The 216,527-nt window shown below is 42.4% G+C and overlaps 4 protein-coding genes across 16 annotated transcripts; all 4 read right to left on the bottom strand.

Moving 5' to 3' along the window:
- Nucleotides 1–18,543: 18,543 nt before the first annotated feature.
- On the bottom strand, nt 18,544–40,394 carry zmp:0000000760 (collagen alpha-1(XXII) chain). The gene is made up of 26 exons (XM_029685658.2): nt 40,316–40,394; nt 38,972–39,095; nt 34,738–35,131; nt 34,513–34,590; nt 34,177–34,272; nt 33,867–33,920; nt 31,126–31,179; nt 30,742–30,795; nt 30,597–30,650; nt 30,270–30,323; nt 29,991–30,044; nt 29,825–29,878; nt 27,292–27,345; nt 27,046–27,090; nt 26,898–26,951; nt 26,633–26,686; nt 26,487–26,540; nt 26,141–26,212; nt 26,017–26,052; nt 23,694–23,738; nt 23,527–23,559; nt 22,944–23,090; nt 21,205–21,381; nt 20,478–20,568; nt 19,463–19,540; nt 18,544–19,172 (listed from the first exon to the last, which is right to left on the bottom strand). The coding sequence occupies exons 1-26, from the start codon at nt 40,392–40,394 to the stop codon at nt 18,964–18,966; spliced, it is 2,298 nt and encodes a 765-aa protein (XP_029541518.2). The 3' UTR covers nt 18,544–18,963.
- A 4,249-nt stretch (nt 40,395–44,643) lies between these two features.
- LOC115144392 (dystonin-like) lies at nt 44,644–173,845 on the bottom strand. Of its 13 annotated transcripts, none has more exons than XM_065002625.1 (93): nt 173,762–173,845; nt 168,971–169,048; nt 163,979–164,071; nt 145,082–145,248; nt 142,848–142,960; nt 142,389–142,495; nt 140,723–140,842; nt 140,147–140,242; nt 139,906–140,033; nt 138,047–138,140; nt 137,717–137,871; nt 137,062–137,515; nt 136,742–136,870; nt 136,502–136,573; nt 136,220–136,381; nt 135,391–135,495; nt 135,023–135,118; nt 134,805–134,930; nt 134,261–134,413; nt 133,702–133,983; nt 133,234–133,417; nt 130,191–130,348; nt 128,494–128,672; nt 127,820–127,958; nt 127,439–127,632; nt 127,050–127,296; nt 126,838–126,945; nt 126,646–126,744; nt 125,812–125,913; nt 119,698–119,826; nt 117,893–117,981; nt 117,636–117,744; nt 106,766–106,918; nt 101,830–102,063; nt 101,295–101,591; nt 100,422–100,970; nt 99,810–99,986; nt 98,795–98,918; nt 98,143–98,351; nt 97,418–97,735; nt 96,650–96,816; nt 96,305–96,461; nt 95,036–95,162; nt 94,372–94,422; nt 93,629–93,864; nt 93,225–93,354; nt 92,593–92,792; nt 91,857–92,358; nt 90,173–91,641; nt 81,849–82,007; nt 81,452–81,622; nt 81,020–81,189; nt 80,466–80,625; nt 79,924–80,250; nt 79,624–79,708; nt 79,302–79,543; nt 77,503–77,709; nt 76,704–76,823; nt 76,250–76,357; nt 75,783–76,001; nt 75,349–75,552; nt 74,145–74,376; nt 73,536–73,762; nt 72,932–73,054; nt 72,575–72,676; nt 71,592–71,693; nt 70,782–70,955; nt 70,238–70,393; nt 69,292–69,489; nt 68,202–68,330; nt 67,387–67,557; nt 65,625–65,780; nt 64,963–65,169; nt 64,279–64,398; nt 63,070–63,239; nt 62,617–62,776; nt 59,369–59,563; nt 58,961–59,089; nt 58,152–58,295; nt 56,935–57,123; nt 56,496–56,631; nt 56,111–56,271; nt 55,572–55,734; nt 52,390–52,544; nt 52,228–52,302; nt 52,074–52,091; nt 50,861–50,965; nt 49,289–49,406; nt 48,808–48,924; nt 47,499–47,692; nt 47,002–47,112; nt 45,917–46,049; nt 44,644–45,782 (listed from the first exon to the last, which is right to left on the bottom strand). In XM_065002625.1, exons 2-93 carry the CDS (start codon nt 169,028–169,030, stop codon nt 45,529–45,531), a joined length of 16,545 nt encoding a protein of 5,514 aa, XP_064858697.1. In that variant the 5' UTR covers nt 169,031–169,048; nt 173,762–173,845; the 3' UTR covers nt 44,644–45,528. The 13 variants fall into 13 exon arrangements, with proteins under 13 accessions (XP_064858697.1, XP_064858698.1, XP_064858702.1 ...); XM_065002626.1 differs by having other exon boundaries at nt 48,859–48,924; XM_065002630.1 differs by lacking the exon at nt 47,002–47,112.
- Nucleotides 107,147–116,739, bottom strand: LOC135561153 (uncharacterized). The gene is made up of 6 exons (XM_065002286.1): nt 112,098–116,739; nt 110,674–111,305; nt 110,411–110,563; nt 108,067–108,216; nt 107,608–107,841; nt 107,147–107,185 (listed from the first exon to the last, which is right to left on the bottom strand). The coding sequence occupies exons 1-6, from the start codon at nt 116,737–116,739 to the stop codon at nt 107,147–107,149; spliced, it is 5,850 nt and encodes a 1,949-aa protein (XP_064858358.1).
- LOC135561237 (desmoplakin-like) lies at nt 120,228–125,802 on the bottom strand. Its single transcript, XM_065002637.1, has 2 exons — nt 122,857–125,802; nt 120,228–122,640 (listed from the first exon to the last, which is right to left on the bottom strand). The coding sequence occupies exons 1-2, from the start codon at nt 125,602–125,604 to the stop codon at nt 120,571–120,573; spliced, it is 4,818 nt and encodes a 1,605-aa protein (XP_064858709.1). The 5' UTR covers nt 125,605–125,802; the 3' UTR covers nt 120,228–120,570.
- Nucleotides 173,846–216,527: the final 42,682 nt, after the last annotated feature.

The following is a 216,527-nucleotide window of genomic DNA, read 5'->3' as shown; positions in this document are numbered from 1 at the left end:
GGTGCCGACGTGGATAACAATATCTCTATACTCTCTACACTCGCCAGTTTTAGCTTTAGCCAGCACCATCTTCAGATTAGCCTTAACGTCGGTAGCCCTGCCCCCTGGTAAACAGTGTATGATAGCTGGATGATTCGTTTTAAGTCTAATACTGCGGGTAATGGAGTCGCCAATGACTAGAGTTTTCAATTTGTCAGGGCTAATGGTGGGAAGCTTTGATGACTCATTAGATTGGTCAATGAAAAATATATGGCCTTCAAAAAATAACCCAACAGAATGTTTATTGGTGTTTTACATGGTAGGATCACCAGCCGATGGGTCAGAAGTTCATTAATCACAAATGATGACTCCATTGTAGCGTACAGTTGAATTTGTAGTATTTTCTCACTGTAACAACATTGCTGTATTCTGTAACAACTGAAATGGCAACGTAAAGATGGAAAGTGCATTCCCAAACTTGACCAGACATGTTGCATTTTGATGACCTCACAGCTTTAAGGGTCCCAATGAAAATGTTTAGGTACTTTGTCGAATTAACAGAAAACTACTGACACAGCAAATCACTGTCATCCTAAAGGAAAACACTGGAAACTCACAAGCACCATTATTAGCAATTGTAACAAGTATTAATGTTATACCCATCAAACATAAACCCATCATTCAATTCCTTGAATGTTGACCCAACATACTACTATATTTCAGCTGCTCAGAACACTCCAATGTCGCACAGAGAGTTTCTTTCAAAAGTCCATTAGACATGTTCTTGTTCTGAAGCCAAGCAACAGAGGCTTCCTGAATCAGACCTGAGAGACCTGTGTCTCGGCACAACCTTGTGGTAGAGCGCCCACCTGCTGACAATCTTCTGGCAACTTAGTTCCACGTTTGACGAATGGTTAATCTGTGGTTTACACTGACGGATGACATTTAAATGGGAACACCTGGAAAACTAGAAAATCTCTGGGAGTCCTGTCATTCTGTCATAGCTATCGAAATGTGAAATTTACAGCTAGGATCATTCTGGATGATTTGGAGGCCTTAGAGGAAGAACCAGGGGAAGGGAACATTGTGAGGTTAAGGAATTATAGGGCACACAAGGGAAATAGCAGGGATGCATGAGAGACATACATGTATGATTATGCAATTATCTTGGTTCTCCCCCAAAAAACGTTATATGTATGTGTATGCATGTGAACCTTTTGGAGGGGTTGGGTTCAAAGGGGAAGTCAAATTTAGGTTGGACCTTATGTGCTATTGACCAATAAAGTGATCTTCATCTTAATCTTGATTTTGTAAATGTAGCCGGATTACTTTGAATATAGTTGTATCATATCATATGTGCATTTTTCAAATAAATGACAAACCTTAAACATTAGTGAGGACCTACTATCCTTACATACTGTAGCCTATAGTATACTTGGGATGGAAGGGCTGGTACACCAACTGTACAGTATACTCTCTCTCTCTCTTCGGACGACCACTTTTCCATCTTGAAGGTAGACTCAGCGATATGACTTACATGCAGAAAGTAAACAGCATACTGGGTCAATTTCCACAACAAGTAAGAGCGTTGAAGTGCGATGCTCAAATTCTCTGCTGTTTTGGATACCGGGAACCACCCATATGTCACATCCGTCACACTTCACCATTATCACCGTGCTGCTGGGCTGTTTGTTGCTGCTTGGCTACATGTACTGTATATCTGAGAGATTTTATGTATTTTTGACGTGCATTTAACCCCTTAGTTTTGACACTAAACTTTGTCCATATACAGTACATCCATTATTTGTTATCTGGTACCAGGGGACATTCAGACTAGTCTTGTGAGGCTTGTGGGCATCCTAAAGCCTAAAAGCCATTTAATCAAACTTTGCATTTAACACATTTCCCAACGTCTTAGTTTTGTCCAGTAAGTACAGGTTGTACTAACTGTCTGCATGCTCAACCGGTGTTGCTCATTCAACCGATATAAACTTTCAACCAGTTTTCCCCACTAAGCCAGGAATCTGAGTCAGAGCCTTCTCAGGTCTCTCCTCTACCTGTTATGGGGTCTGAGCCTCCCACCATTAGCTCTGACAAATTGAAAAGCCTAGTCATTGGCAACTCCATTACCTGCAGTATTAGACTTAAAGGAATCATCCAGCAGTCAAACATTGTTTACCAAAGGGATGGGCTACTGATGTAAAGGCTAATCTGACGATGGTGCTGGCTGAGGATAAAACTGGTGAGTGTAAAGAGGATAGTGATATTGTTATCCACATTAGCACCAAAGATGTTAGGATGAAACACTCAGAGGTCACCAAGCTCAACATCGCTTCAGAGTGTAACTTAGCCAGAAAGATGTGTCAGCATCGAGAAATTGTCTCTAGCCCCCTCCCAGTTAGGGGTAGTGATGAGCTCTGGAGCAGACTCGCACAACTCAATCGCTGGTTGAAAACTGTTTTCTGTCCCTCCCAAAAGATTGAATTTGCAGATAATTAGCCCTCTTTCTGGGACTCTCCCACAAACAGGACCAAGCCTGGCCTGCTATGGAGTGATAAACTCCATCCTAGCTGGAAGGGTGCTCTCAACTTATCTACCAACATCTGGTTACACTAGTTACCATATCCCCCGCTCATCCCGCAAAGGCGAAGGTGTTGCTAACATTTATGACAGTAAATTTCAATTATTAAAAAAAGAGTGTTCTTTTCTTTTGAGGTTCTAGTCATGAAATCTGTGCATCCTACTCAATCACTTTTTACATCTACTGTTTACAGGCCTCTTGGGCCATATACAGCGTTCCTCACTGAGTTTCCTGAATTCCTATCGGGCCTCGTAGTCAGGCCAGATAATATTCACGTTTTTGATTACTTCAATATTCACATGGAAAAGTCCACAGACCCACTCCAAAAGGCTTTCGCAGCCATCATCGACTCAGTGGGTTTTGTCCAACATGTCTCGTGACCTAGACATTGCCACAATCATAGCCTGGATCTATTTTTTCCCCTTGGAATAGATATTGTGGATCTAAATGTTTTTCCTCATAATCCGGGACTATCGAACAAACATTTTATTAAGTTTGCCAATCTCAACAAATAATTTGCTTAGACCCCAACCAAGGATTATCAAAAGCAGCACCATTAATTCTCAGGCAATCCAAACATTCCTAGATGCCCTTCCAAATACCATCCACCTACCCAAGGATGTCGTGGTACAAAAGTCAGTTAACCCCCTAGAGTCGATTTCCATGGCTCCGCTGAAATCTAATTAGCATAATAAAAACATCCCCAGCAAGATCCATCAGTTTAAACTAAAGATATCTCCATTGGATGCGTCTCAATCTATCATATCCGCCGATGTCGCACTTCCGCATTCCGCAAAGCTAAAGTGGTGTTTGTCAGACCATGAAACATCCCGAAAATCGGTCTTCGCACTAAATTGTCTGTAGCATCTCAATGGTTCGGCCTACAAACTACCCCTCTATAGAAAGAGGAAACTCACAAACATGAAGGTGTTTGCAGTTTCGCTTTAGGATGCCCACAAGCCTCACAAGACTAGTCTGAATGTCCCCTGGTACCAGATAACAAATAATGGATGTACAGTATATGGACAAAGTTTAGTGTCAAAACTAAGGGGTTAAATGCACTAGTCTGAATGTCCCCTGGTACCAGATAACAAATAATGGATGTACAGTATATGGACAAAGTTTAGTGTCAAAACTAAGGGGTTAAATGCACGTCAAAAGTAAATAAAATCTCTCAGATATACAGTACATTCAGAAAGAATTCAGACCCCTTCCCTTATTCCACATTTTGTTTTGTTACAGCCTTATTCTAAAATTGATGAAATAAAAACAAATCCTCATCAATCTACACAAAATACCCCACAATAAAAAAAAATTAAAAGTTTTTTAGACATTTTTGCACCAAAAAATGGAAATACCTTATTTATGTAAGTATTCAGACCCTTTGCTATGAGACTCGAAATTGAGCTCAGGTGCATCCAGTTTCCATTGATCAACCTTGAGATGTTTCTACAAATTGATTGTAGTTCACCTGTGGTAAATTCCATTGATTGGACATGATTTGGAAAGGCACACACCTGTCTATATAAGATCCCACAGTTGACAGTGCATGTCAGAGCAAAAACCAAGCCATGGGATCAAAGGAATTGACCGTAGAGTGCCGAGACAGGATTGTGCCGAGGCACAGATCTGGGGAAGGGTACCTAAAAAATGTTTTCAGCTTTGAAGGTTGCCAAGAACACAGTGGCCTCCATCATTCTTAAATGGTAGAAATTTGGAACCACCAAGACTCTTCCTAGAGCTGGCCGCCCAGCCAAACTGAGCAATCGGGGGATAAGGGCCTTGGTCAGGGAGGTGACCAAGACCCCGATGTTCACTCTGACAGAGCTCCAGAGTTCCTCTGTGGAGATGGGAGTACCTTCCAGAAGGACGACTAAAGACCTCTCAGACGATGAAAAACAAAATCTTTGACCTGAATGGAAAGTGTCATGTCTGGAGGAAACCTGGCATCATCCCTAGAGTAAAGCAAGGTGGTGGCAGCATCATGCTGTGGGGATGTTTTGCAGTGGTAGGGACTGGGAGACTTGCCGGGATCGAGGGAAAGATGAATGGAGAAAAGTACAGAGAAATCATTGATGGAAACCTGCTCCAGAGTACTCAGGACCTCAAACTGGGGCAAAGGTTCACCTTCCAACAGGACAATGACCCTAAGCACACAGCCAAAACAATGCAGGAGTTGCTTCGGGACAAGTCTCTGAATGTCCTTGAGTGGCCCAGCCAGAGCTCGGACATGAACCCAATCGAACATCTCTGGAGAGACCTGAAAATAGCTGTGCACCAACGCTCCCCATCCAACCTGACAGAGCTTGAGAGGACTTTCAGAGGAGAATGGAAGAAACACCCCAACTACAGCATCATACACTAGAAGACTCAAGGCTGTAATCGCTGCCAAATGTGATCAACAAAGAGTCTGAATACCTATGTAAATGTGATATTTCTCTTTTTTTTAATACATTTGCAAAAATGTCTAAAAATCTGTTTTTGCTTTATGGGGTATTGTATGTAGATTGATGGAGGAAAACACAATTTAATCCATTTTAGAATAAGGCTGTAACACAACAAAATGTGGAAAAAGTCAAGCGGTCTGACTATTTTTCAGATACACTGTAGGACAGACACTTCAGAACAAACTTCTTTTCGATTTTTTGGGGGGACTATCTGTTGATCCATGTAATGAATCCGTTATTAAATGAGTTTGTACGGGCTAATAGTAATAAGGCCAAATTCAATATTTCATCAAACAATTGTTTTATATATATATTTTTATACTTCAAGGGGTCTTAAAATTCCAAATCAAATAGCTAAATGATCCTTGGTATGACCGTCCACATGTTAGCGTAGTAGCTTGGAAAGACAGTACCATGCAATATCGAAAAGAACTCACAATTGCTCGATCAGCCTCCTTTTACACCCTGATGGAGGAGAACAACTATCCAAAATGTATTTTGATACGGATGAAAAGCTATGTAAAAAGCAGCATTCCCCAAGTGAGGATGGCCTTCACTTCAGAGGTGATGAGTTTGTGAACTTCTTCAATGAAAAGATCATGGAGCGGTAGGGTAGCCTAGTCGTTAGAGCATTGGACTAGTAACTGAAAGGTTGCAAGTTCAAATCCCCGAGCTAACAAGGTATAAAATCTGTCGTTCTGAACAGGCAGTTAACCTAATGTTCCTAGGCTGTCATTGAAAATAAGAATTTGTTCTTAACTGACTTGCCTAGTAAAATTTAAAAAATGGACATTAGAAAACAAATTACAGACTCTTCTTTGAATATATGTGTTTCTTCAAAACTCAGTTGTTCTGAGTCTGCAACAAACTTCCATGAAATCGTATCAATAGAGACACTCAAGTTTTTTAAATCCTGTATCTTTCGACACATTCACAAAAATAGTCATGGCCTCTAAAACTTCCAGCTGTCTACTGGAACTTATTCAAACTGAACTACTGAAAGAGCCACTTCCTGTTGAATTTAATAAATTGCTCCCTGTGTACCAAACTCACTAAAAGTGGCTATTATAAAGCCTCTCCTGAAAAAGAAAACCCTTGACAAGGAAACTATCGGCCTATATAGAATCTCCCATTCCTCTCAATAAAAAAACTGTTGGTCTGCAACTCAATGCCCTCCTGAAGACAAATAATGTATATGAATTTCTCCAGTCTGGTTTTAGAACCCATCATAGTACTAAGATCACCAACAATGATGAGACAGCCTATAGGGAGGAGGACAGAAACCTGGCAGTGTGGTGCTAGGACAACAACCTCTCCCTCAATGTGAGCAAGACAAAGGAGCTGATCGTGGACTATAGGAAAAGGAGATCCAAACAGGCCCCATTAACATCGACGGGGCTGAAGTGGAGCGGGTCGAGAGTTTCAAGTTCCTTGGTGTCCACATCACCAACAAACTGTCATGGTCCAAACACACCAGGACAGTTGTGAAGAGGGTACGACAACACCTTTTCCCCCTCAAAAGACTGAAATGTTTGGCATGGGTCCCCAGATCCTGAAAAAGTTCTACAGCTGCACCATCGAGACCATCCTGGCGGGTTGCATCAACGCCTGGTATGGCAACTGCTTGGCATCTGAACGTAAGGCGCTACAGAGTGTAGTACGTACAGCCCAGTACATCATTGATGCCAGCTTCCTGCCATCCAGGACCTATACTCTTGGCGGTGTCAGAGGAAGTCCCTAAAAATTGTCAAAGACTCCAGTCACCCAAGTTATAGACTGTTCTCTCTGCTATCACACGGCAAGTGGTACCAAAGGCTCCTTAACAGCTTCTACCCCCAGGCCATAAGACTGCTGAACAATTAATCAAATGGCCACCTGGACTATTTATTTGATCCCCCACCCCTTTGTTTTTACACTGCTGCATCTCGCTGTTTATTGTCTATGCATAGTCACTTTACAAATGACCTCAACTAACCCGCACATTGACTCGGTACCGGTACTCCCTGTATATAGCCTAATTTTCTTGAGTTATTTTTTATTTTTTATCTAACATTTTTTTCACTTTAGTTTATTTAGTAAATATTTTGTTAACTCTATGTATTGAACTGCATTGTTTGTTAAGAGCTTGTAAGTAAGCAAATACAACACCTGTTGTATTTGGCGCATGTGACAAAAACTATTTGATTTGATTTGAATGTGATAAATGACCTTTTAATGGTGTCCGACCAAGGCTCTGCGTCTGTCCTCGTGCTCCTAGACCTTAGTGCCTCTTTCAACACCTTTGCTCACCTCATTCTTTTGGAGAGATGGTCCCCTTTGTAAAAGTTATTGCCTGTTTTTGATCTTATCTTATCTGATAAGATCTTATCTTATCGGAAAGATATCAATTTGTTTCTGTTGATGGTATTTCCTCTGACAAATCAAGGGTTAATTTCAGTGTTCCTCAAGGTTCCGTTCTGGGACCACTATTCACTAAATATGCTACCTCTTGGTGATGTCATTCAGAAACACAATGTCAACTGTCACTGCTATGCAGATGACACACAGCTACACATTTCAATGAAACTTGGGAAGCTCCAAAATAGCCTACCCTGAAAGCTTGTGTTTCAGACATGAGGAAGTGGATGTCGGCAATATTTGTACTTTTAAACTCGGACAAAACAGAGACGCTAGTCCTAGGTCTTGAGAAATCTGACAATAAGTCTCAATGGTTGTACAGTTTTCTCAAATAAAACTGTGAAGGACCTTGGCATTACTCTGGACCCTGATCTCTCTTTCGACGAACATATACAAAATATTTAATGAGCAGCCATTCCCATCTTCGTTAACATTGCAAAAAATTTGAAACATTTTGTCAAAAATGATGCAGAAAAGCAAATACACGCTGTTGTCGCTTCGAGGTTAGGCTACTGCACTGCTCTACTCTCCGGCTACCCAGATAAGGCACTAAATAAACTGAATCTAGTGCTAAATACGGCTGATATAATCTTGACTAGAACCCCAAAATGTGTTTATATTATTCTAGTGCTATCCTCTCTACACTGGCTTCTTGTTAAGGCTAAGGCTGATTTCAAGATCTTACTGAGAACCTACAAACATTACATGGACTTGCTTCTAATTATTTGGTCTTGCAGTACATACCTACACATATGCTATTGTCACAAGACGCAGGCTTCCTTATTGTATGTAGAATTCCTAAGCAACCAGCTGGAGGTGGGGCTTTCTCCTATAGAGCTACATTTTCACGGAATGGTCTGCCTGTCCATGTGAGAGACGCAGACTCGGTCTCAACCTTTATGTCTTTAGTAAACACTCATCTCTTCAGTATTTACTATGATTTAATGTAGTCTTTGGCCAGGGGTGTGAAGGTGAACGGCAAGGCACTGAAGTGATGAACCTCTCTAAAAACAAGTCTCTCACCGTTGCCGCCTGCTATAGACCACCCTCTGCCCCCAGCTGTGCTCTGGACACCATATGTGAGCTGATTGCTCCCCATCTATCTTCGGAGCTCGTGCTGCTAGGCGACCTAAACTGGAACATGCTTAACACCCCAGCCATCCTACAATCTAAGCTTGATGCCCTCAATCTCACACAACTGATCAATGAACCTACCAGGTACCTCCCCAAAGCCTTAAACAAGGGCACCCTCATAGATATCATCCTAACCAACTTGCCCTCTAAATACACCTCTGCTGTCTTCAACCAAGATCTCAGCGATCACTGCCTCATTGCCTGCATCCGTAATGGGTCAGCGGTCAAACGACCTCCACTCATCACTGTCAAGCGCTCCCTGAAACACTTCAGCAAGCATGCCTTTCTAATCGACCTGACCTGGGTATCCTGGAAGGATATTGATCTCATCCCGTCAGTAGAGGATGCCTGGTTATTTTTTTTAAATGCCTTCCTAACTATCTTAAATAAGCATGCCCCATTCAAGAAATTTAGAACCAGGAACAGATATAGCCCTTGGTTCTCCCCAGACCTGACTGCCCTTAACCAACACAAAAACATCCTATGGCGTTCTGCATTAGCATCGAACAGCCCCCATGATATGCAACTGTTCAGGGAAGCTAGAAACCATTAGAAACCTGTTCAACCTCTCTTTCGTGTCATCTGAGATTCCCAAAGATTGGAAAGCAGCTGCGGTCATCCCCCTCTTCAAAGGGGGGGACACTCACTAATTCTCTGCTATGCAATCTGGTTTCAGAGCTGGTCATGGGTGCACCTCAGCCACGCTCAAGGTCCTAAACAATATCTTAACCGCCATCGATAAGAAACATTACTGTGCAGCCGGATTCATTGATCTGGCCAAGGCTTTCAACTCTGTCAATCACCACATCCTCATCGGCAGACTCGACAGCCTTGGTTTCTCAAATGATTGCCTCGCCTGGTTCACCAACTACTTCTCTGATAGAGTTCAGTGTGTCAAATCGGAGGGTCTGCTGGGTTCAATTCTTGGACCGACTCTCTTCTCTGTATACATCAATGATGTTGCTCTTGCTGATGGTGAGTCTCTGATCCACCTCTACGCAGACGACACCATTCTGTATACTTCTGGCCCTTCTTTGGACACTGTGCTAACAACCCTCCAGGCAAGCTTCAATGCCATACAACTCTCCTTCCATGGCCTCCAATTTCTCTTAAAAACAAGTAAAACTAAATGCATGCTCTTCAACCGATCGCTGCCTGCACCTGCCCGCCTGTCCAACATCACTACTCTGGACAGCTCTGACTTAGAATACGTGGACAACTACAAATACCTAGGTGTCTGGTTAGACTGTAAACTCTCCTTCCAGACCCATATCAAACATCTCCAATCCAAAAATAAATCTAGAATTGGCTTCCTATTTCGCAACAAAGCATCCTTCACTCATGCTGCCAAACATACCCTTGTAAAACTGACCATCCTACCAATCCTCGACTTTGGCGATGTCATTTACAAAATAGCCTCCAATACCCTACTCAACAAATTGGATGCAGTCTATCACAGTGCAATCCGTTTTGTCACCAAAGCCCCATATACTACCCACCATTGTGACCTGTACGCTCTCGTTGGCTGGCCCTCGCTTCATACTCGTCGCCAAACCCACTGGCTCCATGTCATCTACAAGACCCTGCTAGGTAAAGTCCCCCCTTATCTCAGCTCGCTGGTCACCATAGCATCTCCCACCTGTAGCACACACTCCAGCAGGTATATCTCTCTAGTCACCCCCAAAACCAATTCTTTCTTTGGCCGCCTCTCCTTCCAGTTCTCTGCTGCCAAAGACTGGAACGAACTACAAAAATCTCTGAAACTGGAAACACTTATCTCCCTCACTAGCTTTAAGCACCAACTGTCAGAGCAGCTCACAGATTGGTCGTTGAAGATATCCCTCTAGTGGTGTGGGGGCTGTGCTTTGGCAAAGTGGGTGGGGTTATATCCTTCCTGTTTGGCCCTGTCCGGGGGTGTCCTCGGATGGGGCCACAGTGTCTCCTGACCCCTCCTGTCACAGCCTCCAGTATTTATGCTGCAGTAGTTTGTGTCGGGGGGCTAGGGTCAGTTTGTTATATCTGGAGTACTTCTCCTGTCCTATTCGGTGTCCTGTGTGAATCTAAGTGTGCGTTCTCTAATTCTCTCCTTCTCTCTTTCTTTCTCTCTCTCGGAGGACCTGAGCCCTAGGACCATGCCCCAGGACTACCTGACATGATGACTCCTTGCTGTCCCCAGTCCACCTGGCCGTGCTGCTGCTCCAGTTTCAACTGTTCTGCCTTATTATTATTCGACCATGCTGGTCATTTATGAACATTTGAACATCTTGGCCATGTTCTGTTATAATCTCCACCCGGCACAGCCAGAAGAGGACTGGCCACCCCACATATGCTCTCTCTAATTCTCTCTTTCTTTCTCTCTCTCAGAGGACCTGAGCCCTAGAACCATGCCCCAGGACTACCTGACATGATGACTCCTTGCTGTCCCCAGTCCACCTGGCCGTGCTGCTGCTCCAGTTTCAACTGCTCTGCCTTATTATTAGTCAACCATGCTGGTCATTTATGAACATTTTAACATATTGGCCATGTTCTGTTATAATCTCCACCCGGCACAGCCAGAAGAGGACTGGCCACCCCACATAGCCTGGTTCCTCTCTAGGTTTCTTCCTAGGTTTTGGCCTTTCTAGGGAGTTTTTCCTAGCCACCGTGCTTCTACACCTGCATTGCTTGCTGTTTGGGGTTTTAGGCTGGGTTTCTGTACAGCACTTTGAGATATCAGCTGATGTACGAAGGGCTATATAAATAAATTTGATTTTGATTTGATATACTGCACCTGTACATAGCCCACCTATAATTTAGCCCAAACAACTACCTCTTTCCCTACTGTATTTAATTTATTTATTAATTTTGCTCCTTTGCACCCCATTATTTTTATTTCTACTTTGCACATTCTTCCATTGCAAATCTACCATTCCAGTGTTTTACTTGCTATATTGTATTTACTTTGTCACCATGGCCTTTTTTTGCCTTTACCTCCCTTATCTCACCTCATTTGCTCACATCGTATATAGACTTGTTTATACTGTATTATTGACTGTATGTTTGTTTTACTTCATGTGTAACTCTGTGTCGTTGTATGTGTCGAACTGCTTTTCTTTATCTTGGCCAGGTCGCAATTGTAAATGGGAACTTGTTCTCAACTTGCCTACCTGGTTAAATAAAGGTGAAATAAAAAAATAAAATAAATAAAAAGATACCTGAGGCCCATTATTGCGTCATTCATCCTCCGCCATCACCTCATATTTCAGCATGATAATGAACGGGCCCCATGTCACGAGGATCTGTACACAGTTCCAGGAAGCTGAAAATGTCCCAGTTCTTCCATGGCTGCATACTCACCAGACATGTCACCCATTGAGCATGTTTGGGATGCTCTGAATCAACATGTACGACAGCCTTTTCCAGGTCCCGCCAATATCCAGCAACTTCACACAGACATTGAGGAGGACATTCCACCAGCCACAATCAACAGCCTGATCAACTCTATGTGAAGGAGATACAGTATGTCGTGCTGCATGAGGCAAATGGTGGTCACACAAGATACTGACTGGTTTTCTGATCCACACCCCTATGTTGCGTTTATATCTTTTAGTTCAGTATAATTAATGTTCAGTATAGTCACCCTGAAGAAGGGAGTTTATATATGGACTGTTCGACTCTCTTTATTTTGATCCTTTTCAGTATAATTAATGACATCAATAAGATCATATTATTTTTGGCCTCCCGAGTGGCTCAGTCGTTTAAGGCGCTGCATCGCAGTGCTTGAGGTGTCACTACAGACCTGGGTTTAATCCCAGGCCGTATCACAACCGTCTGTGACTGGGAGTCCTATAGGGTGGCGCACAATAGGACCAGCGTCGTGAGGGTTTGGCCGGAGGTGCTTTACATGGCTCATTGCGTTCTAGCGCCTCCTTGTGGGCAGGGCGCCTGCAGGCTGCCTTTGGTCGTCAGTTCAACGGTGTTTCCTCCGACGCATTGGCGTTGCTGGCTTCCAGGTTAAGCGGGCAGGTGTTAAGGAGTGTGGTTTGGCGGGTTATGATTCGGAGGACACATGACTCGACCTTTGCCTCCCCCGAGCCCTTTGAGGGGTTGCTGCGATGAGACAAGATTGGATCTCAATTGGAAATCATGAAAAAAGTGGAAAATATCCCTCAAAAAGATCTAGTTATTTTCCTCAGACATTTTGGAGTCCTTGTACAATAACACAGGTTCATTTAGTTTTGTTGGCTTGTTAATGTAAGATCCACGGAGCCCATTCCAACAGTTCTTCGTGGTTAACTGAGGTCGAAATAAAGCATCTCCCTCTCTTTAAAACTTTATTTCACTACCCTCACTTTGAACCTTACCATAGCAAACCAGCTTCTTTCTGTTGGCACTGAGCATCGGTGGAGCGGTAAGGGTTTATAATTCCATGCAATAAACGGCAATTAACATGATCACTTGTGCGGTTGGCCACAAAGATTTGTGTGATGCGTTGCTGAGGCGAGTGATCAGGCTGACGGAGAGACTCCGGAGTGGAATAATAACAAGACTTTCCATGGAGAGAATTGTCCAGGACAGAACAGAACATCCTCTGAACTGAAGGAACACTACAGAACAGAAAGCTGCAGGCCGGGATGCTGCAGGCCTGCATCTACAGCCGAGGTGTCATCAAGAGGATGGGAGAATAGGATGGCCACCTAGGTGGGTCTCTCATATGGAAGGAAAAACCCACAGACAAGAGCCAGGAAACACACAGTAAAGAAGTACATGGAGACAGATGAGATCCTTATGTGGTCCCCCACAGGACCTGTTTCTGTCTCCATTCACTGGGCCTGGTATTTGTAACAGAGAATAGTACATAGTAATAGCAACCCACAGTGGAGTAAAATTCCAGTAAAAATGCTTGAATGTACTGCTTAAGTCATTTTGGGGGGTTTCTGTACTTTACTTTACTATTTATATTTTTGACAACTTATACTTTTACTTCACTACATTCCTAAATAATGTGCTTTTTACTCCATACATTGTGAATGCTTAGCAGGGACAGGAAAATGGTCCAATTCACACACTTCTCAAGAGAACATACCTAGTCATCTCTACAGCCTCTGATCTTGCGGATTCACTAAACACACATGCTTCGTTTGAAAATGATGTCTGAGTGTTGGAGTCTTCCGCTGGCTATCTGTAAATGATGTCTGAGTGTTGGAGTGTGCCCCTGGCTATCTGTAAATGATGTCTGAGTGTTGGAGTGTGCCCCTGGCTCTCTGTAAATGATGTCTGAGTGTTGGAGTGTGCCCCTGGCTATCTGTAAATGATGTCTGAGTGTTGGAGTGTGCCCCTGGCTATCTGTAAATGATGTCTGAGTGTTGGAGTGTGCCCTGGCTCTCTGTAAATGATGTCTGAGTGTTGGAGTGTTCCCCTGGCTCTCTGTAAATGATGTCTGAGTGTTGGAGTGTGCCCCTGGCTCTCTGTAAATGATGTCTGAGTGTTGGAGTGTTCCCCTGGCTCTCTGTAAATAAATAAAAACTTGAATGGTGCTGACTGTTTTGCTTAATATAAGGAATTTGAAATGATTGATAATTTTACTTAAGTATATTTTAGCAAATACATTTACTTTTGATACTTTTAGTAAAACCAAATACTTTAAGACTTTTACTCAAGTAGTATTTTCCTGGGTGGCATTCACTTTGAGTAATTTTCTATTAAGGTATCTTTACTTTTACTCAAGTATGACAATTTGATACTTTTTCCACCAATTGTAACCCATGCTCATGTTAATTTACACTCAGGAAAGAGAAGAAGAAGAAGAAGAAGAAGAATGATTGTTTTGTTCATTTTCTAGTGGGTAGATCAGCTTTAATATTGCAGATAGATTGTGGCTTCTATCAATGTAATTGTCTGCATCATTTCCAATATATTTGTACATCATTTCCAATATTTGTATATATATATTTTGTAAATACAGTATATATATTCCTTTAAATATACATATTTTAAAATATGTATTCCTTATTTATTATTTTCCCCTAACCCTACCAGCCCTTTCCTAACCCTACCAGCCCTTCCCTAACCCTACCAGCCCTTCCCTAACCCTACCAGCCCTTCCTTCCCTAACCCTACCAGCCCTTCCCTAACCCTACCAGCCCTTCCCTAACCCTACCAGCCCTTCCCTAACCCTACCAGCCCTTCCCTAACCCTACCAGCCCTTCCCTAACCCTACCAGCTCTTCCATAACCCTACCAGCCCTTCCCTAACCCTACCAGCCCCCTAACCCTACCCTTCCCTAACCCTACCAGCCCTTCCCTAACCCTACCAGCCCTTCCCTAACCCTACCAGCCCTTCCATAACCCTACCAGCCCTTCCCTAACCCTACCAGCCCTTCCCTTCCCTAACCCTACCAGCCCTTCCCTAACCCTACCAGCCCTTCCCTAACCCTACCAGCCCTTCCCTAACCCTAACCCTAACCAGCCCTTCCCCCTAACCCTACCAGCCCTTCCCTAACCCTACCAGCCCTTCCCTAACCCTACCAGCCCTTCCCTAACCCTACCAGCCCTTCCCTAACCCTACCAGCCCCTCCACTAATTGTAGTAAACTAATGGACAACAACACTTAGGCTCTGCTTCCAGATTATACCTACTATATACATTTTACGGACAGTATATTTTACATTAGTTATCTTTTGTTTGTTTTTAGTTCCAGCCTTCAGCTACCCTCAACCCATCCCATCAACCTCTGAACACCATCGGGTTTCAATTTCAAGCTGCCATATATTTTTCTATATATAGTGGGGAGAAAAAGTATGTGAACCCTTTAGAATTACCTGGAGTTCTGCATAAATTGTTCATAAAATGTTATCTGATCTTCATCTAAGTCACAACAGTAGACAAAAACAGTCTGCTTAAACTAATAACACACAAACAATTTTTCATGTCTTTTTTTAACACGCTGTGTAAACATTCACAGTGCAGGTTGGAAAAAGAACCGGTTGACCCTCCTTTGGCAGCAATAACCTCAACCAAACGTTTTCTGTAGTTGCGGATCAGACCTGCACAACGGTCAGGAGGATTTTGGACCAGTGAGTGCTTTTGGTGACAAGCCAAATTTCTTCAGCCTCCTGAGGTTGAAGAGGCCCTGCTGCGCCTTCTTCACTACGCTGTCTGTGTGGGTGGACCAATTCAGTTTGTCAGTGATGTGTACGCCGAGGAACTTAAAACTTACTACCCTCTCCACTACTGTCCCGTCGATGTGGATAGGGGAGTGCTCCCTCTGCTGTTTCCTGAAGTCCACGATCAACTCCTTTGTTTTGTTGACGTTGAGTGTGAGGATATTTTCCTGACACCACACTCCGAGGGCCCTCATCTCCTCCCTGTAGGCCGTCTCGTCGTTGTTGGTAATCAAGCCTACCACTGTAGTGTCATCTGCAAACTTGATGATTGAGTTGGAGGCATGCATGGCCACGCAGTCGTGGGTGAACAGGGTGTACAGGAGAGGGCTCAGAACGAACCCTTGTGGGGCCCCAGTGTTGAGGATCAGCGGGGTGGACATGTTGTTACCTACCCTCACCACCTGGGGGCGGCCCGTCAGGAAGTCCAGTACCCAGTTGCACAGGGTGGGGTAGAGACCCAGGGTCTCGAGCTTGATGAGGAGTTTGGAGGGTACTATGGTGGGGTTGAGGTCAGGACTGACTGTGACTCTAGGTGTATTTTCTTCTGTTCAAGCCATTCTGTTGTTGATTTACTTTTGCATTTTGGGTTGTTGTCCTGTTGCATCACCTAAGTTCTGTTGAGCTTCAATTGGCAGACAGATAGCCTTGCATTCTCCTGCAAAATGTCTTGATAAACTTGGAAATTCATTTTCCATAGAGGCAGCAAAGCAGCCCCAAACCATGATACTCACTGCACCATAGTTTATAGTTGGGATGAGGTTTCGATGTTGGTGTGCTGTGCTGTGCCTTTTTTTCTCCACACATAGTGCTGGATGTTCCTTCCAAAAAACACAGCTCCAGTTTCATCTGTCCACAGAATATTTTGCCAGTAGCACTGTGGAACATCCAGGTGCCCCTTTTGCGAGCTTCAGACGTTCAGCAGTGGCTTGTTCCACGGTGTCCTCCCATGAACACCATTTTTGTTTGGTGTTTTACGTATTGTAGACTCGTCAACAGAGATGTTAGCATGTTCCAGAGATATCTATCTGTAAGTCGTTAGCTGACACTTAGGATTCTTCTTAACCTCATTGAACATTCTGCACTTTGCTCTTGCAGTCATCTTTGCAGGACGGCCACTCCTAGGGAGAGTAGCAACAGTGCTGAACTTTCTCAATTTATAGACAATTTGTCTTACCGTGGACTGAGTTTTACAGATCATTTTGTAACCTTTCAAGCTTTATGCAAAGCAACCATTCTTAATCTTAGGTCTTCTGACATCTCTTTTGTTTGAGGCATGGTTCACATCAGGCAATGCTTCTTGTGAATAGCAAAGTCAAATTTGTGTGTGTTTTTTATGGTGCAGGGCTGCTCTAACCAAAATCCAAAATCCAGATATTTCCAAAGGGTTCATATGCTTTTTCTTGCTACTGTATTTTGATTGTATTTTGCGTATGAGTGAAAGACAGAAGCACATCAAACAGAATTGTTGATAAATTCTCAAACGTGAAAACAGACCTGTTGATGTTGTGGAAGTTATGATTAGTTTGTGTTTGTCTACACTCATAACCATATGTTTCCACTTGAGGTGTACAAGCAAACATCTTGTGAAACATACAGGCAGTGAAAAATCTTTCATTACAGAATGAAAATAAAACGCATGGAACTCATTAATTAAACAAGATAAAAGCCTCAATCTACCAGATATAGAATACTGCACGCAGCGATAGCTGTCCAGGCCTGAAAGATAAATAAAATAGGCACACAATGTGTATTGTTCTTTATGATTCACAATTTTGCTCCAGATTTTTCCACTACAATAGGTCATTTTGTTGGTTACTTCATAACAAAAAAGCATTGTGCCTTCTGGATAACACCTAAACCCTCTAGAAACAAGGCATACAAAACAATGTCATAATAATCAAATAACATCATCATTTCACAGTTAATGTCAGCTTATGGCAACTGATGTTTCACTGTCTGACAAAAACTGTTATTAAAGACAGTTGGCTTTACAGCATGCTGCAATCCAAAAGAGTAACCATTGGCTAGTAATAGCTGCAAGCCAAAAGAGTAACCATTGGCTAGTAATAGCTGCAAGCCAAAAGAGTAACCATTGGCTAGTAATAGCTGCAAGCCAAAAGAGTAACCATTGGCTAGTAATAGCTGCAAGCCAAAAGAGTAACCGTTGGCTAGTAATAGCTGCAAGCCAAAAGAGTAACCGTTGGCTAGTAATAGCTGCAAGCCAAAAGAGTAACCATTGGCTAGTAATAGCTGCAAGCCAAAAGAGTAACCGTTGGCTAGTAATAGCTGCAAGCCAAAAGAGTAACCGTTGGCTAGTAATAGCTGCAAGCCAAAAGAGTAACCGTTGGCTAGTAATAGCTGCAAGCCAAAAGAGTAACCGTTGGCTAGTAATAGCTGCAAGCCAAAAGAGTAACCATTGGCTAGTAATAGCTGCAAGCCAAAAGAGTAACCGTTGGCTAGTAATAGCTGCAAGCCAAAAGAGTAACCATTGGCTAGTAATAGCTGCAAGCCAAAAGAGTAACTGTTGGCTAACTGTAACTGCTAGCAACAACTAACAGCAACGTTTGGGTTACAGCATATTGGCCATATAGGGGCCCTAAACAATGGTGTAACTGATGACAGAGGCTGTCATAAACTGAGGTGGAATAAATGTTAATGTTTTAGGAAATTATTATGCAAGTATCATGTAAGCCTTTTGAGGGAGGTTTTGAGTGTTTTGGGATTTAAGTAGGTAGCATACCTCGACAGAATTATGATAAACACAATGAATTGTACGCTTGATTTTATATTCTGCACAGCTCAATAATATATGGTAATAAAAAAAAACAGTGGAGCAAATGTTGTAGTAAAACAAGTTAGCAATCGTTTTTGGACTTTTATTATAAAGAACAGTGATATTTGAAGACAACTAGGATCAGTTTCAATAAAATGTGTCAAATAAACTTTCATAATTTTTAACAAAAATAATACCGTAGCTATTGGTGTCTTTTTCAAATGAACCATGAGAATGGAGTGTTGTTTTAAGGCCAACAGTACAAGTTTCTACAACAGATTTATTTGAGAAAGTAAAATGGATATCTCAGTCATTCAGGGTGGAGATTGGATGCATATTTACATTGAAGCATTTATTTAGACTTTGATTTGAATACATTTATCAACAAAAAATCTCTTCTCTCTCCCAATCCACATCTCCCTCTACACCTCTCCCCCTCTCCCCCTCTCCCCCTCTCTCCCTTTATTAATACATCCATGCAGCTTGGTCAAAAGTGTCCTCTTTGCCTCTATGGGTGTCTTCTCAACCTCTGGGGTGCATTCTGAGGTGATCCGTTGGTTGTGTTGTTGTTTAGCAGAGCGCACCCAGTGGTCTGACACACGCCTGGGACTCCTCGTAGTCCTGGGTGACCTCTCAGTCCAGGCCGGCCTACATGGCCTCTCTCGCCCTCTCGTCCTGGTGTGCCATTGAAGGCTCTGCCAGGTCTTCCACGTTGGCCTGGTGGATAAAGAAGTGGAAATGCATATTCGTTTTCAGTGGGTAAAGAATGACTGTGCCTACGAACTACTACACGGCTTTGAGAGTTTGCAGTAGACTTTAAATTGACTTCCCATCTACTTTTCAATGTAAAAGAAAATTAAATGACGCAACATCTGCTTACCAAGAAACCGGCATCTGTTGTTATATAATAGAACTGGGCCCGTCAAAGCTGTTGTTGGATTTCCTTTGCTATGCTGTAAACCATTATTCAGACAATAAAAAGGACGCAGAATGAAATGTTGCGTTACCCTTTGGTCCCTGGTCCCCGATGTAGCCAGGTAGGCCATGGCCCTCTGCTCCCTTATCTCCTTGATCTCCTTGATCCCCTAGGAACCAGACACAATGTTTTCACCGCATGAAGGACAACAGGAAAACATGATATGTACCACCCCTGACAGCGCATGCCCCTGGGACAAAGCTGGTACAGAGGAACAAGCTGTTCATGTTGATTAACAGCCATGTGTGTTACTGAGATCATCACTGGATAGATGTATAAAAACGCCTTGTAAATATTCTTTGATTTCATTAGTTTGGCTGGGGGAATGTACCATAAGTGTGAAGTCATGCTAGACCCTAAAGCAATGCATTATAATTCCCCACGAGAACATACACAATGCCATACTTAGTTATGTCCAGAGCCATATATATATATATATAGACAGAGTTGGGTCAGGTTTTAGAACAGCTGCCATGTTAACACCTTTATTCTTGAAACGTTGGTGATGTAACAATACAATAATGCCTCTGATAGTTCCCTATGAAATGACCCACAGAGATTTGTATTGATTATCATTAGATATAAACTGAACTGTGTTGTCGTGTCAACAAACAATCTGGTTTTACTGGACATCTTCATAGGTTTAGAAAACTATGAGAAATAAACAGCACAGGAAGTGTCAATTATTGCTTAGCAACGGCTAAGGAGGAGAAAGTGGCGCTCTCGGAAGGTTTAGACAGAAATCGCATTGGCCCAACTCTCTCTCTATATATGACTCTGTTTATCTGTGTTAAGGCTGCTCCATTCAACTTTTGGTTGTCATGGTATTTCTTTGCATATTTGTAGGCAAAATGAGAACCAGTTATGTGTACTTTTCAACAAATATGTATTGTTGTAGGTCATAGAAACGACTAATCTAAACATACTGTCATCGTGAACAGCAATGGCTAATATATACAGTAGACGTACATTTTCAGATATTGCATCAAAGGAATGCTGAGATCAATTTTGTTCTGGCAGTCATTCATTTGTACAGTATTTCTCACCTGGCTGTCCTTGTTGGCCTGCGTCTCCTACCTCCCCATAGAATCCTGGTTGTCCGATCTCTCCATTCACACCGGCAATACCATCACCACCCTAGAAGCACAACAACCAAAAGACTCTTAAGTGAGGTGAGCTTTGACAGAGATAAAATATTAGATATTTACATGATAAGGTTATCGAAGGCCAAAACATGGGGCTTGACAGGAGTATTTTTAGACATTTGTGTCTTTATGAACTTGAAAGACTCTGTGGTTTGAAAATGTTAGTTTAGGAAACCCGAACAGAGTCTGTCTTAATGCTTAATAATTGTGGAAAAGGCTTTCCACTCCAGGGATGCTGGTGAATCCCTCCAAGAACCGATCAACACAGAGCAAGTGCCTCTTCTGCGACTTCTTATTTGTCTTCACGGGAACATGGAAAGTCTGAATGTTTTCATTCCAACCTATACTGCCAAATACTTCAGCTCTCTCACTCCAAGTCCTTCCAATATGTAAGCATTTTACTTGGCCCGGGGAGACACAGAAACATAATAAAGTATGGAGTGTGCACTTCCTGAGCAAAATTACCTACAAATGAATAATCATGGATTCATACAGACAGTGTCTACATTCAGTTGTTAGAGGATTTCTAATAATTAAAAATCGCACAATAAATATTCCAGGCATTGACTTTGGGTTTCACACACACACACACACACAGCATAGTAACCTCCTAACATATGACACTCACTGGAGGTCCCGGGGGTCCCTTTTGTCCAGAGGGACCGGGCGCACCCAAGGGGACGTCTCCATAGAGTGGGCACACGGCGGCACACGTCCTCTTCACCGAGTTGGCAAAGGTGGACATCTGTTCCAGCACCACTCTCTTGCAGACCTCAATCACGTGTTGTGCGGAGAGGGTTGGGCCCTGTGGAAACAAATCATGACTGCATCCATCACTTGGGACAACGACAACGCGATAAGGAATATGACAGAACTGGAAAGGCTGAGCAAGGCTGGCACAACCAGCATCATGCAGGACTCTGTGAGGAAATGGGTGGGTGTTTGTAATGAACAGTGAGAAAACACAGCCAACAATATTTCGTTTAGGCTCATTATAGATTTACAGCCATACAAAATGCAACCCTTGCTGTGAGTCACACAAAAAAACAATACTAATGAGAAACCATTTACAAGAATTGTCGACACAGCATTGATACCACACATGGTCTAACAACATGTACATCAATCTCCTCTGAATCAATGTAGAGGAGAGATTGACTGCATCACTACTGGTCTTTGTGAGAGGTATTGACGTGTTAAAAGTACCAGACTGTCTGTTCAATCGGTTAACACCCAGCTCAGACACTCATACATACCCCACAAGACATGCCACCAGAGGTCTCTTCACAGTCTCCAAGTCCAGAACAGAGGCTAGGAAACACATAGTACTACATAGAACCATGACTACATGGAACTCTCTTCCACCTCCGGTAACTCAAGCTAACAGTAACATTATTTAAAAAACAGATAAAACAACCACAAAACACAACGCAGACTGTGAAGAGACACACACACACACATTCTCTCACACAGACACACACTCTCTCTCTCTCTCTCTCTCTCTCTCTCTCTCTCTCTCTCTAAAACACACCCACACATTATTCTTAGTAATGTAATGTAGTAATGGAGCAATATAAATTTGTATAATGCACAATGTTTTGTTTAATGTAATGTTTTATCTCTGTGTGGACCCCAGGAAGAGTAGCTGCTGCCTTGGCAACAACTAATGGGGATCCTAATCAAATACTAAATTCTAAATATGCCAATCGCTACAACGACTAAGTCTGTCAGAACAGCTTTGATGAGGTTAGGGTGGGGTATCTGTGAAATGTCTTTTATTTTAAAAAACAGAAGATACGTAGCTGGCAGAGGAGGCTGGTGGGAGGAACTATAGAAGCACAGGCTCATTGTAATGGCTGAAATTGAATAAATGGAATAATATCAAACACATCAAACATATGGAAACCTCATGTTTAACTCCATGCCATTGATTCCATTCCAGCCATTACAATGAGCCCATCCTCCTATAGCTCCTCCCACCAGCCTTCTCTGGTAGCTGGCATATTGTTGCGATGCAGGTTGGAAATATGGTGGCTTGTTTTGATCAGTCAGTGCTACAGTAACATGCACACTGAAGGGTGCCAGGTAGTATTGTTCTTTATACAACACAATTGAAAGCAGGTTCCAGTCTCTCTAACGACTAGGCGTTGATGAGTCATCCATTGCATGTGTGACTTTATGTGTTTTACTATGTGAGTCACAGCTGAGTTAAGATAATACTGACTTCGTCCTTTTTTCCATTTCAGACCCAGACAGTCAATAAATAGGCCTACTTTGATTTCAAAGGATTATATGGCACTCGCCCAAAACAAAGTAAGTTACTTGACCTTTTCAGATCTTGCTGAACATGGCAGTCTCTGTACTTACCGGTGGCCCTGGCGGCCCCTGAAATCCGACTGGTCCTCCATCGCCACGGACCCCCTTTGTTCCGACTGGGCCTGTGCGTCCAGGCTCGCCCCCTGGCCCACGCTTCCCCCGACCGCCGTGGGGACCCTGTGCACCCGCGTCTCCAACCTAGATCACAGACAGAGCATCAAGGGACATGTTCTGTAATACACACACAAGCTACTGATAGGTATGGTAGTAAGCTGCCCAGGACAACAATCTCGCCCACACAGTGCTCATTTGGTAGAGCAACTAGACACAGCATTAAGAGACATTGTGTGCAGGTAGCCTAGCGGTTAAGCACATTGGGCTAGTAACTGAGAAGTCGCTGGTTCAAATCCCAGAGCTGACTAAGTGAATAATGTTCCCTTGAGCAAGGCACTTAACCCTAAATTCTCTGGATAAGAGTGTCTCCTAATATATGTAAAATGTCTCATAAAACAGAAATAAGATATGGCTGTGTAGAAATCCAGATCTTGACTATAACCCATCTTATGCAATGACTGTTGTCTCCATTTTGTTTTATGTGACTATTGTACTACAAAGCAAAGAAACTATTACTTACCTCGCCTTTGGGGCCCTTTTCTCCCTTTTCTCCCTGTGGAAAGTAAGAAACCCCAGAGTGAATGCATTTAGATAACTTGGGCTTCATGACTACTGCTCAAAATGAAGTAGATACAATTTAATATAATGAAATGTGTATATGAAAAAACAAAGCAATAGTATAAGTACCGTTTCACCATTGACACCTTGGATCCCTTCAATGCCTATATCTCCCTGGAAGATACAATTGAAACAAAACTTGATTAGAATGGCCTGACATCTTTTTCACAGGCTGTCTGTCTGTCTGAACATGTAGTCCTCGTGGACTGAAGCACAGCATTTCCTTTGACTCTAATTTATTTGATGTTTAGGACAGCGTTTATCTCACATCCATTCATCACCACTAGTCTTTGATGGCCCGCAAATATTTGCTTTCTTCTTCTTCTTCTCATCCATGAGCAGGATGTGTGTGTGTGTGTGTGTGTGTGTGTGTGTGTGTGTGTGTGTGTGTGTGGTGAATGTGTCTCCAGAGTCCTTTGCCTCTGTCCTGATGGATGGCAAATGTCAAATGAACATGTACTTCAGAAATACTGCAAAAACTACTTTGGTTTATAGGGGACCTAATGTTCCAACATGCTCTATGTTTTTAACAGCAGGCCACTCCGTGTCTCCTTTTAGACTATGTATCCATGTGTCTATGGGGCGGCAGGTAGCCTAGTGGTTAAGAGCGTTGGGCCAGTAATCAAAAGGTTGCTGGTTCTAATCCCTGAGCTGACTATGTGAAAGATATATCACTTCTGTAAATGGATCTGGTTAAGAGTATCTGCTTAAATGTATTCGTCTGCATAAAATAATACTCTGTATTTGTCTGATGTCTAACTCTATTTACTGTTACTGGGAAAGTGTTAGATTTTTTATTTATTATTAAGCATGATTGAGGTTGTGTGTATCATAACATGATTCAGACTTTCGAGAAAAAGGTTTGTACAAATAATGATTTACATCTTATAATCCATTGATACATTTCCTAATCCGTTGAGCCTGCTCAGCGCTTTTAAAGCCAGCACGAAAGGCTCTTGAAATAGGTTCTATTCTGATTTGAGAGCTGACACTGTAAGGAGAACAGAGAAGCCCATGGTTTTACTCACACACACTTTGTAGTCTGACGCCACTACGAGCCAACTAATGATGCAGCCAACATGGAGTGATGCTACGCACTGCAGTACAGTGGGGATTGTCTCACAGCAGACAAGATCAAACCTCAAAAACGAGTTGAAAGTCAGATGTTTGATCTAACTACATCAGGGGTTCTATGGAATGGGAGACTGTGGTTTAACACTGTTAAAAATGTTTCCTAATGCATAAATAGACGCATTGATTATATAAAGAATAACGCACATGTAATTGAGAGGATTGTAAGAAAACCATCCTGAAAACACCTATAACAGGTCCCATCCAGACCACATAGTACAAAGCAAGCTTTGAGTTTGGTATCAGCAGCCAATTAAATAGCTAGAACAGACTGTGAACAGACTCCTGGGGGAAGTTTAGCACCAACGTTAACTTCCGGTCCAGATGGGGAGAGAATAGGATATTCTGGATGAACAGCCAAGGCTCTGGGAAAGCCAATGTGTCACAGCTAGTGAACATACCACGAGAGAACAGGATATCCAATCAGCTGGGGAGAACTAAGTGAATCGTCCACTTGTTTGTTTGTTCCACCCTGGTTATGAGAGTTGACATGGGGTTGTTGACAGGTGAATGGGGGGGTAGTGGGCTACAGAAGATCTCTCAGTGGTGACACATGAAACCACAAGAATTGGCAGCAGTAACCTAGCCATTGTATCAGGCTGCTCTGTAAAATGACCAGAAAGGACAGGTCATATATTTTGTCTGTGTACATCTCTGGATATTGATCTAGTGCAGCGATTGGCAAAAGGCGTCCCTCCAGTGATTTTTGTTCTTCAAATAGGGGGATTAGTTTGCTCAGAAAGACTGTAAAATCCCCAGGAATTTGGCTAAAATGAGTTTAATTTAGCAAATATGTTATGAAGTAATCCCATGTATAAAATGAAATGGCTTAGTTGTTGTCTTACTGTAGATGTGGACTCCGGACCATCCGCTCCTCCAAAAATCATCTACGGCTGAATGGAGTTGACTACCCCTAGGCTAGTGTTTAATCTGACCTCTTTGAGACTGTTTGATAATAGTCGGAAAGTGTTGGTACTGTGTTGAATACAGTAGCAAGTCTCATTATCAAGTCAGTTCATTTCGAAGATGTGCTTTTATGTAAAATTCTGAAGAACGTCATCCGAACTCACGGGCACTTATATAGGTATTGGTCCCAGTTCCACCTTAGCTTTGATATCACAGACAATGTAATGTTATTGAGGTGTAGACTCTGACTAATTAATGTCTTGACACTTGACTTCATTAATCAAGTCCTAACACACTTCATTACTCGCTACATGTTGCTCTTCTAGCAGTATAGTAGGTGAATAAAGTTGATTACCTTGGGGCCTGGCCGGCCAGCTACTCCCACATGCCCCTGTTCGAGAAACAACATATTTTAGTGGTTTGGAGAGAATTAACTTATATTTCAAAGAGTTTTACAAAGAGTCATCCGGAACACTCACGACAGGTCCTGGGGGTCCAATAAATCCGGGTCTTCCTGGCTTTGCTGCTGATCCTTTATAACCTCTGGGGCCCTGGAGAGAGAAACATGTCTTACATTTAGCAGAGGGACTACTTTCTTTTTTCTTAAAGGGAAACTCTACTCAAAAAACAATATTTTGGTATTTTTTTCATCAGTGCACTGTACAGTCCCAAAATACAATCCCAAAATACATTCCCAAAATCTTTTGCATGTCAGCAGTCAAGTTTTCAAGATATTGGACTTTGAAGAAGTAAAGTGTCACTGGCCGCATCATCATGGCTCCATAAAGTGAGACGTGTGAAGATGTGAAAGCCAACTGTACTTACCGTTTGGCCTTGAGGCCCCATCTCCCCTGCCGGCCCCAGCATTCCTTTCTCTCCCTGTTGAGGGTAAAACCCATATACCTTATATTTCCGTATATTATTCAAACTAATGAAAAATTATTGTTTGTTTCATGAGATAGTTCTGTTACCATTATTCCAAATTGTCCGTTTCTGCCCTCGGGGCCCTGGGGTCCTTGGTAAGCCTTGAGAAGGGACGGAGGATAGCACAGATCAGATAAAGACAACAGATAGGGTCCACATTCATCGTGCCTCATACGGATGTCCTAAATGTACACCATACACAAGGTCAAAGCATTAGGCGCTTTGGATAAAAGCGTCTGCTAAATGGCATTTATTAGTTCTATTATTGCTAGAGTAAAAAGAAACGTGGATGCTAAAAGACAGTGAACCTACTTCTATTCCCATGTCCCCATCTCTCCCGGGCAAACCAGGATCTCCTATAATGCCCTGTGGAGATATGTTGTTATTGATGTTACTAAAAGTTTGCCCATGCTTGTTCATCTCTGAGATTGAAATGTACATTTCAGTCAGAATAATTAACCTTTTGTCCAATGGTGCCATATCTTCCTTTTGATCCTTGGGTTCCCTGGTGTTGACAAACAAGTTGAGTAATGAGACTGTTGTTATCACTGATATATATATATATATATGTAATTTAAGTCATGTGCGTCTTTGTATACTGCATATGCTGTAAATATATATTGTTGTTGTTGGTGAACAATGTACAGTGGAGGAGGAACTGTTTGCATGTTTAGAAATGAGAGACGCGATTAGGTGCCATACGTACAGGTTTTCCCTTTTCCCCAGCAACTCCTGACTCTCCAGGATCACCTACAACACCCTGCCAAGACAACGTAAAGACAAATCACATGTTTATTCTGTTTCACTGAAATGAGACCAACTTTCCTTTCAATTTGTTCCTGCTTGTTGTGACCGGAGATGTTTTAATGTTTCACTAAGGACGTCTACATCTACAGTGGAATTAGGAGACATTTGAAGGATAGTTCTTGCCTTGTAAGCTGACCTGCAGATGGTCCTCCCTCTAGGAAATCACTAGGGTTGAAAGTGCTACCGTTACTAACCCAATTTGTTGTGTTGCTATGGTTTGCATACTTAAAACTAATCCCAAACCTGGCCACAGGTACTAATGTTGTTTGTGGAAAGAGCCGAAGTGCCAAAACATATCTTTCCGCCATGGCCTCGTTGCAACATAAAATTGTATTAATTTCTCTGTGTGCGTACATGAAGGCTTGGCAGGTGGCAGAAAGTGAATTTACAATTGGTTTATGGGTTGTAGCAGTGTTCATTTAATCAAAAACTAGTGAAAAGAGACTAAAATATTAGTCAAACACCTGTTTTTCAGTGACAATTGACGGGACTATAACTGACTAAATAGACCCTGAAAAACTGTTGACTAAAATGATCTCTGGTCCTAAAATCTGACTACTAAGTGGACTGGACAAGAGTATTTGGAGAGAATGAGAGCTTTCAGTGATAAGCACTATTAATGACATTGAGCAGGAGCTAATGCCTGTTTCACCCAGTGATGTAGTTGAGTCACTAAACCTCAAGTCCGAATCGAGTCCCAAGTCCCCGGTGCTCGAGTCTGAGTCCACCAATGAATTGAGCCAACGTTAATTCCTTATTCAACATGTCAGAGAGACATATTTGTTCTACATAGCATATTTCTATCTGAATGTTCCAAAATGTTAGCTATAGCTAGCTATGAGGTGACATGACTGGACAAGGTGTAGCCTAAACAAATGGTTAATGGTCTGGTTCGCAAGTAGCCTAGTTTTATAACAGCCTGAAATATGCGTTATGAATGTCAAATGTGGCCCGCAAATGCTCGATGTAAAGAGAAAAACACAGTGGCATGTCTTTTGAACAGTAGCCTAAGGGCTAGAATCAAGCAATATTCTCTGAGGAGAAGAGGAAGACTTGGCTACGTTGGCTACAGAACATGTATATAAAACATTTGTGGGAAAAGTGGGAGGTTTGAGCGAGACTACAAATTCAAAGACGGCCTACTTTTCTATACTCAAGGGAGAGAAAAACATAGACATTGTATGAGTCTGTTTGTTTTGTATGTAATATCTATGTAGCCTGAATTAATAATTTACATGGCCATTGTTACATATTCTTATGTGTGTCCTATTTCTGCTGTTGGGAAGGGAATAGGATGGTGTTATGGTTAAATCTCTGTTGGTAAGAAAAGGCTATGTGTGTTTGTGCACATGGAAATCAGTGATTTATGTTTACTATAGGCATAGCTGCAGGAAGTAGCAGGGCTGAGAAATAAATAATAATAACACACATATATATATATTGAAAAATATATACTTTCTTTACAAAAGTAGTGCCCTGGGCCTTTAATAGTCCTGTATTAGCAGACCAATATTTCCGTCTGCAGCACCAGCGCTGGCAAAAAAGATTGTCCACCCCCCCCAAACTACTTCCCGCGGCTATGACTATAGGTTAATAGGACAATACAAATGTGATGTTTTAGTCAAAATGACTAACAGGCTGACTACACCGCTGACTACACAAAATATATTTAGAAATCTATGTTATTCAATTATTGCACCCGCATGGCTCGCGCGCGCCAACGAGCGTCTGCGTTGCCAAGGGCTAAAATAGAAGTCAGTTCTATTTCTGACACAGATCGCGCTGCAAGTCCTGCCTCTCCCATCTCCTCATTGGTTTATAGAAACAGGTACCCACGTGCCATCTCCTCATTGATTATACCCACGTGGCTGACTGAAAGATGAACGAAGTCAGTTGCGGTAATGCACCTAATTTATGAAAGTTGCCAATCGCAATATAAAGTCAAGAGAAGAAAAAGCCTGGAAGGAGGAGAGATGACTAGAAATTATTTGGTTGACCTTTTAATGTGTGGATTAATTGACGGAGTAGAGGACCTTGTGCATTTCAGGTAAAAGTAACAATTAAATGTTTGTATCCCAGGACAAATTAGCCAGCAACAGCAAGCTAGCTAAAAAGGTCAAATTAGCTGGCAAGTGCAAGCTAACTAGCTAAATTGCCATACATTTTTAATGCTTTTCGACCTGTCCCCAAATTAATGTAATTGGTTCAGAGTTTGTTTTGATATTTTAACCTGTGTGTCCTGATCGCGTTTGGTGTAGGGGGACAAAATACATTTATGCACGATGGTGCAGGCGCACTGCCGGTTTGGGTTCCGTGAAAGAGTAAATCTAAAAAAGTGTGCCAAAATGAACACTGGGTTGTAGATACAGTATTATTATTATTATTACAAGTGGGGTTTGGTGTGAACATGTGTGATGTGGCTCTTAATGTACCTGCTTTCCCTGTGGCCCATGAGGTCCTTCAACACCGGAGGCCCCTTCTTCTCCCTACAAACAGTACAAGCATGTGTACAAGCAAAAAAATGTTATTGAAAATGTAATAATTCATAAGAGAGAACATGGAAAAATAAGAGTTTCTGGTGGATAAAATGATATTCACCTTCACTCCTGTATATCCTGGAATTCCTTCATATCCAAGTGGACCTGGATCACCCTTCAAGAAGACAGAGAAGTTAGTCAATGATGATAAAACCAATGACAATTGGGATTGATCACTAGTATACTGCAATTATGGCTGCGTTTACACAGGCAGTCCAATTTTGATATTTTTGGTAAAAGAGCTGACCTGATTGGTCAAAAGACACAATTTGTGGAAAAAAAATCAGAATTGGGCTGCCTGTCTAAATGAAGCCTGTCTCCCATCTTTAGAAAGACATACCGTTTCTCCTTGTACTCCGGTCTCACCCAGCTCTCCAGGTGACCCCTGAGTTCCCTGGAATCATTATTAAAACATTAAAATGAGACCCTCTTAATCTTCTATTAAATAGAACAAGCACCACACTCAGAAAAATAACACACTCATGAAAAGTTTTTAAAAAATGTGTTACTTTTCAACTTGACTACATATGCTCAGAGCCATATGTATTCTATATACAGTACATGTATGGTTCTGCAATGTGCACAATGATGTGTTTAACACACCCAATGGAAGCCTATGGGATTTGAAGAGACCCTATCATCCATTACGAAGGACAACACAACCTACCTTGAAGCCCCCGGCTCCATGTAATCCCTTCAGACCTTTGGGACCTCTGTCGCCCTGAAACACAGTAGCTCGTTAGCACTAATCTGCACCGTGACACCAGAGACCAGCTAAAGAGATTATGGATATGTGTTTGAGGGTGGATTACATCAAGGCCGTGAAGTCCTCTCATCCCCTTGTTCCCGCTGATTCCTGCGATGCCCTGAGGGATACAAGTTGTTGTTATCCACAGTGAATACACACACACGATAACATACGCACTATACACACACATACAGTACACATGGATTTAGTACTGTAGATATGTGGCGGTGGTGGAGTAGGGGCCTGAGGTCACACAGTGTGTTGTGAAATCTATGAATGTATTGTAATGTTTTTTAAATTGTATAAACTGACTTAATTTTGCTGGACCCCAGGAAGCGAATCAGCAGCTAATGGAGATCCATAATAAATACAAATACACATTTTTTCTGACAACTCAACTCGACAGATACAGATCTGATACAGGTCGGGGTCAGATGTCGTGTCTTACCTTAGGGCCTGGCTCTCCAATGTGGCCATAGTCACCTGTCTGTCCCATACCTCCCTGCAACAGAAGAGAAGTTTGAATTAGGTACAGAAGTGACTTGTGGAGGGAGACATTGTGAGCTGTATAGCAGGTGGAAAACCAGATTAGCCAAGATACATCAAAAATATGTAATTCTAGTCAAATGTGCTCTCGCATCATGTAGGACACAGAAGCTCAGCACAGGGACTTTCCTATTTTTCAGTTTCACACAGTGTTCATGTAAAAGCATAAGACTGAACTTAATTAGATGTGAAATAATCAATTATGTCATGGTTGAACTAGAGCAACGTCTCCCAGCTGTCCATTGTGACCGTTATGCAGTAGTCTTGGCCGGCGGAATGTGTCTCTGACTGATGCTATAAACAGATTAGACACTGGATCAACACATTGGAGTTTCCCAATCTGTCAAGTGTGTGGGCATCACAGTAAGGTATATGCATTTCATTGTGGCCTTCAAATGGAACATACAATTTATATCCAAGCACTTGAAGCTATGACAGTAACCATAACATTTCCTTGAAGGAGGAAATCTGAACACGGGCTATTAGGGGATCCAAGTAATACATGATGATCATAATGATGTGTCAAATGTTTACTTTAGACCGAAGATCTTATTAGTGAGCGACAGGCTGAGCCACTGAAACACGGAGTTAGTGTTAACACGATGTAGGCCACATTTTATGACCCGAGGAAAGATGTGTCTTAGTTAAGGGAAAATTGAAACATTTATTCTGTTAGTGTTTCCACACAAATGTCCACATCCTCACTCATACAAGACAACGTGTTGGCCTATGAATTGGGGATATTCCACTTAGTAAACCAACACCGTTGAACAATACCAAAAGTCCTCTGTGCCATGGCACTAGTTTATTTAACCATTTCACCTCTGACCACTCTATGTCAGCTGCTAAGAGGCTAACCTTGGAGACGATAGACGCTTTATCCAGGAGCATGACCGTGAACTTTACAACTTTACAGTTTTTAAAAAAAGCGATTAGTGTGTAGCAGGGGACTAATGGAAGGACCACCCACCGGGACTGACAGTACATATATATCTGAGCCAGGAAATGCCCTCCTCAGGTGCCAACGGAGGTGGCAGTAAACATGGTTGTTCTCTGTGACTTACGTACTGGCAGGAGGTGAGGGCTCCACTGAGTCTGAGAAGACAGATTTTGGCCCCCAACTGAGCTCCATAAACAGCTTGACCCCCTCATCCGCCTGTCTGTGAGTGAGTACCCAGCATGGCCATTTGTGTGTGTCTGTCTGTGTGTGTGTGTGTGTGTGTGTGTGTGTGTTTTGAGTAGTATATGGACAATTTTTACCCAGAGTCTCTCCAGCCGAAAGGGCATGTTATATGCCGAGCCAACAACTCATTTCTCATGTACAAGACAAGTCGTCTGTCTTTGAAGACCCAATAGAAGCCCTGCACACTATTAGTCACATGTTCTCTATTCTCTGAGTTGTGGTCCCAGCATACCACCAAGAGCTGGAGCTGCTACATCAAAGAGGTAAATTAGTCTTACAGATGTAGGATCTTTATTTGATCACCCTGTTGCATGACAACCTTCCTTCAATGAAGGACATTTTTAACATGTAGTTTCTTGGTTTAAAAAGGCTTCTGAATTTTGTAATTTCCACTTTGACATTTCAGACTTGATTTTCCCTTCCGATTAAATGTATAAACCTCTACAAAAATGTCCATGAATTATAATTATCATAATAATTTACATTTCCTCTTGCTGCAGGATTATTTTCCTGCTGTATCAAACGGGTTCAAATGAAGATCCTACACCTGTAACTCAGCCTCAAATGGAACTAATCATGTCTACTGCCTGAAGCCTATAAGCAGGGAGGGTTATGTTCACATGGCCAACCATGTAATTGAATCCTGATGCAGTGAGTATGCCATATCCTTTAATTAAACTGCTTAGTAAACATGTTGTCCTCTGTTCTGCGCTGAATGGTTCTCTATTGTATTTTAAGAGGTGTTCTGTTCTCAACTCTCTCCACTTTTCTGACAATGACAACGCATTTTTCCTTGAGCGCTGACTGTTATGTATATGAAGGGCAGTAGAATGATGCTAATGACTATGATGACTGTGATGATGAAATGATGACTATGATCACGATGAAGATGAAATGATGACGAAACAAGGATTCACATGTATGAGAACATAACATACCACTATAATAAGTAATACAACATTCATTATTAGAATATTACTCAACTGACTGCTTTCACTGGCTGAGGATTTGTCAAATTCAGATGAATTATATGAAGTATGAATCTCCTAATGTTAAAGTGAAACCAGACAGTCTATGATGGTTTGCCATATTGATCTAAAAGTTATATTATGTCCATTGTCGTGCGGTGTTCCCTGTTTTAGCTTCTGTTCCCATCGTGCCGTCTCTCAGTTATGTTTCCATTGTATTTTCCACAACTTCACTGCTGTCCCGCAAGCAGGGGTTTTCCTATTTCATTCACATGCAGTTCAATTTAACTCTTTACACTGAACCAACCTCTGTAGTCAATCTGGGGTCTATAGCCCAACATCCAAATGTCTGTCACTGTCAAATCCACAACACCAAAAGAGCGCATACATTCTGAATGACAATTAGCACTCATTATTGTTCTAAGTTGTTGACCCTCACTAAACAAAGTTCAACTTAACACTATAGTGAGAATTGTGCTGTAATGCCCTTACCCAGTTGCCTAGTCTTCCTGGCTCTCCTGTGTTGCCTGGGAGACCTCTATGACCCTGCAGAAGGAGACATACAGTTGGAGTAGTTAGCATTAGCCTGGACCGCAACCCAGCCATGCCAAGTTGGCTCTCCAGCCTGGTCCAATGCTGTATGTGCTGTAACCAACTCATTTATCTATCATTGCCAATGAACGAACACAGAGGAGTTGGCTAACAGCAGACCGAACAGACTAGACCACCAGGCTAAAGGCTCTCAGCTCATTATTCAAAGCAGAGGTGCTGTTATGGGAACTGTAATGGGCTTAGTAGTCACCTTCGGTCCTGGGGGTCCCTGGTTGCCAGGCTGTCCGTGCATACACTTACAGGTGGCCCTTCCTGCTGTCAGGCCAATCTCAGCATGCCCGCCACACTAAACAGAATAGAACAGCAGAGAACTTGACTAGTCAGTCCATCTGCAGAGACAGAAATTGTTATTCTGCCCTGTTCACCACTCCCTAGAGACAACACATGAACACACAACACACATTTGGGAGAACATAGTCACTGCTATGGGAGACAATGAGAAAAGAGGCTGGATTTAAAGACACACTGTACTGTACATATCTGTCACTGAAGAACATGAACCTGCTGGAAGTCACACCCAACTCACCACACTGGAGAGCTCACAGCAGCCTTCTGAGTAGGCCTTCTCTGGATCACAGGACACATCCATCTGCTGGAGGTCTACCTACAGTTCCAGGACACAAGACATCGTGGTCAGTGAGCTTTCATATGAACGCTGAATTGACCGTGGAGCATTGATCAATTCATAGACACAACTGCAAAATACTGTAGGAAACCCAGCATGATTTGGTTTGAACAGCACAGAACTTACTGAGGCGGAGCGATCTCCCACAGCCCTCTTCACGATAGAGGTGTAACCCTGGCGGATGACGGGTCTAGGATCACCGATGGGCTCCACGCTCACCTCCTCGCAGTCCACCAGCAACTTGACCTTATCGGCCTTGACCTGCAGCGCCAGCTTGTGCCACTCTCCATCAAACAGCTTGTCCACCCGGTGGAAGGTGCGTAGCATCTGGGTGCCAAGGGGGCTGGTGTAGAAGAAGTCCAGAGAGCGTGTGTCACCCTGAAAACGGAGGCCCACCTGTTCACGTCCATCGGGGTCGCTGACCTGCCACAAGTTCCAGGACCTCTTGGCGGTGTCCTTCGTCACCTTAAATGTGGTAATGACGGAGTAGTCGGAGGGCAGGCCATCGGGGTACACATCGCTGTGGCACGACAATCATGGGGTATTAGGAGACACTTAATATAGTTGAAAACAATACATCATATTTTCATGCAGAACAAGCACTGGCATTTGTTGTGTAATTGTATTTTGAATAAAATGATCAAATACTTTTGAAACAACAGAATCATTGTTTTACAAGCTGAACGTTGGATGCCTTTTATCCCACTGCTTTTAAACTTCTGCTCGTAGTTTCAAAGCACCCCCCACCCTAGTTGGAAAATTAAGCTAATTCAACCTACCATTAATGTTTTCAATCACAACAGGCCTGTTGCACAACCTAATTTTATATACCCTCTTCTCTCCCTCTCTGGCTTCCTGTCATGGCAAATCATTCCTGTTGGCTTTTTGATGCTGTACTTTGTATTTGATGTACAGTAACGCACTTCTGCTACTCAATATAAACATTTCTTAGTTGTCAGGCATGGAAGGTTCATTGAGGACAGCTTTGCTGGCTACAACACAGAGAAGGAAAATACAGATGAACTACTGATGTTCAGTGCCTCCCAGCAACGAGGAGACAGACAGCATAAATAACAAAACAAACAGCTGAGTGTGTAGCATATCTATGCCAAAAAAGTGTCAATCAGGGTTTGAGGATAGTTGGGGAAAATCCTTGCCTTTTCCAATTGAACGATGATGTATTTATTTTCAAAGGAAACCCTGGATGATAGGCTGATACACTAATACGACTCATAATGGGTTTTGACTAACAGCACGTCATTATGCTAATCGACAAAGAATCAACTGCTATATTCATCCATTGTGATGACAATGAAATTCCAGTGGTGTTCCACCAGCTGTCCATTGGTGACTATCAAGTGATGAAGCAAATGCAAATGTTGAGGTTTTTCGTGCCGGAGAGGAAATCAGATTTCTTGTTTGAAGGTGAGCATAATTACACTGAGTGGAAAAACGGCGGAAACCCCACTGGCAAAGAGGCCGAGAAGAAATGATACACATCGCTATTAGATCTCTCATTTGGGTGCATGCTCTTAGCTCACTTTGGCTAGCTCACATCCGAGGAAAGTAGGAAACCTTAAGATAAACATCATTATTCACCATCAGTGAGGAGAATTGACAGAGTCTGGACTTTGTTTTAATCACATATTGATGAAGGAAGAGCAACCGGATCTCCTTAAGGAGGGTTCAACATACTGGACGTTGCAGATAGAAACACTATGAACAGAGCTAATATGATGACTTTATCTACATGTTAGTGACACATGTCTATTCTATAACAACTAGTTCCACAATGTTGTTTTATTTATTTTTTTTATTTCACCTTTATTTAACCAGGTAGGCTAGTTGAGAACAAGTTCTCATTTGCAACTGCGACCTGGCCAAGATAAAGCATAGCAGTGTGAACAGACAACACAGAGTTACACATGGAATAAACAATTAACAAGTCAATAACACAGTAGAAAAAAAAATGGGCAGTCTATATACAATGTGTGCAAAAGGCATGAGGAGGTAGGCAAATAATACAATTTTGCAGATTAACACTGGGGTGATAAATGATCAGATGGTCATGTACAGGTAGAGATATTGGTGTGCAAAAGAGCAGAAAAGTAAATAAATAAAAAAAAAAAACAGTATAAAAACAGTATGGGAATGAGTTAGGTGAAAATGGGTGGGCTATTTACCAATAGACTATGTACAGCTGCAGCGATCGGTTAGCTGCTCGGATAGCTGATGTTTGAAGTTGGTGAGGGAGATAAAAGTCTCCAACTTCAGCGATTTTTGCAGTTCGTTCCAGTCACAGGCAGCAGAGTACTGGAACGAAAGGCGGCCAAATGAGGTGTTGGCTTTAGGGATGATCAGTGAGATACACCTGCTGGAGCGTGTGCTACGGATGGGTGTTGCCATCGTGACCAGTGAACTGAGATAAGGCGGAGCTTTACCTAGCATGGACTTGTAGATGACCTGGAGCCAGTGGGTCTGGCGACGAATATGTAGCGAGGGCCAGCCGACTAGAGCATACAAGTCACAGTGGTGGGTGGTATAAGGTGCTTTGGTGACAAAACGGATGGCACTATGATAGACTGCATCCAGTTTGCTGAGTAGAGTGTTGGAAGCCATTTTGTAGATGACATCGCCGAAATCGAGGATCGGTAGGATAGTCAGTTTTACTAGGGTAAGCTTGGCGGCGTGAGTGAAGGAGGCTTTGTTGCGGAATAGAAAGCAGACTCTTGATTTGATTTTCGATTGGAGATGTTTGATGTGAGTCTGGAAGGAGAGTTTGCAGTCTAGCCAGACACCTAGGTACTTATAGATGTCCACATATTCAAGGTCGGAACCATCCAGGGTGGTGATGCTAGTCGGGCATGCGGGTGCAGGCAGTGATCGGTTGAAAAGCATGCATTTGGTTTTACTCGCGTTTAAGAGCAGTTGGAGGCCACGGAAGGAGTGCTGTATGGCATTGAAGCTCGTTTGGAGGTTAGATAGCACAGTGTCCAATGACGGGCCGAAAGTATATAGAATGGTGTCGTCTGCGTAGAGGTGGATCAGGGAATCGCCCGCAGCAAGAGCAACATCATTGATATATACAGAGAAAAGAGTCGGCCCGAGAATTGAACCCTGTGGCACCCCCATAGAGACTGCCAGAGGACCGGACAGCATGACCTCCGATTTGACACACTGAACTCTGTCTGCAAAGTAATTGGTGAACCAGGCAAGGCAGTCATCCGAGAAACCGAGGCTATTGAGTCTGCCGATAAGAATATGGTGATTGACAGAGTCGAAAGCCTTGGCGAGGTCGATGAAGACGGCTGCACAGTACTGTCTTTTATCGATGGCGGTAATGATATCGTTTAGTACCTTGAGCGTGGCTGAGGTGCACCCGTGACCGGCTCGGAAACCAGATTGCACAGCGGAGAAGGTACGGTGGGATTCGAGATGGTCAGTGACCTGTTTGTTGACTTGGCTTTCAAGACCTTAGATAGGCAGGGCAGGATGGATATAGGTCTATAGCAGTTTGGGTCCAGGGTGTCTCCCCCTTTGAAGAGGGGGATGACTGCGGCAGCTTTCCAATCCTTGGGGATCTCAGACGATATGAAAGAGAGGTTGAACAGGCTGGTAATAGGGGTTGCGACAATGGCGGCAGATAGTTTCAGAAATAGAGGGTCCAGATTGTCAAGCCCAGCTGATTTGTACGGGGTCTAGGTTTTGCAGCTCTTTCAGAACATCTGCTATCTGGATTTGGGTAAAGGAGAACCTGGAGAGGCTTGGGCGAGGAGCTGCGGGGGGGGCGGAGCTGTTGGCCGAGGTTGGAGTAGCCAGGCGGAAGGCATGGCCAGCCGTTGAGAAGTGCTTATTGAAGCTTTCGATAATCGTGGATTTATCGGTGGAGACTGTGTTACCTAGCCTCAGTGCAGTGGGCAGCTGGGAGGAGGTGCTCTTGTTCTCCATGGACTTCACAGTGTCCCAGAACTTTTTGGAGTTGGAGCTACAGGATGCAAACTTCTGCCTGAAGAAGCTGGCCTTAGCTTTCCTGACTGACTGCGTGTATTGGTTCCTGACTTCCCTGAACAGTTGCATATCACGGGGGCTATTCGATGCTATTGCAGTCCGCCACAGGATGTTTTTGTACCCTAGTAGATGCACCCCTGGTCTATTGCAGGCCTGTGTGTTCAGTTTGAATATCTGGGAAATTCTGCTCTGGACCGCTTTGGAAACAAGTGTTTTCCTGTGTTATCATGTTTAACTGTTATCCTCTGAGATTGAAATGCACATCATAACATACGTTTTGTTTTTTAACCTCATCATCAAATTCCAGTCTATACAAATCCATTTGGCTTCACTGTGTGCGTGCAGACAGTACCTCATGGTTTTGCGTAGGTGGATGGCAGGGTTCACACGGTAGGCCACTGAATCAGGTTCAGATCCAACCACTTTCCTCACCCCTCTGGACTTAGATACACGGAACTCCTCTAGCATGTCATAACCTCAGAGTAAAAACACACAGCTCAGTTTTTCACCAATGTGATGTTCAACGGTTTGAGGATTAAAGTAAGACAATGAATGAGGAGGATCTGGATGAAACACATAATTTAAAAAGTCGCACATTAGGTTACACAGTGCAGTGGGGTTGGGCATGTGGAAGGACTGGAAAGTTGAATAAATCAAAAATATATCTATATGATCAATCAAACAATGGTTACTGGTATTCATGTTACTGGTATTCATGTTACTGGTATTCATGTTACTGGTATTCATGTTATTGGTATTCATGTTATTGGTATTCATGTTACTGGTTGTTCATGTTACTGGTTGTTCATGTTACTGGTTGTTCATGTTACTGGTATTCATGTTACTGGTATTCATGTTACTGGTATTCATGTTACTGGTATTCATGTTACTGGTATTCATGTTATTGGTATTCATGTTACTGGTATTCATGTTATTGGTATTCATGTTATTGGTATTCATGTTATTGGTATTCATGTTATTGGTATTCATGTTACTGGTATTCATGTTACTGGTATTCATGTTACTGGTATTCATGTTATTGGTATTCATGTTATTGGTATTCATGTTACTGGTATTCAACAGCAGCAAACTTTGTCAATCTAATGTTTTGTGAAATAGTTATTTGTTCAATCAGTGTTGATTTGCAGTAACTGTCACTTAGAACAGTATAATTGATGACTCACTACAAAAGGACATTACACTTGGCACAACATGAATTTAGTTGACTATCATGACACTCACTGCCACAGTTTAAGAGTGTCATCATAGAGATCCTATTAAATTATTTGAATTCCTAATTCTATGGGTGTCATTTCATTCAGAAAAAGTGAAGTCTGGATGTTTTTGTGACATTACAATGACGTCAGTTAGGGTTGGTAGTGATACATTCTGTTAAGGCTAATTCACAGACTGACTGCAGGAAATACTCAAGAAGGGAAGGATGTGTGTTCTTCTGAGAGTGCAATGGTTTTATGTGCCAGTGCTGCTGCCTGCTGGTTATGCAAGAGATAAAGGATCAAATTATATTGCATTGCTTGGACCACTGTTCATAAGTTCCTGCACCTACCAACTTTGCCAACATCAGACAGAAAGAAAACATAGACACAGTCTTGAGAAAAGCTGCAAATCAATCAACCAAAATTACTAGATGCTCAATAAACAGGAAAGAAAATATCTTATGGTAGGGCCTACTTACTTGGTAACTCCTGGCATTTGGTCAATCCAACGAGAGCTAGAAGCACTGGGAAAACCAGCATCTCTTTGAAGGCTGGCATTTTGAAAATGTCAGGGATTATATGTGCCTACAAAAGTACAACAAGAGAAACTATAATAGAATTGAAATGTTTGCCATTTTTCCCAATTAACTTATACTGAGGAACAGTGCACTGACTGATTTACTATATGTAGATTTAGGCCTATTCAAATCAAATAAATAAATAAATAAAAACTCAACAATAAACGTCAATAATAGAAAATAACAGCAATATTTTGATTCTAGGATACATTTTGACTACATAATACCCATCATGTCAATCACATATTTTACAGGTTTATGCAGGACTATAAATCACCCTTAAATAGGCTATAAAAATGATGTACTGTAAAAAAGTATGTACTTTTCCATGTGGAATTATATTATGTCATATAGTAATATGAAATCAAGTCCACTCAGGCAATAGGGTCGAAAAGTGCCTATACTAACTTGTTTACAGTTCGGTATGGAAGGAGTCACATAATTACTTTTAAAAAATCTATATCAACTTCACCATTATCCATAAGTGGTATAAAATACTTAAGTAAAAATACTTTAAAGTACTACTTAGGTAGTTTTTTGGGGTATCTGTACTTTACGATTTACATTTTAGACAACTTTTAATTTTTCTTCACTACATTCCTAAAGAAAATTATGTACTTTTTACTCCAAACATTTCCCTTACACCCAAAGTACATTTTGAATGCTTAGTAAGACAGGAAAATGGTCCAATTCATGCACTTATGAAGAGAACATCCCTGGTCTGATCTGGCGGACTCACTAAACACAAATGCTTAATATATAAACTATATTTGAGTGTTGTAGTGTGCCCCTGGCTATCCATAAATAAAATAAAAACAAGACAATTGTGCTGTTTGATTTGCTTAATACAAGCAATTTGAAATAATTTATACTTTTGATACTTCAGTATATTTAATCAAGTAGTATTTTACCATGTGACTTTTACATACAACTGAGTCATTTTCTATTAAGGTATCTTTACTTTTACTCAAGTATGATATTGAGTACTTTTTCCACCACTGGAAAATATCTTGACCACAGAAATGAGATATTTAATTTAGTTAAAAGTAGGCTAAAGTTAATTTAGGGTGTTTGACATTTTGATCCCATAAAGCAGTAGTAATTATAAGAATCAAAACCCGTACAGTAGAATTTACTGTACTGAATTGATGGGGTTATTCTCTTAGTCTACTCTTAAATTAGACTTAACACTTTTTAACATCAGTAATATTTGTCCACAATAAATCAATGGCTTATTGATGGAGCTAAGGTTATCCTTGAGGTTATCCTAGGAAATAGTTCCAACCACAAACAAAATCCACCATCATATTTAAATTAAAGTATTTAAAAATAGAAATATACCTGTAGATGAATGTAGACAGTATTGTAAAAATCACTCACATATTCTTGAAAAAGAGGCCCCCGATGTGGACTGCAGACTGTTCCTTTACAGTTCCCGCAGTGAGGATGTAACCAATTTTAAAGTGGCATCCCTAGGCCAAACCTTGCCTTAAACAGGAGGATCATTCAGTCCAACAGTGGTGGGTCTCAGGAAGACCTGACCCTTGTGCTCCACTCTACCTTCGGTCCCCAGGGGATCTGAAATCTCCCATAGGCCCGTCGCGTCTTCTGAAACACACTTCAACGCAAGGGGATTGCTCAGGACAACCTTTAATCCACCTTTCCTTTTTATACATGCCAGGTGCTCAAGCAAACCCTTGATTATACTTTATTTACACATTATTATTGGTATGGGATATAATAGACTGAATTTAATTGGCGAGGAGCATGCAGCCTATCCTTTCTTACACATATCATGTCCTCTGAAGCCAGCCTAATAATTATTTAGCAATGAATAGGCTAATTCTTGTTTGCATATTAACTTGTCACAGTTCACATATTATTTTCATTATTGTAGGCCGCTTTTATATAATTATTTTGTCAAATAAAATGTGAAATGAAACTGTTTATGGTCAGATGACCACCTTCCCAGGACAGTCAGCTTTTGTCCTGATTCCCACTGGTAGAAACGTGTAGTATGTCGAGGCCAAGCGCGAGGAGAGCTCTGCAAACATTCCTCACGCAGAGAATGGTGATGCTGGGAATACCATTAATCCAAACCGCATATATGTGGGGTGTATTGGGCCATTGGGACCTAACATAAATTAGCGTTGGATTGGTACAATACACCCTGCTTATGGACCTTCACTGATCAGAATTATATTTAGTTGTATCACTTTTTTTTGTGGTACACACCTTGGCATTAAAGTCACAGTCTGTAGATTTACATCACATGAAACAACCCATTTATTTGCTCCTTTGTTTCCATTTCTGTTGACCCACAGATGATATGGGTGGCCTGTATAGGTCAGTTATTGAGCCAAGCTAAAGTTGTCTCTAATTTGACATTTATGGGATTAGCACCATTATCACAGCCCATTATCACAGCCAATATAATGTAGTCTATATAAAATACCCTCCACAGTCCAGTACGTCCTGTGCCTCTTCTCTGCACTCGCCCTGAGGTGCGTGTCACCACACAACAGACCTCCAGTGCGCCTCCACAGTCCAGTACGTCCTGTGCCTCTTCCCCACACTCGTCCTGAAGTGTTTTTGCAGGTTTTCCTACTTACAAAGCATGTAGAGGTCTGTAATTTTTATCATAGGTACTCTTCAACTGTGAGAGACGGAATCTAAAACAAAAAAATCCAGAAAATCACATTGTATGATTTTTAAGTAATTAATTAGCATTTTATTGCATGACATAAGTATATGATACATCAGAAAAGCAGAACTTAATATTTAGTACAGAAACCTTTATTTGCAATTACAGAGGTCATACGTTTCCTGTAATTCTTGACCAGGTTTGCACACACTGCAGCCGGGATTTTGGCCCACTCCTCCATATAGACCTTCTCCAGATCCTTCAGGTTTCGGGGCTGTCGTTGGGCAATACGGACTTTGTATGTCTAGGGTTTTTGTAGGTCTAGGGGTTTTTGTAATTCTATGTTGTTCTGATATGGTTCCCAATCAGAGACAGCTGTTTATCGTTGTCTCTGATTGGGGATCATATTTAGGCAGGCTTTTTTCCCACTTTCTGGTGTGGGATCTTGTCTATGTGTAGTTGCCTGTCAGCATTATATTGTATTGCTTCACGTTTCATTTGTTATTTTGATAGTTTGTTTTGGTGGTTCCAAACTTCTTCCATTTTAGAATGATGGAGGCAACTGTGTTCTTGGGGACCGTCAATGCTGGATAAATGTTTTGGTACCGGTCACGCCCTGACCATAGTTTGCTTTGTATGCTAATATGTTTTGTTTGGTCAGAGTGTGATCTGAGTGGGCATTCTATGTTGTATGTCTAGTTTGTCTGTTTCTGTGTTTGGCCTGATATGGTTCTCAATCAGAGGCAGGTGTTAGTCATTGTTTCTGATTGGTTACCATATTTAGGTAGCCTGTTTTGTCATTGTGGGTTGTGGGTGATTGTCTATGTTATGTTGCTTGTTAGCACAGTGTTTTGATTAGCGTCATGGTTGTCACTTTGTTGTTTTGTAGTGTTCAGTTTTTTCCATTAAAATGACGAACACTTACCACGCCGCATCTTGGTCCTCCTCTCTATCTCCAGACGACAGCCGTGACAGTACCCTTCCCCAAATCTGTGCCTCAACACAATCCTGTCTCAGCGCTCTACGGTCAATTCTTTCGACCTCATGGCTTGGTTTTTGCTCCGACATGCACTGTCAACTGTGAGACCTTATATAGACAGATGTGTGCCTTTCCAAATCATGTCCAATCAATTGAATTAACCACAGGTGGACTCCAATCAAGTTGTAGAAACATCTCAGGGGTGATCAATGGAAACAGCATGCACCTGAGCTCAATTTCGAGTCTCATAGCAAAGGTTCTGAATACCAATGTAAATAAAGTATTTCAGATTTCTATCAGAAACTCAGATATTCACAAACATTTTTTTTCTCTTTGTCATTATGAGGTATTGTGTGTTTTTTTTAACTTAATCAATTTTTGAATAAGGCTGTAACATAACAAAATGTAGAAAAAGGGAAGGGGTCTGAATACTTTCTGAATGAACTGTATATCAGGTAAAGTTGACCATTTCCATACGATGCGAGATTCCTTTTGTCTCTTTGTCTCTCCGCTGCATCCTATCGGGTCATTCTACAGAAATAATACATGATACTGTAATAATCATTTATAACATATTTAAAGAAACAGACATCTGTGTGAGCCATCTCAGTATCCCATGGTAGCTTTCTGCAAGCAAATTTATTACAAAAAGGTTACAGTAATCCTTTCCACTCCAGCTAAATGAACCATACACTGACATGATGATGCACTAAAGAATGTCTACTCAGGGCGCCGGGAGGCCCCTCTTCAAGGTAAAATGGCACACATCGCTGTAAGTGGACCAAACAAAACAGTATTACCTGCAGGTGCTAAGGAAAGTTGAAGTATTTTAAAGCCTGGATATTGAGGGGTTTCTGCGTGAACTTGCCTTCAACAGTCTTCTCTGTCAGAACATCATTATTTGCAGTGTTTACTATGTGGTAGGCTACATGTATATTGTATTGCCCTTTAAATGCATATTTTGGCAGTACATCATTGCACTTTAAATAGATAATAGATCATTGGTGTCCCACAGAGTAGCGCGATACACCGTTTGTCACACGCATGTCAGCATACAGAAATTACAGTACATTCAGTATCTCTCTCAGAGCACAATGCTGTGCGTTACCATTCATTAGTGTGTAAAAGTGTTAGAACGACCATACAATGTAGTCTTTTCCATGTTATTTTTTTCTTTCAGTTTTTTGTACCTCTTCAGGTTTAGCGTCAATAAAATAAAATGATCATAATAATTTGACATTATTCACATAAAATAAAATACATTAAGACAAATACACAAATACACAAGGCCATTGACATTCCATTCACACTTAATATTAAACCATTTTTTCTCTCAACAGAATATTTAACATCTTCGCAACACTTTAAATAATTAACACATACACCAGTCTCTTGTGTCAGTTCTAGTGTCTCCAGTCTCCATATGTCTTGTGGAACCAGGAGGGCCACTTTGGGCCAACGGGGCTCCCATAGTTGTCTCAAGGCCAATGACTATCTCTTGGAGGTCTTGGCCAGTTTGCTGGGGGTCAACCTCCTTTGAGGAGTGGGGATTTTGGAGGGTTTGCCTCCGTGTTGACGTGACGATGAGCGGGGTGTGGCCCGACTGGTGTCACCCACCATCTCTGACGTTTCGGAGCACACCGATGCGATATCGGAGATGTCGAAGTCTGAAGCATCGCTTCCTCTCCGGCTGCTGCCTCGGCTACCTGCTTTACTTCCAGGTCGGCTGCCGGGTCTTCTCGATTCTGGGGAACAAAAGATTCCGGTTCGCTTATTGTCTGGTTACAGCAACTGGCAACTCTGACAGCAGTGCCAAAAAGCAAAGACGTTTAGCAGTTAGAAAGCAGTCACTGCTTTTTCAAAATAATTCTCTCCTCACCAAAGCCTATTGCCTGCCCCCGCGCTTTCATCACAGCAGCATTGATCAGGGTTCCCTGCTCCTCTCCCGACTGGAACCCTTTTCCTGACAAGTATCCAGGGAGCCGCAGTTTGCTTCCCTGTGTCGGGATGCTCTAGAAAAGACAGAGCATTTGTTGGGATTTAGAAACTAAAAGCTATACAATGGGAAATCATAGAACAAGACAATACTGTATGTTATGTTGTTAAATTGATTATCTACTATAGTACATTGACTCTTATTAACATTGGTAATTACCCTCTAACTAGCATGTTATGCAACGTGGTATTCTGATGAAATCAGATGAAATCCCAGAAACTTCCAATGTAAGGAGTTATTTTGTTGAATGAAAAGTTACATGTAATGTTTGATGTTTCCGTAACAACCTAAACCGTTACAGCGGATTAACAGGTAAACAGTTGAACATGCAACACAGAACAGCAGTTCAGTTCTTAGTTTGAGTTAGTTAGAGAAGGAAATAAACTGTTTTTTGTTTTTTTACAGTCAACAGAGAGAATGACTCATGTTCCACCACAATCACCAGTCAGTACTTTAAAGCATCCTAACTAAAAACCCAACTGAAATCGGAATCTAATAGAAAAAGGAATAAACAGCTTATGTGCTCTCTACACCCTCCCTTGTCCCTAACACTTCAATGCTAGTATATCTGTAAGGTTTAAGCAAATATGGTGGAAGTTCCACCACTCCACTATTTCTACCTATGCAGAGATCCTTTAGCTCTTTAAATATTGTGCAGTTAGGGCCAAGGGGAAGGGGTAGGGCTATTTAAAGGTCCGCTCTAGAACCTAAAAAGGTTATTTGGCTGTCTCCATAGGAGAACCCTTTGAAGAATCCTTTTTTGTTCCAGGTAGAAATGTTTTGGGTTCCATGTAGAATCCTTTCCACAGATGATTCTACACAGAACCCAAAAGGGTTCTACCTGGAACCAAAAAGGGCGCAGCCGAAGAACTCTATTGGAACGCTTTTTTATAAAAGTGTTTAGTAAGAGGTAGTAGTTGTTAGGTTCAGAGCTCTGGAGCGTTTCAGATCCTGTTGATTCACTATACCTCGGAGGATGAACCTTGGCTCTCAAAGGAGTCTGATGATTTTAGAGGACTGGAGGGTTTGCTGTTTGTCAGCCAGGGCTTATCATAATTGCGGGTTATGTGTTGGGGAGTCTGAGGGAATAATGGCAAATCAAACACACAAACACAGGGATTCAGATGGAGAAATCAACAAAAAAGAGCAGAGGTAGACTAAAATAATAGTTATGATATGACAAAACAAAGGAATTTTCAAACTACAAAAAAAAACATGAAACAAAGAAAATGATTTATTTTAAACATACTGTGGATATGGTTGGAAGCATGTTGGGAATGGCAGACAAACCGACACACACTATTTCTCTAGAAATGTTTCAAATACAACTAGCTTCCTAAGGTCATCAACCACAAGTCATTATGCAATTTTGCTCTGTTGTCAGTCAAGTTATTAAATGTATTTGCTGTGGAAGAAGAAGTATGTAGTCAAAAGATGAGGCATCCAGAACGTGGACGTCTCTTACCTTGGGTGTGCTGGTCAAGGCTGGGTTATTATGCTGGGCTGGACAGCTATGGTTAGAGTTTGACCGGTTGGGAGAGGCAGCTCGTGACGACGGCCGCGACCTACGACCTCTATACCGGAAGCTGGCCATCACCTGAGTGGTGCCTTCTGGGAGAATGAACTTTTCTCGCAGCTCCATGTTTGTCCTTCCTTTGGCTGGGGGGTAAAATATGACAGCATACAGTAAGACATGAGGCATATGCATGTTCGTTGGTGTATGACTGATTGACTAGGTGAACCTAATTCATTTCAGTGGAGTGAGTCAATGGATGATGAGTACCTGCTTTTGGAAAAAGCAGACCAATTGAAATGAATACAGGTTGTTCTCTACACTATTTGTGTTTGGACTATTGTGCAAATAACAGATTGTAAATGAAGGACATGCAGTTTCACATCACTTAGCCACACCAGCGAACTCACTGAAAGCATATGGCCCATTAAAGTAAGTATAGTGATTCCTTCAACCAATAGAGAATCATATGAACTTAATCTAACGGATTGACTCTGTACATACAAATCTATAAAGACAGCCCCTGTCACCCCAACCTCTTGAAACAAAACCAAAGAAAGGTATAATAGCTGACTTTTTCCCCCAACTCATCTCTACCAGGGTAGAAGAATCTCTGGTCATCACAAAAAAAGTATGATGGATTCCAGTGGCTTAGAACATCAGCCATAAATAAATGAGTACCCCCCCCCCCCTAGCCCTTAGGTGGAAACAGTCAATTACTGTTACAGTGATTGTCAACACAAACTTGAAAACGGAATTGCAAAAGAAAAGGTGCACAGAGCCACTGGGTGCTACATGCTGAGAGAGAGAGAGAGAGAGAGAGAGAGAGAGAGAGAGAGAGAGAGAGAGAGAGAGAGAGAGGAGGGCCGAGAGAACCAGAGAGAAAGAGAAAGAGAATCAGAGAGAGGAAGAGAGAGAGGAAGAGAGCGAAAGAGAGAGAGAGAGGAGGGCCGAGAGAACCAGAGAGAAAGAGAAAGAGAATCAGAGAGAGGAAGAGAGAGAACCAGAGAGCGAAAGAAAGAGAGAGAGCCGCTGTTGGCCTGGAGGTCAGTAAGTAAGAAGCACTTCAGAAGCAGATGATGTGAATCAGAGATAACTACAGCATGCATGAAGACCCACAGACTGCTGGATAGACAGGCGAGTGTGAGTGGAGTCACTTTATGGGAACGCCATTCACGAGGAGCACTACAACACACCCATAATGTACACACACCCACACTAACACCCGAAGACCCGAACACACAGTGATGCAGAAACATACCACTGGGGGGTTCATGGAGCAAGGTGAGAAAGTGTGAGATTTGTTGCCAACCTATAGGAGACTGAGTAATTGAAGAGTTTGATTCCGAGCGTAACATTTTACTCCCGTGGTGATGAACTGGAAAGGAAGGAGTAGGAGCAGTAGGAAGGAATTTTTAGCAGGAACATAGAAATACATAGAAATAGAGAAACCTGACAGGCAGAGGACAACATAGAACTAGAGAAACCTGACAGGCAGAGGACAACATAGAAATAGAGAAACCTGACAGGCAGAGGACAACATAGAAATAGAGAAACCTGACAGGCAGAGGACAACAAGCATTCATAACATCACATCAAAATCCATGGAAATAAATAGTAAATCACCAATAGCACTGTTATCTAAAAGTAGACGATTAACACCGAATCCAGTAATCTGCCTTCATTACAATGAATTGCATTTTATAAAATGTTCCCCTCCAGTGTTCTGCCTGGTATCTTACCTCGACACGGATCGTTCTTTACCAGGAACTCATCCAGAGCCATCCAGCCTCCACCTACGCGCACCATCACAGTACTCCGTAGGATCCGTACCAGACGCAGCTGCTGGGAGTCTCCGAACTGCAGAGGGAGGAGGGAGGACAGAGAGGAAGGTGAGGCCGGGAGTCACTGAGCACTACTCTGCATTAACAACACTGGACAAGACTTGAAGCTGTGCAACACCAGAAACCAGCAGATGCTATAATGTGTTAGGAGGAAGATTCTCCTTCTAGGAATTTGTGCCTGATTACATTGCATGTTCTGACTGTAGAGTACAACGACTAGTTCTAAATATGAAATATGATTTCACTAAAATGGATTTCACTTAATCACCAGATGAGAGGTGACATCATCTGTCTTATGTTTTCTGTCTGGTTTCTATTTTTTGTTGGTCAGCCGAGCCCATTGATTAAGACACAAAGCAATAACATCAAGGTTTCATTCTCAAAGACACAAATGAAAGGGTCAATCCAACTGGTTCTACCTTTTCGGATTGTATTAGTGCATTCATCATTGTCAACAAGGTAGGATTGGTTTTGTGACTTGTGAAATTGTCATTGATTTGTAATTGAGGTGAAATGGGTAACACTTTACTTCATACCCCCTGTCAACAGGCTTATCGTAGCCTACATACATCTGTCATAATCATGATATAACAACTGGCATCTAGACATGACTGGCTAGGGCATCTGTTGTTAATATCAATGTTATGACAATGTTATGTATCCCTTATGATTAAGTTTGAAGTAAATCATTAGTAAGTGAATAATTTGTTACAAAGGGTTGCAATATTTGTATTAATCTCTAATATTGGAATGTTTTCTCATTATTTTGTCTCATTTTCACCTGGGAATTCCTGTAACAGGCTTTATCATATAAAGACCATTAGGCAGAAGGGAGGATCTCCCACCACTAGGGTGCACTATAGTGTTGTGGTTTATCCTTACCTTTATTAGGGACACATTTGTATTCCTGAATACTATGGGATATTTGCATGTATCTTGCAAAGCTTTCAAACAAGCTTGACATGGAGGGTGAACAAACAGCCAAGCGTCATGAGGTGAGGTCACCCAGTTGGATATGGCCATGGGGTTAGCAGATTTGACAACACAACAATCACGGCCTCATGCTTTCCATCAAACATTATCACGTCATATCAAATAAAAGAAACGGACAAAACAGACCAAATCTCCTGCAAAACCAACAACGTGACAGCTGCACTTTCTATCAGTACAGTACAAACCACCATAGTCATAGAGGATGCATTGACATTGATGCAGGAACCAATGCTTCAATGGGACACTGAGGGACAACATGGGGGATGGCATTTAATAGTCTCTCTCTCTAGTCAACCACGGTGTAACAATCAGACCACACACTGATGAGCCTGCAGTTAGGTGCCTATTGTCACTTGAATTCATCAAACTGTGATTCCCAGAATGATTGAATGCCACTGGTGAACTGTGTGATTGAGTACAGTAAGGGTGATGATTTGAATGATCTGAAGAATAGTCACGAGAAGAATGGCCATTTACCAGAATACAGCTTTCCAAAACCGCAACGTGTAGGTGGGGTGTTAGATTTTGACTGTCCCTGCTTGTTATAATCTCATCGTCATGTAAGCAGTGAACCAGACCAAACTGTCAAAAGAATTGTTTCAGTAGATTTTGAGTCATAAATTAATACAAACTGGTGCAGAAGACACACAAAATATATATGTACAGTGTATATATGTTTCCCCCTATATAGTAATTCTCCTCAGCAACACCCATCATCGTTTTACATCCATATGGCCCATGAATTTAATATGAGTTATGTAGTATTGCAACATGCATTTCTTTGCACATTAGAACTGAATAAATAAAAACAAGCAGGGTAAAACCCTAACAATGGAAAGGCGTTTAGCCAGCTTTGAATGCTGTTACACAAAGACATGTCAGCCATTATTTAGAGAATTCATTTCCAGGAAATAAAAGAGAAGCAACAGACAAGCACAAATTAAAATAATTATAAATCCCAAACTGGCCAAGGGTTCAATTAATGCACATAGAGAGATAAGAAGATTTGTGTGGAATAGTGTTGGGCTAGAAAACCTATTCTTTCTTATTTGAAATGCAAAAGCATCAAGGAATAAGAGGAAATAATTGAATCAACATTTTACTTCAAAGCATTATAACACTTGACTGCTTTAAATGCTCTTTAGTAATGATCATAAGGTCGATCTTATTTCCTACCTATCTAAATAAGAATGTTACTGCCACTAGGTTAACCTGCACAACCAGCGCAGGTTACATTTACAAAGGTGCGTTTATGACTCTGTGGCCATTTCATTCTTGGCATGACCCAAAGGGGGGTTATTTCATTCCACAGTCCTTCCTAGCAGGCTACTACTAAGTCAATGGTCCTCCGCTGCACCACTCATAGGCACCAGCTGCTTTCCCACACCAGCCAGCCTATATCCCATATCCCAACTACTTATGCCAGTGGAACTACGCACACAGTTAATGTTATTATCATAGACTAATTAACAACTAAACAAAAGTTGGCCTTTTCAGGATCGAGTGACTGCAAAGGTCTGAAAGCATTATTGCTGTCTGCTGAAGCTACTTCTGAGTTCCATTCTGATTACATTATGGAAGACTCTTGGCAAAATGTTCATGTTAATTGGAAAAGAAACATGGCCAACAAAAAGGATAGGAGGGATTGATGAGGACACAGCACCACATAACAGACAACAAAAATATGTACCTGATTTCCAAGGTAGAACTGGGCATGGGAAGAACAATGAAAAGATTCACATTAGTTTCTCAGAGAGCAAACGTTTCACTATAAACAATACAAATTGGATAGGACATTATATAACAGTGAAGGTCATGTGTTGGTGCTAGAAGAATCCTCTTACCCTGTATTTGTTGGCACCAATTTGCTCAACTTGGAATCGTTTAGGACACTTGCATTTTGCCACTTGGCGTGTAACCTATAAAGAATGAAATTATTTAGACATGTTTTACAATGAAGACAGGTAATACTGTACATATTGTCTGAGTTACAACACATGTAGTACCTCATCTTCAATTTTGTCTGCATCTGTGAGGGGTTTGTATGCCTCTTTGTTGGGGTGAAGGGCAGCCACAAACTCATAGTAGTCAATATAGCCGTCACCATCCCGGTCAAATATGTCTGCCACCGCACTCATCTCCAGCCGGCTGGTGGGGAATTCTGGGACACAAAATAAAAAACAGCCGTAGGAATTCTCTGGTTTCTTGGACACTTGAAACCCCAGTACACTAGTGTACTGATCTGGGCCCAGATTCACAAAACACTTTTTACGCAAAATCTTAAGAAGATTCATAAGTGCAATTCCTCAACAATATCTTAAGATTTAATGATTTTATTATTAACTTCTCAAATATCTTCTTACAAATCTTCTTAAAATGTTTGTTGCTAGGCAACCGTTTTAGCTAGCTATCCAGCTAGCAATGACAATAATTTTAGCATATTTCATACTGAGATTACTGTTCTAAAACATGTTCTTGGGTTTAAAATAATCAATACATGTTCAATTACTTTCATTTTCTTTTTCTCTCACCGCCCTGAGTTTAAGACAAGGGCTTAGCTATCTTGGAATTAAGAACATTTCCAAGAATCTAATTTCTTAACTTTTTTGCTTACAGAGAAACATAAGAAATAGCACAAGAATATTTCCAAGAACCTTTGTGAGGAATGGTAACTTTGCTTAACATTTCTTCTTATGAAGGTTTTTTGAATCTAGGCCCTGAACTGTACTATGCTGGCTCTGATATTTTCTTTTCACATTGTTCTTTCTAGCATACATATTCATACCCCTTGACTTATTCCACAGCCTGAATATAGAAACCGGAATAAATGGCTTTTTTCTCTCACCCACACAATACAAGTTTATGCAAGGGTGCAATGCATTATGGTCATTGTAGTTAATTACCACATTTTCGTCACTAAACTACAATATGTAGAATATTGGCCATTGGAAACTGCAACTACCTACAACACAGGCTTGAATCAGGCTTGATCTGATTTATCACTATAGAAACTGCAATTTGAGCGCCCCCGAAAAGAAACTGAACTAAATGGAAATAATTGAATCGACGTCAGTCAATTAGTTGTTTTAAAACTGGAACAATTATAGAAATTCCGATAAATCGCTCAGCACTAGTTAGGATTGTAGATTATCCTCAGTTTTCTCCTATCACAGCCATTCTGTAACTGTGTAACTATTTTAAATTCATCATTGGCCTCATGGTGAAATCCCTGAGTGGTTTCCTTCCTCTCCGGCAACTGAGATAGGAAGGACGCCTGTATCTTTGTAATGACTGGGTGTATTGATACACCATCCAAAGGGCAATTAATAAATTCACCATGCTCAAAGAGATAGATTTTTAATTTTTTACCCATCTACCAATAGGTGCCCTTCTTTGCAAAACCTCCCTGGTCTTTGTGGTTGAATCTGTGTTTGAAATTCACTGCTCAACTGAGGGATGTTATGTGACAGGTTAAAGGACATATTCATAGTCTGTTATACATTGAAAAGTATTAGTAAGTTCATAGTATGTGAGGATCTTAAAACATCTAAGGTTAAAAAGATGCATTCAGTATTAGTTGATAGAGATTGATAACATTCATATAATTGTGTTAAAGTTCAAATCTGTCAAAGGGTACGAATTGTGAGAGCCTAAAAGTGTTAACCTGTGATCTACGAAATGTTCTTAATCTATGAGCCGGAGATCGATTGCTCTGGTCTCCACCCATATTCCTGGGGAATATCGCGGTCTTTTCTCATTGAACTATACGTTGAATTGAGAATACAACACCGTATCACTCTCGTGATTATTTCTCCCCTGTTTTCAGGTACTTTATTGATGATAAAAATAGTAATTTAAATGTTATAACTAGCGAACATGTCAAGAGTGTTTAAGGTGTGTTTTAGTAACGTCTTGAGGAAGTTAGAGTTAAGTTTGAAGAGAGTAATATTAGCCCTGCTTGGTTGAAGTGAAGGATAGCATCGTACTGAGAGTAGCTGCCATTTTATGTCGATTGTGAATGAACGTGCGTGTTGTTAATAAGATATTTTGCTGTGTTATTTGTATAATGGGTTTTCTGTTATGTAATGTGTTACTTTTGTGAAATGATTGAACTATACGTTGAATTGAGAATACAACACCGTATCACTCTCGTGATTATTTCTCCCCTGTTTTCAGGGGCGTAACAGTTACAGATAATTGTATGTGTGGAGTACAAAGATGAGGTAGTCATTCAAAAATCATGTTAAACACTATTATTGCACACAGAATGAGTCCATTCAACTTATTATGTGACATAGTTAAGCAGATTTTTACTCCTGAACTTACTTAGGCTTGCCATTACAAAGGGGTTGAATACTTATCGACTCAAGACATTTCAGCTTAAAATGTTTAATTTATTTGTAAAAATGTCTGAAAAACACAATTCCACTGTGACATTATGGGGTATTGCGTGTAGGCCTGCAACACAAAATCTAAATTGTATAAATCTTTCATTCAGGCTGTAACTGAAACTCAAAAAGTCAAAGGGTGTGAATACTTTCTGAAGGCACTGTAGTTACAACATCTATGGTTAAAGTGTAAACAGGCCAGCCCAGTATGGCTCAGCTTGGCATGGCTCTGTAATGTGAAGTGTATATAGATATAGGATCTTCATTTAACCCCCGTTGTTGCAGGAAAACCCCTGCACAGCGGGAAATGCAAACAGAGTGTAATCAAGGTTTAAAAAGGCTTTTAGGTAATGACATCACAATGTATTTCAAATGTGTATCTATCTTTATTTGATTTTCATGTTTCCCCCACAGCTCCCTCTGCTGGGATCTCTTGATTGGGCCAATACTGACTGGGAATTTATAATTATGCCCACCTGTGAGGTCTTTATGTTCTGACATTGATTGCCATTGCCTTGCTCGCTGAATAAGGGCTCATACCCCAAAAGTTTGTGCAGCAAAAAAATATGTCAATTTAAGTTTATTTACCGGAGTGCTGTTCTATTTCTGTTCTTTGCATTAATTATAATCAACACAATAATTCAAATTTCCTGATGCTGCAGGATTATTTACCTGCTGTGAGAAACGGGTCAAATTAAGATCCTACACCTGTAAGTCAATAGAATTGACTCTATACACTACTGATCCTACTATCCTGGTAATGTGAAGAGGTTATAGGTCTTAACAGAACTATGACTTACTGGAGGAGAGGATGCCTTCTATGAATTCCTGTCTGGTGACCTTTCCATCCTGGTCCTTGTCAATGCGTCTGAAGAAGTCCATGACACGGGACTTCTTATGGTTCATCCATCGCATGTAGCGCTTTCGCCACACATCAAAGTCGAAGTTGGCAAATTCCTTCAGCTGAAAGAAAATCAAGCACTATACATTATACACCATGATATACATTGTATTGAGCATAGTGATGGTACGGACATTAACAAGCTAGCTAGCTTATTGGCGTAATACTTTGGTGATGGCCTGCCATATTATTTTCAACATCTCTAAAATGTCATTCCTGAATGTCTTCATGAAGCAAATAAAGTAATTAACATGATTGTTTTTGAGTTTATTTATTCTTGCTCACAGATAAAACTGAAGAAATGCAGAATTTACATTACTAATAATTGCAAAACACTCTTTTAAAATACATAACACTTTTTACTTTTCATGACATGAATAGAATATTGAAACATTACAGGACATTTTTCATAAGCTAACAGAGGTTTAAATGATCTACCTCCTCAAGTCTGTCCATGGCATCATTGAGTTTCCTCCTCCTGTCCAGGGCCAGTAGCCACACCTGCTGCCACTTGCTGACCAATAGGTTGACCCTGGGGTTCTTGGTCTCTATGGGAGGCTGTGAAGATGGGTACATGGCTTGTGTGGGAGAACGCTTTCCTGTAGGTGAAAAACAACCTGTTTAGTGATACCGCTATTCCATTGTATAACTTTGGTTCCATACAAAAAATAACAGAGGAATGATATAATTTGGGGGACATAACACACAGAGAGAATATGAGGTAATGTATGAGGATGATGTGTCAGGGTGAAGGCAGTGCCTCAGAGCTGGGCCAGATGGCTGAGTTCAGGGCCTTTAAGGGGGTCCTGGTAGGGGTACATACTTCCACCTCTTCCTTTCTCCAGGACAGGGATATGGGACTGGCTGGCAGGCTCGCTCCCGACCACAGCCTTTCTCTTGTGTGTCTTCGTGACCTTGTCAACATCTGGTTGCTTCCGGGTCATTTCCTCCATGAATGTCTGCATTGCCACCCAGAAAAAACATATTTTTCAGTGTGTACTGTATACTGTACTCACTTCAAAGGTAATGTACTGCATGCAGAGTACACATACAGTAACTCATGTTATTAGACAGAGTGAGCTACTCTACCTACAATAGCATCTTGTATTAACATTTCTAGTACTACTAGCCATGTAGTGAACAGCATTGATATTGCATGCAGTGGAGAATGTTTGGTCAACCAAGCACCAAGTAATACACCAAACCCTTAACATCCTTTAATAAAGAAGGATGATACTGTCAAGCTCTTGGTCATACGCTACCTGGTGTTCAGCGATGAGGGCTTTGACCTCGTCTATCTCTTGAGGGATGACCTCCTTGTCCTTGTCATTGAGTGTGGTCTCAGCCCACTGCAGCCAGCCCAAAAGACCCTCCAGCAGCTCCTTCGTGGCCAGCAGATCACCAAGGGCCATGGCCAGGCGCTGCTGGTGCTGTCGCGCCCATGCCTGGACCTAACATGGCGAAACATGAATAATACATTTAATAGGCCTACATCTGGTCATTTAGCAGATGCTTTTATCCAAAGTGATTCACAGTTGAAAGTGATACATGTTCAGTAATATGTGGTCCATGCTGAATCAAGACCACAACTCCAGTGTTGCCAGCACCATGCTCAAACCCACTGAGACATAGGAACAACCTAGTGCTAAGTAGTTTGTCCACATAGGGGAACCCTTTTTGGTGCCCTTTGCAGAGGGTTCTACCTAGCACCCCCTATGTAGGGTTCTTAACAGAACCCCCTGTAAAATAGTTCTACATTAGAACACTCTATGAAGGGTACTGCCTAGAACCCTCTATGAAGGGTTCTATCAAGAACCCTGTTCTTCCTATAACCCTCTATGAAGGATTCTACCTGGCTTGCAAAGTGATGCAAAATTCCTACTTCCAGAGTGAGGATATCCAGAATGACTGCCAGGATAGGGAATATTGATTAATGGAACTACCTAAAATATCTAAACTAGGACAACAATCTCAGTAATGGGTGCAATAAGTATAACTACTAACAGATTGGATTAGTTTATACAAATGTATGATATTTATTTTTGTGTAACACAAGATTAATCAACCAATCAATGTATTTGCAAAAACACAGACATTGAAACAAACAATTCTGAAAATAATTCTGCAATAGAGCATGCTGGGAAATATGATCTTCTGGTGAAAACGGTTCTTGGTAGAACCCAATCCCTCCGCAAAGGACCCTTTTGGAACCCTTTTTTCTAAGAGTGTATTATTTTGACCCCCCAACAACAAGATTTACATTCAAGGCTCCATTACACTTTGTCTATGGTTAGTTACAGCCAAGTGACAAAGTTATGTATCGGTATGATTGAGAAACGTGATGAAACATTCTGCCAAGCATTGAGGTTATGCAAGTGATATGTAAGGAGTTGGCAGACTGCTTTGCCATGATATAGGCCTATGATCTGTCACCCTCCAGTATGACGCACAGCAGACTGGCATGTAAGTGTTCACTGACCTCCTCGAACCGGGCTTTAATGATGGTGTTCCAGTGTTTGATGGTGGTGATAGAGTCTGGGTGGCAGATGGTCAAGATAGCCTCCCCCATACTGGTGGCTTTGTTCAGGCCCACTCTCTTCTCCTCCTGTTTCTTCATGAACTCCTGAAAGAGAACCGTTGGTTTCCATTAGCAATCGGCAATGTTTGCGGCAAAACGTAGCAGCCAACAAGTAATTTCTCTGTTCCTCTGTCAATACCTGATCAAGTGGAGATGAAGAAAGTCATGCTATGTGAAGTCAGGGGAGACTATTTTAGATCCAGTGAGATCATGCTTGAGAAAAACTCAATATTGTGAAGTAGTTGGCACGGACTAGCAAACCACGATCTAAAATCCATTTATGGCATTTCTACTTTTACTGGCGAGCTTGACAGACGTGTGGAGACAGTCAAAGTGAAGTGTGTTTTAAACATCCACAATACCTAATGAGAAAGCCTCATCAGAAAAGAATGATGAAACATACCCACAGTCTCTGCAAATAGCAGCCTTAACTGCCATATGGTTGTGCTAGGTACTAGTTTGCTTTACAATTAAAATGGTTCCATGGAAGCCCCACCCCTACAGTATATACAAACCTTTAAACAGCCCAAAACAACTTCACCTATGACCAGATATTGCATTTCACATTTGGTGTAATTTTAACTATTGAACTTATTCTATATTATGGATTTTGCTTTAGAGACCTTTGTGCCCTGCCTGAAAAATAATCTGTAGGGGAAAGACTGTGTTGTTCTATAGGATGACAATGTTCCAGGCTAAAGGTCACTTGCCTTGTGCTGCTCGATAAGAGCCCCTAGGGCCTCCTCGTCGTCGGGCAGGGTGCCATGGAAACGCAGGCTCTGCTCGGCCTCGGCCAGCCACTCCAGCAGCATATGGACTGTAGAGTGAAACTCCTCAGCCTGCAGCAAGGGGCAAGAGAGGTTCATAAACACACACGTCCCCTAAAGCATTCCTCTAAGCATTCAGCCAGGTCCTAAAGGCGGCATCGTCTTTTTTGCAGACACACTACACTCCTCAAACGATTGCTATGATCATATGAATGATGTTTCTGAGACGTTTTAACAGATTTTCGGGCTTTGTGAGATCTGATCATCTGTGAAACTGCATAAAAATATGTCTTGGAACACCACCATTTTGAATGAATGATGAAGAGAGGTTTGGCATAGTAAGAGTCCTACCTGACTCAGTGCCTGTTCCAGCCGGGTCTGTTTAGATACTGAGCGAGCGCAAACTGTCTCCCAGCGAGCGCTCAGCTCCTGCATCTGAGCTTTGACCCAGGAGGAGTCTTCATGGCTGCTCTCAATCAGGTCCTTAGCCGAACGCTTCAGGGCTGCAACGCTCCCCGTCCGCTTACCCAACTCCTTCTGGAACACCTGGAAGACACAGCAAAGACAGAGACATTACACACAGTCATAAACAACACTACACCAAACATATACAACACTACACTACACCAGACATAAACTACACTACACCAGACATATACTACACTACACCAGACGTATACTACACGACACTACATCAGACATATACTACACGACACTACACCAGACATATACAACACTACACCAGACATATACAACACTACACCAGACATATACAACACTACACAAAAAATACACTACACAAGCCATACACTACACCAGACATACACTACACTAAACCAGACATACAGTATACTACACTACACCAGACATACACTACACCAGACATATACTACACTACACCAGACATACACTACACCACACCAGACATACACTACACCAGACATATACTACACCACACCAGACATATGCTACACCAGACATACACTACACCAGACATACACTACACCACACCAGACATACACTACACCAGACATACACTACACCACACCAGACATACACTACACCACACCAGACATACACTACACCAGACATACACTACACCAGACATACACTACACTACACCAGACATACACTACACCAGACATACACTACACCAGACATATACTACACTACACCAGACATACACTACACCAGACATATACTACACTACACCAGACATACAGTATACTACACTACACCAGACATATACTACACTACACCAGACATACACTACACCAGACATATACTACACTACACCAGACATATACTACACCACACCAGACATACACTACACCAGACATACACTACACCACACCAGACATACGCTACACCAGACATACACTACACCAGACATATACTACACCACACCAGACATACACTACACCAGACATACACTACACCACACCAGACATACGCTACACCAGACATACACTACACCAGACATATACTACACCACACCAGACATACGCTACACCAGACATACACTACACCAGACATATACTACACTACACCAGCCATATACTACACTACACCAGACATACACTACACTACACTAGACATATACTACACTACACCAGACATATACTACACTGCACCAGAAATATACTACACCACACTAGACATTTACTTCACTACACCAGACATAAACTACATTACACTACACCACACATTTACTTCACTACACCAGACATATACTACATTACACTACACCAGACATGTACAACACTACAATACACCAGACACATACAACACTACACTACACCAGACACATACAACACTACACAAAAAATATACTACACTACATCAAACATATATACTACACTACACCAGACATATAATATACTACACGACACTACACCAGACATATACAGTAATCACTACACTACACCACACCAGACATATACTGCACTACACCAGCCATAAGCTACACTACACCAGACATGTATTACACTACACCAGACATATACCGTACTACACTACACCATACATATACTACACTACATCGGACATATACTACACTACACCAGCCATATACTACATTACACTACACCAGATATACACTACACTACACCAGCCATATAATAAACTACACTACACTACACCAGACAAATACTACACTACACCAGACATATACCACATTACACTACACCAGACATATACTACACTTACACTATACTACACAAGACATATACTACACTACACCAGACAGATACTATACTACACTACACCAGCCTTATACTATACTACACCACATCAGACATATACTACACTACACTACACCAGACATATACTACACTACACCACACCAGACATATACTACACTATACACACACAGACATACATATACAAGACTACACACAGATGCAGAGACACATATAAACAGACACACAGACACAGACACATCAACACACCCGCCCCGCCCCCACACCCAATAACCTCAAATTCCGTCTATCCATATGCTGCTCTTTGCAGAGTCCCACATCGCAAGTCATTATTGCTATGATCTCCCTCGTACAGAAATAAAGAAAGTCACACACTAATTATCCTCCCAAACATTTAATGGGTCTAGCAACCAATGTTTCGGCACTTGCAGATTAACCCATTGGAAGCATAATTACAGTGTGTGACTTTCTTGCTTTTTATAGTTTATTCTCTGTTAGTCAGCACCTCTACGAAACCTTTTTGGATGTGCGTCAGCTTATGTCTTCTACTAGAATATCCCTAGTAGCCATGATAAATTAGACCAGGTTATAAACAGTCATCTAGCCCCATGACCCTCAGAGCTAAGCTGTGGTCCAAAACAAATTAGGCCAAATCAACACTGATTATGAAAAATAGGGATACCATTTTTTTGTTGTTAATTTTTAAAATTGAACCTTTATTTAACTAGGCAAGTCAGTTAAGAACAAATTATTTTGGCCCGACGATGCTGGGCCAATTGTGCGCCGCCCTTTGGGACTCACAATCACGGCCGGATGTGATGCAGCCTGGAATAATACAGTTCAACAGGGTTGAAACCGATCCAGCTACACACTAACATTGTGCCAAAAACACTTCCAATTGGAGCAGTTGACTTCTGCACCCTCATGAAGTCATCTGGATGCCTTTGAAGGCCATATGGAGGGTGACTGAACTGAAGGTCTGACTGTTGATCTACCTCAGTGTAGTGACTCAGATATCCTGCCAGGCACTCTTTATTTCACTAAACCTCAGTAATCTTGCTTCTCTGCTAATTCAAACAGCGTTTTGCCACATAACACAATTTCTATTTCCGACAAACAGCTATGGGGGGGGGGTATTAATTACCGGAAGGAATGAGAAAATAAAATACGCTGAACAATGAGAACACCAAAACCACAGGCAGTACAGTATCACAGGGTGCACAGAATCAAGTTAGATGAATGTGCTTAGGCCCAGAGTTTGAATAGATCTATTCTGCAAGTGGCACCTACTGCCATTGTGCCCTTGAACAAAGCACTTAACCCCACCAAACTGCTCCAAGGGTACTGCTCTGCGGCTGGACAATGAAGATCTATTGTACAAATATTTCCTTTATTTACCTTGTGACTGTCGATGAGATTGAGCACAAGGTCTATATCTCCATGTACTGGTTGGTCCTCGGCCATCTGAGGCTCCACTCTGTACAGCCAGTCAATCAGGGCCTGCAGGGCATCAGTAAACTGACCAGAGAACAGCAACGCCTCTTCCAGTTTGTTCTGCCTGAAAGATAGTTATTAGTGAAAATACATAATGACCACTGACAGCAGAAAATATCACGAAACTATCACTGTTTTCTATTATTTATGTAATATCATCACACTTTGACAGTAGAAACGCTACAGGTGCATTCTGCACTGAGAATAATTATAGTTTAATCAGAGTCAATCAAAAGTATTCACGAAGCCGACAGTTTCAGTATCCATCATCATCACGATTAGATGACAGTAAAATATATAATTAATATGCATATTGTGTGTCCATTACACAGCAATGTGCCGGTCATGTCCCCTTACCTTTCGACTGACTTGCCACAGACAGTGTCCCACTTGTCCCTCAGTTCACTCAGCATGTCGTCCAGCTTCTGGTTGTCGTCCTGCAGTGACGTCTTATCCTTCAGGGCGCGTCCGGTACGACTGGTGGTGTCATACACTGAGTGCTTGCTCCCCAGAACCTTCTGGAACTCCTGCATGAACCCAAGTTGGAGAGACATGGTCATTATTTAAGCTAGTTCAAGCTGTCCAAGTCAGTCTGTGGCTGGTTTTTAGCCTCGTCTTCAGGCCGTTCAAGGTTTATACGGTGTGTCTGGCAAAGAGAAACAAGTAGATTTTAGACTAGACAGCTGAACAGCCAACAGTGAAATGTCCATAATTGAACAGTAGCCTAAGCAATTTGACCATGGTCTCACTTTCTGTCTTGTTGCGTAATTGACAAATCGTCAACAGCACAACTGACAAACTACAGCGGAGTAAATCCAGAGGCTCTACGTATGATTTATCTGTAGATTCCTTCAAAAAGGTCCTGTCTAGAAGCTAAAAGCGTTTCTTCGGCTGTCCCCATACGAGAACCCTATTTGGTTCCAGGTAAAACCCTTTTGTTTCCAGGTGGAACCCAAAAGAGTTCTACCTGGAACCAAATAGGGTTCTACCTGGAACCAAAAAGGGTTCTCGTATGGGGACAGCTGAGGAAACCTTTTGGAACACTTCTTTCTAAGAGTGTACCGTCTACATTCTGTCATGGATTCTAATTTGTGACCTAGTTGTTAATAAAGGACATGTAGTGGCTGAAAAAAAAGGGGTCAAAATTCCAGTATCTTTCATCCACACGGATTAAAAGTTTCTGAAATCAGGGCATCCCTAATACATTCCGTACATCCAGGGATTATTATAGGATTAGCAAACAATCCTCACACACAACAGTGCAAGGACAACAACTGGATAGCTTAGTCTCTGACACTAAAGGCACTAATGTGTACTGTATACTATAATGTATAAATCCCAAACTGAAGTCTCACTAGAAAAAGCCCCCCAAAAAGCTGTGGTTTTAAAGAACAGCTTTGATAAATGACTACAGTCCTGCTGGAGATCTTTTGCTTTGCTAAACGATCTCCTTCATAAACGCCTCACTATAGGAGGGGTCTCGCCAACTCTTTCATTGTCACCCTTCGTCTTGTTCTCCTCCAATGATGAGAAAAGGATTCGACGAGGTTCAGTTAGTTCGGTCACCTTGTGCTGGGCCAGCTGCGTCTTGATCTTGTCAGGATCGTTGGCGATTTCCAGCTCAGAGTCCAAAGCCTTCTCCGAATCATCCAACCATTCTGTCAGCTTGTTCCAGGTTTCGTGGAACTAGGGGGAGAGATGTAGGGAATTAGGTTTGAGTAAACCACACACCGTGATGTATGATTTCCTTTGAATTATTCTTCTACATTCTCAGTTCAGCGCCAAGAAAAGTGAAGGGTGCGTACTAATGAAAGGGCTCTGAGGCCTTTGGAATCAACATGTAAGACAAACCTCACTGTAATACCTAACCACAGCTTTCCAACGATAATAACTAGCATAGAGTAGTTGTAACACATTGTCCAGGCAACTTTTGTCTGCAAAGCCTTAATGTACTGTACTGTATTTGACCTCACACTTCGTTAGTGACCTCACTTCTCTGTTTTTCTATTGATGCCTATTGCCCAATTACGTGGAAGGATGGTGACACCTACTACAGTCCACCTGTGTAACTCCCTCTTTCTCACCCTCTCTCTTTTTCTCCTTCAACTATGAATCTCTCTCTCTCCTACTTTTTTCAACCTGCATCAATTTCCTATCATACTTCAATGTGGCTAGACCGCTGACTCCTAGCACACCAGTTTAGGTCATGTACTGTGTGATCCTGTACCAACTGTTCCCAGTGTGTCGTACCTGTTTGGCCCTCTTCCTGGTGTCGTCCAGCAGACGGCCCCTCTCCACAGACCTCTGCACCACCTTCTCCCAGCGGCCCTGTACACTTATCAGCAGGTTCTTGATCAGCACCACGTCCTGCTTCTGGCTGAAGTACTTCAGGTGTGTCCCTGTCTTATCCAGCTCAATGATCTGCTGCCTGTGGGAGTTGACCTCTGTCACAAACACCTGCCAACACACACATCAGAGGATCATGATAGATATTACAATAGTGTTACACAGTGGAGTTGGTATTTTTGGGGTACAGTTTAAGGCACTAGTTTAGAATGTCCAATGGTAAGCAGAATGTTCACTTGACTAATAAGCAGAGTTCTGGATGAGAGTCAAATGCATTGTTGAGCCGTGGTTGGCTTGCTTGCATAGCAAGCTGTCTCGGCTATAGAACCTAAGCCCATCAATTGTTCTTGCTTCTGACATCATTAATACTAAGTAAGTCAGGATAGGAGGACGTTTAGGTTCATTATTAGACAGTTGACTAATACTGAAATGACGAATCATCAGAAACCTATCAAAAATGTAAATGTATGTGTCGTGTTAACTGTCTTCCCACCGACGCATACCTTGTGCTCATCTAACTGAAACAATGTATGTGTCGTGTTAACTGTCTTCCCACCGACACATACCTTGTGCTCATCTATCTGAAACAGGATGGTTTCCAGGATGACGGAGGCGGGAGAGGACATAGTGAGAGTCTGTTCAGCTTGGGTCAACCAGCTGATGAAGTCCTGGAGAGAGTTATGGAACTCTGTGGCCAGAGCCAAAGCCTCTTCCAGTTTCACCTGAAGCACAGAGACAACAGAGACACTTGAGAAACATTGCACTCTTCCTACTGACACACATATTCACACACGTGCACACCCACAAACGGATAGACCTACAAACACACACACACACACGTGCACACCCACAAACGGATAAACCTACAAACACACACACACACACATGCACACCCACAAACGGATAGACCTACAAACACACACACACACACACGTGCACACCCACAAACGGATAAACCTACAAACACACACACACACACACACACGTGCACACCCACAAACGGATAGACCTACAAACACACACACACACACGTGCACACCCACAAACGGATAAACCTACAAACACACACACACACGTGCACACCCACAAACGGATAAACCTACAAACACATACACACACGTGCACACCCACAAACGGATAAACCTACAAACACACACACACACGTGCACACCCACAAACGGATAGACCTACAAACACACACACACACATGCTTACCCACGCACACATACACATGCACCAAACCAACATGCAGGCTGTTTGGTTGCCACAACATTAGGTAATGACTGTAATTGATCCAAACATGACCTCTGTTTAGACAGAGGAAGTCAGCATCTCTGGAACACTTCAAGGGTGAAGGGAAGAGGATGAGCTATCAAAACGATGCATCCTCTACAGTTATAAAAATAGCATCAATTAGCCTTTTGATTGTTAGTCCAAGAGCAGGGATCCTTTTTGCTTACAGTCAGGCAAGCTAAAGTGAGTAGCCAATGCTGTATCCTCATCACAATAAACAATGGGGTAATAACATTACAGCCATCACAAGCCTAATGGCAAGAAATACTGTGTCTGGTATACAGTGCCGTCCCTCTCCATGTAGGCTACTTTAGCTTTAGTTGTGAATGAACGGTGCTATCTGGGCAAGCTAGCAAAATGCAGAGGAACCTGTGAGTCAAGTTGTGCAGTATTCATGACATACAGCACAGTACACCATAGTTGATTAAGGGCCTTGACTGAGTTAGGAACAAAACCACATCCAACCCCAGCATTTCCTTTACATCTATTTCAACATATCAGCTGTTGGTTAGAGTGTCTCTGAAGACAAGAGGACTTTGTTCCATGATGACTGATGGCTGATGACTCAGGCAATAACCAGTAGAGAGAGACCTGTGACCACATCTTACATGCTTACGTGCTTACCAACCCTCTCTGCTGTTCACCATTCATAACTTGTGGATTAGAAACGTATAATGTACAGTACAGGGGGTGGGAGGGGATGAACCAGCGCTGAGCAGTAACGTCCCACTGGGGATATAATAAACCTCAACATTATGAATCATCAGACAAGTTCAGACCACTTTGTTGAGTGTGATCCATTCTAGACAGGTTTTCTCTAGATCATTTTTCAGGCGGAGCACAATGAACCCCAAATCATCCCAAACATCCAGGTCCTGTCAAATCAACATTTCCAATGTAATCCAATTGAAGCTGAATTATTTTATGCAGTCACTGGGGGCAGAGCTAGGAATGGGGGCCCATTCTGGAAGAGAAACACTGATTCATCCCACCGTAGCCCAACAATGCTACTCCATGTCACTTTACATTCCCTACCTTTCTCTCAGCCACCTTGGCCTGCACAGACTCCCACTTGTCCTGTAGGTTACGGAGGTCCTGCTCTGTGTTGCTGTCCTGGCCGGAGGGGGTCATGGTGAGCAGCTGCTGACCTTTGTTCATCAGCTGCTGGTACAGCTCCTCCTTGGCTTCCATTGTGGAACATAACTCCTGCAGAAGACAAAAAACATGAGGGGCTTAGAAAAGAAGGCTGCAGTTATAATGTTTAATATCCAATTATGGCACTGAAACTACTGTTTTACATGTCATTTTGGAAATTCATTGAATTTGACAATAAGTCCAGTATATAGTTTACTGCCTCTTTATCAGTTTGTTTTGTGAGCACATAAAATCCAAATGAAGTCCAAACATGGTGAAAGAACGAGAGCAGTGAGGCGAAACAATAGGCAAGCTTTTCCACACGTAAATTAAAACCTTCAAATCTCAAGTAAGTGCTGAGTCTGATAATCTTATCATTTGGAAACAATCTCTGTTTTGGCTGCAATGATGTCCTGCTAAATGGAAGCCCCATAGAGAAGCATTCACCGTGACAGTGTCTGGGTTATCCTATCAAACAATTACAAAACAGTGGAACATTATCTGAGTACAGTCAGTGTTTAATGACTTAGTAATAACACTTTGGGTCTTTAATCACTCCTTTAATGATTATTTTAGTAGGACACATTATTGTTCTTTTAGCAACTTAATTTAGTATTCACAGTTCACACTTCAGAACGAAACAACAGACAAGGCCTGAGTTGGGCCCTTACAAGCCTGTCATCTGTATGAGGCATTTCATATGGTTAAATACATACCAGATGGGCATTAAGCTGCTCGCGGGCCGTGTCTGGTAAGCCTCCCACAGCCTTTGATGCTAACAGCTGACGCTCTGTGTCTTTCAGCCACTGCTGCATGTCTTCCATCTCGCCATGGAAACCTTGGGCCTGCAACACAATACAACCGGAGTCAGAACAACACACCTTATAGACGTATTGTGGAATTCAAGGGTGGGAAAGGGGAATGTTTTGAGAAGTTAGGAATTCCTCAGACACATTAATGGCCATAAATGTTTTGGTCTGAGGTTATTTGACAGAACGAATGATGGTGTCTGTGAACAGTCTATTCAATAAACATATTTTATGTTTAATTTCCTGAAACAAGCATGGCTTTATGCTTCTAATTGTTTTGTTCAGTTTATTCCCCATATGAATCAGATAACAATGTCTATGCTCAATGTTACAATGTTGTCTACGCACATGTTTTACATATGCATTGTACTGAAATCCACTTTTCTCCGTAAAATGCTTTTGACAGAGCTTTGTAGGTTTACTGGGTACCAAAGTAAAACATTCTTGGAAAATACATTGATTTCATTTTTGGCAACCCTTTGGTAACCCACTCAAAAAATCAAGACTGCATGCAATTTCTTCATAGGGCGTACATTTCTTCATATTCTTAAAACATTCCTGATTCCTTGCCATAAAACCCTTCAAATACTAACAGTAGAAAAATACTTAATAACAACCCTTTCAAAATTCTTCAAATAAAAATACATATCCACTAGTCATTGACATTCCATCCATCACTCCTTTCACACACTACATCAAAGCATTCCCCTAAATGTCAAAGGTATGAACAGGAACACCAGTAGTTAGGAATGGGGGAGGCAGGAGGTGGGGGGTGAAGGTTTACATTATTTCTCCATAACTTATCCTCCCCCTCTTCTAAAACGTTCTTTATGAATTTTGAAAAACAACATTCTTACACTCCAGGAGGGAAGAATATCAATCATAGCTTCAATTTCAGATACGAGTCATCATGGTACCAGATTCCATACGGCGGCTTGGTAGGTGAAGAGGAGAGGCAGCTGACATCAGAGTAAGGGAGGTATAGCTAGACACAAACCTGAAGCAGAGCACTGTCCAGTTGCTGCCTCCTCTGCTCTGTCTTCTCCAGGATGTTTTTCCAGCGCTGGGTGAGGTTTTCCAGTTTGTTCTGCAGGCCGGCGGCTTCCTCCCCAGAGGTGGATTCCACCAGGTCAGTACCGGCCTTGTTGACCGCCTCCACCGTCGTCTTATGGGCCAATACATCATTCTGGAGGACCTGGAAACACCACAGTACAGGGATGGTTAAACACTAGGCTGATGAGATCAACTAAATAAACAAGATCAGACAGCACTAAACTGGACAAACACTTTTCCAAGAAGAGTGATAGGGTCTATACTCCACACTAAATATATTTGAGTGTCTATTTATTCTAATGGATAAAATATGGTATAATCTACTAAACGCTTATGGAACATAAATTTAGAAATGGCAAGGAGAAGACTAGATTAATCTGCTGCGTGGTGGTTTAAATCCCTGCATGGTGGTCCTCGACCAGACTGGTCCATGTATCACTGTCTGTGGATGATGGCTTAAAGCAGTTGTTTCCCAAACTTGGGCCTGGAGCACCCTCCCCCCTGGGTGCATGTTTTGACGATGAGTTGATTATTTGAATCAACTGTGTAGTGCCAGGGCAAAAACCATAACGCCATTAAGGTGTCAGATGGATTTGAAATTATAGGGGCTTTTAGAGACGGGAGTGAAATAGGTCAAATGCATTTGAAAGACTGCAGATTTGTATGTGCTTATAATACATGTTGTACAATGTTGTGTATGCAGTCCGGGTAGAGTGGAACTTTGATGTTTGTTGTTGTTGTGGCTATGCCAAACGGTTGTTGGGGTCAGAGGTCATGAAAAGGTTATACCAAGCTGCTCTTCTCTGCAGATTGAAGTTTGTTGCAGGAAAAAAGACGTGTCTCAGCTGAAATAACACTTTATAAGAACAACAGGAAGAAATGGGTCTTACATGGTGCTTGGCGAGCTTGATCTCAATGGCCTTGGGGTCTCCTACAGCCTTCCTCTGTTCGTTGAGCAGCTCTTCAGTGTTGCTCATCCAGGCCAGAAGCTCGTCCAGCGCATGCTGGAACTGCCCCAGAGCCAATAGAGCTCCTTCCAGTTTGTGCTACACAGAATCAGTACAAACACGTCAGAGTCAGGTCAAAGTCATTTGGTGAAAACACTCGCCATGTGAGCATAATGAATCCATTTTTACGGGAATGAGAGGGGAAAGGCACTTCAACAATTAGAGAAAACACAACGCAGTTCACTATTCATGTAATATACACTGTATTCTTGTCACAAGGTTCTAATTATATGTAGTCTATATAGAAAGAGACAGTTCAGAGAGGCAATCTATTTTCTTCAACAACAAAAAAGAAACAGCATTGAATTAAGCTTGTATGGTTCTGTTAATTTCACCCCCCCCCCCCCCTCCCCCTCTGGTATACCTCCAGTCCTTAGCCCAGAAACATTCAAAAGTAGTGCCTTGCTCCAGCCCCAGTCTGACCTACCTGTCTGTTGATGATCTTTTCATCCAGGTTGTCCCAGAGCATTTTGAGCTCGGTCATGGGCTCCTGGATGGCACAACGGTCGTACTCCTCCGTCACCTTCTTCAGCAGCAGGCCCGCCTGGTGGTTCAGTCGCTCCATCTCCATCTGCAGCTGATACGCCTCACCTTTGAACTCCTGAAACACCACACAAGGGATTGCCAAGGCAACACGTCAATATAACTACAAGGTTATGATGTGCAGGAAAATTCTCAGCAAAAAAATGGGGATCAAATTAAGAGCCGACATCTGTACAGGTCAAAAGCTTTATTAAAATATCACTTAGCACGGGGATAGCAAACAGTGGGTAGACATGACTTTGTTCTATGGTGACACTTATTTTTGTTCAGCTCCTGTGCAAAGGTGGATGTGTCTAAAACCATCTTCATTAACTAATCCATTGGAGAGTCACAATAGCTTTTTCTTGTTGTAGATCAAAGGAGAGAAACAGATGTTAATGTTCTATGTAGTATGACACTGTTTCTACACCGTGCTTCAATAAGAGCAGGGCACGAACTGAACATCCGTAAACACAGCTGCTGCTTGCTCTGTAATTTTGGAGGACATTAAATAAATCAACACATTCACTTGAGTGAGAAAGTTATTTATGATGTTTCAATCAGATATATTTTTTACATTTTATTTAACCTTTATTTAACTTAATAACTGTGGGAATCGATCAATAGTTTGGTCTAAGATTCCTCATAGCTAACGCTTTATACATAATATGTATCGATAATGATTATTATAATAAAAGGTGTAGAAACACAATACCTTGAGTTCTTCTATCTGTTGCTTGACAGTGTCCAGGTCTGTGCCCACAGGTGACATAGAACCCAGTTTGTGCTCCACAATGTCCACCCAGTCAAACATACCCTGTAGATAGAGGGAGTGGGTACCATTGTCAGTGGGAGAACACAATGCTAGCTTTTACATTCATAGCACTCAATCCATCAACTTTTCTTAAGTAAAAGCAACACTGTCAACGAAAAATAGATATTAGCACATTGGTGAAAAATGACGGACCTCAACTGATTCACTCAAGTCTAGGAGAGGGTTGTTAATGTATAACCCAACAGTGTAAATCTAAGCCTTTTAAAACCACTGCCTTACAATAGCCTCATACACCATTATAAACAATCCCAACCAATATAAACAAAACAACAACTTACAATCAATATAGGCAAACACATAAATGAATGTGATCAACATATAGCAACATGATGTCATTGCAGTTTACACTCCTAACATTAAAACCAATGCCTGTTACATGACAATTTACTTTTATCTATTAGTGCCTGGTAAACTACTCAAACTCTGTCCCTTGATTAAATCTGAGAACTACAATGCTACTTGGCAAACACTGATTAGCATTAACACATTAACATTGCTTGATTAACGGGGCCATTGATAGGGCCATTGATCATAAGAATAACACAAAACCACAGACACTTCGATCAACAGGAATGAAGTTGTGAACATGTCCTGAGTAATGTGGGTGACTTTCTCTTTCTCATGAAAAACATATTAACGAACACTAACGAAACCACATAAGTTCTGCATTACATGCTAACAACAAGTTGCTCAGTGTTAGCCTGTGTGTTCAGTGACAGCACGGCCATGTTCAGTCGGTAAGGAATGGTTAGATAACATTTTATCTGATCTTGACCAATAAGAACAAAGATTGTATGCCCTACTGAACAGGTCCTGATGTATGACAAAGCACTGCAGTTAATCCATAATGAACAGTAATGTACCTGCAGGCCATCCTGGAACTGTACAGCAGCTTGCATGGCCTCATCCAGTCTGTCCACTCTCTCCTTCCATGCCTTGTTCAGAGTCTCCCACGCCAAGTTCACCTGGTGGAGAAAACAACAGAGGTCATGGAATAGGACCAAAACACAGCAGCTGGAAACGCACACCACTCTATATGAAAATACAAATAAAGAAACCAGGATCAAATTATATATGATTTACCATCATTACATATATCCTTATGCAAGTCAATAAGATATCTATGAGTAAAGTATCTGCCATTTTAGGTTGTCTGTCTGGAGTACTTGAGTAAAGTCTTCTCTTCTTTTTAAAGGTGATGTTCTGATGTCATTGATTACCTCATCAATACTCTTCTTTGTGACTGGCTTATCTGGTTCACCACAAGCAGCCATAAGCTCCGCCCCCAGGTTCCGCACCACATCAAGCTCCTCCTGTAGGCCGTCAATCTCCTCCTTGAAGCTCTGGGAGAAAAGACAACTATCAGTCCCAAAGAAGTAACTAAACCTACAATCACATCAAACTGCATAGAAATGACATTGCCCATGGTATCTTGTTTGAGCTGCTCTAATGGTTACATGTTACATGAATGTAAGAAGCTTAATTTAGCATAACAAGACAAAAGAAAACTGCACACTGCACTCTTAGAAATAAATATGCTATTTAGAACCAAAAAGGGTTCTGTTGCTGTCTCCATAGGATAACCCTTTTAAGAACCCCTTTTGGTTCCTGGTAGAACCCTTTCATTTAGAGTAGAAACTTTTTGGGTTCCATGCAGAACATTTTCCACAAGAAGGTTCTACATGGAACCCAAAAGAGTTATACCTGGAACCAAAAAGGGTTCTCCTATGGGGACAACCACAAAACCCTTTGGGAACCCTTTTTTCTAAGAGTGTAATGCTCCTAATTACACCTTATAGTAAACATGTTCTGATGCTCTTTCACCTCCAGATACTCCTGCTGCTGTTTCACCACAGAAGGGTCGACTCCAGGCTCCTCCAGCTCCCTCAGCAGGTCCTGGGTGTCCTTGATGGTAACGATGAGGGCACAGTGGTCACACCAGAACTTGTCTGCCAGGTCCATGACATCCAGCAGCTTGGCCTCCCTCTCCTCCATCAGGGCATGGATCTCATTCCAGGTGAACACCATCCGATCCAGCTTGTCTTGCACAGCTTGGAGACACGGAGAAGAAATAACAGTATTATTTATTTAGGCCTTCAATCCTCAACACCAACCATTCTGTAATATGGTGTGGTGTCTGGCAGCTTGAGGCTAGGTCTTTAGCTAACTCATGTATTTGGCTGGAGAGAGAACTTCAGCTGATTTTCATTGGCAGCAAATGTAGCAGTCCAGCTATTGGCAGCTAATGTAGAAGTACAGCTAGCCATCCAAACCATACACATCAACTACAGCTGAAGAGGGAAAACAATTGGTTGATCTGTAGTAGTGTGAGGTTACAGTTATGCACTGTACAGTGTTTCCAAACATCACCAAAACTAGCGGTGCTAACAAGCCTTCCCCCAATGATAGGCACAGGGAAACAGCAGCCAATACCTTTAGCAGATATGTCCTTGTCAGCTCCCTCTGAGCGAGCAATCATTTCTTCGCCGCGCTGCTTGAGCGTGTCGTAGGACGGCTGCAGTTTCTCCAGGTCCGCAGACACAACCTTGTTCTCTGTGATCTGCTCCCTGATCTTCTCCACCTCCACAGAAATGGAGGGAGGTTGACGCAGGCGCTCAGCGATCCGTTCCAGGGACTCTAGCATGGGCTCGATCTTGTCATGGAACTGGGAGGAGATTGACATGGTCAAACTGGCTGCCTGGATCTAAACAATCCACATCTAAGTATCAAATTGTATTTATCCTTCCGGAGACACCTGAAACCCCACCTCTTTAAGGAATACCTAGGATAGGATAAAGTAATCCCTCTCACCCCCCCCCCCCCTTAAAAGATTTAGATGCACTACTGTTCCACTGGATGTCATAAGGTGAATGCACCAATTTGTAAGTCGCTCTGGATAAGAGCGTCTGCTAAATGACATAAATGTAAATGTATCCAAAGTGCTTTATTTGTTGAAATACTAAGGGTTAAGAGATTAAGTGACTTAATCATTCAGCCACAAGAATGAGCATTCTACTACAGCAATGATGATTACATGCACCTGGAAGGACTTCCAAATAACTAACCATCCACCCACCCACATCTATTTTCAAAGTGTGAACAATCAATCAACATAGGAAAACAGGACCATTGTCTACTCAAATATAGAGACGCAACCCTGTTGAACCCAACTGACAGGTGAAATCCATTCTGTCTGAACCAGACGTGCCCTGCCGCCACCCTCAGTATTTTTGTCCTGTTTTCAAAGGAAGGATATGAATAATGTTTCCTTTCCCTCTGAGGCCGCCAGACACATGATAAGGACTTTTATCATGCCGTTTCAGCCTCAGAATTCTTTAGAGCTATGTCATTAATTTGGCACTTCATCAAACAATCCCATCCTAAACACTTTTCGAAAACATCCTTTTATCTCCAATCAGTTGCAGTAAGTGAAATAACATAAGCCGTCATAAGACCAAAGTCAAACTCACATGCGTGTGCGTCCTTTAACATACACAATAAAAAGCGCTACAGGTCTATGATGTTGACGGCACGTCAAGGTCTCTCTTGCGAAATACATTTTTTATTTTAACGGGATTTCTAGCTGTATATACAAGGGATACATCCAATAAATAGTGAACGTGTGAACGCGTGTTACCTGTGTGGATTTGGAGACGGCCTCATCCAGAGTGAAGGCCCTCTGTTTGACGTCAGCCTTGAGCTGGGCGTACAGCAGGTCTGTGGCTGTGTACTTCTCTCTGATAGCGACCCCCGCCACAGGACTCAGCTCCAGTAGCTGGGGACCTGTCTTGTTCATCTTGTCGATGTAAGGCTTGTGCTCAGCAATCAGCTCTCGCATTTGCTGTGGTGGATATATGACATTGTCAGTCAGAGAAACACCAAACCATTGAGAGAATTTCACTTACAGCTTTCTAACACTCAAATCATTCTTTGTCCATTTCCTTCATTGGTGTTACGATGATCTTAGTGCTATGAAGTTTTTTTGGACACTCTCCTCTGTTCCCACAAACAATAGTATGAAAATCCTGTGGCACAGATACATCAAGCTAATAGGCTTTAAGTTGGGCTCACCCTGAGCTCCTCCTGCTGCTGTCGGAGAGCTTCGTACTCGATGGACGCCAATGGGAGCTGGCTGAAACTGGTGCGGGTCTCCTGGAGCCAGGGCCACAGCTCCTCGTAAGTCTCCCAGAACTGGCCAGCCAGAGACTGGGCTCGCTCCAGCTGCAGGCAGCGCTCCGAGTTCAGCTGACTGACAACAACATACTTCTCCAGGAGGGCCTGGATCTTGGCCTGAGAAAAATATAATGTAAAACAAGTTCATGTACTGTATGCTTCTTAAAAAAGAAAGCAAAGTAACTGCACACTCGGGTGCAACTTGATTTACTAGACAACTGACATTTCAACAGCAAGCTGCCATCCTCAGGGTCTCTGATAGAAATCTCTATCAAAGATCTGCTACATTCATGGACACACAAGGGAGGTATTCTACCAACAACAGATGGAAGTTAGGACTTCATTCCATTCTAGGACTTTTTTACCTTCAAGGCTTGCTTTTCCTCCTCGTCCTTGCTGTTCATGATGGCCTCGCCTGTTTTCACAATTCCATCCACGGCATCCTTGTGTCTCATGATGTCCATAGAGAAGCCCTGGTCAATCAGAGGAGGATATTTGGGGTTGAATGTTAACTAACACACAGTGCACACGCAGCTGCAGCACACATCACTGTTTACTGCACCTGTTTGTTTGCACAGCGGTGGTGGTGGCCAATGTCTCTACAGGCAGATATACAGTATAGACGCATGACAGACAGACTAACCTTCTGGGACTGGAGCTGGACAGTGGTTTGACAGACATACCAACCTTCTGGGACTGGAGCTGGACAGTGGTTTGACAGACATACTAACCTTCTGGGACTGGAGCTGGACAGTGGTTTGACAGACAGACTAACCTTCTGGGACTGGAGCTGGACAGTGATCTGACAGACAGACTAACCTTCTGGGACTGGAGCTGGACAGTGGTCTGGTCCTGTTCCAGCCTGATCTCCCCCAATGACAACATCTTCCTCTCTGCTTCAGTAAGCCAGGCTAGCTCAGTGTCAGCTGCTTGTTCAAACTGCACAGAAAACATCCCAGTATTAAAGGCCTAAGTAAAGGTAGACTCAGCAATATGATGTCATTGTCCACAGTGGGGGAACTTCCTGTACCCAATGTGAGTGTGCATCAAGGGGGTTCTGGGAAGAGCTTGTAAGGCCCGTCCTGGTAGATTTCAATACTATTGTTGTTTATGCCTGTAAGCAGGAAGTCGCCCCAGAGATTATGGTAACAAAATATTGCTTCAAATATAAAACACATAAAAAGATGTAAAAGAATATCTGCAGAAGTAAAACAATTAAGACATTAGGGAAGTAAAATCAACAGGTTTGGGACAATTCATCCATGATTCTTCCAAGCGATACCATAACCTATTTTCTTTAGTGTCCGTATTAAAGCATATTATTATCAATGAGCAAATAATCAGATGCAAATGTACCCACCCTCTACAACAGTTCCCAGTGTTTAATTAAAAATAATGACAGAAAACAAAGCTCCCAAAGGGCACGGATGCCAAACGAGACAGGATTTAGTTTTGAAAGCAGTGGGAATAACACTTTAAATGTCCCAATCACCTAAAAATGCACATTAGCATTCTGGTCAGGGCTGGTCCCCTTTGTTGAGCAAGTTTGATGGGCTGTTCTGTTTCTGTTTATGAATTCCTGTTTACAGTTGCCTGTGACATTAAGTGGTGTTTCTACCTGCTGTGATTTCAGTATAGCGGCGTCTATCTGCTCCGCGTGATGTGCGATGGTGTCGCTGGTGGCCTTGTAGCGATCGTTGTCCTCTGTCACTATCTTGTCCAGGCCCTCCCGAGCCCTCCAAGGGACCAGCTCCAGTAGAGAGCTGCTCACCTCGTTGAGTTTGTCCACTTGGGGCTTGTGATCCCTGGCCTCTTGCAGCAATGCCTAGTTGACATAGAGGATCCTACAGTGAGCAGTGAGCATCAATCTATCTATCCATGCACTGTGTTTATAGTCATGTGATATGGCTGTTGTAATTTTACCTTGATGTTACAGCATATTCCAAGTATATGACGGACTACAACTAACATGGATCACATGGCAAATCTACATATGTGTGTTGGGCCAGTAACCAAAAGGTCACTGGTTTGAATCCCCGTGCCCACTAGGTGAAAAATCTGTTGATGTGCCCTTGATAAAGGGAATTAACCCTAATTGCTCTGGATAAGAGCATCTGCTAAATGACAAACTTTTAAAAATGTCATCACGACACAAACCTAGGGTTGCTACCTAAGCCAGCTGGTTGTTGGTTCTATCCGTTCGGTTGCTAGAGACGCAACCCAGTCGTTCAGTCTTTTTGTTCTGTATCTATGGACGCGACCCAGTCGTTCAGTCTTTTTGTTCTGTGTCTATGGACGCGACCCAGTCGTTCAGTCTTTTTGTTCTGTGTCTATGGACGCGACCCAGTCGTTCAGTCTTTTTGTTCTGTATCTATGGACGCGACCCAGTCGTTCAGTCTTTTTGTTCTGTATCTATGGACGCGACCCAGTCGTTCAGTCTTTTTGTTCTGTATCTATGGACGCGACCCAGTCGTTCAGTCTTTTTGTTCTGTAACTATGGACGCGACCCAGTCGTTCAGTCTGTTTGTTCTGTATCTATGGACGCGACCCAGTCGTTCAGTCTTTTTGTTCTGTATCTATCGACGCGACCCAGTTGTTCAGTCTTGTTGTTCTGTATCTATGGACGCGACCCAGTCGTTCAGTCTTTTTGTTCTGTTCCAGTTGTTCTGAGTGCAGCCAGAATAACAGCAAAGTAGCCGCATTTGTATTTGTTTAAGCTGTTTTCTAGTGACATTTATTTGGATACATCCATAACAATGAGCTAATGAGGCTCGATTTCACCTGGCATTGAGAATGTGCTCAGTCGTCAGGACACCGTTGTTCAGAGAAGCTAGCCAACAACACAGCTAACACAATCACTTCAAACTGAAGCTGGAAAGACTGTAAACTAGCTGCACTTTGTTTTGTTTGACCTTTTCTAAATTGGCATTTCTTTGTATATATCTATAACAATGATGCCAGCTGATTCATGACTTCGACTAGCTGAGAAATGTTGCCTGCCTCTCTGTCTCATCCCGACTCCCAACACGTTCATTACTATGGGACAGATGGAGATCGAACAATGTTGCAAATGTGGGAGAGACAGACAACAAGGTTTATACAAATCTCCACTGTTGAAAACTAAATGTTAGTCTAAAAGAAATGTGCTATAATGCATTTTATAGTGGAGATCATGTTCATAAAGGGCCTTGCTGGGCAGAGGAGACAGTGGATTGCCCAGTCAGATGGAACAGAGTAAATAGGCATTTTAACGTCATTGATTTAGCCGGTGGTAACTTGTGGAATAGACCACGGCTGGAATGCAGCTTTAACCAATCAGCATTCAGGAATAGACCCACCTGTTGTATAAAGCAACTTAATAACTAGTCTTAACTGCTCTCCCCAACAAAAAGTCAAGCAAAAGAGGCCTATTATTACCTTCTGCCTGTCTTGTGCCTGAACGAGCTGCTCTCCTACAGGCGCCTGAGCAGCGAAGGCAGTGAGCTCAGCCTCGACATTCTCCAGCCAGGAGCTGAGGTCTTCGTGTGTGTGCTGGAGCTTGGAGGCCAGGGTCAGGGCCTGGTTCAGGGTCTGAGACACGTTACCACTCATGGAGTTGATCTCAGCGTATCTCGTCTTTATCCCGTCCAACTTGCCTTGGATGACAACCACCTCATCACCTGTAGAAGGTCAAATAAGAAACATGAATTCAGATTCGTAATAATATTAACTAGGTGTAGTAATAAACATTTAGTCTCACCTGTTGTTTGTTTCAGCAGTTCCAATCCATTAGAAATGGCTTGATCAACATTCTGCTTCCTCAACTCAATGTCTTCCTGTAGGGCCTGGACAAGACACAAAACCTTACCACCAACTCATCTGACACAATCAGCATTGGGAACCAAGAAGGAATGGGACTTTTCCACACAAACTATACAAAATTAACTGAACTGAAAGTAAGAAAATAGCTAGGTGTAATTTAAAATAACTTCAAAACGCTGTAAATGGTTAAAGAATGAATGAATGTTGGGCCTGAGGAGCAGTGTGAGGGTAGTAGTACCAGCTGTTCTGCACACTGCTTTTCCAGCACGTCCGTCTTGTAGTCTTTGACGGACACTTCGCTCAGCCTAGTGTGTACTTCGTTGAGCCAGTTCATGAGGGCCACCTCGTCTTCTCCAAAGAGCTGGGCGTTGGCCAGAGCCTGCTGCAGCATCTCAGCCTTCCTCCTACAGCGCTCCTGCAGCTCTACATAACTAGCCTGGCTGGAGTCCAGCTTAGACTGCACCAGCTCCTTATCGTCCACTGAGCTGACTAGCTTCAGCATCTGACCCAGGTTGACGGCCTGAACCAGGTCTTTACAGTGACCCGTTATCTCCTCCTCTAATACCTGACCACATCACAACCATGCATGGAACACACCAGAGGGATAAACAAAAAACACACAAACAAACACAACGTGGTGGGGGGGGGAATACTGAACCCATAAAAAACTCAAAATGTATGATGCCAATCATGATAGAAACGACAATACCTGAGAAACTGAAAACAAGGGAACGGGCAACTGATAAGTAACATCAGTGACTGAAACATGAGTTATCGTACCTTGTGCTGGGAGATCTGCTCTTCCAGCTTGGAGGTCTGTGTGCCAATAGGTTCAGCTTTGGCCAAGTGTTTCTCTGTGGCAGAGAGCCACTCAGACAGCGGCTCCAGTGTCTCATGGAACTGCTGAGCCACAACCAGAATGCTCTTCAGCTGTTTGTGCCTACATTACCCAGCATGCCAAGAGAGAACAGAAGAAGAGGGACAGGTAGTGATGAGACAGGTTCACTCCCCTCAACTAAAGTCTGGCCTGGATGCCAAGATACTGGATGCCAAGGTACTGGTCTCCTCAAAGACCTCTGTCTATCTCCAGATAACGCAATTGAAGAATTATACCTAACAACTGTCATTTAGGGATGGTGGGTAGAGTCGATTAATTCTGTCTTCAGGGCACGTATCCAGAATGCAACCTTTGTCTGTATTGTCCAAAATTGAATCTCCACTTCAATAATCTTTTAAATGACAAGCACGTTACTTAAATTAATCTCTCAGGGAAGTTTGACAAAATAGTGTTAGAAAATATGGGTATAAGATTTCAGGTGGTTGTGTAGACAGACCTGTTCTCAGCCTTCTTCAGCAGAGCGTCCCACCTCTGCCCCAGGCACTCAATCTCCTTCCCCACCTTCTCCTTGTCCACAGACTCTGCTCCCAGCTCCGCAACCTTCCCTCCCTCCTTCTTAATCAGCTCCACCGTGGGTCTGCGGTCATCCAGCAGCCTCTGGAGGAGCTGTCCAGGACAAACAAAGTCGAAGAAGTTACAAGGCCCATTCAACATGCTTCAAGGACAATTACCGCTTTCAGGGAAACCCGTAAATGTAAAGGCCTTGCATACATTCAACAGAAGCTTAAGGATAACCCTTAATAATGCTCCACAATGGATGCCAATAAAAAAGATGAATGGCTAAATCATTAAAGCCTACATGGATTCTCTGAATGGGTTTGAATGTAGCAGCTACTGCTGTTTGTTCATCAGTTATCTATTGGCTTACTATCTGCTCCTGGATCTGTGCCTTGACAACTTTGAACTCGGCAGACGGAGGTTTCTGATTGGACACCAGGTCCTCTGTGTCCGTCAGCCAGCTGAGTAGGGACTCCAGGGCATCCTGGAATCTCCCACAATGCAACAGGGCCTCGTGCAGCTGCACTGACCGCTCAGCAATCTATGGAAGACCATATAAATATAGGCATGACAGATATTATGATATAGGAGGTAATTATTATGCTCAAGTAAAAGTAATGTTCAGAAGCTATCAATCATATTGCATAACATTAAGCAAGAATGCAAGGGAGTATTATTCGTGAACTAAAGTTTGACCTCTTTCACCCAGGTAAAAAGCAATAAAGACCAGAGTGTGAAGTAGAGGAATAAGCCAAAGACGAGCTAACCTTTTTGTTGAGAGTGTTCCATCGTGTGTTGACATCCTCCAGGTCATGTTCAAGGCCCTTGGTGCTGGTGCCTTTGTCAGCGTTCTGGATCAAGCCTTGGCCCAGCCAGTTAATGTCTTGCAACTGGCTCTGCAGTGGATCAACCTCTTTTTGGAATACCTGTGGCCAGAGATAATACAGTTGAAATAATGAGATAGTATGAAAATAAAAGCTGTATTACCAGACGCAGAACAACTTAGAGCGGATGAGAGATCATGTTTTATCTCAATAAGACAGGTGATGTCAGAGGTTCATAAGGGTAAGACAAAACAAGATATGTTTGATGTTGCTTTTAAAACGATATACCTACCCTACGTTTTAAGAGCGCTCTCAGGAATGCATTAGTTGCTTTCAGGGTTATCTGGTCGTTATCTAAATTGGACTGATTTAAGTCCTTGATTCATACCATACATTTGCATTTTAAAATTTCCACTGTAGAAGATAAGACATTCCATTATTTTACCAAATCCAGCAATTGACAGGATATTTAAAACATTTCAGATATCTCTGTTTGCCTATACTACTTCTCTCTGAGATAACCTCGGTGAATGGAACGTTTATTGAAACGCATTGGTTATTTGTGAGCCAACAAAGACAAGTCATACTGGATTATCAGCTAGGCACTTTGATTGTCCACAATCAACAATAATGTTGAGAAAATGCAGCTAAGTATTCAATATTTTTTTGACAGTCCCTGAAGACTGATTGTATACACAGGCTGATGACTTAGGCCACATGCTGGCATCACAACAACCTATTTCTGACTGGTCAGCACTGCAGCTTCTAGAACGGAATGCAGGGAAATCAGTTGGTGCACAGCTGTGTAGGAACACACCAGACAGACACACAGGGCAGGCTGACTGACTGACTAAACTCAATTCAGACCTAATGTAATCTGATAAACAAGGAACGCCCAGAGCCAGCCCAAAGCCAGCCCAGAGCCAGCCCAACGCCAGCCCAGAGCCAGCCCAGAGCCAGCACAGAGCCAACCCAGAGCCAGCCCAGAGCCAGCCCAACACTAATAAAAAGTGCCATATCTATCAAACAAAATGTGTATTTATTTGGCCCAGTTAAAGATAGAAACAGGAGGAGACTATTTTTGGGTACCTGGGGGGAGGCGAAACCCATGAGGTCCATTTCGGGAAATGCGGTTATAGCAGTTAACAGGCTGTCGATCTCGTCGTCCCTTATTTCTCGATACGCCCGTGGCTCACTGCCATTGGCCAAGCAAGCCTCCCTTTCCACTGACAACAGGAAGTCCTCCAGGTCCTCCATGCTGTATTTCCGTGGTTCAATAGCTCTGTGGTGTTGCAAGTCAAACGGTTTAACACCCATATTCTGCCTACACTCTGACCGCAGCCCAGAACTCACATAGGGCTCTGGCTGTGTGACGACCACACTGACTAACTCACAGTCTGACTGATAGGACATGTCCTCTTGCAGCTCGGCGGTGGGGAGCTCATCGTAGCTTGCTAGCGTCCTATAGACTCCATTTTGGACCCTACTGGCTGACCTCGAGGACCGTCTCCTGCCAGTCGAGTCCCTACTGTTTGATCTTGAGGAGCGCCTGCCTGTGGAGTCCCTGCATTCTCCATTAGTGATGGTCAAATCTGTTTCACTCAGGTCTGTCACACAGGTGTCATTCCCCTCCTGGGACTCCCGTACAGGGTAGTTTCTCTGTCCTGGGTGGTACAGTGTCCTGGGTATGTTGTCCCTGACAGGGGAGAAGGGGAACTCCTCCTGCCCTGAGCTGAGGGAGCGGCCTGGCTTCAGCTCCCCAGACATGTGCATGGCTTCAGAGGAGGAGAGGCTCCTTGTGCCTGGTTTCCTGGAGGCCCGGTTAGAGTGGCGCTCCCTCTCTGCGGTGGGGCTGCACAGGCCCGAGTCCTCCTCTGAAGTCAGGGAGTTGGTGACACTCCGTCCCCTCCTGCCACGGGCTAGACCATGGCTCAACCTCTCCACTCCGTCTGAACACATGGTGCCACCCCGACTGGCGTACTCCCCTTCGTTAGTGGGGGCGAATGTCTTCCAGGAGCACCGGTGGTGCGGGTGCTCCTTCTTCTTCTCCCCTCCCTGCCCCAGATGAAGCTTAGAGAGCACTGTCCCCGCTCCCCTGATGACGTCACCGTTGAGTTTCAGCCCATCAAAGACGGCACACTCCATCCTGGATACCTCACGGCTGCGGAGCTCAAATGTGCTGGAGGAGGTGAGGACTCCGTTGCCACACAGGCTGCTCATGTCCAGGATACGCTGTGTGTAGGGTGGGGTACCACTGAAGTGCCTGGAAGCCAGGCTGCCCTTTGAGCCACAGTCGATCTGCTCGTTGAGGCGGACAGTGTCGTAGATGGATCTCTGGGGAACGTAGCAGTCATCAATGTTTAGGTCCTCCTCCTCCCCTTTGCCCACACAGGAGGGGTTCTGGCGGAGGCAGTCTGGTCTGCTAAGAGGTTTCCCCATCTTAAATCCAACTGCACTGACTCAGAGATAATAAAATAATACCCTAAATATACTAATGTGGTCTGAGGTACGTGGTTTCATTGCAATTATTTGCTGAAAAAGCAACATGCCCCCCAGAAATAATGAAAGTACATATTCTATACACACAGACCTAACACAGACCTCCCAATCGTGATAATTCAAACAGCTAAAATAATGGACCTCAATAACACTAGAGACACATATCACCCTCAGTCAGAATGGACCACAATAACACTAGAGACACATATCACCCTCAGTCAGAATGGACCTCAATAACACTAGCGACACATATCACCCTCAGTCAGAATGGACCTCAATAACACTAGCGACACATATCACCCTCAGTCAGAATGGACCTCAATAACACTAGCGACACATATCACCCTCAGTCAGAATGGACCTCAATAACACTAGCGACACATATCACCCTCAGTCAGAATGGACCTCAATAACACTAGCGACACATATCACCCTCAGTCAGAATGGACCTCAATAACACTAGCGACACATATCACCCTCAGTCAGAATGTGCACAGGCTGTGCAATCGGTATCTGGAACAACACAGAACCAGTCTGTCCATTGAGTCACCTGTCCTCAAAGAATTCCCTACTTGGTGCTGTTCTCCCCATTGTCAAAACATCATTATAATTGTTGTTTGCCCGTCCGTCCTTTGCTCCACTATAAACATCCCTTAAAAGTGTTCCTTTTCTCCCTCAAATATCTCTGGTATCCATGTAGGCTGAGGGAGAGCTTCAGTGCAAAGTGGCATATCCTGATATAAATCCACAGGGCTCTATGAAAACAAAGGGCGATCTGAGAGGAGAGCCGGTGCCCTGCATCTCTGGTGGTTCGCCCTACAATGACAGACACCCTCCTGGCTGCAGGCCCCGCCCCCGCTCTCTCATTATTCAGGCAACATCTGCCACTGAGGGCTGCTCCGGCACATGTTGATTGGTCAGACACTTGACCCTTTTTTTCTCTTTGAATTCTCCCCTTCTGGCTCCACGGTCCATATGACTTAACTTCTTAGTCATCTTCTGTGTCCTGGCACCATCTCTCTCTCTCTCTCTCTCTCTCTCTCCCTCTCTCTCTATCTCCTAAGGAAGAAAAAAATAAAACACCAGACCAGCAGGCAGCTGCAGCTCCCACTTTGATGACATCACTGGTGACATCACCGCAGTGCTGAAATAGATCTCAATGTTTTTATTTTTTTCTCTGTTCTCTCTCCGTTGTTTTCCTGTGGATGGTTGCTGTGGACCCTGCAGATATTCTTAATTACTCTGGAATGCTGAGGGAGGCACAGGTCGCAGGTAATTTAACACCCACAGCTCTGCCAAGCCCATGTCATGGTGTGGCTTTTTTATGGTGAGTGACCCGGTTCGGGTGAGAGAAGAAAGGGGGAATGAGAGAGAGAGAGATAATGAGAGGAATTCATTTTGTGTTTATTGAACTGTGTGCAGCACAGAAGGCTGATAACAGACAGAGAGGCGTTGAACCGTCCTAACTCCTTCCACCACCAGCCCTCTCCGTGGTTGAGAGGAGAAAGAACGGGGGAACGGAAGGCTGATAAAGATTAATAAGCGGTTAAAGAGATCTGTGGGGTTTAGAGAAAGGATATTCAGCAGCTGAATCCCACATACTTTTGACATAATCAAGACATTGAATTAAGAGAGTGTTCCTCTCTTTGCCCTTCCTCTTTCCAGGGACCAACGCTGTTTCAGTTCTCCATGCCCACACTCACTGGTTTGTCATATCCAATGGGATTTTAGTAAACTGGGATATTGATCTAAGAATGAGATTTATGACAAATGGGTCATAATACGATTTTAAAAATGTATTCTATGACAGCGACTTCTCTCTACAAAAATGCCCATTCCAACCGACATAGGATAGACATCAACCAATCCAAATGACTTGCATATATCCCTCGAAACATATAGAGAGCACTTACACAGAACTCTTACTATATTCACAAGGACAGGCTATTCAGACCAAAGGTTGCAGAAGGGCCACATTTTTTTGAGACATGAAATATCTCTTTCAACGGAGCTGCTCATCAGTCACAACAACGGGTGTGAATGAAACGAAAACCATTATCAAGGACTAGACAAATAATTTAATGGGACAAATTCAAAAGCATATTTTGCTTGTGTATAAGAGTAACTAAAAAACACAGGAATAAATTAATCTCTCCAATGTCTTAGGTGAATCACAATCGCAACGCACAGCGGAAAAATGCAATGTGTCACCATAAAAAGTGCCCTGCCGTCCCAGAAAAACAATGTGTAGCTAACCAACTCAGATCCTTCTGGGACATTTCACGTTCCACCTTGGGGAGAGTGTATCATGGCTGGGGTAAGTGAGTAAGCTAGGCTACAGGATGAGGTCTCCCCAACGGCCCTTTCCCCTCATCACCTTCAGTGAGAGGAATAGCTATGATTCAGGAGGTTGACATTCCTTTTAGGTTCACAGGAGACACTGATGTTATGTCTGAGTAGAAGCAGTAAAAAGAGGCCCTCACACGTCTCCCATCTCCCCAACCCCCAGCAGGTTTTGTCAGCTGAGCTGAGCTCACACTAACTATCATGAAGGCCTACATACACCAGATGGTCCCCAGCAAACCTTCCAGATCTCCTGAACAACCATAAGAGTGAAGCCATGGACTCGGGAGCCCTGACCTCAAATCAGTTCACTGACAGTATTGCTACCTTTTTATGTTTATTTCAATCACAACAGCTGCCAATGAAACCCCACAATACACCAAGTACCAGATCTACAAAGACACAGAGCAGGATTATTATAGACTACATGAAACCCCTATTCACATGGCAGACATCAAATTCTGCTCTGGTCTCGGTCTAGTCTGTGTCCACAGGTTTCCGAGCTTCAAACCAGTTTTAAGAAATACCTTGTGCTGTAATGGAATTAACTAGGGGTCTTTTGTGATTCCTTATTCCCAGGGAACTTTTTTCTCAGAGAGACGAGCTAGTGGCATGAATGAGTACAGCGTTGATTTTCCACTAGCAGCTGACGTGTCTGTGTGCAGGCCTACCCAACGAGACAGAGAGCGGACAATGAAAGGGTGAGAACAACCAGCATGGAACACGTCGCTCAGCAACAGCTGGTAGCATTTCACATTATGGAATGGTTCATGGTTACCAGTCAAACCCTCTTAACTAGCACAAATAAACATTATTTAAATTCCAGCTACCATTCAGACCATTAAATTACAGGTCTACTAGACCTATAATTTGATATGACATTTATTTATCTAAAGGCTGATGTTTGTGAATGTACAACATTAAATGAATTCCTTAGATGTGTGTAATGCTGTACTATGAAACATGTAATACAATGTTTTGTTATGGCACGTTCAGCCCATGAACAACCATTCAAATTGTCCCAGTCTGAGTATAGGTGAATCCCCCTCCAACTCTCACGGCATTTACAGGCTTTTAGAGCGCTTTCTTTCCAGCTAGAAGTCTTGGTCATGAGTATCCCTATTTTACTCATCACTGATATTTCAACTAAATATAATATTATGACACAATGATGCTGTTGTTGGTGTTTTATTTACATTCCCTCTCATCTCTCGTGGTAAAATAAAGTGTTTTATAAAAAAATTGTTGTTTAATTATATACAGAGCCTACTGTAAATGATTGTTTTTATACACCCAAGCTACATGGTGTAAATCGAAGAGAAACTTGACTGAGGAGAGAAAAACTGTAAATACAAAAAAAACAACAGTGTTGAATGAGTACAATCTCCTCGTAGTGGTTCATGTGTTCGTTGGAGAAGGAGTCTGTGGAGGTCTGTATGTGTACGGGAATGAAGGTTCCACTGCAGGAATATAGTTTCTGGCTACTGTTCTGGCTTCCTTTCCATCTCCGTAGAACCCAGACAACCCTACTGGATATTGTTGATGTTAACAGCAGTGGTATGATATACGGTAATCAAGTCAAATCAAATTTGATTGGTCACATACACATGGTTAGCAGATGTTAATGCGAGTGTAGCGAAATGGCACCTCAAGATGTTCCACAACCAGAAACGTAAAGCCCTGTGTAGTGTTAAATTCAACAAGGGGAAAGTTCAGGGAAGTAGACACAGAAACGTAAAGCCCTGTGTAGTGTTAAATTCAACAAGGGGAAAGTTCAGGGAAGTAGACACAGAAACGTAAAGCCCTGTGTAGTGTTAAATTCAACAAGGGGAAAGTTCAGGGAAGTAGACACAGAAACGTAAAGCCCTGTGTAGTGTTAAATTCAACAAGGGGAAAGTTCAGGGAAGTAGACACAGAAACGTAAAGCCCTGTGTAGTGTTAAATTCAACAAGGGGAAAGTTCAGGGAAGTAGACACAGAAACGTAAAGCCCTGTGTAGTGTTAAATTCAACAAGGGGAAAGTTCAGGGAAGTAGACACAGAAACGTAAAGCCCTGTGTAGTGTTAAATTCAACAAGGGGAAAGTTCAGGGAAGTAGACACAGAAACGTCAGACACACCATCTAAACACATCCACAGACAGACTTTAAGACTCCATGTCCGCTTCTTTCAAACACATAGGAGGAGAAACAGATGCTCAAACACCAGTCAATTAGCAGGTAGGGCTATATAATGAGACAAAGCACTTGTTCCCTCTTTCATGCCAACGAGTGAGTGACCACTGACCAGGCCATTCTTAGAGGGGAGGAGAAGGAAAGGGAGAGGGGAGTAGGAGTCAGTTACCCCGAGCCACTGCAACATACAACATCCCACTGGTCCCAAGCTGGCCCCTGGGTCGCCTGTCACCCACCCACCACAATGGCTGCTGGGCCAGTCAGAGCTCTTTTGTCTGGACCAGATGCTCAGCGACATACTGAGGGATCCACAGACGGAGGGTCACGCACAAGGCCACCAGGCCCAGCAGAAACCTAGAGAGCCCCTGCTGTTTAACTTCCAATACCACTGGTCCCGTGTGGCTCAGTTGGTAGAGCATGACACTTACAATGCCAGGGTTGTTGGTTCAATTCCCACGGGGGACCAGTATAAACAAATCTGAAAATGTATGCGCTCACTATTGTAAGTCGCTCTGGAAAAGAGCATCTGCTTAATCACTCAAATGTAAGATGGGTTAACGCAACATCCCCAAAATAATTTATTGCATGAAGAAAGTCACAGGGATTTATTTCTAGAGAGGCATAGGGGGTGTATGGGAGGGTTCAGATACACCAATAGCGTTTGCTGGCCAAGAGTACTTAGGAAGTGTGCACCAATGTTACGTGTTGAATAGAGTGAAAAATGTCTACAGTGGGTGGTCCCTAAAACACAGCGTGCTGAAACGATAGACAGACGAATGCTAGATCCACATTTTCTGCGAGCCTTGAAATGGTCAAATGGTGTAATGGTTTTCTAATGCACTTTGTTTATTGATGTGTTGTGTCATTACTGTTTACCTGCTTGTAAAGTACTTGGATTTAATGTGGTACCTATTTTACTCCAAGTGTTACAAGAGGCTGTCAGACACTACGTAATGATATGTGTTCTTAATGGTTATTTTAGGGCAGTGCTGTATGTAAGGATGATATCTCTCTGGCAGGGTTATGTCATACAGTTGAGTGGTGGGGCTGGTGAAAGTGATCCCGCTAGAGTACAATAGCACAGCATGTGCTGTAATAACATGATACTATAATGTATCCAATGTGTGAGACATGAAATGAAAATTCATGGACATTCTTTTCCATCATTAAAAACCAAGAGGATTCACCATGTGTTGGCAACCAAGACTGATAATACAGTAAAGGCCTAGGAATTACATTTACTTGGCATCTTACCTTGAAAGCTTCCAGCTGTTGGTTGATGACATCAGTCTCCATGCCAACTGACCCCTGACCTTCCTCCTTGACCTCAGCCCCGCCCAGTTTGCTGGTGAACTGCTGTAGCTTGGAGTAAAGCTCATCCAGACGGGTGAGTGTGCTCCCCACCTCTTCCCCTCTCCCTTTAGCTCTGTCCATCAGCTTGCCACACTGCTTACTCAGACCATCCAGGTCTCTCTTCAGCCCCAGCAGGTCTGGGGAGGCCTCAGTCTCCAGCATCTTCTTACAGCTGTCCCCTCCCCGAGCCGTGTCGGCCATCAGCCCCTGCAGTTTCTCCACAAAGCCCTTGATACCGTCCTGCTGCTCCTTAAGGGTGATCAGGTCACGGCCCACAGAAGCCATGCTGTCAAGCTCGTCGTCTAGGTCTGCGAAGCGGGTGAACATCTCGCGGATGTTGGTCTGGAACTGCCCGATGCCCTGCAGCTTGCCCTCCAAGGTGGAGCAGGTCTCCCCTACATCCTTGCTGAGGGAGCCGTGCTCTTTCTCCAGGCTGTCGGCCTGCAGTAGGAGGTCGGTCACCCCGTCTGCCTCTGGGACATCAGCCACCAGGCCCTGGGCAAGGCTCTTCAGGTGCTCAACCTGGGTGTTGACTCCATCCAGGCTCTTCTGCTGGGCCTTCATGTTGGTCAGGTTCTTGTTGCTGTAGGCCTGGACCCCCAGTGATGTGTGGGCATCTAGCTGCTTCTTAGCCCCTGCCAGCTGGCCCTTGGCCTCATTGTGGGTGTCGTTGAACTCTTTCAGCCTCTGTGAGATCTTCTCCAGAGACTCTCTCTTGTTCTGGACCCCCTCCGTGACCCGGTCCACGCTCTGCCCGATGGCCGCCTTCTCCTCCCTGACGACCTCCGTGTCTGCATTGGCCACCTCCAGGAGGCTGTCAGCTGCAGTGTTCAGCTGCTCCACCAGGCCTCTGTGTTTGTCCACATCCTTCTGGATGGCCTTCAGCTGGGAGATGGAGCTCTCCACCTCCGCTGGGTCCACGCTGAGCCTGACGCTGCCCTCCCTGACTTCACACTCCTGGACCCAGGACTGGAGCTTCTCAGCGTGCTCGTGATACTTCTGGGCCCTCTGCAGCGCCCCCTGGAGCTTATCCTGGCGCTCAGCCGAGCTCTTCTTCACATCGTCCCAGTTGGAGCGCAGTGTAGCCAGCTGGCCCTGCATCGCCACCTTCTCTGCCCCGTCAGTGTTCTGGAGGAGGGTCTCTCCCTCCCTGACAATGGTGCAGTATGGTTCCTCGTGTTCACTGAGGGCCTTCTGCAGGGCACTCTGTTCTTTCAGGCTCTGCCGAAGGGTCTCCACCTGGGCCGAGATGGCCTGGGGTTTAGACTGCTCCTGGAGCTTCCCGTTCATCCACCCCTGGAAGTCTTTGGAGGCCTGGTGGAACTGCTGGGAGCTTGCGAATGCGGAGTTCAGTTGCTGGATCCGCTTCCCTAAAGAAGAGCATGTACATTTTTGTGATTTAGAGGCAGAGGAACAAAGCATACATGTATAATTCAGAATGGCAATGCCTCCCACATCATGAAATTCCTTCAATGGCAGTCAAATTGTCAGACATTAAACCACAGCTTTATAGCCTAAAGCTTCTCATTAAAGAGAAATAACATATCATATAACAAAATGAAGGCAAATTAAATCAAAGCCCAACCTGCTTTGTCCTCCAACTGTTTGAAAGGCTTGTTGACCCCCTCCAGCTGCCTGTCTAGGCCTGCTTTCAGGTAGTCCTCCGTGACCAGGGCAGAAAGCTCAGAGCAGAGGGTCTCAGCCTCTTTTAGCCTCTTCCTCTCCTCACTCAGCTGGCCAGAGATGGTGTTAGCCTCCTCCAGCTGCTTCTTCACCACGTCAGGCTGACTGCTAAGGGCCTGCTGGCTGTTGAGCCGGGTCTCCAGTGAGGCGGCGCTCTGGCTCAGGCTCATCAGCAGATCCTGGAACTGGCTTGACTTCCCCACGGCCTGGTCGATGAGGCCGGCTCTCTGGCCCAGCTGCCCAGTCAGGCCCTGCCATTTCTGGGTGACGGCGGCCAGTTGGTCCTTCACCACCTTCCCACCAGAGGAGGGGTCTTGCTTGCCTGATGTGCTCAGGATAGCAGCAGCAGCCTCGTGAAGCTGGTCAAACTGTGGCTTACGGCTGTCAAACTCGTTCAGGAGGATCTAGAGGGGAAAGTCAACATGAAATGAATAAAGAGCAAGCCTGGTGTTTAATACTGAACATAATGTGCAAAATGGTCTTAATAGATTTTGATTCATTCTGGCACACCTTAACATTTGGCCAGCAGACAAAAAATCATTAACATTAGCTTACGTCTGAAGTAAGGGACATTGACATTGAACTGTGCGTTGTGGTTATAATTTAAAAGGTAACTAATATGCCCCATAGTGAAGTACCTGGACTTGCTGCTTCTGTGTGTTGAGCATGTTGGGGTCCATGGAGAGGGGCCCCAGGACACTGAGCATCATATCCTTCTCTGAGAGCCACTGGCGGAGCTGCGGCTCAGTGGTCTGAAACACGTCCAGGTTCCTGTTGGACTCCTCCAGACGCTGCTTCCTGTCCTCCACCGACCCGCTCACATCCGCCCAGGCAGTATCTGAAGAACAAACAACTGTCAGCACAAAACACCCCTGCAACTTGAACTTTGCACAGCCCCCACAGATTAGGGTTTAGCTGTAGGAGTGTGCCAAGTCTGTAGGTGAGGGGGAGGCCAGGTATACTGACAAGGGGGAGCGGATGTGTGGACTGGACTGACACTAGGCAAAGCGCTCTGCATTGATACAGTAGATATTAACCATATGGAAACAGATAGATGGGATGGTGCATACTGCATACCAGAGGAGGCTGGTAGGATGAGCTATAGGGGGAGAGGCTCAATGTAATGGCTGGAAAGGAATAAATGGAACAATATCAAACACATCAAACATATGGAACCCACATGTCTGACTCCATCCCATAATTCCATTCCAGCCATTACAATGAGCCCATCCTCCTATAGCTCCACCCACCAGCCTCCTCTGCGGCATACCTATCTGTGACAGCATCTGCTTCCATTTTGCTGCTTCAGGAGAGTCTGGGTGTTTCTCAATCAGATGGAGAAGCTTCTCTCTCAGCTTCTGGAGCTGCTCGTGCTTTTGTTTCATGTCTTCCTCAAAGGCCTGAGAAAAAGAGAGATATATCGCTTGACTAAAACCATCATATATTTGACCTATTGGCTCCTCAGGCACTCTGAGATGCAAAGACTAGAGACAAGAGGCGCCTGCCTGAAACATTGGCTTCCCACAGAGCATTTTGCACACCATGAATAAAATGTGGTATTTTATATGATACCACTGGATGGATGGATTAAATCTCTACTGCAATAAAACGTAATGACAACAAGTAGTACACTGTAGAAAGTTTCTATGCAGACCAGGCCTTGGCTGAATCTACCTTCTGTTGCTCCAGTTGTGTTTTCATGGTGTCTTTCTCTGTGGACGCAGAGTTCCAGGATGCTGCTGTCTTCTTCATATCCTGCAGCCATGTTATCATGGTGTCTGTCTCCTTCTGGGCCTCTGTCACCTCCTGCACCAGGACAGACAGCTCTGTAGCCCGGCCCTTCAGCACTTCTCCCAGACTCTTGTGGCCCTCGTTGATATACGACATGTTTTGCTGTACCACCATCAGCTCTGTGTGTGGTTAGAGGTCAGAGTGTTAGACACTAAACAGGTTGCCTTTCATAACAACAATAACTTGGACAAGGCATTGCTGTAAGTAGTTACAGCCCTACTGGAAATGTATACACATCAAACATGTGTTGGTGAATGTATTGTGTTATATTGTTTTGCAGTGTGATCTAAATACAGATGGTTTGAAATGACTTTTTATATTATTGGAGGTATATAGAAAACGTATTGAACTCGTGTTCTTAAAACACTGAAATGCAATAAGAAGATTAAAAACGTGACATTTCCAGTAGGGAGAACCAAGGATAAGTACAGTATCCTTCCCAGCTCTGTGGAGGATTTCTAAATGTCCTTTAGATCAAGCCAAGACCTCAAACAGATCATTTCAACCTAACAAGCCATTAAATGTACCTTTGTGATGATGAGTTGATATGTTGTTATGATAATGTACAGGTCTGGAACACTGTATTTATACATTCCTAACACGATATACTGGTAGAGAAAATGTACCTTTATTAGTTAGGTAGGCATGGTTTCCGGGGCCATCACTGTTAGTAACAGCTGGTTGCAAAACAATAAAAAGCAAAATATCTTATTTGTTAAGTACAAATGTCAAAAGAAAACTAAACTCTATTGGGGTGTTTAATACATGGAAAAGATCATTGTACTGTATGATCAGTGTGGTTACATTTATATCAGGATCATGTTTTGTAGCGTACAGATGTAGGATCTTAATTTGAGCCACTCATCAAATCAAATGTATTTATCAAGCCCTTTTTATATCAGCAGATGTCACAAAGTGCTTATACAGAAACCTAGCCTAAAACCCCAAAGAAGAAGCCAGTTTGCTACAGAGGGAAACAATTCTGCAGAAAATGTGAATTACTCTGTGGATTATAATTAATGAACATTTTTGTAGGGGCTGATACATCGTTTTGTAAGGCAAAATCAAGCCTGAAATTTCAAAGTGGGAATTACAAACTTCAGAAGCCCTTTTAAACCTAAAATACAGCATTGCAGGAAAGTTCTCCAGGAACAGGGTGATCAAATTAAGATCCTACATCTGTACAGTGTAGCAAAATGTGTTGCAATCAACAATCTCTCAGTTTCATTGTTTTCTCATTATTGAACACTACCCAAACTGCTCCGAGGGAGTCAAACATTTTGAGAGTACCTGACTTATGCGACATCTTGGTCTTGGCTGGAGATGTGAGAACACTGATGAGGCTACATAGTGCAGATCCTTTGCTATTTATATCTTGGACAGCAGAGCCTTTGGTTGTCCATTCCTCCATTAGAGCCTGAGAAGAGATCAATCAAACCAATAACATAGTTTACACAACGCCATCCAGAATAGGGCTGCAATTTTCATACCTGCATTGAGAGAACACTGAATGAGTTTGTCATGAGTGAGTGTTTATTGTGAGAGGCAGGGCCAAACAAAGGACATTTGGAGCGTTGCATCATCCAGACTAAAATGTATTTCATTTTAATCTGTGCTTTTTCTCGTGACACAAATGATTCAATATGCCAATGTGTTATTAAGCATTGAGGGATTTGTGTTTTAATCTTTCACGTTTGACCTATTTTGTTATTGTTTGTCACTCTCTTCTTGCCTTTAATAGTTTTTTCAGTGACACACGCTGTAACAGTTCAAATCAGATTGGACGTTTTTCCCTGACGACTCCTATGTAAAACACTTCACATCCTTGTATTACTTTGGCATGGAAACTACTGTGAAGTTAGGGAGGACAAAATAGTAATATATCGCACCGCACTTCTCTGACTCCGTTACAAAACACATTTAGTGCCAAGCCTGTGATTTGAGACGTGAGAACACAAGTTATTTAAACTTTTCTATCAAGGCCATTTGAAGAACAAGTTGCACATTCACCTGGTCCTTTGTAACTTAGCTATGCAGTTGTCCTTCTTTGCACTAAGAACCAGGGTAGAACCAACGATTTATATATACACTAGATGACTGACAGGGGACGCTGTGTGTCTCCATGTTGGCACTCTACCACATTGTAGAAGATATTTAGGAAGCTATAGAAATGCATTTATTAATGTATTTTATTCTATTACAGACACCTTAATGCATACTTTTAAATTATATTATGTGAGATAAACATCAAAATAAATAAAAAATGATATGAAACCATTTTCCTTAAAGTAATATTTTGAGATTACTAATGTTACTACAACAAAACAATATTTAAATACAATGAATTTTGTCCTTGAAACATTTAATTGACATTTTAGAATTCCTGCTCCTAATGGGGAGTCCCAATAGGGTGGCTTCAAAGCATCTCAATGGCCAATGCCTGGCTTCAGCAATCCAGGGTTTGTATATATCATTGGGTAGAATATACCATTTCCATAATGTACATACTGTAAGTGAGGGAGCCTAGCTAATACAAGACTAGTCTGTCTGCTGACTTACATTGACTCTCTGCAGGTCCTTTCCTAGACTCTGCTCACTGCTGGTTGGCTGAACCACAGGGACTTTCTCTATCGTCTCCTCCAGCCACGTCCTGAGAGCTCCGGCTGCAGCCCTGAAGTCTCCCAGCTGGTCCTGGCAGGAAGACACCTCCTCCTCTCTGTGTCAGGGAAGGGAGAAGACAACCAGTCACATCACATTAAAGAGACATATCAAACATGCCAAAACAAGACTATCAACAGGCAAGAGAAAACAATCATGTGTGTCCTTTGTCAAATGAGAAGTATCCCCACAGTAACCTACACATGAGGACCAGCAGTTAGCTCTGCAACCGGCATCTTCACTTACTTCTCTTTCACTGTGATTTTGAAGGCATTGAAGGTGTCAGAGAGTTTGTCCATCTTGCTCTGAATCTGGGCCTTGCTTCCCTCTGGACCCATATTGGCCAGTTCCTTTGACAGCATCTGCAGCATTTCCACATCCTTGTCATGTTCGGCCAACTCAGTGTTAGTATCCTACAGAAACATTAAAATAGTTAGTAGATCATTACTGAGCAGTGTGTGGTTGAACATGTGCCATTAAAGGGGCAATCTGCAGTTGTTACATCCATTTTTTGACTTAATGATATGTACCAAGTGATTCTTAAAGAATATAACTTAGAAATGCCTCATGAGCTTAATTCAACTGTCGTACCACATCAGAACTCAAAATATCAGCTTGTTATACTGTAAACAATGTAAATGTAAACAAACACTATATAGCCTCCAAACATGGTTAAAACTATCATTGCGATATCATGGATGGGTATTTTTTGCATCCATGGCCCTGTCTATGGGCTCCGAGTGGTACAGAGGTGCATCTGAGTGCTAGAGGCATCACTACTTTTACTTAGCCTTTATTTAACTTGCCAAGTAAAATAAAGGTTCAATCAAATCAAATAGTGTGGTTGCATTTCTCCAGCCCCATCCCTCAGTTTTTTACTGAAACTGGGTCTTGGAGTCCACTGATATTTATTTCAACTGCTGATTGCCGCTTTAAATGAACATATATCCTTTTAGAAAATATGTTCTGCTGAAAACATGTTCAAAGGATGAAACATATTTGATGACTAGCTACCTGCATGAGCTGCGAGAGCTCGTTGACGTTTTTCCCTGGTCCGTCTGTTTCAGAGAGGGCCTGAGAGCGCTTGAGCACAAACTGCTGCACCTTCTCCGTTGTCTTCTCAAACTCCTCCACCTTGTCCTTCAGCTGCTCCAGCTGGCCCTGCTTGTGTTTGTGCTTGTCACAGGCGTCAGAGAAGCGCTGAGACAGGGCGTCCATTTTGGACTGCAGCAGAGCCGCTGCAGCGGGGTCAGCTGTCTCCACAAACTTCTTAACCTTGGCCTTCATGGCAGAGATGCTGCTCTGGCGACTGGAAATATCCTGCTCCAGAGCCTGGAAGAGAAACACAATGGTTGAATTAGATTTTAGAGCCATTCTAATGCTTTAAAAGTGTTTCATAGTTAAGGTTTCATCATCTGTAGAAGTCAATGTAGAGACCACAGGAGGCTGTTGAGGGGAGGATAGCGCATAATGACGTGAATGAAGTGATTGGAATGGTATCCAACACAAGGAAACCATGTGTTTGATGTGTCGATACCATTCCATTCATTCCAACCGTTACTATGACCCATTCCTCCCCAATTAAGGTGCAACCAGCCGCCTGTGGTAGATACACATCCAGAATCAACTGTTGAGCAAAAATGCCCAGTTACATTAAGGTGAAGCTATGGTGATAATGATGTTCTGTCTATTTGACTGGCAGAAAACAGTTCTGCAAAGTTAATGTTTACAGTACATACTGCCTCTTTGCTGAGCACATCTCCAATGACTGCTGAGTCCAGAGGGACTTGTCCTTTCTCCTTCACACTCTCCTCTACTCCCTCCATCCAGCTCATCATCTCATCCAGGCCATCCTGGACACTCAGGGAGCGGGTCAGGGTGATCTGAAGCTTCTCATTACGATCACTCACTGACTTAGACAGGTTGTCATACCTCTCCACAATATCATCTAAGAGCAGAGGCAATGGTTTTGGGTCAATGCTTGGCACTGGTAAAAGTTCATACCACTTTGGAATAACAATTCTTGAATTATGAGCAACTCAAGTCAGGGGTTTCACTGTTCTCTCTGTAAGACCTTCCAGCTAAGGTCATTCACATGGAAGAGATTACTGTATCATAAATATACAGCACATACAAAGAATACTTGAGAGTCGGCCAATAGCAATATGATTAGGAATAAGGTAAACAGACTTAACATTCCAATACTACTATTTCACTCCAACATTTCTGAATTGCTATTTCACGGTGTCAATGATAGTAACCACACATTGGCTGTGGCACTATATTATCAAGTATTTCATTGTAAATATTCACTATATTATCAAGTATTTCATTATAAACATTTCTCGAAATATCATTGGATGAGAATCCATACTTAGTCTGATCACTTACCTACTGTTTCATGGATATGGTCCTGATTGGTCAACAAGTCCCCCTGGGCAGTGACCAGAGAGTCAGCTGTTTTGCGGAGTGTCTCCACAGCAGTCTGACGACCAGTAGTCTGACCCTGCAGACCCTGACCATGACAAACACAGACACAGAGGATCGATGACAGTCAACATGACAGTCAACATGTGTCACAGACAAGCCATACTGCTCCATATAGATATACTGTATAATTTAACTCCAGCTATACTATATCATTACAAAAAATGCTGTAATTATACAGATTTAAAGCTAGGGACAACTATTATGTATAAGCATCTAAAAATGAATTGTGTCATTCAAGCACTCAAATACTGGAACTATACTACTGCAACTGTACATACAGTTTGCTGCACTGCTTCACACTCCGAGGGAAACATAGCATTGTTCTGACATGATTTTGTTACCAAAACCACAAGAGACACTTCTACATTCTTGAGTTTCAGGCGTCTCCAATCTCTCTATATCTCTGAGTCACTGCAATGCAACTCCCTAGAGAGATGTAATGAAACAAGACTCCCTCTCTCACTACATGACATACTTTCATTTGCAAGCTAGCTGAGCTGGACTCAATGTTGATGTACTGCAGGTACATCATCTATTTCAGGATAATAGGCATTCTCTACGCCTCTGTCCAGTCCAACTCCAATCGTGAACCCCCTCACCCTCCACCCCTCCTCAAAGGCATACGCAAGCAAATGTACCCATGGCTAAGCTATTCGTGTCTTCGGACTGCTGGGAGGTTTGAATGTGGACCTATAAATAGCAGTGTTGTTTTAAAGTGAGTGGAAACACTGTATATGGAGAGGGGAGTCTGAAGCAGTGTAATGACCTCTAAACCCATTCAGTTCTCAGAGCCATCAGTGAGTAAACTCTGAAAAAAAGCTGTTGTGTAAACAGCTATTCCTCCACTTGCCCTCTACCTCTGAGTCTGTTATGTGATGTGTGTTGATAAAGGTGTATTTTTAGAGTTTCATCATGCCTTGGTGTCCTCCAGCTGTTTCTGTAGGGTTTGAGGGTCGGCAGCGATGGCCTCAGACTGCTGCCTTCTGGCGTCCTCCTCTGAGTTGTTGAGCCACTTCAGGAGACCAGCAGCCGAGTCCTCATACTTCTTGTACTTGTCCACCACGTCTCTGAGATTGTTGCCAAGATCATTGCACTGAAATAAATGAATTTATATGTTGATTGCTATGGTAGTTACTAACTTTGAATGCATGGAGCATTGACCGCCTACTCTCTTATCAGCATCTAAAAAAGCAGGACAACAATTTAGTGTATAATGAAAGAGCATATAAACTGAATTATTTTTAAGATGCAGGGTTACACAAAATCAACCTTTCCTTCTCAATATGAGAGTGAACCAGTGTTGTGAAACAGAACAATAGCTCCTTTGTTTTCATTTTGTTCAAAGAGAAATGCTTCCCCCGTGTGGTGTGAATAGGTTATTACATTCCTTTTAAAAAATCCATTCAATCGGCTCTCATTCATTCCTGGTGCTACCAATGTGGTTCAGTGAACAACGTGCATGTGATCATTAACTAGGCTTTAGCTCAGAGGGCTAAAACAGTCTTACTAGTACTGGTATAGAGTTTACCTGAGAGTGTAGGGCTTTGAAGCGACCAGCAGCTGAGTCCAGCTTCTCCTTCACAGCAGCACAGGTTGCAGTGGTATCCACCTCCAGCTGGGCATCTTTCCCACCAGGGTCCATGCGTCCACAGGCCTTCGCCACGTCCAACACCTTCTGTCCTGAGATGGTGATGAACCGCAGGTCTCCCTTGTGGGAGATGACGTCCTCAGAGAAGCTCTTCTGTCTCCGGAGCTTCTCTGTGAGGTCGTTGAGAGCTCCAGCAGGGGCTCCCAGCTCCTCCACCTCCTCCTCGGCCTGCTGCAGCCAGCCCTCAAACTCCTCACAGTCTCCCTGGAACTTCTTCAGCTCCTCCTGAACCTGGACCATCTGCTTCATCTGCTGTTCTGCCTGGGTAAGGGAAGAGTCGTACCGTCCTTTCAGCTCCTGGATGTCCCTCTGGAGCTTGTCCTTATCCGTGGGCGACAAGGCATGAGCCTGGTGGTCCAGCAGAGCCTGGGCTGACTGGGTGGCCATGATCAGCTCCTGTTGCTGGGATAAGATCTCCTGGTGACGAGCCTGGAAAGGCGAGAGAGAGTCCATTCAAATTCAAAAAGCTTTATTGTCAAAGTTACAGAACATAATACAGAAAATGATCACATGATAAACATCAAAACTGAAATTTAACACACAAGACAAAAGATGCATATCAAATATAAAATAAAGTGGAAAAATCGCATTTCAATACAAAAGTATTTTGTGTGACAATGTGACTTGAAAAGATGAAAGAGAAGGTCAATGCAGCTATTAGAAAAAGGGACCTGAGTCATGTGTATCCAATGAATTTAAGTGACAACAAGCCACTATGAATCAAGCACCACCAGAGAGAATAGGTTCATTTACCTTGACTCTGTCATACTGCATTTCCAGGTCCAATTCTGGGGTCTTCCCTGTGGCCTGTCCCTCAGTGTCGTTGTCTGTAGTCTGGAAAGCGTTTCCATTGTTTCCATTGGGGTCATCATCCTCACCCAGAATGTTCTTGGCCGAGGTCTCCGACTGCAACGCCATGTTCCCGTTCTGTATACCCATATGGTCTGTCTGTTCGCCCCCCATCACTTTCTCATTCCCCATGTTGTTGATCCAGTCCAGCAGACCCTCAATCTTGTTCTTGCTCTCCTCAAGCTGCTCAACCGCAGCCTCCTAAACAGGTAGAATATAGAGAGTTAAAAGATGTTTAAGTTACATGTTTAAATCGATGAGATCTATACATTTTGACATAGATATTTTAAGTAGGCAATCATCAAGCAGAGTAACATGTGTCTTTAAGCGGATCCATCTTTTACTGTAAACTACCTACAATAGAAAGTTGAATTGTCACGATTCAGGTCCAGACATATGGATAATGTTGAAGTATGCAAAATACAATATGTTTTCCAACCTTCTCAGTCTCCTGTTTGATAGCAGTGGTCACAGACTTCTCCAGGTCTTTCCTTGACTCCTCGGCCCGTTGGTTGATAAGTTTGACCTTGCTCTTGGCGTCTTCCAGCTTGCTCTCAATGGCAATGATCTGATCTGGGGTCAGCTTAGACCGATTCTCATCCAGGAACTTCTTGGAGCTACTGATGACCTCATTCAAGGCACTGCCATTGGTCAAGATGTCTTTCTGCAAGGCCTGGACATTTAACATTTAACAAACACAGATGCAGAAAACATAATAAAATAAATATTCATTTATAAATTGGTGAACCCATCAAACAAGATTCAGTATAATAGCAATACATTTGTAAAACAATGTGTATAACTGTTTATACCATGGTATTGTTGAATACTTGTTTCTGATTGGCTTGAAGGGCATTCTAGAACGTGCATTATTTCCCTATAACACACGCTATATTTGCACTGTAGAATTCAATGGCTATAGTTAATTCGCACATGTTCTATGTTTGAGCTGCTTTTGAAATGATTGGCATTGTTGAATTCGATTTTCATAACGGCAAGCTAGGGCTGATAGTTTTGTGAAACATTTTGTGAAACATCACAGCACAGTTGAAAAATATATGGCAAATAGATATCAAAACTGGATGGTCTTCAGCGATAGATGGGAGGGGTTGAGTGGAGCTGAATGTTGGGACTAAAAACAAACAAAAGAGAACTATTGTAAAATATACTAAGTGGCTGTTCCACTGGATGTCATAAGGTGAACGCACCAATTTGTAAGTCGCTCTGGATAAGAGCGTCTGCTAAATGACTTAAATGTTAAATGTTAATACTATGTCCGTAAAATGTACAGTACCAGTCAAACAGTTGGACACACCTACTCATTCAATGATTTTTCTTTATTTGTACTATTTTCTACATTGAAAACTATGAAATAACACATGGAATCATGTAGTAACCAAAAAAAAGTGTTCAACAAATCAAAATGTATTTTAGATGATAGATTCTTCAAAGTAGCCCACCTTTGCCTTGATGACAGCTCAAATCAAATCAAATGTTATAGGTCACATACACATGGTATCAGATGTTAATACGAGTGTAGCGAAAGGCTTGTGCTTCTGGTTCCAACAATGCAGTAATATCTAACAAGTCATCTAACAAATTCACAACAACTACCTTATACACACAAATGTAAAGGGATGAATAAGAATATGTACATATAAATATATGGATGAGCGATGGCCGTGCGGCATATGCAAGATGCAGTAGATGGTATAGAGTACAGTATATACATATGAGATGAGTAATATAATATGTAAACATGATTAAAGTGGTGTCATTTAAAGTGACTAGTGATACATTTATTAAGTCCATTTATTAAAGTGCCAGAGATTTGAGTCTGTATGTTGGCAGCAGCCTCTCTATGTTAGTGACGGCTGTTTAACACTTTGATGGCCTTGAGATAGAAGCTGTTTTTCAGTCTCGCGGTCCCTGCTTTGATGCACCTGTACTGACCTCGCCTTCTGGATGATAGCGGTGTGAACAGGCAGTGGCTCGGGTGGTTGTTGTCCTTGATGATCTTTCTGGCCTTCCTGTGACATTGGGTGCTGTAGGTGTCCTGGAGGGAAGGTAGTTTGCCCCTGGTGATGCATTGTGCAGACCTCACTACCCTCTGGAGAGCCTTGCGGTTGTGGGCAGAGCAGTTGCTGTACCAGGCAGTGATATCGACCGACAGGATGCTCTCGATTGTGCATCTGTAAAAGTTTGTGAGTGTTTTAGGTGACAAGCCAAATTTCTTCAGCCTCCTGAGGATGAAGAGGCGCTGCAGCTCCTTCACTATGCTGTCTGCGTGGCTGGACCATTTCAGTTTGTCCGTGATGTGTGCACCGAGGAACTTTCCACCTTCTCCTCTGTCCTGTTGATGTGGATGGGGGGGCTGTTTCCTGAAGTCCACAATCATCTCCTTTGTTTTGTTGATGTTGAATGAGAGGTTATTTTCCTGACATCACACTCCGAGGGCCCTTACCTCCTCCCTGTAGGCTGTCTTGTCAATGCTTTGCACACTCTTGGCATTATCTCAACCAGCTTCACCTGAAATACTTTTCCAGTCTTGAAGGAGTTCCTACATATGCTGAACACTTTTTGCCAGCTTTTCCTTTACTCTGCGGTCCAACTCATCCCAAACCATCTCAATTGGGTTGAGGTCGGGTGATTGTGGAGGCCAGGTCATCAGATGCAGCACTTCATCACTCTCCTTCTTGGTCAAATAGCCCTTACACAGCCTGGAGGTGTGTTGGGTCTTTGTCCTTTTAAACAACACATGATAATCCTGTGGTTCATTGCCCCTAAGCTCAATTATATTCATTAATAACATTAGTGAAGTGGGCCAACCTTTGTGATTTACAGCACCCTACTAGCATGGAGGGACTGTAAGAAATACCTGGGCATTTCCTCCCAAATATGTTCTCACTCGCCTATAGTAGGCAGCCCAGACTTGCCAAAAGCCCTGAGGGATGCCAACTTTAATCTTTGGCATACTCTAGGAATCAGGACCTTTTCAGATCTATTTCATCAGAAAACCACTACACTGAAATCCTTTCAAGAGCTCTGCAGTGAATTCAATGTGCCAAGATCCCATTAAAAAATATATATATCTTCAAATTAGTCATGTAATTTCCTCATTTACTTCCAAGAGGAGGTTTAGAACTCAGTTGAACGAAGTTGAAACCCTTCTTGACACAGCACAATCCCTTAATGGCAAAATATCTTACATCTATAGACTCCTTTCTGAGAAAGGAGGCTCCTCCTTTACTCCTTTGAAAATAATCTGGGAAAAGGACCTTGGTCTGACTATCAGTGATGAGTTATGGGCAGAGGTTTACGACAGGGTATACTTCTCCTCTACTAATGTAAAAATGAAAGAATCTAATTACACATTTTTGTACACATTTTATTACACTCCTTTGAGACTCCATAGAATGAAAACAGACATGTCTCCTAACTGTAAAAGATGTACCTCTGAAAGTGGAACCTATATGCATGTATTTTGGAGCTGTAGAGAGATTGCCAGATTCTATACATACTGCTGCACAGAAAATACTAGATGTACAGTTTGATATGATCCCGTGTATCTATCTTCTTAATGCCCAGCAGGACTTTGTTCTTGATCCTGACAGAAAAAATGTTTTTATGCTAAGAAATGTATTCTTCTATTGTGGGCCTCTAATACCTCTCCTACATTTAAAATGTGGATTGACCAGATTGTTGACGTTCTCCCTCTTTAAAAGCTCACTTATGACCTCCACAAGAGACAGCCCAAGTTTGATAGACTCTGGTCTCCACTAGTCAACTATATTTCAAATTGGACAGAGTGAATGGGGAGATACATTGTGTAAGGTGCTGTAAAATCTAAAAACGAATTATTTGCTCGTCGTCTCAGCGAAGGCTAGAAATAGCTAATAAGAACCTTGATAGTGCTGCTGCAATGTTTCATTTTTAATTGTTCTTTGTGTGTATGTGTATGTACATGTATGTATGTGTGTGTATATATATATATATATATATAAAATAACTATTATTTATTATTAGTATTATTTTTTTAAGCCTGTCACATCTGTGAATGTGGAATGTGTTGTGTTGGTTGATTTGAAAAACAAGAACTTAATAAAACTTTAAATTGAAAAAATAAACAAATGATAGTCCCACTAAGCACAAACCAGATGGGATGGTAAATCGCTGCAGAATGCTGTGGTAGCCATGCTGGTTTAGTGTGCCTTGAATTCTAAAAAAATCACATACAGTGTCACCAGCAAAGCACCCCCACACCATCACACCTCCTCCTCCATGCTTCACGGTGGGAACCACACATGTGGAGATCATCCATCCAAAAATCTCACATTTGGACTCATCAGACCAAAGGACAGGTTTACAGCGGTCTTTCATGGCCCAAGCAAGTCTCTCCTTTTTATTGGTGTCCTTTAGTAGTGGTTTCTTTGCAGCAATTCGACCATGAAGGCCTGATTCACGCAGTCTCCTCTGAACAGTTGATATTGAGATGTGTCTGTTACTTGAACTCTGTGAAGCATTTATTTGGGCTGCAATTTCTACAGCAAGCGGCAGAGGAGAACCAGCAAGCGTGAGAGCCAGTTTCATAATAGCGCTTGCTGGTTTTTGCGACTGAACTTAAAGAAACTTTCAAAGTTCTTGATATTTCCCTGATTATTTGAGCTGTTCTTGCCATAATTTAGACTTGGTCTTTTACCAACCTGTATACCAACCCTACATTGTCACAACACAACTGATTGGCTCAAAATAATTAAGAAGGAAAGAAATTCCACAAATGAACTTTTAACAAGGCACACCTGTTAATTGAAATGCATTCCAAGTGACTATCTCATGTAGCTGGTTGAGAGAATGCCAAGAGTGTGCAAAGCTGTCATCAATGCAAAGGGTGACTATTTTGAAGAATCTCAAATATAAAATATATTTTGTTTTGTTTAACACTTTTTTGGTTACTACATGATTCCATGTGTGTTATTTCATAGTTTTGATGTCTTCACTATTATTCTATAATGTAGAACATAATACAAATAAAGACAAACTGTAATGAGTAGGTGTGTCCAAACCTTTGACTGGTACTGTATATATATATTCCCATTCCCAGTGGCCATGGTAAAAAATGGATTATCAACTCGGGGCTCTATGCGTTCTATGGAAAATAATGCACCTCAGTTAGCGCGTCGTGGAACACACCTTGCACATTGTTCATTATTTTCCATAGAACGCATAGCGCCTCGACTTCGTCTCGGTCCTAACAACACCGGCTTCTCTGGCATTATCACTTAAGTATACGATAAAAAAAGAAAAAATACTGTAGCCGTACACTCTGAAGCTCAGATGCAATTGATTGACTAGTTAACCAGCATGTTTTACTGAACCTGATGCTCTTGCTGCACATGCTGCAGGTCTTCCACACTCGCTGCACCCTTGGTCTGCTGCTGATGGCCTATCAGACGGTTCTCTGTATTGGTCAGGTTGTCACACAGCTCCTGCAGCTTGTCTGAGAGCACCTTCTGTTTCTCCTCCATGTCCTGCACATATCAGAGATCAATGTTACTATGTTACACTCCACCCAACAGGTCTCAGTTTACACTACATGTTACGTACTAATCATACCCGGACATTTATAGAAAGTCAACCCCCTAGGACAATGGTCTGAGTATGCTGTAAACATGCTAGCCACACAACAAGCCAGATCTCTGACTTGGTAAAGAAGGAGGACGGGTCCAGTAGACAGCAATAGGACATTCACAAGTGTGTTAGTGCTGACTGAGGTTGGTGGGGGAAAACGTCCCCCACTGAAGATGCATTTTGAGTTTATCATCTGGTGTTTAGAGTTCAAAGGTGTCTTGAAGCCTGTGAAACGTGAACACGACCAGGAGAAAGGTTAGCGTTTGGCAGTGGTCAAGCAGTGATCTTTGTGTTGTTAAAAGACAAATGCAAATAGAGTCATTTCTAATTAAAACACATTCAAAGCACATCATTCTAAAGCTTACTTAATGAATTCTAGTGACATACAATATTATGTTATAGATATTCAAAAATATATAGCAATACAATAATTAGTTTATATATCCATAAAATACATAAACAACCACACTTCACTCTCATGCTCACCTCACTTCAACCAATACATTTTCATAGTTTTCTCAACAAACTGAAAGCGACTCTTTCCAAGGTGCAATGGCCCTAATTGTAAAATAGTAATTTGGCTCCAAACCTTCTGCTGACTCTCGTCCTCTCTGATCTCCAGATGATGTTCCAGGGTACGTCTCTGTTTGGCCACCCTCTCCATCTGTTCCTTAAACGCCCTCTGGGTGGCGCTGAGAGATTTGAGGAGGTGCCTGCTCTGGGTCGGACTCAGGAACTGAGCATGCTCTGAGATAAAGTACTGGATGTCAAACGCAGTGTCCTCCAGATGTCTGTGGGTCCCTGACAGATTAGTCTCCATGCCCTAGAAACACAGACAGAGGAGGTCATGGATGTGGTAGGAATCAATCAACACAACTCATTGGATGTTTAAATGTAATGCATACATGCAATGTCTATTACAATATATTGTGTCATTCAAGGGAAAAACAACAAACTTTTATTTATTTTCATCCATATAACCTTCAAATACTGTGTTTGACAACTCTAGGTGAATAAGGAACATGGAGAATAAGGTATTAAAATATACCTTGTTCTTTTGGATCATGTCTTTCACTGTGTCCACGTCAGATGTGTTCAGGATGTCGAGGTTGCAGGCCATCTCAGAGTTGTCATGAATACAGCCTGATAGTCTATCAAGGGTACTGAGGAGATCATGGTATGTTGACTTCAACTGGGCCTGAAAAACACAATGAAGACTCACTGTATTTACGTCGTATTTACTGCAGTTCAGTAACACAACTTCCTACAGATGTAGGATCTTAATTTGATCACCCTGTTGCAGGAGAACTTTCCTGCAATGCAGGAAATTTAAAACTTGTAGTATATTTGAGGTTTACAAAGGCTTCTGGTTGAAAAATGTATCAACCACCTCAAAAATATCCATTAACTATAATCTACAAAATAATTCACATTTCCTGTTGCTGCATGATTATTTTCCTGCTGTAGCAAACTGGCTCAAACTAAGATCCTACATGTGTATATCCAAACAATGAGAAACAAACACTGACCTTTCCTGTATCAATAGCCTGCCTTAGAACATGATTATTTTCTGCAGACATCTGGCAAACGTCTGCAAAAACTGGCTGCAACTCTCGAAAGGCTGAAGCCAGATCTTGGTGGATATGCGTGGGAACAAGCTCACTGGCAGACTTTAACAGCTGCTTGGTTATGTCCAGATCTCTGGTCAGAAAGCCAGACAGTGTAGAGAGATGTGCTTCCAACGACTAGAAACAGGGTGAATTTAGTCAGAAAATAGGAAAGTGACATGTAAGAAGTGGGTGAATATTGAGACAGATGCTCAATGCAAGGAGGAGAAACTTAGAAACAGAAATAAAGAGAGAAATTGAAGTGGCTAGAAAGTACCTGTAGGTTGCATATTATTTCACTGAGGGAGAGTTCTGATTGTGTATTCAAGCATTCAGCTGAAGTCAGAAGTTTACATACATCTTAACCTGTGTTTAAATGTAGTTGGCTTTCACAATTCCTGACATTTAATCCTAGTAAAAATTCCCTGTCTTAGATCAGTTAGCATCACCACTTTATTTAAAAAATGTCAAATGTCAGAATAATAGCAGAGAATGATTTATTTCAGCTTTTATTTCTTTCATCACATTCCCAGTGGGTGAAAAGTTCACACACATTCATTAGTATTTGGTAGCATTTCCTTTAAATTGTTTAACTTGGGTCGAACGTTTCAGGTAGCCTTCCACAAGCTTCCCACAATAAGTTGGGTGAATTTTGGCCCATTCCTCTTGACAGAGCTGGTGTAACTGAGTCAGATTTGTAGGCCTCCTTGCTCAAACACGCTTTTTCAGTTCTGCCCACACATTTTCTATAGGATTGAGGTCAGGGCTTTGTGATGGCCACCCCCGTGCCACCCCCGTGCTTCACGGTTGGGATGATGTTCTTCGGCTTGCAAACCTCCCCCTTTTTCCTCCAAACATAACAATGGTCATTATGGCCAAACAGATCTATTTTTGTTTCATCAGACCAGAGGACATTTCTCCAAAAAGTACGATCTTTGTCCCCATGTGCAGTTACAAACCATAGTCTGTTTTTTTATGGTGGTTTTGGAGCAGTGGCTTCTTTTGTGCTGACCGACCTTTCAGGTTATGTCGATATTTGACTCGTTTTACTGTGGATATAGATACTTTTGTACCTGTTTCCTCCAGCATCTTCACAAGGTCCTTTGCTGTTGTTCTGGGATTGACTTGCACTTCTTGCACCAAAGTACGTTCATCTCTAGGAGACAGAATGCATCTCTTTCCTGAGCGGTATGATGGCTGTGTGGTCTCATGGTGTTTATACTTGCGTACTATTGTTTGTACAGATGAACATGGTACCTTCAGGTGTTTGGAAATTGCTGCCAAGAATGAACCAGACTTGTGGAGGTCCACAATTCTTTTTCTGAGGTCTTGGCTGATTTCTTTTCATTTTCCCATGATGTCAAGCAAAGAGGCAGTGAGTTTGAAGGTAGGCCTTGAAATACGTCTACAGGTACACCTCCAATTGACTCAAATGATGTCAATTAGCCTATCAGAAGCTTCTAAAGCCATGACATAATTTTCTGGAATTTTCCAAGCTGTTAAAAAGCACAGTCAACTTAATGTATGTAAACTTCGAACCCACTGGAATTGTGATACAGTGAATTATAAGTGAAATAATCTGTCTGTAAACAATTGTTGGAAAAATTGCACAAAGTAGATGTCCTAACCGACTTGCAAAACTATAGTTTGTTAACAAGAAATGTGTGGAGTGGTTGAAAAACAAGTTTTAATGACTCCAACCTAAGTGTATGTAAACTTACGACTTCAACTGTATGGATAGTATTTTTGCTAAACTTGTATTACATTGTGTATGTGATAACAAACCTGAGATTCATCCAGATGACTTTGCAACTCCTCCATATTGTTACTCAGAGAGCCCTGCTGGGATGACAGGACATTCATGATCTCCTCTAGAACATCTGCATGATCCTGAAGTCTGCCAACACACTCCAGATAATCCTGGGTGGAGTACTGTTGCTGGAAATACATCATATTCATGAATAATACATAATCAATACATAATATGTCATATAAATTAAGAATAGTTCTTTTCTAGGCATTTATATGTGTTTCGAACATGAACTTACCCTGACTTTAGATTGAACTGCTTCAGCATTGCCTGTGTCTGAAATGGTTTCAACCTCTGTAGATTGACATAGGTCAGGAGCTTCCATGGGATCTGCCACGGCACCTTCAGCCTCATCTGATGAGCCCTCCTCCTGGAGGATCTCCAGGTTGTGTGGCCTGTCCTCGTGAGGAGCACCGCCCAGAATACTGCTCAAGGTTCCTATCACATCTCTGAGCATGGCAGGGTCTTGGCTTGAGGATACACTTTGAAGAACCTGCAGAAGCCGAGACTGAATCTGGGTCACATCAGATGGAGGGGTTTCTTCATGGAGGGGTTCCCCTTCCTCTTCCTCCGGACTAGTTTTACCTGAACGGAGAGGCTCCTGCTTCAACAGATCCCTGAGGAGATCTGGGCTACTACTTATCATAAGCCCAGGCGCTGCATCTGTCTCCTCACCAAAACCTCTTCCATGGGACTGTGGATTATCCTGTATAAGGTTGATGATGTCCTCCACTGCTTGAGTCTCAGCTTTTTGCAAGTCATCGACATCTGCCCCCTCCACTCTCATTCTCACCAGCTCATCTAAACCATTCCTTAGAGCAGTATAGATCGCCAACGCAGGTGGTGGGACACTATCATGTGTCATGGAGTCTGGTGGAACATCAACAGTCATCAGATGGGGATGATTCCCATCAGCACCACATTGATTCTGCCTACATGTAAATTCTGATCCGAGGCCAGGCTTTACTGGATGCCCTGAGGTCATTTCTGACGTTGAGGGTGTATTGGAGTGAGAGTCTGGTTGAGCATTAGCGGCCATCGGCTGGGGATGATTATCAACAGAACCACATTCATCTTGTTTAACATCTGATCTCATACCTGGCTCTTTTGCCTTTGATGGATTCCCTGGGGTCATTGTTGATGCTGACAACAAACTTGTATCGTTGCTACTTGTCTGTCCTGTCTGTGATGTCGCTTGATCAGTAATCTGTGAGAGACCATCATCAGATGAGCCTGCTTGTCTCCCTGGTTTGCTGTCACCACTCCTGCTTGATTCAACCCTGTCATTAGCTTTAGCTTCAACATTAGCGTTTGAATTTGGCAGGCGTTTATCAGTCAGTGTCGGATCAGGGGTGATTGTGCTAGATATCTCTTTAATGGGAGCAGTTTCTAACTGCTCTTGATCACCTATATCGTAGCTGTCTTTATTGTCACTGCCTGATTTTATGCTATGTACACTGGATACAATAGCTAAATCAGATAAGTTTGTCAACTGCACTGGAGTTTTTTTCTGAACGGTGGGGTTACTATGACTATACCCGTTTTGAGAGGATGTGGGCTCGATTTCGCCACCAACATCCCTCTCTGACTTCACTAGAGGTCGCTGAGGTGACACAGTGTTAAACGATGAAACTCCATCACCATTTATTACAGTTTTATCACCACTGACACCCACATCTCCGGACACTGTGCTTGTTACACCGCCAGACAAATCTCTTGGTGATGAGCTATCTATTCTCCGGTCTGACTCCTTCACTAGCTGGCTGGCTGGCGCCTGAACAGTGTTCTCCATTTTCCTTTCATCAGACAACAAATCACTATGTGATGAGCAGGACACGCCTGAGTCACTCTGAACAGGACTAACAGTCTGGTCCCCCACTATCTCACGGTATCCTGCTCCCAGCTGCCCATCACCCGGAGTGAAGCCCACCGCCTCGCAGGACATATCAGTGTCTCTCCTCAGAGAACTGCTACCGTCTTCCTCTGTCTGTCTCAATTCCTCAGCCTGGCGCTGAGGTGCTCCACTATCTCCACTATCGCTCAAACTGAGAGAGTTTGATCTGTTTGACAAAATGTAATTTTGGATGGAATTTCTAGACCCGGGGACAATGTCTGACAGTGGACTAGTGGGGGAATATGAGGCACTATCTTCCCTTAATGAAGATGTTGTTTCAAGTTCATGGATGACACGTCCCTCTGTTACCTGATCTGACAGGATAGGTGATATGATCTGTCTACATACAGGCCCATGACTAATGGTGAATGAAGGTAGTAAGGCCTTCTGTGAATCGCAGTTCTGTTCTTTGCTTCCTTCTGCATACAGATCTTCCCGTGCATGTCCATCCGTATTCTCTATCCATTCTTCCTCATCAGAGACATCAAGAACCAAAACCGACAGCTTTTTGTCTGTTTGATGCTGCCGTAAATTCTCAGCCTCATCATTGTCTATGAGGCCCAGACTCTGGGAATATGAAATGCTGTGAGTACAGTGTCTATCAGGGTGGATGATTGCTTTGTGTACTGGGTCTGAGTGAAGGACCTTTTCAGCCAAATCATCATCAATCATCGCTGAATCTAGTGCTGCACTCACACTAATAGTACATCCAGACTTGGGGTTATGTACACCCCCCAACATGCTGTGCTGTTCCATGATCTGCAGGGCTATCTGGGAGGATATGGAGCTTTTAGACACAACTTCTTTCAGGGTTGCCACTGTGCTTCTCTCTTCCTCTAACACATCTCCCTTGTGGAGCTGCAATGCCGACACCTCTAACACCGTCTCCTCATCCACAAGGCCCTTATCAAAAGGTGAGTCAAGATCACAGCGTTTCTCAGAAATTATATACAAAATGCCACCCTCTTCAACTTGGGGTCTGAGAAGGTGGGTCGCAAGTCCTCTCTCATCTGTATTGTCCCACACTACTTCTTCAGTGCATGGAAACGCTGTGGTCGTGTCAAGGGTGTCTGTCGATACAGTGGCCAATAGCGATGACTCAGAGTTGGTGTCCTTGTCTGTCTCACAGCCAGGTGTCACTGGATATGTGGGACGTTGTGGGGAACCTTGTGCAACTGAGGCCAAGGGCAGGCACAAAGTAGAGCTTTTCAGTACTGTTTGTGTGGCTGAACTTCCATTGAAAGTCCCTTTAGGTTGATTATCTGAAGCAATATCTGTTTCTGAATCCATTTTAAATGGTGTTGGGCTTGTGCTCATTGTGTTGGTTTGATAGATTCTGTCAGACACAAACCCCATTTCAAAGGAAGGCTGCCTGGTATTTTTTTCAGAGTCAATAGATATGGGTGATTCGTCTCTGAAACCGTGTCCTACCTCCATTTTGGAATGTTGTGCATTGTTTTCAGAGCTAGAATATTCCTTTTGTGCTGGCATCCTTTTGGAATCTGGTGCAGCTGAGGGGAAACTCCTGTCTGCGTCATTCACTGAGCACAATAGTGGGCGGGTTGACCTTTCCAAAATGATTTGTGTGGCTGACCCTTCATTGAAAGTGAAAGCCTCTTGTGGTTGATTATCTGAAGTTATATGTGAGGTTTCTACATCAATTTCAAAGGGTACTACACTTGTGTTGTTTATCTTCTTCTTCTTCGAAACAATTGCTTCAGAATCAGACTGCTGGATAGTCTTTTCAGAATCAACTGTGCAGAATCTAGGAGTTGAGCTTTCCAAAATGGTTTGTGTGGCTGAAACTCCATTGGCTGTATCTTTTGGTTGATTATCTGAATAAGTTTCCGAGGTGACTAAATCAATTTCAGTTAGCGCTGGGCTCGTACGGGTATTTTTACAAGAGCTAACCTCTACAGATGCTTCCTCTGTGAGGCCTTTTGCCACCACCTTTTTAGAATCCTTGGCACCTGATGTCAGGCGCATGTCTGTGTCATTCACAAAGCACAATCTAGGAGGAGCTGAGCTTTCCAAAACAGTTTCTGAAGCTGAAACTCCATTGACGGTCTCTTGCGGTTGATAATCTGAAGGTATTTCTGTAGTTTCTACACCAATTTCAAATGATGATGGGTTTGTACTGTTTCTGGTCTTTTGATATGTGCTATTAGACAAAACGTTGTCTTTAGAATCAGGTTGTCTGGCATTCTTTTCAGAATGAACAGCTACAGATGCTTCGTCTGTGACGCGTTGTGCTAGCAAGCTAATGTCTTTGCCACTCACTGAGCATGATTTAGTACGGGTTGAGCTTTCTGACATGGCTTGTGTGGCTGAATCTCCTTTTGATTGATTATATAAAGCTTTATCTGAGGTTTCTAAACCAATTTCAAAGGGTGATGGGCCATCAGACGAAACAGAATCATGCTGTCTGGTATTCTTAACAGAGCTATGAAACTTCTCTGTGTAATCGTGTGCTATCATCATTTTGCAATCCAGTGCACCTGAGGGCAAGCTCATGTCTGTGGAAGGAGTTTGTGTGGCTGAACTTCCAGTGAAAGTCTCTTTTGATTGATTATCTGAGGATTCTACATCAATTCCAATGGGTGCTAGACTTATACTGCTGGTGTTCTTTTGATAGATGCTAATGTCAGAATCAGGCAGAGTGGTATTGTTTACACAGTCAATAGCTGAAGGAAAATCCTCTGTTCCATCATGTGCTACCACCTTTACCACATTACTAGAAAATGCTTGATTGTCAGATTGCTTATAATCGGACTCCTCCTCCTTGAAGAAATTTGAAGCATGATGGTCTTTCATTGTTCCATCTGTTTCCTCGTTAATGTGCAAATATCCAAAATCCTCAGTATTGCTATCAAAGGACATCTCTGAATCTTCAGAAATGTCTTCTTTCAGTGAAATGTCCTCAAAAGTGGCATTACCAGGTCCAGTGTTGTATGCCTGGTTTCCAGTTGTCTCTACTGAAATGTCAACTAAAAGTTCTGCCATTTTAGTCAACTGTCCATCGAATATTAAAAGCCTTTGTCCTGATTTTGGATCCATGTAACTATTCATTGTGAGGTATGAGATAAATAACTGTTTTGCCTCGATGGAAGATGGGGTATTTATGTTCTCATAATCAATCTCATTATCATCTGTAGGGCGATGGGATCCTCCAATCTGAAGCTCTCTCAACATCAGCCAGTTAGAAAATCTGTCATTAAGGTCATCAACATCAGGAAAAACATCTGGTATTTCAATGGTTTTCAATACCTCTGCTGTGTGTACATCAATGAAACCATTTTGAGTAGCAGAGTTAATATCCACTACCTCTGAGTTTTCTGGTATGTAAAGGGATGCTATTTTCTGTCTATTGCTGAGCAGTTTGAATGCAAGCTGACTGGTGATGATTTCGTGCCGCAAAGAGGTGGAAACTGTCAAGATTTCACCAGAGTGAGGCCATAAAAGTCCCATGAGCCCCTTCTGTTTCTCCAGCAGCAAGAGTGCACTGCTAAAGCTCATCAAATCACACTGAACAGCCTCATCCACCGTTAGCCTTTTGCCATTCTGAGGGTTCACTATGCCTCCGTTTTGGGCCTGCTGGCTCAGTATCCCACTGGCAGTGTCTTGATCGATCAAGCCCTCTGACAGGGCTTGCTCTACGGTGAGCTTACGGCCTGTTTTGGGGTCGGCGATACCGCCTGCAAACAGCTGAGCACCCAGCAGCCTCAACGTAGTCTCTCTGTCAATCAACCCCTCATGAACCGCCCTAAGTACACTTATCTCCCTTCCGGATGTCAACTCTATGCCCCCATTGTGGCTCTTCTTCACCGGCAGCAGTCGCAGTCCAGTCTCCTCATCAACCACACTCCTCTGCACCAGCTGGGTGAGCGAGACCTTCTCTGCCGTGCCGGGGTTGATCAGGTCCTTCCATGTGTTCTGTCTCTCCAGGAGCTTGACATACAGAGGTGCAGGGATCAGGCCAAACTGAAAGGCCCTCTCCAGGGTCAGTACATCACCTGTGTAGGACACCCTCAACCCACCTGTAGCCAGCTGGATCTCTATAACCTTCATGGCGAGGCGCTCAGAGACGGCCCCCTCTCTAAGAGCTGCCATCACAGGGAGAGGTTCTGAAGAGAACGGAGGGCTCAGGATGCTCCGATTGGCTTCGTTGAGCTCTCTGAGCTGCTTCCAGGTGGCCTCGTCAATGAGGTTGTGATGGTAAGCTTCGTCCAGCTCCAGACTCATCCTGAACTGAGGCAGAACGAGGCCAGATGTGATGAGCTGAGCCTCCAGGAGACTGAGCCCAGTAGTATGGTCGATCATGCCGCTCTGGACAGAGCTAAACACAGAGTAGACCTCTATACTTCCCACTTCGAGAACGCCTTCAATGGTCTGAAACTCCTGTGGAAACATTAATTAAGCATTATGAGTAGACATATTCTCCATCAAATTTCAAAATCCAAAATGTTATGACAAAAATGGTATTGTTTATTTATAATTTACATTATTGTTGAGAAATTGCCAGACTAATTAAATTCACAGTGTATTCTAGAGCAAGGTGAAACATGTACTCACCCCTCAGACAGGCATTTGAATGTTAACAGTTCATACACAACAGTGCAAGGCTGTGTCAGTGTGATTCAACAGCAAGAAGAAGTGGATAATATAAAAGCTGGCATGCATCTGTGAACAGAATATTCACTATCTTGCAAAACAAGAGAGCAAGTTAGACACGACACATCAAGGCTGTTATATTTGGTTGTTGGTGACCACCTGTAAGAATGAAAAGGAGATCAGCAAAGCTTGGTTTCAATGATGGCTGTGAAAAGTCATAATGAGGCTGGGTGACATGAAACACTAATGCTCCTAGACCTAGAAGCATGTTTACAGCATACTCAGTATCAAAAAACTAATTTCCCTACTCTCGAGAAATCTACTTTCCCTCACTTTGATCACAAGTAAATACAGTGGTTTTATGATGACAATGAATGTAGCACAAGAGAAAACCATGCTAGAGCCCATATAGGAAACAGGGTTAGTCATGCAGTTGAACAGTAGATGGCATTGTTTGTGCATCATTTCTCACACCACACTGTAAACGCCAATCCAGTGTTTCAGAAGCCCTGTTTATACCTGCCGTTAACATGTGTCCTACGTCCTAAGCTTGTCCTGATCTTGTCTGTTTACACTTATAAGATCTAATTACAATCATATCTAAAAATGTAGGCAGAACATGGACAAGATCAGGACAAAGGTAGCATGTTATAACCAGGTATAAACAGGGCTAGAGATGAAGTCCAGTATCTAACCTGCTCGGCAGACGGTGTCTGATCAGAACACTGCTGGGTGAGATCACTGTAGGCTTGATGGAGGGATTTCAGCTGCTCCTTTGCTTCCAGCTTCTCTTCCTCGGTCATCCTTCAAATCAGGACATCAGAGACATTTACGTTCCCTTATCATTACAATATCATTCAATAATTTAAGGCATATGAAATATTGCATTATTTACAGTGCACAGAGACATGTACAAAAAACCTCTAATATATGTAATGATAATTCAACTCACTTATCACTGTGTTTACTTAGCATAAGCTGTGTAGTCCTCAGGGCTTCTGCAATTTTCTCTTTTTGTGTTACCATCTCTTCCATTGAAACCTGAAATAACAATGGGTATACCTTATGAATACATCTTACTGAGGTTGACTCTCATCCCTTGATATGCCAATTTGTAGCATAATATTAGTCACAATAATATTTAGTCACAAAACGTATTTAATTGGGTTTTGTGCTGTATATTAAACTCAGATATCCACTTCCTGATTTTCATTCATTGGATTTGCACATACATGTTTCTTTGACTTGTTATCATATCTCTTAAAAAACCTAAGTGGGAGGAGTTTTTCCTGACTACGTGAACCTGACCAGGAGAAACTAGGTCATAGCAAGTCAGACTAGAGCCATGACTTTTTCCTGGCCAGGCCAAAAAGAAAATGTACCCTGATCAGAATACGATAATTTTATCAGAGTAACTGTGCATCCACTATGTATCGCTTTTCAACGAATAAAATTAAGCAGAAAAATGACTTTTCATTTGAATCCATAAAAAAAAAATTATGCTGCAAAATGTTCAGTACATTCTTAAGGAGTAGGGTGTGTTTGTAATCACGTTATATGGAAATACAGGAATGCTTGTGCAACTGTGTCACCGTTGGTTCTATTATTATGGTTATAACTACAGGAGGGTGAGGAATCACAAGGATGGCAGAGACCAGGGGATAATGATTCAAACTTGGGTCAAATTCATATTCAAATTTCAAAATTCAAATTTCTGCTCATTGGAATTGATCACAACTTGTATTTGTAATAGGGTAAAGACATAATAAGAGACTATTAAAAGCATTGTGTTTATTAGAACTATGCACATACAGTAACAGTGAAAGGTTGTGTGACTTTTTGCTCTTTATTGCATATTCTTGAGATTGAGCACGGCCATTAGTATATAAAATACACACAGAATTGTGGACATGATGATATACTGTATACAACTACAATATGTGTACAACAAAAAGACAGGAGATGAAACTGTAAAGTACATACGTAGGATCTTAATTTTATCAGTCTTTTGTTGCTGAGAATTTTCCTGCACAGCAGGAAATTTAAACTTGTAGTGTATTTAAGCTTTTAAAAGGCTTCTAAAGTTTGTAGTTTCCACTTTAAAATGCTGAACTTGGGCCTCACAATTGGTGCAGTGGTCCAAAGCACTGCATCGCAACGCTAGCTGTGCCACTAGAGATTCTGGGTTCGAGTCCAGGCTCTGTCGCAGCCGGCCGTGAATGGGAGACACATGGGTCGGCGTACAATTGGCCCAGTGTGGTTAGGGGAGGGTTTGGCTGGCAGGGATGTCCTTGTCCCATTGTGCACTAGTGATTCCTGTGGCGGGCCGGGCACAGTGCATGCTGACACAGTCGCCAGGTGTACGGTGTTTCCTCTGACACATTGGTGCGGCTTCTGGGTTAAGTGGGTGTTGTGTCTTGAAGCATTGTGGCTTGATTGTGTTTCGGGGGATGCAGGGCTGTCAACCTTCGCCTCTCCTGAGTCCGTACGGGAGTTGAAGCGATGAGACAAGACTGTAACTACCAATTGGATCCCACAAAAAGGGGGAAAAATCAAAATAAACATTTTTTTTCTTCAAAATGACTAACTTGATTTTCACTAACAAAAAATGTATCAATCCCAACAAAAAATGTCCATTAATTATAATCCAATTCACATTTCCTGTTGCTGCAGGATTATTTTCCTGCTATAGCAAGCAGGCTCAAATGAATGTCCTACATCAGTAAGAGTAAATGCATGTTTTCACACAGTATTTACCTGAGGCTTACTAGAGGCCTCTGTGCTGGCTTTACCATCTTTGTTCTGGCCCGGTTTCACACTGGACATCCAATCTAACAGCTTGCTTACTTTATCACCATGCTCTTTCTTCTCCTCATCAACAGACCTCTAAGATTTGAGGAAAGAATTTCAAAAAGGCTGTTAGGGTCAGAGTTGGTCTTGTATGAAAACAGGAAATGTGGTTATGCAGACATTCAACAACAAAGAAACCTCTAGGGAGAACCCCAAGCCATTTTTCTGACCTCTATTTGGACCATGGGGGATGCAAAATTCCAGAAATGTTCAATAAATTCCCTGGTTTTCCCAAAATCCCGGTTGGAGGTCTTCCGGAATCAGGAAAGAATAAGCAGGAAATCTGTCATTCTCAAAAAGGATTTCTGGAAAACCAGGAAATGCATTGCAAGTTCACGGAATTGTGCAACCCTACTTACAACTCAAAAATCAGGGTTTGATTGATGACGTTTATTGCCATGTGGATCATGATGTTTATGTTTTATGACAGGTAGCGGTAAAAGCATTTAATTGTTTATTCATTGACGTGAAATATGTCTAAAAGAAAAAGACAGGTACATAACATAAACATATTAAAATATCAAATTGAACAATTACACATCATGCTAAAAGCAATTATTCATGTCTGACTTAATCAACTCCATATTGGTAATTATATTAACATTCATATTACTCCAAGTCAAAGAAAATGAACATGTAATTAATGATTCTTATTTTAAGGGTAGGAAATACTAGATTTTATTCATTTCAGTGAACATTTTATTGAGTCAGGCTTTGCTTTATCAATCAAATATTTAGTTTTCCCTATTTACAAACCATGGAAAATCAAATACTGTTCACTCAAATGTGGTGATAGTTCCAAATATATTGGAAAGACGGCTTAGCCCCGACACTAAGAGCCTTTGTTGCCTCCAGTAGCCTGAGCCCAGTGTGACCGTCATAGACACCCTTTAACAGAGCATCCATGAAAGACATTTTCCTCTTCGTCTTTGGGCAGGTGAGGCTTTTAGGGTGAGACTTCTCATCTTTCAGGAATGAGGCAGTGGCTTTGTCAACCAGGCTACTCTGAACAGCCTCATCCAGTGAGATTCTATCATGGGTCTCTGGGTTGATCAGTCCACCAGTCAGGACTTGGAATTCCAGGCATCGAAGGCCCATGTCTTTGGGGAACAGATTCTCCTGAATAGCCTGAGCTACACTCAAGGTCTTTGCTGTCTGGGGATGGATGATGCCATAGTAGGCTTGCTCGGACTGTTGAAGCTGGCGGGCAAATGTCTCGTCCAAGAGACCTCTACGCAGAGCTTCGGTGACTGGGGCTTTCTCCCCAGAAGCAGGATCACAGATTCCCCCGGTGCAAGCTTGGGCCTCCAGCAGCCTCAGCGCAGTGAGTCTATCGATTAGGTTCTGCTGATGTCCCTGCAGAATGGTCACCCTCCTCTTCTGAGTGACATCCCACAGACCAGCCACCGGACTGTTAGCGTCCTGAACAACGACCATCCTGGAAAGGATAAGGTCTGCCAGCTCGTAGATGCTGATGAGGCCACTCCGATAGCTTACCAGTTCTGCAATTTCAAGGAACTTTAGATCTAGGGCAGTTTCGATGCAAAGCTGCCGTCCACTTTTGAGATCTGTGATGATGTGTAAATGGCTTCCGTTGACATCGACAGTGGACTTTTCTTGCCACTCACTGTCCTGCTGAGAGAGAAAAAGATAGGTCCGCTTATCTATGTGGTTGCCCTTAAAGGCTTGATATGGGGACCTTTCCAGACCAAGAGCACTGTTGATGACTGATAATCTGTGAGAACTCGAAAAGGAAAAACTGGAGAGATTCTTCTCACCAAAAGGTAGGAGATAGACACCACCATCTGTGTCATACAGACACTTTTTCAACAGTTCACAGTAGTAGGTCTTCTGTCCTGAATCAGGGTTGTGGAAGCCCTTGGGGTTGCTGACCGGGTCATAGAGATTCTGTAGGGTAGCTTTGTTCAAGAGACCCTGATCAACTGCCACATTAACGGGCACCCTAACACCAAGAACAGGGTGAACTAATCCTCCAGTTGCTATCTGGGCCTCAATGATCTTCTTCCCTTTGTGCCTGTCGACAATCCTTTCCTCCATGGCCTGATATACAGACAGTGTTTTAGTGCCGTGGACATAGCCAGTGGCTGCCTTTTCGGCATCCATGAGTTTGTCTTTCAAATTTAACCCAACAATGCCCATCTCCAAAGCAGCTTGAACCGAGAGGGTTTGTCCAGTTGAAGGATCGATAATACAGCCAGTTGCAGCCTGTGCTTCCATATACTCAATAGCATACGTCTTAGCTAAAAGGCCTTGATCTGCAGCCTCCAAGAAGGATATCTTTTTCTTGCTAGACTCCAAGTAGACTCCGGCAATAGCAGTGGGTTTGTCGATGAACTGAGCGAGTGATGCTTGGACCTCTTCTAATGTGACAAGGCCAGTTTGTAACTTCTGTAATGTTTCTCTATCCAACAGCTTGGTGTTGATCAACGTCCTGATACTGATGCTGCCTCTGAGTCCTTGGAGCTTTGGGGAAAATCGTAGGGAAGTTGTCTCACTCTCAGAATGAGATGCTTTGGACGACAGGTCTTTGACATTATGTGAGCTTGTGCTCGTGGTGCTTGATGTAACATTTTGACCTTTGCCTGCCTGACCCTCCAGAGACACTAACCGTTTTGTTATTGCCATCGCTTCCGTTTTTTTACTCTGGTTCTTGGCAATCAAATTTTGTGTGTGTTTTTGTTGGACTGCTGGAGTCTGGACAGTGGAATAATTTGCAGTTTTCATCAATGTTTGATCCTGTAAACTACTATGATTGCTGACTATTTCCCTTTTGCCTCCATTCACTCTTTGCAGCTCTTCTAGCACTTTGTGTTTCTCCGTTGTTGCTATCTGTTGGCATAAGATGTAAATAATCATTAGATATAGTAAATACTGTACCTTGAGATAATTTCTCTATGCACATTGAGCATGTGAAAGTGAAATATTATTATACATTTTACATACAAATATGAATATTTAATTTCAAGTGTGTCTTGTTAATTATCTACAAATATTATGATTTTTTCATGAATGTAAAAAATAAGTATGATGGTCATGGATATATACCTCTAAGGACACTTTCATTTCGATAAGCTCCTCCTCCAGATTGCACTTTGCCTCTTCATATGATGACACTATTTTCTGTGTTAACAAAAGCTCAGTCTTCAGTTTGGCAACCTCATTGTCTTTATCACACTTATGCTTGGTTGTACTTGAAGTCTCCACTTCCTTTACAGTCCTACGTTCAGTCTTAATTGTGACCTCTAGCTGAAATACTTTTTCTTGAAGACCTCTGACCTCCTTGGCATATGAAACAACCTGTTCATTGAGGGATCTTGCATCCTTTTCCTTTATTCCTAGTTTCTGTTCACTCTGTGCTAACATTTGTTTAAGCTTTGTGACCTCATTTGAGTTTTCCTTATGGATGTTTTCCAGATGAGCAATGCTAGAGTTAAGTAGCATTTTCTCTGTTTCTAGTTTAGCAATTTGCGATTTTGCTTTAAGCAGGTCATGGCTAAGAGCAGTTCTCTCATTTTGCACTTGCTGCATTTTAATATGAAGCTCATCTATTTGCTGTAGAGCCTCCTGCTTTAACTGCAAAGTACTCTCATTGAACATTTTCAACTGTTCAATTTCTTGCTGGTAATACTTGGTGTTAATCCCGGCTGATTCTGCAGTGTGTGAATGCTCTCTGTATTTCTGCTCCATTTCCAGTTTGATATGAGACTCCTGTAATGCAAGCTTTTGACTCATCTCAGTCTGCACTAATTGCAGCTGTCTCTCATATCCCTCCTTCTGAAGTTCAAGTTTGCTTTTCAAGTCCTCCAGCATCCGCTTACAGTTCTCAAGTTGGTCTTCCAGCTTCTGGGACCTCAGTTGCAGGACTGAACCATCCGTTTGCTTTCGCTTGACATCCTCTTGGGCTTGTTCCAGCTTTCCCTTGAGCATGGTGACGTCAGATGCCAATGAAAAGGTTTTCTCTTGGGCTGCACTTCTCTCCCTCTGAAGAACCGTGATTTCCTGTTTGAAACTGGATGAGGATTTGTCAGAGCTGGTGCTGATTTCTTTAATTGTCAACCTACTCTTCTGAAGATCTGTCTCGATCTCTTTGACTTTAGACTGGCAGATTTTCCCTTCCTGGGTCACTTTAATTAATTGATCTTTTGTTCTTCTCAGAGCAGAACTCATCTCCTCAAGTTCTGCTTTCAAGATAACCAGTTTTTGGTCAGCAATGTTCTTGTTCCTTTGAAGGGCACTGATTTCCTGCTTCATATTCACTGTAATTCTTTCGGAACTTCCAGTCATTCCTTTCATACTTTGCTTGCATTGTAAAAGCTCACCCTCCAATGCCTTCACTTTAGCCAGATACCTCTGGCCCTCATTTGACTCCTTCTGCAGCTCTGTTATTGCTTTCTTCAGTGTAATGTTCAGATCATTCACTTCACCCTTTTGCTGTTGGACTGTCTTATTGGCCAAATTCCTCTCAGCACCAACGGAGCTAAGCTCAGACGTCAGATTCCGGATTTCCTTCTCGTAGTTGGTGAGGTTTAAGCTGAGAGCTTTGTTTTTCTGCTGCAGTTCAGCTGTTCTCTTCACCTCCTCATTGTAGTCCCTCAGTTTGATCTGAAGCTCATGGGACAGCTGAGATTTCTTTAGCAGCTCCTCCTCAATGATTTTCACTTGAGATTTGGTGCCATCCACCTGAGACTTGAATATGTTGATTTGCTGATTTTTGCTTCCCATTTCCATGGTGATATTGTCCAGTTGAGCTCTCATCTTTTTCACGTTGACTTCCAACTCCATATTGACCTTCTTAAGCTCATCTACTTTCTTCTGCAGTTGCACGGCCAACATTCCACCTTTTTGAAATTCTGCTTCCAGGATTTTGGATTTGAGTTGTAACTCCTGTTCAGATCTTATCTTTAAGTTGAATTCTTCTTTGTTTTTTTGAAGCTGCTGTTTCCAATTCTCCATTTCACTTTTCAATGATTTAATATTTTGTTCAGAGAAAGATTTTTCTCGCTGTAATGACTCCACACTGACCTTAAGACTTCTGACCTCATTGTCTAATGACACATTCATTCTCATCAGTTCACTGACCTTGAACTTCAACTGGTCTGCCTCAACCTGTTTGGAGGCCAGCTCCTCCTCTAAACACTGCATATTGTGACTACTCTCCTGTTCCATGGAGTTCCTCAAGAGCAGTTTTCCTTGGTTGATCTTTAACTGTTCCTTCAGGCCTTCAACCTCTGTCTTGTTGAAAATAGCTTTCTGTTCCAATGAAGACTTATCCCTCTGGAGAGATTTGATTTGCTCTTGAAAGACATAGATGGAATTTCTCAGCTCTAAAGATTGCTGTCTGAACTCCTCTGACTTTTGTCTCATGGTGCTCTTGTCTGATTCCGTGTCCAGCTGAAGTTTCTTCAACCTGGTATTGGCATCGTCCAACAGCTCTGTGATTTGTTGCGCTTTCTCCTCTGCTATTTTTTTATGCACTAACACAGAGTTCAGCTCTGACTTAAGTGTCTTGATCTCGGTCTCTGCTGTTTTCTTCGCCATGGCCAGCTCCTGTTTCTGCTGCAAGACCTCTGCCTCCACCTCTGCATGGATCGTCTGGATACTGTGGGTGACAGAGGAATGTTGCATCCTCTGCAGTGTGCGATTATGTTCCTCAAGATCCTGAACATCGCTGCTCTTCCTCTTCAAGTGGTCCTCCAATTTCTTCCGGGCCAGGGTGCTCTGCTCGATGTTCATCTTCAGCATACGAAGACTCTCCTCAAGAGAAGACCGTTTGGCCTCTGACTGCTGGACCATCTGTCGTGCGTTACCTAACTCTTGCTCAATGACTGCTTTGCCCTTCACAACCGTCTCTAGTTTCAAACGGTACTGCTGAGCCCCATCCTCTGCCTTGGACTTCTGAAGGGTCAGGTCCTCTATGGTACTCTTATATGTCTCTACCTCTTCCTGTAGAATGGTCAACTGGGTTGTTCTCTTAGCCAATGAGGTTTCCAGTTCCTGTACCTGCTGCTGGAGCTGTCCAATCACCTCCTCCCCAGCTGACTTTTGGAGCTCCAAGCTCTCTGTCCAGGTGAGGTACTCTGTTCTTTCTGATGCTTTCCTGTTCTACAATGCAAAACATAACAAGTCCTCCATTACCTCATACTTAACAATGAAAAACATTATGTTCATGGTATGGTTATTCTAACATGCTTACCAAAGGGAGGATTGTTGCAGCGCTGTTAATTGTCCCCAACAAATGCCACCGTGAAAGAGTGTTTCAGATTCAATAAGATAGAGGAGACAGCTTCCTCCCAGAGAAGTCACCATCACCAGAAACAATATGAAAGAATGGCTTTTTTGTATCAGCGTTAAGGAAACCATCTACATCCATCAGCGCTGAATGGATGACGCATATTATAAACTGGGTGGTTCGAGTCCTGCATGATGATTGGCTGTCAGCCATGGTATATCAGACCGTATACCACGGGTATGACACATTTTTTATTTGTACTGCTCTAATTACATTGGTAACCAGTTTATAATAGCAATAAGGCACCTCTGGGGTTTGTGCTATATGGCCAATATACCACAGATAGTGGCTGTATCCAGAACAGCCCTTAGCTGTAGTATATTGGCCATATACCACAACACCTCGGGCCTTATTGCTTAAGTATAGCAGTGAAGAGAAATAAACCCTTTGAGTTGAAGCATCATTATGGCTTTAAAGGTGAGGTTCCTATTAATTCAATATGTCTGGGAGTCAACCCTGTTAACACAATAATGTGATGGCAGAGAAAAGGCAATCCAAAGTATGCACACCGTTTCTAACAATCCAATATTTCACCAATCCCCTACCTCTTCGCCTTCTGCTCTCTTCAATGTCTCACTGGCAAACTTTACATACTGCGTCATGGAGGTGACTACGGCCGTGTAGCGAGTTCGGAGGTCCATGAACTGAGGTGAGGGTGGAAAACAAGGGTCACTTTCCTTAGCACATCCAGCACACTCAGCACCTAGTCTACTACGGTTACATTCCAAGGTTCTCACCTCCTGAACGATGGCATCAGCCGAGTTCTGCATCCTCCGTCTCTTGAGCGGGGACTTGTGCTGGGAGTCAACCATGGCTCTGTAGGTCAACAGCTGTAGCTCATAATCCTGAAAACACATTCATGAATATTACTCCTCTGGTGTTCAAGTACTCTTCATGCAGACATATCTGACTGATCTTCCAGGTCAAAACAGTTACAGAGATAACTTACTTTAGCACCAGATGAGTACTGCTCTGAGTACTTTTGGCATTCATCAATTCTGCTCTGCTTTTGTTCCATTTCTGCAACGAGGACCTTCTGTTGGTTTACCAGCTCAGCGAGCGCTTTGCTGTCCTCTGGATGCTTCTCTTGGGTCTTGAGCTGAGCTGCCTCCATCTCTCTGACCCACTCATCCAGACTGCCGTAGGAGTCTTTGTAGTACTTCAGTGATTTACTGATGCCCTCCAGGTCCCGAAGTCTAAAATAACAAAGGGACAGAGCCTTAGTATCCGTAAAAGGTTATTTTTACATTCCACTTATTAAAGTAGTGTTCCTCACTAATATTTACTGGTGTTTGGAATCAAACTCTGTCCCTCAACAGTTGACCTGCAAACACTAACCTGCTCTCAATCTGAGAGTGGACGTTGCTCCACCTTTCTTCTAGCTGGTCAGCCTTCTCCTTGTGCCAGTCCAGGTCAAAGTCCCGCTCGTTGTGAGCCTTGAACATGCGTTCACTGATACCACGGGCCTTCTGTAGCCCATCCTCCAGGTCATGGAAGATCTCCCTCTGTTCGTCGATCTCTGAGCGCCATTGCTAAAACAGAGTAGAGTAAAGTGATGGCTCAACTTTCAATCATAGCTTAATAGTGGATCTCAAGGACTGGATGCCACAAAATAACAATTAATCTCCAGCAATCATTTTGCCAACCTGAGAGAAAACCAAAATATTAAATAGAATATATTTTAAACGTCTATAAAAACCTAGTACCAAGGGAGCTTACTTTGAGTGTGATGACGACTGTGTCGATGGATTTCAGGTCAGAGTTCACGGCGTCTTCCTCAGAGAGTTTGGCCTCATAAAGCTTCACTAGAGCCTCCGCACTTTGGCTGTGCCTCACCACCATGCTCACTGTCTTCAGCCTGCAGAGACACCACAGAGATAGTGGGACATTAACTACATCAACTTTTTGTAAAGCATCTGTGACGTCCCTATAAACAGTTTACGAAGGCTTCATAAAGACTTTAAAGTTGCATTTAAAGTGGGACCAAAAAAAGCAAATTGGAAATGCCTTGTTGATTTTGAATGTGCTGTTATAGCGGTTATAGCCCTCTACTGAGGAGGACCATAACAGTGTCTGGGCCCTCTACTGAGGAGGACCATAACAGTGTCTGGGCCCTCTACTGAGGAGGACCATAACAGTGTCTGGGCCCTCTACTGAGGAGGACCATAACAGTGTCTGGGCCCTCTACTGAGGAGGACCATAACAGTGCTCTCGGCCCTCTACTGAGGAGGACCATAACAGTCTGTGGGGCCTCTACTGAGGAGGACCATAACAGTGCTTGGGCACTATACTGAGGAGGACCATAACAGTGTCAGGGCCCTCTACTGAGGAGGACCATAACAGTGTCAGGGCCCTCTACTGAGGAGGACCATAACAGTGTCTGGGCCACTTACTTCTCTAGGTAGATGGCGGACATGGAGTAGACTTGGCTCATGCTCTGGATGAGGACATTGAGGTCAGAGGAGAGGGTGGGGACAGCGGGAGAGGCCCCGGCCTGTCTGAAGAACGTCTCACACTTCTCCTTCATGGTCTCCAGATCGTCCTTCAGCTGATCCAGCTCTGCCTTCTTCTTCTGCAAGGGACAAAGTTGGAGAGGTTAAGTCACTTAAGAGACTTTTCTGTTGGTTCCATTGTACCTGGCAAAGGAAATTAACCATATATTTATTTTATATAATGTATTTGACCCGTGTTTGGAAAAGATAAGTGTGACAGAGTGATGATACAGTCTGAATAGTGAGTTGTATTATGACAGAGTGATGATACAGTCTGAATAGTGAGTTGTATTATGACAGAGTGATGATACAGTCTGAATAGTGAGTTGTATTATGACAGTCTGAATAGTGAGTGATATGACAGTCTCTGAATAGTGAGTTGTATTAATGACAGACAGTGATGATACAGTCTGAATAGTGAGTTGTATTATGACAGAGTGATGATACAGTCTGAATAGTGAGTTGTATTATGACAGAGTGATGATACAGTCTGAATAGTGAGTTGTATTACAGAGTGACAGTGAGTTGATGATACAGTCTGAATAGTGAGTTGTATTATGACAGAGTGATGATACAGAGTGATGATACTCTGAATAGTGAGTTGTATTATGATGATACAGTCTGAATAGTGAGTTGTATTATGACAGAGTGATGATACAGTCTGAATAGTGAGTGATGATACAGTCTGAATAGTGAGTTGTATTATGACAGAGTGATGATACAGTCTGAATAGTGAGTTGTAATATGACAGAGTGATGATACAGTCTGAATAGTGAGTTGTATTATGACAGAGTGATGATACAGTCTGAATAGTGAGTTGTATTATGACAGAGTGATGATACAGTCTGAATAGTGAGTTGTATTATGACAGAGTGATGATACAGTCTGAGTCTGAATATACAGTCTGAATAGAGTTGTATTATGACAGAGTGATGATACAGTCTGAATAGTGAGTTGTAATATGATTATGACAGAGTGATGATACAGTCTGAATAGTGAGTTGTAATATGACAGAGTGATGATACAGTCTGAATAGTGAGTTGTAATATGACAGAGTGATGATACAGTCTGAATAGTGAGTTGTAATATGACAGAGTGATGATACAGTCTGAATAGTGAGTTGTAATATGACAGAGTGATGATACAGTCTGAATAGTGAGTTGTATTATGACAGAGTGATGATATGAGTTGTATTATGACAGAGTGATGATACAGTCTGAATAGTGAGTTGTATATGACAGAGTATCTGAATAGTGAGTTGTATTATGACAGAGTGATGATACAGTCTGAATAGTGAGTTGTATTATGACAGAGTGATGATACAGTCTGAATAGTGAGTTGTATTATGACAGAGTGACAGAGTGATGATACAGTCTGAATAGTGAGTTGTATTATGACAGAGTGATGATACAGTCTGAATAGTGAGTTGTATTATGACAGAGTGATGATACAGTCTGAATAGTGAGTTGTATTATGACAGAGTCATGATACAGTCTGAATAGTGAGTTGTATTATGACAGAGTGATGATACAGTCTGAATAGTGAGTTGTATTATGACAGAGTCATGATACAGTCTGAATGGTGAGTTGTCGCCCTACCTCTTGCTCTGTGATGCGCAGGACACTCTGCTCCAGGTCGTCTCTGTCAAGTGGGGTGCGGATCTGTCGGATCAGGTGCTCCTCCTGAGCCTCCAGACGCATGCGGAAGTTACGCACCTCAGAGATATACAGGTTGTACACAGACTCCTCGTGTTCCTCTGTTCATCACAAGACCCCAGAATGAGTAACAACCAAACGACGAGAGGACATCAACTGTTTTTGTCCAAACACTTGTCTAATGCTAGCTTTGTAAAAGTAACATTAGTGCACAATCAAAATGAATACGTTTGTATTATTCAAAACACATCTCTCCCGGACATAGCAGAGGGAGTGTGAAGTGAATGTTTTAATGAAAAACTATGTAGTAATCTCTGACACCATTCATTCAATCTGGCACCATTATTGCAAAGTGTTCACAAACAATCTGCTTATTACTCATTAATAACGCAGATTAATGAGTGGGCAATCAAGCAGACCAACGGCTCCTCATTAACGTAGTCTGCAGAAGATTCTACTCATTTTGGTGACACAACACCAAGCATCTTAAACAGACATATTCATGAGTCCAGGGGAAATGGACTGTACACCGTGCTTCTACATCTGCATTGCTTGCTGTTTGGGGTTTTTAGGCTGGGTTTCTGTATAAGCACTTTGTGACATCTTCTGATGTAAAAAGGGCTTTATAAAAGGTATTTATGTTATGCCTAATAGGCTAAAATAGCTATGGGTTTTCCACAAGGACTGCTGCAAAAACATGTATCAGCGAGCTCCTGTTAGCAAGGACAGTAGAGGCTAGCTAATAGTTTCCATACTTTTGTATATACCGTTGAAGTCGGAAGTTTACATACACCTTACCCAAATACATTCAAACTCAGTTTTTCACAATTCCTGACATTTAATCCTAGTAAAAATTCCCTGTTTTAGGTCAGTTAGGATACCCACTTTATTTTAAGAATGATAATAAGAATAAGAATAAGAATAATAAGAATAATAATAGCAGAGAGAATGATTTATTTCAGCTTTTATTTCTTTCATCACATTCCCAGTGGGTCAGAAGTTTACATACACTCAATTAGTATTTAGTAGCATTGCCTTTAAATTGTTTATCTCGGGTCAAACGTTTCGGGTAGCCTTCCACAAGCTTCCGACAATAGGTTGGGTGAATTTTGACCTATTCCTCCTGACAGAGCTGGGGTAACTGAGTCAGGTTTGTAGGCCTCCTTGCTCACACACGCTTTTTCAGTTCTGCCTACACAGTTTCTGTAGGATTGAGGTCAGGGCTTTGTGATGGCCACTCCAATACCTTGACTTTGTTGTCCTTAAGCCATTTTGCCACAACTTTGGAAGTATGCATGGGGTCATTGTCCATTTGGAAGACCCATTTGTGACCAAGCTTTAACTTCCTGACTGATGTCTTGAGATGTTGCTTCAATATATCCACATAATTTTCCTGCCTCATGATGCCATCTATTTTGTGAAGTGCACCAGTCCAACCTGCAGCAAAGCACCCCCACAACATGATGCTGCCACCCCCGTGCTTCACGGTTGGGATGGTGTTCTTCGGCGTGCAAGCCTCCCCCTTTTTCCTCCAAACATAACGATGGCAAATTATGGCCAAACAGTTCTATTTTTGTTTCATCAGACCAGAGGACATTTCTCCACAAAGTACGATCTTTGTCCCCATGTGCAGTTGCAAACCATAGTCTGGCTTTTTTATGGCGGTTTGGGAGCAGTGGCTTCTTTCTTGCTGAGTGGCCTTTTAGGTTATGTCGATATAGAACTTGTTTTACTGTGGATATAGATACTTTTGTACCTGTTTCCTCCAGCATCTCACAAGGTCCTTTGCTGTTGTTCTGGGATTGTTTTGCACTTTTCGCACCAAAGTACATTCATCTCTAGAAGACAGAACACGTCTCCTTCCTGAGCGGTATGGCGGCTGCATGGTCCCATGGTGTATATACTTGTGTACTATTGTTTTTACAGATGAACATGGTACCTTCAGACATTTTGAAATTGCTCCCAAGGATGAACCAGACTTGTGGAGGTCCACAATTGTTTTTCTGACGTCTTGGCAGACTTCTTACGATTTTCCCATGATGTCAAGCAAAGAGGCACTGGGTTTGAAGGTAGGCCTTGAAATACATCCACAGGTACACCACCAATTGACTCCACAAGTACACCGCCAATCCTATTGAAATGATGTCAATTAGCCTATCAGAAGCTTCTAAAACTATGACACCATTTTCTGGAATTTTCCAAGCTTTTTAAAAGCACAGTCAACTTAATGTATGTACACTTCTGACCCACTGGAATTGTGGTACAGTGAATTATAAGTGAAATAATCTGTCTGTAAACAATTGTTGGAAAAATGACTTGTGTCATGCACAAAGTAGATGTCCTAACCGACTTGCCAAAACTATAGTTTGTTAAGACATTTGTGGAAACAAGTTTTAATGACTCCAACCTAAGTGTATGTAAACTTCCGACTTCAACAGTATCTTAGCTTAGCCTTACCTCTCTCTGTAGACTAGCATAGATTAGCCTCTCTTTAAACTAGCTTTGGTTAGCCTTTCTCTGCAGACTAGTTTAGCTTACCCTTGCCTCTCTCTGCACACTGGCTTTGCTTAGCCTTGCCTCTCTCTCGACTAACTTTGCTTAGCCTTGCCTCTCTCTAGACTAGCTTTGCTTAGCCTTGCCTCTCTCTAGACTAGCTTTGCTTAGTCTTGTCTCTCTCTAGACTAACTTAGCTTAGTCTTGTCTCTCTCTCTGACTAGCTTTGCTTAGCCTTGCCTCTCTCTAGACTAGCTTTGCTTAGTCTTGTCTCTCTCTAGACTAACTTTGCTTAGTCTTGTCTCTTTCTCTGACTAGCTTTGCTTAGCCTTGCCTCTCTCTCTGACTAGCTTTGCTTAGCCTTGCCTCTCTCTAGACTAACTTTGCTTAGCCTTGCCTCTCTCTCTGACTAGCTTTGCTTAGTCTTTCCTCTCTCTCTCTACTGGCTTTGCTTAGCCTTGCCTCTCTCTAGACTAGCTTTGCTTAGTCTTGCCTCTCTCTGCAGACTTGAGCAGCTCCTCGTAGTAGTCCTTGCAGGCCAGGACCTCCCTTTCTAGCTGGGAACAGTCTGCCACAGTGAACACCTCCGACTCCTTGCTGTCCTCCAGGAAGTCCTCAAAGTGGGATTGCAGGTTGCTAAGGACCTGCTGGTGCTCGCCTGGCAACATGGTCTTAATCTGGGGTGAACAGGGGAAAACACAGACAGACCCACACCATTAAACCTTATCAAAATGTTTCATGAAAAGGTTCAGTCACCAGCTACAGTATAATGATGAAATTGCAGGTCAAGTCGGTGAATATGAGAAACATTAGACTTTAATAACATCATTCTCTTTTCTGTGAAGACCTGAATGAGACAATGACAGGTAATTCTACCTCTATCACTGAAATTCTAGGGTTTAAGTGTTGCTAATGGGGATTTATCTTGAGAAGTAGATTAAGTAGTTAGAAGTTAACGTACTGAGGACACGTTCCAGTCGCGGACGGCTCTGACGTCCGCCATCAGGTAGTGCCAGGAGACAACGCTCTTCATTTTTATGTGTGAGTGGTGCCATAGAGCCAGGACATTCTGGTACAGCTGTTCAATTCTGCTGGCCTGGTCCACAGCCTCTTTGTTGGGTGGAGGCACGGTGAAGCAGACAGAAGGAACCATAGCCTCGTTCCCAGACGGACTGATCACCTTCCACTTGGCCCGGTGAGAGTTACTGGCCAGGACACACTCATCATCCTTATAGATGGTGATCTAGGAGAGACAAAGTGAGACATGACAAATCAAAAAGACTCTACCATTTCACTCCGATATCCAAATCAACTCAAATGATCAAACGTTTGATCTGCTATCTTAATACATCTACCTCGATTTAAAATGGCCAGAAATGTTCCTTAGCGATCTCAATGCATATCTTGTTACTACAGAAGACAAGTGTGAAGGCTCAATTTAAAGAAGGTGACTTGTGATGAACTACTTGAATAGACAGAAAAAGGACGGTGTTACATATCTATAAAAAGAGACATTGTACCTCTATTTGTCGGTAGTCACAGATGGCTTTGACGGGTATGGAGGATCTGATAGGGGTATCTGGGTTCCTAGGCTTGAGCTGGACGATGGCCTTGGCCTTGCCCATCAACCCAGCCACTGTGCTGCGGTACTGGAGGAGCTGCTCCTTCTCATCCTGTTCCAGCATCAGTGAAAAACAGGGGGATTATGATACCATACCAGCTTAGTATGAGCTGAATTCACTCACAGGGATAGTTGGTTCATCTTTAATGGTGGGGTATTCACTTGGAACCTCTATGAATCCATCATGTCTGACCATGACAGTTAACCTTTTATTTACAATGAAGGCCTACTCCGGCCAAACCCGGACGACAATGGGCCAATTGTGCACCGCCCTATGAGACTCCTGGATTCAAACCAGGGACTGTAGTGACACCTCTTGCACTGAGATGCAGTGCCTTAGACGGCTGCGCCACTCGGGAGCCCTGATTTCACTGATTTAACAACATAGTTTTGGGAATCTGGCTAATGATTGTGTACCAACCAGTTGTTATTTGCCAGCTTACCATGGACTCCTGGATGTGATCTTCCAGCTTGTGTACACTGCTTGTCCGATCACAGCCATACTTTCTCTGGATGTCACCTTGCAGGCTCTTCAGGTAATCCGTGGACTCTTTGGCATTATTGAAAAACTGCATGGAAGGGTAGAAAGAAGATCAGATGAACTTTTTGCAACTAGCATGCCTCCGTCCATTTGTTTGAGGAAAGCAGATAACTAACTCACCTCAAAATAGACTGTGTTGTCTTTGAGGTGCTGCTCCACACAAGAGCAGAGCTGTAGGATCCAACTCCACTGGGTCTGCATGGCTGCTTTGTATGCCTGGAGGATTTCACATAGAATCATGTTAGAATAAAAAAATGCTGTATAATTGTTCTTGTTGGAATAAGTTACTAAAGCAATTTAAATATACAATATTGTTGAGCACTTATGTATGTTCTGATACCTGGAAATTAGTAATAATATGTATATTTTAATGGACAAATGACCACATTATCTGAGATGAACAACCGAATGGATTTATCATAAAAGGAGTTTATATGACATGGTTTTGGAGTGGTTATGGGACATCTGTAAACACAGACGGGGCTTACTTCAAGAGTTAACCTAGCAGGGTGGTTCTCCTGCAGAAGGTTCTCTGCCCTGTCCTGTACAGACTTGATCACCTCCTCCTTTTCATCCAACTCTCTCATCAGATCCTACAGAGAGAGCGAGAGAGTGGGGTGGAGAGAGAGAACGAGAGAGAGAGTGGGGGAGAGAAAGAGAGAGAGAGTGAGTGAGAGGGGAAGAGAGAGAGAGAGAGAGAGAGAGAGAGAGAGAGAGAGAGAGAGAGTGGGTGAGAAAGAGAAAGAGATATCACACTGCATCCATGGCCTCCAAACATGGCCTGGAACTAATCCCCTCCCCTCTTCTAACACCATGACTTGCAGGGGCACGTACACATATTTCTAAATGCCAGATGGAAATAAAGTACCTTGAAAGAGATATCAAAATTATTAACTGAATCAAACTGAATAGAAAGTAATATAGACGATCACAGTGGTATTTTCTAAAGGTGTATCCCCAAAACAAGCCCCTGTAATTCCTTTCCACCCATGCAAAAACATGAGAAAACACATCGCCCTAGGAGATATGATCACCTCAAGGTATCTATTCACTCACAGAAAATGTGTTAATTCCCTTAGGTCTAGAGAGTCAAACCCAATTCCTTGTGGAAAGGCTATACATGCCAATGGTGGATCCATGTCAGAAATGTATAGCTCTACGGTTTCGCTTGACCATCTATAACATTCAACTCCTTCTAAAATATCTACCATAATGAATATGAACGGCATTATCCTCAGATGTGTCTGAACAGCCAAACATTCTGGAAACCAAATAATGAAATAGAAATCCAACGGGCTGAACAGTAGAGGGACTCACAGAGTGGTACTGTCTCTTCTTAGAGATGTTGCCGTTGAGATCGCTCCAGTCGAAAGCAACCTCCTCCTCCTCTTTCTCATTGAGCCAGATGAGTTCCATGGTGGCCCGCGAAACAAAGTCATGGAGGCTCTCCAGGTTCTTCTGTCGCTCCCGCGAACAGTTCTACAGAAGCACAGAACCATGGGAAATAGTCAGGAAATAGTCTCCATGTGCTATTCAACTAAGCAGTGAAGTGGTTATTTTACTACTTAGGACTGCCAATGATTTTAATAGGATACTTACTAGTAACTTCCCATACTGGGTTTCCAATTTCCCCAGTTTCTCAGAATAACTTAGTTTTTGGTTCATCTGAGTCTGATATAAAGAGACATACCATGTTTTAATTACTTGACATTTAAAAACATTGCAGCATTAAGGGGTTAACGCTTTTTATTTTAACTATTGAATGTGATGCACAGAGATATTATATAGTTTTTCCAAATAAAAACTTGGCAGAATAGGCTGACAATGGCTTGTACATACCTCACTAAGTTGGGCTTCTTTAAGGCTCATTTGAAATTCTTCGATGGCTCTGTGAACCCCTTTGTGGTTCTCTAAATGTGTTTCCACACTTGGCAAATCAGATCCCCAATCTCCACGATCCAATTGCACCTTCAAAGGAAGACAAAACAATTCAGAATTGGTCTCAAATCGCAAATATCAAAAGGTACAGAATTATACAAACATTGTAGTGAACAGGTCTCTTGTAAAATATAATATTTATCTCAATGAGGCAACCTGTATAAATAAGGATAAATAAATCCAATCAAGAGTCTGACCCCAGAGCTTCGCTAAGTCCTCACCTGCATCTCCTCCACCCAGTTGATCAGGTCCTGCACAAAGTTTATGTTGACCTCATCCTCGGTCATGTTGGGGTCCACTAGCGAGGACTTGCACAGGGGCTTGCGGATCTGCATGTGTTTGAGGTGCTGGAGGTCTCCCGGGGCCATACCCACTCCTCCGCCCCCTATGTAGGCCTGCACCGAGCCGGGCTGCATGCCGCCGGGGGTCATGGCGGGGCTCAGGGCAGGGGTGAGGCCCGGGGTAAGGATGGAGGTGAAGGTGGAACCGGGGGTTCCCAGGCCTCCAGGGGTGAGGCTGGAGTTGAGGTTGGAGGAGGAGAAGCCTGAGTTGAGACTCTGAGTGATGCCTGAGATCATCATCGTGGTCTGTTGGGGGGTCAGGGTGCATCCTTGTCTGTACACAGAGGAACACTCTGCCCTCAGGCCCAGCAGGTCATCACGGAGCTTGGATACCCTAGATCATACACACAACACACAATGATATGTTTATTCATATAGTTCATGATTTATCATTTATCAGTTTACATGAGGTTCTTATCATTCTCATAAACAAATGTGTAATTCCCTACACTATGTTGCAATCAATATTTTACAACAAATGTTTCCTTTATGTCTATGTGTTGCGTGACATCTAGAAAAAGCAGTACGTTTGCACCTTTGAACAAGCTGATCGGAGTAGTAATACTTCCCATCCAGTAGAATCTGGATATCTACCACCTGCTGTCTCAGCAGGTTTTCACATTCCAGAAGGTGCCCAGCGGTCTCTGCCTCATTCTGGAACTGGACCCCAGACTCTAGCCTCTTAGTATCCTGAGAAAAAATGTAAATGTCCAAACTGTTGTTAATGTACTTTTCTATTACAAAGTCCAATAACAATATTGATATAAAAAAAATAAAGACACAACATTTGCGTCAACAAATAAACATAAGTAAAAGCAGGAGTATTCTGAGGTTTTGTGGTAAAACATTCCAATGTGGTACTTACAGACTGCAGAGCTGCTCTTGCTAATTCTAGTTTGTCCTCTCCATTGACACAGTCCCGCTGGACCCTGGTGGCAATCTGCTGCAACATTTCAAGCCTAAAAGACAAAAACATTTAGTCAATTTACATAAATATTGTATAGAAGTCATTTTACCACATAAACAAAAAAGATGTGGCAATGCAGTGCCATCAAAGTTCCACCTGAAAATCGCATCTGCAGAAAGAAAATCAACAACAGAAAAGGCTCTGACAGCCCTGACTCCTAATGGTTAACCTCACCTTGATCCATACAAAGAGTTGTTATTCAGAAACACTGGAAAGGCTGGGGTGCTGGAGAGCAGTGGCTCCATGGTTGGTCCTGAGAGGTTCTCAGAGGAACCCAGGCTGGTCAGAGTGCTGTTGCTAACTGATGAGACACTGCTGTATCCCATGTTATATGCCATGTTGCTGTGCATGGTAGAAGACTATATAGGACTATACCGAGCCACTCAGAGAATCACACTAGCTAGCTAATTTCTCTTCCATCTAAGACAGGAACTGCAGCACAGACTCAGCCCCAACGATATGCGACACACACACAGGTCCACCTGGCACGGAGTGTTTATGTCTCCCCTTTTTTATAGGCTTGTACGTGTCCTCACCTACAGAAACCTACCCTTAAAGAATATTTTGCCCTAGGCCATAGAAGCTCATGGTATTCTTGCACAATCCATTACAGGTTCAGACAGTAACCGTTGATGGTAACAGGAGTCATCAGGCATTTTGGATTGAAACGTTGTCTTTTTTGTGTGTCTGAATAAATCAACTTGGGAGCATAACAGAGATGCAGACATTCCTTTTTCAATTTAACAGGGGGTGTGGCACATACCACTGGGCCTCTATTAGTCTGCATAGCCAATAATTATCTACATAATATCACACACAATTACTTCATATCAATAAGTCAGGTGATTTCCAACATTTGGTATTTGGTATTTTATTAGGATCCCCATTAGCTGTTGCAAAAACATAAGTAGTCCCTGCAGTCCAAGAATGATAGATGCAAGATGACATGATAAGAGAACAATATTTGCCTGTGACTGTGTCAGACTGTCAGCTTATAAACAAACGGATGTTGACAAAAAATAAGGTGGACATCCACCATCAGCACTTAAAATCAAAAGTACCTCAAAAAACCCATCACTGAATAGCTTGAGCTGATAAACTAGGCATGGACTCACACCACCATGGACTCACACCACCATGGCCTCACACCACAATTGGGCGGCAGGGTAGCCTAGTGGTTAGAGCATTGGCATTGGACTAGTAACCGAAAGGGTTGCAAGTTCAAACCCCCGAGCTGACAAGGTACAAATCTGTCGTTCTGCCCCTGAACAGGCAGTTAACCCACTGTTCCTAGGCCGTCTTTGAAAATAATAATTTGTTCTTAACTGACTTGCCTAGTCAAATAAATAAAAAATTAATGCCTACAAACCTGACAAGAGACATGACAGTATTTTAGAGAAAAGATGCATGATTTTACAACACCTCAGTTTGAAGAACTCAGCAGTTAACCAAACCACAAAATGTAAAAGTGTAAAGACAATGTATTTTAGTGAACCTCGGAAGAATCCAATTACTGCACATCCTTAAACAGAAGTATGACAATAAAGTCTAATAATAAAACGGATGACTTGAATCAAGAGCCATTGACACAGAAACCAACCATGAATTACCGTTTTGCATAGTCATTCAGGTAATCGGATCAAATCTTCAATCTTAGTTACCTCTGACTTCTTGCTGTCATGTAAGTACGGGGTCAGTATTATAAATCACAGTAGTGTGTGTTACTCCTGCAGCATGAGAAGGTTGATCCTACATACCTATCCACCTCAGGCCTCAGGCTCTTCTCTCTCTCCAGCATGGCCACGATCAGCTTGCCCCATTCCTTCTCCACATCGTTGGGGTGATATCCCTGAGGAAGCTGGATACGACCAAACTCGATCCACACCTGTCCCCCAACACACGAACAGCAACATCTTAGTGAAGTTCATTGTAGACTGCTGGTTAAGAAAGAGCTTACAGACCCAAAATAACAAGCGAGTGTACGTCGTGATAGCATACCTCAAGCATTTTGTAAAGATGCTTGATTTTGCTCTTCTCGGTTTCTTTCAGCGGGATTTCATTCTCTTTGAACTGCAAGTACTGTGTATAAAGTGCCTGTAAAAAAAATAAAAAATGTTTTCAATTTTAACATAGAAAAATATCAAAGAAATATATAATCAATACATTTTGAACAAGCTGTTACAAATTAATCTAATCTCAGTGTGTATAGTCACACTCGTCTGCTTTGAAATGGCTGTACCACACAGAGCTCCTGTAGTCTTAGCAGCTGTGGACTATTTGAAGTAAACGGAGAAGCTCTCTGATACCCGTCAATATCGCTTTAATATTTCATGAGAGACGCTACTTATGGGCCATTTGAAGCCTCAGAGAGCTTGGGTTCTTAGCCTCGGGCTTTCAGGGCCAAGCAATATAAACTGATATCCAACTGACTGAAAACCAACCAGACAAACACTTCACACATTGGATGCTATTTGGAGGTTCATTCTTGATCAAACTAGGGCTCTTTCTACCGTTCAATATGGCTGAAAATTCAAGCTGCATTTGATCTGTAATCAAATTGTATTTTTGCTTTACCTTGAGTTCCACTGGGTTGTTAGGGAACGCTCTGTCTGACATCACTGCCACATTGTGTTTGAGCCACTGGCTCAGGTAATTCACCATGTTCTGGTACTCTACCCATTTTATATCAACATCCTGTCAAGAAAAACATTTGATTATTAAACATATCAGTTTTCATACTTAAATTGGCACATGCAGGGATGGGTGCATTTTCTAAATGGACCAAGTTCTTGGTGTAGAGCGTATTGTGTTGTTCAAGCAATACATATTAGATCTATAGGGCATCTACAAATATTGGCATTGTACAACGTGCAAAACAACAGCTTGTCATAATTTTGCTTTAAATAGTTGGTGCTATACAAACTAATCTACAACAAGAAGTACAGATGTAGGAACTTAATATGATCAATCTTTTGTAGGATAACTTTCCTGCAATGCAGGACATTTAAAACGTGTAGCGTATTTGAGGTTAAAAAATGCTTCTGAAATTTGTAATTTCCACTTTGAAATTTCATACTTGATTTTTGCTTAGGAAAAATGTATTAAAACCTACAAAAAAATTATAATCCACATAATAATTCACATTTACTGTGACTGCAGGATTTTCCTGCTGTAGCAAACTGGCTCAAATTAAGTTCCTACATCTGCAGTTAAGGTTCTCTACTGTGGTTACTAGAGTACACACAGTTTAGCATTCTTCCATAGCCTCTAAACAACATTTACACAATGTTCTGGGAGGGGTTCCAGCACCAAAATACTCCCTTTAAGCATCCAGCTCAAGCTTTCAGAATTATTTGCCTCAACAAAGCCAGATGGAATAAAATGCCTTCTCTTAAACATATGAGTGATACAATGGAATGCATATTATATAACATCCGTGCCCAATCACAACCATAAATCAAGAATCACAGTCGAGAACCAAATCAAGAATATAGTCAAGGATGTATGCCAGGCCTCCCGAGTGGCGCAGCGGTCTAAGGCACTGCATCGCGGTGCTAGAGGCGTCACTATAGATCCGGGTTTGATCCCGGGCTATGTCATAGCTGGCCGCGACTGGGAGACCCATGAGACGGCGCACAATTGGCCCAGCGTTGTCCGGGTTAGGAGAGGGTTTGGCCGGCTGGGATGTCCCTGTCCCATCGGGCTCTAGCGACTCCTTGTGGCGGCCGGGCGCATGCACGCTGACTTCGGTCGCCAGCTGTACAGTGTTTCCTCTGACTCATTGGTGCGGCTGGCTTCCGGGTTAAGTGAGCAGCGTGTCAAGAAGCAGCGATGGGACAAGAATGTAACTACCAATTGGATATCACAAAATTGGGGACAAAAAGGGGTATAAAAAGTACCTAAAAATAAAAAATATATAAATAAATGAATGTATGTCAAAGTTATGACAAAATATTTATTACTGGTGTGAATTCAAAGGATGTAAGTGTGAAATATACTGTACATCCAGTGGTGAAGTCCCATGGTGGTAATTTCATTCAAGAGGACAACATAGAGACTGCAGTCAATGGTTACAAAGACACAAGTCAGCCCATGTTGACAATAGGACATTGTTGTTTTGTATTGAGATGTTGATTTTGCCTTCATCATACAGTATTTGAAATATAAAACGCTCTTCTCAACTCTACTCACATAGGACACTTAGGTGCACCGTACCATCATCTGTTCCTGGTGTACTTACATTTGCATTGATACCGTCAACACCATCAGGTACTTTAGGGAAGACATCATACAGAGTGGAGACGTATGTGATGACTGACTTCTCATCAGGAGTCTGCACATCCACATCTGGTGAGAAAAGGTGAAATAAGACCCACTACACAACGTGATCGTCGGTAGGTACATGATTTAAGGGAGTGTTTATAATCATAGTGAATACAATGTGTGATTTAAATCTCATGTATCCCATATACGTGTTGTGTCTTATTCATTTAGTAAAGCATCGTCCATATAATGAAACAAATAACAGTCAGTAAGTTAAGCTGTGCTTAGAAGACATCTCCTCCCTCTGGTAATAATGCATTGCATTTCTTCCAGCTGTTTTACAGTAGCAAAGATGTGTCAATGGCTTGGAGAATGTTTACCTGATGAGTCAAACAAACCATTAGAGAAAAGCATGTGGATAAACAGAATAACTCACCCTCAGGGTCCAGTAGTCTGGCCACCCCAAGCCGTTCAGCCACACCAAAGGCCTGTTCTAAGTTTGACCGGCTAGTCTGGGCCGACACTCTGGCCATATCCACCAGGTCAGGCCTGCAATGGAAGAGAAAATACCAGTGGAAGCTCATTAAGATTGACTGCTTTCTGTTTTATGAAATTTTAATATGAGGAGACAGGGTACAAATGTATTATTTTGGCAAATAATCATTTAGGGTGGTTTGCATTGTTATGTTTTAGGTTATTTCAGCTGTGTCAGCACACACTATACTTCTTGAATAGTTTTGTTTAATTAGCAAGGAACAAACATTTTTGTTTGGAGGAAAGTTTTAGTGTGATGACTAGCTAATATAATATAAGCCTGTAACATAATGCAATATAAGCCTGTAACATAATGTAATATAATTCTGTAACATAATGTAATATAAGCCTGTAACATAATGTAATATAATTCTGTAACATAATGTAATATAATTCTGTAACATAATGTAATATAAGCCTGCAAAATAATGTAATATAAGCATGTAACATAATGCAATATAAGCCTGCAAAATAATGTAATATAAGCATGTAATATAATGCAATATAATCCTTTAACATAATGTAATATACAGCAAGCCTGTAACAAAATGTAATATAAGCCTGTAACATCATGTAATATAATTCTGTAACATAATGCAATATAAGCCTGCAAAATAATGTAATATAAGCATGTAATATAATGCAATATAATCCTTTAACATAATGTAATATACAGCAAGCCTGTAACAAAATGTAATATAAGCCTGTAACATCATGTAATATAAGCCTGTAACATCATGTAATATAAATCTGTAACATAATGTAATATAAGCCTGCAAAATAATGTAATATAAGCATGTAACATAATGCAATATAAGCCTTTAACATAATGTAATATACAGCAAGCCTGTAACAAAATGTAATATAAGCCTGTAACATCATGTAATATAAGCCTGTAACATAATGTAATATAAGCCTGTAACATAATGTAATATAAGCCTGTAAGCTAACTATAGAGTAAATGCCTAGGGATGCAGTCAGTCCCAGACTTTCCAGTGAAATACATCTGTTTTTGCTCAAGAGGACAAGGACAGTCGGGCCAGCCCAACATAGGTCAATGGTTAAATAAAACAGTTCCACATGACCCACACATACATCAATATCCATTGACCTTAACAATGGTTGACGAGCAAATAATTATGTGACATTAACCATAACAAACAAAAGGGAGAGAAAAAGGATAAATACGTCTCCATCTACTAGTCAGTCTAGTTAATCTAATTTTAGGTCAGTCCAACAAGGTAGAGCAGTATTTCTCATCCCTGGTCTTCAAGTACCCCCAACAGTACACATTTTTATTGTGACCCTGGACAAGCACACCTGATTTAACTTGTCAACTAATCATCAAGCTATCAATGAGTTGAATGAGGTGTGTTTGAACAGGGCTACAACAAAAATGTGTACTGTTGGGAGTACTGGAGGACCAGGGTTGGGAAACACTGATGTAGAGTGTACTGGGTCATACTGAAATCTGATCATGTCTAACCGAAAAGCCAACAGCCCCCTAATAACTAGTCTAAACCACTAAGTGCTGCCTCATTGGAATGATGAGGTCCAAGATTCAAAATGTGGTGGTGAACCGCAGACATGATTCAGCAAGACACAGCAAGTCAACAGAGGAGGAAAATAGTTATGTTGTTATGTATATTGTTTTTGTTATACACTGGGAATATACTCCTAGTCATATTACAGTTAAACCCTAATGAAAGACAAAATAGTTTTTAATATCCATTAAAAAAGCATTGTAGAGCATTCAAGAAGGTCACTGTGCTGGAATTTCTTTGGTGATTGGTGATATGTACATATTCTTTATCCCTTTACACTTGTTTGTATAAGGTAGTAGTTGTGGAATTGTTAGGTTAGATTACTCGTTGGTTATTACTGCATTGTCAGAACTAGAAGCACAAGCATTTCGCTACACTCGCATTAACATAAGTTAACCATGTGTATGTGACCAATTAAATTTGATTTGATTTTGATTTGATTTGATACACGGGTCTCTTTTTCAGATACAGGTTCTGTACCTCAAGTGGTACCTGTATTTGTGAATGATGGTGGTACCTGTATTTGTGAATGATGGTGGTACCTGTATTTGTGAATGATGGTGGTACCTGTATCTGTGAATGATGGTGGTACCTGTATTTGTGAATGATAGCGTTGAAAAGCCTCCCGTCCCTCCAGGAGGAGGTGAAGTTGTCACAGCGTACGCCCACGTAGCCCTCGGTCATCTGCTGGGACCACATCAGCAGACGCTCCTTGGCTGTCATGTCCTCCGACTCCCCGCAAACATGGATCTCAGAGATCTGGAGAGGAACAACATAGTTAATACAGCTGTTAGTGTCATTACACCTACAATCACAGATGTAGGATCTTCATTTGAACCAGTTTGCTACAGCAGGAAAATAATCCAGCAGCAACAGGAAATGTGAATTATTATGTGGATTATAATTCATGGAAGTTTTTGTAGGGGTTGGTCGATTTTTCGTAAGGGAAAATCAAATCTCAAATTTATAAGTGGAAATTACAAACTTCAGAAGCCTTTGATAAACCTCAAATACACTACGCGTTTTACATTTCCTGCATTGAAGGAAAGTTCTCCTGCAACAGGGTGATCAAATGAAGATCCTACATCTGTACCATCAAACACCTAAATTACCATCAAACATATGGGTGAGACAGACCAAATAATACTTCAGGGACATTTTTCAGATGTCAGGAACAGCATTTCTCGAGTCACACGTAGAATAACTAATAACAACATTAATTTCCTAACACACATTATCATGTGCTGAATAAATAAAAACACATGATAATTGTCTGTACCAAATTCAAGACAGACACCTCCATATTTCCTTATTTGGTTGTAAAATGTAAAATTGGCAGTGTCGACATACATCTGGCTAATAAATAAGCCATTCGTTGGCACATGTTAAAGAGTGTGATGACCTCAAACCAAACACATTCCCCTGTTGCTTCAACTCAGTTGACATCAGGTAGCAATTCCATGTATCTGGAGCTGGAAGAACAACATGATCACCTCTGACCTAGACAACAGGAAGCGACCTTTGAACCACTCCTGCTGTGTTATCATGTTTCATGTTTTGCTAGGCAATGTTGACCTAGTTACACTTTCACAATCTGGTGGATGAGCTAGGAAAGACGGACATTGAAACTAAGGTTGAGAGAAATGATGATGAGTCCTTTAAACAGGTCAACATTCACAAGGCGGTTTACCAGTACGTGTACTCAGAGCATGCGCTGACCTGCTGGAAAGTGTCTTCACTGATATTTTCAACTTATCCCTGACCGGGTCGGTAATACCTACATGTTTCAAGCAGACCAACATAGTCCCTGTGTCCAAGAATGCAAAGGTAACCTGCCTAAATGACTATCGACCCGTAGCACTCATGTTTGTAGTCATGTAGAGCTTTGAAAGGTTGGTCATGGCTCACATCAACACCAACATCACAAAAACCCTAGACCCACTCAAATTTACATACAGCCCAAACAGATCCACAGATGACGCAATCTCTATTGCACTCCACACTGCTCTTTCCCACCTGGACAAAACACCTACGTGAGAATGCTGTTCATTAACTACAGCTCAGTGTTCAACACCATAGTGCCCTCAAAGCTCATCACTAAGCTACGGACCCTGAGACTGAACATCTCCCTCTGCATCTGGACCCTGGACTTCCTGACGGCCGCACCCAGGTGGTAAGGGTAGGCAACAACACACGCTGATCCTCAACACGGGGCCCCTCAGGGGTGCGTGCTTAGTCCCCTCCTGTACTCCCTGTTCACCCACAAATGCGTGGCCAAGCACAACCCCAACACCATCATTAAGTTTGCCGATGACACAATGGTGGTAGGACTGATCACTGACAACGAGGAGAAGAGGTCAGACACCTGGCAGTGTGGTGCCAGGACAACAACCGGCATCCGACCGCAAGGTGCTACAGAGGAAAGTGTGTACGACTCAGTACATCACTGGGACAAAGCTTCCTGGCATCCAGGACCTCTATACCAGGCGGTGTCAGAGGAAGGCCCTAACAATTGTCAAAGTCTCCAGCCACCCTAGTCATAGACTGTTCTCTGTGCTACCGCACGGTAAGAGGTAGCGGAGCGCCAAGCATAGGTCCAAAAGGCTGCTTAACAGCTTCTAAACCCAAGCCGTAAGATTTCTGAACAGTTAATCAAATGGCTACCAGGACGATTTACATTGACCCCCCCCCCTTTTTTTACACTGCTGCTACTCACTGTTAATGATCTATGCATAGTCACTTTACCCCTACCTACAAGTGCATATTACCTCAATTACCATGACTAACCTGTACCACATTGACTCAGTACCAGTACCCCCTGTATACAACCTCGTTATTTTAATTTTATTGTGTTACTTTTTTTACTTGAGTTTATTTAGTAAATATTTTCTGAACTGTTATTTTTCTTAAAATTGCATTGTTGGGTAAAGGGCTTGTAAGTAAGCATTTCACAGTAAGGTCCACACCTATTGTATAAATAAAATAAAATGTGATTTGATAATGTGAGATATCGTAGCAGTCTTCTTCAGTAGGTTTGGGGGCAGGCTAAAAGGATAATATTCACTGCATTTGGAAAGTACTCAGAGCATTTGACTTTTTACACATTTTGTTACAAAATATTTTTATTCTAAAATGGATTCAATTGTTAGTCCCACTCATTAATCTATACACAATGATGAAGCAAAAACAGTTTTTTTATTTTATTTTCAAAAGTATATATATAAAAAAAAACTGGAATATCACATTTAAATATGTATTCAAACCCCTTTACTCAGGACCTTGTTAAAGCCCCTTTGGCAGTGATTACAGCTTTGGGTCTTCTTGGGTATGATGGCACGAGCTTGGCACACCTGTATTTGGGGAGTTTCTCCTATTCTTCTTCGCAGATCCTCTCAAGCTCTGTCAGGTTGGATGGGGAGCGTCAATGCACAGCTATTTTCAGGTCTCTCCAGAGATGTTTGATCGGGTTCAAGTCCGGGCCCTGGCTGAGCCACTCAAGGACATTCAGCGACTCCTGCGCAGTCTTGGCTGTGTGCTTAGGGTCATTGTCCTGTTGGAAGGTGAACCTTTGCCCCAGTCTGAGGTCCTGAGCTCTCTGGAGCAGGTTTTCATCAAGGATCTCTCTGTGTTTCATTCATCTTTCCCTCGAGCCTGACAAGTCACCCAGTCCCTGCTGCTGAAAAACATCCCCACAGCATGATTCTGCAGCCACCATGCTTCACCGTAGGGATGAAAGCCAAAGGGTTCAATTTTGGTTTAATCAGACCAGAGAATCTTGTTTCTCATGGTCTGAGAGTCTTTAGGTGCCTTTTGGCAAACTCTAAGCGGGCTGTCATGTGCCTTTTACTGAGAAGTGGCTTCCGTCTGGCCACTCTACCATAAAAGCATTATTGGTGGAGTGATGCAGAGATGGTCCTTCTGGAAGGTTCTCCCATCTCCACAGAGGAACTCTGGAGCTCTGTCAGAGTGACCTTCGGGTTCATGGTCACATCCCTGACCAAGGCCCTTCTCCCCCGATTTCTCAGTTTGGCCGGACAGCCAGCTATAGGAAGAGTCTTGGTGGTTCCAAACTTATTCCATTTAAGAATGATGGAGGACACTGTGTTCTTGGGGACCTTCAATGCTGCAGAAATGTTTTGGTTCCTTTCCCCAAATCTGTGCCTCGAAACAATCCTGACTTGGAGCTCTACGGACAATTCCTTCGACCTTATGGCTTGGTTTTTTCTCTGACATGCACTGTCAACTGTGGGACCTTCTATAGACAGGTGTGTGCCTTTCCAAATCATGTACAATCAATTGAATTTACCCCAGGTGGACTCCAATCAAGTTGTAGAAACATCTCAAGGATGATTAATGAGAACAGGATGCACCTGAGCTCAATTTCGAGTCTCATAGCAAAGGGTCTGAATACTTATGTAAATAAGGTATTGCTGTTTTCTTGTAATAAATGTATTTTCGCTTTGTCATTATGGGGAATTGACTTGCCTAGTTAAATAAAATAATTTTAATTTAAAAAAGCATTGTGCGTAGTTTGATGAGGACAAAAATGGTAAATTGCTAAAATGACCAACATGAACACAAGGTTGTTACACTTTCGTATACTTAGAATTACGTCATGGAAAATAGTGGTCTCGCAGAAATAAAATGCTTCCTTTGGGATTAACATTTACATTTAAGTCATTCAGCAGACACTCTTATCCAGAGAGACTTACAGTTAGTGTATTCATCTTCAGATAGCTAGGTGAGACAAATACATATCCCAATCGTAGCAAGTACATTTTCCCTCAGAGTAGTTATCAGCAGTCAGTGCTAGTGGGAAAATACTTTTCTTATTATATTTTTGTGTGTGTGTGGGAGGGGTGGGGGTGCACCGTGGGATATTTTCCTTTACAATCTGAAAACAGGGAAATTGTGTAGCTGTGTCTGAGAAGTAAGGAGTGGGCGAGTTGCATGGACCTCAGTAATCATAACATCAACATTTCAAGGAGAATCAAAGGACAAATAACCTTTCCAAATGCCAGCTGTTTACCACTGAAGTATACTACATTGCTAAAATCCAATCATTTACAGCAAACACATTGTACACATAAATAAAAGATGCATGATTTTTCCATAAAAGCAGTATCAAACCAGTTTAGAACCTGGTTTGTCATAAGTGGTAGAACCCTAGTAGCCAAACTTGAGCTGAGGTGAGGCTCACCAGAAACACTGCTGAGTGAAATATCTTGTGAAGGGAAACAAGTTAGTTAACTACATAGAGCTTTGTAATTATCTCTGTGTCCATGTGTTGTGGCTTTGTAGGATGTAACATGTATATTACAGCTCTACATCACAGTTATGCTGTTATTTGACTCAAAGGGATTCTTACACGATGTCATAGTGTAAATATAGTTGTCTTCTGAATGGTTTTAGAGAGCAAATGGCGGTTAGCAGTCTGCCAGTACAGTACAGGGAAAGAAAGTGGCGTGAAGCCAAATCACACATCAACTCAAACACCGTCTCCATGCAACGCCACTGCAATGGAACAACACTTCACGGAATAATGAAAACATACGAAAGCATCTGTACAGATGTAGGATCTTAATTTGAGCCATGATACAGCTGCAGGAAATGCAAATTATTATCTGGATTATCATTAATTGACATTTTTGTAGGGGCTTATACATTTTTCGTTAGGGCAAATCAAGTCTGAAATTTCAAAGTGGAAATGACAAAACTTTAGAAACCTGAAATACACTACAAGTACACTACAAGTTTGAATCAGAGAGGTGAGGGGGGCTGACATAATCGATATCCACCGCGCCCGGGGAACAGTGGGTTTACTGCCTGGCTCAGGAGCAGAAAGACAGATTTTTACCTTGTCAGCTCGGGGATTTGATCCTGCAACCTTTCAGTTACTGGCCCAATGCTCTAACCACTAGGCTACCTACCCCTGAAAGGAGGGAAATAGGAGAAATGATTCACACTGACAAGTAGCATCAGCGACAAAAGGAAACCATATGACGTTTTTTAAACTGTATTGTTTACATGTTGATTGCATTTTAAAATGTCATCCTACAAGGAAGATAGGCCATGTGGAGATGTTCATATTGAAACATCTATTTTTGTTTGATGAGATTAGTACAGATTTCTCAGGGGACCCCACATGGGGCCCTGACCCCAATTTTGGGAACCACAATGCTAACCTCTCTCTCTGCTTGCATCCTCTCTCTCTCTGTCTCCTCTGCTTCCTCCTCCCTCAGCCTCACCACTGAGCGCTACATGCCCAAATCACTGTCTGTCTCAGTAGCCTACTCTTTTTTGAAGTAGTATATGCTTTGCTGCCACTCCGTTTAACGTTAGCTTCTTCCTTCAGCCTTCTAACTGGCTAAGAAATACAAGCCAGAGCCCTTCAACGTTACGCAATAGAAGTCTCTGCCGGCAGCTAGCCACCTGACTGACATATCTACAGTATGAGCGTCTGACTGACATATCTACAGTATGAGCGTCTGACTGACATATCTACAGTATGAGCGTCTGACTGACATATCTACAGTATGAGCGTCTGACTGACATATCTACAGTATGAGCGTCTGACTGACATATCTACAGTATGAGCGTCTGACTGACATATCTACAGTATGAGCGGCTATTTACCAGTTGTGCAGTCATTCTACACAAATATTTTTTTATTTGTTTGGGGGATGTCTGTAGACACGGCAGGAGTCACGGGACGGTTTTAAAACTGCCTTTTGTCCGGCATCTTGCAAACACACTGTCAGCAGCATCTCAAGTTGCCTATTGACAGTGAACTGGGGTAGTTGGTAGAATGGTGAATGTTCTGCTAAAAAAGCTCAAATTCAAGGGGATGCAGGCGAACATAACGAACAAACCACCCTTCATGATTCCACTCGTTCACAACGAGCCAGACGTGATTAGAAATGTCAGAAAAAGAATATAAGCGCTCTGAGCTATGATCACCAATGGGAGCAATATTTACAGTTGAAGTCGGAAGTTTACATACACCTCAGCCAAATACATTTAAACTCAGTTTTTCTCAATAGAGAGCAGAGAGAATGATTTGTTTCAGCTTTTATTTCTTTCATCCCATTCCCAGTGGGTTAGAAGTTTACAAACACTCAATTAGTATTTGGTAGCATTGCCTTTAAATTGTTTAACTTGGGTCAAATGTTTCGGGTAGCCTTCCACAAGCTTCCCACAATAAGTTGGGTGAATTTTGGCCCATTCCTCCTGACAGAGTTGATGTAACTGAGTCAGGTTTGTAGGCCTCCTTGCTCACACACGCTTTTTCAGTTCTGCCCACATATTTTCTATGGGATTGAGGTCAGAAGTTTGTGATGGCCACTCCAATACCTTGACTTTGTTGGCCTTAAGCCATTTTGCCACCTCTTTGGAAGTATGCTTGGGGTCATTGTCCATTTGGAAGACCCATTTATGACCAAGCTTTAACTTCCTGACTGATGTCTGGAGATGTTGCTTCAATACATCCACATAATTTTCCTACCTCATGATGCTATCTATTTTGTGAAGTGCACCAGTCCCTTCTGTAGCAAAGAACCCCCACAACATGATCCTGCCACCCCCATGCTTCACGGTTGGGATGGTGTTCTTCGGCTTGCAAGCCTCCCCCTTTTTCCTCCAAACATAACGATGGTCATTATAACCAAACAGTTCAACTTTTGTTTCATCAGACCAGAGGACTTTCCTCCATGTGCAGTTGCAAACCGTAGTCTGGCTTTTTTATGGCGGTTTTGGAGCAGTGGCTTCTTCCTTTTCGCACCAAAGTACGTTAATCTCTAGGAGACAGAATGCGTCTCCTTCCTGAGCGGTATGACGGCTGCATGCTCCCATGGTGTTTATACTTGTGTACTATTGTTTGTACAGATGAAAGTCGTACCTTCAGGTGTTTGGAAATTGCCCCCAAAGGATGAACCAGACTTGTGGAGGTCAACAATTTTTTTCTGAGGTCTTGTCTGATTTCTTTTGATTTTCCCATGATGTCAAGCAAAGAGGCACTGAGTTTGAAAGTAGGCCTTGAAATACATCCACAGGTACACCTCCAATTGACTCAAATTATGTCAATTAGCCTATCAGAAGCTTCTAAAGCCATGACATCATTTTCTGGTCATTTCCAAGCTGTTTAAAGGCACAGTCAACTTACTGATGTAAACTTCTGACCCACTGGAATTGTGATACAATGAATTATAAGTGAAATAATATGTCTGTAAACAATTGTTGGAAAAATTATCATGCACAAAGTAGATGTCCTAACTGACTTGCAAAAACTATAGTTTGTTAACAATACATTTGTAGAGTGGTTGAAAAACAAGTTTTAACGACTCCAACCTAAGTGTATGTAAACTTCCGACTTCAACTGTACATGCTGACCCTGTAACAAATACTAAATATATATTTAAATGTTTTTCACATTTGAAAATATTACTGAGGTCCGGACCTCATAGTTACGGCCATTGTTACAATAGCTGGCTACTGATATGCTAGCACATTATATTTTGGTCCACACATATTGGCTGGCTATAAATAGCTTGCACTTGGTTTACCTCTTGTTGGGCGGATGTACACTTGGAAGACACTTGGAGAGACTCCAGATAATCTGAAGAGAGGGACCCTCTTCCAGAGCAGGTGTGGACCCTCCTCCTCTTGTGAACTTGAGTGCTCCATATGATTTCGGGGAGCTCTTCTAGGTTCTCTGATCTGTCATTGTCTCCTCTCAGGGTTCGGAGCATATGCTCCATGGCGCCGAATGTCATTGCCCGCGTCAACTGCTTATGTGACAGCTTCTTTTCCAGCAGGCCGTCCTTAGGAGCGATACTCCTGGAGGTCTTGGTGATGCCATGGAGAATTGCCTCTCGGTCTGTCTGGTGTGCTGAAATTTGTCCCGATTGGGATGCTAACTTATTCCCAAGAGGAACTTTGGGGACCTCCCCAACATACAGCCCTTTGCTGATACCTCCCAGCCTGGGTCTGGGTGTCTCCCCTTCCGGTCCTCCCTCCATCCCAACCTGGCTCTCCCTGATGCCCATGTCTGCTTCATGCTGGAGCTCTACCCTCCTGGGGATATCCTCCTTACTCTGGACGCTCTCACCCCCTCTGCTCTGGAGGGATTCTGGCCACTGAAACTCCCCCAATTTCCTCTTCTTCTTCCTCTGAAAGTAGCGCCGGCCGCGGAGCTCTTTGGACTCGGGGCTGAGCGGAGCTTTGGTGTGGTCCACATAACATTCCTCCTTGGGGCCCCTCACACAGCCACAGACGTTGCCCATGACTGTCAGACATGCATTCCCTTTCTATAAACTGTGTTAAGTTCCTTCTAACTATAGTTTTCACGCCGGGATTCCGCTAGTGAACTTAACTTGATCTAGAGCTCTGTTATTCCACTGAGAGGCAGCCATAGTTCTCCTCCAAGGGGGCGGAGAGGAAGTGATGGCAGGCAGCCTGGCAACAGACCCAAACACCCCTCCCCTTCACACAGAGATGGGTTGCCTGGGGAGAGAGTCTGTCTGTCTGTCCTTATGCCTGCCTGTCGCAGACTCCCAGAAGAACACAGCTGAGATGTACCAGGCACTTCCTTCTGTCACTCCTCTCTTCTGTCACTGCTCTCTTCTGTCACTGCTCTCTTCTGTCACTCCTCTCTTCTGTCACTGCTCTCTTCTGTCACTCCTCTCTTCTGTCACTGCTCTCTTCTGTCACTGCTCTCTTCTGTCACTGCTCTCTTCTGTCACTGCTCTCTTCTGTCACTCCTCTCTTCTGTCACTGCTCTCTTCTGTTACTGCTCTCTTCTGTCACTCCTCTCTTCTGTCACTCCTCTCTTCCGTCACTCCTCTCTTCCGTCACTCCTCTCTTCTGTCACTCCTCTCTTCTGTCACTCCTCTCTTCCGTCACTCCTCTCTTCCGTCACTCCTCTCTTCTGTCACTCCTCTCTTCTGTCACTGCTCTCTTCTGTCACTGCTCTCTTCTGTTACTGCTCTCTTCTGTCACTCCTCTCTTCTGTCACTCCTCTCTTCTGTCACTCCTCTCTTCCGTCACTCCTCTCTTCCGTCACTCCTCTCTTCTGTCACTCCTCTCTTCTGTCACTCCTCTCTTCCGTCACTCCTCTCTTCCATCACTCCTCTCTTCTGTCACTGCTCTCCTCTCAACTGCTCTGCTCTTAGGAATCCTCTATGTCTCTGAAACATTTCCTTTGGCCGGCTAATCCAACACAAACACATAAATGCACCACCGGAGAGGCAGAGGCACTGCCACGTCCCAAACGATTCTACCTCATAGCTGACAGAGAGAAACAGCCCTGCTTCCTGGTTCGGGGTGTCCTCCTTATCTGAAGTCTAAACACAGCCCCCTCTGGGTGTGATTTCACCCCACTGCAATTCCCCACTATGGTCGTGACCCCGACTTTGAAAACCACTGCATTATGTATTACTGCCCCACAGTTGCAAGAAGTGACAAGGCTCCTAGACTCCCACGCATAGGCTACTTTCTGTCCCTAGCACTAAAACTGAAACTAAATCATATAAAAAACATACAGAAATGTTTTTATGTAACTTTAAATAAAAACAAGTAAATTCAATTTTGAAAACTAATGGAAACTAAACTGAATGTCGTCAAATGTGGCTGTTTATAACAGAGCTGCCTGTCTGACGGGGGAAGGGAGGGAGGGCAGCAGGACAAGATCAGCTGGCTGTCTGGTGTCTGCTCTGCCGGCTAATGGCCACTGATTACACCATATGGGAAAACTTTGCTCAGCAAGTTGGCCTTCCCTGATAGGCAGGGATTCTCTCTGCTTGGTACTGCCTATCATAGGGGCTTTTAAAATAACAGGACAGCATGGGTCAACAAAAGCAGTCGACCCAAATCCTGGCAGCTAACAAAGCCCTACCACTTTGTCTATTAATCAGACTGTATACAATCGCAAAGCCAGAAGTGGGGCTTGAGTCCAATGGTTTAAACAAACACTATTATCCAGCCAGACCATTGCCATCCCAGTTCAACTGAGGGCAAATACAGAATTCACTTAGCACAGGAAGTGACTTGTGTACACTATATGACCTATGGAACACACATAGTGAGTAGATTATATGTAATTGTATATGTGAATTGTGTAGCATGTACTGTCCATGAAAAGCATCTAAAGCTTGTGATTTTTGTTTAATATATTCAACAAAATTTGGGACAGATAGTTAAATTGGCAAGACCTCAGGAAGAGCGTTTATTGAAATAGTAGAAATGATTTCTTTGCACAGCACAACTAAAACGAACTGTCCCACCAGGCTCTGACACTATTCTGACGGCAGTGACATTTCCCCAGAAGGTTCCAGAACTAGGTCCTGCAGTTGACATACTGTATACCTGGCTGGCTACAGCACATTCAACATTCACAGTATACTGCACAAAAGGAAAACTACTTCATAAACCATAACACAAGAGCAGCCTATATTTACTTTTATGGAAAAATCTGCTTTCTATGTTAATGTATATATAAACTGAACAAAAATATGAACGCAACAACGCAACAAGTGTTGGTCCCATGTCTCATGAGCTGAAATAAAAGATCCCAGAAATGTTCCATAGCCACAAAAAAGCTTATTTCCATCAAATGTTGTGCACACATTTGTTTACATCCCTGTTAGTGAGCATTTATCCTTTGCCAAGATAATCCATCCACCTGACAGGTGTGATATATCAAGAAGCTGATTAAACAGCATGATCATTACACAGGTGCACCTTGTGCTGGGGACAAAAAAGGCCACTATAAAAAGTGCAGTATTTTCACACAACAAAATGTGACAGATTAAAGGGAGCGTGCAATTGGTATGCAGACTGAAAGAATGTCCACCAGAGCTGTTTTCAGAGAATTGAATGTTCATTTCTCTACAATAAGCAACCGCAGACCACATGTATGGCATTGTGTGGGCAAGTGGTTTACCAATGTCAACGTTGTGAACAGAGTGCCCCATGGTGGTGGTGGGCTTATGGTGTGGGCAGGCATAAGCTACAGATAACGAACACAATTGCATTTTATCGATGGCAATTTGAATGGACATAAATACTGTGACCAGATCCTGATGCCCATAGCGAGGCCCATTTTATTTACGGTATTTGTGACCAACAGATGCATATCTGTATTCCCAGTCATGTGAAATCCATAGATTAGGGCCTAATTTATTTATTTCAATTGACTGATTTCCTTATATGAACTGTAACTCAGTAAAATCTTTGAAATGGTTGCATGTTGCGCTTATATTTTTGTTCAGTATATAAATTCCTGTGGTGTAATATCTGAGTTTTGGCATACTGTCATTTCTCATTCCGTGCAAACCAATGTGGAAAATATAATTACAGTCTTCCAGCATTGAATAAAGTCTTAAAATACAGACATATATTTCACTGACTCATCTCAGATGTTTGTTTGCAATGTCATCCTACTCTATCATTTCATCCTTTTTATTCTCCCATCTAACAGGATGCTGGTGCTTCCAGCAAATGGCTGTCTTTGATCTCTAGAGAAGATGGAAGGATGGAAGGACGGAAGGGAGAGAGATGTGTTCATTACATTATGGCAGACTCCATCCTATCAAATGGCTGTCTTTGATCTCTAGAGACGGGTGGAAGGATGGAAGGACGGAAGAGAGAGAGATGTGTTCATTACATTATGGCAGACTCCATCCTATCACATGCAATATGTCCCCTGGTGAAACAAGTCCAAAGCCTCCATAGATTGGTTTCTGTCAGTGAGATTTATTTTCGTAACCCTTGGAGACCTTGACTGTCAGTCAGATGACACTGTAGAGACCAAAGAGCAACAATATGATGATGCATCGTCAGCATATTCAGGTCTCATATATTCGGCAGTGTATTCAGGTCTCACTACATCGTCAGGGCAATGTATTCAGGTCTCACTGCATCGTCAGGGCAATGTATTCAGGTCTCACTGCATCGTCAGGGCAATGTATTCAGGTATCACTGCATCGTCAGGGCAATGTATTCAGGCCTCACTACATCGCCAGGGCAACGTATTCAGGCCTCACAACATCGTCAGGGCAATGTATTCAGGCCTCACTACATCGCCAGGGCAATGTATTCAGGCCTCACTGCATCGTCAGGGCAATGTATTCAGGCCTCACTACATCGCCAGGGCAATGTATTCAGGCCTCACAACATCGTCAGGGCAATGTATTCAGGTCTCACTGCATCGTCAGGGCAATGTATTCAGGTCTCACTACATCGTCAGGGCAATGTATTCAGGTATCACTGCATCGTCAGGGCAATGTATTCAGGTCTCACTGCATCGTCAGGGCAATGTATTCAGGCCTCACTACATCGCCACGGTAGTATATTCAGGTATCACTGCATCATCAGGGCAATGTATTCAGGCCTCACTACATCGCCACGGTAGTATATTCAGGTCTTACTGCATCATTTCAGCGGTGTATTCGGGTCTCATTTCATCATCCTTGCAGTGTATTCATGTCCTACTGCATCGTTTCAGAAGTGTATTCATGTCTTACTGCATCTTCAGTGCTGAGACGGTGCAGTGAGACCTGAATACACTGCCGAGACAAGGAAGTGAGACCTGAATACACTGCCGAGACAAGGAAGTGAGACCTGAATACACTGCCGAGACAAGGAAGTGAGACCTGAATACACTGCCGAGACAATGAAGTGAGACCTGAATACACTGCCGAGACAAGGAAGTGAGACCTGAATACACTGCCGAGACAAGGAAGTGAGACCTGAATACACTGCCGAGACAATGAAGTGAGACCTGAATACACTGCCGAGACAAGGAAGTGAGACCTGAATACACTGCCGAGACAAGGAAGTGAGACCTGAATACACTGCCGAGACAATGAAGTGAGACCTGAATACACTGCCGAGACAAAGAATTGAGACCTGAATACACTGCCAAGACAAGGAAGTGAGACCTGAATACACTGCCGAGACAAGGAAGTGAGACCTGAATACACTGCCGAGACAATGAAGTGAGACCTGAATACACTGCCGAGACAAGGAAGTGAGACCTGAATACACTGCCGAGACGATGAAGTGAGACCTGAATACACTGCCGAGACAAGGAAGTGAGACCTGAATACACTGCCGAGACAAGGAAGTGAGACCTGAATACACTGCCGAGACAAGGAAGTGAGACCTGAATACACTGCCGAGACAAGGAAGTGAGACCTGAATACACTGCCGAGACAAGGAAGTGAGACCTGAATACACTGCCGAGACAAGGAAGTGAGACCTGAATACACTGCCGAGACAAGGAAGTGAGACCTGAATACACTGCCGAGACAAGGAAGTGAGACCTGAATACACTGCCGAGACAAGGAAGTGAGACCTGAATACACTGCCGAGACAAGGAAGTGAGACCTGAATACACTGCCGAGACAATGAAGTGAGACCTGAATACACTGCCGAGACAAGGAAGTGAGACCTGAATACACTGCCGAGACAATAAAGTGAGACCTGAATACACTGCCGAGACAAGGAAGTGAGACCTGAATACACTGCCGAGACAAGGAAGTGAGACCTGAATACACTGCCGAGACAAGGAAGTGAGACCTGAATACACTGCCGAGACAAGGAAGTGAGACCTGAATACACTGCCGAGACAAGGAAGTGAGACCTGAATACACTGCCGAGACAATGAAGTGAGACCTGAATACACTGCCGAGACAAAGAATTGAGACCTGAATACACTGCCGAGACAAGGAAGTGAGACCTGAATACACTGCCGAGACAAGGAAGTGAGACCTGAATACACTGCCGAGACAATGAAGTGAGACCTGAATACACTGCCGAGACAAGGAAGTGAGACCTGAATACACTGCCGAGACAAGGAAGTGAGACCTGAATACACTGCCGAGACAATGAAGTGAGACCTGAATACACTGCCGAGACGATGAAGTGAGACCTGAATACACTGCCGAGACAAGGAAGTGAGACCTGAATACTCACTGCATCGTCTCTGCAGTGTATTCAGGTCTCACTGCAGCTATTGATTTTCACATGAGACTGACTGAGTGGAAGACAATGCTTTCAATGCCTTGTCCCAGGGGTGGATATGCAATATGCTTCCAACTGGAACACAGCAGGGACTTCAATGTATACATTATGTAAACACACCTAGGGACTGCCTTTGTAAAGCAATTCTCAACTAAACAGTCTGGAATGCTTTTGTATAACTTCAATAGCTACAGTCTATTGCGTCACTTCTTATCATACCATAGCAAGTGATGTATGAATGACATATGACATTCTTAAAAAGAAATATATCAGAGAATTAACACAATGCCATTGGATGATCATGACCGATCATGACCATCCTACTATAGGTAATGGCAACTTGCTACTTACAAAACCTTTCTGATAGAGTCAAGTAGCATCAAAACAGGGTCCATCACTATGTCACACTGCTTTTCTGCCAGCTAGGGTTTAACCCCATACAGAACTGATCAACAAGTTCTCCAACTGCCATGCAACCCTGAAAAATCAAGAATCTACAGGTCCACAATCACTAGCTAGTACAAATGCCCAGCGGCAAGAGTAAGAGTGACAGGGGCAGGTGTAGACACACATCCCCCTAGCTACCCGTCAGCATGTTTTATGATTCCAAGCATTAGAAGATTCTTTCATTTTTGCCATATTTGTCCTTCTGCAACAAGAACTTCAAACGATTGACTTTCAAAATATTCCGTCTCTTTTTGTTTTTACCAGACCTCATGGAGGCTGGGGTGTCTAGGCAACAGAGGAGAGACAGGAGAGATGTTGAGGCATGCAACTAGACACTACAACACTGCTCTCTGTCTGTTGAATTGGTATTGTACACTTACGTAAAAATACACTCCCCTATGTATTTAATTGGACAGTGAAGCTAAAACGTTGGCTGTATACTCCAGCATTTTGGATATGAAATCAAACGTTACATATGAGACATAATGTCACCTTTTCTTTTTGTTTTGGTTGTGTTTCGGATTACGTTGAGCCCAATAGAAATGAATGGAAAATAGTGCATTGTGTCATTTTGGAGTCACTTTTATTGTAAATAAGAATATAATATTTTTCTGAACACTTCTACATTAATGTGGTTGCTACCATGATTACGGATAATCATGAATGAAGAGTGGATAATGTTAGGGAATAGGGTAGGTAGTTTAGTTTAGACATCTCACTACCACTTCCACTCCATCCTCCAGGGGGCGGCAGAAACCTTGTCCAAGTGCTGAGCCTGGTTGATAAGCACATCAGGTGCAGCCAATCAAGGTGAAAGTCAGTGAGAGTCCCAGCTGGAAAAGCCATGAAGCTACTGGTTTTCTTTGGTGGCTATGAGGCCTTTCGTATGGTTATGAGTCTTTAGTTTGGCCATGGTTTTCGTATTTTTCCTTTTCGTACATATTTATGTTTTGTCACCATCTGAACAAATAATATTCCCCTTTGACTGGGCGACCAAGAGGTCAAGAACGAGCTGTCCCTAAGGTAAAGTGGCTGTCTCCTGGGCAAATTTATATTCAACATCGGGTTGCATAGGCTTTTACTGCTCACATTTATGCACACATCAAATCAGGTAACAGACCAGTTAACTAGGCCTAAGACCCCTAGACTTAGCGAGTCAAACAATATTAGCAGGCTAGTTAATCGGTTTTGTAACTCATGATGAGTGAGAAAGTTACAGAGGCATAAATATCATACCCCCCAAAAAAATGCTAGCCTCCCCTGTTATTGGTAATGGTGAGAGGTTAGCATATTTTGGGGGCATGATCTTTGTGCATCTCAGAAACATATTCTATTCTTATTTACAATACAAGTGACTCCAAAATGACACAATACATGATTTACCATTAATTTCTATTGGGCGCAAAATAATCTGTAACACAACAAAAACAAACTGCAAATGCATCCAACAAGTTTGTAGAGTCACAAGCTTGATGTAGTCATTGCGTGCTAGGAATATGGGACCAAATGCTAAACCTTTGATACACTATATGAATTTGTCCCCCCATTTGACACCTTCAAATGGGGGACTATATATACAAAGTGCATTATTTGTAAATGGTAAAAGATATACGTATGAAAATAACCTCAAATATAAGGTGACATTTGAGTTACATGCTGGAGTTACGAGCCAAATTAAAAGTTTTAGCTTCACTGTCCAAATACATATGTAGTGGAGTGTATGAACTAATGCAGATGAAAGGATTACTGTACAGTAAGTGCATGCTTCTTCTTGTCTTTCTACCATGGTGTGGTTCTAAGTTAGGGAGTCATAAGGCTGCTGCTAACATTCCTTTCCCATACTGTAACCCAGTGGAGAACAGCCTGCAGGCTGACTGTGCCAGATATATTAATAATCCATAGCAGGGGCCTGAGAGAGACAGAGAGAGAGACACCGAGAGAGAGACAGAGAGAGAGAGACAGAGAGAGAGACAGAGAGAGAGACAGAGAGAGAGACACAGAGAGAGAGACAGCGAGAGACAGAGAGAGAGACACAGGGAGAGAGACAGAGAGAGAGACAGGGAGAGAGACAGAGAGAGAGACAGAGAGAGAGACAGAGAGCGAGACAGAGAGAGACAGAGAGACAGAGAGAGAGACAGGGAGAGAGAGCAAGATAAAGAGAGAGAGAGAGAGAGAGAGAGAGAGAGAGAGAGAGAGAGCGAGAGAGAGAGAGAGAAACAGAGACAGAGAGAGAGCAAGACAGAGAGAGAGAGTGAGAGTGAGAGAGAGAGAGAGAGGGGGGGGGATAGAGAAAGAGACTCAGAGAGAGAGAGAGAGAGAGAGAGAGAGAGAGAGAATTATAGCAGTGTGTCCTTCACTAGGCCTCAGAAATGCAACACTCGATCCACCTAGTGCTGCTACTGATGATACCATTTACCCCTTAGTGTGCAGGCGTGTGTGTATGTAGGTTGCTAGTTTGAATCGCTGAGCTGACTAGGTGAAAAATCTGTCAATGTGCCTTTGAGCAATGCACGTAACCCTAGTTGCTCTGGATAAGAGTGTCTGCTAAATGACTAAAAATGCATCCATTGTTCCCATGTGAATGTACAGCTGCAGCATTACAGTCTGTGTGGTACTAGACAGACATGGGAACAAATGCTCTCAGGGTGTGGGGCCTGTGAAAACACTGTGAAAACACTGGAAGGACACTGAAAATGGATGAACTTTAAGCGATAGCCAGGCTGAAGGAAGTGACACTTCCTCTAATGCAAACAATCTATTTTCCCGCGCTCATCATCACACAACACATCATACTGGAGGGAGGGACATGCTGTTCACATTGTAATGTCAAACAATCTATTTTCCCACGCTCATCATCACACAACACATCATACTGGAGGGAGGGACATGCTGTTCACATTGTAATGTCAAACAATCTATTTTCCCACGCTCATCATCACACAACACATCATACTGGAGGGAGGGACATGCTGTTCACATTGTAATGTCAAACAATCTATTTTCCCACGCTCATCATCACACAACACATCATACTGGAGGGAGGGACATGCTGTTCACATTGTAATGTCAAACAATCTATTTTCCCACGCTCATCATCACACAACACATCATACTGGAGGGAGGGACATGCTGTTCACATTGTAATGTCAAACATCTCCCTCCACGGAAGCATAAACAGTAAACAACCATTTCACCATTTCAGCTCAGATAACCATTAAGCTTGGGGAACTAGTGCAAGTCTTCAAGTGTCCAGCAAGGTTACTAATCACACCATTGCAGCACCATTTTCAAGTCCACCTGTCATTGTCAGCAGGTGACTTCACTTGGGGAGTTTTTCCACTTGTAAGTGCAGAACTTGAAAGAGACCATCTCTCTCAGGAAATGACCCGTTATACTACCATGAATATCGACACATTTCAATCTCCAGTCATCAATCAAATACGTGCAGAGTAAGTGATCATTCTTATTCTGCCACTTTTCACAGCCATAATAACTGGGGCATGTATGAGCCAGCAGACAAACAGACATAGATATAGGCCTACATTACAATAACCACTGGCAGGACACTTTGTTATGACTGTTTTGACATCTTGTGGCCAAAGAGGGAAACAACAGCTAGAAAAAGAGAAACTGACAGTTTAGATTGTTCAACCTGCACCAAATGTCACACAGTGTTATGCAAGCTAATCCCAAGTCATTCAGTGCTGTAGCGAGCTTAAGCAACACGCTAGCTTTTCAATCTCACTGGCCTCAATATACTACAATTTACTGTCGATTTGAGGGAGACATACTACCTCAATCCAGAACCCCTTAAATGACAACTATCTTACTTTGGTCGAAACAATAACCATAGCTCTATACATGACATGTCCTCCTAATCATCAGCCAAATGAACAATAACAAAACACTGGAATATTCACATCCACTCATTTTCATTTGCTGAGTAAAAAATAACAGAAATGGAGAAAGGATACTAGCACAGTGATTCACACAGCCAGAGAATGAAATGCATGAATCTGACCTGAAAGTGCAGAATTATGGTCCATATCAATCCCAGCGTCAATTTGGGATTCCCGTCTGTGATGTCATCATTCCTGATGTTAACCAGCTTGACCTGAGGACAACAGTTATAAACAGCTGTGTAATAAGCATGATACACACAAGTGACGCATTCCAAATCTACATAAACTTCTACAGTATAAGAAATGTATTATATCGTTTTGCAAAGCACCTTAATTCTTAGCACGCTAAAGTTAACGTTTCTGAAAAACAGATGGAGATGTCTCTATTTCCAAAACCTAATAATACTGTATGTCTTCAACTGGTAATACACAGTGTACAAATACACATGAGTGAGAATTTGAATTTGTTCATCAGTATTAGTGTCGTACTCACTGTAACAGATCATTTATAATCCTCATTCAAAAAAGATGCATAAATATTCTGAGGGTAATGTCTTCCCCAAAACAGATTCTCTCCATCTGCTAGTTGCCTGGGCAACTCCAGTCCTCGGGGACCTGATTGGTGTCACAGTTTTGCCCCAGCCCCAGCTAACACACCTGACTCCAATAATCAACTAATCATGATCTTCAGTTAAAAATGCAATTAGTTTAAATCAGCTGTGTTTACTAAGGATGGGGGGGAAATGGGACACCAATCAGGCCCCCGAGGACTGGAATTGCCCAGGCCTGTGACTTACGCTACCACCCTCTGATGACTCAACACTAAACACGTCAGCTACTACAGGGAAATCTCTGCAACAATTAATAAAGAGCTGCAGTTAGTTTTAGAATGGGTGGCAAGGAATAAGTTAGCACTAACTTAGCACTAACTATTTCTAAAACTAAAAGCATTGTATTTGGGACAAATCATTCACTAAACCCTAAACCTCAAATAAACCTTGTAATAAATCATGTGAAAATGGATCAAGTTGAGGTGACTAAACTGCTGAAAGTAACCCTGAAGTGTAACCTGTCATGGTCAAAACACTAATAAGATCAGGAGAAGTCTGTCCATAATAAAACGCTGTTCTACCTTCTCAACAGCACTATCAACAAGGCAGGTCCTACAGGCCCTAGTTTAGCCGCACTTGGACTACTGTTCAGTCGTGTGGTCAGGTGCTACAAAGAGGGACTTAGGAAAATTACAACGGGCCAAGAACAGGGCAGCACGGCTGGCCCTGAAATGTACACAGAGAGCTAACATTAATGACATGCATGTCAATCCCTCATGGCTCAAAGTAGAGGACAGATTGACTTCATCAATACTTGTATTTGGAAGAAGTGATGACATGCTGAATGCACAAGCTGTCTGTTTAAACTACTAGCACACAGCTCAGACACCCATACATACCCCACAAGACATGCCACCAGAGGTCTCTTCACAATCCCAAAGTCCAGAACAGACTATGGGAGGCGCACAATACTAGATAGAGCCATGACTACATGGAACTCTATTCCACAATACTAGATAAAGCCATGACTACATGGAACTCTATTCCACAATACAACATAGAGCCATGACTACATGGAACTCTATTCCACAATACTAAATAGAGCCATGACTACATGGAACTCTATTCCACAATACTACATAGAGCCATGACTACATGGAACTCTATTCCACAATACTAAATAGAGCCATGACTACATGGAACTCTATTCCACAATACTACATAGAGCCATGACTACATGGAACTCTATTCCACAATACTAGATAGAGCCATGACTACATGGAACTCTATTCCACAATACTACATAGAGCCATGACTACATGGAACTCTATTCCACATCAGGTAGCTGACGCAAGCAGTAGAATCAGATAAAAAAACAACTGATAAAATGCACCTTATGGAACAACGGGGACTGTGAAGAGACACACACACAGGCACAGACACACATACACATGATAAGAGACGCACTCTACACACACGTACACATGGATGTTGTATTGTGAATATGGGATAGTGGCCTGAGGGAACACACTAAATGTATTGGTAAAGTGTTATGCAATGTAATGTCATGTAATAATGTAAATTGTATGTAGCTGCCTTAATGTTGCTGGGCCCCAGAAAGAAGAGCTGCTGCCTTGGCATGGATCCTTAATAAATACAAATAGCAACTGAAGCGGTGCCAATAAATCCTAGGTATTATTCTGTGGCCTTGAGTCAATACCTATACACCACAATGGGGCTCTATAGTGTGGTGGTTTATGTACTAGTACACAATGTGATGTCATGTTGTCATTCTAATAAACTAATGCAGTTTAATATTGTTACATTCATCATTCCCTACGCAAAGTGTTTGTATTGTAGATGATTGTCTGAAACTGCTACTGTGCTGGAATAAGCCATGATGTTTAAAACACTGCCTTTCATTGATATGCATGGCAATCCCTGTCATAAGCAGAAATAAACACAACTTTATTTAATTATGCACTGAATTATTCTTATTTAGTTGTTCAGCAATAGTCAAACTGGAAACAAAGACATCCCTTCCCACAGTTCATTGCAATGTTGATGGCACCTCTACCCTTATTATGATACATTCTAGCTGTACATCCACAGCAAGACAGAACAATGGCATGGTTGTCATTGTCAATTTTTGTTTATGAATATGTATGAAGTGTGACTGGGGCTTGGTGTGTCATTAAAACAATGGCATAACTGAACAATCTATGAATCCTTTGTCTCAGGTCTTGGGTTGCTCTCAATGACGTGATGTCTGGCAGGCTGTAGCTGACCACTGCACACTGTTCTCCATCGCAATCACTTCCTGACTGTGGTGGATGTGGGGGAGGGGCAAACAGAGATGTAATCACCGTTGGGAGATGGTTTCCGTATGCCCTCTATTGTGAGTCATGATGAGGGAGGAATTGAATCCATTATGAGGTAATGAAGTTGGCTGTCCATGTCGTGTATGAGCAGTGTTACCATTTTGATGTGGACATACAGTTCCAACAAGTTCTCACAGTCTCACTGCAGAATTACGTTTCTGCAAGTGTCACATTTTGAAGTTGATCCAAACGTCAAATTTCAAAGTGTTTTTGACACCCTGGGTTGCTCCTTAACCTTGTATTGTTCCATTTCTTAAGTTTAGTCACTCATTCTGAATGGTTAAGGTAAGGGTTAAGGTTTGGGATAGGGTTTAAACATTAAGTTTAGTCACTCATTCTGAATGGTTAAGGTAAGGGTTAAGGTTTGGGATAGGGATAAAACATTACGTTTAGTCACTCATTCTGAATGGTTAAGGTAAGGGTTAAGGTTTGGGATAGGGATAAAACATTAAGTTTAGTCACTCATTCTGAATGGTTAAGGTAAGGGTTAAGGTTTGGGATAGGGATAAAACATTACGTTTAGTCACTCATTCTGAATGGTTAAGGTAAGGGTTAAGGTTTGGGATAGGGTTTAAACATTAAGTTTAGTCACTCATTCTGAATGGTTAAGGTAAGGGTTAAGGTTTGGGATAGGGATAAAACATTACGTTTAGTCACTCATTCTGAATGGTTAAGGTAAGGGTTAAGGTTTGGGATAGGGTTTAAACATTAAGTTTAGTCACTCATTCTGAATGGTTAAGGTAAGGGTTAAGGTTTGGGATAGGATTTAAACATTAAGTTTAGGCACTCATTCTGAATGGTTAAGATAAGGGTTAAGGTTTGGGATAGGATTTAAACATTACGTTTAGTCACTCATTCTGAATGGTTAAGGTAAGGGTTAAGGTTTGGGATAGCGATAAAACATTAAGTTTAGGCACTCATTCTGAATGGTTAAGATAAGGGTTAAGGTTTGGGATAGGGTTTAAACATTAAGTTTAGTCACTCATTCTGAATGGTTAAGGTAAGGGTTAAGGTTTGGGATAGAGATAAAACATTAAGTTTAGTCACTCATTCTGAATGGTTAAGGTAAGGGTTAAGGTTTGGGATAGGGATAAAACATTACGTTTAGTCACTCATTCTGAATGGTTAAGGTAAGGGTTAAGGTTTGGGATAGGGTTTAAACATTAAGTTTAGTCACTCATTCTGAATGGTTAAGGTAAGGGTTAAGGTTTGGGATAGGGATAAAACATTAAGTTTAGGCACTCATTCTGAATGGTTAAGGTAAGGGTTAAGGTTTGGGATAGGGATAAAACATTACGTTTAGTCACTCATTCTGAATGGTTAAGGTAAGGGTTAAGGTTTGGGATAGGGATAAAACATTACGTTTAGTCACTCATTCTGAATGGTTAAGGTAAGGGTTAAGGTTTGGGATAGGGATAAAACATTAAGTTTAGTCACTCATTCTGAATGGTTAAGGTAAGGGTTAAGGTTTGGGATAGGGATAGGGATAAAACATTAAGTTTAGTCACTCATTCTGAATGGTTACGGTAAGGGTTAAGGTTTGGGATAGGGATAAAACATTAAGTTTAGTCACTCATTCTGAATGGTTAAGGTAAGGGTTAAGGTTTGGGATAGGGATAAAACATTAAGTTTAGTCACTCATTCTGAATGGTTAAGGTAAGGGTTAAGGTTTGGGATAGGATTTAAACATTAAGTTTAGTCACTCATTCTGAATGGTTAAGGTAAGGGTTAAGGTTTGGGATAGGGATAAAACATTAAGTTTAGTCACTCATTCTGAATGGTTAAGGTAAGGGTTAAGGTTTGGGATAGGGATAAAACATTAAGTTTAGTCACTCATTCTGAATGGTTAAGGTAAGGGTTAAGGTTTGGGATAGAGATGAAACAGTGTCCCCTCCCACACTGGGTTTGAACATCATCATGGGATTACGCCCAACCCCGTCCACAAGGCACTCGTCTCCTTGACTGTAATAGTGCTCACTGTTACCCCTAGTGGCTGGTTGATAAGGCATTTTCCGACATCCTCAGGACATTGATAGACGTCCAATTTCGCAGTCAATCTTTATCTCCCTGGACATACAGTATGCTTTATTTGAATAGCTTTACATGATGAATTGGTTAACAGAAAATTAGCTTACATATTTTAAGTTCTACCATTCCGGCACGTGTGATTGGTCCTTACCTGCCGCCTCTTTAAGAAGTCCAGAGCTATCTGTACATTCTGGAGTCTGTGGAACCGCATCCTCCCTTTCTCCCGAGGCTGTGGGCATAGAGGAGGAATGGGAAGAGCGAGTCATGTTAGTGACGTTGCCATGTGGTCTCTCCCTTTCCAAGGACCAGGGACTCACCACACCATTAGTAGTATGAGGACACAGGACATGCTGCTGCCAGGGTCTTACCCACTCATCTGCTGAGGGAAAGAGAGAAAAACCAAAAGGGAAGGAACCAACAAATCCGGATCCAGGGCGGTCATTGGCCAATTCCACAGTAACATAGTTACACTGAAACTCAGATTTTTAACTTTAAAATGTATGTCAAACAAAAACCAATGATTGCAAGGTTAAACAAACCATACAACTCTATGCACAATAATGACTTTTAAAAATTTCCACTGAACATTTTACAAAAACACATTTTATTGAAGAACAGTGCAGTCATTCTCTTACCAAACTTTGAATTTTCACTTTTCTTCAAGTTCTTCATAGTTTTTTGTTTGACATACATTTTAAAGTGAAAAATCGGAGTCTCAGCGTCACTGTTACCGTGGAATTGGCCTGCTACAAATCACTGCTATTACTACACACTGTATGTACTAGATAGAAAATAAATGTGTCTATGTCCTCCCAAACTGAACTGACAGAACACATCATCTGACATATTTCACCATTCACAACTACAGTAATAATGACAAAAGGCTAAACATGAAGCTATAAACCAGTGTGTCTGAGTGATAAACTCATTCCAATGAGGACCTTTCCCAAATCCAAAAAGCATCTAGGATGAATTTAGCTGTGAGGTAAAACACCTGAAAATGTGTCATTTTGTGAGCAGAGAGCCAAACTCCTGCGAAAGACACCCGTGGACAATGGGAGGTTACAACTCAAGGTAATGAGATGGTAAATATGTCACTAGCCAGGCAGTCCCCTGACAACCAAGGGATTGAGCTGCAGCAAAGCCCTCTGGATTCAGTCATTACCTTCCTGGCTAGACAAGAGAAGAGGCGGAGGAAACCCTTTCACCACAAAAGCCTTTCCCTCAACGGCTCACTCTCCTTTAACTCAGCACGTTCAGTCAAGTGGCTTGGTTTTTGGTGTCACTAAATACAATAGAAAGCCACTATCTGATGAAACATGTCCAATGGTTCATAAATGTTGACGTTCAGTTTGATTGTATGGCTCAATGATGCACAAAGCTACTGAGGTTGGACTTAAAGACCCAGGCGGAGCTCTTATGAACCACATAATAATGTTACGTGTTTCAAATGTGACTGAGTTGTACTAGCGCTTGCAATCCTATCCAAGACTGAAGTGCATGGTGTTTCTCCTTTACTTTCCTATGGCATGTACAATACCAGTTTGTTGTTGTTGAGAAAAATTGAACATGAGCCTGGGCCTTTAGCTCATAAGGCGAGTGCATTGCCATCATGTAATCCATCTCAGCTTGTCAGCTAGCATTTCTAAAGCAATACAGTGGGCCTACTCCCTAGTCTACACAGCAGCATCGAGCACAGAGTTGCTTCTATCATACAATCTACGAGAGAAAAAATTTGACCTAGCCAACTACGGTCCACTAAAGTGAAAAGCCTGTGGAGGGATTGTTGTTCCACTCTCATTAATGTCCACGGCACGCGCTGCATTAGTTGTGTTACAAGGGGGAGGATGGTGAACCACACCTACCCCCTTATCATCATCCTGCTCATGTCCATGCTGCTCAACCGCACATGCTTCTGCCGAACTCACCAACCGCAACGTCTTGAGGAAATCACGCTCCCTTGGCTTACCAGAGCGAGTTAACGTGAGCGCAAGAAAGAAACACACAAGGGAGAGACAAATAGACATGGACACAAGTTGGACAAATAAAAAGGAGGACATAAAGTGAAACAATCCAATACAGAAGAAACAGAGGAGAGGAGGAAGAGGGTAGAGAGGAAACAGAGGAGAGGAGGAAGAGGGTAGAGAGGAAACAGAGGAGAGGAGGAAGAGGGTAGAGAGGAAACAGAGGAGAGGAGGAAGAGGGTAGAGAGGAAACAGAGGAGAGGAGGAAGAGGGTAGAGAGGAAACAGAGGAGAGGAGGAAGAGGGTAGAGAGGAAACAGAGGAGAGGAGGAAGAGGTTAGAGAGGAAACAGAGGCGAGGAGGAAGAGGGTAGAGAGGAAACAGAGGAGAGGAGGAAGAGGGTAGAGAGGAAACAGAGGAGAGGAGGAAGAGGGTAGAGAGGAAACAGAGGAGAGGAGGAAGAGGTTAGAGAGGAAACAGAGGAGAGGAGGAAGAGGGTAGAGAGGAAACAGAGGAGAGGAGGAAGAGGGTAGAGAGGAAACAGAGGAGAGGAGGAAGAGGGTAGAGAGGAAACAGAGGAGAGGAGGAAGAGGTTAGAGAGGAAACAGAGGAGAGGAGGAAGAGGGTAGAGAGGAAACAGAGGAGAGGAGGAAGAGGGTAGAGAGGAAACAGAGGAGAGGAGGAAGAGGGTAGAGAGGAAACAGAGGAGAGGAGGAAGAGGTTAGAGAGGAAACAGAGGAGAGGAGGAAGAGGGTAGAGAGGAAACAGAGGAGAGGAGGAAGAGGGTAGAGAGGAAACAGAGGAGAGGAGGAAGAGGGTAGAGAGGAAACAGAGGAGAGGAGGAAGAGGTTAGAGAGGAAACAGAGGAGAGGAGGAAGAGGGTAGAGAGGAAACAGAGGAGAGGAGGAAGAGGGTAGAGAGGAAACAGAGGAGAGGAGGAAGAGGGTAGAGAGGAAACAGAGGAGAGGAGGAAGAGGTTAGAGAGGAAACAGAGGAGAGGAGGAAGAGGGTAGAGAGGAAACAGAGGAGAGGAGGAAGAGGGTAGAGAGGAAACAGAGAAGAGGAGGAAGAGGGTAGAGAGGAAACAGAGGAGAGGAGGAAGAGGGTAGAGAGGAAACAGAGGAGAGGAGGAAGAGGGTAGAGAGGAAACAGAGGAGAGGAGGAAGAGGGTAGAGAGGAAACAGAGGAGAGGAGGAAGAGGGTAGAGAGGAAACAGAGGAGAGGAGGAAGAGGTTAGTGAGGAAACAGAGGAGAGGAGGAAGAGGGTAGAGAGGAAACAGAGGAGAGGAGGAAGAGGGTAGAGAGAGGAGAGGAGGAAGAGGGTAGAGAGGAAACAGAGGAGAGGAGGAAGAGGTTAGAGAGGAAACAGAGGAGAGGAGGAAGAGGGTAGAGAGGAAACAGAGGAGAGGAGGAAGAGGGTAGAGAGGAAACAGAGGAGAGGAGGAAGAGGGTAGAGAGGAAACAGAGGAGAGGAGGAAGAGGTTAGAGAGGAAACAGAGGAGAGGAGGAAGAGGGTAGAGAGGAAACAGAGGAGAGGAGGAAGAGGGTAGAGAGGAAACAGAGGAGAGGAGGAAGAGGGTAGAGAGGAAACAGGATGTAAACAAAAGAGAGTACTACTACTTCAAGGAGAAAAATCAGCTTCACCTATTTTAGAGGGAACCTCATTTCTCCTCACATGAGTTACAGAGATGCTGCTGCATGTCACCAAACAAGGATGACATCAGAAATGATTGTGATTCATTTTCATGTTCTCTAATGCAGGCATCTACAACCCTGTTCCTGGAGAGTTCCAGCCCTAATCTAAGCGCACCTGATTCTAACAATTAGCCGGTTGATAGATAAGCTGAATCAGGTTAGTTACAACTGAAAGTGTAGTTCTCCAGGAACAGGGTTGGAAAGACAAGCTCTATTGTGATGACATTTTGAGTGATCCGAAATGAAGTGATCACGATTCCTTGTCTACCTCTCCCATCCATAATTTCTATCAGGCAGTGTTTTGTTTGGAACACAATGACATAAGAAACGTTGTAAACAAGCATCCCACTGGGCACAGACGTCAGTTCAATGTCTAGTTTTGAGTTATCAACTAACGTGAATTCAATGTCACCCTGTCATTGGATTTAGGCTAAAAGTTAGGTGGAAAAAAACCTACATTCCCTTTCGTTGATGACTTGCAAATCCAATCAGTTTTCCACATTGATTCAACATCATCACATTGAATGTTTGGGTTGAAATGACGTGGAAACAACGTTGATTCAACCAGTTTTTGACCAGTGGGATTGCAGTTGGTTTCCCCTTAGCCTTGAAGCATATATGGTCTTGGGGCATTTTCACATATCTGTTCGACAAAAACTGTAGGATATACTGTATATGTGGACTTTAGGTGTATGTAAAAACCAAATCAATTCCGGTCCTTTCCCAAGAGGTTCAGGATCCAGGATGTGATTTATAAACAATAAAGTTATATAGCATGTCTGGTAAAGTGAAAAAGAAAATTGTAGTTTTTTGGAAATCTCATAAATGCACCGTGATACTGCTCCAGTGTACAGACTAATATACGAAAACACCCATTACGTTAATCAGAATCACACAATGGAATGAATTGTGTTATCTTGGGGTTTAGTAGCAAGGCAAACCATAGCTTATAATGTACATCTCTGTTCTAACTTTTCTTTCAAGAACGCAGATACAGTTCCCAAAATAAAACTGTCTAGCACAATGAAAAATGGCACCCTATTCCCTATAAATCAAATCAAATCACATTTTATTGGTCACATACACATATTTAGCAGATGTTATTGCGGGTGTAGCGAAATGCTTGTTTAGATTATTATTTATTTTTTATGTCTGTCTGCGCCATCCTGCATTTTTGCATGGGCTCTGGTCAAAAGTAGTTCCCCAGGGAATAGGGATCCATTTCACATACCCTCTGACTCATCATGTACACAGGCTACGTTACCATGACAACACAGTACTCACCAATGACTGGCCAGTCAGGACCTCCAGCAGTGAGATCAGGTTATGTCCATCTCGTAGGTCTTCATACAGGTCATTAACATGCTTCCGGACCTAAAGGCCAGAGGAAAGGAAAGTTAATATAATAATATGATATATAACGTTTGGCAGATGCTTTTATCCAAAGGGACTCACAATCATGCAGGCATATATTTTAAGTACGGGTGGTCCCGGGAATCGAACCTACTATCCTGGTGTTTCAAGCGGCATCAAATCACATTATTTGTCACAAGTGCCAAATCCAACAGGTGTAGGCTTTACAGTGAAATGCTTACTTACGAGCCCTTTCCCAACAATGCAGTTAAAAAATAAGAAACAGAGGCCTCCCGGGTGGCGCAGTGGCCTCGGGCACTGCATCGCAGCGTCAGCTGTGCCAGCAGAGACTCTGGGTTCGCGCTCAGGCTCTGTCGCAGCCGGCCGTGATCGGGAGGTCCGTGGGGCGACGCACAATTGGCCTAGCATCGTCCGGGTTGGCCGGTAGTAATATCCTTTTCTCATCGCGCACCAGCGACTCCTGTGGCGGGCCGGCGCAGTGCGCGCTAACCAAGGTTTCCAGGTGCACGGTGTTTCCTCCGACACATTGGTGCGGCTGGCTTCCGGGTTGGATGCGCGCTGTGTTAAGAAGCAGTGCGGCTTGGTTGGGTTGTGTTTCGGAGGACGCATGGCTTTCGACCTTTGTCTCTCCCGAGCTCGTACAGGAGTTGTAGCGATGAGACAAGATAGTCATTACTAACAATTGGATACCTGGAAGGATATTGATCTCATCCCGTCAGTAGAGGATGCCTGGATATTTTTTAAAAATGCCTTCCTAACAATGTTAAATAAACATGCCCCATTCAAGAAAATTAGAACCAGGAACAGATATAGCCCTTGGTTCTCCCCAGACCTGACTGCCCTTAACCAACACAAAAACATCCTATGGCGTTCTGCATTAGCATCGAACAGTCCCCGTGATATGCAGCTGTTCAGGGAAGCTAGAAACCGTTATACACAGGCAGTTAGAAAAGCCAAGGCTAGCTTCTTCAAGCAGAAATTTGCTTCCTGCAACACTAACTCTAAAAGTTCTGGGACACTGTAAAGTCCATGGAGAATAAGAACACCTCCTCCCAGCTGCCCACTGCACTGAAGATAGGAAACACTGTCACCACTGATAAATCCACCATAATTGAGAATTTCAATAAGCATTTTTCTACGGCTGGCCATGCTTTCCACCTGGCAACTCCTACCCGGTCAACAGCACTGCACCCCCAACAGCAACTCGCCCAAGCCTTCCCCATTTCTCCTTCTCCCAAATCCATTCAGCTGAAGTTCTGAAAGAGCTGAAAAATCTGGACCCCTACAAATCAGCCGGGCTAGACAATCTGGACCCTTTCTTTCTAAAATTATCTGCCGAAATTGTTGCCACCCCTATTACTAGCCTGTTCAACCTCTCTTTCGTGTCATCTGAGATTCCCAAAGATTGGAAAGCAGCTGCGGTCATCCCCTCTTCAAAGGGGGGACACTCTTGACCCAAACTGCTACAGACCTATATCTATCCTACCATGCCTTTCTAAGGTCTTGAAAGCCAAGTCAACAAACAGATTACCGACCATTTCGAATCTCACCATACCTTCTCTGCTATGCAATCTGGTTTCAGAGCTGGTCATGGGTGCACCTCAGCCACGCTCAAGGTCCTAAACGATATCTTAACCGCCATCGATAAGAAACATTACTGTGCAGCCGTATTCATTGATCTGGCCAAGGCTTTCGACTCTGTCAACCACCACATCCTCATCGGCAGACTCGACAGCCTTGGTTTCTCAAATGATTGCCTCGCCTGGTTCACCAACTACTTCTCTGATAGAGTTCAGTGTGTCAAATCGGAGGGTCTGCTGTCCGGACCTCTGGCAGTCTCTATGGGGGTGCCACAGGGTTCAATTCTTGGACCGACTCTCTTCTCTGTATACATCAATGAGGTCGCTCTTGCTGCTGGTGAGTCTCTGATCCACCTCTATGCAGACGACACCATTCTGTATACTTCCGGCCCTTCTTTGGACACTGTGTTAACAACCCTCCAGGCAAGCTTCAATGCCATACAACTCTCCTTCCGTGGCCTCCAATTGCTCTTAAATACAAGTAAAACTAAATGCATGCTCTTCAACCGATCGCTACCTGCACCTACCCGCCTGTCCAACATCACTACTCTGGACGGCTCTGACTTAGAATACGTGGACAACTACAAATACTTAGGTGTCTGGTTAGACTGTAAACTCTCCTTCCAGACCCATATCAAACATCTCCAATCCAAAGTTAAATCTAGAATTGGCTTCCTATTTCGCAACAAAGCATCCTTCACTCATGCTGCCAAACATACCCTTGTAAAATTGACCATCCTACCAATCCTCGACTTTGGCGATGTCATTTACAAAATAGCCTCCAATACCCTACTCAACAAATTGGATGCAGTCTATCACAGTGCTATCCGTTTTGTCACCAAAGCCCCATATACTACCCACCATTGCGACCTGTACGCTCTCGTTGGCTGGCCCTCGCTTCATACTCGTCGCCAAACCCACTGGCTCCATGTCATCTACAAGACCCTGCTAGGTAAAGTCCCCCTTATCTCAGCTCGCTGGTCACCATAGCATCTCCCACCTGTAGCACACGCTCCAGCAGGTATATCTCTCTAGTCACCCCCAAAACCAATTTTTTCTTTGGCCGCCTCTCCTTCCAGTTCTCTGCTGCCAATGACTGGAACGAACTACAAAAATCTCTTAAATTGGAAACACTTATCTCCCTCACTAGCTTTAAGCACCAACTGTCAGAGCATCTTACAGATTACTGCACCTGTACATAGCCCACCTATAATTTAGCCCAAACAACTACCTCTTTCCCAACTGTATTTAATTTATTTATTTATTTTGCTCCTTTGCACCCCATTATTTTTATTTCTACTTTGCACATTCTTCCATTGCAATACTACCATTCCAGTGTTTTACTTGCTATATTGTATTTACTTTGCCACCATGGCCTTTTTTGCCTTTACATCCCTTCTCACCTAATTTGCTCACATTGTATATAGACTTGTTTTTTTTGTTTTGTTTTTTTACTGTATTATTGACTGTATGTTTGTTTTACTCCATGTGTAACTCTGTGTCGTTGTATGTGTCGAACTGCTTTGCTTTATCTTGGCCAGGTCGCAATTGTAAATGAGAACTTGTTCTCAACTTGCTTACCTGGTTAAATAAAGGTGAAATAAATAAATAAAAATAAAAACAATTGGATACCACGAAAAGGGGGTACATTTTTTAAAAATTAAAAAATTAAAATAAAGAAATAAGAAACATTTGCACAAAATAGTAACACAATTAAATATCAATAACGAGGCTATATACAAGGAGTACCAGTACCGAGTCAATGTGCAGGGGTACGAGGTGTTGCGGTTATTGAGGTAATACAATATGTAGTTTGGGGTAAAAGTGACTAGACAATCAGGATAGATAATACACAGAGTAGCAGCAAGATATGTCAGTGTGAAAATGTGCGTGCACGTGCGTGTGCGCGTGTGTGTTGGAGTGTCAGTGTAGTTTGTAAGGGAAGGGGTATTAAACATGTTGAGCGTGGATACCTATTGGGATATTTAAATCAGACCTGTGTCAATTTAGTTTGAAGTTTGCACTTTTGAGACTATTCCATTGGTTCCATTGTAGCGTGTAAACTAAATCAAGTGCATTTCAGTCATTTCAAAGTATTTGACGTAATGTATTTGACCCAGGTCTGATTCGAATCTCAAAACATTTACTGCCTGACTGAAACTACAATTAGGCTACCTTAAACAACCGTATTTCCTGATCCTATTTTTACTGCCTGACTGAAACTACAATTAGGCTACCTTAAACAACCTTATTTCCTGATCCTATATTTACTGCCTGACTGAAACTACAAATAGGCTACCTTAAACAACCTTATTTCCTGATCCTATTTTTACACTGTGATTTATCACCATATAATTACTATATTTTACATGAGGATGAAACAGGATACTTGTTACTTGGCCCAATTTTACTGCAAGGAATTCTAATTGGTCAACCACAGGCTAGGGTCGGGGGTTATAAATTACCTCCTGTCACTTTGTTCTGGGGAGAGAATCACTGAGGACAGGAAGAATTAACATCTACTTCTCAGCATCACATCAAGGATTTGTCCTCTTTGAATAAACATATTTTTCTCCCCCTGATTTGCTTACGAGTCTGTGTTATTGAAGAGTAACATCAACTGCTAACACAATGGCAAAGTCATCTTTGACAGACAAAGTACAGACGTTCAACCTTTGAATGTGCTCTGGATTAAAGTTAGGGTAAAACCATGATACTACTATCCTTCCTGCATACAGAGCACCTGCCCCTCCCTCTTCCCATTCAATCTGAGCCTCTTATATACTTCCACTCTGTCAAAATCAAAGAAAAGCCACACCTCTCCATGTGCTTATTTTAACACGTGCTGACCTTTTGAGTTATCCATAACCTGTTTCAGAAAACCTGACTAACAGGGGCTTGTCTGTCTTTCTTCACAAAAGGCTTGTAACGGCAATGGTAGCACCGTGCTGAGTTGATGATATAGTTACACGAAAAGGAGAAGACTGGACAAAGACAAGAAGCCAAAAAGCTCCACTGACTGTGACTGACATGCTGCAAAGAGGCTGGGAATCAGGGTTATATGGTCTTAACATTTCTCTCTAAGACACAACAGCAAAGGCTTTATAAAAATAATTCCAATCAGGTTCCCCTTCAGACACTAGAGCCTCTGAATAACAGAGGGAGCACATGGCTATGCCACATATCCATGGCCCTCAAAGCACTTCATCCTGCCCCATACTCAACAACTCCAGACCAGTCCTAGGCTTTCTCCTCCCAGTAGGCCAATCTCCCTTTCTTCCTGTCCTGGATACCACCAGGCCTGTGAAATCCCCCGGCTGCCCTGTGACCAGCTTTTACGGAGACCAGGTGCCAGACCCCTCTCATCTCCACCACATAACCCCAGCTAACAGGCACAGTTATATTGTTTGTATATCATTGTACTTAACTTTGGAACACAATGTTGTCATTTTAAATGACAGCATGTTCCAATTCCTGCCAATATCCAGCAACTTCACACAGCCACTGAAGAAGAGTGGAACAACATTTTTTTTTAAATTATTATTATTTATTTATTTGTAATTTTATTTAACTAGGCAAGTCAGTTAAGAACAAATTATTTTTTACAATGACAGCCTACCCCGGCCAAACCCTAACCCGGGCGACGCTGGGCCAATTGTGCGCCACCAATCACGGCCAGTTGTGATACAGCCTGGAATCTAAACAGGAGCTGTAGTGATGCCTCGAGCACTAAGATGTAGTGCCTTAGACCACTTCGCCACAGGTCACAATCAACAGCGTGATCAAGTCTATGCGAAGAAGATGTGTCGCGCTGAATGAAGCAAATGGCGGTCACACCAGATACGGACTTGTTTTGTGATCCACGCCCCTACCTTTTTTAAAAAAAAGCTAACTGTGACCAAAATATGCATATCTGTATTCCCAGCAGTGGAGGCTTCTTAGGGGAATGTTTACTGGTTGCTCAGGAGGTAAAGGGGAAGTCAGATCTGTGGAAGACTTAGTGGGGGAAACTCCTGGAGATCCAGAAAAAGGAGGGTATATGAGCAAGCATTGCATGTGTATTATGTGTGCCAAACAGTTGCTGTTAGATTACAATATTATTATTTTTTCTGACCATTTGTAACAGTGTAAACAACACTAAATAAATAAGTGTACCGGAGAGTCTGTTGTAACGGAAAAAATAATAACATATAAAGCCTTTATTACAGCACAGCGACGGTTAAAAACAGCCAAATCTGTGAATTTGCTTTATCTGACATTTTGCCGTTGCATGAGGCTTGGTGCTCACAGAATCAGCAGGCTATTAATTAAACAAACACTCAAACAGACAACAGAAGCAAGATCTGTCTTATTTCTGTAGATATGTATGGATGATTTGTAAAGCCAGGCACATTTAACTGAAAGGCTATTGATTATAGGACCTAATTAAGTTGGGCTTTCCTCTCTCCTCAATTATCTTAGACAATTAGGCTAAGGCAAGGGCTGTTTCCTCGTCTCTGCTGCTGCTGCCTCCACCACATTGTTCTCAATCCCAATATGCTGCATAACTTTGCTATTATGCACATAGCAACATATGGAAAGGCACCAATTATACGGTGCACTTTGTTAGCTTCGGGGGTTTACAACACTTTTGCCTTCGACCAAATCAAGCAGGCTAAATCAATTGAATATGTGACGAAAACAGGATTATAACTTGCTCCCTAAGCACATTACACAATAAACAGGCATGGATTTTCATGCATAATAACAAATTGCCTTGAAATATTTCATGCTTGCTCATATGGGAAAGTGGGAAATGTATTGTGAAGACAGACAGTGCATGCAGACACTTGTTGCTCTGCCTCCATGACTAGGTGTTCCCTAATTCCACAGCAAATGAACCAGAGTAATTTAGATTCCTGCTGAGTAAACAAAAACGACTCGGTACATGTACACTGCACCATGAGATGGGTGGAAGACATGTAGGCAGGACAAACTCTGACAAGCTAGCAACAACCATCTCCGATTGGCACCTCGACTCTAGATCTGTCATCAGTAGTGGCAATAAGTTGGCTGAGGATAAACGCCAGTCTTTAATGGATTATTCACCGCATCGGGTAATTACACAGTATATTTAATCTTCATGGAAACTGACAGGGCTAAAACATGAAACAGCCTGTCGTTCTATTATCATTACCATCATACCATCACTCCTGTGTGTTGTAGAAACAGTAACCATTTCAACACAGAATGGCTGAAAGGTGATGACAGAGAAGTGGATGGACAATACGATAATTAGGCAGTGAGGTATGTGAGAAATCATCTACCTACGGGACCGGATTCATACACAACAAGAGTCCTACTGCCATGGGAAAAGCAAAACAGATTCATCTACATTCCTAGACTGAACCTAGCTAACACTGTACATGTGATGAATTGGATGAAAGGAAGAAGCCATTTAAAAACTATATGTTGGTATTGGACTTGCAAGAAGCAAAGTGTCACTTGCCACATCAACATGATGTCCATCATCTTCATGAAAATCCAATGTCTTGAAAACTTGACTGCTGACATATGCAAAACATTTTTGGACAATATTAACAGTGGACTAATGAAACAAAATACCAACATGTAGGTTTTGAGTGGATTTTTCCTTTAAGACTGGTGCAGGACACAATATTAAAACAAAGTTCTAACGTTGTCTCTCATATTACATTAAATCTCTTATTAGATTATTGATATGGCAGGCCAAATAAAGACTCCCCAATCAAATAAAAGGAATGATGAATCAAAATCTTAGAAAAAATGGTTCCAAAAGGGTTCTTCGGCTGTCCCCCATAGGACAGTGGTAACAAACTTTTTATAGTCCCGTACTACTTCAAACATTCAACCTCTAGCACCAGGGTCAGCGCACTCTCAAATGTTGCTTTTTGCCATCATTGTAAGCGTGCCACACACACACTATACAAATCAAATCAAACTAGATTTGTCACATGCGCCGAATACAAGTGTAGACTTTACTGTGAAATGCTTACTTACAAGCCCTTAACCAACAGTGCAGTTCAAGAATAAGAAAATATTTACCAAGTAGACTAAAATAAAAGGTAATAATGAAAAGTAACACAATAAGAATAACAATAACGAGGCTAAATACAGGGGCCACCGGTACCAAGGCAGTGTGCGGGGGTACAGGCTAGTTGAGGTAATCTGTACATGTAGGTGGGGGTGAAGTGACTATACATAGGTAACAAACAAACAGCGAGTAGCAGCAGTGTACAAAAGGGAGGGAGGGGGGGGTCAATGTAAATTGTCTGGTAACGATTTTATGAATTGTTCAGCAGTCTTATGGCTTGGGGTAGAAGCTGTTGAGGAGAATTTTGGACCTAGACTTGGCGCTCCGGTACCACTTGCCAAGTGGTAGCAGAGAAAACAGTCTATAACTTGGTTGACAGGAGTCTCTGACAATTTTATAGGCTTTTCTCTAACAATGTCTATTACATAGGTCCTGGATGGCAGGAAGCTTGGCCCCAGTGATGTACTGGGCCATTCGCACTACCCTCTGTAGCTCCTTACGGTCAGATGCCGAGCTGTTGCCATACCTGGCGGTGATGCAACCGGTCAGGATGCTCTCGATGGTGCAGCAGTATAACCTTTTGAGGATCTGGGGACCCATGACAAACATTTTCAGTCTCCTGAGGGGGAAAAGGTTTTGTTGTGCCTTCTTCATGACTGCCTTGGTATGTTTGGACCATGATAATCTGTTGGTGATGTGGACACCAAGGAACTTGAAACTCTCAACCCACTCCACTACAGCCCAGTCGATGTTAATCGGGGCCTGTTCGGCCTGCATTTTCCTGTAGTCGGATCAGCTCCTTAGTCTTGCTCACATTGAGGGAGAGGTTATTGTCCTGGCACCACACTGCCAGTTCTCTGACCTCCTCCCTATAGGCCGTCTCATCGCTGTCGGTGATCAGGCCTACCACTGTTGTGTTGTCAGCAAACTTAATGATGGTGTTAGAGTCGTGTTTGGCCACGCAGTCATGGGTGAACAGGGAATACAGGAGGAGACTAAGTACAGACCCCTGAGGGGCCACACTGTTAAGGATCAGTGTGGCAGACGTGTTGTTGCCTACTCTTACCACCTGGGGGTGGCCCATCAGGAAGTCCAGGATCCAGTTGCAGAGGGAGGTGTTTAGTCCCAGAGTCCTTAGCTTAGTGATGAGCTTCGTGGGCACTATGGTGTTGAACGCTGAGCTGTAGTCAATGAACAGCATTCTCACATAGGTGTTCCTTTTGTCCAGGTGAGAACGGGCAGTGTGGAGTGCGATTGAGATTGCGTCATCTGTGGATCTGTTGGGGCGGTATGCGAATTGGAGTGGGTCAAGGATGCTGTTGATGTGAGCCATGACCAGCCTTTCAAAGCACTTCATGGCTACCAACGTGAGTGCCATGGGGCGGTAATCATTTAGGCAGGTTACCTTCACTTCCTTGGGCACAGGGACTATGGTGGTCTGCTTGAAATATGTAGGTATTAGACTTGGTCAGGAGGAAGTTGAAAATGTCAGTGAAGACACTTGACAGTTGCTTTGAGTACATGTCCTGATAATCCGTCTGGCCCAGCGGCTTTGTGAATGTTGGCCTGTTTAAAGGTTTTGTTCACATCGGCTACCGAGAGCGTTATCATACAGTCATCCAGAACAGCTGGTGCTCTCGTGCATGCTTCAGTGTTGCTTGCCTCGAAGCGAACAGAAAAGGCATTTAGCTCGTCTGGTAGGCTCGCGTCACTGGGCAGCTTGGGTCTGGGTTTCCCATTGTAGTCCGTAATAGTTCTCAAGCCCTGCCACATCCGATGAGTGTCAGAGCCAGTGTAGTAGGATTCAATCTTAATCCTGTATTGACGCTTTGCTTGTTTGATGGTTCGTCTGAGGGCATAGCGGGATTTCTTATAAGCGTCCGGATTAGTCTCCCGCTCCTTGAAGTGGAAGCTCTAGCCTTTAGCTCGATGCGGATGTTGCCTGTAATCCATGGCTTCTGGTTGGATATGTATGTACAGTCACTGTGGGGATGATGTCATCGATGCACTTTTGATGAAGCCGATGACTGAGCTGGTGTATTCCTCAATGCCATTGGATGAATCCAGGAACATATTTGGTCACGAGATTTGCCAAATGGAGGGCGGGGGAGAGCTTTGTATGCATCTCTGTGTGTGGAGTAGAGGTGGTCTAGGGTTTGTTATTTCCCTGGTTAGACAAATTTTGGTAAACTGATTTAAGTTTGCCTGCATTAAAATCCCTGGCCACTAGGAGCGCCGCTTCTGGGTGAGCATTTTCTTCTTTGCTTATGGCCTTATAAAGTTGGTTGAGAGCGGTCTTAGTGCCAGCTTTGCTTTGTGGTGGTAAATAGACGGCTACGAATAATACAGATGAAACCTCTCATGGTAGATAGTGTGGTCTACAGCTTATCATGAGATACGCGTCTCTGTTCTGCTGGTGCATGGAAAATCCCGCTAACTCTATATTATCCATATCTTTGTTCAGCCACGTCTCGGTGAAACATAAGATGTTACATGTCCCGTTGGTAGGATAATCTTAATCGTAGGTCATATACGATACATTTATTAAATGTAAGAATGAGTGTGAGTTTTTGTCAGAACCCGGCTCGTGGGAAGTGACAAAAAGCTCTTATAGAACCAGGGTACAAATAATAATATAATAATAATCAATAATTTTGCTCATTATTTATTTTGCCATCTTACATATAAAACCTTATTTGTTCATCAAAAATTGTGAGAAACTCACCACAGGTTAATGAGAAGGGTGTGCTTGAAAGGATGCACATAACTCTGCAATGTTGGGTTGTATTGGAGAGAGTCTCAGTCTTAAATCATTTTCCACACACAGTCTGTGCCTGTATTTAGTTTTCAGGGGGGCCGAGAATCCACTCTCATATAAGTACGTGGTTGCAAAGGGCATCAGTGTCTTAACAGTGCGATTTGCCAAGGCAAGAAACTCTGAGCGCAGCCCTATCCAGAAATCTGGCAGTGGCTTCTGATTAAATTCTATTTTCACAGAACCGCTTGTTGCAATTTCGATGAGGCTCTCTTGTTCAGATATCAGTAAGTGGACTGGAGGCAGGGCATGAAAGGGATAACGAATCCAGTTGTTTGTGTTGTCCATTTCTGAAAAGTACCTGCGTAATTGCGCACCCAACTCACATAGGTGCTTCGCTATATAACATTTGACATTGTCCGTAAGCTTGAGTTCATTTGCACACAAAATATCATACAATGATGGAAAGACTTGTGTTGTCCAGAAAAGAGCTCCAACTTCTTAATCATAGCCTCAATTTTGTCCCGCACATTGAATTTAGTTGCAGAGAGTCCCTGTAATCCTAGATTCAGATCATTCAGGTGAGAAAAAACATCACCCAGATAGGCCAGTAGTGTGAGACACATGAAAATGATGGTCAGTAAAGAAATGTAAGAAGTAAAGAAAGAATTTTTTTAAATGTGTCAATACTTTCCCCCTTGATACCCAGCACACTTCTGTAGGTTGTAAAAGCAGTACATGGTCGCAGCCCATATCATTGCATAATGCAGAAAATACATGAGTGTTCAGGGGCCTTGCATTAACAAAGTTAACCATTTTCACTGTAGTGTCCAAAACTTCTTTCAAGTTGCCAGGCATGCCATTGGCAGTAAGAGCCTCTCGGTGGATGCTGCAGTGTACCCAAAAGGCATCGGGAGCAACTGCTTGCACGCGCGTTACCACTCCACTATGTCTCCCTGTCATGGTTTTTGCGCCATCAGTACAGATACCAACACATCTTGACCACCAAAGTCCATTTGATGTCACAAAGCTGTCCAGTACTTAAAAAATATCCTCTCATGTCCTGGTTTCCAATGGTTTGCAGAAGAGGATGTCTTCCTTAATTGACCCCCCATAAACTTAACGGACATATACCAGGAGCTGTACCAGGCCCGCCACGTCTATTGACTCATCCAGCTGTAATGCATATAATTCACTGGATTGAATGCGAAGCAGTAATTGTTTAAAAACATCTCCTGCCGTGTCACTGATGCGTCGTGAAACGGTGTTGTTTGATGAAGGCATTGTCTGTATAGTTTTTTGGCCTTTTCCCCCAGTATTGTCCCAGCCATATCGGCGGCAGCAGGAAGAACTCATCCACAATAGTATGGGGCTTGCCTTTTCCTAGCCACTCGGTAGCTCACCATATAAGACACTTATAGACCCTTCTTATTAATGGTATCTGTTTCTTTAATACGTCTTACTACTCGAAAGTCGTCTTTATTCTCTCTCAAAAAACTCCTGTGGCTTATTTGTTCAAATTATCATGTTTTGTTTCTAAATGTCTGTGCAAGAGTGAAGGTTTCCCGTGAGAGAGTAATGGTTAATGTGATTGGATGTTAATTATTTGACGAGGCAACCTGTATTTGACATGGAGTTATTATGTCGCTGAATACAATATGGTTTCATTTTAATTTTGGCAGTGAAACGAGGCTATTCAGGCGAGAGAAAAAACGTGTAATTGTGAATTATATTTTTATTTGGTGTACCCCCCACGGCATTGCGCGTACCCCCACCCAGTTTGGGAATACCTGCATATAGGAGAATCCTTTTTGCTTCTGGTAAAACACTTTTTGGTTCCAGGTAGTACAATCCTTTTGGGATCCATGTAGAACCCTACCCAAAATGGTTCTACTTGGAACCATGTAGAACCCTTTCCACAGAGGATTCTACATGGAACCCAAAATGTTTCTATTACCTGGAACCAAAAAGTGTTTTTCCTGGAACCAAAAAGGGTTCTCCTATGGGGACAGCTGAAAAACCCTTCTAGGTTATAGATAGCACCTATTTTTCTAAGAATGTATTTCTAAAAGAGGCTCTGTGGACATTAAATTCTTACCTTCAGGAGATGTTGGTTTATCCATTTTGTAAAAGTCTTTTTCTGCACTCTGTCTCTTTCATCTGAGGAAAAGACACACACAAAAATACATTTAGGAAGGTACTTTACATACGTACATACAGTACATCACATGAGACTGCTGAGGGGAGAAAGGCTCATAATAATGTCTGGAACGGAGCTAGTAACCATGTGTTTGACTTATACAATACCGTTCCAGTCATTACCACATACCTGTCCTCCCCAATTAAGGTGCCACCAACTTCCTGTGGTAAGCATGGTGTAACTTTAAGGCACACACACACACATATTCACAGAAACACACACACACACACACACACACACACACACACAGGAAATGGTCATTTGCATGACAAGCAGAATTGTGACATGGTATGTGTGATTTACTATATAACTCTACAGTTATTGAATGAGCCCTTCATGAATGAGCCCTTCATTCCTCTTGTCAATATATATGCTCTTATCAATATCCAACCACTGTATAAATATGATTGTATTATGATTTTTCTTTGGATCCCCATTAGCTGTTGAAGAAGCAGCAGCTACTCTTCCTGGGGTCTTACTTACAAGTGGGTTCATTCCCAGAAGTCTCCAGAGAGATTGATCTTTTTGTAATTGAAAAGAAGTAACTTCTATGCATGAGGCCTAGCTTCCATTACTTATGATTCACAATTGTACACTGTCAACCACATTATTTAGTGTTTCTTGTATCCATGACATCCAGACTGGCCGCTTCCACATGCAGCCTCTAACAGACATCAGTCTCTCTGGGATAGAAAATGGAAAGATAAAGGCTCAATTGTAGGCTGTCAAGACAAAAACTATCACCAGCTATGCTACACAGACAAAAACATTTGCTCTGAGAATCTAACAACATAGACAAAATACCTATCTAATATTTCTGTATCATTAGCCTAACAAAATCCATGACTGTACTGCAACACTGCACATGGACGGTAGGCTATTGGTCCTGAGACACACAGCTTGGGGAGAGACCCTCCATACTTACTATTACCTGTCTCACACAGAAAGACAGAGAGAAGGCTGCAGTGTGGGATTCAGGATTCAGGCCAGAAGTCTGTCTGTCCTGTTTTATCTCTCTGCCTAAAGGTCCATCTGCTACAAGCCCTCATAGGCATACTTTGATACCAATCACGAGCCCAGAAAATCACATTAAAAACATGACATTATAAACTTCACATTTAACAAAGCCTCTGTCTCAGCTTTAAAAACAACAACCCCACACAATCTGCATCTTCTTGGACTTTGGAACCAACATGCAAAAGAGAAGCTAGTCCATTTACAACAGCATTATAACACAACAGGATTTAGCTTTGGGAGGTTTTAAGATCCCCCCTGTAAATGAGAAACTAGGGCAAGCTTAAACGCTCAGTCAGCAATTGAAATTCCCAATCTTTTGAACCCGGAAGAGGATTGGAGGGAAGCAAAGCAGAAAGACACATGATACTGACCCATGCAGCACATCAACGTCACCAGGTGAGCTCTGAGCTCCCCCTCACTCCCCAGCAGGTGCCATATCTCCTTAGCCATTGTTAGCTCCCGGGGACTCTGGAGAGAGTGTATCATGGTCCTGGCAGAGGGATGTGTGTGAGCTACCAGCGTTACTGAAGGAGCAGCAACAGACTCCTCCTGTCTGCCTCTAGGGCAGCCTGCAGTTACTCCACTTTTCGTCAAGCATCCAGAACGAGTTCTGTCAGGTTTTCCAACACAACTCAGTGGTCTTCTTATATGGTTAATGTTTACTTAAGGTCACAGCACAAATGCATTTGAGGAACTGTCATAAGGTGAATGCACCAATTTGTAAGTCGCTCTGGATAAGAGCGTCTGCTAAATGACTTAAATGTAAATGTAACTAATAAGGAACTTTCACTGGGGACGGGCCACATTCTGAAATTGCATTCTTGTCCCCTCCAGTTTTATCATTGGAATGTGATACAAAACGAGTCAACGGTGAGCTTTCGGACAATGTGGATGTCTAATGTCTCTGAGCGTCGGGTAGGCTGTTTGGAGTTTTTAACCAACTGGATATTTAACAAAAATATATACAAAAAGTTATGTCCCCCCCACTTCTAAAACCAAAGTTCCACCCCTGCTAATAATGGTCCTTAAGAAAAGGAGCAAAGGTATTTGTCTGCTTAGAAACCGTTTTTTTCGGATGTCACTTTAACCTGAAATGGGAAGGGGCATCATTGCAGTAGAACATAGGAATAGATATAACAATTAAAGATTCAATATGCATTTAACCCAACCCCTCTGAATCAGAGAAGTCTGAATACAAATGATTAGTCTGCATTTCCACACATACAGCACATCCTAGAGTGCACCGCCCACAACAGTATCAATTACTGTTTCATAAAACACATTTAGCACACTCACTTGCACTCGTTGGGAAAAAACCACAACACCAACTGAAATCAAAACAACCACACCCTTTACTTAAGGCTGCATAAAATATGATGCCAAAATTAGCATGCAAAACACAGGCAATGGCATGAGGTACATTGGCCAGTTCAGAGGCAAATACTGATGGGTGATTATTCATATAGGCCTTTCCTTAATACAGAGGTGTCTCAATGGTGCTGCCACTGTCAGTGTGTCTCAGAGGACATTTCCATGTGGTTCATCTATAAATACTATGTGTGTAAAGCTGCAGAGGATTCACTACTGGGCTGGGAGTCTGGGACTGGGAATTGCTCCACATTTTAGTGGACAGAACACAGAACATATGGGAGAATTAAGGCTGTCCCCGACTCAAAGAAATCTTGGTCGACCGAGGGTCGTCCTGTTCTTTCGACTAATTCGGCTAAACGTTTACATTTATTTTTTTACAAGTATAAACAGACACAGCCTATGTGTTTGAATAAAAATCAACTACACACAGTACCAGTCAAAGATTTGGACACACTTACTCATTCAAGGGTTCATACATTACCTGGTAAAACTAATGAGCCTTACTTGAGCCCTTCTCTACGACATTGAAGTTGATCCAGCCAGTCAAGTGCAAGTTCCAACACAAGCACACACTGCAGGACCGACAGACCAAAATACTCATTAGCAAACATGATCTGGATCCCCCTACAAAACAAGGGTGTGTCGAATCCAGGCCCTCTCTTGGTTTTTCATGCTTAACTGTTGATGGTTGGAAGTGCTACAGTCCACCCAGGGCCATGGGAATGTGTTAAATGTGTTCCCTTACAGCTCTTGCCCTCTGACTTGACTGGGTTGATGTTTGTAGTATCACAAGTCTACATGAATCTGTTACACTTTCTCTGTCCACTTGGAAGGTTACTCTTTGGAGTCTAAAGCCAAAGAGAGGAGTAGCTTTAAACCGGTTAACTATTGAAACATCATGTGAGGTGACAGATGCCAGAGGGGAATTTGAAGAATAACATTGCAATAACTGACTTGTCATTAGTCATTTAAGCAATAAGGCCCAAGGAGGATTGGCAGGGTAGCCTAGTGGTTAGAGCATTGGACTAGTAACCGGAAGGTTGCAAGTTCAAACCCCCGAGCTGACAAGGTACAAATCTGTCGTTTTGCCCCTGAACAGGCAGTTAACCCACTGTTCCTAGGCCGTCATTGAAAATAAGAACTTGTTCTTAACTGACTTGCCTAGTTAATTAAATAAAGGTAAAAAAATAATAATACAAATATTGGCCACAACATTATTTATTTTCTACATTGTATAATAATAATGAAGACATCACAACTATGAAATAACACATATGGAATCATGTAGTAACCAAAACGTGTTAAATAAATCCAAATCTATTTTATATTTGAGATTCTTCAAAGTAGCCACCCTTTGACTTGATGACAGCTTTGCACTTTATTACAGCATAGCGAAGAGTAAAAACAGCCGAATCTGATCCTCTCATCTGCCTCCAGAGGTCCACGTTGAGCCATGGTAGAGTTTTTCCATCTTGGCTTACGTTGACATTTCCTGGTAAAACAGGTATCCACTTTGTCAATAGCTGACAGAGATGTTCTGTATCCAGACTCGGGGTCTTCATTGCTTAACAGATCAGATAAATCAATATGACTTATGGCTGCATCGTAGTTACATTAATATGGTTCCTAAATCTCTTTTTAGTGATCTTTCTAACCACCAATGGAACATTGTGGTCAGATATGCCAGTTAGTAAGTTAATGGACTTAGTTTATCGATCAGGTCTGTTAGTAAACACCAGATCAGTTTGAGTCTGGGATGACTGTGTTACTCTGCTTGGACCTTGTATTATTTGAGTCAGGTTGAAATAGTCTGTGATCTCTTTGAGCTTTTTCCTGCAAGTTATGTTTTACCACTTTATATTGAAATCACCCATGAAGATTATCTCCTTCTTATGATCAAATTCTTTAAGCATGGTATTTAGATGGTCATAAAACGAGATATCAGAAGTTGGTGGTCGATATAATCCAATAACAGTGAGAGACATATGAGGGGAGAGGAAGACATTCAGCCCCATACATTCAAGGTCATTGGCATGTTTATGATATGATTGCATTTAAAGTTATCTTTCATGTACATAAGCAATCCACCCACTCTACCCTTTCCCCTGAATATCCAGAGACATTAACCTCTTCAACCTATGGGGGCGCTATGTCATTATTGGATAAAAAGACGTGCCCGTTTTAAGCGCAATATTTTGTCACGAAAAGATGCTCGACTATGCATGGAATTGACAGCCTTGGAAAGACAAAACTCTGACGTCTCCAAAACTGCAAAGATATTATCTGTGAGTGCCCCAGAACTAATGCTACAGGCGAAACCAAGATGAAGTTTCATACAGGAAATGCCCCAGATTCTGAAGGCGCTGTGTTCCAATGTCTCCTTATATGGCTGTGAATGCGCCAGGAATGAGCCTGCGCTTTCTGTCTATTCCCAGAGGTGTCTGCAGCATTCTGACGTGTTTGTAGGCATATCATTGGAAGATTGACCATAAGAGACTACATTTACCTGGTGTCCCGCCCGGTGTCCTGTGTGCGTAATCTGTAGGTCCATGCGCGTTCCATTTCTTCAGAAGAGAAAGTAAACTGCCACGATGGATTTTATCGTCGATAGATATGTGAAAAACACCTTGAGGATTGATTCTAAACATTGGTTTGCCATGTTTGTGTCGATATTATGGAGTTAATTTGGAAAAAAGTTCGCGTTTTAATGACTTAATATATATATTTTTTTTTTCCTTACCCAAACGTGATGAACAAAACGGAGCGATTAGTCGACACACATAATATTTTTTGTAAAAACGGAACATTTGCTATCTAACAGTCTCCTCATTGAAAACATCTGAAGTTCTTCAAAGGTAAATGATTTTATTTGAATTATTTTCTGTTTTTTGTGGAAAATGTTGCATGGTGAAAGAGAGGCATAATACTATGCTAGGCTATCAATACTGTTACACAAATGCTTGTTTAGCTATGGTTCAAAAGCATATTTTGAAAATCTGAGATGACAGTGTTGTTAACAAAAGGCTAAGCTTGAGAGCAAATAGATTAATTTCATTTCATTTGCGATTTTCATGAATAGTTAATGTTGTGTTATGCTAATGAGCTTGCGGATAGATTTACACAATCCTGGATACAGGTTTTTTTTCGTAGCTAAACGTGACGCAGAAAACGGAGCCATTTGTCCTAAACAAATAATCTTTCAGGAAAAACTGAACATTTGCTATCTGAGAGTCTCCTCATTGAAAACATCCGAAGTTCTTCAAAGGTAAATTATTTTATTTGAATGCTTTTCTGGTTTTTGTGAAAATGTTGCCTGCTGAATGCTAACGCTAAATGCTACGTTAGCTATCAATACTGTTACACAAATGCTTGTTTTGCAATGGTTGAGAAGCATATTTTGAAAATCTGAGATGACAGTGTTGTTAACAAAAGGCTAAGCTTGAGAGCAAATAGATTAATTTCATTTCATTTGTAATTTTCATGAATAGTTAACGTTGCGTTATGGTAATGAGCTTGAGGCTGTATTCACGATCCCGGATCCGGGATGGCTCGACGCAAGAAGTTAAAGCAGAAATAGGAAAAGATTTCTTCAGCCATTGTCACGACTTCCGCCGAAGTCGGCTCCTTTCCTTGTTCGGGCGGCGTTCGCCGGTTGACGTCACCGGCTTTCTAGCCATCGCCGCTCCATTTTTCATGTATCCATTTGTTTTGTCTTGTTTTGCACACCTGTTTTACATTCCCCAATTACACTGCATGTATTTATTCCTCTGTTCCCCCTCATGTCTTCGTGTGATATTGTTTGTGTGTTACATGTTTTGTAACGCGCCAGGGTGGCGTTCGTTATTTCCGTGTTATTTCACGAAGCCTGTATGAATTGTTAAACATTCATGTTGTGTGACTGTTTGTGCCCGCTATACACTTTGCCTTGTTGGCTGGAGGTTTTTGACGCAGCTGCGTCCGTCTGTAATCTTTCCCCTGCAGTAATAAAGTGTGCGCCTGTTCACAATTCTCTGCTCTCCTGCACCTGACTTCACCAGAAGTACGCACACGCCTGACAGCCATGTCTCAGAGAAACAGAAAAAAAAATCCAGATTAGAGTCATTCATTAAATGTTTTACTTGTTCACTCTTAGAAATAATGCTACGAATATTTAGGTGACCTCCTAATATTCACCTAGGCTTGGAATGAGGGTCCCAGAGCATTTTAGCCTGATTACCGGTTTGACAAGTTTCATGGTACAAAGTTTTCTAATAGCTGGATTAAGGGAACTGATTTTCTGTCTCGAAGGCGGGTTTTGTTTGGGACATGTATTAAAATTGTATTATCTGCAGATTGCTCATTTGTTTGAAAAGCCTTGTTAGCGACAGAGGTTATGCTCACATACACAGAATGTCCTTCTCTGAACCAGAAAATATAGGCTACTCAAATATAGATTATTTCAAACATTCACGTTCTACCATTCATCAATGATTTCATTCTGGATTTTTTTCCCCACTTCTCCCAGAATTACATCCTCCATATCAGCCGTTTTTTGTCTGCAGGTGACCTAACTCCAGACTCTGATGGGGAGCTTGGTACCCTGGTCCGTTTGGGTGTTTGTTGATTCCGGATTGTTTGAATGAAAGCCAGCCTTTATGTTTGGCTGCGTTCTTTAGTATTCCCCAGAGAGTTGCACCGCCTTCGGGATCCCTTATCATCCTCAGAGTTTTCTATTGGGTTATGATTGTCACTTGTCTCAGTTGCCACTTTTCCAGCTTCATGTTTAGCATTTTTCCTCTTATTCTTCTTTTTCTTGGAATGAGAGGTCATTGTTGAAGTAGACTCTGGCTCACCAGGTACCAACTCCAATGTGTCATTCACTCCGGCTTTGTCCTTAGGAGCCCAGAAATTATGCTCCTCAACCTCAAGTCTCACTTTCTGTCATTTCAGCTGAGATATGTGATACGTCTGCCCTACTCATAGGGACAGGATTGTTGTCCTGCACCTAGTGTGAAAAAGTTTCCTCTATGCAACTTATGTTGTCCAGTGTAGTAGGACTGTACTCTACCATCTCCTGACCCCCTCTAGCGTGGGATTGTGTCAGCCAGTCCTGTCTATGCGCAGGACCTTGTCCATCATAAAATACTTTGATCCAGTGAGTGTCCATCTTTACCGACATTGTTATGGGAGTGATGGGTGCTACTTTAACATATACAAATGATCTCCATTGTATCAGTTTGTGTGTTGACCCTTGTATCTTATCATGCACCTCATCACTCTCCCCACCACCTTACACCCAGCTTTAGCCAGACACTCAGTCACAACACTATCATCAAGTTGTTTGTTTGTAAATATCCTTTGCTATTCATTTGACATTTTTAGATGTGATATGTTTTATGATTCCTGCAAGATGAATGTCCTCTCTGAGGACATTAAACGTTTCCTGAATCTGAGTTCTGAATCTGAAGTCTGAATCTGAGTTCTGAATCTGAATCTGAATTCTGAATCTGAATATGCTGATTCAGGTAGTTCTTTAATTGTAACTAGAGTTCTGGTCAGCCATGCGCCACTTCAAACTGAACAGATTATTCTCGTTGAACATAACATGTTTTCCTCTGACTGTTATTCCTCTGATCAGAAGCTTTGCCCTTGCTTCCTTACTGAGAAGGTATATATGCCAGAGTGCACATGCTCTCTGTACTGACCTCAAGTGGTTTGGATGAATTTCATGTATGAGACTGTGATAGAGCTCCTCCTCCTTAATGGGGTTGGCTATGACCTCCTCCTTTGTCAAGAGTTCTCTCTCCATGATAAAAATAGGTAAAACAATCTCCTTTTGGGCATTTCGTCCCACAACCTTACTCCAGGTCTCATTTTCCTTGACATCAGTTTTTGCATCGCTGGAAATATACACAACTACAGAAGCCATTTTAATTGTAGTGTTAATGTTTAAAGTAATTTGTTTAACATTGAAATGTATCAACATGACTATTCAGCATTATACAGTGAATTGAGGCTGTTCTGAGGGCAAAAGGGGAGGGTGCAACTCAATATTAGGAAGGTGTCCTTAATGCTTTGTACAATCACTGTATATATATATTTATTCCATACTCTGACATTGCTCATTCTGATATTTCTTAACTATTTTATATTTTTTTACTTTTTGTTTAAGGTTTTGCTAGAAATGACTGCAGTGTTGGAGCTACAAACATTTCACTTAACTTGCGTTAAAATCTGCAAATCTGTGTGCGCGACAAATAAACTTTGATTTGAATTGCACATGAGAGAGGACAAAATATCCATCCCGCCTCTACCCTTTCATGTGAACACACCCTGGGAACCAAACTGGTTGCAAATGAGAGTGGGAGTGCTGATCAGTTTTTCCTTTTAGATATAATGAAAAAGATTACATGGAGAGGGGGTAACCTGTTCTAGAATCAGATACATACTGTCTTGGAATATGAAACAATTGTGACACAATGAAATCAAGGTGATCTGCGGGTTCTGCAAAATTCCCTGTACTTTAGTATAAAACGCAATGGCATAAGAACGCCAATGCTCAGCATTGATGCTTTTGAAAGGTCAGAAAGGTTGACAGTCATTGAACATATCAAACAGCTTTCCTCCCAATATGTCAGTGTGTCCCTGTTAAACCAATAACACTGTTTCAAATCCACCTCAGCCATGGTAGTGTTGCAGACACTTTCATCTGCAGCAAGACTGCAGTGCTGCTATATCACTCCTTCTCCCTCTCTCTCTGTACTGTACATATATCTCCTGTTCCCTCTCTCTCCATAACTGTTAAGTAAATCACAACTGCCACTGGGTAGAGCAGAGCTTGGCCTTCAGGACATTGCAATTTGTGATCCCAGTGGACTTACTGCTTACTGCATAATACATGAGCAGACTTGAGACTCATTAATACAAATGGGGTCTTCAGGGCGTGTCCAAGGCAACACCCTTCCCTGCTCAACAACACCCTTCCCAGCTCAACAACACCCTTCCCAGCTCAACAACACCCTTCCCAGCTCAACAACACCCTTCCCAGCTCAACAACACCCTTCCCAACTCAACAACACCCTTCTCAGCTCAACAACACCCTTCCCAGCTCAACAACACCCTTCCCAGCTCAACAACACCCTTCTCAGCTCAACAACACCCTTCTCAGCTCAACAACACCCTTCTCAGCTCAACAACACCCTTCCCAGCTCAACAACATCCTTCTCAGCTCAACAACACCCTTCACAGATCAACACCCTTCTCAGCTCAACAACACCCTTCCCAGCTCAATAACACCCTTCCCAGCTCAACAACACCCTTCCCTGCTCAACAACACCCTTCACAGCTCAACAACACCCTTCCTTGTTCAAGGTCCAGAGACAGGATGAATTTGCTGTATCATTGACCACCAGGGCTCATTCAGGGCTCTAAAGTGTGACTATTTTACTTGCATATGCGCCCAAATACTTTGCTGTGCGACCTGGAATTTGAATTTAGGAGCACCAGTGCGCCTAGGAAAATGGATTCTAGCTTTAATACCTCAAACATATTTCATTGTGCTCCTACATTTCTTTGTGTGAGCTTACATTTTTCAACTTAGCCACACACGTGCTCATCATAAAAAAGGTCAGCGTGGAGCCCACGTTTGAAATCCATAACATCAAATGACCATAAGGAGAGTTTATTAAAACATAGAAAAAATACATCTGTATTGTACTCACATGACATCATGCGTGGAAATTGCACACAGAGACTGTAGTACTGAGGGGATACAGTAGTAGCTGGTGGAAAGTGTGTACTTCTCTTAGGCAAAGAGAATGGTAATCTAAAGAGAATAGTGCCCTCTTGAGGAACATAGTTCTACACTCAAATCACTTCTTCTAAATCTTCAATCCTCTAAAATAGTGAAAATTAACTTCATAAAAACACACCAAACTACAATATTACTTACCAAAATGTGTGAAAAGGTATATTATATAAATAGAGAGAGAGTAATCAGAGTCTACTTATACCATCACATTAAAAGGTCTGGTCAGGTCTGGAGCTTGTCCTAGTTTCACAGCTGAAAACCCCAGTAAAGTCCGAGGTAATAATTTCAGTGTGATCTACACAGGCCTGCTCCCTACCATGACAATAAACATGATGTCAGCTAAAACATTATGCTATAAAAATAAACAGAGAAGCACACTATATTTCAATTCCCACTAATTGATTTGGTAATTGACCAATGTTTTGGCATCATTTCAGGGGAATGTCATACATACTTGTTACCAGGTTATGTAGACAAACAGTGCAATTAGTGCAACCAATGACAATAGTGAGGGCTGTGTCATAATTATTAAGTTCATTAGAATGAATTGAGTGAAACTTCAAAAATAAAAACAAAAGTGTATAGCATATTGAATATATTAGGCAATTGTTATCTTGTGAAAACATAATTAAATATTGTACATAATATTAGCAAAACATACATTATTGTTTAATTCAATTTCACATATATATAATTGTTTACTATTTCATAAAAATATGTTCTTACATGTAATCTTTTGGTTCAACCATAATGAATAATAAGCATCATCAACAGTGGGAACATATTAGGTTACGCTAATAAGCCGTAGAAAGAATATATCAATTTATAAGACTTGTTCATACAAGAATGAATTGTTCATAAAAAGGGCCTGAGATCAAAGTCAATATTCAGACCACTAGGGGTCAATATTTTAGATAGGATATCCAGTAAGCTTCCCTTTATAGTAGTAGGATCTCAATGTTTATGACCATCAGCTGATAACTACACTACAGTCACAACTTACTGGCACACAGTCATCACTCGCACTTACCAACACATTATTACAACCCTATTATAATGTCCAATAAACTGTGTGATGTTGGACTTGAATATTTTATTCAACCAGAAAGTCCCATTGAAATTGACGTGAGCCCTTGCAATTCCCTCTTATATTACATTTTCATGTCTCTGCATGCAGTTAGAAGGAATTTGCTAACCAGCACGAGTGCAATGACTGGAGGTCTACAGGTGTCTGCTAGCATGCTGAGACATAAAAATGGTATCAAATGTTAATCTGACTCTGGGGAAGTAGATAAAGGGCCTCATTACTAAAATCTCAAAGTATCCCTTTAACCAGGAAAGTCCCATTGAAATATACATGTAGGGGCCTCCTGGGTGGCGTCACCAGAGACTCTGGGTTCAAGCCCAGGCTCTGTCGCAACCGGGATGTCCATGGGGCGACGTACAATTGGACTAGCGTCGTCCGTGTTAGGGAGGGTTTGGCTGGTAGGGATATCCTTGTCTCATCGCGCACTAGTGACTCCTGTGGTGGGCCAGGCGCAGTGCATGCTGACCAGGTCACTAGGTGCACAGTGTTTCCTTCCTCCAATGGCTCTCAACCTTCGTCTCTCCTGAACCCGCACGGGAGTTGTAGCGATGAGACAAGATAATAACTGCTAACAATTGGATACCACAAAATTGGGGGGTATAACTTTTTTTAATTTTTTTTTATTGACATGCAATTACTCTTTATATAGAACCAGTCAAAAGTTTGGACACACTTACTCATTCAAGGGTTCATACATTACCTGGTAAAACTAATGAGCCTTACTTGAGCCCTTCTCTACGACATTGAAGTTGATCCAGCCAGTCAAGTGCAAGTTCCAACACAAGCACACACTGCAGGACCGGCAGACCAAAATACTCATTAGCACACATGGTCTAGATCCCCCTACAAAACAAGGGTGTGTCGAATCCAGGCCCTCTCTTGGTTTTTCATGCTTAACTGTTGATGGTTGGAAGTGCTACAGTCCACCCAGGGCCATGGGAATGTGTTAAATGTGTTCCCTTACAGATCTTGCCCTCTGACTTGACTGGGTTGATGTTTGTAGCATCACAAGTCTACATGAATCTGTTACACTTTCACTGTCCACTTGGAAGGTTACTCTTTGGAGTCTAAAGCCAAAGAGAGGAGTAGCTTTAAACCGGTTAACTATTGAAACATCATGTGAGGTGACAGATGCCAGAGGGGAATTTGAAGAATAACATTGCAATAACTGACGTGTCATTTGTCATTTAAGCAATAAGGCCCAAGGAGGTTTGGTATATTGGTCATATTTCACAAACCCCCGAGTTGCCTTATTACTATTATAAACTGTTTATCAACATAATTAGAGAAGTAAAAATAACCGTTTTGTCATACCCATTGTATACGGTCTGTCAGCCAATCAGCATTCAATACCACAACTCTATTATTTTAATTTCTCTAATTATGTTGGTAACCAGTTTATAATAGCAATAAGGCACCTCTGGGGTTTGTGGTATATGGACAATATACCACGGCTAAGGGCTGTATCCAGGCACTCCGCATTGCGTCGTGCGTAAGAACAGCCCTTAGCCGTGGTATATTGGCCATATACCACACCTCATTGGGCCTTATTGCTTAATTATACCATTGATTTGTAGGGTGCTGTCTTTCGCTTGGAACGCTAAATGGGTGTCCTGACTCTCTGTGGTCACTAAAGATCCCATGGCACTTATTGTAAGAGTAGGGGTGTTAACTCCGGTGTCCTGGCTAAATTCCCAATCTGGCCCATTCCATCTTGGCCACCTAATCATCCTCAGCTTCTAATTAGCTCATTCATCCTCACTCCTCTCCCCTGAAAAAAAGAATGTGTTCTCAGTCAACTTACCAGGTAAAATAAGGGTCAAATTTAAAAAAAGAATATAAGTTTTAATATGATCTTATACCTCTGTGTTTATTCTTTAACAACGGTGATACAAAACTTTGTGAACTTTAGAATGACTCACAAACAAATCCCAGCTTGTCCAGCGATGCTTGATGCCAGGCATAAAGTACTACAGATAAGAGAAGCTGAGCATTATGACTGACTGACAATAACAGAAGGACTGTGACCTTTCGACTGGTTTCACTTACAACTACTTTCATGACATAATATCCCACCGTTTGAACTTACGCCAACATGTTTACTTCAACTCTCTCAAGTAATGTGTGTTGTAGTTGTTTGGTATCTCCACTTTGCTTTTTGTAGTGTATTGACGTGTCTATGTTTGTGTATATTTTTGCAATTACAGGGCTCATCTGTAAAAGGACCTTGTTATCAGGATAACTCCCTGTCAAAATAAAGGTTAAATTAATAAAGACCAGTTTCATGTCAGTCCTCCATGCAGAGCATGTTAATGTTGAGTAGGTAGTAAACACTTTGAAACACTGTGAATCACTGTGAAACCAGGACTTTCATTTTCCTCTGGTGTGTGTGACCTACTGAATATGACCCTGGTCAGACATCCAGCAGCCTGGTAAGACTTGGACAGCCGTTGATCCGGTGGGACAGTTGGTGTGACTTGTGGAGAAGAAGTGTATAGGCGCGGCTATAAATAGCGACGACAGTTAAACCATGTCATGTGTGCCCTACTATCTGTGCCATTTCATTAACATCCTTTCTTACCTCACAGCATCCTGGTTCAGGGGTTTTAAAGCTGGGGTCTGCAATTACTTTTTTTATAAGAAATGTTTTGGGGAATTTTTATGTGAAAAATAATGATTTTGTATGAATATCGCTAGCTAAAACAGAATACAATGTGTCTCCGTCCTGTGACGCCCCTCCCACTCTGTCTGCCGTATTCTTTCTCTTTGCTCTTGTTTTCCTTATTAGGACGTCGGCAGGCAGAGCTGGAAGGGACATGAGACACACCTGGGCCCGGGTGTGTCCCGGGATGAATACACCTCTTCCCCATTCATGGAGGAGACTCTCTCCATGCAGACACACCTGGGCCCGGGTGTGTCCCGGGATGAATACACCTCTTCCCCATTCATGGAGGAGACTCTCTCCATGCAGACACACCTGGGCCCGGGTGTGTCCCGGGATGAATACACCTCTTCCCCATTCATTGAGGAGACTCTCTCCATGCAGACACACCTGGGCCCGGGTGTGTCCCGCGATGAATACACCTTTTCCCCATTCATGGAGGAGACTCTCTCCATGCAGACACACCTGGGCCCGGGTGTGTCCCGGGATGAATACACCTCTTCCCCATTCATGGAGGAGACTCTCTCCATGCAGACACACCTGGGCCGGGTGTGTCCCGGGATGAATACACCTCTTCCCCATTCATTGAGGAGACTCTCTCCATGCAGACACACCTGGGCCCGGGTGTGTCCCGGGATGAATACACCTCTTCCCCATTCATGGAGGAGACTCTCTCCATGCAGACACACCTGGGCCCGGGTGTGTCCCGGGATGAATACACCTCTTCCCCATTCATGGAGGAGACTCTCTCCATGCAGACACACCTGGGCCCGGGTGTGTCCCGGGATGAATACACCTCTTCCCCATTCATGGAGGAGACTCTCTCCATGCAGACACACCTGGGCCCGGGTGTGTCCCGGGATGAATACACCTCTTCCCCATTCATGGAGGAGACTCTCTCCATGCAGACACACCTGGGCCCGGGTGTGTCCCGGGATGAATACACCTCTTCCCCATTCATTGAGGAGACTCTCTCCATGCAGACACACCTGGGCCCGGGTGTGTCCCGGGATGAATACACCTCTTCCCCATTCATTGAGGAGACTCTCCATGCAGACACACTTATAGATTTTGGTTGTGGCATATTCGTGGCCGTTTGTTTGCTTTGGCACCTTCCAACACCCCTCATTATCACATTTATGCACGTAAACACTCACTTACACTGCTGATTACACACACCATTGTTAATTGTATTTAGTTTACTTCAGTTAATAAATATATTTTGTTATTCCTTATCTCCACATTGTCTACCTTTTTGTTACGAACTTCGAGCCGGTTTGTGACAGTCCAGTATGTAGAAAGTTAGAGGTAGTTTCACGAGGCAATCTTAGCATTGGCACAATAACTGGAAGTCTACAGCAACAGTTAGCATGCTAGCTGTCTGGGGAAGTAGATTTGAACTATCCCTTTAATATGATGGAAATGAAAGTCATTGAAGGTAATTACAGTTTTTTTCTGTATTGAACATTCTTAGGCTGGCTGTCAAAGGGATGTTTCTCGGGATGGAAAAACGCTTTCAATGTCACGCCCTGACCTTAGTTATCTTTGTTTTCTTTATTATTTGGTTAGGTCAGGGTGCGACAAGGGTGGTTTGTGTAGTTTTTATATTGTCTAGGGTTTTTGTATGTTTATGGGGTTTACCTAGTCTAGGTGTTTATATGTCTATGGTTGCCTAGATTGGTTCTCAATCAGAGGCAGCTGTTTATCGTTGTCTCAGATTGGGAACCATATTTAGGTAGCCATATTCCTTGGTTATTTTGTGGGTTGTTATTCTATGTTTACTTGCCTGTTTGCACTAGTCATATAGCGTTTTGTTCAGTGTTCGTTCTTTTCATTAAAAGAGTTATGTACGCTTATCACGCTGCGCCTTGGTCTACTCTTTTTGACGACCGTGACATGCATATTGAACTATATATATTTTTATATAATACCATCTTTGAGAACTAACAATCAATCAAAAGGGAGAATTGAACATTCCCAAAACCGGGCATTCAGGGTACATACGTGCCCATTGATTTTGTTAGAATGTTTGAGCAGTGGATCTCAGAATTAGCCATAGCAAAATGCAGAGAATTGCAGGACATTTACTTTAAAACAACTCAATTGTCTCTCAGCTCCAGGCCAAACTGTGTAGAATTGCTGGAAATGAACATCAAAACGACATGTTCTATCAGCTCAAAAATGTGTAGAATTGGAGAAAATGTACTTTACAACAGCAACATATTCTCTTTGCCGCCAAGATACCTTTCTAGCAAATAGGCTGTTCGAGTTTACACTTCCTCTCCCAATGAACTGTGGGGAGGTCAAATCAATGAAACTACCAAATATATTCATTTAAAAATGCTAATTACTTCTACTTGCCATTGTCATTCACCATATACAAACAGGGAGTTTGTTTATTTAATCTTGGTCTGGGTAATTAGTATGTCATTCATATACTAACAGAGCTCATTCTGGAAGCTATTTCTGTTGTCTACAGAACATCAAACTATAGTGTACAGTATGTGGCCGTGTAAATGATGTAACATGTTTAGTCTACTCAAAGTCCCTCTCTTCTGTCGCTCATTCTGACTTCTGACTACATGGCACGAGAAGCCATCAAAAGTCACATGACACGTGCCCAGAGCAGTATTTATAAACACACAGAAAGTCCCACAGGCCAGACAGTTTATACTGAGAGTGTTAAAATAGCAGCAGCACTGCTTTCAGTGACACGAGCACCCGTTTTACTCTGGCCCCTGTTTTACTCTGGTCCCTGTTTTACTCTGGCCCCTGTTTTACTCTGGTCCCTGTTTTACTCTGGCCCCTGTTTTACTCTGGTCCCTGTTTTACTCTGGTCCCTGTTTTACTCTGGTCCCCGATATACTCTGGCCCCTGTTTTACTCTGGCCCCTGTTTTACTCTGGTCCCTGTTTTACTCTGGCCCCTGTTTTACTCTGGTCCCCTGTTTTTTACTCTGGTCCCTGGCCCTGTTTTACTCTGGCCCCTGTTTTACTCTGGTCCCTGTTTTACTCTGGTCCCTGTTTTACTCTGGTCCCTGTTTTACTCTGGCCCCTGTTTTACTCTGGCCCCTGTTTTACTCTGGTCCCTGTTTTACTCTGGCCCCTGTTTTACTCTGGTCCCTGTTTTACTCTGGCCCCTGTTTTACTCTGGTCCCTGTTTTACTCTGGTCCCTGTTTTACTCTGGTCCCTGTTTTACTCTGGCCCCTGTTTTACTCTGGTCCCTGTTTTACTCTGGCCCCTGTTTTACTCTGGTCCCTGTTTTACTTTGGCCCCTGTTTTACTCTGGTCCCTGTTTTACTCTGGTCCCTGTTTTACTCTGGTCCCTGTTTTACTCTGGCCCCTGTTTTACTCTGGCCCCTGTTTTACTCTGGTCCCTGTTTTACTCTGGTCCCTGTTTTACTCTGGTCCCTGTTTTACTCTGGCCCCTGTTTTACTCTGGTCCCTGTTTTACTCTGGTCCCTGTTTTTCCTCTGGCCCCTGTTTTACTCTGGTCCCTGTTTTACTCTGGTCCCTGTTTTACTCTGGCCCCTGTTTTACTCTGGCCCCTGTTTTACTCTGGTCCCTGTTTTACTCTGGCCCCTGTTTTACTCTGGCCCCCGTTTTACTCTGGTCCCTGTTTTACTCTGGTCCCTGTTTTACTCTGGTCCCCGATATACTCTGGCCCCTGTTTTACTCTGGTCCCTGTTTTACTCTGGCCCCTGTTTTACTCTGGCCCCTGTTTCACTCTGGCGTGTTCGGTGGGACAGTTGGTATGACTTGAAGAAGTGTATAGGCACGGCTATAAATAGCGAATACAGTTAAATCATGTGTGCCCTACTATCTCTGCCATTTCAGTAACATCCTTTCTTACCTCCCAGCAGCCTAGCTCAGGGGTTTTCAAGCTGGGGTCCACAATGACTTCATGTGAAAAAAATGAATTAATAAATATCGCTAGCTAGAACAGAATACAATAGTGGATACAATTTGTATGTCACTGCGTCCAGTATGAAGACAGTTAGAGGTCGCTCTTCTGTCGCTCATTCTGACTTCTGACTACATGGCACGAGAAGCCATCAAAAGTCACATGACACGTGCCCAGAGCAGTATTTATAAACACACAGAAAGTCCCACAGGCCAGACAGTCAATTCTGTAGGAGTGGAAATAGCAGGAGCACTGATTTCAATGACATGAGCCCCAAAGAAAGTGGTAGGGAAAACAAGTCAAGGAGACACTACCATGGCACTAAACATAGTCTTTTCCCTCCTGTCTCTGGCCTCCCATTCACGCACAGGTTGACGTAAAGAAATGTCACAGGGGCCTTTCCCCGATGAGCTAATGTATTTGCACGGCACTGCCGACCGCTGCCACCTTTGGCCAGACACTTCAGTCAGGAAGCCTAAAATAAAGTAAAGCTCAGTACAGAAACAGGCACATTTTCTCATTCACAGTAGCAAAGCACAGGCCAACACAGCCCAGTACAGTCCAACACAGCCCAACACAGCCCAGTACAGCCCAGCACAGCCCAACACAGCCCAGTACAGTCCAACACAGCCCAACACAGCCCAGTACAGCCCAACACAGCCCAGTACAGCCCAGCACAGCCCAACACAGCCCAACACAGCCCAGCACAACTCAGTCCAACACAGCCCAACACAGTCCAGCACAGCCCAACTCAGTCCAACACAGCCCAGCACAGTCCAACTCAGTCCAGCACAGCCCAGCACAGCTCAACGCAGTCCAAAACCACCCAATGCAGCCCAACACAGCCCAACGCAGCCCAACACAGCCCAGCACAGCCCAGTACAGCCCCGTACAGTCCAGTACAGCCCAGTACAGACCAGTGCAGTCCAGTCCAGTGCAGTCCAGTACAGTCCAGTGCAATACCGCAGTCCTATAACTTCCTATCAGTGTAGTAGACACTAACAATACCACAAACCTATAACTTCCTATCAGTGTAGTAGACACTAACAATACCACAACCCTATAACATCCTATCAGTGTAGTAGACACTAACAATACCACAAACCTATAACATCCTATCAGTGTAGTAGATACTAACAATACCACAACCCTATAACATCCTCTCAGTGTAGTAGACACTAACAATACCACAACCCTATAACATCCTATCAGTGTAGTAGACACTAACAATACCACAACCTATAACATCCTATCAGTGTAGTAGACACTAACAATACCACAACCCTATAACATCCTCTCAGTGTAGTAGACACTAACGATACCACAACCCTATAACATCCTATCAGTGTAGTAGATACTAACAATACCACAACCCTATGACTTCCTATCAGTGTAGTAGATACTAACAATACCACAACCCTATAACTTCCTATCAGTGTAGTAGATACTAACAATACCACAACCCTATAACTTCCTATCAGTGTAGTAGATACTAACAATACCACAACCCTATAACTTCCTATCAGTGTAGTAGATACTAACAATACCACAACCCTATGACATCCTATCAGTGTAGTAGATACTAACAATACCACAACCCTATGACATCCTATCAGTGTAGTAGATACTAACAATACCACAACCCTATGACTTCCTATCAGTGTAGTAGATACTAACAATACCACAACCCTATAACTTCCTATCAGTGTAGTAGATACTAACAATACCACAACCCTATAACTTCCTATCAGTGTAGTAGATACTAACAATACCACAACCCTATAACTTCCTATCAGTGTAGTAGATACTAACAATACCACAACCCTATAACATCCTATCAGTGTAGTAGATACTAACAATACCACAACCCTATAACTTCCTATCAGTGTAGTAGATACTAACAATACCACAACCCTATGACTTCCTATCAGTGTAGTAGATACTAACAATACCACAACCCTATAACATCCTCTCAGTGTAGTAGATACTAACAATACAGCAGCCCTATAACATCCTATCAGTGTAGTAGACACTAACAATACCACAACCCTATAACTTCCTATCAGTGTAGTAGATACTAACAATACCACAACCCTATAACATCCTATCAGTGTAGTAGATACTAACAATACCACAACCCTATAACTTCCTATCAGTGTAGTAGATACTAACAATACCACAACCCTATAACTTCCTATCAGTGTAGTAGACACTAACAATACCACAACCCTATAACTTCCTATCAGTGTAGTAGACACTAACAATACCACAACCCTATGACATCCTATCAGTGTAGTAGATACTAACAATACCACAACCCTATAACTTCCTATCAGTGTAGTAGACACTAACAATACCACAACCCTATAACATCCTATCAGTGTAGTAGACACTAACAATACCACAGCCCTATAACTTCCTATCAGTGTAGTAGACACTAACAATACAGCAGCCCTATAACATCCTATCAGTGTAGTAGACACTAACAATACCACAACCCTATAACTTCCTATCAGTGTAGTAGACACTAACAATACCACAACCCTATAACTTCCTATCAGTGTAGTAGACACTAACAATACCACAACCCTATAACTTCCTATCAGTGTAGTAGACACTAACAATACCACAACCCTATAACATCCTATCAGTGTAGTAGATACTAACAATACCACAACCCTATGACATCCTATCAGTGTAGTAGATACTAACAATACCACAACCCTATAACTTCCTATCAGTGTAGTAGACACTAACAATACCACAACCCTATGACATCCTATCAGTGTAGTAGACACTAACAATACCACAACCCTATGACATCCTATCAGTGTAGTAGATACTAACAATACCACAACCCTATAACTTCCTATCAGTGTAGTAGACACTAACAATACCACAACCCTATGACATCCTATCAGTGTAGTAGATACTAACAATACCACAACCCTATGACATCCTATCAGTGTAGTAGATACTAACAATACCACAACCCTATAACATCCTATCAGTGTAGTAGACACTAACAATACCACAGCCCTATAACATCCTATCAGTGTAGTAGACACTAACAATACCACAACCCTATAACATCCTATCAGTGTAGTAGACACTAACAATACCACAAACCTATAACATCCTATCAGTGTAGTAGACACTAACAATACAGCAGCCCTATAACATCCTATCGGTGTAGTAGACACTAACAATACCACAACCCTATAACTTCATATCAGTGTAGTAGACACTAACAATACAGCAGCCCTATAACATCCTATCAGTGTAGTAGACACTAACAATACAGCAGCCCTATAACATCCTATCAGTGTAGTAGACACTAACAATACCACAAACCTATAACTTCCTATCAGTGTAGTAGACAGTAACAATACAGCAGCCCTATAACTTCCTATCAGTGTAGTAGACACTAACAATACCACAACCCTATGACATCCTATCAGTGTAGTAGACACTAACAATACCACAACCCTATGACATCCTATCAGTGTAGTAGACACTAACAATACCACAAACCTATAACATCCTATCAGTGTAGTAGATACTAACAATACCACAACCCTATAACTTCCTATCAGTGTAGTAGACACTAACAATACCACAACCCTATAACATCCTATCAGTGTAGTAGACACTAACAATACCACAACCCTATAAATTCCTATCAGTGTAGTAGACACTAACAATACCACAACCCTATGACATCCTATCAGTGTAGTAGACACTAACAATACCACAACCCTATAACATCCTATCAGTGTAGTAGACACTAACAATACCACAACCCTATAACATCCTATCAGTGTAGTAGATACTAACAATACCACAACCCTATAACATCCTATCAGTGTAGTAGACACTAACAATACCACAAACCTATAACTTCCTATCAGTGTAGTAGACACTAACAATACAGCAGCCCTATAACATCCTATCAGTGTAGTAGACACTAACAATACAGCAGCCCTATAACATCCTATCAGTGTAGTAGACACTAACAATACAGCAGCCCTATAACATCCTATCAGTGTAGTAGACACTAACAATACAGCAGCCCTATAACATCCTATCAGTGTAGTAGACACTAACAATACAGCAGCCCTATAACATCCTATCAGTGTAGTAGACACTAACAATACCACAAACCTATAACTTCCTATCAGTGTAGTAGACACTAACAATACAGCAGCCCTATAACATCCTATCAGTGTAGTAGACACTAACAATACAGCAGCCCTATAACATCCTATCAGTGTAGTAGACACTAACAATACCACAACCCTATAACATCCTCTCAGTGTAGTAGACACTAACAATACAGCAGCCCTATAACTTCCTATCAGTGTAGTAGATACTAACGATACCACAACCCTATAACATCCTATCAGTGTAGTAGACACTAACAATACAGCAGCCCTATAACATCCTATCAGTGTAGTATATACTAACAATACCACAACCCTATGACTTCCTATCAGTGTAGTAGACACTAACAATACCACAACCCTATAACTTCCTATCAGTGTAGTAGACACTAACAATACCACAACCCTATAACTTCCTATCAGTGTAGTAGACACTAACAATACCACAACCCTATAACTTCCTATCAGTGTAGTAGATACTAACAATACCACAACCCTATTACTTCCTATCAGTGTAGTAGACACTAACAATACCACAACCCTATAACTTCCTATCAGTGTAGTAGACACTAACAATACCACAAACCTATAACTTCCTATCAGTGTAGTAGACACTAACAATACCACAACCCTATGACATCCTATCAGTGTAGTAGATACTAACAATACCACAACCCTATAACTTCCTATCAGTGTAGTAGACACTAACAATACCACAACCCTATAACATCCTATCAGTGTAGTAGATACTAAACAATACCACAAACCTATAACTTCCTATCAGTGTAGTAGACACTAACAATACCACAACCCTATGACATCCTATCAGTGTAGTAGACACTAACAATACCACAACCCTATAAATTCCTATCAGTGTAGTAGACACTAACAATACCACAACCCTATGACATCCTATCAGTGTAGTAGACACTAACAATACCACAACCCTATAACATCCTATCAGTGTAGTAGACACTAACAATACCACAACCCTATAACATCCTATCAGTGTAGTAGATACTAACAATACCACAACCCTATAACATCCTATCAGTGTAGTAGACACTAACAATACCACAAACCTATAACTTCCTATCAGTGTAGTAGACACTAACAATACAGCAGCCCTATAACATCCTATCAGTGTAGTAGACACTAACAATACAGCAGCCCTATAACATCCTATCAGTGTAGTAGACACTAACAATACAGCAGCCCTATAACATCCTATCAGTGTAGTAGACACTAACAATACAGCAGCCCTATAACATCCTATCAGTGTAGTAGACACTAACAATACAGCAGCCCTATAACATCCTATCAGTGTAGTAGACACTAACAATACCACAAACCTATAACTTCCTATCAGTGTAGTAGACACTAACAATACAGCAGCCCTATAACATCCTATCAGTGTAGTAGACACTAACAATACAGCAGCCCTATAACATCCTATCAGTGTAGTAGACACTAACAATACCACAACCCTATAACATCCTCTCAGTGTAGTAGACACTAACAATACAGCAGCCCTATAACTTCCTATCAGTGTAGTAGATACTAACGATACCACAACCCTATAACATCCTATCAGTGTAGTAGACACTAACAATACAGCAGCCCTATAACATCCTATCAGTGTAGTATATACTAACAATACCACAACCCTATGACTTCCTATCAGTGTAGTAGACACTAACAATACCACAAACCTATAACATCCTATCAGTGTAGTAGACACTAACAATACCACAACCCTATAACTTCCTATCAGTGTAGTAGACACTAACAATACCACAACCCTATAACTTCCTATCAGTGTAGTAGACACTAACAATACCACAACCCTATAACTTCCTATCAGTGTAGTAGATACTAACAATACCACAACCCTATAACTTCCTATCAGTGTAGTAGACACTAACAATACCACAACCCTATAACTTCCTATCAGTGTAGTAGACACTAACAATACCACAAACCTATAACTTCCTATCAGTGTAGTAGACACTAACAATACCACAACCCTATGACATCCTATCAGTGTAGTAGATACTAACAATACCACAACCCTATAACTTCCTATCAGTGTAGTAGACACTAACAATACCACAACCCTATAACATCCTATCAGTGTAGTAGATACTAAACAATACCACAAACCTATAACTTCCTATCAGTGTAGTAGACACTAACAATACCACAACCCTATGACATCCTATCAGTGTAGTAGACACTAACAATACCACAACCCTATGACATCCTATCAGTGTAGTAGATACTAACAATACCACAACCCTATAACTTCCTATCAGTGTAGTAGACACTAACAATACCACAACCCTATAACATCCTATCAGTGTAGTAGATACTAACAATACCACAAACCTATAACTTCCTATCAGTGTAGTAGACACTAACAATACCACAACCCTATGACATCCTATCAGTGTAGTAGACACTAACAATACCACAACCCTATGACATCCTATCAGTGTAGTAGACACTAACAATACCACAAACCTATAACATCCTATCAGTGTAGTAGATACTAACAATACCACAACCCTATAACTTCCTATCAGTGTAGTAGACACTAACAATACCACAACCCTATAACATCCTATCAGTGTAGTAGACACTAACAATACCACAACCCTATAACTTCCTATCAGTGTAGTAGACACTAACAATACCACAACCCTATGACATCCTATCAGTGTAGTAGACACTAACAATACCACAACCCTATAACATCCTATCAGTGTAGTAGACACTAACAATACCACAACCCTATAACATCCTATCAGTGTAGTAGATACTAACAATACCACAACCCTATAACATCCTATCAGTGTAGTAGACACTAACAATACCACAAACCTATAACTTCCTATCAGTGTAGTAGACACTAACAATACAGCAGCCCTATAACATCCTATCAGTGTAGTAGACACTAACAATACAGCAGCCCTATAACATCCTATCAGTGTAGTAGACACTAACAATACAGCAGCCCTATAACATCCTATCAGTGTAGTAGACACTAACAATACCACAAACCTATAACTTCCTATCAGTGTAGTAGACACTAACAATACAACAGCCCTATAACATCCTATCAGTGTAGTAGACACTAACAATACAGCAGCCCTATAACATCCTATCAGTGTAGTAGACACTAACAATACCACAACCCTATAACATCCTCTCAGTGTAGTAGACACTAACAATACAGCAGCCCTATAACTTCCTATCAGTGTAGTAGATACTAACGATACCACAACCCTATAACATCCTATCAGTGTAGTAGACACTAACAATACAGCAGCCCTATAACATCCTATCAGTGTAGTAGATACTAACGATACCACAACCCTATAACATCCTATCAGTGTAGTAGATACTAACAATACCACAACCCTATGACTTCCTATCAGTGTAGTAGATACTAACAATACCACAACCCTATAACTTCCTATCAGTGTAGTAGACACTAACAATACCACAAACCTATAACATCCTATCAGTGTAGTAGACACTAACAATACCACAACCCTATAACTTCCTATCAGTGTAGTAGACACTAACAATACCACAACCCTATAACATCCTATCAGTGTAGTAGACACTAACAATACCACAAACCTATAACTTCCTATCAGTGTAGTAGACACTAACAATACAGCAGCCCTATAACATCCTATCAGTGTAGTAGACACTAACAATACAGCAGCCCTATAACATTCTATCAGTGTAGTAGACACTAACAATACAGCAGCCCTATAACATCCTATCAGTGTAGTAGACACTAACAATACAGCAGCCCTATAACATCCTATCAGTGTAGTAGACACTAACAATACCACAAACCTATAACTTCCTATCAGTGTAGTAGACACTAACAATACAGCAGCCCTATAACATCCTATCAGTGTAGTAGACACTAACAATACAGCAGCCCTATAACATCCTATCAGTGTAGTAGACACTAACAATACCACAACCCTATAACATCCTCTCAGTGTAGTAGATACTAACGATACCACAACCCTATAACATCCTATCAGTGTAGTAGACACTAACAATACAGCAGCCCTATAACATCCTATCAGTGTAGTAGATACTAACGATACCACAACCCTATAACATCCTATCAGTGTAGTAGACACTAACAATACCACAACCCTATAACTTCCTATCAGTGTAGTAGACACTAACAATACCACAACCCTATAACTTCCAATCAGTGTAGTAGACACTAACAATACCACAAACCTATAACTTCCTATCAGTGTAGTAGACACTAACAATACAGCAGCCCTATAACATCCTATCAGTGTAGTAGACACTAACAATACAGCAGCCCTATAACATCCTATCAGTGTAGTAGACACTAACAATACCACAACCCTATAACATCCTCTCAGTGTAGTAGACACTAACAATACCACAAACCTATAACATCCTATCAGTGTAGTAGACACTAACAATACCACAACCCTATAACTTCCTATCAGTGTAGTAGACACTAACAATACCACAACCCTATAACTTCCTATCAGTGTAGTAGACACTAACAATACCACAAACCTATAACTTCCTCTCAGTGTAGTAGACACTAACAATACAGCAGCCCTATAACATCCTATCAGTGTAGTAGATACTAACAATACCACAACCCTATGACTTCCTATCAGTGTAGTAGACACTAACAATACCACAACCCTATGACTTCCTATCAGTGTAGACACTAACAATACCACAACCCTATGACTTCCTATCAGTGTAGTAGACACTAACAATACCACAACCCTATAACATCCTATCAGTGTAGTAGACACTAACAATACCACAACCCTATAACATCCTCTCAGTGTAGTAGACACTAACAATACCACAACCCTATAACTTCCTATCAGTGTAGTAGACACTAACAATACCACAACCCTATAACATCCTATCAGTGTAGTAGACACTAACAATACCACAACCCTATAACATCCTCTCAGTGTAGTAGACACTAACAATACCACAAACCTATAACTTCCTATCAGTGTAGTAGACACTAACAATACCACAACCCTATGACTTCCTATCAGTGTAGTAGACACTAACAATACCACAAACCTATAACTTCCTATCAGTGTAGTAGACACTAACAATACCACAACCCTATAACATCCTCTCAGTGTAGGAGACACTAACAATACCACAAACCTATAACTTCCTATCAGTGTAGTAGACACTAACAATACCACAACCCTATAACTTCCTATCAGTGTAGTAGACACTAACAATACCACAACCCTATAACTTCCTATCAGTGTAGTAGATACTAACAATACCACAACCCTATAACATCCTATCAGTGTAGTAGATACTAACAATACCACAACCCTATGACATCCTATCAGTGTAGTAGATACTAACAATACCACAACCCTATAACTTCCTATCAGTGTAGTAGATACTAACAATACCACAACCCTATAACTTCCTATCAGTGTAGTAGACACTAACAATACCACAACCCTATAACATCCTATCAGTGTAGTAGACACTAACAATACCACAACCCTATAACATCCTATCAGTGTAGTAGATACTAACAATACCACAACCCTATAACTTCCTATCAGTGTAGTAGACACTAACAATACCACAAACCTATAACATCCTATCAGTGTAGTAGACACTAACAATACCACAACCCTATAACTTCCTATCAGTGTAGTAGACACTAACAATACCACAAACCTATAACATCCTATCAGTGTAGTAGACACTAACAATACCACAAACCTATAACTTCCTATCAGTGTAGTAGACACTAACAATACCACAACCCTATAACATCCTCTCAGTGTAGGAGACACTAACAATACCACAAACCTATAACTTCCTATCAGTGTAGTAGACACTAACAATACCACAACCCTATAACTTCCTATCAGTGTAGTAGACACTAACAATACCACAACCCTATAACTTCCTATCAGTGTAGTAGATACTAACAATACCACAACCCTATAACATCCTATCAGTGTAGTAGATACTAACAATACCACAACCCTATGACATCCTATCAGTGTAGTAGATACTAACAATACCACAACCCTATAACTTCCTATCAGTGTAGTAGATACTAACAATACCACAACCCTATAACTTCCTATCAGTGTAGTAGACACTAACAATACCACAACCCTATAACATCCTATCAGTGTAGTAGACACTAACAATACCACAACCCTATAACATCCTATCAGTGTAGTAGACACTAACAATACCACAACCCTATAACATCCTCTCAGTGTAGTAGACACTAACAATACCACAACCCTATAACTTCCTATCAGTGTAGTAGACACTAACAATACCACAACCCTATAACATCCTATCAGTGTAGTAGACACTAACAATACCACAACCCTATAACATCCTCTCAGTGTAGTAGACACTAACAATACCACAAACCTATAACTTCCTATCAGTGTAGTAGACACTAACAATACCACAACCCTATGACTTCCTATCAGTGTAGTAGACACTAACAATACCACAAACCTATAACTTCCTATCAGTGTAGTAGACACTAACAATACCACAACCCTATAACATCCTCTCAGTGTAGGAGACACTAACAATACCACAAACCTATAACTTCCTATCAGTGTAGTAGACACTAACAATACCACAACCCTATAACTTCCTATCAGTGTAGTAGACACTAACAATACCACAACCCTATAACTTCCTATCAGTGTAGTAGATACTAACAATACCACAACCCTATAACATCCTATCAGTGTAGTAGATACTAACAATACCACAACCCTATGACATCCTATCAGTGTAGTAGATACTAACAATACCACAACCCTATAACTTCCTATCAGTGTAGTAGATACTAACAATACCACAACCCTATAACTTCCTATCAGTGTAGTAGACACTAACAATACCACAACCCTATAACATCCTATCAGTGTAGTAGACACTAACAATACCACAACCCTATAACATCCTATCAGTGTAGTAGATACTAACAATACCACAACCCTATAACTTCCTATCAGTGTAGTAGACACTAACAATACCACAAACCTATAACATCCTATCAGTGTAGTAGACACTAACAATACCACAACCCTATAACTTCCTATCAGTGTAGTAGACACTAACAATACCACAAACCTATAACATCCTATCAGTGTAGTAGATACTAACAATACCACAACCCTATAACTTCCTATCAGTGTAGTAGACACTAACAATACCACAACCCTATAACATCCTCTCAGTGTAGTAGACACTAACAATACCACAACCCTATGACTTCCTATCAGTGTAGTAGATACTAACAATACCACAGCCCTCTCTCTCCCTCCCCGCCTCCCTCCCTCTCTCTCAGAGGTCCCCACAGAGACCCCGTCAGCAGATACTGTCGTACATCTCCCTATCAGATCTGGTTCACTGATTAGAGAGGAGGTTGTGTGTGGAGGGGGATATACAGTATGAAACATGTCTGCTTGTCATTTCCCACGTCCTCCTGCTGCCAACAGACTTCTCCTCAGCTCCTACACCGAGATGTCATATTAGGCAGCCTGTCATGATTCTGCTGATAACACAAGACTGTCTGACCAAAGCATTACATAATGGCTATTAGGGGCAACTGAGAAGAGGAGGGAAATCCTGCCTCATGATAATACAGGGTTTTATACATACAGGATGAAATAGCTAAGGTATCAGCAGGGTAGCCTAGTGGTTAGAGCGTTGGACTAGTAACCGAAAGGTTGCAAGTTCGAATCCCCGAGCTGACAAGGTACAAATCTGTCATTCTGCCCCTGAACAGGCAGTTAACTCACTGTTCCTAGGCTGTCATTGAAAATAAGAATTTGTTCTTAACTGACTTACCTAGTAAAATAAAGGTATACATTTTAAAAAATCAGCTATCCTTAGATAATGTTCTCTCCCTCTAAATATGCTTTAAAGAAAGCTCTACACCAATATGGCAGTCGAGAACCTGGGTGACAAGCTGCAACCGTCATTGACTGAAGGTGAGGCTGGTACAGTGCCCTTAGACATGATGAC

Source organism: Oncorhynchus nerka, linkage group LG16 (genome assembly GCF_034236695.1).
Source record: "Oncorhynchus nerka isolate Pitt River linkage group LG16, Oner_Uvic_2.0, whole genome shotgun sequence".
NCBI lineage: Eukaryota > Metazoa > Chordata > Actinopteri > Salmoniformes > Salmonidae > Oncorhynchus > Oncorhynchus nerka.
The sequence above is the reverse complement of the archived record's forward strand: the minus strand, read 5'-3'. Positions and strand labels throughout refer to the sequence as shown.

Bases quoted from the DNA above. Each gene is read 5' to 3' on its own strand.
- zmp:0000000760 (XM_029685658.2), bottom strand. From the start codon at position 40,394: ATGCCAGCCTTCAAAGAGATGCTGGTTTTCCCAGTGCTTCTAGCTCTC. The intron at 27,346-29,824 runs GTACATTAAGAG...TTGTCTTGGCAG, and splicing joins ATGGGCCACAGGGAAAGCAG to GGTGTTGTAGGTGATCCTGG. The intron at 26,687-26,897 runs GTAGGTTCACTG...TCCCTTCTCAAG, and splicing joins ATGGGGACATGGGAATAGAA to GCTTACCAAGGACCCCAGGG.
- LOC135561153 (XM_065002286.1), bottom strand. From the start codon at position 116,739: ATGTTTCCACAGGAGTTTCAGACCATTGAAGGCGTTCTCGAAGTGGGA. The intron at 110,564-110,673 runs GTAAGTTCATGT...ATGTATTTCCAG, and splicing joins CAGTTCAATCTAAAGTCAGG to CAACAGTACTCCACCCAGGA. The intron at 107,842-108,066 runs GTATATTTTAAT...CTGTGTTTCTAG, and splicing joins ACATGATCCAAAAGAACAAG to GGCATGGAGACTAATCTGTC.
- LOC135561237 (XM_065002637.1), bottom strand. From the start codon at position 125,604: ATGGTCCAGCAGTCAGAGGCCAAACGGTCTTCTCTTGAGGAGAGTCTT. The intron at 122,641-122,856 runs GTATATATCCAT...TTATGCCAACAG, and splicing joins AAATGAAAGTGTCCTTAGAG to ATAGCAACAACGGAGAAACA.
- LOC115144392 (XM_065002625.1), bottom strand. From the start codon at position 169,030: ATGCGGTTCCACAGACTCCAGAATGTACAGATAGCTCTGGACTTCTTA. The intron at 134,414-134,804 runs GTAAGCTGGCAA...ATGCTGGAACAG, and splicing joins ATCACATCCAGGAGTCCATG to GATGAGAAGGAGCAGCTCCT. The intron at 46,050-47,001 runs GTATAGTGAATC...TGTCTTTTCTAG, and splicing joins GCCAAGGTTCATCCTCCGAG to AGCATCCCGACACAGGGAAG.